This window comes from Plecotus auritus (assembly GCF_963455305.1).
Source record: "Plecotus auritus genome assembly, chromosome: 1".
Lineage (NCBI taxonomy): Eukaryota > Metazoa > Chordata > Mammalia > Chiroptera > Vespertilionidae > Plecotus > Plecotus auritus.
The window spans coordinates 31757023-32000815 of record NC_137770.1 but is presented as its reverse complement, the minus strand read 5'-3'; the positions used below and the strand labels follow the sequence as shown (position 1 = coordinate 32000815).

At 46.7% G+C, this 243793-nt stretch overlaps 7 protein-coding genes and 1 pseudogene across 14 annotated transcripts; 4 read left to right on the top strand and 4 right to left on the bottom strand.

The window, feature by feature from the left end:
* Positions 1 to 746: 746 nt before the first annotated feature.
* Positions 747 to 42843, bottom strand: TMEM229B (transmembrane protein 229B). Of its 3 annotated transcripts, none has more exons than XM_080673811.1 (3): positions 42803 to 42843; positions 16428 to 16609; positions 747 to 2873 (listed from the first exon to the last, which is right to left on the bottom strand). In XM_080673811.1, the coding sequence occupies exon 3, from the start codon at positions 2853 to 2855 to the stop codon at positions 2352 to 2354; it is 504 nt and encodes a 167-aa protein (XP_080529937.1). In that variant the 5' UTR covers positions 2856 to 2873; positions 16428 to 16609; positions 42803 to 42843; the 3' UTR covers positions 747 to 2351. The 3 variants fall into 3 exon arrangements, with proteins under 3 accessions (XP_080529937.1, XP_080529938.1, XP_080529939.1); XM_080673812.1 differs by lacking the exon at positions 42803 to 42843 and adding an exon at positions 42466 to 42776 and having other exon boundaries at positions 747 to 2876; XM_080673813.1 differs by lacking the exon at positions 42803 to 42843 and adding an exon at positions 42466 to 42776.
* An 18447-nt stretch (positions 42844 to 61290) lies between these two features.
* Positions 61291 to 115800, top strand: PLEKHH1 (pleckstrin homology, MyTH4 and FERM domain containing H1). The gene is made up of 29 exons (XM_080665168.1): positions 61291 to 61589; positions 69117 to 69274; positions 86005 to 86067; positions 86975 to 87124; positions 90265 to 90348; positions 92352 to 92433; positions 92599 to 93356; positions 96311 to 96389; positions 97008 to 97099; positions 98555 to 98705; positions 98897 to 99039; positions 99863 to 99973; positions 101516 to 101602; positions 101930 to 102091; positions 102981 to 103061; positions 103369 to 103551; positions 103923 to 104031; positions 104740 to 104852; positions 105434 to 105610; positions 105948 to 106045; positions 106471 to 106648; positions 107170 to 107325; positions 108371 to 108471; positions 109158 to 109299; positions 111608 to 111750; positions 111877 to 112006; positions 112943 to 113029; positions 113333 to 113479; positions 114467 to 115800. Exons 1-29 carry the CDS (start codon positions 61355 to 61357, stop codon positions 114626 to 114628), a joined length of 4362 nt encoding a protein of 1453 aa, XP_080521294.1. The 5' UTR covers positions 61291 to 61354; the 3' UTR covers positions 114629 to 115800.
* On the bottom strand, positions 115714 to 124442 carry PIGH (phosphatidylinositol glycan anchor biosynthesis class H). The gene is made up of 4 exons (XM_080665174.1): positions 124166 to 124442; positions 120358 to 120567; positions 119643 to 119726; positions 115714 to 117978 (listed from the first exon to the last, which is right to left on the bottom strand). The coding sequence occupies exons 1-4, from the start codon at positions 124343 to 124345 to the stop codon at positions 117886 to 117888; spliced, it is 567 nt and encodes a 188-aa protein (XP_080521300.1). The 5' UTR covers positions 124346 to 124442; the 3' UTR covers positions 115714 to 117885.
* A 15351-nt stretch (positions 124443 to 139793) lies between these two features.
* ARG2 (arginase 2) lies at positions 139794 to 177180 on the top strand. 2 transcript variants are annotated; one of them, XM_080680082.1, is made up of 8 exons: positions 139794 to 140084; positions 141349 to 141421; positions 165257 to 165434; positions 169224 to 169383; positions 170252 to 170346; positions 170521 to 170625; positions 173378 to 173514; positions 176693 to 177180. In XM_080680082.1, exons 1-8 carry the CDS (start codon positions 139977 to 139979, stop codon positions 176896 to 176898), a joined length of 1062 nt encoding a protein of 353 aa, XP_080536208.1. In that variant the 5' UTR covers positions 139794 to 139976; the 3' UTR covers positions 176899 to 177180. The 2 variants fall into 2 exon arrangements, with proteins under 2 accessions (XP_080536208.1, XP_080536209.1); XM_080680083.1 differs by lacking the exon at positions 139794 to 140084 and adding an exon at positions 140116 to 140353.
* Positions 177135 to 190878, bottom strand: VTI1B (vesicle transport through interaction with t-SNAREs 1B). Of its 3 annotated transcripts, XR_013961209.1 has the most exons (7): positions 190358 to 190873; positions 187344 to 187402; positions 184997 to 185188; positions 181739 to 181912; positions 181244 to 181399; positions 180138 to 180199; positions 177141 to 177463 (listed from the first exon to the last, which is right to left on the bottom strand). XR_013961209.1 is itself a non-coding variant. In XM_080680234.1 (6 exons), the coding sequence occupies exons 1-6, from the start codon at positions 190470 to 190472 to the stop codon at positions 177367 to 177369; spliced, it is 699 nt and encodes a 232-aa protein (XP_080536360.1). In that variant the 5' UTR covers positions 190473 to 190878; the 3' UTR covers positions 177135 to 177366. The 3 variants fall into 3 exon arrangements, 2 of the variants coding, with proteins under 2 accessions (XP_080536360.1, XP_080536361.1); XM_080680234.1 differs by lacking the exon at positions 181244 to 181399 and having other exon boundaries at positions 177135 to 177463; positions 190358 to 190878; XM_080680235.1 differs by lacking the exons at positions 181244 to 181399; positions 190358 to 190873 and adding an exon at positions 190183 to 190193 and having other exon boundaries at positions 177135 to 177463.
* A 1080-nt stretch (positions 190879 to 191958) lies between these two features.
* On the bottom strand, positions 191959 to 205866 carry RDH11 (retinol dehydrogenase 11). The gene is made up of 7 exons (XM_080677395.1): positions 205732 to 205866; positions 203112 to 203230; positions 202044 to 202199; positions 200813 to 200917; positions 198747 to 198956; positions 197014 to 197203; positions 191959 to 194217 (listed from the first exon to the last, which is right to left on the bottom strand). Exons 1-7 carry the CDS (start codon positions 205797 to 205799, stop codon positions 194115 to 194117), a joined length of 951 nt encoding a protein of 316 aa, XP_080533521.1. The 5' UTR covers positions 205800 to 205866; the 3' UTR covers positions 191959 to 194114.
* An 18396-nt stretch (positions 205867 to 224262) lies between these two features.
* RDH12 (retinol dehydrogenase 12) lies at positions 224263 to 232390 on the top strand (the record flags this gene model as incomplete). Of its 2 annotated transcripts, XM_080667868.1 has the most annotated exons (8): positions 224263 to 224330; positions 225743 to 225861; positions 226368 to 226523; positions 227209 to 227313; positions 228767 to 228976; positions 231094 to 231284; positions 231441 to 231495; positions 232288 to 232373. In XM_080667868.1, the coding sequence occupies 8 exons, from the start codon at positions 224263 to 224265 to the stop codon at positions 232371 to 232373; spliced, it is 990 nt and encodes a 329-aa protein (XP_080523994.1). The 2 variants fall into 2 exon arrangements, with proteins under 2 accessions (XP_080523994.1, XP_080523995.1); XM_080667869.1 differs by lacking the exon at positions 231441 to 231495 and having other exon boundaries at positions 231094 to 231283; positions 232288 to 232390.
* A 7680-nt stretch (positions 232391 to 240070) lies between these two features.
* Positions 240071 to 240539, top strand: LOC308250832 (large ribosomal subunit protein eL29-like; annotated as a pseudogene). Its single transcript has one exon. The product of its transcript is annotated as a large ribosomal subunit protein eL29-like (transcript).
* Positions 240540 to 243793: the final 3254 nt, after the last annotated feature.

Sequence of the window (243793 nt, the reverse complement as noted above, 5' to 3'; positions counted from 1 at the left end):
CTGTGGCCAAGCCCTGGCTCATTGCCTCCCTTTGCAGGGGGCTCCATGAAGCAGACACACAATGCTCTGCACATTGCCAGGGAGGCAGGCTTACTTCAGGATCTCCTGCACAGAGAAAAGAGGGTGCCAAGGCATGTCCATAGGGCAACATCTGGAAAGGCCAGATCCAGTGGGCCATCCAAGGGCTTGGCCAGGCTGAGAACTGTGGAGGCCTTATGCTGGGAGACATCAACAAGCTGACCATCAGATGCCATCGTGGAAGGGGAAAGCGAAGGTGGGTGGTAGGATCTAGGGGCCCACATGGGGGCCTGCAAGAGTGTGAGGGTCCAAGAACTGAGCATGGAGTTGAAGGAGAGGACCAAGGAAATAATTACCTAGAGGGAACAGGGAAGTCAGGCAATATTCTTCCTCTGGAATCCCCCGCAGCTGTACATGGAGCACCGTCTACCCCCACTGGCAGCCTGAAGCCCCTAGGAGCCCCAAAGCCCTAGAATTGGGGCCACAGGTAAATCAAAACCAGGGCTGGCCCCAGCAGAATGTAGTTCATGCCTGGATGTAGCCTACCCAGGTCACGGAGGCCTTTCATCCCGTCCTGGACAAGGTCAACTGCAGAGAGCAACCCTGCCAGAGAGTCTCCCCGCCCTTCTCCCAACCCTGGACACCACTCCTGCCCACACCCACCCGCCTGCCCTGGCCCAGTGCTATCTGCACGATCTGAGTGGAGCAACACAGCAAGGAAGAGGAGATTCTATCCACAGGTGGCATGATCACTTTTTAATGTTCTATAAAAAGGGAAAGGCTAATTTCTACCTAAGAGTTCTAGTGTGGTCAAGCAGAGACCACGTACCATGAGAAAGGCTGTGTTCTGATGGACCCTCCCCTTGGCAAGTGGGGGCAGAGCCGGAAGTGGGCTGGAGGGAGGTTTTCACCTGTCCACTGCCAGCAATGGACCTGTCATGGGCATCCAAGATGACAACGCCCATGAGCGTGGCAGGGTTAATACTGTTTGAGGAGCAAACTCAAAGTGTCAGTCTTGCTGGGGAGGGTGAGGAGGGGTGGCCCTGAGGAGGTTTTGCTGCAGGGCTGGGGCTATGGCAGATCCAGAACTGATCCCTTCCCACCAAGGATGGGAGGGTCTCCCTCACTCATTCTCCATGGTCTGCAACACTGGATCCTGCTCCCCCATCCCCTAGAATGCTGGACTGGCCCTGACTGGCCTGAAAATAAACCACCAGGCGTGCCTTTACCGCCCTCCCCACAGCACCCCCCACACACATTGATTTGTCTCTGGGTCCCCACTGTGGATCTGTGGGGCCCATCTTGGCCTGACTGTGTTGTGGGTGTCATTCACGGTTAGCTGGGCCACTGCAAGGAGGGGACATGGGTGGAGAAGAGCACCAGGGCACTGCCACAGCCCACTGGATTGGGGTAACAGTGGAGGGAGGGCTGCGGAGGGCCGGTGGGGTGTCTCAGGGTTCTATCTCTGGCAGCTGCTGTGTTGGCCAGCGAGTGGGAGTTGGGGGTTGGTGGGTAATTGACATGGATAAAGGGCTGATAGTGGAAAAGGTCTTAAAAAATAAGCGAGAAAGGGGGGAAACGCCACCAAAAGCACAGGGACTGAAACCTCCAAAAGCCCAAGGTTGGTGGGAATCCAGCACCAGGGGGCCCCCAGGAGGCCAAGAGAGCAGCGGGGGCCCTGGGGGAAGGGAGAGGAGCCAAGGGAAGGCCTCCCAGCCCTGCAGCCGAGCACGGCTCCAAGCAGCTTCCTGGCTGCCCTGTCTCTCCTTAGGATGCCGTTCAGCAGGCCCCCGGGGAGGTATTGGTTGCAAGCAAGCACCTGAATATTGCCTAACGGAACCAGCCAAAGCCCAACTAAACCAGGTGAGAAGGAACCAGGTGGCCGAGGGAGCAGCCCTAAGCCTCCTCAGACCTGCCTCTCGCCTTTTGCCCATTTCTCAGAGTTCCCTTAGCCAGGGCAGGGCCTGCTGCTTCCACAATCACCCATGTAGTCTAGTCCCTGTGAAGCCTCAGGCCTCCTGCCCCCAGCCTCTGAGCTGGGGTGAGATCCACGGACCAACCCCCAAGTCCCTCTGCTGCCTCCACAGCCCGCCCCCAACACCAGCCCACAGTGGAGGGATGGGGGCTGCATGTGCCCTGCAGGGCTGAGGCTGGGCTGGGGCTGTGTGCGCCCCACAGGGCTGAGGCTGGGCTGGGGCTGTGTGGGCCCCGCAGGGCTGAGGCCAGGGTGAGGCAGGGTTTGTGCTGTACAGAGGGGGGCAACGCCATCAGCTTCGTACTTTTCTCCACAGGGTCCATGAGAGACCCCAGCCCTTCCCCCACGAGTCCCCCACTCAGTCAGTTTTGATGTGGCCGTTGGCCAGGGCCAGGGGGCCTCCCGGCTCCCCGGGCTCAGCGTCCTTGTCGAAGCGGAGGCGGAGAGTGTTCCGGATGATGAACTGCTCCATGATGAGGGCCCCGCAGAACCAGGGCACGGCGTACTCCAGGGTGATGAGGCCCATGAAGTCAAAGTCGAACTGGGAGTAGTCCCAGGGGCAGGCGTTGAACTGGCGCAGGATGAAGCCGGTGGTGAACTCCCACAGGTAGGTCCAGAGCGTGTAGATGAGGCAGCGCACCAGCAGCGGGCAGCGGGCCCGCAGGCGCAGGTACATGCGCTCCACGATCAGGATGGAGGTGCCGTAGATGAAGAGCGCCCACACGCTCGTGACCCCCGGGAACTTCCAGTTAAAGTTCACCACAAACTCCCAGGCGGCCGTGAACATCACCTCACAGAAGTAGCCGTGGATGGCATACAGGTACCAGCGGGACAGCGCCGTCAGGGGCTCCACGGAAGCCATGGCGCCCACGGGAGCCAGCTGCTGGGGACACGGAGGAGACAGGTGAGATGGGGAAGGAGGGAGGGCGGAAGGGAGGGCTGAGCCTCTCCTGCTGCCTTCCCACCATCCAGTCCAAGTCTCTGATGTAACCAAGGCCGAGTGGATTTCAAACCTGCCTCTGCCTTTCTCTTTGGTTACCAACCATAATCTCAACCTTATTCCATGGTCATTACTTTGTCCCATATTCCTTACCTGAGCTGTGGGCATGAGAAATGAAGAAAGCAAACAATCCCACTGGCTTCCTCTGAGTAACTCTACTCAAATGCTTCTTGGAGGGAGGTGTCTGCTAGCCTTCCTAGACCAGCTTTTTTGAATGTGGTCAGTGAGAGTCAGCTGGCCTGGCCCGTCAATCATCCCCATTTCCAGGCTACTAGCTGGTTTCTCACCAGGCTCCCTGGGGTCCCCATCTCTTCCCTCACTTTTTCTCATGTTTCTGAGATATTTCTAAGCAAGCCATCACATTTGTCTTTCATGCATGTGTGCTAACGTGTACATAACAACATTTACCATTTTAATAATTTTTAAGTGTAGAATTAAGTGGTTTTAAGTACATTCACACTGTTGTGCAACCACCACTGCCATTTATCTCCAGAACCTTTTCATCATCCCAAACTGAAACTCCATATTCATTAAACATGAATTATCATCCCCTCCCCAGCCCATGGCAACCACCAGTCTACTCTCTGTCTTTATAAATTAGACTACTCTAGGCACCTCATTTAAATGGAATCATGTAATATCTGTCCTTTTGTATCTGGCTTATTTCACTTAGCAGAGTGTCTTCAAGGTTTATGCATATGATAGCATGTGTCAGAATTTCTTTCCCTTTTAAAGGCTGCATTGTGATCCATCTATCTAGATATATCACATTTTGTTTATTCATTATCCATGAATGGGTTGCTTCTACCTTTTGGCTATTGTCAATAATGCTGCTCAAGTACCTGCTTTCAACTCTTTTGGGGATATACTCAGAAGTGGAATGGTTGGATCACCTGGTAATTCTATTTTTTTATTTTTTTGAAGAATGGCCTTGCTGTTTTCCATAGCGGCTGTACCGTTTTTACATTCTCACCAGCCACACACAAAGGTTCCAATTTCTCCATATCCTTGCCAGAACTTGTTATTTTCTGGTTTTCTGAGGATGGTCATCCTAATGGGTATGAAATGGTAGATCCTTGTGGTCACATTTGTCCTTAATTGCTCCCTTAAGCAGGGTTTTGGTGTTTAGTTTCGATGGTGAAAGGAAACCAGTGAGCTGATAGAGGAGAGAATCTTCCCTCCACTTCTCTTCCCCTCCCCCTCCTTTTTCTTAAGGCCCAGCCCTGAGGCCTCTGTGCTTTCTCCTCACCCTTCCCCAGCAGCTGTCTAGACCACTCATTGGCCCTTTATCAAATGCCACCCTATTTACTATTTTAGGCACATGCCCTTTTGCTCCAAGTAGGCTGTGTGCTCCTTGAGGGCAGCAAATGTTTCCGGTCTTCTCTTCTGCAGCCATGGCACAGGCCTCTCCCAAACAGGCATTCTCTAAATGACACGTGTTGTTTATGGGGATGGTGGGATGGGAGAGTCCAGGGCTTCATGGAGAACAGGAAGACAGAGCATGAGAACATGAATCCCAGCAGGGCCAGCTGCCAGTGGACACCAGGCTTGGCATCGCTGTCAATCCCCTCTCCAAGGTGGGAGAGGGGTCAGAGGTTAACAAGATGACATCTGCAGTCTGTCCACCTGTCTAGGAACTCCAGTCTCATCTTTCAGCAGCCTAGTCACAAAATACACAACCTTGTGCATTGCTTTATGGTCTTCCAAGCACTTTCATTCACATTTTGTCACTGGTTTTTACACAATTAAGATTAATGTGGCCCTACCTGGTTTGGCTCAGTGGATAGAGCCATGGACTAATGGGTCTCAGGTTGCATCTGGTCAAAGGTACATACCTTGGTTGCAGGCTTGATCCCTGGCCCTGGTTGGGGCACATGCAGGAGGCAACCAATAGATGTTTCTCTGTCTCTCCCTGTCCCTTCCACTCTCTCTAAAAATCAATGGGGAAAAAATATCCTCGGGTGAGGATTAACAACAACAAAAGAAGATTCATGTGAAGAGCAGGTAGTTTTACTCCCACTTTTTTTTTTTTAATCCTCACTGCAGGAAGATATGCTTTTCATTGATTTTAGAGATAGGAAGGGAGAGAGAGAGAGAGGGATGGAGAGAAACATTGATGTGAGAGAGAAACATTAATCAGGTGCCTCCTGTATGCACCTGGACCAGGGCTAGAACCCACAACCTGGGTATGTGCCCTGACCAGGAATGGAACCCACCACCTTTTGGTGTACAGGATGACGCTCCAACCAACTGAGCCACACCAGCCAGGTTTTTACTCCTGTTTTTTAAGAGAGATAGTTGGGGCTCAGAGAGAAGTCATTTGCCCATATCCCAGGGCCAGTGAACACAAGAGCTGAGACTGGAATCTGTATCTCTTGACTTCTACTTCAAAACTCATCCCAAAGGAGAAACCAAGATGGCGGCATAGGTAAGCACCTAAACTGCTGCCTCGCACAACAATTTCAAAACTACAACTAAAAGACAGAACGGACATCATCCAGAACCACAGGAAGGCTGGCTGAGTGGAAACTCTATAACTAGAAGGAAAGAGAAAAGCTCACGGAGAATCAGAGGAGCGGCAAAGAGCTGAGGTACAGAGATGCGCACAGAGAGGAAGGGCGGCTGAGTGCCTGGCTGACTTTCTCTGGCAGGAGGGGGAAGGAAGCCCCCGACTGCACTGAAACCCTAGTTCCGACTGCACTGAACCCCAGTTCTAGGCGAGCCCCTGGTGACCCATGCTCTTACCGGGGGGAATCTGGACTGTCAGGCAGAAACTCAGGGGAGCCGCGGAAGGCAGAGGTCTGGAGGCGCGCGTGCAAGGGCAGGGCTGACGGGAAGCCAAGACTGTCTGCTCCACCCTGAGACTCCGCCCCATCCAAGCTGAGCACAGAGGCTTTTGTAAGTCTTGTTTCATAAGGGTGTCTCCAGCACCGAACTTCTCCCAGCATAGACACAGCTGATCCTCACAGCCAACTGGCCTGGAGGTCAATTCCTCCCAGTGATACCAACAATAAAGACTTAACAACAACAAGGCTGTACACACAGTCCACAAAGGGGTGCACCAAGAGTGTCCACCTCAGGTTAACTGGGGAAGCCAACCCACTGGGCCATATAGGAAACCTAGCACACAAAGCTACCCTACCAACTCAGGGAAGCAACGAAAATGCGGAGACAAAGAAACAGATCACAAACGAAAGAAATGGAGGAAAACAAACAACTGGATATAGAATTCAAAACCACGGTTATAAGGCTTTTCAAGAATATCCTAGAAAAGGCCGATAAATTTAGCAAGACCCTCGAAGATATGAAAAAGGACCAACTAGAAATTAAACATACACTGACTGAAATAAAAAATATTATACAGAGACTCAACAGCAGACTAGAGGAACACAAGAATCAAGTCACAGATTTGAAAAACAAAGAAGCAAAAAACACTCAACCAGAAAAGCAAAAAAAAGAAAAAAGAATACAAAAAGTTGAAGATAGTGTAAGAAGCCTCTGGGACAACTTTAAGCGTACCAACATCTGAATTATTGGGGTGACAGAAGAAGAGAGAGAACAAAATATTGAAAACCTATTAGAAGAAATAATGACAGAAAACTTTCCCTACCTGGTGAAAGAAATAGACTTACAAGTCCAGGAAGCACACAGAACCCCAAACAAGTGGAATCCAAAGAGGACCACACCAAGACACGTCATAATTAAAACGCCAAGGGCAAAAGACAAAGAGAGAATCTTGAAAGCAGCAAGAGAAAAACAGTTAGTTACCTACAAGGGAGTACCCATACGACTGTCAGCTTATTTCTCGGCAGAAACTATGCAGGCCAGAAGGGAGTGGCAAGAAATATTCAAAGTGATGAACAGCAAGAACCTACAACCAAGATTACTCTACCCAGCAAAGCTATCATTCAGAATTGAAGGTCAGATAAAGAGCTTCACAGATAAGAAAAAGCTAAAGGAGTTTATCACCACCAAACCAGTATTATATGAAAAGCTGAAAAGTATTCTTTAAGAAGAGGAAGAAGAAAAAAATAAAGATAAAAATTATGAACAACAAATACATATCTATCAACAAGTGAACCTAAAAATCAAGTGAATTAAAAACCTGAGGAACAAAATAAACTGGTGAATATAATAGAATCAGGGGCATAGAAAGGGAGTGGACTGATAATTCTCAGGGGGAAAGGGGTATGAGGGGTGCAGGAAGAGACTGGACAAAAATCGTACACCTATGGATGAGGACAGTGCGGGGGAGGTAAGGGTAGAGTGTGGGGTGGGAACCGGGTGGAGAGGAGCTATGGGGGGAAAAAGGAGAAACAATTGTAATAATCTGAACAATAAAGATTTATTAAATTAAAAAAAAAAAACTCATCCCACTACAAACTACTCTCCATCTCCTAGACATAAGTGCCTAGTGTCACTCTCCTGCTCAAAAACATCCAATGGCTCCCTATTTCCTAATGAAACCCTACACCACGCATGTCAAACTTGCGGCCCACGGGCCACATGCGGCCCACAACGAATATTTTTTGTGGCCCAGCCAATACAACGTTATGTAAGAAACATTTTAATAACAATTTCGTAACTTAATTTTTACAATACCCGGTTATACATAATTATTAATAATGAACTACGTTCGCTAATGACTGATTACTATAATCGTGTTTCATTCATTTCCCTTACTTGCATTACACGCAGGCGCACCATTTCTCTCCACTAATACTAGCAGCGAATATTTTAGCAGCTGATTGCTGTGTCATTAGTCTTTAAATGACTTGTTTGGTTTGCGTGACAGGAAATATTTTGCTTTCGGAGAACAAGAAAAATAGGTTTATTTGCATTACGCTTATTAATTTGTGTAGTTATTCAGTGTCTGGTAAGTTAATGTTCAAGAAAAAATATTAATTTTTATTAAAATGTTCTATTATTTTCTGTTAATGATCACTCATTTATTTCAGCCCTTAGTATTCAGCATGTCTCTATCGAAATAAACCTACGTTTCGATGAAAATTGAAGCTATTTTTTTTTTTTGCGGCCCACATAAACTTAAACCTTATTTATTTGGCTCGTGTTAGCCTTTGAGTTTGACATGCTTGCCCTACACCATCCTTGGCCTGGCATTCAAGGCTCTCCATGATCTCCTCTAATCTACTTCTTCAGCCTCATTCTTACAGTCCAGCTCTCTCTGTTTTACCTCCATGCCTCTGCAAATCCTGTCCATTGTGTTTGGTGTGCCTTTCTCCTCTCACCTGCACAAGCACAGACCCAGCTTACAGGTTACCTTTAGAACAAAATCTTTTTCATCCTCCCAGACACAAGTCCTCTCTTTTTCCTCTGAATATCCACAACACTTAATCCTGTCTCTCTTTGGTACATCTAATTTTCAGTTTGTTTTTAATATGTTTTTATTTATTTTAGAGAGAGAGGAAGGGAGACGGGTAGAGAGATAGAAACATCACCGATTGGCTGCCTCCTGCACGCCCCCTACTGGGGATTGAACCCATAACCCAGGTATGTGCCCTGAGCAGCAATCGAATGGGGGCTCTTTTGGATCATGGGTCAGTGCTCAACCACTGACCCACACTGGCCGAGCTGATATTTTGTTTTATCATGTTGATAATTTGCAGTCCCCAGCCAGACATCTTTCCTGTTTTCTGCACCTATATATCCCACTCGTTCCTGGACACGTCCACTTAAATGTCCCATAGGCACCTTCAATTCCTTTTCTACATCAAACTCATTATCTTTTCCTCAAAACCTGTTATCCTCCTACGACCCATCCTGATGACTGGTACCACCATGCACCCAGTTAGCAGCCAGAAGTCCTGGCCTCATTCTAGCTTCCTTTGCCACATCCCCACTCTCACATGAGCTCCCTGCGAATAAGGACCTGTCGGTCTGGTTCAGCACTGTATCTCCCGTGGCACACAGTAAGTGCCTGGCACACAGTAAGCATTCCACACAAGAACCAAGACATTTCTTGTCAGTTAGCAACCATCACACTACAAATCATCCCAAAACTCAGTGGCTTACATCTACTCTCATTTAAATCTACAGCTCACGTGTCCATGGGTTGGCAGATTTTGGGACTCAAGACTTCCATCCTAAGACTGCGAGTCCTCTGGAGGCTCTGTCCTGTTTGGCTGGGGTGACTCTCTTCCACTTGTCTCTCATCCTCCTCCTGGGCCCAGGGGAGTCCCCCAGCATGTTCTTCTCAGGACAAGGGCAAAGGCACAAGAGCAACAAGCCCAATGGCACCAGCGCTTTTCAAGACTTTGGGTAAGCCCAGCCCATGCGGCTCAGTGGTTGAGCGTCAACCCATGAACCAGGAATATAAAGATCCAAGATAGAATCGATTGAGCCCACAACCCGGTAGATTCGTGGTCAGGGCACATGGCCAGGTTGCAGGCTCAATCCCCAGTAGGGGGTGTGCAGGAGGCAGCCGATCAGTGATTCTCTCTTATCATTGATGACTCTATCTCTCTCTCTCCTCTCCCTTCCTCTCTGATCATTTAAAAAAAAATAGTCTATTGAAAAAAAGATACTAATTAAAAAAAAAAAAAAAAAAAGACTGGTTAAGTCACGCCCACTAACGTCTTGTTGGCCGACACAAGTCACATGGCAAAGCACCAAGTCAGCTATAAACACCTGTCCTTTCTACCTCTTAAATGTCTCTGAAACCCATCTTCCTCTCTTCATTCCTCTTTCTCATTGCTGCTGCTCTGGTTCAAGCCTTTGTCATCTCTCACCTGGATGACTCCAATCATCTCCTCGCCTCCTTTCCAATTCACTCATCACACGATGAAAGAGTGTGTACAAACAGCAATCTTTCCAAAATGCAAATCCAATGTTTATCCCCATTTAACCATTACTGGGTCTTTCACATAAGGCCCAAACCCCTGGGATGGCTGGCAAAGTCGTGAGTGACCCCCCTTTGCCTCAGATTCTGTCTTAGGTCTTTACATTGCTGTGTTTTGCTACCTGGCATGTCCTTCCCAACTGCTACCTCTACCCCCATCCCCACCACAGCCTGTGAATTCATAACCCTTCAAGATCCAGCTCCTCCGTGAAGACTTCCCTAAGCGCCTCCACCACCAGAGCTGCCCACTGCCCTGCTGTCACCTCTGCAACAGCTGGCGTCCGTGACGACACTTCACACTCAGCTTTGCAGAACTCGCCCGGAGCCGGCACTAGTAGCCGCTTGATGAATGTTTACTACAATGTTAAGAGAAAAAGCTGGATTCAAAAGTGAATAGTTAATATAATTTTGATTTGGCAAAGGCACACACACACGTGTAAATATACAAAGAATTTCGCCACAATCACCTCTGGATGGTGAGTGATATAAGTGACCCTTGCTTCCTTCTTTGTAGTTTTCTGTATAGACTAAAAAATATTTCCAACAAAAATGCATACTTTCTATAAAAATACATTTTATCTAAAAAATCGTTCCATGAATATGTATTACTCATCTTTGTGCTTTGTATGGAGAAAATGCTCAATAAATTTGCCAGGCAAGTGAACCTAGGAAACCTGAACGCATGTGAAATTAACACAGGTTCTTCCCTCCTGAGCCATCCCCTACAACAAACCGTGACTCCCAGGTTTGAATCAGGTGTGGTGGTTAAGCACAGGACTTCTATATCCTACCAGCCTGGCCGACACCCTCCACCTGCAGGATCAGTGCCTCAGTTTCCCTACAGGTAAAGTGAAGATAATAAGAGGAGCCATCCCTGAGGGTTACTGTGTGGATGAATGAGCAAACACACTACTAAGAATACAGCCAACACTCAAGGAAGGGTGCCTACCGTTTCTGGCACAGAGCCAGGCTGGCTGGTCAGCTTCTCCTACTGCGCGTGCCCCCTTCTCCCTGAGGCAGGGTCATCCGGCCAAGCAGGTCAGGCCTTTATCTCCACCCAGAGCACCAACCTGGCAGTCAAATAACCCCGTGAAAACAATAACCGCACAAACAGCCGCAGGAAGAGCACCAGCTCAGGTGAGGAGGGTCACGAGCCTCCGCGTGGCTGAGGGGGGGAGGGGTGTCCAGGACCAGCCCTCGGAAGGCCAGGCTGGAGGAAAGGGGCACAGCTTCTCACACCCTCATTTTATCCTGAGCTCCCAACAGACCACTGTCTCCCACCCCACTCGCGCCTCTGAACTCGGGTCTGTCCACCGACCTGCACTTGAACCCCAGGCTCCTCCATCCCACAGGATCCGGGAAGGGGCTTCCTACTCAGCCAAGCACACAAGTACGTTCATTGCTCAAGTCGGCTCCCACCTTGATGTTGATTTTTAAATCCTGCTTGCTTTGCCTCTTGGTCTCATCTTTTGGGACGGCCAAGAAGGGGCTCCCGGTCGGTAACAAATCAGAGGCTCCAGTGGCCCCCGGAGCAGGCCACTTGGAAGAGCTGGACTCCCAAGCCTTATGAGCAGAAGCAAGAATAAAGAGAGAGCTGTCACAGAGAGAGAGAGGGCAAGCTGCTGAACAGGAGAGGACGAGGGAGAGAACGAGGTGCCCGAGGCCTGGGTTCTGTTTCTGGAATCTTCTGTGCCTGAAAGAACGGGGGTAGGTGGAGGGGAAGCATAGCTAAGCAAGGCCAGACCGCATCTGAGGTGTCGTGCCAGAGAACTCGCCTGGTTCACGCAAGATAAATGGGAGAACCCGGAAGTCCTGGCTGGAGCTAGGACTCCTCATCAGGAGATGAGGGTGAAGACAGGGAACCGCGAGGTAAGACAGTGTAGTCAGCTGGGATGGGACAGACACTGTGGTGGGACAGACACTAAGGTTAGAGGCAGGCAGTGGCTCGGGTGGATTTTCAGAACTCCACTCCCCAAACCCATGTCTGATCACCACAGGTGCCGTGCTTACACTGAGCTCACCCACCCTCTGCTAGGTCCACCAGATACCTATCCCTGCCTGGCCTCCACCCACCTGAGCCCTTTGCCCTGGCCCCTTCCCGTACCTCCGTGCTCGGCCCTGGGATCGGAGCCCTGGGAAGAAATGGATCTGGAAGAGCCCGCAGCGCACTGAGCACACTGGATGTTGGCCGCTGTCTCCTGGTGACAAACACACCATCCTGAGAACCAGACACAAAAATGGAACAGCCCGAGCAAGAACATGTAGGGTGGAATAAAGGGGAGAGTGTGGGCAAGACTGAAGGCAGGAAAAAAGTTTGGGCAGTCTCACAAGAGGGATTTGGGGGAACAGCACTCAAGTAAGTACAAGTGTTGATGAAACTCCTCAAACCTGTTGGTCCATGGGCCTGGGAACACTGAGTTCCAGCAAAGAGCCAGGACTCAAGGACTTTCCCGGCAGCACGCTGCTCCTCCAAGGACGGGTGACGGGAGGGGAGAGGGCTGCCTCGATCCCTGCTCCCGAGGAGTGTCTCCCCTGCTGCGCTCAGGGCCTGCCGAGCTATTCCTCAGGGCGCCAGAGAGCAGAGCTGGCAGTTGAGAGGAGCGAAGAGAATGCATAAAAGCCCAAGGCAGCCTAGAAGCAAAACCAGATGAGATGACTGTCCTTGGTTTTGCCAAAAACTCCCATCCTGTTCCAGGAAGCTGAGGTGCCACACACAGTAACTCTGGGAGTTTTTGTCCAGAGGAGCACCTTGCTAGAAAATCGGGCTTCCCCTCCATGTAGCCAGGCCAAGTAAGCCTTCCTCTTTCACCCCATTTACTTCCCAAATTTCACTCCCCATCCCCAGGTACACAAACCACTAGTTTTATGCTCTGGGGAGATGCGGGGGGGCACAATCCTGAGAGCAAGGCAGTGGGGATGGGGCTTGAGTGACCATGAGCCCAGGCCCCTGACAGACCCTGTACTGCAGGTGAGTGGAATCCATGAGCTGCCCTTGCGTCTGGGCGTCTGGGTGCAAGATGCAAGGTCTGAAACCACCTTGAGCTTCCCCTGTGGTTATCAAGTTGGCGGGGAGGGGACAGCATGAGCTTGCTTCCGGACCAGAAGGGAAGCAAGTGGGGGAAAACACCTGTAGTCACTGGCTGGCCCAGATGCCAGAGTTCCACCCTCTCTTGCTGTGGGCATCCCCTAGGAAAGTCCCCTGGGATGGTCCTCCCTCCACCTCTCAGTCACAATCTTCTATATAAAAGGCTAATATATATGCAAAGTGTCCCCGTGGGAGTTCGACTGGGAGTTCTATCGCTTGCTATGACGTGCACTGAGCACCAGGGGCTGGCGCGGAATAAAGGAAGGCCCCAGCTGGCAGCCAGCAGTGGCAGCCGGGGAAGGGAGGCCCTGGCCGGCAGCTGGAAGGAAGGCCCCAGCCAGCACCTGGAAGGCCCCAATCAGCCCTGATCGCCAGCCAGGCCTAGGGACCCTACCCGTGCACGAATTTCATGCATCAGGCCTCTAGTAATATTAATAACCAGGCATTCTTCTCAGCACTTTCCATGTATTAACTCAGATACTCTTCAAGCCCATTTTACAGATGGGGAAATTGAGGCAGAGAAAGACTAAATAATTAGCCTAAGTTCTTACAGCTATACAAGGCAAAGGTGGGATTCAAGCCCAGCTCCAGAGCCTTCAGTCCCCCCAGGATACTGCACTGCTCGAAGCTGACTACAGGCTCCTCTGAGGGCACTACCATTTTCCAAGTTTCTGCTTCCGGAAGGCTGGACGGTATACGGAGAGACACCAGGAAACAAGAAGGATATGAGATTTAAGGTAGATCATCAGTGAAGCTCAGAACGGTATCAGAGCTATCAAAGGCTTTCAGACTGTGTGGGAGACCATGTCCTGTTCTGAGGCCAAGGTCTGGCAGGATCTGCACAAGGGTCCCCCAGGGTCCCAAGCTGACCCTCTCAGGACCAGTGCAGCCACCTCTCAGGGCCTCAAGGCATGTGCCATTCAAAGATGCCCTACCAGGACACACATTACCTGCAGCCTCCCTAACTGCCAGCTGCCCCAATACGGCTGGGAATCTCAGATGGCCCAGCCCTGCCCGCCAGGAGCACTGGCCAACACGCAGGCTGGCCAGAGAAGCCCTGTGCCTGGACCAACAGCAGCCAGAGTGTCAGGGGCAGCGCTCCACACAGGCCAGCAAGCAGGGGAGAGTCTCAGATGCTAAGCAAACCCCAGCGGGCAGGCGCAGGGGGGAAGTGGGCTTGAGGGACAGTCAGCCCCGACACAGAGGTTCTACAGGGCTCAAGCAACAAAGGGTGCTCGCGGTGGGCCTGCAGGCTGGGCATCCTGTGCAGTGCCGGCAAGGCTCTCCCAGACCTCACGTGGCTGCCTCCCTGCTGTCATTTAGGTCTCAGTTCCACAGTCATCCCTCAGACCTCTGATCTCCGATCCCAAATAGCCTCCCTATCACTCACATCACCCCATTTTGTTTTCTTCACAGCACTCTCACATTCTGATATTTTGCTACTTGTTCATTGTCATACCCCCCGCCCCATTAGAGAAAAAGCTCCATCAGGATAGGGGCTCTGTCCGGTGCCTAGGACAGTGCCTGGCAACAAGACCCACTACTGCCTATGGGATGAATGAGTGAGTGAATGACTGGGCCCAAGCAGGCACAGCTCCTTAAACACTGATGAGAGCAGATATAAAGAGCTAGCCAGCTTCACCTTTCGATGCTCCTCTTCCTCCTGTTTTTTAAAATTTCAATTCTATCACTTCCAAATATCTTTATTATTTTTTCTGATTACAAATGTACCATGCTCACAGCTAAAATTTAAACATTACAGAAAGGAATGACTTAGAAAGCAAAGTCCCCCATCACCCCACATCGTAAAGAAAGTCACCACTAATGGTGTGTTGTGTATTCATCCAGATTAAATTTTGTTTTGAGAGAAAATCCAGGCATCTTAGAAAGAAAAGGCATTCATAATTCCACCAAACTAGCAGCCATTATCATTTCCTCTTTGCAATCTTTTCTCACAAGTTATTTTACAAGTTACCCTGATGTGCTTGTTCTGTAACCTGATATTAGCACTTATTATATCATAATTGTTTTTCCACATTGGTGATTGCCTATGTGCTCATTATTATAATGGCTGTGTAATATTCCACAAGTAGAAAACTGTAATTTGCTTAACACAGATGTTCAACAAAGGGAGAACAACTGTTTCCCATTTGCACTGTGACACCGACACCACAAGAAACATCCTGTTTTATGCCTGTAGCCCTTTTCTTCTCTGGGACTATTTGATAGTGGATAATTCCAGAAGTGGGCTCACGGGACAGAGGGTACCATGGTTTGAAGGCTGGTGATGTAGATTGCTCTGGGGACGTCTGTGTTATGTGGGTAAGAGGTCTCCTGACTGAGTCACCGCATTCCCACAGTGGCCTCCATGGGCTTCTCTCCACCCCCACGCCACTCCCACGGTCCAGGCACACTCACAACACGCCGGCCACAAAGCAACCCAAGAGCACGCTTCCTGAAAGACCCTCCTAGCACAAACGGATTTTGCAAGCCCAGACTCAGTCAACACAGATTCTAGCCCTGAGCTTTATACTCTCAGCTGCCAGTAGAGTCAAGCTCCACCTAAAGCTGAGAAATACCTGGCTACTCTTTTCCCTCCCTGCAAGCTCCTCCGTGGAACCTAAGGCTCCAGCTCCCATGGACCAGCCCAGCTGCTCCTGAACGCTTGTCCAGTCAGGAGTGCAAAAGCACCCCCTCCCCCTGCCCTGCCTTCCAGGGGGGCTCTCTGCCTGCTGGTCCCTGGTCCCACAGACAGAACAGCCTTCAGGCCTCTGGGGCTTGGAAATGCTGACAATTGTCATGTTTAAAAGCATCATCCAGGAAAAGCCAAAGGCCTCGGCTGGAAAGAAAGGCCATGTGAGCACGGGCGATGCTCCGCAGTTGGGGGCCTCTTGCCCTACATGAAGCTTATCTGGACTGAAGAGGAGACGCAAGTAATGAAACAAAAGCAGCAGGCGCCCCGAGGGTCAGTTTTATGGCAGCTCAGGTGCCACAAATCCCTCACCCCCCAGTGCCCTGGAGGCTCTACCTGAGTCACAGAAACTGACCATTGCATCTGGGCAGAGTCCCAGTCCCAGCGGAGGCATAGTTCCTATTGACAGAAGGGGAGCCCAAGGCTCAAAGCAGCCGTGAGCCTACAGACAAGGAGGGTTTGGGAAGATACGTCTCCTGGGTGCTGGGTGTCTCATGCCACTCACGTCGCCTCTGAGTCTGGCCTTGTTTTTAGAGGCCATGACTCCAGCAAGGGACATGGCCTGACACTGCTGGACCCTGCCTGCCCATTCTCGCCCTATTCTCCTCTGGGACTACTTCTTAATGCACAATTCCAGAAGGTGGCCCTGGACAGGGGTTACGGGGGCCCCAGACAGGGGTTACGGGGGCCCTGGCAGGCCCTGGGACAGAAAGTAGGCTCAGGCCAGGACTTCCAGACCTGGTTCCACGTTGCCAAGGCCACGAGGGCTGGCTTCCCCGGGGAGCCTGTAACACTCACTTATCACACCCTTCAGTGCGCAGCTCAGAACAGACATCAGGATCGCTGTCCAGGAGTGTCCTGGGTTCACCTTTGTCCTGGTGCCTGGTTGGGCGACCGTGCCACTCTCAGCAGCGTGGTCAAGCATTAGTCCCAGGGCTTAGCCGACCCTCGGCTCGTGGGCAGGTGGCTTCCATGTGTCCCTGGGAATAAAAGAGAAGGTGTTTGTTAGCTTAAACTGTCCCCAGCTCCGAGCCACCGGGGCCAGCCTCAAGGCAAACACGACAAGGCCCAGCTCCAGGCTCAGCACTAGACACTCGTCCTGCCCACACTGCCGGACCCCTCTCCTGGAACCGGCCACCTCCTCCAGGCCGTCCTGTCTGCTCAGGTCTGGTTAATCCAGCAACGAGAGCCTTGGATCCATCTCAAGTCACATCCCCAGGGGGGCCAGAACTTAGGACTCCTTTTACCACGAGGGAATGTGTGCTCACTCATAAATCAGAGAGCGGATATAATTTTACAATCCAGCTCCATTCTTACTTAGCGTCAGCTGGCACTCTCACCTTCACCCTGTAGTGGGTACATCTGTTCCCAAGGGTGGTCAAGAGCCCCATGGTGGGTAGGCAATGTCAGATGCTAGTTTTAGCATTTAGGGAGTTAGGACAATAAGCACACCATCAAAAAAGGTGCTAACCCCTCTACCCACAATCCCACCACCCTGACACTTATTTCATTCCATTATTTTGTCATTATTGTTGTGGAGGCCTTCCTACGAACATCTGTAACTGACTACAGCTGCTATAAATCTAACTTGACAACGTCCCTGGCCACGTACGTATTTCCAATACATCCCTAGGACTTGACCATTTGATAGAGATTCCCAGGTTTGTTTTTTTTAATATGAAGGTGCTGAAGCTTCCCTGAAAACCCCTTAAACACAGCACCATCTGCACAAGTCCAAGGACAGGTGCAGCACGGCCAATGGAAGGATGCACTGGACACTCGGAAGCGGAGAAGAGCACATGACTGGGGAGGGGGAGCGTGGAGGGCAGCTAGCACCATCCCGCCTGGATGGCCAAACAGGGTGGGCCACAGAGGGGCTACCCCCTGCTGACACCTACAGTCACCTTCCTCCCTGCCCCACCCCGGGCCCTATGAGCAAAGGGGTCTCTGACAACTTGCAAGGCAGTGGGGGAGCCAAGAAGCGACAGAGCAGGGGTTGGGGACCTGAAGTTCATTGTGTGCACATGTGCTGGTGGGTGGAGACGGTGTGCACCCCCGGGTCTCTCCCCTGTACTGAGAAATGAAGGGCAGAGGCTGTGCTGGGGGCTGGGCTCCTGTGCCCTGCCTCTGGCCCTCCCAGCTCCTCCACACACAGGAGCCTCCAACCCTGCCCCACCCATTAGCCTCCCCCACCCCGCACCCCGCCTCCATCTCCCTGCCTGCCTGATGGGGGGCAAGAGGTCACCAAGGCACATACCTATCCCCTCGAGGAAGGGCTTGAATGGGGCATGCTGGCCACCCCAGCACCACCATGACCCTGTGCCTGGGGAGTTCAATGCCACCCCTGGGTACGGGCACTTCCCCTTCCCTGGCCCCTAAGCAGCCCACATCCACCGCACAAGTCAAAACCAAGACAGAAACAGAAACCAAAGCCCACATCCTGGCAGCAGAGCCTGCTGGTCGCGCAGTCAGCCCTGGGAGCCCAGCCCACTGCTGGCCGAGGTACCACCCTGGCAGACGGCAGTCAGAGCAGGCTCCCTCCTGCTGGACACTTCCTGCTTCCTAGTCTTCCCCAGGGAGCTGGTGGGGCTGGATGAGGAGGTGATGGTACAGTGGGGGCGGGGGGGGGGGGAGATCCCAGCCCCCTCCAACACTTCCTGCCCCCTTAGAGTAGGTCCCAGGGTGCACAGAGCATTAGGCTCCTCTATGGACTGCACGGCCTGAACCAGTTTTGAGAGTACATGCATGTGTGAGGAACCCTGAAAACGACTAACATGTGCGTAGAACTTGGGCTTTTTGGAGTATATCATCTCTCATGATTTTGCCGAGACTCCTGCAGGGAGGGCAGGAATGATCACCCCTCACTCCCATTTTGGAGATGAAAACACTGAGTCTCGGGGTATTAAGAAATTGGGCCACATCCACACATTTGCTTCAAACCCTGGTCCTCAGGCTCTAGAGACACCCCTCTCCCCACATAGCATGCCATCAAAATGCTTTCGATCCAGTCTCACTCTTAAGGCACATGTCTGCACTTCATTAAGTGTCACCTACTTAGTCCATTCTGTAAGCTTCGTATTTGTAAACAGACAGCCGAGTTTGTCCACACAGTTTTTCCCTCGACAGGCCAGGCGCTGCTAGGAGCCTGAAGAGCAGAGACCCCCACACGGTTTCAAGCCTCTCTACCTGCCCTCCTCCGCAGCCCACCGCACCCACTCCTCCTCCAAGACCCTGCTTCCACCTCAACCCTTTGATGATGATGCCATCTTCCCACAGTCCCCCATCACCAATGTCCCCACGGGCCCTTGAACATCCTTCTATTGAAACGTAATTTTCCAGACTGTTGAATCTCAGAGGGAAGGCAGGGGTGAGTGGGAAGAGATCAACCCAAGGATTTGTATGCATATATGCATAACCCATGGACACAGACAATAGGGTGGTGAAGGCCTGGGGCAGGAGACGGGGGCAGACCAGAAGGGGTCAATGGGGGGAAAGGGGGAGCATATGCAATATTTCAACAATAAATATTTAAATTAAAAAATAAATTTTTAAAAAGAAACATTGTTCCATCTTTAAAATTACTGTGTGTCTGTTCCCCCCCCCCCCCACACACACACATAATGAATTCCAAGACCATGAAATTTCTGTTTGATCGCTAGACAAACAAGGAAGAGAAGGGCCCAGCTAAATTCTTGGGGGATTGCACCGTCCAGTGTTATTAACCAAACATATGGTGGCTGGGGATCGTCTCTCATTTTCAGGCTCTCATCATGGAAGGACTTTGGAGATGAGGGATGAAAGAAGGATGCTCATGCTCCCCTCTCCCACCTCCAAGAGCCATCACCTGGACTGAGCGGTGTGGATAGACGAGGTGGGTGCCTTGGGTCTAGACTATCCAGAAGACATGTCACATGAGAAAGTCTGGGGCAGGATTGAGGCGTCCCAGGCATCCCCCGGGACACTGCAGGCTCCAAGCTCAGGGTCAGGCCAGAGAATGACAATGCCTATTCTGTTATTTCTACAATGTGCTGGCCCTTTCAAAAGGCACAAATAGTTTTCACGCAAGTGGAATTCATTTCCCAAAGAGGTTTACCCAGCGGCTGCTGGCAGGAAATTCCTTCTGCATCATTCTCGCTCCTCCCCTATAACTATGAAGGGTAAGCTGGGTTTGCAGGATTGAATCTCTGCCTCTCTGACCGGAACCTAAAAACCAAATCTAGCCCTGGCCGGTTTGGCTCCGTGGTTAGAGTGTCGGCCCTCTGACCGAAGGGTCGAGGGTTTGATTTCTGGTCAAGGGCATGTACCTCGGTTGCAGGCTTGATCCCCAGGGCCCGGTTGGGGCAAATGCAGGAGGCAACCAATCGATGTGTCTCTCTCACACCCTCTCATCCACTGTCTCTAAAAAATCAATGAAAAATATCCTCAGGTGAGGATTAAACAAGCAAAAGCAAGCAAACAAACAAAAAACCAACAACAAATCTACCCCAACTCACCGCCCACACCTAAATGGCCCAGAACCTGAGACTGGAGCCAGGAAGCACTCTCTCCCGCTCTCCTCTTCCTTAACTCTCCCCAAATCTACTTCACCCCAGGTTCCCACAAAGGAAGAGAAGCTGTCCCAAAGGCCCACTGTGGAGCCCTCGGGTTACTCCGAGCCCTCCCAGTTCTTCCCATGTGACACAGAACGAGTGCTTGTACTTGTCCTGTAGTAAGACCAGCCCTGAACACAAGCGGATTTGGCAACGTCCCCAACCAAGGAGTGACCACACACAGCTACAAATATAACTGGAGCTCCAAATGCCCTGGAGCGAGGAGACCCAGGCCCCGGGCACCTGACTGGCACAGGCAAGGTGGGTGAAGACAGGGGGTGGACTCCACCTGACCTTGCTTCTACTCTGGGCCCGCTCCCTCAGGGCTCGGAATCTGGGTTTCCCTGTTGGCCGGACATCTTGCCACCCCATCTTCTGTCTCACCTGGAGGCCACCTGTCCTCTCTTCCTCCCGCCTCCCCTCCAGTTCACTCTAACTGCATGCCCCTCCCATGTTCCCTCTGCATGAACCCTGACAGCCCAGTCCCTATACCTCAGAGGGTGGTCTGGCCCCATACCCCTCTCCTGTCCGCCCCCCCCCCCCCCCCGCCCGCCCACTTCCTGACTCCTGGCACTGGTAACTGCTGCTTGCTGCCTGAAAGGCTGGACAGCTGCTGGGCTCTCTAATTAGCTGCCTGGCCGCCGTCCCAGGGCGAGGCATGTGTTACTGTAAAGAGCTGCCTCCCTCCCCTTCATCAATAATCCCCTATGCAGCTCCCATCAGGTGGCAGCTGAAGGGCCCTGGAAATCCTTGTCACATGAGACCAGCAAGCCTCCTCCTGCAGGCCATGCTCTCACAGACTCGCTGACAAAGTGACCACACATTTATTTATCTGGACACTCCCTGTTATTGCCATGTCCTTAAGATGTCCACAGGTTACCCCACCACACCATGCCTTCGGGGCAATGGGGACCCACTCCCTCAATCGCCTCACCAGTGGAGGCAGAAAGCAGCCCAGTGGGTCTTTCAGAGGACATGCCAGGACCGCCTCAACAGCATGACACCAGTGCTCTACTTTCCACAGCTTTCTACAGCCAGGTCACCCCAGAGACCTCCTAACCCCCAGGAGACCTGGTCCCAGAAGTCCTGTGGAGGCTGGTTATTTACTCGAGGTATTGTATTCCAGTAGTCAACAAATATTTATTGAGACCCCATGAAGGCCAGGCCCTGCACCTGGTGTGAACAGGACAATGTTCCTGCCCGCTGGGGTGCAGGCTGGCGGGGAGACAGACAGTAGGTACACAGCCCATGCTTATTGTAATTTCTTTTTTTTTTTTTTTTTAACCCTCACTTGAGGGTATCTTTCCATTGATTTTTAGAGAGAGTGGAAGAGAGAGGGAAAGAGAGAGAAATATTGATGTGATAGAAACACATCCATTGGTTGCCTCCTGCACGTGCCCTGACCAGGGCCCAGGCTGGGGGAGGAGCCTGCAACCAAGGTACATGCCCTTGACCGGAATCAAACCTGGGACCCTTTGGTCCACAGGACAGCACTCTGTCCACTGAACCGGCTAGAGCCATACTGTAATTTCTGATGTCGGGGCACAAAGGGGAGAGGCCTGATAGGCAACAGAAAGAAACTGGATGTTAGAAAGTGAGTCTTAGACTTCGGTAAGGAGGTAGCATTTGGGCATAGGTCAGAAAGATGAAAAGAGCTTTGGGAAAAGCATTCCAGGCAGAGGGAACAGTCAGCGAAAAGACCAAGACAGGAGCAAGCTAAAAAAGTAGAGAAACAGCAAGGCCAGAGTAGCTAGAGTAGGAGTAATTAAGCAGACAGACATGTCCTACCCCTTATCGCAAAAGTCTTCTCGTGGTCCCTGCAATGCCAGCAGGGCCAGGGCAAGACCCCCAGCTGCCAAGTGAACATGGCCAGTCCACGAAGATTCCCCCGGCAGGCAGGGGCTGGAAACGGTGGGCCCTAGACAGCGATGCACCGTGGTTATGAACAAACGAAAGGAACGTGAGATCATATGACTGATGGCCTGTAATTTCCATCTGCTTCTGAACAAAAGAATTTAAGTAACTTTACCAGGCCCTCGCTGGCCTGGGTGTTTCACTTTAATAAGAAAGCGAATGTTCCTTTTTACTCCAGCTAGTTTGTTGGGCTTTCTGTCACTTGGAATCAAGAAAATCTGGACCAACACAAGTGATTTGCCCCCTTCTGAAACACACCTAGTTGGCATGAGGATCACGTATCTAGCACCACCTGCCTACCTCTGCTGCTGCAGAAACCAGACGGTAAGGTGCAGGACGAGAAGACAGGCCAGACGCCTGGCCAGGCGGATCCACCTCAGCAAGGTCGCCATAGCTTTGGTGGCCATAGCTTTGGCTACTACCCCGACTTTGTCATGTCCTCTTGACTGGTAGAGAGGATAACTCACCTGACTCTTGCTAGCAACCCAGCACACCCTGACTATCTTCTGTAAACAGGACAGATGAAAACTAGCAGCCTGGAGCTAAGGCACAAGCCAAGAACAGGTAGTGCACAAATATATTATTTCTCTACAAACTCCAGAACTGCACTGTTCCATGTGATAGTCACTGCCTACAACTGGATATTTAAATTTTAATTAACTGAAAGTGGGTAATATAAAGAATTCCGTTCCTCAGCTGCACTAGCCTCATTCAAGTGCTCAGCCGCCACGTGCGGCTGGTGTCTACCAGACTGGACGGTGTAGAGGTAGAGCGTGCCCATCACCACAGAAAGTTCTACTGGACTGCACCGCTCTAGGGCTAACCACGGCTGAGCAGAAGGCTGCCCAGCACACAGACCGAAAGCTGCGCTCCATTTCCTTGCTCTTGGAAATCCTCCCCTTTTGAACAGACACCCCTGCCCTGGCTCTTCCTCAAGCTCAGGCCACGTGAACCAAGGCTGTCACTGTGCAATGGAGGGAGGGTCAGCCCTTGTTCCATGAAATCACTGTCCACTGTCTGAGGAGTGACTTATATCCAAGAGCCCAGGAGGGGGTCCTGCCTACCCGTGAGTGAGGCCAACCACTAGGTTTCTGGCTAAAACTCAGTCTAGGGATGCTGCTTGGAGTGTTAAAAACTCCACACCATTTATTGGGCATCTTCTATGTGCCAGGTCATCTCATTAGTCCCTTCCACACACAGGTCACCTCATCACTCCCCTCCACCCCTCCACAAGGCTATGGGGCAGACATTCACTCTGACTTTATTCAGGAGGCAAGAGAAGCTCAAAGAAGTCAATGGGAGGGCCAGCACTTTCACCCCCACTCATGAGATGGGGACGTGTGAATGGAAACTAAGAGACTTAATTTACCTGTGGCAACAGGCACCTACAGGTGGCAATAGGTTCTCATGGCAGACAGTTAGTCTCATGTGAGCTGCCCCTTCCAGCCTCCTCGAGTCCACCCAGGGGCTTGGGAGAGCCGCCTTCCAAGGGTCTGCTCATGGAGGCCCAGGTACTGAAGACATCCCATCAGAACCACAGGAAGGGCCTAGCACAGATCAGCCTGGGACAGCGGTAGGGGGTCAGAACACGGACATGTGGCATTTATCCTGGGCAAAGAGGGGAGGGGCATGATCACACATTTGTCTCAGGAGGCAATCTGTTCAACTTCGCACCCAAGCTCTGGATAACACGTGACATACAGTAGAGACTCAGTATCCATGGGTGAGGGGGCCTGGCCAAGAGGAGCCAAAGGGCAAGTGTGCTGGATGAAGGACTGAGGAACGAGAGTTTTTCTGGGGGAGCCGTGACGGACGCTGTTTGCTCTACACTTGACCCCAATCCAACTGTCTCTTTCGCTAATGCCCTGCCAAGGCATTTGGGGTGAGCTAATGAACTGGCCAAATACAGCAGGCTAATTTTTAAGTTGATAATTTTGTATGGCCTGCGAACGATGTTATAAATATCCAAGTGGCCCTTGGCAGAAAAACGGTTCCCCACCCCTGCGTTCCTTTAAGGAATGGCACAGAGGAAACGGCAGCACCCACTGGGCTGGGCACTGGCTGCAGCCAGGCCCTTGCACCATGGGCCTTAGCCAGAAAGCCTGGCTCCTCACTCCGCCTCTCACCGGACAGTTCCATCTACCTCTAAAGAAGTGAGCCTCGCAACATGCTCAAAATATGGCTCCAAACAGCACTTAGGCAAGAGTAATTAAAGGGAATGTTATCTCACTCAGTCTCTCATTAGCCACGTAATTAGACTGCTGAAAATAATTAACATTCCTTTTGACAAAGGAAACAGGACCCATTACATTCATTAGGACAGCTTCAAGGCAGCCTCAGCAAGGCCCCTGCAGTTCAGAGTCAGCATCCGGTAACAGCCCAGAGGCGAGACCCGGCCTGGCGGCCTGGGCTGGGCTCTAGGGCGAGCTGGTGCACACGTGCCCTGATGTATGCACTACAGAAAACAATAACACTTGTACACAATCAGAGGAAAAGAACTTGGAGGAAACGCATGGCTGTTTCTAGACGGGAGGCCAGGGGCATATGCCTGCCTCCCCTAAGGCCCTAGAAAATGACAGAAAAGGCCTTTTCTAGGAAGAATAATTCCATTACTGTCCTAGAAAACAGGAAGGAATTATATGGATCCCCTGAAGATGGAAGGTAGATGGGAATAAACATGGAGACACCACAACCCCCCAAAACAAAATCATGATAGAATAATCAGAATAATAGATACTCCTATAGCACATATATATGCCAGACATTGCTCTAAGGACTTTGGCACACATTATCTCATTTAAACCTCACAAAAAATCCTTTGAGATAGAGGATATTATTATCCCTACTTTATAAATAAGACCCTGCGTCACACGGCTTTCCCAAGGCACAGAGCTAGTAAGTGTCAGGGCTGGGATGTGAACCCAGGCATGTCGCTGGGGACTCTATGCTCAGCCAGATGAGCAGCTTCGAGGGCTCCAGCTTCGGAACCTGCAGATCAGAGGCCCAGGAGGAGTCCTGAGTGGATGGCCTCTCACTAGCCACATAAACGGGCTTTTGTCCTCAAGCCCATACTAATGAGGCCCATACTAGTGGTGGGCCGCTGACCACCTCACCACCCAGGCTTGTGCCCTGGACACTGGGCTAGGGACAAAAACCAAACCTCGAAAGAAGCACCAAATTTAAGAACAGAAGTTCTAGCTAGAAAACAAAATGAACAAAGCCAACAGAATAAATTATTTTATTTTTAATAGCCTCTGAGGGGCAAGAAGGGCTACGGAATCCATGAAACAAAACAAAGCTATTTGCAGGGGAAAAAATTAAAGATCTTAGAAATGAAGGGACTACGCAGGTTAACTGGTTATCGCTGGATCAAAAATAGAGGGACTTCGTTAAAATTTTTCTTTACATATTTCTATCTTTCTAAACTCCCGGTACTGAACATATATTTCTTTAGAATCGGGAAAGTTTTTTTAAAAGCCCAAGGTAGGTGCTCAGTAAGATTTGGTTGCAAAGTAGTTGTTCTGCAAAGCAAAAGGGGATGGATTCTAACCCCTCCAACAGCCTTGGCCCTATCCAAGCTGGTCCCTAACTCGCACCATCCATGCTCCATCTCCAGGTCTCTGTGCACATGGTTCCCCTCCTGGAATGCCCTTGTCTCTCCTCCCCGTTTGCCCATACTTGCCGGTTCTTCAATGCCCACTCAAAGATTAGCCTCATTAAGGAAAGGTCTCTGCATCCTGCCAAACCCACACGACCCCTCCTCCCCCAAACTCCGAAAGGCACCTAATTCTCCAGGGACCTCTGGTTGAGCTGTCCTGTGAGGTCACAGTACTGATGACTTTTACACCCTTTACCTTCCAGGGAGTCCAAGCCTTGTCTCCCCAACTCAGTGGTTGGCTCCTTAAAGACACCGAGAGGACACTAGCCTTCTCTTTATACCCCACTGTGCCCAAATAAACCTGAGGCGCTTTCGCAAGGACATCCTCATGTGTCAGTTGAGTGAATGACGAATGAGCTTCTGTTCCTGGTGGGAGTAGGAAGAGGAAAACTACTGTCGAAATGCCAGTATTCAACAGGGCTGTGCCCACCATCGCACACGGGCGAGGCCCTCGTCAACGATCCACCTGGTCCCAGACAGCTTGACACTCCCACACCCGTGTGGGCTCCAGAAATACCTGCAAACCCGGAGTGGGAGGAAAGCCTAGCGGTGACATGTTGATGAAGAGCAGGGTATTTACATGGTCGTACGGTATCTCCCCACAGATTATTAGTAACGAGGGGAAGCAGTAAATACGCAGTGCAGAAGCTGGACAACACCTTGACCGAGTGATCAAACTTCACACATAAAGGGCAGATGGGCATCCAGTGCCTCTGGATGTAACACTCTGGAAAGGACGCACATCACCGTGTGTATCCCAGCCGGGAATGCATAACCCACGGTCTACAGATGAGGCAACATCAGACAACTCCAAAGAGAAGGACATTCTTTTTTTAAAAGAAAGCGGGGGAGGGGAGGCTACATTCTTCAAAAACGTCCATGTCATGAAAGACAAAGGAAGGCTGAGGACCTTTCTAGATGAAAGGAGACGAGACATGACAACAGGATGCAGTTTGGGCGCCTAGACGGGATCCTGTGCTGGGAGGAAGCATGCTGGAAAGGACATGACTGGGTCCACTGACAAAACCGAAATACAAGCAGCAGACGAAAGTCTCATACAATGTTCCATGTACTGCAGGTCAGATAAAACAGTATCCTCTCCTTAGGAAAGCCGCACTAAACTATTTAGAGTTAAAGGGCTATGATGTAGGCAACTGACTCTTAAATGGTTCAAAAGAGAGAAAGAGAGAGAGAAAGAAAATATAAATGATAAAGCAAATGAGGCAAAATATTAAAAAGGGTGAATCTGGATAAAGCATATATAAGTGTACTATTCTGGCAACTTTTCTGTACGTTTGAAATCAATTCCCAAATAAAAAGTTTGGGGGAATAACAACAAATGAGCCCCTTCCATTCGACAGGGGTGGGATGAGGGGGAGCAGACATGAGGGTGAATCCAGAGAGGACACTGGTCATCACATATCTGCACTGGACACAGAAGATCCAGCGCTGCCCAAGTGTCCCTCACGGACACATTTCCTCTTCCAATTTGGCCTCCTCCTCGTACTTCTTCATCAGTCCGCTCCTTCCTCTCCCAAGACCAGCAATCTTCTAGGAGGCCTCCCTATGAATACTGGGACTGGGATTGGGTGACCTTTTGGGTCTATTCTTATATATAGTTAATATTTTCTGGAAATGTTTCAACACCTCTTTTGTCTACAAGCCCATCCTAATGAGGCAAGTTCTACTTATTAAGCTTTCTAGGTTTTATAAGGTGTCTCTCTCTCTCTCTCTCTCTCTCTCTCTCTCTCTCTCTCTCTCTCTCTCTCTCACACACACACACACACCATTTTGTGGCTAATACTATGCACACTGCCTGAGTCTAGGTGTTTAGGCCACGTTCCTCCCTTCTGAGATCTCAAGCAGGCTTTTTAGGTTGGATGCCCTGGTTCCCACACCACCATCACCATCACCAGTGTAACCCCAAAGTAATCCCCCCCAAAATCCACACACAGGCACGCCTCCCTCCCCCAGTTCACTGTCTGTCACAGCTGGGTGTGGTCACTTTAGCTCACAAACAGCCAGAGTCTCTTTAAGCAGCCTCACAGCGGGCTAAAGGGAATAATTTACTTATTAATTCAGAAATGCTTATATGCATCTTTCATGTGCAGACTATGCAACGTTAGGCAGTCTAGAGTATGAAAGCTGAAGTACCACAATGGGGCTGGCTGTTTTTAACACAGTGGAAACACAAAATCTTGGAAATTCTACTGTTCTATCAAACACCAGAAAGCTAATAATAGTAACAACTTACATTCTGACAGTGCCTTTTACTTGAGTCCTTTCAAGTTCATCTCATTATTCATGCATGTTCATTCACATGTTCATTAAGTACCTAGTGTCTATGTCATGTTACCAGGTACATGCAAAGACCCAAGCCCTGGCCATAGGAGGCTGACATTCTAAGTGGCCCTGGATGGCCCAACTGGCCCACTGGACACATGCTTAGGGTACCACCCATGATGGGGCACCAAAGAAAACTATTTCATAGAAGAGAAGATGAGAGAGCATCAAAAAGAGGCTCTGTGGCTTCACTGTGCAAGTACATTCTGTGGTTTCTAAAACCAAGATTTTCTGTTATAACTTAGAACTCTACTAATATATTTTTAATTACTTGTGGGACCCTGACCTGGTCAGCGTGGAGGGCCTCTAAAGGTGTTCATCCAGCCCACAGAGCAGAGGCTGCAATCCCAAAATGCCAACACAGGTCAAGCAGGCAACTCGAACGAGTGAGGTCCTGAGAGCTCCTAAGAAAGCAGGACTGACAGGACTGGGTGAGGGATTCGTCGGAGGGGGCGAGAGGGAGGGGTGGTGGATGACACCTGACTTCTAACTTGGGCAACGGCGGTGTCATCCCCTGAGAGCAGGATACAGGAAGAGGGCGCGTTGGAGGTGACTCACGGTGAGCCGCTGCGTTTCAGATGCTCTAAGTCTGAGGTGCCCACGGGATTCCAGGCTGGGCAGGTCTGGGGCCCCAGCAGCATGGAGCAGCACAGAGGAGGAGCGTGCTGGGGAGAAGGTGGGAGAGGCACCATCCAGGGCTGGCAGAGGATGCGGTGCTGTGAAGGGACCTGAGGAAGGGCAGGGAGGCAGGAGGACACCCTGGAAAGGACCCTGTCTGGGAAGAGGGGGCGGGAGAGTTTGGGGTGGTGGTCAATGCAGAAGCAAGGCAGACGGGGCATGAAGAGATTTAGTAGCCGAGGCCATTGGGGACCATTTTGGGAAGAGCAGTGACTGCAAAGGAAGGTGACTGAGACAGTGTGTATGGGAGACTCTTGAGAAATTTGCTTGTGAAGGAAAAAAGGCAGAAAGCTGCTGGAGAAGGAGAGATGACAGGGCTGTCCTTCCCCTCCCTCGCTCCCTTCCTTCTTTCCCAGGTTAGAGAGACCTCAGGATGTTCAAATGCTAAGAAAAACCACAGTGAGGGAGAGCTCGTGGGTGGGCCATAGACTGTGGGGTGCACATGGATGCTCTGGCCGTCCTGAGGCACTGGATGAGAGCACGATGATCCGCAATCCCGAAGGCCAGCAGGACTCCTGTGTCATTAACTCCCCTTTACAGATAGGGGACACATAAATATCAGGGCACTAGAGCCCAGACCTAGGACATAGGTTTCCCAGTTCCTTGTCCTGGTCCTTCTTCCAGATCAGCAGTTCTCAGTGGGGGACCCTCTCTCAGCCCCATGGTAGGGAGGCAGTGCTCCGGGTACTGCCGGACATCCTCCAGTTCACAAGAGCCCACGAAAGGACTCTCTCACGTGACTTTATTTTTCTCTCACGTGACTTTAGAATGGTCCACCGGACAGTCAGAGGCGAAAAGCCCTTTGTAATGATCTGCATCTAGAGCCAAACACCCTTTCTAAAATAAGCACAGAGGATTTTTTTGCTGGGTGTTAACATATACTGAGTTGTCCAGGAGTGCCACTGGAGTACAAATTGAGGGGGTTCCATACTTTATGTTCTGTAGAACTTTACCAAGAGTGGCTCCCCAGTTTGGAAAATCACACTGACGTCAGCAGCACCTCCCTTGGAATTGAGTCACCCACACAACACACCTGTATCTTGTGGGTATTGTGGCTGCTACCTTCTCAGTGCACAGGTTCAAGCATCTGACTCCTTCCTTCTGGCTTCGTGTAGTCACGCTCGAGCAAGTATATATTAAGAAAGGAGATATTGTATAACTAACTTGTCCTGTATTTCTCTCTTACTCTATTACAACTGAGGCATTTATTGATATTTTTATATTTATATAAGTAGGTAGGTCATATTATCTCGGAGTTCTATTCAGGGCAATCAGAAGGCATTGCAAATATTTGCTAAATAAAAAGGGGACACCATTCCACACCATGTACCCCTAGAAGCAAGAGAAACTGTGGTGTGAGGCAAAGGCAGGGCTGAGCAGAATCGGAGTGGCTTCCTGGGATCAATCCCACAGAACAAATTCAGTGGTCTCGTACAGATACCTACATGAGGCTCCTGGATGATGGGTCTACTGGCGATAGGGCAAATGTATGGGGCTTAAGAAAACTATTCCGTTGGGCACCTTTGGGAAACTTCACTTCTGTGATTAATTTAAATCACACCCTGTCTCAGCCTTTTCCAGCCTAATGCCACTGGGTTAAAGACCACACGGCAATTCGCAGGGGCCAGGGCAATGGTAAATGATTCACCGTCCAGAGGCGAAGATGTGCTTACCAGAAGTCAAAGCAGTGGGTGCCAGGCGCGGGCCGGGGGATAGCTTCCTAATGGATGAGAAGATGAGCACACGGTTTGTAAGAGGATGCTTAAGGAAGTGTATTTATGGAAAATGCTATATCGTGAGGAACTGTGGACAGGCGTAGGGATAGAGACATGATCTCAGAGGACATCCAATAGGTTAAAAAGGCAGGCCAGATATACTCAGGGCTCAGATCCTGAGAGGGGCTGGTTATTTAATGGTGAGGATCAGGAGGCATAAATTTCCATGGGCGTGTCCATCACTGCCAAAGGGGGACAAAGGGGAAATAAATGTGCCCTTCAATCAGCTAACTGACTCATGTGTCAACTCCATACGGAGGGCAGGGGGCCTGGGGAGAGAGGAAGGGGCGGCCTGCTGGCTTGGAGTGCACATGGGCGGGCTTTTCCACTAACACTCGCCACTCGTCTCCTCTCCTCTCGCTTTCCTCATCAAAAAATAAATAAAACACTTTAGATTCCATCGTTTTTCTATTGTTTTCGTATTTTTCCAGGAGCACTTGTAAATTTAAAAAAAAAAAAAATTTTTAACATCAGGTCAAAGCAGCTGTAGGAATGAACAAGCAGACAGACTCTCAAATGAGTAGCTGCATCACGTCCCAGGAGATAGAGGAACCAGGCTCAGTGGGGCTCCAAAGGCACACCACGAGGAGGAAGTGCATCCAGGAATCAGTTTACAAGTCCTTCTGGGGAGCTGACTCGGCCAAGGTGCCAAGAGGGCCCACACCCATGAAACAGGGACACCAGCAGGTGCCTCCCTCGCTGAGGGCACACCAGTTCATCTCCGAGATGAGGCAATGGGAAGAGAAAAAGCCTTCCAGGGTTCAGAGTCATGCAGGGCCAGGACTGACTAGGGTGAAGCTAGAGAGCCATTTGCTTCAGGCACAAAATTTAAATTTAAGATGTGCCAAAAAAAAAAAGCTTAGTAATCAAGATATTTGATATTATAATGCAATATTTTACAAAATCAAATTGGCCAGCTAAGGTGCAGGCTGTAGGTGTACTGGAGCCAGGGCCAGGATTAGGGCCAGGCCAGTGAGGCAGGGTCAGGCGAGGTCCTGTGATGTTGAAAGCATCGCACATCACGAAGCCCTGTCCCACCCCTGGTGCCAGTCACACCTCTGTGGAGAAACAAGGCACAGCACCCTATCCGAAACGCTTACAATTCAGGATTTGTTGTTGTTGTTAATCCTCACCCGAGGATATTTTTCCATTGATTTTTAGAGAGAGTGGAAGGGAGGAGGAGAGACAGAGAGAGAGAAGCATCGATGTGAGAGAGACACTTCGACTGGTTCACTGGTTGCCTTTCACATGAGTCCCGACCAGGGCCAGGGATCAGGGATCGAGCCTGCAACCAAGGTACTTGCCCTTGACCCAAATCAAACCCGAGACTCTTCAGTCTATGGGCCAACGTTTTATCCACTGAGCCAAACCAGCTAGGGCTATAATTCAGGGTTTTTAAAAAAGGTAATGTAGAGTACATCTCATAGATTATTACGTAGTCCCATAGCAGGGTGTGGGAAGGAAACCCCTCCTACCCACCCCCCCGCCCCCATCAAACAAGTGAACATTTCTTCGGCCTCATCTATGAATATTCACACTCCACAGAATAGACAACCAGGGGCCTCACATTAGTCCAGGTCAGGTTTTGCCGTCACACGAGCTAAAGAAAAGCTTTCCGTTTTAGACCATCGTGGATTTTGAATAATATAAAGGAGTGTGAGTCTTAATAGCATTACGTTAGTTTTCTTATAGAAAAAAAAAAAGACAGCAGATTGGACCCAAATCTTTTGTTATAAACTCATGCAGACAAGACAACTGCAAAGTCCTCACCAGTGATCCTCCAGAAGACGGCAATTTCTAAAAGCTGGTCAAGCCCAGAGCAGACTTACAGCAGCCTTTCCCACCAGCCAACCAGCTGCTATTATTAAACACCGTCTGTGTGCAAAACCTTGTGCAGAGTCCTGGGCGGTACTAAGACGCCCAAGACACAGTTCCAGCCCTCAAGAGCTTAAAGGAAGTAGGGACAAGAAGGGAAACCCAAACCATAGAATTCTGACAACTGCAAGGAACTGATCCACACTCACACTTTAGAAATGATGAAGCCAGGCAGTTAATGGCAGAAGGAGAACAGAATCTGGGTTAGCTAAACGCCATATATATATATACACACATTGATTGGAGAGAGAGGTAGAGAGAGAAACACCACTTGTTCTTCCACTTATTTGTGCATTTATTGGTTGCTTCTTGCATGTGCCTTGACCAAAGATCAAACCTGTAACCTTGGCATATCGAGACAACGCTCTAACCAACTGAGGGACCGGGCCAGGGCCTTCACTACTCCTTCCATGTGTCCTGTATGATCATTGCCCATGTAGGGATGAAATTATGAGAGGAGTAAAAGATCCCAGCTCAAGAAGCTTGGGTCAACTGTACCTTTGAAGCGAAAATGGCCTCTGACTTGAAAAAGAACTTGTGTTTAGGGAGCCAGCCAAGCAGATGAGAGCCGTCCGGGCAGGAAAATGATCTGAGATACAGGGTGGGCATGTGTGTGGCAGCTTAGCCAGGCATGTGGATTAGTCTCTGGCAAAGGGCACAGAAGGAGTTGGGAAAGCAGGTAAAACCGATGCAGGGAGAGCTTAAATGCCAGAATGGAGGACTGATGATTACGTCCAAAGCAGCACTTCCCAGTCATTTGCCACCCCCTCCATGACTGATCATGGCTGCCCACCATTCCTGTGGGAAGAGCTGGAGTGTGGTGGTTTCAAACCGTACACTCTGAGGTCAGAGTCTTTCCATCTGAACCCAGGCTCTGTTGCCAACTGTGACTTTGGACAAGCTGCTTAACCTCTCTTTGCCTCGGTTTACTGGTTTGTAAAATCAAGACCATGCAGGTGCCTCTCTCATGGGGGTTAAATGAAAGAGCATGTTGATTGTACTGAAAATAGTACCTAGTATTCTAAGTACTCAATAAAGGTTAGATGTCGTTAGACTTTTTATTTAAGTTAAAATTTCAGTTAAGTATATACTGTAGCCTTATCCTAAGCAATAATATTCAAGAAATCATGGGCTTCTCATGACAGTTACGGCTTTGATGATATACATATAACAAGAGGTTAAATCAAAAGTGTTCACTAAGGGACCAAGTACAATAGGTCCGATGCTCCCAAGCTGGCAAGAGAGGCTTCCATAGGACCAAGAAACTTGATGCCTGACCCTGCAACTGGGAGGATGGGGTGGACTGGCATCTGACCACCACCTGAAACACCCAAGGTATGAGACACAGCCTCGCCACCCGCTATTGGAGGAGCCGAGGGAGATGGCTGAGCTGGGGGTCAGCCTGCATGCCCAGGTTCACTGTGCCAACAAATGTGTGATTGTTTCCTTGGACTTATATGGGCCACTTGCAAGAGAGGCCCCCTGTCTAAAAGGGCCCCTCCAACAGACTGAAGGACCTTAGCCGAAATAGGCCCAAGGTGAATCTCTAAATTTTAGAGGCTAAGGAAAGAAGAATGATTTAGAATAAAGGATAACTTGCTCTTTTCAAGACAAATGGAAGTGAATGATCCCAGCAACTCGTGGTGGGGAGAGATGTCTGAGAAACTATGAACTTGGCCAGAAGAGAAAGAATCGGGGGAAGCATGGAACAGACTGACATACCTTGAGATGGGGTTGGGAGGACAAGAAGAGATTAAACCAAAGAATTTATATACTTACTAGAGGCCCGGGTCCCTCGGCCTGGCCTGCAGGAATACAGCCAAAACTGGCTCTCCAACATTCCCCGAGGGGTCCCAGATTGTGAGAGGGCGGTTCTTGGGTGGGAATCTGGCTCCCTCTTCTCTGGTTCCAGGTGCATCACCCAAGAACCTCAGCTGCCAAGTCACCGCAGCTCAGCAGCTCCTGCGTTGAGTGCCCCCTGGTGGTCAGTGCACATCATAGCTACCGGTCAGACGGTCAGCTAGTTGCTTAGGTTTTTATATATATAGATACGCATTGCCCATGGACACAGGCAATAGGGTGGTGAAGACCTGGGGGGGTGGGGAGTAGAGGCTGGGAGGAGGGGAGAAAGCTGGGGGAGGGAGATATCTGCAATACTATCAACAATAAAAATGTATTTTAAAAAAACACACCTGTTATATTTTTTTATATGGGCAACAAATAAACACACAACCAAAGAAAAAATAAATAAATACCTCCAGGCCCAGGAAGCTAGAAGCTGGCAGACAGCAGTGCTAAGCCAAATGAACCTTTTCTGTCCCTCCCAGCCCACTGACAAAGGACTGGACACATGAAATACTGAATTGTGACTTAAAGTGACCACAAGACCTTCTACTGCCTGAGAATGCCCATAACGGTATGGGGACCGATCTAGTTTTCATCCCAGGATAGGGAAAGAACTAATCCTGCTGAAAAAACATAAAGGGACAGTAGAAGACAAAATTAAGTCACTTTATGAACACATCCCAATGAGTCATGTTTCTTTACACTAATTAGAAACACAGTTATTAAAATGGAATGTGCGTCCCTGTACCAACTAAAATCATCTCTCATATTCCCACTGGTATAGTAACCACCATTAGAAATAACTGGTATAGGGCAATAAGGAACTAAGGAAAAAAGCAAGGCAGGCAGGGGCAGAAAAGATTAGTTTGGTGGGTTCAGTGGGAACTCATTTGCTCAACTCTGAACATGATGGAATAAAAATAGAAGTGTATCAATGGATAGCAGAACCCAAGAGTCCTTGGACAAATGGCTTTGTTCACAGGGAAATCCAGGTGGCCCAATTGCATGTACAGAGAAGCTGTGACTCCCTGGGTTCCTAAAATGAGTTTATGTTAGGATCTTGCTCTTTTAGGCCAGAGCAAAGGCAGCAGAGAAGAGGCACGCTCTCAGGACACTGAGTCACCTGGGAAGCATCAGCCAATGTCCCCGAATCCTGGAGCCCTGGAGGGGTCTGGAGCCAAACCAGTCCCTGGAGTCTGCCAAGTCCAAGTGCAGAATGTAAAACACACCATCGCACAACTTCCCTGCTGCCTTCCCTGGGGCAGCTGGAACGTGTGGGGGGACAGGGGGTGAAGTTTAAGTTTAAGACAAGATACAAGGGGTGCTTGCTCCCCATGGTTTAGGAGATGGAGAGTGCACACCTCACAGCTGCCCTGTTTACTAGTACACGATCAGGAGAAATTACCTGACCCAATCCCCTTTTGCAAGAAGGTACTTACTCCAGCTCTAACTTTGCCCCTTAACTTCCAATTTGGCTTCTTTCTTCTGGGGTTTCTCCTTCAACCCATCCTCTGTTTCCCTAGCTCTGTCTTCTGAGTTATTCCCTGAGTTGGGGCCAAATTAATCCGATTCTACTGGATCATCCAGCATTATTGTGCCAATATTCTTATTTTACTAATAAGGAAACTAAAGGACTCAGATCATGTGCCCAGAGTCACTGAGCTGAGACAGGAGTAACCCTAACCCCTAGCACAATACTCCATAATACACCATCATGCTAACTCTCCAATGGGGCCAGCTCACCTCCGCCAGGCCACCACCTCAACTTTCATTCTTCTTCCACAAACACCTCAAAATGGTAGAAGAGCCTCAGCGTTAACTTGCCTGAAACAAACAGGGATGAAAGAGATGAGAATCATCTCAACGAACTAGCTGGTCACCCTTGAACAGACTAACCAGTGGCCACAAATCCTTTCTCAGAAGAACAGGATAGTCTGCTGTACTCTGCAGAGTGTACCTGGGATGGAGTCATGATAGGTCTCCACAGCTGAACTGTAATAATGGGTAGGGGGAGGCCCAGAAATGAGGTTGGAGGATGAGGACTGGAGTCAAGAATCTGCAAAGATAAGCTGCTATGACTAGTGACAGCAGATAGAAAGAAAAACGCTGCCCAGAGAGCCTGTTAAGCAAGAGAAAAAAATTGGCATCAAAATGAAATGGGGTTTATGAGATACATTCTATTCTCCTTACAGTAACTCCCAGGCCATCTGGTCTACTTCCTCCATGCAGGGTACTGACCTCTCTCTTCTTCCCGGACATTCACTGGGATGTTTTTCAAATAAGAATCTGGAATGCCAACTCTTTTTAACTAGCTGTGTTTAATCCACAAAAGCCCTCCTTCTTATTGTTTAACTAACACTACCTCCACTTTTGCCTTCTTCCCAACATGCAATTCATAGAACACAATGGAATCAGGCAGATCCCAGTTCAAATCCCAGTTTAGACACTTGCTAGCTGTGTGACATGTGCAATCATTTTAACTTTCAGAGAGCCTCAGTTTTTCTAGCTGTAAAATGGGGACAAATAAGTAGCTATCTCATTGCCATGAAAGAAAAAGAACATATATCAAGTGCTTAGCCCAGTGCCTGGTATATAGTAAGTATCTAATAAATGATGGCTGTTATTGCTATTATTGCTAAGAGCACTGAAACCTGCTGAAGCTCCATTTGTGGAATTAAGTCTTCGAGGACTGAAAGGGGTTGTCCAAGGTCACACAAGTGAGACAGGAAGGAATCCAGATGTCCTCATTCCAGAAGCCTTTGCCACCTATTAGCTCCTACACAAACAACATCATTGCCCAACGACCTAGAAATCTGGGTATCTGATCACATCCTAGTACCACAGCTGATTAATAAGCCCTCACCATGTTCTAGAAACTATGCAGGCTATATGAAAGCTTTAAGGCTTCTACAAATCAAGGTAGGAAAGTCATCTCCTGTTATGGCAGGCAAAAACACAATTAACATACAAAAATCTGGCCCGGCCAGTGTGGCTCTGTGGTTGAACATTGACCTATGAACCAGGAGGTCACGGTTCAATTCCTGGTCAGGGCACATGCCTGGGTTGCAGTCTCGATCCCCAGTAGGGGGCGTGTAGGAGGCAGCCAACCAATGATTCTTTCTTGTCATTGAGCTCTCTCTCTCTCTCTCTCTCCCCCTTCCTTTCTGAAATCAATAAATATATATTTTTTAAAAAGAGAGAAGTGTGTATATATATATATATATATGTATATATATATATATATTTTTTTTTTTTTTTTTAATCTGGAGCTGTTGCCCTGGCCGGTGTGGGTCAGTTGGTTAAGTGATGTTCCATGCACTGAAAGGTTGATGGCTCGATTCCTGGTCAGGGCACGTGCCCAGGTTATGAGTTCGATCCCTGGTCAGGATTCATATGGGAGGCCACTTCGATGTTTCTCTCCCACATCAATGTTGCTCTCTCTCTCCCTTCCTCTCTCTCTAAAATCAACAAAACATTTTTTTTAAGTCTAGAGCTGCTGCTTGCTTGTGATGCCCGGTGGTAACAATACTTGCTGTCCATATTTAAGAAGGTAGATGAAAGTAAGACCAATACCCTGGCTGCCTTTTTCCCAGCTCTGGGAAGGCACTTTTGATTGGGAATAAGAGGGGGAGAGAGCCGAGGGACCAAGGACTAAAATGGGGTTTGGCTAAGGACAGCAGTAAGAAAGAAGATGGGGATAGCAGTGGGCTAAATACAGGCCCCTGCCATTGCTCCAAAGAATGGCAGTTATTGTCTACAAGGTGGGCTTCTTGCTGCATCAAGGGCCTGTCCCTCCGTGGATGGTACAAGCCACGAAACCACGAAGCCCCAGGAAGCACATTTATCTTGAAGCATGAATCACCCTCAGAAGCCCAGAAAAGAATCCTCTCTTTGTGGCCCTTCCATCTCTTTTTGGCTGGCATCCCTCTCTCCTTGGGGCTGGTGTCAAGGCCTTATGAAAACGCAGGCTGAGTGACCTTTCTGATAGAAATGAAACATTCCAGAAACTCATGTGACGGGGTGTCTCTTAAAAACGGAAAGGAAACAATGAATGAATGAACCAGCTAGGAGGCATTTGTCATTCACGTCCAACCACGGAAGCAGTCAGAAATGGCTAGTGCGTTCTAACTGCAGGGCTTCTGGAGTAGAGAGAATAGCAGAAAGTGCACTTTCTGATTACGCCCTCAATCTATTACATCTCCCTACATTAAGTTCATATTTGGCCATGCAAGTCTTTTTTTTTTTTTTTTAATCCACCATGCTTCTAGAGCAGGGGTGGGCAAACTTTTTGACTCGAGGGCCACAATGGGTTCTTAAACTGGACCGGAGGGCCGGAACAAAAGCATGGATGGAGTGTTTGTGTGAACTAATATAAATTCAAAGTAAAGGAGCGGAGGGGAGAGCAAGAGAACCGGATAGAACAGCCGGATCCAGCCTGCGGGCCGTAGTTTGCCCACAGCTGTCTAGAGGATGGAGCCGCAGGAAAGCGCAATCTGAGGACATGTCCATGTAGACTGTGTGCTCTAACATCAAGGATGCTGTCCCTTCTACAATACCAGGCACATTGGGAGCCAAGAGCCCTACAAAGATATCAAACTCCCTGTTGGGGAGCCAGCAGAGTAAAGGATAGTGGGGAGTTCCATGCTCAGAAATAGGACTTGGCAATGCCCTTGGTTACTCCTCAAACTGTCACACTGGATTGTGACCGACTCCAAGGTAGAAGTACCAACATCAGCGGAGGGTGGGAAGTTACCTTTCTGAGCTACCCTTCAAAGGAGCAGAGGGCCAAGACCACTCCGTGACCTCGACCCCACTGAATTATACACAGGGGGACTGATGTTAAAATGAACCTCGAGGACAGCCTTAGGGTGGAAGAGAGCGGGAGTCCAACCTGCAGGATGGACGAGAGCAGAGGGAAGGGAGCAGGGCCTCCTTCCGCCTGGGAATGTGATAGATCACTTATTCAGCCTCAGTACTATCTATGGATGTGAGTTGCAGGGGTGAAAAACCACACCGTTTCCTTAAATCACAGCAGCATGGAGCTCCCCACAGCTCAAAGTCCCAGGCCAACATCTATCTGAAACCAAGCACCTGGGTGCCTGAATTCTATCAGCCCATAGAATGAATGAAAAAGTATAACCCCTGGGTCTCTTCCAGGGCTTGAGTCCAAACATTCTGAAATCCCAGGAAAGGAAAACTTCCCCAACACAGACATTCAGTCAAACCACAGCCAGTGAGCTAATTCTCAATGTGACTCAGTTTCCCTCCAAGGAAATCGTAAACAAACGTGCCAGCTCCTAGCCCTTCCCCAGAAATCAGCTACACTTGCCTTTTCAAACATCGAGCCTCTGATTCCTGAGAGGCGGTGGTGGAGAAAGCAGAAGACCTGACCAGAAAGGCTGACGCTTCCTGCTCGGAATCCCTTCCAACATTCCCTCCTCAGCCAGGTGTCACCACAAAAAGCGCTGAGGGTTTGCCAAGTAAGACATTATCCACACCTTAAAAGGAATGTTCCTGCGATGAAAAAATAAAACCCCAACAGCCTTGTCTGTAAATTGGGGGTTGAGGGGAGGTGGGAGGAGAAAAGCAAAGAGATACAAATTTGAAAACAGCCTGGCTCTTGTTGGAGGGTTAGATTTCCCTTCCCTCAAGGACAGCCAGATCTCACATGGTTGCTGATAAGACCAAGCAGCTTCACTTTACTGCCCTCACCCAGGTCTCAGCTTCTAACACCAGGGTCCCCAACATCCTCAGAGACCCTTCTCACAGCTTGGAGGGTGGACTGTCCCTGCTGTCCAGACTGGACACTGTCTGGGGAACCCTACTAGGAAGGAGCTCTCAGACATCTGAGAGCATAGGCAGACACAGAAACACTTGCTGCCCATGTGCTACCACAAGAGCCTTTCTGATGAAAAACTATCCTTTTAAACACCAACACTGAGCTTTCCCTATCACAAAAGCTGTAACTTAGCCCTTTCCCCCAAAATGACACCTTTCCCTTTAGAGACAAGATGCAAATCCGATACAAGTGAAATAAAGACAGTATAAGGCTCCCTAACTCATTTGACATCTTTCATTCAATGACCTGAGGCTCTTAAATCACTTTATAAATGTAAAAATTCACACCTCATCACTTTAAAGGAGGGAGTCAGAGGAAGTATCGTTTTCCCATGTTACAGTCAGTACATTTGAGGAACAATCCACGGAAAATCCCCTTCTCTTATCATTGAGGGTAGAGGGGTCAGGACTCCATATCATTATCCTCATGTTACAGTCAGTACATTTGAGGAGCAACCCTCAGCTATAAATAAGTAGCTTGGGACAAAGCCAATGGGTGGGGGGAGGCTGAGCAATATGCACCCTGCCCATTTAGAGGGGAAAGGGCCCTAGAAGTGGGACTGGTGGTGCCCTCTGATCTAGAACCTGCATCTGACTTTCGCCACAGTTCCAGGACCACAGATCTATAGCTCAGGGGGCTTCTTTTTCTCCTGCTGCTCCTTAGTGGTCCTGAAACATCCCTCACTCCTGTACCTTTAAGTGACCAGAGTTATTTCGCTCCAAGGATCAGATGAAATACATTGGTCCAGCCCCCGCTGTCTCCCACTTACCCATCTCTGTCCCCAAATACAAAACCTTGTAAAGGGGGGCCAAGCCTCATCTCAGCCCACCCCTCCATGCCTCTCTAGACCAAGATGTCCTGCAGGACCCCCCTCTTCTTGGCCCAATCACTTGTATCATTAGCTCACTCACAGGAGCAGACAGGAGAGAATCCCAGCAGACCAGCTACCCCTCCTACCCCTGCCCCAATACCTTCTGTCTCCACAGGCAAGCAGATGTAGCTCAGCCTTGCAACCAGGGGGAAAACCCAACTCTCAAAGGGCTATCCTTTCTGAGGGAAAGAAAGGCAATGGGCAGTCCTGCCAAGGATAGAAGCTGATGGTCACATGCAAGCAGCTTGGAGCTGGAGGTACCTCATTCCTGAAGACACAAGATCAGGGACCTGGGACCTGGAACTGGCCCATTGTTTTTCTAGCGAGAAAGACACTGTACCACCCCCAGGGCAGGCCATTCAGCCCTCCCCTTGATCCTTCTTCCTGGTTACACAAAGACAGAACCCAGGCCTCCTGATGACCCAAGTTTGAAGGCCAGAGCAACAGCTCATTTGTTACTAAGTGCTGTGAACACAATAGAATTGATGAGCAGAGCCCCCAAGGTTATACTGGCCCGGATCTCCCAGGATCCCGCTCTTTTCCTCCTGGGAGGGCATGAAGCAGCATTCGAACCACCTGCCACCCTAGGCTCTGTACCTGAGGCAACTAGACCTCCCCACAAGGAAACTGGAGAAAGAGGGAGACATAGTCCTGAGAAGGAAGGGAAGGGGTCAGTTCTGCCTGGGCATACACAGAAAGAGGGAAAGAAAGACACCTGGGAAAGAGGCCAGCATCTCTCTGCCCTTGCCAGAAGCAGGGATGAACGGTCTTCATCTCAGCCCTGCACCTCCCACCGATGAGTGGAGATCAGAGAGGGAGAGAGAGAGCTGGCAGCCAGGGGGCTGGGCTGGGCCCCAGGGTGTGCAGTACACCATCACCGAGCTTTTCCAAGCACCCCGGAGAGAAGGCAGCAGGGTCCTTTAGGACGGTTTCCCTCTGGGAAGTCCTCAGCCTCAAACTAAGGAGGGTCTGTGATTTCCACTCCCAAGCACTGGCTCCCTAACTTCCAACAGACTGGCGCCCCCCTTTGCCCTCCCGAGGTGGCCTCGTGGGGTGCTCTCCGCCCGGGGGAAGGGGGTGTCAACCTTCTGCAGCCAGAGCTCCCCGTCTGGCCCCTTCTCCTAGCATCTCCTCCATGCCCCTTTGTTTTCAGGCGGGGAAAGTTGCCAGCATGCACCCCTTCCCCAACACGCCCCCCTGTGTGCCCATCCCCCTCAGGGAATCCAAGCCCCGGCGCACCAGCTAATCTGCCGCTAGCTCTCCGGCCGGGGCAGCCGCTTCGAAACCGAAAGCAAAGAGGAAGCGGGACGGGGCAGCGTCCCCAGCCCGGTCGCCCGGTCTTCCCATCCCCGCACCCCGCCCGCACCTCCACACGCGCGCCCGCCGCCCCGCGCGGCCACCTCTCTGGGCGGCGGAAAGGCCTCTCTGCGGGCATCGGGGGGCACCTACCAGTGCGGGGCCGGGGCCGGAGCCGCGGGCAGGGCAAGGCTGGGCCGGCCGCGTGCGGGCAGGTGCGGCCAGGAGCGCCGTTTCGCCGGCTCGCTCCCGCTCCTCCTCCCGCGCCCGGACTGGGGCGCTCTCCTGCGCCGCCCGCTCCCCGCCCCCACGCCGGGCGTGGGGCTCCCCCCGCGCCGAGTGGCCGGCCGTGCCTCCCCCTCGCCGCCGGCCTCCGGCGCCGCGCCTAGTCCCGCATTGAGTGCCGGCGCCCGCCGCGGGGGCCGGGAGGCTGCAGCCGCCGCAGCCCGGGCCGAACGGAGCCCCCGGCGGCGGCGGCGGCGGCACTCACCCATAGTACGGATGCGAGGCAGACTGCACATGCTCGCGTCTGACAGGCGCCCGGCCTCCGGCCCCGCTTAACTCCTTGCTCGCCTGTCGGCCGCCGGGTGCGCCGCCTCGCTGGCCCCGCCGCCTTTGGCAGCCAGGAGTCGGCCGCGCCCCGAGCGCCAGGAAGCGCGCCCCCCGCCGGGCCGCGGCGCAGGTGGCTGCAGCGCAGAGCTCCTTGGCCCTCAAGGCCCCCTGCCACGTGTATTTGAGGTGTTGCAGGAACCCGGAGCAGAGGACTACCTCCCAGCTCATAGGAGTTGTGGGGACTGCACGTACAAAATCCACGGTAGGTATCCTGCAGGCCATGACCCACTGTGTGCCATCATTGTGTTCTGTGCAGTTCATCCATTCAAACAGCCCTGCAAGGTTGTTTTCATTAGCCCCATTTTCAAGGTGGAAAAACTGAGGTCTATGGAAGTTAAGGAATTCACCTAAGGCACATTCTGAACCTCCAACGTCCACAGTGTGATTTACAGCAAAGATTAAACAAGATATTTCTGAGGTCAATCTAGATTCTTCTGTTGGAAGGTAGAAAATACTGGATGTCATCTGGAAAGCCTGGAGATTCTGGAATGTGGACGGACGGTGGGGAATCCTGACAGAGGGCCCTGACTTGAGACAGGCCCCTCTGATGGGTCCTAGGTCAGGTCCTAGTTCAGGTCCTGCAAAAACGCTGAGCAGGGAGTGGGAATGCACCCCAACCCATGTCCCCACGCCAAGCCCGAGTCCTGGTACTGGGTGCTGCAGCCAAGAGAAAGGGACATTTTAAAAAATGTATAAGGCTTTGTGGGGTGTCCTTTTGTAAATAAGCCATGCAGAGGGTGTACCCTTTTCCAATTCTCACACAAACCCTATGTGTGCCAAGGGCCTGACCGGAGAGGTCTGATTGCCACTTCTCTCCTAGCTGTCTCCCCCTTTTTATTGCATGCCACAGTGACAGAGAGTTCTCAGAGGTCTGAGGCAGCATGGAGTCTTCTAAGAAAGGAACCTGAGGTTCATCCAGCTGGTCTTACCCCACTCTGGGTGAGAAGCTGGGCTGCTTTCCTACTAATCCGATCCTATGTCTTCCTCTAATTGCCTGATGGGGCCATGGGTCTTCCATCAACCTCCTGTTCCTGGTCGGGATATTCAAAAGGGAATCCCAAACTAGAGATGAGTGATGTGGACAAGGAGTTCTAAGCCCATCCCATACACTCCCTGTTCTAGAGCTGGCTTAGTCATTCTTTCAATGGGGGCAGAAGGAGTTATGTCGCGTTTCTCAAACCAATGTAGGAAGTACATAGCAGCCATGTGGTGTCAGTGTCAAGAGCTCTTGGCTTCCCTGAGTTAGTTCCTCCTCTGTAAAATGAAGACGGTATTGCCCGTTTCATAAGTAGATTTTCATGACTCAATAACGAAATGCATACAAGGTTCTCAGCACTGGCCTTTGATAATAGAAATGTGTTTTCTGCTAGGATTACTCTGCAGGGAGAGAAGGGAAAGGGTCAGGCTACTGTGAGGCAGGTGAGCTGTCCCTAGAACACTGTCAAAGAGGCAGGAGACAGCCCTCTCTCGGGAAAACCTTGGCAAGAAGTGGCTTTAGTTAATCTGGCCGCAAAACCCACCTGCTGAGGAGGGACCTCCCTGTGGTCCCTTGCCTTGGAGGCCCAGTTCTCCGGCTCTGGTTCTCTCTCAGTCTGTGACTGGCAGCTGGCGTGACTCCCTCCCAGACTCTGGGAGGCAGCATTGCATAGAGGAAAGCATAATGGGCTGGAAAGGCAAAAGATCTGAATTCAGGGTGACTTATCCAGGAGGCACAGGAGGTGCAATCCCTAGTAACTGTCATATTTTAGGACCCATAAAATATTTGACTTACTTTTAAAATCAGAGATAAAAATTAAACTTTGAAGTCTTGGAAAATATTTTCATATATAATATTCATATTTTCATCCTTAGTATAGAAGCCATAGCATACATTAGCCAAGGTGCCAGTTACAGAACCAAAAAGAAGGAAGAGATAGGAGCTAAGGCAGAAGACTTCGTATCAGCCAGTCTCTACCTTGTCCAGCTCTCCCATGGGTGTAACTCCATGATCTGAGTTTTCTTCATTCCTAAATTAGGAATCATTTCTTCCTAACAAAAATGTATGTAATGCCTTACAATTGACATATCTTCTCTCTTTGGGTAAGGTAGCTGTTTTACCCCCATTTTATAGATGAGGAAATCAAGATAGATTATATGTTTTGGTCAAGGTTATACTAGTAAAGGCAACATGCAGTTTAAACTCAAGTCTTCTGGCACCCATCCACAGTCCTCTCTATCTTCACTGAGAAGATTTCAAGTAATATCAAGGCAAAGCAGTCTGCCACAGAATCAGACCTAAAAATGCACTGAGTGGTCCCCTGGCTTTTCACCCAACGAAGGCTGAGACATGCATTCAGTGTTGTGTGAATGGGTGCGGAGGGTGACTCTGGGTGCAGGTAGGCACAGTAATGGTGGAGAGTGGTTCAAATGCAGACTCAAGTTGAAGGGCCCTGAGACAAACTAAGCCCCAACAGATGCCAGCCCTACCTTTGCCTTCTTGTCTTGTCAAAGCAACCTGGGTTTGATTCAGACTCCACATCCTAGGCAGATAGCTTACGGCAGTCTGTGTAACCTTTTTGAGCCTACTTCCTAATCTGAAAAATGGAAATAGCAATAATAACCAAGCCCATGACCGTTGCAAGCATAAGTAAGATGATTCACGTTAGGTAGTTAGCATGGTGCCAGGCACATGGACATGCTTAAAAGTCCCTGCCACAGTAGGCAGTTGATGCTAGTTCCCTTCACCAAGCAGGGAATAGAGCAGGGGTGGGCAAACTTTTTGACTCGAGGGCCACAATGGGTTCTTAAACTGGACCGGAGGGCCGGAACAAAAGCATGGATGGAGTGTTTGTGTGAACTAATATAAATTCAAAGTAAAAGAGCGGAGGGGAGAGCAAGAGAACCCACCGCTCTTTCGGCTCCAAGGGCCAGATAGAACAGCCCAACGGGCCGGATCCGGCCTGCGGGCCGTAGTTTGCCCACGGCTGGAATAGAGTCTATCAAATGTCTTCGCAGTCTCCACAGTGCCCTCAGTGTGTTAGAATCTTAGCCATATTTTCTGAAAGACAAGCACGTTCCTACCCTTCTATAAAGTAAACCACTCGCGAAGGGGTTGCTCTTCTATAGGTAATTTTCTTGATGACTTTCTGTATACTTGTTAGTGAGGATTGGTTCCCTGCGGGGTTGCCCTCTGACTGTAAGTCAGGAGCGATGTGGATCATGAGGGTGATTTCAGGGGAGGGACTGGCCCGCAGCCAAATTGGGAAGAACCTCGTAGGGAGCATGGAAATAGGGGGCCAAGAGAGACGAAGTATAGTCTGTCCCAGATGCTAGAAAAGAGAGCAGGGAGGTAGGAGCAGGGAGGCATTGGAGTCAAAATCAGTCTTGAGTTTGAAATCATTTGGACCAGCTTTACAGGAGAAAGAGCTGGTGAGAGAGAACAGCGGCGGGGGGGTGGGGGGGGGATCCCCAAGGGAACCCATGCTCTCTAATAAGCATACAGAAATCTTTCTGTTTCCCCTGAAAGTCATCAAGAAATTTACTAATGGCGGACAAGAACAACTCCTTTATGGATGGTTTGCCTTTTAAAAGGACAGAAAAGTTCCTCTCCTTCAAAAACTAGGGACATGGTCTTGGCAGTAAGAGTGGACGTCAAGGTAATTTGCGGAAGTTGGAAAATGGAGGAGTATCTTTGTAAGAGTCCCCTTTTTTCATTTTTATTGAATTTATTGGGGTGACACTGGTTCACAAAGCAGGTTTCAGGTGCACAGTTCCACAGCACATCATTGTGTGTTCACCACTCCAGGTCAAGTCTCCTTCCATCACCATTCATCCCCTCTGTACTTTCCTCCACCTCCCCCTAACCCCCCTCCCCCAGCAATCACCACTGTTGTCCGTGTCCATGACGTTTTTTCTCTTTTTTTTTTCTTTCTTGCTCAGTCCCTCCACCACCACTTCATCCAGCCCCGTACCCCACCCTGACAGCTGTCAGCCTGCTCTCTTCCTAGGAATCTGTCTCTGTTTTGCTTGTTAGTTCATTTTGTTCATTAGATTTCACATATGAGTGAAATCATATGGTACTTGTCTTTCTCTGACGGGCTTGTTTCATTTAGCATAATGCTCTCCAGGTCCACCAGTGCTATAACAAAGGGTAATATTTCCTTCTTATTTATGTCTGAGTAGTATTTCATTGTATAAATGTACCATAGTTGTTTTTTTTATCCACTTATCTACTGATGGACACTTGGTAATAGCCCCTTCTTGAAATAGGAAGGAAAGAGGCTAAGGTGTGTGAACTAGTATCATTTAGAATTCTTTGATTGCAAGCAACAGAAGCCAGCTTTAGCTATCTTAAGTCTGAAAGGAATTTATTGGAAGGATATGATCAAGTGGCTCACGGATTTCAAGAGAATGTTAGCAAAATACACTTGAAAAGGCTAGGACCTGGACAGCTTTGGGAGCCCAGATAACAGGAAGTATTTGAAAGTCTCCTCACGGCTCTTCTGCCAGAACCACTTCAATCTTTTTATCACTTCTGCTCAAGTGTGAAAGAGTCAAATTTGCCTTAGTTGAACCATGCAGCCAACAGGAAGCTCTGAAAAGTACCAGGACAGGAAAGCATGGATGGATGGCTGAATAAAATCACTGCTTGTTCTGGGGTTGGTCGGCACTGGACACAGGCAGGCCAGGAATGAGTGAACCTTGTGAAGTGCAAAAGGTCATTAAGGATGTCCTTGAATGTTCATAAATTACCCCATAGGGCTTGAAAGGGGCACCAGTGGAGGGAGGAAAGAGGAATTAGACCTGGGAGAAATGGTCAAGTTGACTAAAGCTTCATCAGGAAAGTTTGCTGTCCATCTGTCCGTGTGGGAAAGGGGTATGTACTTGCACAGAGATCTCAGAGAATGTGTGTTCCTGCATTGGGGATATTTAAAAGTCATGTCCTCCCTCTTTTTGTAGTCATCAAAAGAAAATACAGTGGATAGGACTATGCAGTATTCATGAACACCCTTGAGCCTGAAAATGAAGACCTCACCATTCTGTGATCATGTGAATTCATCCATAAAGCATTAAGACACTAATGTGTGTGCACTAAGACAGCCCTGAAAATTAATGCAGTTTCATAAGGCTAGCGGCAAATTGAGGTGAGGGTAGCGGGGGTGGGGGCCAATGCTAAAAGAAATTAAAGTGAAAATATGAACATACATGGCAACTACACTACTCCTTCCTTCTAAGTGTGGGTTTGACTGTGAAGGTTGTAAATTTTGGGGGTGATAGAGTTGATTATGAAACTTGGGAATCATGGGGAGAGCCACCCCCACTCCCCAGCTGCTCTCATTTCCAGCTCAGCAGTCAGCCCAAGTGCTGGGCAAATTTGAAAGAATTTCTGCCCTAGAGATTAGAAACCAAACTCCAGGCTGGTCACCTCCCCTTCATGCCTCCCTTTGCCAGGATACAAGGAGCTTAGTCGTCTGAGGAGGGACAAAGGGGTATTGTTGAGGGGAGCCTGGTTATGAGAGGCTTTGCAACTAATAGCTTTCATGCTGCTATCTAAGCCATTCTGCCCAGGGGACACGGCGTGCTGGTCCCAACTCCACTGTATCAGTTCAAAGAGAAATTTCAGCCAGACGCAGTGATTGCAGAAGGATATCTGGGGATTTGGCAACATTAATAGGTTAAGATTTCCTATCACGACATCTCATCCAAGTCTCAATGCCTGGCCCCACTAGGTCCTGGGATGGGTTCGAGTAGAATAATCTTTCTTTTTGTAAATCTGAGTCAAAAGATTTCTCCCACAGGAACTGGCTGAGAGGCAGCCCAACCTGGGGGGGCGGGGGCGCGGGTAGGGGTGTAGGTTGCATCCCCGAGAGTAGGATAAAACCCGTTTCAATACTTTCACCCTCCTCATCTAGGCCCTTCTAGTAAAATTCTGCCACCTTCAGGAAAGGCTGCAGAAGCCTGATGGGTTAATGCTCCCAGAGACTCTATCTTGTCTGGGGAATTAGTTCGCTCGAGTTGCCCTGTTAGTCTCAGACGCTAATTGATTAACAAGTATGTATTTAGTGTCTTCTCTTCCCTAGTGCTGCGCCGTTGCAAAGAATTTGCTATCCAATTCAGCAACCATTAATGTGTCATGCACTGTACTAAGGATGAGGGTCAGGCAGGTAAAAAGATTGAGAACTGTCATATGGAGATGGGAACAATACACAATGGTCTTACCCCACACTCCCAGTGACTGCTTTCAATGCTGCACCTCCCATGCCGAGAAAGGTGTGTGACTGCTTGTGTTCTATGATGGGGCTATTTCTATGTCTGGCTTTATATCTCCCACACTCTATTTGTCAAGTAAACTCCCAGGCTTTGGCTCCAAATTGACCAGTATTTGCAAATTTACACACCTCTTTCTGTTAAAAGAATCTTTGTCCCTCTTTCTTACCCACAGCTTAGGTCAAGGTTTGCTTCCTGCCCTGACCAGTTTGGCTCAGTGGATAGAGCGTCGGCCTGTGGACTGAAGGGTCCCAGGTTCGATTCCAGTCAAGGGCATGTACCTTGGTTGCGGACACATCCCCAATAGGAGGTGTGCAGGAGGCAGCTGATCCATGTTTCTCTCTCATCGATGTTTCTAACTCTCTATCCCTCTCTCTTCATCTCTGTAAAAAATCAATAAAATATATATATATATATTTTTTAAAAGTTTGCTTCCTCTTATGTCCTTCAGCAAAACACAGACCTAGGAAGGGGGCAATGCCATCTTTGGTGGATTTTTCCAAATCTGTGGGCAGTCACGTCAGGCACAGAGCACTGTAACCTCCCAGGGAATGCAGTAGATGGGTCTAGGGACAGGAAGGGCAGAACGGTGAGGTTTCTACTAACACAGGAGAAGGACACGGAAGTGCTCAGTGCCCTGCTCTGGAGCTGCGTGTCTGTGCTCAGATGCATAGCCTATGAAGGAAACCGGTTGCTCAGGGCCTCATCTCCATCCAGTAAGTGTCCTTCTGGGCGTGTCTGTGATGGAGATAAATACTATAGCATATCCTGGAGCTTTTACTATCTAAATCGCAGTTGGTGTTCTAGGAAGACACAGGGCCCAGTGGGTCCCACTCCCTCTCCTAATGGCTGCTTGCCCACTTGGAATAGAGCTGAATGATGTTCCAGACACTAAGAATGCCAAAGGAAGGGTCCGGAGGTCTCCGGTGCTGCAGTGATGGGGGTGGAGGAACGTGGGAGGGCGTGGGAGAATGAGGAGGGGTATAGGGAAGGAAGACGGGCTCCAGACCTTCTCCTTGAACTCATTTACTGCACTGCTCCCTCTCAGAACCTCATGAAGTCAGGCCTCTGGACTACACCCAACTAGCTTCACGTTCCTTCTTTCCTCAAAAGGAGAACATGGCTGAATACAGCATTTCCCTTGAAGGATGTAAAATGGGTTTGAATTAGAACTAGGCCCAACTTAACTCTGTTTCCAGACTTGTGTCTGCTCCTTCAAGACCTGGACAACTGCCAGACCACAAGAACATGGTGTATAATAGGAATCCAGTAACGCTGTTGTGGTCATAGCTTAATTGCTCTGAAGAGGTAATGGAGATCCAGCAATGTGAGTCCCTCTGATCAGAACACTGATCCCCCACTCCCCCAGGTCTCCACTGGCTATATCCCTCCCCAAGATTTTAACCAGTTAGAGGCAGTTACTCCAAGGGAATGGCATTAAACGTAAGGGATAGAAAGTTCTAAGGGCAAATTCTGACTCTTTGACGGGCAGATTGTGGCTTTATTGAGTTATTTCTCAACTTCCCTGAATCTCAGTTTTCTACTTTACTGGTGAGATCAATACTTTTAAAACATTTTAATAGCTTTCTTAGAAAAAATGATTCATACTCCTTATAAAACATTTCTATAATATAGAAAAGAACAAAGCAGAAACTAAAAGCATTCAACCAAATTTCTATACCCAAAGATAATTGCTGTTAATGTTTGGGGGAAAAAAAATACTCTACCTGTATTTATATACATAGATATACATCTAGTTATGTATATACATATATATACCATTTTACATAAAATAAGGCATGTTATACATGCTTTTCTAGAAATTATTTCACTTGAAATTAAGTAATATATATCTTTCCATGTCACTAAATATAATTCTTCAACATAAGTTTTAATGGCTGCAAAATATTTTATTTTCTAGATGAATCATAATAATTTACTTAGTCTGTTGAAATAAATGGATATTTAAGTTGTATCTTTTTCTTTATTTTGTTATTATTGCTGCTAATAAATATTGGGGACAATATATTCCTGTCAACCATTCTTCTGCTAACACAAACTGTGAGGAATATTGAATGATGTAGCTCAAGAAAGGACACAAGAATCCTAAAACCATGTCAGTGAAAGCAGAGATTTAAAGTGGAGAGCCCTAGCTGGTTTGGAGCATCAGCCTATGGACTGAAGAGTCCTGGGTTTGATTATGGTCAGGGACACATACCTGTGTTGGTTGTGGGTTTGATCCCCAGTAGGGGGTGTGCAGGAGACAGCTTATTGATGAATCTCTCTCATCATTGATGCTTCTATCTCTCTCTCCCTCTCCCTTCCTCTCTGAAATCAATAAAAGTATATTAAATAAGAGTAATAAAATTAAGTAGAGGGCAAGGTCCTAGAAAAAATTTAGTGATCCTCACCTCTATAAATGATTTCCCATCTCAGGACCATTACTGCATCTGCACAGTACTATCTCACTAGCTTTGAGTGGCAAGTGTATTTAGAGAAATTTCTTACTCTGAATATTCTAGTGGATTTATTTCAATACTAATATTTTGTTTAGAAACAAACAACCTCTTCCCAAGAGTATGTTTTGTTCCAGAGACTCTGGGTCTACATAGGAATGATCCTAATGCCCCACAGGGAAATTCCTGCTTTCAGGATCAGACCATTCTAGAAGACAACCGAGAGTGTCCCCAATGGCCATTGGGACAATGTGTAGTGTTTGGAAAGAGCAGCAGCCATGTGTCACCCCCAGAGCAATGCCTGTCAGTTTCCTACCCTCGGAAGCTATGTTCTGCTCCATCGGGCCTCCCTTCTTATGTACAAGGCCTATCTACAAGCACCACCTGGTTCCTGTAGGTGGGCTCCATTCCGTAAAGGGAAAAGGACTGGTAGTCCCTCCCTTGGATGTGGCTCACAAAATTCGGAAGTTGGATATGCGGAAATTCCTTTATGGAAAGGTACACTGTGCACACCACTTCTCTGTAAACTCCAAGCTCACTCCCACATGAACAAAGCTCCCAGTATGTGGATTCCCTCACTATCCCATGCTGAGCAGTTTGGTTCCAGCGCTATGTCCTATCACTTAATCTGTGGCAAAGCAAAGGTGATCCTTAATCCACGGCTTGGACTTTGCCCGGAAGAGACTCTTCCAGTCCCTTGCCCTTATGGCATGACTGGGTGACATGGAATAAGTGCCCAGCTGGTGGTCTATGCATTGCTGAAGCCAGGCATCCAGAGCTGGGAAGGGGGAGGATGTTCTTTCCATCTTCCCTACTTCACCGCAGTCTTAATACTGTGAGATTTTCCAATCCCCTTTCCTGAAACTATGCAAAATTGAACAGGAACAAAGTATGCAGAGTTTAAAGTCTCCACTTTAGGCAGAGATTAAAGGCCCACTAACCACTTACTGAGGTGACTAAAGCACGCTGTGGTCAGATCAGAAGGGAATAGATCTGGCCCTAGGTGTGGATGGGAGTAGAAATGCTGGGGCTCAGGGCCCTATGAGAAAACAAGCCATCCTAGGTGTCAGACAGGGGGGTACTAGACTCATCAGGGTGATCACTTAATATAAATATCTAATCACTGTGTTGCACACCTGAAATTCATATAATACTAGAGGCCCGGTGCATGAAAATTCATGCACTGGGGGGGGGGGGGTCCCCTCAGTCCAGCCTGCCCCCTCTCACAGTCTGGGAGCTCTCAGGGGCGGGAGGCGACCCGGCGATCAGGGAAGGCAACACCCCCATCACACCTTTGCTGCAAGCCTTGGCCGGCCCTGGTTACCCGAGCCTCGGCCGGCCCTGGGCGGCTGGGCAGCTGCCATCCAAGGCTTGCCTGTGCCTCGGGCCAGCCCTGGGCACCACCATCTTGTGGCTGTGGGCATCACAATCTTTGAGGGTGTGGCAGTCAATTAGCATATTCCCTCCTTATTGGCTGTGGGTGCTGCCATCTATGTGAGGGTGTGATGGTCAATTAGCATATTCCCTCCTTATTAGATAGGAAGGATTGTGTGTCAACTGTAACTAAAAAAAAATTTCAAAGAAAAGCCATCCTGACCACTAGATGGCGCTGAGAGATAGCCTGCAATGTCCCAGCAGGTCAATGGTCATGACCAGGACTTTGATAGGGAAGACAGGTTATGTCATCTGCACTAACCCCCCTTCACAAAAAGGATCTAGCAAAGAGAGCTCCCAATAGGATATGAGTCCTGACACTTCCAGTAAAAACCCTGAACCTGAGCATGATAATCAGAAGCACAAGATGAAGGCCTGATTGGTCAAAGGAGATAACAGACCTATTGGTTTCACACCAAGACACTGAGGGAAGGGGGAAGAGCTGCAATAGCTATGTCCTCTGAATCTATTCATGCATTTCCTGTCTTCCCTTCTCTGTGAATCCTGGAGCGCTTGTTGGCTCACTCTTGTAGCAACCACTCAGCCTGGAAGGCACCCTGTGGAGGGATGCGTGCATCCCTGAAGCAGAGGAAACATTCTCACAGCCCTACGTGCAGGTCCCCACCCCAGACAGCAGGCCCCTTCCTGTCAGGTGAAGCAGCTGCTTCCAGGAGGAGAGGCAGAGAGGCCCTCCAAGGTCCGGTTCGCCCTGGAGTGAGCCACCTACTCCTCCACACTCTCCCTCCCCTACATCCTGGCCCACAGTGGACACTTCCCAAACATGTATTAAATGTATGAAAGCAGAACCCTGGCTCACCAGCCCTCTCACATTGCTCGACTCTGGGACGAGCTGGTGGGAAACTCAGGCAGAATTGAGTGTGGGGGTAACGTAGGGGTGGAAGGAAGACTTTTCTTTCTCTCAGCTTGGGTTTGTCATCAGCAGAAGAGATAATAATGGCCAGCCTCTACTGAGTACTAACTAAATGCCAGTACTGAGCTACGTGCCAGAGCTGGGATTCGAACTCTAGAAGTAGGACCCCAGGGGCCAAACACGGTCACCTTGAGAATTCAAGTGTCTGGAACTGCTACACACATGACACAGAAAAAGGAGCCGCGGTGCCAAACCAGCTCCCTGGTTGGCCTGAGTTCCCCTGGCTTCCCAGAAGCTGGAGTCCCTGCCCACACGGGCTCTCCCAGCTGCTTTAGAACCAGCCTGCTACTTGGATCTGGGCCCTGCCCAGCCCTCCTGGGAGCAGCCATTGTTCATGATGGAGATAAGACAGCTGGTTGAAAACCATGATGCTGCTAGTATAATTTGTAAAACGATCTAGAATCCCAGTCAGAAGGCTGGATTTACCCAGTCCTCATTCCCTGAGTTCCATCAGCTCCCAACTTAGCTCCCATTTCTCCCTCCCTGCCATCCCCTCTGCCCCTTTTTCACCTCCCCTTACTGAGCCCCCCCACCCCCGCCCTTCCTGGCTCTCTCCTGCTTGGGGAGCCCACAGCTGCACTGGACAAATCATTTTACACTGATGTATGTTGTAATTACATCAGCTCTACCCTGTGTTCCTCCACTGTTGTTGCTCTCTGAGAAGATCACGGAGTATTAGAGATGATGTATGACAAACCAGTCACTGCCAGGCACCCTACTGGTCCTAAGGACCATGAAAATACAGACCCCTGGGCCTGCTGATCCCGACGCCCGGGATCTGAATCCATATTCTAATCAGTGCCCCCAGGATTTTATGACATGAGGTTAGATGGAGAATCACTGCCTACCTTCTCATTGGAGTCCTTCTCCACCAGACCCTCCTTCCACCCATTCCTCTTTTGTTAGTTCCCAAGCCCCTAGTCTTTGGGCATCTTGCTAGTCCTTTACCCCTTTAATACTTTCATTTAATAACACTTACCAGGTGCCTATAATATGCCAGACACTAGGGCAGACCCTTTATCTCCACCTTCACGACCACCCTGAAAGGAAAGAACTCTGTTTCCTGCTTTACACATGAACAACATCCCCCCGCACCCCTCCTCCCACATCATCCACCTGGCCCTCTGGCTCCAGAGCCCACAGCTGCCCTGAACAGATCATTTGCAGTGATATGTGTGGTCATTACATCTGTTCTTCCCCACGATCCCTGCTGGGAACAGCCAGGATTCAACGGCAGGCATGCCTGGTTCGGAGGCCTGTGCCCTGAGTTTATTGGTCACACTGTTTCTTCACACAGTGTCTGGGAAATGGTAAAATTTTGTTAATGAGCAACTGAAGGAATAAGTGAAAGAAGAGTCCATGCTCTAAGTTAGGACATCTCTCCCTCCCCCAACATACACACACATACACACTCACACACAGAATTCTGCCTCTGGGCCACCTCGTTTCCTTCCTGCCCTGTACCCTACACTTTGCTTGTCTGACCACTGCCCTCCCAGTCCCACTTGGAGGGTGACTCTGAGCCTCTCTGAGTGGCTGCCCTGGCTGCTTCCAGAGAATCAGCAGAACTAGCCTCCTGACTTCTCTGTAACCCAAGAGCTCCTAAGCTTTGCCCCTAGCTCTGGGCAGAGGGCTGGACCAGGACTGACCAGGGCTCCTGGGAATCCGAGGCCCCCTCCCCCTTATCCTCTTTCCTCTCCCTGTTTCCCTTTTCTCTCTTTCCAACAGAACCAGGCCCTGAAGACAGAAGAATGGGTGCTTAATTTAGGAGGGCCTCGGTGAGTCAGGAGGGGTCTCTTTGGCGCCCAGAGCCCAGTTCAGAGAAAACAAATGGGGTTGGGAAGTGGGGTCTCTAGAAAGGCCAGGACATGGGGGAAATGAACTGGCAAACAAACGTTTCACCAGTTCTCCTAGTTCTTTTTGTCTCTCAGGCCATCTTGCTTATCTATGGCAATCTTATAACAAAAAGAACGCCTTGGGAACAGATACCACCTCTGACGCAGTAGAGCAGCTATCTGGAAACCTAGTAGAGTAGCTGGTAAACATTAATCCTCCAGCAAATATTTGTTCAAGGAGGAACAAAAGCTACCCTTTATACAGAACTTGCTACTGTACCAGACATTATATTATCTCATTGAATCCTTTCAACAACCCTAACAGTTAAGAATTACTGTCACCATTTTACAAATAAGAAATGAACGCAGAAAACACTTATGCAAACCCCCCTCCCGCCCCCCACCCCCCGCCACCGGGAACCAGGCACAGATTCTGTAGGAATGTATTCAGTCTAAACCATTGGTGTGTGTATATACCCTAACTCCCCGCTCAGCCCTAGAGTGGTTAGTTAGTTAGCGTCTGAAGCACTCTAATCAGGAATCCATACTCTAGAGGGTGGTTACATAAACACTTCAACCGTCATCCAACTCTACACAGCGGGCTGAATGTGCTTGAGGGATGCTAGAAACAATCCTCTGTTGGTGAAATAAGTGGTTTTCAAAATATGGAGATAGCCAGAAAGATGATTTGAGCCCTCCCATGACTGATGTGCACAAACCAGACAGGCCAACTCCTCAGCTCCCTTGAGGATTGTGGGGCTTTTTTGTGCCTGCCTGCTAATAAGTGTTTGTATATTTGCCAGACTTTGGCCTCGGCCATCTTAATATCCTACCTGTAGGAAGGGACAAATGGCCTCCACTCACCTCTCATCTCCAGTGGCTGCAAATATATGAGCCTGAATTTCGGGTTCAATCAATCCCAGGTCGGGGCACGTGCGGGAAGCAACTAATCGATGTTTCTCTCTCACATTCATGTTTCTCTCTCTAAAATCTGTAACATCAGCCCTAGCTGGCTTGGCTCAGGGGATAGAGCGTCGGCCTGTGGACTGAAGGGTCCCAGGTTCAATTCCGGTCAAAGGCATATGCCCAGGTTGCAGGCTCCATCCCCAGTAGGGGGGCATACAGGAGGCAGCTGATCAATGAGTCTCACTCATCATTGATGTTTTATCTCTCTCTCCCTCTCCCTTCCTTTCTGAAATCAATTAAAAAAAAATTTTTTTTTTAAAAGAAGAACGTTTCACTCTCTGGCCAATAAAAGGATTTTTTAAAAAATCATATTCTTGGGTGAGGACTAAAAAAAGAAAAGAACTTGACAACTGCCAAAGAGCCACATTGGCCCAGACCTGTTCACAATGAGTACCCATCCAGGCCTCATCCTCCCCTAGAAGAGAGAAGGAGGCCCTCAGTTTCAATGACCCAAGTGACCCTTGGACTCCGGGCACATGGTGGCTTTCTTCCTCTCTCTCTGCTGTAAGGCCACTTATAAGAAGCTAACACCAAGCGGAACGAGCTGTAGGTGTGGTGAGTACCATTACTCCAAGGATCCTTGTAGGGGTCTGGGGGTCAGAGCCTTCCCAGAGGCTTCCCAGGCCCCTGGCCTCCCCAGCCCTTCTTGCTCTCCTCCCTCTCCCACTACAGCACCAGCCCAAGATGGGGCCCAAGATGGCCTTTTCTTTACTTCAGTTTCTTTACTTCAGTCCCCCTCTGCTGTGGTAACTCCCTCATAATCCTGCCCTTTTTCTCCTGCTCCCAAATCCTCTGACCTGAAGGTAGCTGGGCTGACGAAATCATTTCTCCCTTTACAACAAGACACGAGGAGCTAGGAAGCAAGGAGATGGTTCATCCAAGCTTAGAGTTGGGCATTGAGGGGCGCACCTGGGACAACTTAAAAGTCAGCTACCATAAATGAGGAGGGGGGAGAAAAGGGGGACATAGGTGTCAGTCAGCTGATGTTATTATCTGGATTTGGCCAGAGGCCACAATTTGACTCTCAGCCTCAGTTCCAGGAAGGGCCATATAGAAAGTGCCATAAGACAGAAAGATCACAGGAAAAAGACAGTGACTCAGTCATCCCAACCTTTAATCTCAGGTTTCAGTTGGGGTACGCCAGCCTAGAGGTCATAGGGATTCATTCCTGAGGTGGGGTGGGTTGGGGTGGTGTGGTTCAGGGTGATATAGGGGCTAGGTCTCATAGGAGTCAGAAGAGTTGCCTCTGCTGATTGGGACCAGTGGGGTTGTTAGAGAGGACACCAGAAACCCAACGAGAGTTGCAAGAGGTGAGGGAGTTGCTGGTGGCCAGCATGGGGTGGCTGGGGTCAGGCAGAGGAGGCAACATCAGCAGCGGTGGCTGGTGGGACAATCCTGGTATCAGATGGGCAACTGCTTCCTCTGAGCAGCCCTCATGCCTGGTTATTGCCTACCTGCAACCCCCAAAGAATGCCAGCGTCTAGGGCTGTGGGAGTCACTCTCTCGCTGGAGCAGAGGCGGGGACGAGCCCATTTTCTTCTAACCATCCATTCACTCTGGTGAGTAGTAGGTAGGAACTAATAAAAATAAATAGAAGAGCTATAAAGAACATTATTGGGCAACTGGGAACATTAGAATATGTCTTGCATCCAACATGATAGTATTGCATCAGTGTTAAATATTCTAAGTGTGATATTAGGGTGTTCACCCTTGTTCTTAGGAAGGTACATGCTAAATATTCAGGAGTAAAAGGTCGAAAAATTGTGCAAAAAAGGGGGGATAAAAAAGTTGTATGAAAAAAGGAAATAAAGTTGTGTACAACTAAATATCAAATGGGTGAGAGACAGAGAGGGAGAGAGAGAGAGAAAGTGGTAATATGTTATCAGTTGGTAAATCTAGGTGAAGAGTATATGGGTAATTTTTTTGTAACTTCTGTAGGTTTGAAATTTTCAAAATAAAAAGTTGGGAGGAAAGTTTGAGGAAAAAAGAATAGCTATCACTTGTTGAACAATAATTGGATCCCAAAATTTATGTAACTCTTTTATCTGATTTAATTCAGAGAGAGACATTTCCATTCTCATATTAAAGTTAAGGAAACTGGGGCCCAAAGAGGCTAGGGAACTTGCCCAAGTTTACAGAGCTGGGATTGAACCAGACCTCAAAGCAGAGGGCAATCACACAGAGGAGTGTGGTTAGGGGAACTAACCTCTAACACTTTCTTGAGCCTTTCTGTGCGTTAGCAACGTTCTAAAACTGTCTGTGCACATCAACTCATTTAATGCTCCCTTCCTAAAAGCTATGTTCTTTGTGAAAAATCACTTCATGGGGGCGGTGGGGGGGGGGGGTGGTGGTGGCAGGGAATGAAGGGCCAATCACACACATTGATAGAGTGTAGGTTGGTGCAGTCTCCTTTGAGAGTAAGTTGGCAGCATCTGTTGGAATTTAAAATTCCCATTGTGTTTAGAGCCAGTAATTCCACTTCTAGGTATTAAACCTTAAAGATAGTCATACATGTGGAACAAGAAGTATGTACAAAGACAGTCATTGCAGCAAGATATATAATAGCCAGAGATTGAAAACATCCTAAATATCCATCATTAAGAATATTAGGGGACGGCCGAAACCGGTTTGGCTCAGTGGATAGAGCGTGGGCCTGCGGACTGAAGGGTCCCAGGTTCGATTCCGGTCAAGGGCATGTACCTTGGTTGCAGGCACATCCCCAGTGGGGGGTGTGCAGGAGGCAGCTGATCGATGTTTCTCTCTCATCGATGGTTCTAACTCTCTATCCCTCTCCCTTCCTCTCTGTAAAAAATCAATTAAAAAAAAAGAACATTAGGGGACCATTAAAAATAAGGCATCTCTATTTGTGCTGATATGTCACACTCAGAGTCAACAAATGGTAATGTCAGGGGAAAAAAGCAAGGGATATTTCCTAGTCTTGAAAGAAGGATATGAATACATATACACTTATGCATGCATAAATACCTTGAAAGTATACACACAAAAACTAATGACGGCCCTGGCCAGTGTAGTTCAGTGATTAGAATGTTGACCCACTTACCAAAGGGTCTGGGGTTCGATTCTGGTCAAGGAAGGGCACATACCTGGGTTGCAGGTTCCATCCTTAGCCCATACTCAACCAATCAATGTGTCTCTCTCACATCAGTGTTTCTCTCTCTCTCCCCTTCTACTCTTTCTAAAGATCAATGGAAAAAATATCCTCCAGTGAAGATTAATAAAAAAAGATACCAAACTTACAACAGTAGTTGTATTTGGGGAGGAGTGATGTGATGTGGGGGGCAAGGGAGGGGGTAGGAGGAAGACTTTTCATTGTTAGCCCTTCTGTATTATTTGAAATTTATACTATGTCATGATTACCAGTTCAAAGTGAATGAATCTATGAATGAATGACTCTCCCTTACAAACCGCAGACGACTTGCTTTTGGGCTTCCTTAGGCAATTTCCAGAGTGTTGAAGGGAACAGGAGAGGCCAGCGCCCCAGACTGGAGCCGACCTATCCCAATCTCCGGGAGCTATGAATCTATTTGCAAGTTCAGCCCCAGGGGTCCAATTGGCCCAGCTGAACTTTCACCCTTGCCACCGGTACTACGGGGACCATCTTTTCATAATGTCTGGGCTCTCAAAACCGTGCATGAGAATCACCTGGGGAACTTGTTAGCTGGGCAATTTGCCAGCTTACCTCCAGAGATTCAGATTCAAACCTGGGGTGGAGCCAGGGGATCCTTCACCACCACCTGGACTGAGTCTTTTTAAAGCCCCTTTGGAGAATCCGGTCCTGGTGGTGTTTGCCTCTGTTCATTCCTTTGGGGAGGAAAGTTTTTACCCCATTCCCACCTACCCTAAAATTGAGTGATTTCCGCCCCCTCCCCCCGCCACCCCGCCCGCATTGTAGGATTATACTGGTGAGCTGAGGGACTGTAAGCCCTTGAAGAACAAGGGTGCACTGAAGAAACTGCCATAGGCAGTGTCCGGTTTGCCTTTCTGCCTTCTGGGCCGGCTCCTTTAAATAAGTAAATACATACATACATACACTAGTACATCCATAAGCAGGCAAGTTACCCTGGGCTGCGGTGACTTTTTTTTTTTTTTCTTTTCTTTCCAACTTACAAGTCAGAACATTGGTCCCCCAGTGGGACATATTGTTTGCAATTAGAACTTCTGCTTAAACATCCGGGCGTTAAAGTTTTCACAGGTCGCCAGACACAGACTGGAACCTCCTTTGGTGGTGGTGGTGCTCGGGGTCTGGTCTTGCGCCCTTCCTGCGAGGGTCCCACGCTTGCTGGGAGCAGGACATATCCAGGGGCGGCCTCGCCACCCCCTGTGGCAGCTGGTGGCTGCCTCCGCAGAGAGCTCGGGAACGGAGATCGGGAGAGCCCCCCGCCCACGGGCCCCACCGCCCGGGACGAGCCGAGCGGAGCGGAGAGGTGGGAGCTGGAGCCTGCTGAGGTCATTTCCTGTGCCTGTCCGCGGGCCGCCCGAGCCCAGCCGGCGCTCTGCCTTTAAGCAGCGGGCGGGGCGGAGGGAGCGCGGCGGAGCGTTGAATGGGGCGCGGGGAGGTGCGGCTCGCCTCGCCTCGCCTCGCCTTTGTGCGGCCAGCCTGCGGGCACCCCTCCAGGCCCCAGCCTCTCCCCGCCCCGCCCACCCCGACCCCTGCTGCCGAGGAACGGAGACCCGGCGGCCGCTGTGGACGAAAACGACGCAAGGTCAGCGGCGGACGCGCTCGGAGGGCGCGCGGGTGCCGGGTGCGCGGCGGGGATACCCGCGAGCTCGCCGGAGGTGAGTGGCACCGTGCGCCCCTCGGGCAGGGATGGGCTGAGGGTGTGCGCTGGCCCGGAGGCTGTTTGGCTGGGCGGAGAGGACCGGCTCCCTCGGCCGGAGGGCGATTCTGGAGCAGGTGCCTCTCCACCTGGAACCGAGCTCCCAGCCGCTGGGAGCGCCGGGAGCCGCGCGGGTCAGGCTTGGGAACGCACCGAGAGGCGAGGAGTAGACTTTCTGGGGGAGACCGGGATTTGGGACCGGCTGGATCCAGTTGCTCCCGGGAGGGGCCCTCGGAGCGTACTTTTGCAGGCTTTCCGCTGCGTTGCCTGTGCTCTCTCTCGATTTCACCCCTCCCTCTACCCTCCTTACCTCATCTCAGATTTTTCTCTTCTGTGATTTCTCCGTGGTTCTCTTAGGGCTCCCAGAGGCAGGTCAGCCGAGCAGAAAAGAAAACAAGTTGGGCGTCAAGTGACACCAAGAGCTTTGTGTCCTACGAGCCTCAGAGAGGAATCGGTCACTAGGGACCAGGGGGCCACATTGGGGGGTGGCAGAGGCATGAAGACCCTAATCTGAGAGTAGAATCCGCTCTGTGTTGGATCTCTCCCCACCAGGACATCTCCATAAGCTTTTACTATGAATCCACCTCATAAAAAACTCTTCCAGACGGAGCCGTAGTTCCAGCTAAAACTTCTGCTTGAAAGATCATTTTAATAACAATTTCAATGGAAAAGTCATTGGTTTCTTCTTCAGACTTTTTGGGGCTATCTGATATGGGCCAGACACTGTATATGGTAGCATCACTTAACACTGTATGAAACATAGATCCCAAAGTTCCTACATATTATTATCTCCATTTTACAAAAGAGGAAACACCCACAAAAATTATTTGCCTAAGTTCATATAACTAAAAAGTGGAAGAGGCCAGACCCAAACCCAAGCCTCCTAAATTCCAAGGAGGTTGGTCCACTGTCCAGTCACCTTCCCTCCAGTAGGCTGCTGGGGAGGGGGTGGTCTGCTCAGAGCTGGGTTACGGTGGGGTACACCCTGTGCTCCCCAACTCATTAAAACTAACAGCTGAGAAAATGTGATGCCCCTGCCCTCTTCAGGAATCACCAGCCAAGAGGGAGAAGTTTGTACCTTCCACTCTACTCCCCTCCTCCCCCTGCGCTCCTCCTCCTAGTCCTTTCTTGTCTCCATGAGGCTGCGAATCTGTGTGCAGAACCTGTGCTCCTTGTGGGTTGCACAGTGCCTTCTCCATGCTGATGGCAGGGTGCCTTGTACTCCTGATCCAGGTGACTTCACAGCAGGCTGGCTGCTGAGCCACCAGCCTGCATTCTCAGGCCAGCCCAGCAGAGCTCTCTCTCCCTCCTATCAAAAACTAATTCAAAACTGCCCCCCTCCCCTCCTCTGTGGAGAAATGGGCACTTTTTGTTGGCTGGAGTGTGAATTAGAATAGCCTCAAAGGAGGGCAATTCGAACTATTTGGCCATTTAAGAATGTAAATTACTTAACCCTGCAATTCCATTTCTAGGACTTAACCCTTCAGATATATTCTGATGTGTATACTCATTGAATACTCATTGCAGCATTGTTTATTTTAACAAAAGGTTTCAAACAACCAAATACCAGTCCATAAGAGACTTGTAAATACAGTCATGCACCACTTAACGATGGGGGTATGTTTTGATAAATGCAGTGGTTGGCGAGTTTGGCCATTTTCCGATTTCATCGTGTGTGAACATCACGGAGTGCACTTAAACAAAAATAGGTGGTAAGCTTACTACACACTAGACTATTGCTCCTAGGTTATAAGCCTGGACAGCATGTGACTATACAAAACATGAGATTAAATCAATCACAAGACAAAGTGAGGCCATTAAGAGACTTTAATAAGCAGAAAGAGTACAGTCTAAATTAACAATAAAATGTATTGTGTAGTAAATACATAAACCAGTAACATAGCTGTTATCATCCAGTATTATGGACTGTACATGATTGTATGTTTACATCAACATCACCACAAACACGAGTCATGTGCACTATGACGACAATGACATACCTAAGCGAAAGGAATTTTTCAGCTCCATTATCTTTTGGGAACTGTTGTACATGCACTTCATCACTGACTGAAGCGTTATTATGTGGCACATGACTGTAAAATCATGTAGTAGCCACACAATAGAATACGATAAAGCTGTTAAAAAGCATGGAGGGGAAATGTGTATTGATACAGGAAGAGATGTGTATTAATACAGGAAGATCTCTAGGTTATATTAAATTCAGTATGCCACCATTTTGTGTGTGTGTATGTGTGTATGTATGCATGCAACATATACATGAATGCTTGTTTATACGCTGAATATCTCTGAAAGACACAGGAACCCATAACAGTGGTTGCCTCGGAGTAGAACTATGGATGAAGTACAGGGGTAGGAAGAAATCTTACTTTTCATCATTTACCTTTTAGTTCAACATTCAGAAATAAAGAGATAAAGTCATTTAAAAAAAAAAATCCCTGACTCCTTCAAGATGGATCTGATGGTGCCTCTGTGGGCCCATCTCATATGCCCAAGGCACGGTGGGCTTGCCTTTGTTTGTTGATAGTAGCCATCATTTATTGAGTGCTTCCTGTGTGCCAGGCTTTAGTAATATTTCCTCTAATTCTCAGAAACACCCAGCAGAATGTGGTCTATGAAATTGCCAACTTTGTATGGTTCAACCTAATGTTATTACCCTCAATGTCAAGATGGAACTGAGACTCAAGAGAAGTTGAGCACATGATTTAAGGTCACAGGATTAATTAGTGCTGAGCCAGTATTCAAACCGAGGCCTGTTTGGCACCAGAACTCCGGATCTTAATTATGATACTTTGCTGTTTCTCCTTATTGGTTTTGTTCTCAAAAGATGCTACTCCTGGTTGTCCTCGCCCCTTCTTTGGCGCTCCATCCTCAGAAACGGGGCACAGAGCTCTTCCTCTCTCACAGTTGGGCAGGTGATCCGTCTAATTTAGTGGAGCATTTTCAGAAGGTGGTAGTAGCCCATCACTAGCAAGTGGAAATCACAAAAGGTGCTCACACTCAGGGAGTGAACCACAGTGAGGTGCCATGAGAGAGCCCAGTGGAAATTCAGAACCGGGTCCCTGTTACCCTCTGATGCATCGACCTCTGACCTCTTTCTTTTAGGCTCTTGTATTGATTGGCCCCCTTTGCAGAGAAGTTCCCGGATATTCAGCCTGTAGACCTGAGCCTCACAAGCCACCAATCTTTATTCGTGATTATGGGCCCCACATTGCACGTAGGAATCACTTTTAAAAAGTGGGTTGAGTCCTGGCTGCGTTTTCTCAGTGGTTAGAGCATCAGCCCACGGACTAAAGGGTCTTGAGTTCAATTCCCAGCCAAGGGCTCGTACCTCGGTTGCAGGCTCAATCCCCCAGTCCTGGTTGGGGCGTGTGAGGGAGTCAACCAGTCGATGTGGATGTGTTGATGTTTATCTCTCTCCCCCGTCCTCTCTCCTTTCCACTCTTCCTCTAAATCTCTGAAGATCAATGGAAAACAATATCCTCAGGTGAGGATTTTTTAAAAAGTTGGTTGAATTAAATTTAATCTCAGCATTTTGTCAATTTCTGATCAAACTCCTAAACTTGCCAGAGCCATCCCAGGTCAAATTTGTGTTCTCTGATGCAGGCCCCAGTCTAAAGTCACCTGAGAACTAACTTCGTGTCCTCTTTCACCATCCATTCTACCCAAAGCCCCTTCCTCTGAGGCATATCTCTGCCGACTCTGTGGCTCTGTCAGCCCCGGGTGCTGGAGGACTTAGGGAGTTCCAGAGCAGGTGCCAAGCCATGGCAGTCATTTGCCTCTCACCTGCAAAGCACTTTAGCACGCTGGGCACTAGTGGGGATCGAGAGAACTGGTTTCACAAGAGTGGCCATGAGTTGGTAACTGTAGCTGGGTGGAGGGTACCTGTGGATTTATTGTACTGCTCTCCCTACTTGTGTGTTTGAAGCTTTCCAGAATAAAAAATGAAAAAAGCGTTGAGCTTGGTTTTGTCCCGATCATGTCCCTTCTCTCACTCCCGCATCTATTTTTGCCATCGATGTTGTATGTGTGTTAGGCTAACCCGGTAGCATGAGACTCCAGCATCACTGCTGAAGCATCTTCACGGGAAGAGGATGCTCTGTCTGTTGGGAGCTGAGGATTCTTGGCCCAACTCTGTTACGGTGTAGCTCTGTGTCTCCGAGCAAGTCACAGAAGTGATGAGTTTTCTCGTCTGCTCATTGTCCTGCTTCTCGGGGATATTGAGAGGGTAAGGAAAGAAAGATCGCCTGTGGCAATGCTTTGAGAAGTTAAGGACCACTCTCTAACTGTATTTCTGCTCATCCTTGTGCATCTTCATGGGAAGTACAAGAGCAAGGTGACTTAGCAGGTGAGATTCAACTTCCTGGTATCTTCCCTTAGCATCCCAGGTTTTATAGCTGCTGCTCTGACCACCTGCTTCTGTCGAAAGAGCCTCCGGGCCTTGAGCTTGTCAGCAGGCACCTTGTTCCAGATGTGTTTCGAAATTTCTTAGCTCTCCTCCCATGTGGAGACAAGCCTGGCACGATGCCAGCCCTCTGGCCTGTACCCCCAAGGCAGGGAGAGGATTGGCAGGCACCTGACTGGTTCAAAACCATGATGTCATGAAGATGCTTGATTGGGAAAAGCACTCCCTTCGGTCTAGGTGTGACCTCGGATGTCAGGTCTAGGCAGAGGCCAATGATGTGTTTATTTTCTTTCCAGAGGCTCTGGAGATTGTGATAATATGGGTTTCTACTCTCCCCCATGGAATCGGAGCCACAGCTTTGACAATAAGAGGCAATTAAAATCCACCAACCTCTTTCAACACCACAAAACAATTAAGTTTCCCTGCCCCTTGGTTTTACTTGGGTGCTGATTTCTTTAGCCCTGGGCTAGGTGTAAGACTTTCAGATCCTAGTTTCAGATCTATCACCTTTTTTTTTTTTTTTTAATCCAAGGAAAAGCAAAAACTCCCTTAAAGGACAAAGCAAAGCAAGTGCAAAGCCTCGGGGCCTTCTCTGGAGGCCCCACAAGTTCTGTTTTGTCTTTTCAGCAGTGATCTTAGCTCAGAAGGTCATGTTTTGTTTCTGTCTTTTGTCTTCCTGCCCGTTCCTGTTGGTCCAGTCCTTTGAGGTGGGGATTGCTGGGAGGTCACAATGTCGGGATTGTGTGGGATGACAGTTCCGGCAGAGCAGGGCTGAGATCATACGTCCAGTGTTCTGAGCAACCCAGAACCAAAAGCCTTAAGACACCAGACCTGTCAGTGGTTTCATTGTTGGGCCTTTCTCTACAGATCTATTGACCTTGTTTTTTAAATGAGTCGTCGGGACACGTGGTAAATGCCTGTGCTTATGGAGTTTATGGTGTCAGAATAGTTGAGACCATAAACTGGAAAATCTGGAATATAGGCTCATCTTGGCGCCAGCGATCCTGAAAGATCTTATAAAATATTTCTTTCATCCTTAATAATCCACTCTTTGTGAAATCAGAATCTTTCCAGTTTCCAGGTGGGTAAAGAGCACGGTGGGTAAGAACAGGGGCTTTGGAATGAGGGTCCAGCTGTGGAACCCTGTGTAAGCCAGCCAGTCTCTCAGTTCCTCAGTGTCCTCAGGTGAGACCGTGGACTAGTGCCCACCCCTTAACTCATGGGCTGTGAGCACGGAAGAGTACACATGCCTGGCATACAGCAAGAACTCAATAAATGATAGCCATTTGTGGTATGTAATGGGAGAAAAATATAGAAGTCAAATGTGAGGTGAGAATCAGTGTTGGTGGTTAACCCATTGAGGACAGGCTCTCTGGGCACCAGGGTAATACTAGTATTTGGTGACAGTACAGGAGGTGGCTGGGTTTTCTGAGGCCATATGGCTCCTGTAGAAGGGGAAAGGGGGGTTTAGCAAAATAGTAAATTTGCATTACGGAAAATTCCAGGCATATATTCAAGTAGAGAGACCAGTATAAAGAACCCTCATATACCCATCACTCAGCTTCAAAAATTAACATTTTGATGCCCCTGTCTAGTGTGGCTCAGTTGGTTGAGCATAGTCCTGTGCACTGAGCCAGGGCTGCAGGCATTTCAATCCCCAATGGAGGGCATGCAAGAAGCAGCTAATTGATGTCTCTTCTCTCTCTCTTTCTCTCTCGCTCCCCTTCCCCTCTCTCCCCCCTCTTTCTAAAATAAAAAACATTTTTTTAAAAATTAACATTTTGATAAGTCTTATTTCATGTATCTCCCTCCCCACCACTCTTCACCCCCTCCATGAAGTGTTTTAAAGCAGATCACAGACATTATCATTGTACCTATAAATTATTTGTGTTTCTAACAGATGACATTTTAAAAATACCAACCTGAAAAAATGAACAATCATTCTTTAAAAGCACCTAATACTTGAGTTATCATATGTCATGGTTTGGGACAGACCAAATGTACGCTTGTTGCCAAACATAACTATTAGTAGCACTTTAGAAGGTTTTTTCGTTTTTTTAAGTCCTGTGGTGGCTGTGTCTCCCAGCCTTTCTCTCTCTGTGCTCACCTGTGCCTGTCTCTCCTCTCTCGTGTGCACACTTACATCCTTCATTTTCTCTTTCCAGCTCAGTTTATCTTCTCTAAAAGATGTTCAGGGGACCTCTGGGTAAATTCCCCTGACTGGAGAAATTATAGGTGTCTACTTGATTTGTTCTGAATTCGTATAAAGTGTTTTCCAAAGATTTGTGGCTTTCTTCAGCAGTTGCAGCAAAAATATCTACCATTTTTTGGTCTTTATTTCATAACTTAAAGGAAAGAATGAGAATCTGTTCCAGAGCAGGACATTCAATGACAACAACTGACAAGATCCCAACTAAATAGAACACTGTCAAAGAAATTCAAAGCATTACCTTTTCTTTCCATGTGTCCCCATCTGAAATCTACATAGCTGTGGTAGAACCAGGACTAACCTGGAAACCAGAGTTTTGCCTTCAGTTAGCTGATTGAGCTCAACACCCACCCCCCATACACCCCACAGTCGGCCCCATTTCCATGCTCCTGTTTATCTGTATACTGATTAGCTATTGTGACTGCATTGTAATTTTGCAGTTAGACTTTCTTGAAAACTGCAAATACGAGAGACCTCTGTTATTTATCTTTGCATCTCCAGTGCTTAGAACAGTGTCTGGCACATAAATGTTTGTTGAATGGCTAAAATCTTGTTACATGGAATTATTGAATGAAAGACGAATGAGCCCCATGTTTCACTTTTGTAAAAATGATACTAGGTTCTCGTTATGGTTTCTCGGGTTTTGTGATCCCCTGAAGTTGCTCAACTGACTTATGATAAGACGTGACACCCTGAGCTAATGACGGGGGCCATGGGACAGAGGGACAGGGGCTAACTTACCTCCCCAGCTCTGTTTTTCTCTGTCCTCCTCTGGTCTCCTCTCCTTCTTTCCCCACCTAACCCTTCCTCCCACACTTATTTGTCGTTTCCTCTCTCTGTGTGCCGGTTCTCAGGGGTCCCTGAATATCCAGAAGTTGATTCCATCATGGCTGAGCCCAAGGTAGAGACCCAGACCAGCATGGACTGGCAGAAACGCTACCTCGCCCTGGAAACCCAGCTTGTGCGGTTCCGCCTGCAAGCCAGCAAGATAAGGGAGCTGCTTTCTGACAAGGTGAGTTCTGGAGGTCAGGGAGCTGCCTATCCTCACTGCAGAGGTCCGAGTCAGAGAGGGCCAGCATTAGAGAGCGAGAGTTAGGGAGGGTGATCTTCCTTTTTTGGGGGGTTTATTTTATTTATTTATTTTTAATTGAAATATATTTGACATAACATTGTGTCATTTAAGGTGTTCAACATGTTAATTTGACACATTTATATATTGTAATATGACTGCCATCATAGTGCTGATTAGAAGCTCTATCACATTATACAACTATCATTTCTTTTCAGTGGTTGGAATAATTAAATTCTAGTCTTGTAGCAAGTTTGATGATTATAATACAACTAGAGGCCCAGTGCACAAATTCATGCACTGGTAGGGTCCCTAGCGGCTGCTGGCTGCCAGCCAGGTACTCCCTCCCTCCCCGCCCCCTCCCCCCGTTCACCTGCCACCACTGCCCGCCAAGGCCTCCCTCCTTTCCCCTGGCCAGCCCCACCCCCTGGTTGAACTCCCAGACAACTCCCAGTTGAGGGGCCAATTTGCATACTAGGCTTTTATTATATAGGATACTGTGGTCTGTATTCACTATTCTGTGCATTTGATCCTTAGGGCTTACTTACTACTCATTGCAGGAAGGTGAGCTTTGAATAAGATGTTTTTCACACATGCAAAATGAAACCCACCCAAGGTAGTTGTTGTTGGGGTGTTTTTTTTGAGACCCAAATCAAAGCAGTGTAGTAAGCTGTCACCTGGCATTCTTCCCTGCTCTGCATCTTCGCAGGGCACACCAATGAAGTGACACAAATCTTGGTTCTCCGTCACCCTGAGTCCCATGTGGCTGCAGTGAAGGTTCTAATATTCCCTTAACATCTCTTCAGTGGTGGGGAGGAGGATGTTTTAGGAGAGAAGACTGGAAACCTCCATCCTGCTGCTCACCCTCTACTAAGCATAGGAGCTGAGGAAGGCAGCTTGCTTTCCTGGTGACAAAGACACGGGCTTTAGAGCCAGACTTCCCTGGCTCGGCCACTTACTAGTCCTGTGACCCTGAGCAAGTCCCTTCACCTCTAAGGCAGGGGCACAAATGTCTGCCTGTCGGAGTTATTTTGAGAATTTTACCAGATCACATACACAAAGGTTCTGGCATAGAATAGGTTTAAATGGGTACAATTATTATCTTTACAGACTTGGGTGGGCTGGTCTGGGAAAGTGACCACCATTTATAATGTTTCTATGGGAAGATACATTCTAAATGGCTGAGGTTTTTTTTTTAATGTTTTTATTGACTTTAGAGAGAGAGGGAGGGGAAGGGAGAGAGAGATAGAAACATCTATGAGAGAGAATCATGTATTGACTGCCTCTGGCATGCCCCTTACTGGGGATCAAGCTAGCAACCCATGTCTGTATGGGAATCGAACCGGGGACCTCTTGGTACATGGGCCAACACTCAGCCAACTGAGTCACACTGGTCGGGCTAAATGGCTGATTCTTTGGAGCATAACCCATCTAGAGAATAGATACCTGCACTTAAATATATATATAAAATCTTAATTGAATCAACCGTTCTCTCTATGGTTTTGTTTATAGTATCCATCTGCTTAGCAAACCCTTCGTTCATAGTATAAAAGTAAAATTCACTCCGCCCCTCTCCAAGTAATGTCAAAGTCTCGATGAGTAAAGCCTGAGTAAGTGGCCTGTGTTCGGAATAGGCCCGCAACCTGGAGTCCAGGAAGATAAGTTTCTGGCGTCACCTCGACCTTTTCACTGCTGAGGGGAGTGGCCCTGGACTAGCCAGGACTAGAACTCGTGAACCTTGGGCCTGTTGGCATTGCCATCTCATTCCGGCTTTGCAGAACAGGTTGGCAGGGTTCCTACGGGTATGGTTCAGGCGCTGCAAACATAAAGAGTAGAATCCGACACCTCAGGGAACAGGAAGCAGGCCTTGGACAGGTGGTTCTCTGGACCACCTGTGCCAGAAACCTGGCATGCTTGTTAAGCAGATGCATTCCTGGGCCCCACCCCAACCCTCCTGACCCAAGTCTCCTTGTTAATTTGCATCTTTAACAAGCTTCCAGAAATTGGTTTCAACACTGCAAAGCTTGAAAACCTTGCCTTAGGTTACGGTTATTGGGAAAGATGTGTGAGGGAAGGCAAGGACTGGTGGGGATTCAGCCAGCGGGTCTAAGTACATCTCAGAGGGAAGAGACTTCCTTTTGGTTATATGGACAACAAATAACCTAAAAAGTGGCCGTTATGAAACACCTAGGCACACTGCATTAAACGTTTAAACTACCCTTCTCAGTTTAAAGTCGCACACTGAAAGAAGAGGAATCCTCAGCAGGCAAAATAAAGAGGAAAAACCCACGTGGGACTCCAACTCTGGCAGCTGAGTGGGATGGGGTGTGTGACTGGCCTCCCTTGAGTCATGAAAGGCTTGAGGATTGAGTCTTAACATCTGTGGAGATAGAAATGAGGTCTGGCCATTTGGAAGCTGGGCCTGACACCGAACCTTTCCTGTAAAGTCAGGACTATTAAAGGGCTTTACCCTAAATGAAAAGGTGACAGAGAAAACATCCACCAGCCCAGGGAGATGGCGGGACAGCTTCTCACACTTAGCCAAGTCTCTGGGCAAAAAAAAAGTTCCCTGAGAACCTGATGATACTGGTTTAACATTAGGATTTTTTATATATATATATTTTTTTTTTATTGATATTTTACAGAGAGGAAAGGAGAGGGATAGAGAGCTTGAAACATTGATGAGAGAGAAACATCGATCAGCTGCCTCCTGCACACCTCCCACCGGGGATGTGCCCGCAACCAAGGTACATGCCCTTGACTGGAATCAAACCCGGGACCCTTCAGTCCGCAGGCCGACGCTCTATCCACTGAACCAAACCGGTTTCGGCAAACATTAGGATTTATACTATCTGTGAATTAGGAACCCTAAGTCCTGGGCCAGAGATACCCCTGGGAGACCTTGTAGGAACAGACACAGCATCCCCATGACGGTGGGGAGGGGGCGGGGGGGGGAATCCTCAGAGAAGATGAATATATGATCTAAAATGACTGAATAAGGAGAGACTAATGTACTTAAAAGGAGGGGGCTGGTGGACATCAGGATAAGCCACCCTCAAACATGCAGCAGGTACCACCCTAGAATAGGAATTAGATACTACATGAGAAGGAAATAAGCATCTGTCTGGCTTAAGCCATTGCTATTTTGGGTTCGTTCTTACAGCAAACCACAATCTAGCTCTAATGTAGTAAGAGTCCAAATATACAATAAACAACTGGACTAGACCCCCCCCCCCAAGAACTAATAATAATAGAACTGTTGGCAAGATACTGTAAATAAATGAGTTCAAAATATTGAAGCCATAATGAAGTAATTGAAAACATGAGACAAGAATAAGACACTATCCAAAAAGATCAGGTAGACTTTAAAAAGAATCCAGTAGAACTGCTAGAAGTAAAAACATTTTTCATTGAAATTAAATGTTCAGTAAGTAGCCCTCACTGGGTATCTCATTGGTTCGAGGGTTGTCCTGATACACCAAATTTGTGGGTTCGATCCCTGGTCGGGTACATACAGGAATCAACCAATGAGAGTGGGTGGATAAGTGGAGCAGCAGATCGATGTTTCTCTCTAAAATTGAAGAAAAGAATTTTAAATAAACAAATAAATGTTCAGTGGATAGATTAAACACCAGATTAGACACCACCTAAGACAGACTTAATGAATGGAAATATGGACCTGAGGAAATCGTGCGGAATGTAGCACAGAAAGGTAAAGAAGGAGAGGCTGAGACATGGATGCTGGAATGACAGGATCCTATATAAGATTTCAGAAGTGGAGAAGAGAGTGAAGGAGAGCCAATAATGGCTTAAAAGCATATCTCAGAGGGAAGAGACTTCCTTTTGGTCATATGGACAACAAATAACCTAAAAAGTGGCCGTTATGAAACACCTAGGCATACTGCATTAAACGTTTAAACTACCCAATAATGGTTCAAAGAAATAATGGCTTAAAATTTTCCAAACTTAATTCAGGAAGCAGAATGAGTGTAAGTGAGATAATTTTTTTTTAGATCCACGCCTACTGTATTAGCTAGATTGTGGTTTGCTGTAAGAACGAACCCAGAATAGCAATGGCTTAAGCCAGACAGATGCTTATTTCCTTCTCATGTAGTAACTAATTCTAATTCTAGGGTGGTACCTGCTGCATGTTTGAAGGTGGCTTATCCTGATATCCACCAGCCCCCTCCTTTTAAGCGCATGACCTGGAGGTTGCATTCCTTCCTTCCTTCCTTCATATCCCATTGGCAAAAACTTGGTTACCCAGCCGCAGGGAGCTTGGACAATATAGAGTTTTTCTGGATAACCATGCGCTCTGCTAAGTTGGAAGTTCTATTTATGTGAGAGAAAAAAGAACAGATGGAGAGCAGAAGTGGGGAGCAGTTAGCAGTCTGTAAGTCTAGAATTTGAGTCTAGAATAATAGTAATAACAAATAGATTATATAACGTTCAAATCAGTTGAGCAGGGAAATGGAATAAAGGAAGTCTATTAAATCTAGGCAGGGAGAAGAAAAAAGGAGTTCAGAAAAAAGAGGAGTAAATAGCACAAAATGGAAAAGTAGAAATAAATCCAAATATATTGGTCACAAGGAGACATATACAAGAATGAGTATTGCATCACCGATGTATGAAAAATTGGAAATACTATAAATGTCTACCAAAAGGGGATGGTTAAACATATAGTGTATTTGTACAATGGAATATAATACTGCAGTTCAAAATAAATCAAGTGAGCTACATGTGTAAGGTCAATAAATCTCAAAGACCAGCATTGAACAAAATAGTCCTAAGGAGCCCTTGCCAGTTTGGCTCAGTGGATAGAGCATTAGCCTGCAGACTGAAAGGTCCTGGGTTTGATTCCTGTCAAGGGCACATGCCCAGGTTGTGGGCTCAATCCTCAGTAGGGGGTGTGCAGGAGGCAGCCGATCAATGATTCTCCCTCATCATTGATGTTTCTATCTCTCCCTCTACTTTCCTCTCTGAAGTCAATAAAAATACATATTTTTAAAAGTCCAAAGGATACACACACACACACACACACACACACACATATATATATATATACACACACACACACACACACATATAAATACACACACATATACACTGAGTGACCAGATTATTATGATCTCTGAACACATAATAATCTGGTCACTCAGTGTATATCCTATATAATAAAAGGCTAATATGCAAATTGTCCCCTCGACCAGCAGGCAGGCAGGCCAACCGCCCATGTCCTCTCCCCCTGGCCAGGCTGGCTGGACCCCACCCATGCACGAATTTATGCACTGGGCCTCACACACACACACACACACACACACACACACACACACACACTGAGTGGCCAGATTATTATGTGTTCAGAGATCATAATAATCTGGCCACTCAGTGTATATACATATATATACATACTAGAGGCCCAGTGCACAAAAATCGTGCACAGGTAGGGTTCCTAGGCCTGGCTGGTGATCAGGGCCAATTGGGGCCTTCTGGCTGCCAGCCGGGGCCTTCCTTCGTTCCACGACACCCCCTGGTGGTCAGTGCACGTCATAGCAAGTGGTCGAACTCCCAGTTGGTTGAACTCCCGAGGGGCCAATTTGCATATTAGCCTTTTATTATATAGGAGATACATATATATAACAGCACAGTTTATGTAAAGTTTTAAAATATGCAGAATGGCGGTGTCTGTTGTTTAGCGGTATATACAAATGGTAAACGCCAGAGGAGAGGAGCAGCACTGGGGAGAAGCACACAGGAGGCCTCAGCTATCTGTAGTGGTCCATTTCTGAAAAACATTTCTGACAAAAATGAAAATTTGACAAAGCTGAATGGTGGATACATGTTCATGTTTAAAAAACTGATTCACTACATGTTTCTGTTGGCCTGAAATGTTTCATAATAAGACATCTTTTTATTTTTTTTGAGAAAGTATAGACAACTCATCCCTAAGTGCATAAAATTATTGTGCATCTGTGTTTACTAAATAATTAGCCTCCATTCTGAAAATCAAAGAAAGCACAGCTATCAGATCATTATATCAGAAGAACAGGAACCCTTGTTAAATGTTCGTCATGTGTATTTTGACAAATGGTCACACAGTGGGTTTGTCATGTTTTATTTAGACTACGTGTGAGCTTAATATTTTCATTAATAAAGCTGAATTGAATTTGAAAAAGGAGAGATGCTTGAAGTGCCTCCCCCGCTATTCCCCAGGGGCCTTACACACATTTTTCATAATCTTTTTCACCATCTTTCTCCACAGCTTCTTGGGTCTGGGTAGGTTGAACTTTCATATCAGCCTCTTCTCTTCCTGGCTGTTTTTGATCATCATGTAACTAGAATGCCTTCCCATAAAAATGCTGGGGGCTCAGAGTGTGACTTGGGTAAAGAAAGGGGAAGCATGCAGACACAGGGCAGAAGAGACTGGGCTGTGGGATGGGAGAGGAGAGAAAGATACCTTGAGTAGGGATCATGGGCTTGGGAGACATAAGGAAGGAAGAGGGCTGAGACTTAAGGAAGAAGTGTTGAACCTCTTGGCAGGAACTCTTTCCTTCCTTCCTTCCTTCCTTCCTTCCTTCCTTCCTTCCTTCCTTCCTTCCTTCCTTCCTTCCTTAAATTGATTTCAGAGGGAGAGGGAGAGAGATAGAAACATCAATGATGAGAGAGAATAATTGATTGGCTGCCTCCTGCACGTCCCCTACTGGGGATTGAGCCCGCAACCCAGGCATGAGCCCTTGGCTGGAATCAAACCCAGGACCCTTCAGTCCACAGGCCGATGCTCTATCCACTGAGCCAAACTGGTTAGGGCTTGGCAGTAATTCTTAAGGCCATAAACACCATGTTGCTCAGTGTTGGGTCTGTGCCTGTCACCTACAGCCATCCCCAAACCAATAGGACAGGTTCAGCAGTTCCCTAGAGATTTTCCACACTGCATCAAGGTAAGTTTCAAATCCCAGGAAGAGATGATTAGGTTTACCTGGGGAGTTCCTGCTGAGGCTGAACCCAGGTCCTGTCTGTCACTCCTCCCAGAAATTTGTCAGTCATCATCAATACCTACCTGCACCTGCTGAGCCAGGTCAACGGGTTCCTCTGTTCAGCCCTCTCACTAGTCTGCCCCTCCACCTCTCCACACAGCTTACTCACCTGTGTGGACAAGAAGCAGAGCCTGGATGCCTGGTGGCCGCTCACTGACTGCTGGCGTCCTGCAGGGCGAGCCAAGCCTGGGTGTTTCCCAGGGGACACGCCCTGCCTGGGATCGGATGCTGCCCATTGGCTGCTCAGGCTTGGAAACATGCCCTTCCTCCTTCCCCACGCAGCCTTCTCGTACCTGACTTCCTCTTGCAGAACTGCCATTCCACACACGGGATAATCTGTGCCAAAAATAAATGTTTTTAAAGAAAAAATGTCAAGGCTACCAGATAATCCCTCACCCAAGGGTGAGAGGAGAGGAAGGGTGAGAGAGGAGACAGTAGTAAACTTTGTTTCTGCTGTTATACCTCTCAGGGTCTGGTGCGCTGCCATCATGAACACCCAGGCTGCCAGGGCCACCCCTCCTGGAGCCAGATGAATTGGGGGTTCTCTTTCCATCCAGGACAGGATTCAAGGGAATGGCTAATGTCTAAGGTTTGCATTTGTACTGCTCCCGGGGAGGCATTTCCTCAGCCCTCTTCCCCATGTGCTGAAGAAGTCACAGAGGCGGTCAGATCCATTTAAAACTGGGGGACTGTTCTAAGAGAGGGGTATTGAAAGTCCCTTGGACTTCTTTTATTTATACTAAACTTGTGCCTCAGTCATCCCACCAGAAAACTGGGAGTATATCATCCACAAAGGAGTTTTGTAGGAAGTATGATGGGCATGGCCGTCAGTATTAGAACTGCTATAGGTTTTACATTTTTTACTTATTTACTCCCTCTCTGCTTCCAAAGGGGATTTGAGTGGGTTTATTAAAAAGAAGAAATAGCCCTAACCGGTTTGGCTCAGTGGATAGAGCGTCAGCCTGTGGACTCAAGGTTCCCAGGTTCGATTCCAGTCAAGGGCATGTACCTTGGTTGTGGGCACATACCCAGTAGGGAGGGTGCAGGAGGCAGCTGATCGATGTTTCTCTCCAATCGATGTTTCTAACTCTCTATCCCTCTCCCTTTCTCTCTGTAAAAAATCAGTAAAATACATATATTTTAAAAAAAGAATAAGAAGTAATAAGATAATTTTCATTTTTTAGCATATTTTTAACTAGAGCAGCTTTTTCCCAAGTCCTGTTCCAGTGGGACAGTGTGCACTTCCTGTTTTCTAGTATCCCTTACTAATTTCGTCAACCAAGATTTGGAAATATAGCCACTCAGCTTTATATTTATACATCAACAATTTGTAACTCGGGGCTTTTTTAAAAACGTATAAATGGTTCAGTTTCCTTAAACAAAAGAACAATGGGAAGAGGATCCAAGATGGCGGCGTAGGTAAACACCTAAACTGCTGCCTCGCACAACAATTTCAAAACTACAACTAAAAGACAAAACGTCTATCACCCAGAACCATGGGAAAGCTGGCTGAGTGGAAGTTCTACAACTAGAAGGAAAGAGAAAAGAGCAGTGAGGCGTGCACAAGTGCTGAAAAGCTGAGGTACGGAGGCGTGCAAATAAGGCTGGCGGCGGGCAACTGGGAGCGCTGCTTTTTTCAACCCGAAGGGAGACAAGCTCCCGATTACTCCAAACTCCAGTTTCTGGGGAGACACGGGGGACCCAAACTCCTATGGGGAGAAGCTGGACTGTCTGCCATCAGGTCGGAAAGTGAGAGTGGCTTGCTTGCAGGGCTACGCGCAGGAATAATTGTTTACTGCAGTGGGGCGCGGGACGCAGGGATGTGGTCGGAGACACAGAGCCAGCTAACTGGCAGCCATCGCTGTTTGCCACACCCTAGCCTAGTGACGCCCTGAGACCCCGCCCTGCACAACCTACAAACCCACCCAAGCTCCAAGCAGCGGCTTTAGTATATGAATGGCCTGCCCTATCGCAGCTTAACCTAGCAAACTTGCAGCCCGGGTCAGACAGCTCTAAAACCTCCAAACCCTAAGCAAAGAGGAGAAAACTGTAGTACTCACTGTAGCGCCCGCTGGGTGGCCTCAGACAGTAGCTGACCTGCACCCCATTGGCGATCCAGAAGCCAGTGTACCTAGTGGTCAGTGTGAGACACCAGATTTCAACTCCTCACATCCATAAGTGACACATTCAAGAGGCAGACTCAGTGAGCACCAAAGCCCCACTGAAACAAGTCCTGCACCATAAGGGTGTCTCCAGCGCAGCAGTTCTTCCATCATAGACACAGCGGGTCCTCACAGCCAGTTGGCCTGGAGGTCAATTCCTCCCAGTGTACCAACAGCAATCAAGGCTTAACTACACCAAGACTTTGCACTCAGCCCACACGGTGGTGTACCAAAAGCGTCCTCCTCAGGTGATTGGGGAGGCTGAGCTACTGGCCCCTGTAGGTCACCTACCACACAAAGCCACTCCATCAACACAGGGAAGCAGCCAAAATGCGGAGACAAAGAAACATGTCACGAATGAAAGAAATGGAGGAAAGCAAACTACTGGATGACATAGAGTTCAGAACCACATTTATAAGGTTATTCAAGAATCTTCTAAAAACTGCTGAGGAACTTAGTGAGGCTTTTAAGGATCTTAATGAGAATGCCAAAAAAAATGGAAAAGGACCAGTCAGAAATTAAGCATACACTGTCTGAAATAAAGAATATACAGAAATTCAACTGTAGATCAAAGGACCCCAAGAAACAAACCAAAGATCTGAAATATGAGGAAACAAAAAACACCCAATCAGAAAAACAAAAAGAAAAAAGAATCCAAAAATATGAAGATAGTGTAAGGAGCCTCTGGGACAACTTTAAGCATACCAACATCCGAATTTTGGGGGTGCCAGAAGAAGAGAGAGAGCAAAATATTGAAAACCTATTAGAAGAAATAATGACCGAAAACTTTCCCTACCTGGTGAAAGAAATAGACTTACAAGTCCAGGAAGCGCACAGAACCCCATACAAGAGGAATCCAAAGAGGACCACACCAAGACACATCATAATTAAAATGCCAAGGGCAAAAGACAAAGAGAGAATCTTGAAAGCAGCAAGAGAAAAACGGTTAGTTACCTACAAGGGAGTACCCATACGACTGTCAGCTGATTTCTCAACAGAAACTATGCAGGCCAGAAGGGAGTGGCAAGAAATATTCAAAGTGATGAACAGCAAGAACCTACAACCAAGATTACTCTACCCAGCAAAGCTATCATTCAGAGTTGAAGGTCAGATAAAGAGCTTCACAGATAAGAAAAAGCTAAAGGAGTTCATCACCACCAAACCAGGATTATATGAAATGCTGAAGGGTATTCTTTAAGAAGAGGAAGAAGAAGAAAAAGGTAAAGATAAAAATTATGAACAACAAAATGACATCAAATACATACCTACCAACAAGTGAATCTAAAAATCAAGTGAATAAAAAATCTGAATAACAGAATGGACTGGTGAATATAATAGAATCAGGGACATAGAAAGGGAGTGGACTGACAATTCTCAGGGGGTAGGGGGTGTGAGGGGTGCGGGAAGAGATTGGACAAAAATCTTACACCTATGGATGAAGACAGTGGCGGGGGGTAAGGGCATGGGGTGGGGTGGGGAATCAGGTGGAGGGGAGCTATGGGGGGGAAAAAAAGAGGAACATTTGTAATAATCTGAACAATAAAGATTTATTAAAAAAAAAAAAAAGAACAATGAACATTGCTCCTGCCCCCTCAGACTGTGGATTATACAGAATCAGCGATTCAGTTCAGCCACCCACTTTGCAATGTATGACTAGAACACGGGGCCAGTAAAGCATCCTTCACTACCTCAGAATTTGTGGAAGGGCCAGGTACTAGGAAAGGGGAGTGCCAGGGCTGTGAGGACCAGTGGAAATGTGTTGAAGTCTGCAGAAAGCCGTCACAGCCAGCCTTAGCAGCTCTGTGCTGACAGATCTGATTGGCTTGGGGAGCAGGTGCCTTGTAGGATGTTGATTCACTGTGTGTGAGCATGCGTGTGTGTGTGTGTCTGTGTGTGTCTGTGCACGTGTGTGTGTGTGTGTGTGTGTGTTGGTGTGGAGAGAGTGAGTTTTTATTGTTTTCCTTGCCCTCCCATTATTTGTAAAGTCCACAATAGATAGTATTTCTCAGGAACCACAGCATCGTTAGAGTTCTATACTCCTGTGAAGACATTCCAGAAGCCGGGTGCTGAAGGGGCTCGGCCCGGGGATGAATCAGTTAGCTTGCTTTGCATCCTGTGGCTAGTCACGTGTTTTTCAGGATGTGGTCTGTGGACCACCTGCATCAGGATCACCTGGGATTTTCTTTTCACACACATTCCTGGGCCTGTCCTCAGACTTCCTAAATAATTGCCTCTGTGGGCACAGCCCAGGAGTCTGCCTGTAACAGCCCACATGGATCTTTCCACCCCTGAAAATCTGAGATCTGCCACCACGAACTCCTGCCAGGGCCTTGCCCCGGGGCCCCATTCCGCTGTCCTTCTAGTGGATGCCTCGAGCACCATGTGCCCAGAGGAGTTTCCTGGGGGCAGCAGTGGGACCTACAGACAAGACTTAGAGCCCTTTCTCTCCTTCCTCATCTATAGTAAGATACCAGGGCAGCCCCACCATCGTGTATCTCTATATATAAAAGCCTAAGCGACAGGTCGACTGGTCGCTATGATGCGCACTGATCACCAGGGGGCAGACGCTCAACGCAGGAGCTGCCCCCTGGTGGTCAGTGCGCTCACACAGCAGGAGCGCCGCTCAGCTGACCAATGGGCGCAGCTGTCGGGGGCGCAAGCCTCTCCCGCAGACACTCCTCCTACATGCCCCTCCCCCATCCAGACTGGGACTGGCATCGGGACTGACTGGGCATGAGCCCACGGCTGCTTCTCGGTCATGGGCGCACCGGTATCGCATGTGGAGACTGCACACGGAGCCCGCCGCAGAGCGGTGGTGGCAGGTGCAGCAGGGCTGGGATGAGCGGGAATGGTGTGGTGCCTGGCCAGGCTCAGGCTCCTCCCCGGCCACCTGCCACTTCTTGCACTACTACATCCCTCGGGGGATGTTGGACTGCCGGTTTGGCCCAATCCCCACAGGCCACGCTGAGGGACTGCACCAGTGCACGAATCCATGCACCAGACCTCTAGTTTTATATATTTGGGAATAAGCATATGACTTTAATTGAATAAAAGAAAAGATCTACTTAAAAAAATAAAGTTGAAAACCATTATCTTTGATTAAAGCAGATTTAACAGCTAAAACTGGGGTTTGCAAACTCAAATGCTTGCAGGTATCTAAGATAAGTGACACGGTGGGTTCCAGGGAGAATTCAAGGGAATGTGCTATAGCTAGAGGAGGGAGTGGTTATTGCTGCAAGAAAATATAACCCTAGTGTGTCCAGACCTTCTGAGTTTTCAGGAGAAGCTGAAGTCGTGCCTTGTTTGTGGAATGCGGCTCTTCCCGGGACACGTGAGAGGCACAGTGGCTGCCAGTACAGTAGACTCTGGAGCCAGTCCTCCTGAGTTTGAACCCTGGCTCTGTCTCTTAGCTGTGTGACCGTAGGCAAGTTACCTAATTGCTGTAGTCAGTTTCCTTCTCTGTACAACAGGGATAATAGTACCCGTCTCCTAGGATCGGGATGAAAGCTAAACACGTTAATACACGGAAAGCACGTAAGCCAGTGCCACACACATAGAAGTGGCCTGTCTTTTCTATGTCTGTGTCGGCTAAATGCCCACAGCATTGTTGGTCTTACAAGACACTCTGTAAGCTAATGATTGGCAACCTCTGGCTTAAAGCCATTCTTTCTGTACATGGATCCTAAGTTACCATCTAAACCAGGACACTTTTGAGAGAGGAAGGAGGCCCTATTACTAGTTATTCCAGATGACAGATGAACAGCCTGTCCCAGCCAAACTGTGCTTGGTCCTAAGTGCCGTCTTTGTGTATGAAAAACCAACAAGTAGCTGCTATCCATATCCTGCTGGGTAAGTGCCAGGTTGTACACATGAGTTTACAGGAGGCATCCTGTGCGATCTTCAACAGCAACAACCCTTTGGGAGGATGGCGGGGGCGGGGGGTGCGGAGACTCGTTAACTCTCTTTTTTACTGGTGGGGAAACTGAGGCACAGAGAGGCTAAGGGACTTATCTAAAGCTGCACCATGGCAGAGCCAATGGGGTTCCAGAGCCTTCGTGCTTACCTGTACCGTTTTCTCCAGTGGGTGCAAGGCGGTGGTAAGGACATCGAACCTCCTCTTCAAAGGGAAGCCAAGACCCAAGATGGCATGGTTCTTGGCTCGGGCCACTGCTCAGCACACTGGGCTGCGCTGGGAGCGCAGGGGAGCACCGGCACTCCCGCCACCGCAGGGCTGGTATTTCACAGCATCACCGAGTGTTACGAGGAGCCGTGGGCATGGGGGTTGAGTACCAGGTCGGTACCAAGCGCATTTCGTCAGGTCACTGCAGCCAGTTCCCAGGCAGCTCATGAGTCTCATGTGCGCGTCGCAGCTGGTGAAAGTGGATCCTGCCTAAGAGTCAGCCGCCTAAACCTGACACCTCCGTGGCTGGCAGGGCACCCCAGGTCCACAGGCTAAAGGACAGGTGAGGACACGGTCCTAAGGCACCCTCTGAGAGGAGAAACAGGACTCAGGCGGGGTGGCCCACCCACTCCAGCGTCGCAGAGCTCCAGGTGTGGCCCTGTAGCCGGTGCAAAGAAGAGCGATCTGCCCTCGTGTAAGGGGTTGATGCTGGCACTGAGGGAAGATATCCCGGCATGGACACACCGAGGGCTGTTTCAACGGCAATGGGGAAAATGTGTTTTCATAAAAAATGGAGGGAAGCCATTCTCGTCAGATGGGGACAGCAGGGTTTTGATAATAGTTGGAGTGCCGTGATGGATATGTAGATGGTTCTTACACTCTTTTTAAAACGTTTCAGATGTTCAAAATGTTTTCCACATTCAGAAACTAGTTTCAGAGGAAAAAGAATACGCCAGCGTGAAGGTGGATACAAAATGCTTTGAGTCTCAAGTGTCCTTGCCGAGAAGATAAGGGCAGCCGGGAGGATCCACAGCCTTGAGGGTCCGTGGCAGCTGGCCCAGGGCTGGGCGGAGACCTTCCTTTCTATCTGCTTGGGTGATAGCACACTTTAAAGGGATATTAAAATCTGAAGGGGGAAAATGCTCACTATGTTGTCAATAATGGAGTGATTGCTGGCTCTGACCCATGTCCTGGGCCACTCTTGACCCAAATGGAAAGGTCTATCTAGCTGGGAAGCAGGACTCAGAACATTCTGTTCTTCACGCTCCTTGGTTCTCCATTTGTAAAACAGGAAGACGAGTTTTCCCATACGACGAAGTGAGAAAATATCAAACAGGCATTGCAGAAGGTCACACATAGGAATTCCCACTCCCTATGGAAAACCTGTGTCTTCTGAGCTACAGAGCAGATGTTAGGTCTAAATGGTCCAGCTAACGGTCAATCTAGGAGACTTGTCAAGAATCCAAAGCCTTCCCATTCAATATTTCATTGTGTTCTGAAATGCTCCCGGTCGTTGCATTATTTAGACTTGTTTCTGATGAGGGCAAACTCCAACTCTGGCTGGCTTAAGCCAGCAGGGACTGTATTAGGAGGATCTTGCACAGCTCACAGAACTGAAGGAACTACCTAGTGATCATGATGTGGTGGAGTTGGTGTATGTTCTCAGATGCAGTCCCCTGGCTCTGGTCTCTGGTCTCTCGATCCCAGGTTTCAGATTCCTGGGAGAGAGAACCTGATTGGCCCAGCCAGATCCGGCGTCAGAGTGGGGAGGGTTATTTGGTGCTAACCTGGTCACTATGGGCGACCACTGTGTGTCAACCACCCCCCACCAAGTAGAATTCTTTTTGTGTCGGGCAGCCACCCTGAAACCATAATGTTGTTTTGTGCTGTGCTGTTATCTTCCTTGTAGCTGCAAGCATATGTTTGAAGGTCAAGGGACTCCTGTAAGACAGCCCCAAGGACTGTTTGGTTTTAGAAAGATCATCTGGCTCTGATGCCTGTGTCTGGCCAGAACTAACCCGCCAAATCAGGTTTGAATTGAGAGGTTTGATCATGATTATTAAACCCAGGAGAGGAAGGAAGAGATGTAGGTAGGCATCCTTGGCCTGAGCACATGAATACCTGTCACAGGTGATCCTGTCCATTGGGAGCCCAAGGAGCATTTTGTTTTAAATCTTGAGTTTTACTGGGAACATCAGATCCTTTCAAAGGGAATGTGCACTGAAAACATCTGTGTCTCCCCCATCCCAAAAAAGAGGGGGAAAATGGATGAGGCAGGGCCGCCCTGAGGAAAGAGGTGCCCCAGGTTCTCAAGTGTGAGCTACTTGGAGGTGACTTTCCGCACCGCCTCTTTCATCTTTTAATCAGGGAGAGAAAGAATTTGAGCCGAGAAGGTGAGAGATTGGGAAAGAAAAGGAATCGCTCAGTTCACAAGTGAATATCAAGTCGGGCTCCAGGCCGGAAGGAGAAGGTTGAGTAGCTGGAGCCAAGGCCACATCTGCAGAGATGGGTGGGCAAGCACTGGGCTAGAGCTTGGAAAGCAGTGCCTTCCCGGCCTCAGGGAGGACGAAGCTGGGATATGGTGCCTCTGATGTATGTTTAAGGCATATATGTTGCTCCGGGGCAGGGCAGGGCCGTTGACTGACTAGGCCTTGGCATGTGGCGTGGCGTTTGACTGGAGAATTGGATGTATGACTCAGCTCTGCTTCTGCAGGGCCTTTGTGTGATGGTGTGTGGTTTGGGCAGCACACAGCCGAGCCCTGACCAGGGGCAAGGTGGGAGCTGAAATCCAGCCACACCTCACTCGCCAACCCATGAACTGGCAAAGCTGCAGAGATGCCGTGTGGGTCGGACTGCTGAGCAGCCCCTGAGACTTCAACTTAGGTCTGGTCCCTGACAGGCATCTGTGTATAAGGACATTGGTCTCTGTGCTTGGGCCAGTTGGCTTAAATTCCAGAATTACCAGCTTCCTCAGGCCTGAATGACATGCCTCTACTGATAGCAAGATAGAATTTTTAAACTGTGTCATGAGCCCCTCTACTTCTTTAAAGAAATCAAACAGGATGATATCTATGAATGCCATTGCAGTCAGGGTGGGGAAGTCTTTGTCCCAGCCAGTGAGCTCTTCCGAGGTGGGAAGGAACGTTCTCACTGATGACATGATGGCAGTTCCATGCTAGGCACACGGGTGAGCAGCGGCAGGGCACTGTCTGCCACCCAGGGTTGAGGGAGGGAGGCCTCAGGGAGAGGAGGCCGGAGGGGGACTGAGACTGGGGTGGGGGTGCCTCCAGAAGGGTGATGGCCTTGCTGCTGACCCTCCCTGGGAACCTTGCACATGGAAGGGGAAGAAGGCTTTTACTCCCCCAGCAGGAGGACGGTTCCATGGGCTCTTCCCTCCCATGAATTCAGGGTATGAGAGCCAAGTGTTACCCAGACACCCTTGAGCCCACTTGAGATGGGCGGTGCCAGCCTGGCCTTGGGGAGGGTCTGCACAATTCACTTGCATTGCCCTGACGTCATGTGCACAGTAGGGACACCTCACCCACATGTATGTCCTCTTTGTCTCTGGTTGAGCAGATGCAGGAGCTGGAGCAGAGGCTGCAGGAGGCCGAGCAGAGAGCAGAGAACGCGGAGACCCAGGTAATGGGGGGAGGGGATTGAGAAGAGTGTGCAGGGGAGGTGACCATTGGTCGTTCCTGCCCCTTCCCATGAACTCATGTGGACCTACTCATCACACGGATGAGCTTACAGGGACAAGGAAAACCCGGAGTCATGTGTCAGAACTGCTGAACAAACTAAGGTGCATGGAGCTTTCTATGGGTGCGAATGAGTCTTTAGTTAATGGTCAGTGCAGGGAGTGGGTGAGTGGACTAGTCCAAATAGACGAGGTTTTATGCTGAGATAACAAGTTAAGTCTGACATCTCAGTGATTTATCATGTTTAGTTCTCAATCATGGTACCTCTCCAGGGAGGGTGCGCCGGGGATTTTGCTCCACATGGGGATTCAGGGATCCAGGCTAACGGAGCTCCCCATCCTCTAGCTGGGCCATCTGGAACAAGCAGCCTCCTTGGTTGCCATGGCAATGAAAGGGAGCTGGGTGCTTGTGCACCAACTCTTAAACGCTTGAGCCCAGAAATACGGGCCCTTCCTCTCATGCCCACTGACTGGACAGAATTCCATGCCCCTCTCACTGCAGGGGCTGGAAATATTGGGAAGCCATGGACATGCAGTGAGTAGCAAATGTCTGCCACAGCGAGGCAGGAGCAGTTCCTCTCGAGGGCTGTCTGTTCTGCCCAGCTCATCCCCACCAGGGCTCCAGATTTAGGGGACCCAACAACCCACCTGTTTCTCCCTGTCATTTCCTTTTTTTTTTTTTTGGTTCAGATGAGGCTTAATAAATGGTCATTGAATTAATTGGCCCCACTGCTCTGGGTAAGGGCTCTGCCTGGGAGTCACGGGCTGGGGTATCAGGAAGTGTCCCTTCCCATGTTAGTGACCGTTTCATACAGCACATCCCAACCCTATGAGATGCTTGGTCCTTTTCAGGTGAGTGTGATGGAAGAGAAGGTGAAACTCTCCAACCTGAAGAATGTGGGCTCCGCAGGCAGCCTGCACCGGAAGTACCAAGAATTACTGAAAGCTGTGCAGGGCAAAGACGAGCGCATCGGCCAGCTGGAGGCACAGCTGGAGAAGCAGGTAAGGGCACCAAGCAGCGGAGCGCCAGTGCCCTCGGCAGCATCTGCGCCCGTCGGCCCAGCTTCTTGAGCAGAGCCCCTCTGCTTGACCCTCCCGTGGTGGGGCGCTCACTCCCTCTCGAGCCTGTTCTCTCGTGGCGATTTCATTCTTGGGAGGTACACTAGGAGCCAGGCAGGGGATGCAGTGGGAAAAGGACCTTGGAGGCAGACTGATCTGGGTTTCAGTCCCACCTCTAGCTCCTGCTGCTCTCCAGCTGTGGGCAGGTTACCTAAGTCGCTGCTTCTCATTTTGCACATCAATAATATAGGGGCCATACTACGTCAGAGAGCCGTCAGGAGAATCAACTAGTGATACGTGTGTTGTGTCAGGCCGGAGGTTGGTGTTTGGTAAGGAGAGCTGTTCCTTCCCCTCCCTGGCATGTGCCCTGCGCACATGAGGGACATAACCTTTGGCTGGAGGATCGGAGCAGCAGAGCTGTCCCAGCAGCCTTGGTGGGCCAGAGTTTCTCAGTAGCCCTGAGTCCATACATTGCTGCTGCTTCTGAAAAGCGGCCTCCTGTCCTGAGCACACAGGAGCCCAGAAGGGCCACTGACCTGCATCCCAGCTACAATTGCTCCTTTGCTCCGGAGAAGATGTCTGGAACACCCCCCACCGGCTCCCCCTGCCCAGCTTCCTCCCCTTCACAGTCTCATTAACCTCATCCTAATTCTGTCCCTTCCCTCTGCCTTTGGCTGTACCTACCAACTTTTCCTGGTGCCCGAGCTCCTTCCTTTCCAACACATGACCCTGCCGCGTGGCCAGATGACATAATTTTCCACATGTGCCCGCTCCATAAAGGTCCTAGCTAATCCTGGCCGGACCTTCCCACCGTCATGGGCACACACACCATCATTCGCCAGCATTCACTGACGTTTCCTTTGTGGATGTGGCTTTGTAATCTGCAGGAGGTGTCCCTGAAAAATCATGGGAAAATAGAATTCTGACACATGGAATCTAATCCATTCCCATGAATTTCAGAGATTCCTTCCCTTGAGTGGTTCATACAAGTGGCAGATCTGGCGATTGTTGGGCAACAGAGTCCTGCTGGAGCTTAGGTCAGAAAAAAAATCGTTTTACAGTAATAATAGGTCAAGATCAGGCTAGAAAGAATGCTGCTCTGTAAGTCAGTAGACCTGGTTTTAGTCCCCGCTGTGCCAGGAGTGGACCGGGGCAAGGCATTTTACCCCTGCGGGCCTCAGTGTCCAAGTACGTCAGGTCGGTCAGACTTGTTCCATAAAGGGCCAGATAGGAAAGATGTTCGGCTTGTGGGCCGCATGATCTCTGTTGCAACTACTCAACTCTGCTGTGGCGGCGTGAAAGCTGCCCTTGACCATGTATAAATGAATGGGCATAGCTGGGTTTCCATACACTTTATTTCCAAAAATAGGCAGGCCAAGCGGGTACGGGGAGGGTGGAGGGGGCAGGGATAAGTGGAAGGCTGGGTTTGGCCTGTGGGCCAGTTTGCAAGCCCCTAACCTAGATGACCTTAACTTAAGGTCCTTCCAGCTTTGAAATTTTGAGTCGAGTCGGACATTTCTATATTCCCATCTCACTTGCACAGACGCACTTGTTTGGAGCGTATGTCCATCATACGTTTATGAGGTAGTTTTGCCCTAGAAGTGTAGCCAAAGTTGGTGTTGCTGGTCTCTAAGCTGCTCCAGAATATCCCACATCCCCATGCATTTAGGTCAGGGCCCTGTGCCCGCTGTAGACTGGTTGATTACCTGGCCTCCGGCACCATGCTGGGCACTTGTGACTTCATCGTCAAAGTGCTCCAGGAGGGAGCGGTGCCGTCCCCCAGCCTGGAGATGACATGCAGGCCTGAGGGTCAGGTGCCCACGGCAGATAAGCCTCAGAGGCAGAATCAAAGCCCCAAAGTCTGCCTTTCCTTCTCGCCTGGGCTGCTGTGCTTTCAATACAAACCTCGCTTTTCTATCCCCTTATGTCCTCTCTTGATTATTTTGAGGGGATGGTGGTTCTCATGTGCTAATTCAGCTTTATTTTCTGTTTTTAACTGCCAAGGTAATACAAGAGTCTAGAAAGAAGAGCATAAAATGACATTTTCCTCTGTCCCCAGTCCTTCCTTCCTTCTCCTCCCTGTTAGCCACTGTTCATTGTGAACGTGTCTTGTGTAGCAAAGCACAGCATCCTGTTTTCATGTTTATTTCTCCCTTATTTGTGGAAATTTGGTGATTTTCAGTGTTGAGTTTTTTGTCTTTGTTGCTCTATCAAATTGCAACTGACGATTCCTGAGCAGGGGGTTTATTAGTTCAATAATATGTACATTTAAAACGTTGACAGGTGTTCTCAAATTGCTCCCAAAAAGACTTAGCCAGTTCATGTCAGAAGGGTTATTTTCCAACATTCTTGATAATTTGGGACAATATTAAACTTTTAAATTGTGTTAGTCTGATAGAGGAAAATGATGTCTCATTTTTATCAGATTTCTTTTTTTTAATATATTTTATTGATTTTTTACAGAGAGGAAGGAAGAGGGACAGAGAGTCAGAAACATCGATGAGAGAGAAACATCGATCAGCTGCCTCCTGCAAACTCCCCACTGGGGATGTGCCTGCAACCAAGGCACACGCCCTTGACCAGAATCGAACCGGGGACCCTTCAGTCCGCAGGCCGACGCTCTATCCACTGAGCCAAACCGGCAGGGCTTTATCAGATTTCTTAAAATTATGATGGAGGATGAACAGCTTTTCATGGGTTTTGTTGCCTCCTTTTTCTGTTGATTTCCTGTTCATATCCTTTGGGTTGTTTATTTCAAATTAGACCTTTGTGTGTGTTGCAAATCATCCTCCAGTTGGTCTTTTGATTTTGTTTAAGGGATTCTTTTCTTTTCTGGCCAGATAGTAATTTATAGTGATGGTTTAGATTTATTAGTCTTTTCCTTCATGACTTTTTGGGATTTCTCTGTGCTTAGGAAGGCCTTTCCCACTTTAAGAATATTAAACATATTCGTAAGTGAATTTATTTTTTTCTATTAGGGCACCCTATCCAGTCGCCTGATATTTCTTCTCAGGGCTTCCCGCCTCCAGTTATTCACTAAAACAGTGACTTGTCATTAACTGAAGGTCCTCTCTTTCTTGTAGAAGCAGATGAGAGCTGAGGAAGCAAAAATTGTTCAAGAAAAAGCTGCAAAGATCAAGGAATGGGTGACCCTAAAGTTAGCAGAGGTGAGTCACACACTCTTCCCCAGAGCCTGGGATGGACATGATTGTTGACGCCCTCAGCCTTTTTCTGCCTCCTGTGTGAGGGCCTTGACCGATCTTCATTTTGTTAACCATTTGCCCTTCTTTCAGCCTAAATGCTGAGACCCTCCACTTCACTTTTCCCTTCCTCTCTCGTGGCTGGGTTCCCAGAGCTCCCGAGTAGCTTTGTGCTGGGTATAAGTTTGGGGAAAAGCAATGAGCCTCACTTCGGTAGAGTCGCATCAGTTCCCACTGAGGCCCACATGCGGTCCTTACCATCCGCTCTCTCCACTTTCTCCTCTGTCCTCTCCATTCCTTTTAATGTTTAAAAATATACATAAGTTGTACCATTGTAGCTGGTTTTTAAGTGTAAATTGTAGTGGCATTAAATACTCTCACAACCATCACCACAGTCTGTTTCCAAAATGTTTCAGCACCCCAAATAGAAACTCAGTACCCATTCAACACTAACTCCATTCTCTCTTCCCTCTGCCTCCCAGCCCCTGACAGCCCCAGTTGTACTTTCCACAAATGCCATCATCTTCGTAGTTCATCACTTGCTATAGCTTTGTTTAGGAAACTGGGGACTAGGCGCTACAGTGCTACTAACACAACAAACAAACAAAAAACAGAAACAATAAAAAACCTCTTTCTAAACACAAGGGGAAAAAATTAAAGTTTGGAAAAGGATGAAAGCTCATTTGTTCCCCTCTGTCCTGACACATGTGGCTCACACCTGTAGGGGCTCATCTGTCCCCTTCTGTGGACACACATCTCAGGTCACCTGCTAGGCTACAAGTTCTTGGGGACAGAGCTGATGATTGCACAGCCCTGACCTCTTGCTAAAAGGTATGTTGGATTTCATTTAAAAGAAATACATCCTTAGCTGTTTGGCTCAGTGGATAGAGCGTTGGCCTGCAGACCGAAGGGTCCCAGGTTCGATTACAATCAAGGGCACATACCTCGATTGCAGGCTCCTCCCCAGCCCGGGCCCAGGTCAGGGCTCATGCAGGAGGCAACCAATGGATGTGTTTCTCTCATATCGATATTTCCCTCTCACTTCCACTCTCTCTAAAATCAATGGGAAAATATCCTTGGGTGAGAATTTAAAAAAAAAAAAAATTTTAAGAAATGCAGCTACCATAAGGATGGATCTTATAGACATTGTGTTGTTTGAAAGAAGCCAGACACATAAGTACATGCTGTATAATTCCATTTATATAAAGTTCAAAAATGGGTACAACAAAATTTATATGGCCTTAGCTGCTTGGCTCAGTGGGATAGAGCTTCGGCCTGCAGACTAAAGGGCCCCAGGTTCAATTCCGGTCAAGGGCGAGTACCTCGGTTGCAGGCTCAATCAATCCCTGGCCCTGGTTGGGGCACGTGCGGGAGGTAACCAATCTATGTGTCTCTCTCACATTGATGTTTCTCTCTCTGTCTCTCTCCCTCCCTTCTGCTCTCTCTAAAAATCAATGGAAAAATACCCTCGGGTGCGGATTAACAACATTTTAAGTATCAATATGTGTAAGGATTCATACTTAGATGGTAAAACCCGGAAAGCAAGGCAGTGAGTCTCTTAAACTTAGAAGAACGGTTGTCTCTGGGGAGGGAGGGTCATGTGATTGGAAAAGGGCAAGCCCAGGGTGGTGGAAGGCTGGAAAATTCCCGCACCTGGATGGTGGTCACATGCGTGTTCGTTTCAGCATCACTTGTTACGCCGTTCATTGACGTGCTACGCAGTTTTCTGTGTATGTGTATTTCACAATTTTAAAAAGCTTAAAAATGAAACTAGAAAGAAAAGGGCAGGGATTGCCAAATGGAATTCTATCCCAAACGAGACTGGTTAGCCCAGAGGAAGGGAGGAGCTCAGGGCAGCACTGTTCCTTTTCGAAGGTTTGATCTTTAAAGAGGATTTTAAGCGTATTTTGAACGATATGTCTAAAGCTGTAAGCTGAGTGTTCTAACCCTTCCGCTTTCCGTGTGCCCAGCTTGAGATGGAGAACCAGCACCTGAAAAGCTGTAATCAGCGCCTGGTGGAGCAGGTGGCAGCTCTTCAAGAAGCCCTAGAAGGTAAGTGGGCCAGTGTGTGTGTGTGTGTGCACCAGGGTCTGTGTGTATGCCAGTGTGTGTGTGTGTGTGTGTGTATGCCCGTGTGTGTGTGCGGTGTGTGTGTGCACAGGGTGTGGGGCTGAATTAAGATAGCTCTCGACATGCCTGCTTTTGCCTCAACCATAGCTCTTCAGATGGCGCTTTCCGAGAATCTGCTGGTGGCCCCCAAGGAAATTCCAGAGCAGGATTCTGTCCCTGCAGGGCCAGGAGCCCAGCTGAAGGGGCAGGACAGTGGTGCTCAGGCCCAGGATGCTCTGAAGGCCACCCTGCCTGCACCCGCCCCAGGTTCTCTGCAGAGCGAGGACTCTGTCCCTGAAGTGAGGAGGGCCCTGGAGGAGTTCAGTTCCATCGTGGTCCATCCCAGGGGACTATCAGAGGCCAAGACCCTTCCATCTCGTCTGGGAAGAGAGGGCTCTCCTGTCCAGTTGTGCCTGAAGACTTGCACCCCCAGACATGCTTTGTCTTCCTGGGATGAGGGCCTGGTCACTGCTCAGGGAGGGTCACTCCCTGGGACGAAGACCTCTACCAGGGAAGGTGGCCCTGGCTGCAGCCTGACCCTCCCAAAAGTACGGGCTCCAAGCATCCCCTATGACAGTGTCCAGCTGGCCAAGCGGCACCACAGCCAGCCCCCCGTGGGCCCTGAGCGCTCCAACCACCTGGTGAGTGTGGGGATTGGGACCCTTGTAGCCCTCCCCCACTCCGGCCTTCCCGAGGTGGCGGCCCCCGTTGAGCTCGAGGAGGAACCAGAGAAGATGGAGATGGAGGAGCCACCAGCTGGGAGGAAGGAGGAACGAGAGAGCCAGAAGGTCTCCACAGCAGAGCTGGTGGAAGTGGATTTGGGAAGCAAACCACCCACACCCCCCTTGCACCGGTTTCCATCCTGGGTAAGCGGCCACCTGGGGGCTGGGCGGGGCTGACGAGGTGACCAGTGTCCTCAGCACAGCCACACACTGAGCAGGGGCCGGGCGGTCGTCCTCATGGTGCCTCCAGGAGCAGGTTCCACGGGGCCTGCCCAGAGCTCCCAGCCAGCCAGGGGCAGAGCCGGGATTTGGAGTGATTGGGCGGAGGCCAGCTCTCGTGTCCTAAGCGAGCGCCCGCCGTGTGCCACTCACCAAGTTGGTGTTGTGTGGGGCGGTGTGCACGTCTTCTCGTTTGGCCTCTGACTCTTAGAGGTGGTGCATCGTGGGCGCTAAGGGCAGGGCTTCCAACATCACATCACTAGGGTTGAATCACTACCTCTGTGACCGGGGCAAGTGACTAAACCTCTGTTCCTCGGTTTCCCTGTATGTACAATGGGGATAATAGTGCCTGCTTTATAGGGTTAATAGTAACAAGTACTTGCAGTAGTGGGTCATGGGAAGTGGCACAGAAGTGTTGGCTGTTGTTATTTCTGAGCCTTGGCTTCCTTCCTTGTACCACAGGGTAAAACGCTGTGCTGTGGGGGGAACCGCTTCAGAATCAGTGATCTGGGTAGGGATACCGATGAGACGAGACCGCCACACACTAATCTTTGTGGAGCTGGGTGATGGGTCCTTGAAGTTGTACTCAATTCTGTGCTCTCCACTTTCGTGTCTCACGTTTTCCATTAAATGGGAAGGGGTTGGGGATGGGCATTGCTAAGGCTGTACAGGTCCGTGGTGAGGGTGAGATGAGATCACGGATGTCGAAAGCTGAGCACGGAGCCCGCCACAGGCCAGGACTCCTTGCCTGTCTGTGCAAGGAGTTAGAGGCTGTTTTTCTTTACAGATTGGGGAACTGCTCTCCCTACAGACGTAGTTACGTGCCCAAGGTCATGTAGTAGTTAGTGAGGGACCAGGCTTTAAGTAAGACACCCTCACGGGCAGTGAGGGTGTTCCAGGAAGGGCCTGGAGTGGGCAGATAAATTGGCACCAAGTAGTAAAATTAAACACAAAAAGATTGTTACTCCAGTGGTGGGGACCGGCCCCCAGAGCCCGGCTCTGACTCTTCAGCCTCCTGCCTCTTGGAGGACATCGGAGAGTGGCTGTCAGCCTCTCCCTCAGGGGCTGACCCCTGCGTGCTGCTGTGGTGTGAGGCAGCACCGCAGGTGACTGTCTGTCAGGCTCCTGGCAGCACAGGGAATTGTGTGCTGGGGCGTGTCTCCCCCCCCTCCCCCATCACTGCCTGGGAGGCCCACCTTTCAGCAGCACCTTTCAAGGTCTCCTTTTGAAATGCTGTTAGTTGGGGCCTCATCACCCCAGGCTTATGGGCTGCATGCTTAGCAGTGATTTCCACAGGGGCACCTGGATGACTCAGGACACACCTGCTGGGGGGAGGGCTGGGAGGGCCACAGGCCAAGGATTGCTGAGCTGTCCCTGAAGCCCCAGGGTCCTGGCAGGGCCACAGGAAGGGTAAGGCAGGGAAGCAGCAGCTGGACCAGGAGCCAAAGGGGCAGGTGTGACAAGGTGGAGAGGCTTTGAAACTGGGGGAAGGGCCAGGCCAGGCTGGAATGCCATCAGAACCATCCCTCCTCTTGCTCACTGCGGTCTTGTAATTACAAATGCTCTTGGAGCCTTAAAGCCGAGGTGGGCAACGAGGGAGCACTCAGCAAGGGACCAGCAGGGGGCTTAGCTCCACCCAGACCCTGAGACAGGCTCTCCCATCGGCTTAGGAAGCCACAGTGGCCAGGGCGCCCAGCCTTTCTTCTCAGGTGAGACCAGCTGGGCAGTGACCATGGGTGGTGGGGAGGAGACCAAGACTGAGAATTACAAGGCCATCCCATCCGAGGGAGTTGGATAATCTTATTTGCCAATTTAGGGTTTGCAGAGCCCTTTTCCTATGAACCTCCAAAATAACCTTTGTTAGACCTTAGATGACCTTTTGTGAAACACTCCTGTTTGTTCAATGATAGTTGCCTAAATCCCTAAATCATGGTGAACCTGAATTCCTCAAGCTTCGCTTTTTCATGGTCCGCCACTACTGAGAGTAATCTTCTTGATGCCTAATTTTACTACTTGGTCCCAATTTATCTGCCCTACCCCAGTGCCCCTCCTGGGGCACCCTCACTGCCTCACACGCCTTACCTTACATTCCCAGCCCTTATCTGGGGATCTCATCCCAGCTCGTCCCTCCCCCCCCAGGTGCCTCAACCCTACTGCCCTGCCCCCTGAGCTGACCTTCTCTGGTCCTTGTGACTCACCAGTCACCTGAGGGGGCCTTTGTTGTCCATTTATCGTGAGTGGAGAAAAGAGATATGCAAAAGCGAAGGTGAGGCCATCCTGGGGAGAGGCTAGAGTTGAGGGTGGGCGTTCCCCGCCTTGTAGGTGGGGTTCTCAGCTGAGTGAGGTACACAGGCTTTGTGGGTGGGACCAAAGCCTAGCCATGATGTGACATGATTACTGTAGAGAAAATATGTGTCCCAGCTTCCAAACTGACTTACAACAGGTCATGCCCTCACCTCGGGGCTCTGACTTCCTCGTGGTCAGCACCCCACTTCTAGGGGTGAGAGCCTGAGACCCAAGAGCTGGGAAATGGGTCAGGCTCCGAGACACGCCACCGAACCCTCCCCTCGGAGTCTCCTTCCCCCCGGAAGGGAGGGGTCAGAGAGGTGAGTAGCTGTTGGGCACAGGTTATAGTCCAGGTGTTAAATGTTCACGCTAATAATTTAATTGGATTCTCACAACACCTGAGTCTATTACCCCCATTTCAGAGCTAAGGCCCCGAAATGATGTAACTCACCCGATTCTCCCGCCTGTAAGCAGCCGAGCCTGGATGTGGACGCAGGTCTGGCTGCCTGCAAAACCATGCTCTTCCCACACCCAGGAGGGGCCGGGGTGGGCGTAGCCATGGACTCTGACCCTCCTGGGACCTCTCATTCCAGGAGAGCCGCATCTATGCCGTGGCCACGTCAGGCATGTGTCTCTCGGACGTACCTCCCCGAAGTAGTGCCACCTGCTTGGGTGAGTCCCAAGTGGGGTGCCCATGGTGGTCAGGGTGGACGTGCGGGGGAGGAGAGGCTTCTGGGCAACACCCAGGGCTCTGGTCACCTGGCACCCCATTTCCACTTCCCCCCACCCCCAACAGGTGAGTTTCAGGGGAAATCACACAGCCAGGGCTGCCTTGAAGAGAAAAGGAAACTGCAGATTCAGCCCATTACCTGCTGGGTGGGCGTGGCCTTGAACAGTGTTGTAGCCAATCGGAGAGCTGGAGGGGACTTTAGAGGAGGGGGCCCCCAGCCCAGCCTCCTACCTGCACTGCAGTAAAGGCTGTGGGTGGAAGGGGCCCCAGGACCTTGATTTATGTGAGCCCCTGAGAGAGGGCCATCCCCACCACAGTCTCCCAAGTCCCGGGCCAGCCACAGAATCCCCACAGGCTGTGAGCGCCATGTAGCGCATGACTGGTAACTCCCTTGGCAAGGGTGGGACTGAAGGCCGTGGTCCTTATCCTAAGATCTGTCCCCGGAGTGCTGTTTCAGGGAACTCCGCCTGCAGCTTTCCTCCTCCTCCCTCTGATGTCCCCACACCCTGTCCTGGGCCACAGCATGGAGCTCATCTCGTCCCTCTTCCCTGCCCCTCCAGGTTCAAGGCCTCCCTCTCTTTCATCCCCTGGGCCTTTCTCAGGCCTTGTCTACAAGAACTGCACCGTGCCTGTCTACACAGTCCTGAAGGGGGTAAGAAGCTGCTCTCCGAGGACGGCTGCCCCCCCTCCTGCCCCCTGCCCCCAGGCTCCTTGTCCAGTCAGTGGCTGGAGTGGGGCCCCAGGGTCAGGTTTCTGTAAACACACACACACACAACTCTGGGCAAGAATCGCAGCCCACACGTAAGTCATTTTAGTTTTATTATCTTTATCAGACTTTCAGTAGAAAAGTTCTACATGTACAAAAATTTGAATAAATATGATTGTGGGCAAAGGAAAAAGTAAAAGGTTAAGCCTATGGCTGCTCCGCCTGTCCCCCCCCCCCCCATCTTGTCACACGCGTGTCCCGGAGGGTGGGGCTCCTTTCAGAACTTTTTACGTGTTCAAACATACACTCCCATATAAACTCCATACATCCCCACCCTTTTTAAAACAAAATCAGATAAAAGGGCAACATGTTTTATATGCATTTTCGTCTCCTTTTATGATTAGTTTTGAAATCTTAACAGTTATACTTTGTAAAACTTTTTATAGAAGAATAAGAAGCCAAAAGTGGTTCCTCCCACATTGCTTTTCCCTGACTCCCAGCCCAGGGGCCACTGTCATTCATGGTCTAGTGTTTGTTCTATCAGGCCTTCTGCTGTGTTTACAAATGCGTTCACAAAGAGTCGCTCTCTCTCCCTTGCACATACACGTGCATGCACACCGAGGGGTCACACTACATGGCATTCTACCCCTTGCTAGTTCTCCTAGCCGTGTGCCAGGCCTTCCTGCCGTACCTCCCCTTGCAGGCTGTCCAGTACCCTCACACAGATGCTCACAGCTACCTTAACCTGTCCTCCACTGATAGACAGCTTAGGACACATCTCTGTTTTTCTCTGAAATAAATGGTGTGAGGAACCTCATTGTGCATCTGTATCTCTGTGCACTTTCGTATACATGTCTCCGGAGGACAGAGTTCTAGAGGTGGACTTTAAATTTTGACAGGCAATGCCAAGTTGTCTTCTAAAAAACTTCATCACCCTACAGAGAGCCCCTTTGGCCACAGTTTCACCAGCATTGAGATAAGCAATCTTAGCAAATGTCTGTCAGTGGAGATGGTCTCGTTTCCTAGTCCCCACACATTTGTGAAGCTCCTGTCCTCACATTTGGGCTGTGGTGTGGCTTTCTGGCCCCCTAGTGGCAGGGAGTAGGGGTCACAGTGGTTAGGTGTTCAGCTGGGATGGGGCAGCTCTTTTAGGGACCACAGAGGATGGTGTGCCACGCCTCCCGCCCCTCCACCGCCCCCCCACCCCCGCCGCCCCCGTCAGCCCAAGGGGAAAGGTCCGGAAGGGGCAGCTGTCTGGTGGGTGGCCTGGCTGGGTGGCAGTGTCCTTGTGCCCAGACAGGCTGTGCTGGCCACACCCTGAGTACCTGAAGCCAGAGTACAAGTCAGGGGGTGGGGGGTGTCTTGCAGCCTGAGCTGCATGGGAAGGGGCCTGTCTTGCAGAGAGTCACGCAGATCAGCACCGTGCCCTTTGTGGACGAGTCCTCTGGCTCCGATGACGACTGCAGCTCTCAGGCGAGTTTCCAGAGTTCAGTCCCCTGCTCTGAGCCCAGGAAGACCAGTGGACTAGGCAGCCCCCGGGCTATCAAGAGAGGTACGGAGCAGGGGAGCTGAGGGATGTGGGCAACAAGGGGCCCCTCACCTCCTCCCATGGGCAGTCATGCATGGCATCCCTGCTTGATCTCTGCCTGTTACCCTCAGCCCCAGACTCAGGGGTCCCGGGTGGGTGAGAAGCTGGGGTTGGGTGGCATGGGACATAGGCCTCGAATCCTCCCCCTTGGCCAGGTGTCTCCATGTCCTCGCTGAGCTCAGAGGGCGACTACGCCATCCCCCCAGATGCCTGCTCCCTGGACAGCGACTACTCGGAGCCTGAGCACAAACTACAGCGCACCTCATCCTACTCCACTGAGGGGCCGAGCCCGGGCAGGGTGAGCTGGGGTGGCCCCACCGGATGGGGCTGAGGCGGGGCAGGGTGGGAGCTGCCTGCCCGGGACCCTCAGCACACTGGCCCGCCGAGCCCCAGGGGTTACACAGAGTACCTCGTTTTAGCTCCCTGCTGGACGCTGGGACGCTGGGAGCTAACATTTCCTGAGTCCTGACAGTGTGCCAGGCACCGTGCTCCGTGCTTTTCACGTACTGTCTCAGTTGTCCTCACATCCTCTCAGGATTATTACCCCGTTCTGTGGGTGAGAAGCCTGAGGCTCAGAGACATGCTACTCCGGAGCAGAAAAGCCAGATCCCATCCCCAGCCCTTGCTCCACACCACCGAGCTGCCCTGTCTGAATCTCCCCGGCCCGAACCCTCCACCCAGCCTGATGGGTGTGCCCACTGTTCCCCAAACCTCTCCCTTCCCTGCTGCCTCAGTGGCCGTCCTCCTCCTCCTGGCTCATCTTTGAGGGAAAGGCTGACCTCGAAGACCAGGTCAGCCCCTTCCTGAAGGCCGCTCTCCGCAGCCAGCCTCTCCCTTGTGCAGCCCTGACCTGCCGCCTGCTCGTGGTCAGGTGTGCTCCCCAGCCAGCAGGCCTCTCCCACAGCAGGGCCACCCATGTTTGATATAGTCCTCCCTGAACCCTTAGCCAGACACAGTGCCCTAAGAATACACACAGTAGGTACTCCATTATTTTTCCTAACTGGTGACAAAGCAGTGACTCAGCTGGGCTACGTGGGCCTGTGTGATGGCCACACCTCAGCGAGTCCCCTCTTCGCCCTTCCCCTCTTCGCCCTTCCCCTCTTCGCCCTTCCCCTCTGCAGGAGTCGCTGGAGAAGTCGGGCTACCTGCTGAAAATGGGCAGCCGGGTGAAGACGTGGAAGAGGCGCTGGTTTGTCCTGAGACAGGGACAGATCCTGTACTACAAGTCCCCGGTGAGACCCTCCTCCCCAGGACTGTCGTCTAAGGGACCCCACCCAGCCCCAGGACTGTGTGAGGAGAGCTGGAAGAGGGGCAGTGTGGCCCATGCCAGAGGGCAGAGGTCTGGCAGGTGGGAGAGGCTTTGAGCCACACACAGACCATGAGGCTGGTCATTGGTTCTCACAGTGAAATCAAGCACTAAGAAGACAAAGGCAATTCTAGATGAGTTGGCTTGGACAGGCCTTCCTTCAGAAGCCGAGTTCTTTTACCTGGTTCTGTAAAAGAACTGTTCTAAGTGGCGAGCCCAGCCTGGCCAGTGTGGCTCAGTGGTTGAGCATTGATCCATGAATCAGGAGGTCACGGTTCCATTCCCGGTGAGGGTACATGCCCGGTTATGGGCTTGATCCCCAGTAGGGGGAGTATAGGAGGCAGCGATCAATGATTCTCTCTCATCATTGATGTTTCTATCTCTCTCTCCCTCTCCCTTCCTCTCTCTAAAATCAATAAAAAACATTTTAAAAAAGGAGATCCTATTGCCTCCTTCCCATGCTTCCTAACACTGTTCGGAATTAGGGAGCCTTGGACACGGGGACTTATTTTGACAGGCCCTTCCTGATCAATAACCAATGTTTATGTTTTAAGGAGGGCAAAAAGGCCTTGTCTCTTACGCAAATCTCATTGATTGGTCGTGGCTGTCTTGAACACCTTGTTAAGGATTCTGGGCCTGGATTGCTCAATAGGCAGGCATGCTCTGATTGATTAGTAATGTCTGCAGTGGCACTGGAAATGGAAATGGTGATATATAAGCCACTTATTTGCCACACTTGATATAAAGGATGTAGTAGGAAAAAATGTAAGGGCTTCATAGCTTAGTAATAACTTGGTGGCTTTGGACCCAATTTTAAAGGCTCGGTCTAAAAAGAACAGAATCTTACATTTGCGACAACATGGATAGACCTAGAGGGTATTTTGCTAAGTCTGTCAGAAAAAGGAAAATACCATATGTTTTCACTTAAATGTGGAATCTAAAGTACAATATAAATGAACAAACAAAACAGAAACAGACTTAAAGATACAGAGCACAGACTGATGGTTGCCAGGGTGGAGGGAGTTAGAGGGCTGGGCAAGAAAGGTGAAGGGATTGAGAAGCACAGATTAGTCGTTACAAACAGTCACAGGGATGTGAAGTGCCTCCCAGGGAGAATAGTAATGCTGTAATAGTGGTGTGTGGTGCAGGTGGGTACTGGAAATGTCAGCAGAACACCTCGTGAGGCCTGTGATTGTCTAGTCACTGTGCTGTACACCTGACACTAATACAAAAGAATATTGATTGTATACTGTAATTTAAAGTATTTTTAGAATTTTTAAAAAAGGAAAGAAATACAGGCTCAATCTACGCTTTTTGAGCTGGGTCAGAGGGACCCAGGTCTAACCATTGCTCCATTTGGCTAGAACCAGGACGCAGAACACGTTACCCACCATGCATAGCCCAGGAAAGCGTGGAATCACTTCCTCCTTTGCCATGACCTAGAGTGAAATCATTCCTTGCTTTACAGAGTGATATCATCCGGAAACCTCAAGGGCAGGTGGAACTGAACTCCCGTTGCCAGATTGTTCGAGAGGAGGGTGCACAGACCTTCCAGGTGAGCAGGGTCCTAACAGCTAGAATCTTAGGCAGGGAGGTGCTGGTTTGGATGTGGCTGTGATGGTGACAGAGGTGGGGCAACACGGGCATGAGTGAAAGACACCTGGGTGTGATCCTAATTTGTGAGTCTGAGGAAGGAAGAGGACACAGAATGGGAGCGAGAGTGAAGGTCGGAGAGACGGGGAGCAAGGAGGAAAAGAAGGGGCGAGTACCAGGGTGGAGAGCAGGACGGCCCAGTGGGTGCTGGGGTTTGTGCCACCCAGAGCCAGTTTCTGTTGTTCTGCCCTCCTGTCTCCCGGCCCCGCCCCATCCCCCTCCTGCACAGCTCGTCTCTGAGAAGAAAACCTATTACCTGACGGCGGACTCGCCCTGCCTGCTGGAGGAGTGGATCCGAGTGCTGCAGAGGCTGCTGAAGGTCCAGGCCCTTGGGCCGCCGGCCCTACCCCAGGGGGGCACCAAGCCCACCGTGAAGGGCTGGCTGACCAAGGTATGGCTGTGGCTGGTGGGGGAGGAACGTGGGCCTTCTGAGAGTCGGATTCAGGCACGGGAGTGCTAAGGGGCACGGGGTCCCCTCTTGATCCACGGCTCCTCCAGGGGTTTCCTCATAGGGATTTGCTGGTTGGCTTCAAACACCGTCTGACCCCACAGGGGATGGATGGTTCCCTGGAAACAGGGTGGGGTTGTTAGAACAACAGCTATTCTCAAGACTGAGGAATGTGCCCATTTTGAGGTCATTAGGGGTCCTCCACCCCAACCTGAAACCGTCAGTGTGAATGGTGGGAAGCTGGGACTGAAGCGAGGTAGGTGGCCACTTAGAAACATGTAACATCCCAGGCCGCCCTGAAGACGGTTTAGTTAGGGCTCTTCTGGTTGCAAAGAGCGGAGGAGCACATGTTAACCCCAAGTAAGGGGGGACATGAACAAGGAAGCGCGTGAACTGGGCCCACACGCCACCAGGAGGCAGAGCGGCTTGTCGGAGCGCGCTCAGTGGGTGCTGCGGCTCTCTCTGCCTCTGCGTCCCATTCAGTCCCCTCTGTGTGCGTCTGCTGTTCCCACACCATTTATACTGGCCTCCCTGCCCTTCCCTTCCTCTCAGCTTTCTTACCACTCCAGCCTCTGCTAAGGCAGGTTCTTCCTCGGTCACATTCCTGGGACAGGACACCCGATTGGCCTGGTCTCGCTGGGATGGACGGGGCACACCGCAGCCCCTCGCTGTGAAAGGGCCGGTTCCCTCGGGGAGTCTGGGCATCTCCACTGAGGACCTGAGCTTGACCAGGGTCTTTTACGTCTGCCTCCCTGTGACTTCCCTTTGCCAGGCCCGGATTTACTTCGGGGCCCCCTGGTTCTGGTGATGCCGGCTCGTTTCTGCCTCGCAGGTAAAGCATGGCCACTCCAAGCTGGTCTGGTGTGCTCTCGTTGGGAGAACCTTCTACTACTATCGGAGCCATGAGGACAAGGTACTCCCGGCCTCTGACAGCACCGTTCCCTCTCCCACTAGACCCCATTCCTGGGACTCCACTTTCCCTTCTACCCCGTAACCCCACAGCCAGTGCAACGCCAGCTGGCGGGCTCCCTCCACAGAGCATGGCCCCGACATGGTGGGGTCGGGCCGCAGTTCCCCGAGCAGGCAGCCAGCGAGCTCTCATGTTCCTTCCTCCTGTATCTGTCCTCACCCACGATTCCCAGCCCTGCAGGGCCAAGGGTTCCGAGAGAGGAGTCCCCTGTCCCCGGGCTCTCCCATTCACGGAAGCCTCATGTCCGCAGCGACCCCTGGGCCACCTGCCTGTGCAGGACGCACGCATAGAGGAAGTCGACCGATCCTGCGACTCAGATGAGGACTACGAGGCCGGAGGAACCGGGCGGCTGCTCTCCTCCCACTGCACCCTGGGGATCCACCCCCCGGAGCACAGCCCCACCTACCTCCTCATTGGCACCAAGCATGAGAAGGCAAGGGAGGGCCGGGCCCCCTCAGCCACGCTTGGACCTATGCTTCTTGTCTCCCCTTCTCTCTTTCCCCCCATCTCCCCCACATTCATGTTTATTTCCCTCCTGGACAGCTTGGCAACCAGCAGTCCCCGGTTGGGAATATTCCTTACATTGGCTTGTCCCCAGTGACCATCTCTCCCCTGAGGTAGAACCACAAGCTTAGAAACCTGGGTTCGATCCCAGGTCTTTCCTCTCCAACACTGGTGGCCCGGACTTCTGCTCACCAAGCCAGCTGAGCCCCACCTGGGCTTGGCCCCTTCAAGGAAGCCCCTGGGAGCTCTTGCCCCATCTCCCCACCCAGCCCCAGCAGATGGCTTTCCGTCCTCTTCCAGGACACGTGGCTCTATCATCTCACCGTGGCCGCAGGGGGCAGCAGCGCCAAGGTGGGGACCGCCTACGAGCAGCTCATTGGCAAGCTGATGGATGATGAGGGAGACCCAGGTAAGGCAAGCACGGCCATCTCGGCCTGGGTTGTAGGGCGGTGGCTGGGTAATTGTCGGGCAGGAACCCAAAGAAAGCACTGCTGGACCCTGACGCTTTTAAAACCGTCGGTGCCGTAGAAGGGCATCCCCATCCCAAGCTCCAGGGCCCCTGTCTCCGATGAAGGGACTGAGGTGACCCCTCAGACGCCCAGTGGCCTGGGCCAGTGTTTTACTTTGTCACCTGCAGCTTTGCTGGCGGGGAGAGGACTGAGGAAGGAGGTAGCTGGTGAATCTACAGTGAGAGTTGTAATAAGCGAAGCCTAAGCCTGGGTCCCTGGGGTCTTTATTTTGCTGCTGATTTTGAGGAGCCGGAGGCACTGACAGCACACTCCACCCCCTCCACTGCAGCCACAGCTCGTTTATTCCAGGCTGATACACACCCCTCCATCCAGGCTGACCCTGCAGGCCGGGCCTCCCCTGCACACACATGCTTGCACTCAGATGCCCACGCCTCGCACACTCGCCCTGTGGCAGCCCCAGGAGCAGAGCAGTAGCCGCCTTCCTGTGAGCCGTGCTTGTGAGCCCCACACTCTAGATGTAAACCCAGCACCACCGTGGGCCCCAGACAGTAAACCCTTGTCTTCCCCGCAGATTAAAGGGGTGGGCTGGGAGGAGAGTTCCCGCCCAGGGCTAACTGCTGCTGCTCTTCGCGGCTGTGCGTTGGCAGACTCCCCCCTCTGGAGGCACCCCATGCTGTGCTACAGCAAAGACGGGCTGTACACGTCCCTCACCTCCCTGCCCTCCGAGGCCCTGCAGACCGAGGCCCTCAAGCTCTTCAAGGTAAAGTGGGAGGGGAGCCCGGCCCACCCACGGGCGGGGGCGCCCTCGCCATGTGCCCAGGCTCTGCCCCACGCAGTTCTGCCCCCCATGGTGATCCTCCGTGAGGAGAACATGCAGTTAGGGGGTGGCCCACAGAAGGATCTCGGAGGAGGCGGGGGGAGTCCCTCAGGGTCCCCACCACGTCCTGTAGGACAGGGAGGCGGGAGCTCTGGGCCTTCATTCCCAGCCTGGGGGAGCGCCTGTGAAACTGCCCTGGAGCTCCCGCCTCCTGTGATGGACAGGGAAAGGCAGGCCTATGTTGTTTCTGAACCTGAGGGATTCTGGCCTCTTTTAGAATTTTCTTTGTGCCTGTCTTGAATATTCTATCTTTTCAGAAAATGAGTATGTCTTGCTTATGCAATAGAAACATTTAAAGAAGGAAAGAGACTAGCCCAAGGTAGCCTTTCCCGCAAGCACAGTGCTCCCAGGCAGTGCTCCCTCTTAGAAACATTCTCCCTGTGAACAAGCCCCCGAGCCCTGGGGCGGCCCCGTCTGTCCATTGCCTCAGCACCTGCCAGTGCCCGCTGTCATGTCCCTGCCAGTGCTGCCAGCTCTTCATCAACGTGCCCGTGGAAGCCGCCTCGGTGGACTACCACGTGTCCCTGGTCCAGAGGGCCCTGCAGGTCTGCCTGGTTCACCCTGAGCTGCAGAGCGAGATCTACTGCCAACTCATGAAGCAGACCAGCTGCCGCCCGCCTCAGAAGTACTCCCTCATGCAGGTAGGGGCTCTGAGGAGCGGACAGGAGCCATTGGCCAGGGCTGCCCAGGAGGCGGGAAGCGGGAGGAGGTGACTACGCAGGTATCCTGAGCCTGGTGGCCAGTGGGCAGTGCTCAGAGCCGCCTCGGCACAGCTGCCCTCCCTGGGCCTCTTTGGATGAGGTCTGTGTGCAGTCAGCTTGTGCGATTGCTGTTCTGGTCAAAGCCTGACCCAGGTGGCTTTGGTACCCGGAGAAGGTGGGGGCTCCGGTTTGGAGAGAGTGCCGAAGGCTCTGTAGCTCAGGGCCGAGTTGGGGCACGCAGGCTCAGCACTCACCCCACACTGCCTGTGCCCTGCAGTGCTGGCAGCTCCTGGCTCTGTGCGCCCCACTCTTCCTGCCTCAGCACCACTTCCTCTGGTACATCAAACAGCAGCTCCAGCGCCACGCAGACCCCAGGTGAGTGAGCGCCGTTTCCCCCGCTGCTTCTTCACTCGCGCCGTGGCATGATTCAGTGTCACGGGGGAAACTGGTCGGATCCCCCCACCCTCTGAGACTTGCTCGGTGGCCATGGGGACTTCACCGATGGCTGTAAACACAAACACACACGTGGAGGTCTGGGCAGGCCTGGGCTTCTGCACACCAGTTCACGTGCGCATGGATGTTTTGTGGGGCTGCTGCCTCCGGTTTATTCCCAGAGTGCCATTCTCTGTTGCCATGTTCATATGGGCCCTGAATGGCAAATGAATACCCCAGGCCCGTCTTCAGGGCTTGGCTCACAGCCTGCCCCAGCGGCTGACGTGGTCCTGGCCAGGTCTGGGCACCAAGGTGGCAGGGAGGTGTGGGTTCCGTGGTATTCCCTTCTTCCTCACCTGTCTTTTTAGAAGTGAAACTGGCCAGTATGCCACCTACTGCCAGCGGGCAGTGGAGCGGACCCTGCAGACTGGGGAGCGGGAAGCCAGACCATCGCGCATGGAAGTGGTGTCCATCCTGCTGCGGAACCCCTTCCACCACTCCTTGCCCTTCAGCATCCCCGTGCACTTCGCCAACGGGACCTACCAGGTGGGGGCGGGCGTGTGCCCTGTCCTGCGTCTCTTCCAGAGGGGAGTACCTTAGGGCCAGGCGGGTGCTAAGCCTCCTTAGGATTGGCAGATTCTTGATAAGCAAACCAGCAAAAGAATGGGCCTGGGACTTCAGGGTGGGAGTGGGGGTTAGTGCCAGTGTGGCAGGAGAGAGGAGCTTAAATCGCAAAAGCGCTCCACTATTCGATGTCCTGGAAGTACATCTTTGAGCCCATTGTGTGAACAGGAAACTGAGACACTGACCAAGACGATGGCACAAAAGGGCCTCCCAAAAAGTGTAACGGGCACACAGAGCTTATGTCGGGTTCGTCTCCAGTGGGCGGGCTCATCCCTTGGGCATGCACCCTCTGCGTGTGAATCCAGAACGGACGTCTCCTTGGCCCTTGCATCTGCCCTTGCTCCTTTTAGGCAAGCCTTCCCACCTCTGGACGCAGACCCCTACGCGAGCCCTGGAGGGCGTCCCTCAGCAAGCCCCGCTGGGGCTGATACTCTCCCCTGCAGGTGGTGGGCTTCGATGGCTCTTCCACAGTTGATGAGTTCCTCCAGCGGCTGAACCAGGAGACAGGCATGAGAAAATCGTCCCACTCCGGCTTTGCCCTCTTCACTGACGATCCGTCCGGCCGGGCCCTGGAACACTGCCTGCAGGGGAGTGTCAAGGTGATGGCCTCTCCGCTGAGCCCTGAGCCCCGCTGACCCACCGCCTGGCTTCGGGGTGTTTGGTGGGGAAAAGCCTGTCCTGCTGGGTGTCTAGCTGTGTTTGGTGCTGAGCCCAAGGTGCCCACCCTTCTGTGCCATCCTAAAACGTACCCATGTGGGCAGAGAAAAGATGTTTGTGCTGTTGTCTCTGGAGGGAAGAGCTCTGTATCCCTCTCTCCCTGGGGTGGCTGTGCGGCATCCCGGGGAAGCTGCTGCTCAGCTGGTGTGGACGGGACAGGAGGCACTTCTCAGCAGCAGCCCGACCGAGCCTGCCGGTTACACGCACGCGGGTCCACACGCGCACGCACACACACAGGGACACAGGTGGGCACCTGCATGCCCAGTGTCCCTGGATGTTGTGTCTGCCAGGGCCTATGCTGTGCCTACAGGTTCAGCCACATTTTTAGGAAGTAGGTCCTTATGGTACTTGGGTATTAAAGGCTCTTGAATGGGACCGAGGACTATCTTGTATTGTGGTCTGAGATTAGAGCCGTGGCGCGTGTTAAGTGTTTGAGGGAATGTGCTGTAGCACTTGATGAGCGTGAGGGTTTGGGTCCGTCTGCTTTCTTTATGGCAGCAGGACAAAGGCCTGTAGTCTGTACCATTGCCGGAAACACTGTGCTACATGCCTTCTCTGTAAATGTCGGGGCACCTGCAAGGCTTTGCTACACAGCAGGCCTCTGGGCATATTTGCTGAAGCGGAGAGTGGGGTGGGATGGAATGGGAGCTGGCGATGTGAGGCCATGGTTTTTGACTGGGGCCTGTCTTGCCTCAGGGTGGGTGGGTGGGGCTCAGATGTGAAAGCCAATAGGGGAAGCTTTGCTTTGCTGCTCACGCCAAGTCGGTGAGGAAGCGCAGGCACCTGGGGTCCTGGCCCCGTAGGTCATCCTCTCCATGGAGGACAGTCACTCCACTCTGCCCTGCTGCTCTGCCCGAGTCCAGCCCTGCCTGGACCTCATGCCCCTCATCAGGTGCTTTTCTGACTTTGGTCTTTTGCCTCTTCAAGATCTGCGATGCCATTTCCAAGTGGGAACAAGCCCTGAAGGAGCTGCACTCCAGGAAGTCTGAGGGTGGCACGCGTGTCGTGAGGCTGATGTACAAGAGCAGGTCCTGAGCACGCCCAAGGGTGGGGCCAGGTGTGAGGGCTGCGCCTGGGGTGCACAGGCAGGAGGCCCACAGATACAGTACCGCATGGTGCTCATTAGCTGGGGAGCCAGGCCGACTGGGCAGCTCAGCTCTCGGTCCCTATACTGCATGTACACACACATGAATGCGTACACACACACATGCCAGGAAAACAGACCAACCTCATGAGATAGCTGCATGTGTTACCTTAGGAGAGTGAGATTTTGTATGAGCACTAAATTTAAGGCTAGAAATAAATCGCTCCTATGCCAATTCCAGGGAATACAGAAGTAGGCATCCTGACTTTTTACCAATTTGAGTAAGAAAATTCCATTCCAGCTATGTCTCCAGGCAAATATTTCCATTAGTCTCTTGGCTTCTTAACTCATCCAGTTCCCTAATAAGTTGTGATTCCTGGTACCAGATCCCTTTACCAAATCCCATAAGTCTAATGGTGTATCCAGAATTAACCACATGCTACAGTTGCCATGAGAACTATGGGCTCTGTGTCATGCTTGCTTAAATATTTTGGAGGCAATAGAAAATAGGCTTACAAATGGCATAAAAGGAGTCATTTCTTTCTTTGGGAGTCAAGATAAACAGATGCCAAGATGACCTCGTCCTTTTGGGATCCCAGCTGACCTGGCTTCTCGCCCTCTTCCCTGTAGACTGTACTTTCGGGGTCAAGTCAAAGGGGAGACGGAGCGCGAGCGGCTGCTGCTTGCCTTCCAGACCAGTGGCGAGATCGTGGCAGGGAGGTTTCCTGTCAACAAGGAGCTGGCTCTGGAGATGGCTGCCCTCATGGCCCAGGTACGGGTCTGTTTGGGAATCAGGAGGGTCAGGCACCACCTTTGGACTCACAGGCGGAATGCGCCACACAGCCTGGAGCAGGAGATTCTGCAGATGGGCGGTGCCAGAGGAGAGGGTGGCCTTGACCCTGGCTCCTTACCCAGCGGAGCTCCTCATTGCGCACACAGGCTGCATGCAGAACTCTGGGCGGGAATCCAAAGGCCTGGGTTTGAATCCTGGCCACGTTACTTCACTTGTCTGTGCTTTAGTTTCCATTTCTGTGGACTGAAAACTAAGATACCTCCATACCTACCCCCACAGGGTTGTTGTACTAAGTATGTTCTTAAATAATGCATATCACATAATGTATGCGATAACATTTGTACTTAAAGCTATCAAACATTTTAACTAGAATTAGGAAAGGAACACACATTCAGACTTTGACTCTTCTCCCTGTTACCTTTCGGAGACCATCTTGCCAAAGGTATCTGGGATACCTGTATGGTTCCCATAGATCTACTTGCTGAAAAAGAAGGGAAAATCCTGTCTAATAAAGAGGGAATATGCTAATTGACCCTCATGCTGTCGCAAAGATGGTGGCGCCCACAGCCAATAAGGAGGGAATATGCTAATTGACTGCCACGCCCTCAAAGATGGCAGCACCCACAGCTACAAGATGGCAGTGCCCAGTCCCCTCAGCCCCGCTGGGGCGGCAGGCGCACAGCAAGGCCAGGCCCGCCCTGCGCGCCTGCCTCTGGAGTCCCCCAGTCCCCTCAGCCCCCCAGCTGCCCAGGGCCAGCCCAAGGCACAAGCAAGCCTCGGATGGCGGCTACCCAGCCGCCCACGGCCACCCAAGGCTCAGGTAACCAGGGCTGACCGAGGCTTGTGCTGCCGGCAATGGCAGCAGCAGAGGTGTGATGGGGCGTCACCTTCCCCTGATCGCTAGGTCACCTCCCACCCCTGAGGGCTCCCGGACTGTGAGAGGGGGCAGGCCGGGCTGAGGGACCCCCCTCCAGTGCATGAATTTCCATGCACCGGGCCTCTAGTACTAGTAATAATAGCTGATCTTTAGCTCTGCCCTGGCTCAGTTGGTTGGGTGTCATCCCATGTACCAAAAGGTTGTTGGTTCAATCCCCTCACAGGCCACATACTTGGACTGCAGGCTCCATCCCTGGGAGGTGTGTGCAGGAGGCAGCCAATTGATGTTCCTCTCTCACATCAATGTCTATCTTTATCTTTCCCTCTTTCCCTCCCTCTCCTCCTCTCCCTCTCTCTCTAATAACTGATCTTTAATATAATAAACATGTATTAAATACTCTAAAGAGGACGCTGTGCTAAATATTTTACACTAGAGGTCCAGTGCACGAGAATCATGCACTTGGTGGCGGGGGGGCCTTAGCATGCCCGCGCCCTCTCACAGTCCAGGAGACCCCAGGGGATGTCTGACTGATGATAGTTGAATATACTTAGCGCTTCCACGGAGGCTGAAGAGGCTCCCGCCACCGCCACTGCGCTCGCCAGCCATGAGCCTGGCTTCTGGCTGAGCGGCGCTCCCCCTATGGGAACGCATTGACCACCAGGGGGCAGCTCCTGTGTTGAGCATCTGCCCCCTGGTGGTCAGTTCGCATGACCATTCTACCGTTCGGTTGATTTGCATATTACGCTTTTATTAAATAGGATGTATTATACCATTTAGTTCTCATCCCCACATAAATAGGTGAGGATATTGAAGCTCAGAGAGTTTAAGTAACCTGACCAGCATTACAAAGCTGGTAAGTGGAGAGTTGGGATTTGAGCCAGATGTCTGACTCCAAGCCACATTTGGAACTCTCTGCTATACAGTCAGTCAGTCCTCACTTAGCATCATCACCAGGTTCTACAGCTTTAAGCGAAACATCTCATCAACATTATAATGAAGTGACATTGAACAAAACTGTTCTTCAAGGACCTGCTGTACTCTAGGATCTGTAGCATCTTCAATCCTATGTCCCATACTTTTGGATTGGAAGCCAGAATTTCTACACTGTTCTCCCTGTCTGCCCCTAATTAACTGTGTCTTTGGATAAGGCACTTAACCTCAGGTGGAAAATTAAAGTCGGACTAGATAATCTCTAATATTCCAGGACACTAAGGTTGTTTGTTTATCTCTAGTGTCTGCGAAACGAGATAAAGGGCCAGTTCACAAGAAGTGTTTTTTCACATCCATTCACACCTCCCCAGGAAAGTTATGAAAAAAAGGGTGTACTACACCTTTCTCAACAGCCTACTCCCATCCCACCCCCACCATGTCCAGATTCTTGACTTGTGCTTCCATGTGTTTCTATCACAGGTAGAATTTGGGGACTTGGAGAGGCACCTCTCGCCAAGCCCTGGGGGCACACCCCCTTCCAAGGCTCAGCACCACCTACAGCAGGTGCTGGACAGGTTCTACCCAAGGCGCTACAGATATGGGACACCCACTGAACAGCTGAGGTAGGCTGCAAGGGTTTATGGGGGTCTTATGGGAGATGAGGGCTGCGGGCTTGGGGAGGTCTCAGAGCTGCCATGAAAACATGTTGGCACTTCACCAGCACCATTTCTCTCCATCTGTCCATCCAGACATCTAGTAGATCAGCTGACCACAAAGTGGGCAGCACTGCAAGGCTGCTCCCCTCCCGAGTGCATCCGCATCTACCTGACCGTGGCCCGGAAATGGTCCTTCTTTGGTGCTAAGCTCTTTGCTGCTCAGGTAAGTGCCAGTGGTTTCCAGTGGAAGGAGTGGTGACCACACCCTCAGGAATGCACAAGTATCTTCTGGAGCATCTGTCCCTATCTGGTCATGTTTGAGTCTGGTCCGCAGTGCCTGCCTGCAAACTAGCAACCACCAGGGGTCACTATCTCTCCATCCATTTCTGACCTACTCTCAATTCCATGGTCCAGAGCAGTTGTGATTCATTGCTTTGGGGCCAGGATTCTTTCTGGGTGTCCCCCATCTTTCCTTTATTGACTTCTTTCTCAATGCTACCCCTGGGGGGAGAAGATAGGATCAACTAGTTATAAGGTCATATAACATAGGGTCCCACTTGGTCTGGGAAGTTGGGGAAAGCTTCTGAAAAAGGTGGCATGCCTACCTCCCCAGCCTTTTGGGGATTACCCTACTGCAGTGCTGGCAGCGAAAATAGTCAAAACTGTCCACTAAATAGCCACTTTGCTTACTGGTAGGGTCTATCGCCCGTAAGATTGCATTCTTGCTTTCCTATTTCTTTTACGGTCCCTGTGAAATTGATTGAAGTCAGATGCACTCCAGCTGGGAAAGACTGAGGGTGGAGTGCTGTCAGTGTCTGAGATCTGGGAGAAAGCAGTCTGTTCCCCACGCCCGTGACAGAGCAGCCAGGGATGCTCTCTTCTACGCACAGAGCGTCCCAATTGGTGGGCTGTGGCGGGATAGGCTGTGATCTCCTCCACTCGGGATTGTTAGTAGGTAGCCAGGGCCCCAAGGCCAGATGCCTCCTTTTCACTCCAGCATGCTGTACAAATGCCATCTTTAAGTTTTGCAAGATAAGGAAAAGGTTGGAAATCACTGCACTGCCTAGCAGGTCCCTGTGTGCCTTCTTCCTCACAAAGCTCTCATGGTTCAGAATCCATTGCTGTGGATGTGTCTGATGGGGATTTCCTCTTTCCCCAGCCTGTACCGCTGTCTTCCAAGGAGAACCCTCTGGTGTGGATTGCTGTGAATGAGGATGGTGTCAGCATCCTGGACCACAACACGATGGTAAGGAAGGAGGAGGGCTGGCTCCCCGATTCCCTCCTTCTCCTAAATAGTCTTTTCTTTTCTCTCGACTCAAAAGCCTGAGTGAAGTGACCATGCCCCCCTCTCCCTACCCCCTGCCCAAGCACTGCTGTTCTCTAGTCCAGACACAGCGTGTAGACATTGGAGAGGTGTCTCTCCAGATTATGACCACTGCGGAGATCTTTCCTGGTTAAGCTCCCTGTGCTCAGAAGAGACAGGATGCTGGTTCCTAGCTCGGGAGGCAGGTGGAAAGTTTCCCCGGGACTAACTAGCTCTTTCCCACAGCAAGTGCGTGTCACCTACCCCTACTCTTCAGTGACGACCTTTGGTGGCTGCCGGGACGACTTCATGCTTGTGATTAGATCCATTCCAGACCAGAGCTCTGGAAAAGGCCACATTGAAAAGTTGACCTTCCGGATGGCCGCTCCTAAGGTGCGTCTGAGAGCGACAAACATTTTGCTCTGAGCTGTAATGTAGGAAGAGATGGACTTGGAGCTGAGAAAGGAAGCTGGGGTTATGATCGTATCCTAGAAGAGCCCTGCCCCCAAGGAAACTCAGCTTTGTCTATAATCATGGCTCCAAAAGGTTCAGGTGGAGTTGCTCGGAAGTCACCACTGGGCAGGCAGGGAGGGCTGGCTAGGGAGGGCACTCACGCTGGCCCAGCTACTCCTGTGCCCTTCACACGATCTTTCCTGCTCTCAAGCCTCCGCACCGTGCAGGCTAGAGTTGGGTGCTCACTCACTGTTCTCCTTGCAGCAGGACCAGGGCAGCTGCCCGCTCAAGATGTTCTCACCTAGTCCTGGGTTCTGCTGTCCCAACACTAGTCGCAAAGTGGGACAGTCTGCACATGCTCCCCTGTCCTCCAGGTCTTGAATTCCGCCCAGAGACCTCCTTTGCCTTAAGGGCTTTATTCCCACAGGAAATGTTGACTAGCAAAAGTAAGAATTACAAAGACTCAGACTAAGAATTACAAAGACTCATTTATAGGTTCCTGTCTCCCTCTGAGAGTTCACTGGAAACCCTGTTGCTTTGATCCTAAAGTTGGAGGTTGCCAGATCTCCTGCTTTTAACACACCCCTGCCAAAGGAGAAGATATGCGGCCCTTTGCTCCAGGGAGGCCCCTGCCCCAGCTGGGAGCTGCTAGCCAGAGAGGAAGTGCCGCCTGTTCTGGGCGGGGTGGGGGGAGGGGGTGGGGTACGCTGCATCTCACAGAACCTCCAGACCAATAGGTGCCCATTTCTTTGGGCCTCTGAACCGCAGTAATGACCCCCTTTGGACGATTTCTCCCAGGTGGGTATTTTAAGATGAAGGAACTGAAGCCCAGGAAGGCTGTGTGTCCTGTGTAACAGCTAGTGAGAGAGAAAGCCAGTGTTGGAGCCAAGGCTAGTTCATGTCCTTTGTTTCTCTGTTTCTCCTTAGATTGCAGAGGCTACTCTCCTCATGGCCAGCTACATGAGCCATTGCTCCATAACTGTGAACACTCCCACCAAGCCGCCTGCTGCCCACCAGCCATGGGAGCTGGCGGGACAACAGCTCTTCGCTTCTCTTCCACGGGCTGCCAAGGGGCCAACGTTGCTGTGAATATTTCTCCTGCCCCGTTCCCCACCGCCACCTGGTGCCTGTCGGGTTGGAGATACGAATCCTGGGGCATGACACTACTGTGATGGGTCCAACACTCTCCCCAGCCCGCCCTGGTTTTTTCTGTGAAGTGTGTATTTCAGTGTCCATGAAGCCTCTATTCTCTAGGTGCCTTATGTTTCAGGGCCCAACTTTTAAGAAGCCAGGCCCAGTATAAAAACCACTGTTTTCCCCACAAGAGTACTGAGCTCTGGATTCTGCCTGCTCCTAGACAGACAGGGAGGTCTGTTCCTGAGGGTGTCAGTGCCGTTCCTGAGCTTTCCCCAGCTCTCCCAGTTGGGGAGGCGAATCTGTTTTAGACTCTATACGGTCCTCATGTGGGGATTTATACTTGAAGTTTTCCCAACATCCTCAAATTCTGAGGACCAAAATTTCCCATTCACCCCAACTCTGACAAAAGCCTAGAACTCACTAAAACTAGACTTCCTTTCGCAGATGGGAAAGGGGTTGGCAGGGCTGGAGGAAAAGGAGCGGAGGCCTGTCCCTCCTCGACTGCCCGTGAGTAGGCGCTCTGCAGTGCCCCTTCCCTCCGGGAAGCAGCTCCTATCTTTGTAGGACAGGAGCTCTCCCTGCTGAGATCGAAGCTGCTCTCCCTCACACTGGGTACAAGCTAAGGCAGGGGCAGGTCTAACTTGGCCTCCCGTGTCTCCTTTTAACTACTGGATGGGGCTCCATGAAGGCTGTGCTCACTACTGTAGGACGAGGTGGCCATCACTGTTTCCCTGCTCTTTGAAAGACCAAGCAAATGCACTCTGCTTTTTGCTACTCTGGGAGCCACCAAAATGAGTCAGAAACAGGAGACCCCTTCGGGCTTGTGGGCCTGGATCTGCTCCTCAAGACTTCTGGCGAACTTCTGCTGGGCATTAGTTTGAGGACAGAGGACATGTGATGTCTGTCCCAGAAACTGTTGCTTTCACCTTTGCCTTCCTAACGATGCCAGTATCCCCCTATCCCACAGAGACCTTGTGTTGAGTGCAGAGATGATCACTGTTTCCCCCCTCCCCTAACAAAGACGAAAGAGTCATTGGTACTCTGATTTTCCAACATCAGAAACGGAGTTTTATTTCATAGCTCTAAGACAGTCCTACCATTTGTCAATAAAGTGCTGAAAACTGTATGGTCTTAGCAGGAGCACCCAAGAACCAAGAACTTTACCCTGACAAAGTGTGTGTATGTGTGAGAGAGAAAGAGAGAGAGAGAGAGTGTGTGTGTATGTGTGTGTGTTTATGTGTGTGTGTGTGTGTGTGTGAGAGAGAGAGAGTGAGAGTGTGTGTGTGTGTGTGTGTGTGAGAGAGAGAGAGAGAGAGAGAGAGAGAGAGAGAGAGAGAGAGAGAGAGAGAGTGTGTGTGTGTGTGTGTGTGTGTGTGTGTGTGTGTGTGTGTGTGGCATACTGCAGAACCACTCGGCTGGAACTAGTTGATGTGAGCACTTCAGCTGCTGCACGCTTCCCCTCTCATCCTTTACACCAGGGGTGGAGAACCTTTTCTCCGCCAACAGCCACTTGGATATTTATTGTATCATCTCGGCCCATATAAAGTTATCAACTTAAAAATTAGCCTGTTGTATTTGGTCAAACATTTCTGTTCCTGCCTTTCACCCAGCATTTGGGTTTAGTTGGGACATTCCTACCTGGAACACATTAACACATCACACGTACCACAGGCTTCTGAAGAACCCCTCCAGAGCTGGTGTAAAAGGCAGAAATGTCAACTCTGGTTTTGTGATACTTGAGTGTCTCTAAGGCCCGTGAGGATAGTATTATCTACCTGGGAGTTTTAAAAAAATTAGGATCTGCTCTGGCTTGTGTTGCTAAATGGTTAAGAGTGGCAGCCCACACACCAAAGGGTTCAATTCCCAGTCAAGGGCGCATAGGTGGGTTGCAGGTTTGATCCTTGGCCCCAGTCGGGGCATGTGCAAGAGGCAACCAATCAGTGTGTCTCTTTCACATCGACGTTTTTCTCTCATTCTCTTTCTCCCCTCCCTCTCTCTCCCTTCCACTCTCTCTAAAAATCAATGGAAAAAATATCCTTAGGTGACGATTAACAAACCAAAAAAAATTAGGATCCCAAAGAAAAAGGGAGAATGGAGCTGTGTTCATACTGAATTTGGGGTCAGGTTATTTCCCCCCACCCTGTCTTCTTCCCAATCCTTCAGGAATCCTCCCTTAGTTTATGAATTTTATACAGAAGAAACTGTCTTACCAACAAAGGTTTCTATACTTTGCATGTTTATCCTTTTTTAAAAAAAATATATTTTACTGATTTTTTACAGAGAGGAAGGGAGAGAGAGAGAGAGAGAGAGAGTTAGAAACATCGATGAGAGAGAAACATCAATCAGCTGCCTCCTGCACACCTCCTGCTGGGGATGTGCCCGCAACCAAGGTACATGCCCTGGACCGGAATCGAGCCTGGGACCTTTCTGTCCACAGGCCGATGCTCTATCCACTGAGCCAAACCGGTTAGGGCTTTTTATCCTTCTTTAACATGTTCCTGGAAACCAGAGTCGAATTTCTGTCTGGACTTTTGTCTCATTCCTCTTAGCAAAAGAAGTGTTGAGCAACCGAAGAGTATTAATGTGCTTCACACCCTGACTGAAATGCCACATTCATGTTTGTCAGTCAAAAGCAGGTGTCTGTGAACCAGGCAATTACTGTGCATGTTTAGGAAGGAGACCTGTTTATTAAGCGAGTCATCATATTTAACTCTATACAGACAAAGGAGATAGGGGAACAGAGTCTAGTCTTTTGTAAGACATTTCTTCCCACTAACCCAGTGCCTGAAGGGCTGGACTATTTTCTTAACTTTTATATATCTGGAAATTGTCTTTCTCAAAGATCTGACATCAGTTTCCCAATGTCTTGCTCCACAAATTTCAACAAAAAGTAAACTTGAATGTGCTTAGAAAATTCGCAAAGTGCTCTGTCAACATGACCTTTGACATACCATTTCTTAAGGTCTCCTCTCAGTTGGTAACGTACACATACCTTACGAGGGGAGCACTGAAATACCAGGAACACTTTGCTCAACATCACACAATGAGCTGAGTTCCAGTCACCTGCTCTGTGGCTCTCAGATCCTCTGCATCCATCCTGTTCCTAGGACCGTGTCCACATGATGGTTTGAATACAGTAAAAAACACCAGCCCAAGGGCTTAGGAGTCATTTCCCACAGAGACAGTACTGGCCTTCTGAATGCTGGGGCTCATGGGCTTGTGGATGTGGCTTTCCCGTGTGCCAGGATCTCCTGGCAGCTCCTGTACACTTCAATCAAGCAGTCCAGCCGGGGCTTGGCACTCTAAAGGCCAAAGGGAAGAAAGGCACAGTCAAGGTGAACAAGGGAGAGCTTAGGAGTGCTGCATCCATGTGCAACTTCAATCTCTCACCCACACCAAGGGGTCTATAGGCACAGATGGGAGCTCAGAAGGGCAGAGTTCAGGCCTCACAGCACCTTGCTGAAGAGTCCCTTACTAGGCCCTCAGCCCAGCCTGTGAATTCTGCAAAGCCAGTTCTGAAAAGACAGTTTGTAATCTATAAATTTCATGATCTCCATCTAAGAGCAAGAAAGAGGATTAACAAGGAGACCCTCCTGGGGAGTGTCACAAGCTGTGGAATAGTCCTCAGAGAAAAGAAGGGCAGCTTAACAAGTAAATATTGACAAATACTGTATATAATGAAATGTAATACAACTGAATTAAAAGAAAGTCACAGAATGGGAAAAAGATGAGATGGCATATTTAATAAAAGTTTGCTACCCAAATATATAAATTGTTACAAATACATAATCAGTATCTAGATTCTACTTGACTAAGAGAGAAGGTACAGATAGTTTAAAACAAGAAATAGTAATAGGTAGATACAAAGAAATATGAAAAGTCCCTGTCTTTAAAGAGGTACAAATTTAAAAATTTTAATTCCTTTACCGGCATACTAAACTAAAAAAGCTATACCCATTGTTAGCCAAGACTAGAAAAGCACAAATCCCCCCAAAGTATATAGTTGTCCAATCTCTGGAGCCAAATCTCAAATACTGTAAACATCCATGAAGTGCCCTAATCAGTTTGGCTCAATGGATAGAGTGTCGGCCTGCGGACTCAAGGGTCCCAGGTTTGATTCCGGCCAAGGGCATGTACCTTGGTTGTGGGCACATACCCAGTAGGGAGTGTGCAGGAGGCAGCTGATCGATGTTTCTCTCTCATCGATGTTTCTATCCCTCTCCCTTCCTCTCTGTAAAAAATCAATAAAATATATATATTTTTTTAAATCCATGAAGCTATTTATAAATTTTAATAAAATAATTTTGAACTATAATGCAAAAGAATTTTAGCTTAGCTGCCTTAAATCCTTTGAGAAACAGGGCAGTGAGGCAGTTAACTGCATATGTGAATTATACACCTATAAAGGGATTTATTACAATTATGTTTATATAAGTGGTTTTTTATAAGAAAAGAGCAAAAAATACCCTGGATGTGATTTCAAAAGTTAGCAATAGAGTGGCTAAGTAAACTGATACTTGACATGATAGTATAATTACTTAATAAGTACAGTGGCCTTTTGTAGATGCATGAAAATATGCATGTCAAATTTAAAAAGCAAGATGCAAAACAGTGTATAACAGTATGTGTAGATCAGTAACATCTACGTAAAATCATATTGGTAGACTGACAGAGCCCAAGGAGATGAATAGTGATTTACAGGCAGAAGTTGCTATCTATTTTTTCCCTAAAATATGTGTAAATTCATAATATTTCTGAAAGCCTATATTTGCCTCAAAAAGGAGCTCTTGAAAGAACTAAAATCCTAATTCTCACTAAAAATAGCCGTCAGCTATCCTCAAATGTTCCTGACAACAAAAGTTTACATTGCTACTGTACAGAAGTAGCCGTGGATACGCAGAGGGGTAGGGAGGAAGGTAGAGGATTTCTTTGGAGAAGAAAGTTAAGCCAAGTATTCTGTGCTCACCTGGAAGACAGGTACTACTTGGGATATCCCATTTGGTTCCATCGGATCATTCAATAAAATGCAGAGGTAGTAAATCACCTTCTGCTGTAAGAAAATACACCAAATAGAGATCTAAGTGAAACTCATTTTGTTTTCTTTTTCTTCAAGGGATGGCTAAAACTTTTTCATAAATGGTTATCTCTAAGTAGAACACTTGATAGTTTTTGAAGTGAGGGATAAGTACATTCTCATGCAACAATTACCACCAGAGATGATTCTGAAGCTGAGCCAAAAATAAAATTGAAATGCTGACTCCCTATCCATGAGAACCTGCTGTGTCTCTTTAAAAAGGGACACCCTGGTCAGGTAGCTCCATTGGTTAGGGCATCATCCCCATATGCCAAGGTTGTGATTCAATCCCTGGTCAGGGCACATACAAGAATCTACGAATGAAGACATAAATAAGTGGAAAAACAAATATCTCTTTCTCTCCCTCCCCCCTTTCTTCTCTAAAAATAAATAAATAATATAAAAGGACATATCTTTTTTTCAATATAAGTTACTTTTATGGTTTTAGACATGCCAGCCCAAAAGGAAACACTGCAAGACTGGAGCAGAGAGTCCTCAATTTTAATTCTTTGACATCTAATATTTTAGGTACTAAAACAGTTCAAATGCAGGCACGCTCCACGGGCTACCCCTCCAAAGAGGCCTGTGATACCACTTACATACTTACCATATAAATAGCCTCATTAATGATGACATCCTTCACCTTGCCCATCTCAATGAAGGTGGTGCTTTCTTTGCCAGAGGCATAGGATGAAGTCATCTGGATGCCCAGGGAATCAATGATTAACAGAGTCTCCTGATCAATCTTCACAAAATGGAGGTAACCAAGCAGGCCTATGAGGGTGATGAAGATGGCAGCAGAGAGGATCATGCTGTTCTGAAGAGAGAGCCAGACACCGGCAGTAAGATTACCAGATGGTCGTCTGCATATGCCACTGTTTAATGAGTCAACTCTAGGCAATGCAGGAAAAGCCTTTGTTCTGCTGTGAGTTGAACAGGTAAGAGGAACATGCATGGAGGAAGAGGAAATCACTTTCATTTGTGCTCTGTAGAGCTATGAAAGCATATGATGAAATACATCCATACAACAAACGGATAGATCTGTGGAAAAGAACCTCTATTAGCAAAATATCCACCATCAGAGATTTTTCTTCCAAAATTGCAACTTAAGGACTCAAACCTTTCCTCGCACTCTCCCTCAGAATAATATGTAGTGCAAAATCACAGACTGAACAATAATAAAATGCTTAGCACAGTGTAATAGATACAACCCAACCACTCCTCCTTCCTAATAGAACTTCGAGTGAATCATGATTGGTTCCCACTTCTGACTGGTTTAGAAATGGACACGTGACACAACTCTGACCAATGAGATGTGAGGGAAGATCTCCTGGAGGGGTTTCTGGAAAACCAAGTCCATCTTAAAAAGAGATCTCAGGAAGATAAGGTCCCTACATCCTGAGGGTTTTTTTGTTGGTTTGTTTTTAATATGTTTTTATTTCAGAAAGAGAAAGGAAGAGGGAGAGATTGAAACATCAATGATGAGAGAGAATCATTGATTGGCTGCCTCATGCACAACCTCTACTGGGGATCAAGCCTAAGAGCAAGCATGTGCCCTGACTGGGAATCCAACTGTGACCTCCTATTCATAGGTCAAAGCTCAACCACTGAGCCACACTGGCCAGGTAATCCTGACGTTTTGATATCTGCAACTACTATGGACTCTCTCAGACTATGTGGAAAGCTAGGCTGAGAACAAGTAGAGTACACCAAGATGAGAAAAAAAAACCAATCTACTGAGCCTTTTATGCCCTCTAGAGCCCTCCTACCTCCTGACATCTTGTTTTGTTAAATAACAGAAAATAACAGAGATTCTCATTTAGATTTTAGTTGTTTTGGATTGTGACTAAATGATGTATTAAGGCTGACTGATGAGCTGATATGACTACCTGATGTGTTAAGGGCTCAAGATGGCATTTATTCCTTTTATTCTAAGACACATTTACAACCTTTTATCATTTCTGATGTTGAAATGTCTTTTTCTATTGATGTTTCTTTCATGAGGCACTGTTTTCTTTTTTCCATAAAGCTATTATATAGAAGGATGGTGCCAGAAAAAAATCACTGACCTAGAGTCAAAAGAAATTCAGTAATTTGTGACGGTCAGTCCTTGAGGGCAGGAAGTGTCTTATTATTCTTTGTGACTGACAAGGTGCACTCCTTGACCTAACTCTAGTCAAGCTCTTCTAAGCCCCTGACCCTGGTGTCCATCATTGTTGGGCCTGTATTGCCCAGTTGTAGCAAGAATCTTGCAAAGTCAGTTTAGAGAGAACTCCCACCTGGCTGGTCTTCAGCAAGAATCCTGTCAAGTCCGTTTAGCCCCTGACGTTTCCTTTTAGTAATTTCCCATCCACTGACCCCCACCCTGCTCCTTGACTATAAATTCCCACTTGTCTATGCTGTATTCAGAACTGAGCCCAATTCTATACTGACGTCTTTTTTCTCCTATCACAATGGTTTCTGAATAAGATATGTTTTTACCACTTTAACTATTAACCAGTTCTGATTTTCTTTGAAAGTACCTTCTTTTAAATCTTTTACATTTATTTTTAGAGAGATACAGAGGGAGGGAGGGAGGAAAAGAGAGAAAGAGAAACTTCAATTTGTTGTTCCACTGGTCATTTAATAAGTATCTGTTCCCTCCTCATATGACCATATATTATAAACTAGAGGCCTGGTGCACGAAATTCGTGCACAGGGTGGGAGGTCCCCTCAGCCCAGCCTGCACCCTCTCCAATCCGGGACCCCTTGGGGGATGTCCGATTGCCGGTTTAGGCCCGATAATCCTGGACCACTGGCTCCTAATCGCTCACCTGCCTGCCTGCCTGGTTACCCCTAACTGCCCCCTGCTGCCAGCCTGGTTGCCCCTAACTGACCCCTCTCCCCTGCTGGCAGGGTCACCCCCAACTGCCCCCCCTGCTGGCCTAGTTGCCCCTCACTGCCCCCCCTGCCAGCCTAATTGCCCCCAACTGCCCCTCCTGCTGGCCTGGTCTCCCCTCACGGCCCCCACACCAGCCTGGCCGCCCCACGCCACCTGGTGTTTAGTCATTTGGTCGTCCCACACTAACCCCCCTGCCAGCCTGGTCGCCCCACGCAGCCTGCTGTTCGGTTGTTTGGTCGTCCCTCACTAACCCCCCTGCCAGCCTGGGCCAGTCGTTTGGTTGTCCCTCACTAACCCCCCTGTTGGCCTGGTCACCCCATGCAGCCTGCTTGTTCAGTCATTTGGTCATCTCTCACTAACCCCCCTGCTGGCCTGGTCACCCCATGCTGCCTGCTGTTCAGTCATTTGGTCGTCCCTCACTAACCCCCCTGCCGGCCTAGTCGTAGGCAGCCATCTTTTAAGGGCATGACAGTCAATTTGCATATTACCTCTTTATTATATGGGATTAAATCTTTTTTTGGCGGGGAGGAACAGGACTGTCCTGGCAACTTAACTGACTTATGAAGGAACTTTTAGATATAACTTGACACAAATTAGGCAGTCCTAATTATGCACATACCTATGCTTGAATGGCAAAAAAGCTAATGGATGCAATAAAGGATGCAGTAATGGAAGCAATATCCAAATTAAAGAATAGTCCTGTTGTGCTTACTCTGACCAGATCACTCCTGAAATAATATATTCAATTCAGGGCACTACATATGAAACTGAAAAAGGCAATGAGGGTGATTCCTTCTATTTGAGGGCTGTCACAAAACCACTGTACGTGACCCTCACAATACTGTGGAGCTGGCATGGCAGACATTAATTCCATTTTAGAGATGTGAAAACATCTGGGACAATAGGAATGGTCTGGAAATTGAGCTTAAAAAACCTACCCATCTCTGAAATGTCATAATTCTTTAGAAAGTATTTGAAGTTGGGGAAGCAGTTGGGAGAAGGGGGATATAGACTGCCTTGAAAAACAGAGATTAGGAAGAACTGTCAATGTGAAGCTCTTAAATAACTTGTGTGTGTGTGTGTGTGTGTGTGTGTGTGTGTACACACGCACGCTACACAAACACACACACCGTGGAGCCAGCGACAGTCTCTGCGCAACTATAGATAAGGTATGGGGAGCAGTGATTCCCGAGGATGGGAAGTGATGGGTGAGGACGATTAACCGAACAGTTCTTGGGTCCACAGCACATGGAAGTTGAAGTTTTAGGCTGTCGTGCAAGCCCCCGGTGTATACTGGGTGGAACCAGAGCACAGCTGCGATCCAAGGGAGGGAGAATGTACAGGGCACAAACTCCACTAAACGGAATTTGAAGAGCTGTCCAGCAACGGGATGGCGTCCGCAGAGCCAGCGAGTTCCCGCCCGCCGGCCCTACGACTATAGGAGGGTCCGCCGAGAGGTCCGGGCTCGACCCCAAAGACCCTTCCAACATCGATTCCGGACACCGACCGCAGGGAGGGCCGGCCCGGCCATTACCTCGCAGAGGGTGAAGAGTCCGTAGGCCGCCAGCCACACGGAGCAGGTGACAGCGGTGAGCGAGCGCAGCGAGAGCCGCGGGCAGCTGAGGCAGAACTCGCGGCAGGACGGGGAGTAGTAGCGGCGCTGCAGGGCCAGGCGGCCGCCGTAGATATCCGAGAAGCTCAGCTCGTCCTCCATGGCCGGAGGGCATGCACCCCGCGGGCCCACCGCTGAGGCCGCCCTCCCCAGCCTCCCGCCCGCGTCCTCTCGCGGCCTCTGATCCACTTCCGGGGAGCGGGGTGGCCACGCCCCCTCACGCTCCACGCAGCCTCAGTTCCGCACGGCGAGCGGGAGCGGCCGTCTTGTTGGTTCAGTTTTTGGCGCTCCCACGGGCCTGCGATCCTAGGATTGTCTACTCCAAAGCCTCCTAGGGGGCCAGCAACTCGGCGGAGAGCTTAAAGCCGCTTTTAACGTGCTTTGTCTCGATGAACTGGTTTCTGTTTCTAAGCCAAAGCACACCACAAGGAGACAGTCCACAGGCATTCATCCATTCCTATTCATTCATTCAGGAGCGGAGGGTGCTGCGGTGAACAATGTTGTCAAGGTCCCTGCCTTCAAGAAGCTTCCTTCCTGGTAAGAGAAACAAAATGGAAATAACTTCAGAGTGCTCTTAGCAGTAATAGGACTCGCAGGGATGACTTTCAACAGTGCGGTCAGGAAAGCCTCTCTGCGGACAGGCGCTGGAGCGAGGAGCAGACGGTTGGGTGGGATCTCTGGAGGAGGAACTTGCCCGGAAAGAACAGGAAATGCAAAGAAACCCCTGAGGCTGAAACAGGGTGGGCTTATTGGAGGAATAAAGGTCCGAGAGGCTGACGCCCGGGGAATGCAGTTGGGAATTGGGGAGGTATAGGCAAGGGTCAGATCCAGGAGGGTCTTGTAGGGCCTGGTAAGGATTTAGGATCGCACTGCCCAGGAGTTCTCTCTCCCAAACCACTGCGTGCAGCGTGGAGTAGGCAGACCTAGCTAGGGGGTAAGCAAAAGGGGAAGATGCAATGTATGGATAATAAAATTAATAAACTCATGAGTAATTGGGGCCTGTGGGTTCCCTCTTTCTCCTTAGGATATGGCCCAAGAATGGCAGTGTGGCCTGTTAAAGAGTTATGAAGCTTCAGACCTGAGGCAGCATCATGTATTAAAGAATTGATCCCTTTGTGTATAAAGATAGGTCGTGTAACGGCCTCACAACTTTAAGTCTTTCTGATAAAAGTTAGGTTAAGTTTCTCCATCGTCATCCAAGATTTTGTTTCCTTTTTTTTTTCCTCCTAAAGGATTTTCTTCAAGTATTGCTTTGTTTTTCCAATCTGTCTATCGTGAATCTTACCAAGCAATACACCCCTCTCAGTTTGGAAAATATCGTGTGATAAATTTTATGATTATAAAAGTTTGAATATGGTGGAGATTTTGAAAAATACAGAAAAGAAGAAAAATATTTTCACCACACAGAAATAAACACTGTTGATGTTTTCGGGGAACCTCTAGTCCTGGGAGTTCTTAACCTGGGCTCCATGGATAAAGAATAGAGTTTCATCTTTGGTTTCATTAACTTCTAAATAAAATTTAACATTTATTTTTATTATGAATGTAGGCAATGAACCAATTAATATTAGCAATACTTGTGATTTTTGTCACTGATAGAAACCCCAGATATTTTCATTTCATAATAATTGTTATCTCAATGTCATTTCCACTCATCACTACTTCAAAATTGCAGTAATTTTTAGACCCACTGCTAGATCTTGTTATTTAATGTGTCCATAGAAACACATATTACTATAATATTTAAAATATTTTTATAACTGTATTTTAGTTTTTTTAATCCTATGTATTTTATTCATTTTTAAAACATTATTGTAATAAGGGGTCCGTTAGATTTATCAGAATTACAAAGGGTCTGTGACACACAAAAAAAGAGGCTAAGAACCTGTGCAGGCTCAGAAGGTTCATAATATAGAGTCACAAAAAAAGAAAAAGACAGCAAAATGTACTTAATTTTTTTGAATATTATATTATTAGGGATAAATACTGTGGTAATATAATTCCATAATCTTTACAACCACTTTGCTCTGTCAGATCACAGCATCATCTTAACTCTGTTATGCAGTTTGGTATCTCAATAGAAATTGAAACCTATGTGTTTGGTCCCTATGTGGGACCCCTTGATCACCCCTAGAAGCCAACTGGGATATAAGTGACAAGTTTTCTTGCACATGACCCTGTGGAAACAGCAAGGGATGATTCTTTAAGCTCTCAGTGTTGGACTTCAAAGTATTAACAAGCCTCAAAAGTTCAGTGGACTGTACAGCAAGGAAGGGCAGCTAATGAAAAGAACGTCAACTTAGTTAGCAAGTTTCTCCTGGGAGTTTTAATATCTTTTTGCAGGGTCACTGAAAGAATCTTTCAACTAATTCCCTAGTAAATTCAATTGTGGAGAAGCAGAAAGTGGAAGCATGAGAAACATGTGTACTTGATATTTGTCGAGGTAGACTAACTGCTATTTTTTTAAAAAAAACAACACATTTTAGTGGTTTAACACAATAAATGTATATGTATTGTCTGTCTGCAATGCCTTGGGTGCTCCTGGTCACATGGCTGGTAATTTTTGCCAAGTGGTGTTTCAAAAACCCAGGCTCCTTCAGTCTAGTGGCTTCACCATGCTTGGGCCCCCTCATGGTCCTCTCCATTGGATCCTCTCATCTGGCCAACAGATGAGGGGCAAGAATGGAGGATCATACCTGGGAGAATTTTATGACCAAGCCTTCCACTTACATTCCATTGGCCAGAACTCATTAACATGTTCTAATTTCAAAGGAAGCTGGGAAATATGGCCTATTACCTTGCCTGGTGAAGAAAGATAAAAGATTTTAAGAACAACTTGGCAGTCTTTGCTATAGTTTCCAAGAGTTCTGGCTACAAGAACCAGAAATATGTTTAAGTGAATTGGGCATCATGGTGGTAGTACACAGGATTAATCTGACATAAGATAGGTAATTAGTTCTACTGGTGAAGTTATTCTTGGAACATGAGTGTCTATGAGTATGAACAATAATTCTATATAATAAAAGCCTAATATGCAAATTGACCGAACGGCAGAATGACTGGTCCTATGATGTGCACTGACCACCAGGGGGCAGACGCTCAACACAGGAGCTTCCCCCAGCCTGCAGGCCCCAGGCCAGCCAAGGTGGGTGCCAGTGGGGGCCCCCGATCACCCCACCAGTCACCCCGCAGAGGGAGGCAACCAGTGGCAGTGGCGGGGGATGGGGCCAGCAAGCAGGTGGTGCCAGGCCAGCCGAGGGGGGTGTCAGTGGGGACCCCTTGATCACCCCATCGGTTGCCCCACAGAGGGAGGCTGTGCCGTGCCAGCACAGCCAAGGGTGAACCTGAAGAGAGGCGGTGAAGGATTAAAGAAGACAGACAAGAGAATACAGCTGGGGTCTGGTAGATCTCCTGTGCCTGGGTGAGGACACAGAAAGACCCAGCCTGGAAACCGAAGCTTTATTTTATAGTCAGATCAAAACAAGGGTAGTGGTCAACATGTTTACAATGTTCTTGTGTGTTTCACCCTGTTTTGGCAGCACTTGCTGCACCTCCCACAGCCCATTAGCTACCTAGGAAGGGACTAGGGATGGCTATAAGGTTAAGCTTAATCATGCTAAGAGGGCTCTGCCTTCCAAGCTTGGACTTGTTTGTGGCCCTGCCACAGGTCAATCTGAGGCTTGACCCTATAGCTGCTCCCTACAGGAGGCGACCAGGGGCAGAGGTTGGACACGGGGCCAGCAAGCAGGTGGCACCGGGCCAGCCAAAGCGGGTGCCAGTGGGGGCCCCCCCCGATCACCCTGTCAATCGCCCCACAGATCAGCCCTGATCACCGGCCAGGCCGAGGGACCCTACCCATGCATGAATTTCATGCATCAGGACTCTCATCTATAATAATAAAAGCGTAATATGCTAATTAGACTGGACAGCTGAACGACCTTCCAGATGAAGCCGGGCCTGCGAGGGCTAAGGCAAGCCGCCGTGGCTGCAAGGGCCGAGCCCTTTGCACAAATTTCATGCATCGGGCCTCTAGTCTATATAATAAAAGTCTAAGCGACCATTATGGCGGAACGACCGGTTGCTATGATGTGCACTGACCACCAGGGGGCAGATACTCAATGTAGCAGCTGCCCCCTGGTGGTCAGTGCGCTCCCACAGGGGGAGCACCGCTCAGCCAGAAGCTGGGCTCACGGCTGGCAAGCGCAGCTGCCACGACGGGAGCCTCTCCAGACTTTACTGCAGCAGCACTACTGAGCAGTGGCAGCAGACACAGCGGGCTGAGATGAGCAAAAGTGGTGCGGCGCCCGGCCCCCGTTCGGGCTCCTCCCTGGCTGCCTGCCACTTGGCGCACTGCTACATCCCCTGAGGGGTCCCAGACTGCAAGAGGGATGCCCGACTGCTGGCTTAGGCCCAATCTCGGTGCCATTCTCTGTAGAAGGCAGTCAGTCTGAACAACTCAGTGACTCAGGGAAGTGCAGGGAACTCAGGGTGAGCCTGCCTCCACGCTTCACTCACCCACTCGATGGTGTTCACAGGACAGACCGTGGTGGCCCAGCTTGTGCACATGCAGCAGCTGCTGAAGCTCAAGCAGCAGAAGGCCATCCAGCCACAAGCGGGCAGTCGGACATCCCCCGAGGGGCTGGACTGTGAGAGGGCACAGGCCAGGCTGAGGGACACCCCCATCCCCCAGTACACAAATTACATGCAGGGCCTCTAGTAAAAATATAATCAAAGCATTCAGTTAACTTAATTTTTATGGCTCATGCTGGATTCTTCTTTTTTTTTTATGTATTTTTATTGATTTCAGAGAGGGAGAGAGAGAAACATCAATGATGAGAGAGAATCATTGATCCGCTGCCTCCTGCACATCCCACATTGGGGATCAAGCCGGTAACCCAGGCATGTGCCCTGACCCTGACTGTGAATTGAACTGTGATGATGCTCAGCCACTGAGCCACGCTGGCCAGGCCATGCTGGATTCTTAAAACCCTTTTAGTATTTACTTACATTTATGGATTGAAAGGTTGTTCTAAGACTACCATCTTATACTGTAGTTTTTAATTCTGTTTACTTTTTTATAATTAACTGAGAGTAGGTCTCCTTCTATTTAGGGCCACTTATTTGTAGCGGAGGAAAAATAAAGACCCTTATAAATATAAAGAAATCCAAAATAGGCTTTAAAAAAGGTAAGTATTGCAATTATACCTCAATTTTACAAAAGCAAATGAAATTATAAAACTTGTTGCAATTTAGTGAAATTGATCAGTAAATTAATTTACTTGGCATAAAAAGATGAGTATAACATATTTTATCTTTCCTTGTTTAGAATTCCATTTTGACTTACCTATATAGTGTTTGGGAGTATCTCTTTATGTAGCTTTTTGAGTGGTTGCTCTAGGTATTACATTATACTAGTATACACAAATATTTCAGAAAAAACTCAGCCTTCCTCTTGTGTTTCTCCTTTACTCTCACACTGCTACCACACTCACAACACTTCTGACACCAAATGTGTGGGGTTCTTTTCCCATATCAAGAGCAATTCTCTGTGACCAGATGGGTGGGTATCCTACAGTTTAGTTCAGTTCTGACACTATTTACCCGGAGATAGCATCAGATCCCACAATTGCTTACGTTTTAGATTTTAAGGCTTGAAATTCCATTATATGTATTAAAACTACTAGGAATAAAGGAAACAGCTTTGCAATGAAGTAACATGTTCTCAGTAAAAGAAGGTGTAAGGTATGGAAATACATTTTTGAAGGAATTAAAAGAAAGTGGTATGTCCTAAAATCTTTTATTGTCACCTTGGTTAAATGGATAATTATTATTTCATAATGGCTTATGATCCTATTTAGTCAAATGTCCAACCTTCTGCTATATTTTGATGAACTTCCCCAAATTCAAATTATAAAGTCTTGACCTGGGAATAACTTTGAGGTATTTCAGAATGGTCCCTGGAACAACTCAAAAGATTTATTTTCTCTTCTTACAAAAAAAGAAATTTAAGCCCTAGCCAGTTTCACTTAGTGGATACAGCATTGGCCTGCGGACTGAAGGGTCCCTGGTTTGATTCCAGTCAAGGGCACATGCCCCAGTTGTGGGCTCGATCCCCAGTGGGGGGCATGCAGGAGCAGCTGATCAATGTTTTTCATCATTGACGTTTCTTTCCATCTTTCTCTCCCTCTCTGAATCAATAAAAATCAAAAAATTAAAAATAAATTTAAAACTAATTAGGCTTATTTGGTATTACATGGAAAGCATCTATACTAATAAAAGGGTAATATGCTGATTAGGGCAGACGTCTATCCGGACATAGCCACAGCGGCTGCAAGGCCTGGGGCTCAGACAGCCGTGAGCCCTGGTAGCTGCGAGGCCCGGGGCTCAGGCAGCCGTGAGGCCTGGCAGCTGCAAGGCCCGGGGCAGGCCTCACAGCTGCCGCGGCCGGCAGTGGCAGCAGCAGTGGGGTGATGTGGGCAGCGCCTTCCCTTGATTGGCCAGTCACATCCTGTGAGGAGTGGGCCTAAGCCATCAGTAGAACATCCCCTGAGGGCTCCCGGACTGTGAGAGGGGGCAGGCTGGGCTGAGGGTCACCGCCCCCCCAGTGCATGAATTTTCGTGCACTGGGCCTCTAGTTGTAAAATAAGTGATGATAAACTTTTAGAGTATATTATATAGGTAAGCAATGGCTGGAAATTAAATGAATAGTCAGGACTATAGGAAACCTTTTTTTTTTTGGCTTGTGCTTCTTTCAACCACCATAGTGCATTTAGTTGAACTTTATTCAACTGCCACTTAGTATGGGTTATCAATATGTTCTTGTTGTATGTTTTCCAGGTGGGTTGAAGCCTTCCCCTGCCTCGAGGCTGATGCCCTCACAATGGCAAAGAAACTTGTTTCCTACTTGAGCTATACCTTCCACAATCTCTGGTGATTGAGGCACCCACTTCACCAAGCATGTCATACAAGCCCTGACGGACAAGACAGCCTTGCACACTTCTGGGAATGATCACTGACCCTGTCACCATCCATTATCAGGCAAGATCAAGAGAACTAATGGAAGAACTGGGTTCAAACAGAATAGGTTTTAATCACATGGGACTGAATAAACTGATGAGAATAATTGCAATTTTTATGACTCTTTGAAACATTGCTGGTTCTTTCATTTTTGTTTTCCAGATAAAAAGAAAAATTTTTTTCTCTAAAGCTTGCTGTGACTCAGAGCAATTTGGTGTATTATACTTGTGTAAGCAGAATTGAAATATTTGTCTTTTTCTTCCTACTTGATCCCTCCAGAATTAGGAAACTCGAAATGTGTGTTCTCATATTCATGGTGATATTGTGAAGTTCAATAAGAATCTGTTCTCCTTAGCCCTGGCCGGTTTGGCTCAGTGGAAAGAGCGTCGGCCTGCAGACCGAAGGGTCCTGGGTTTGATTCCGGTCAAGGGCACATGCCTGGGTTGCAGGCTCAATCCCCACTGGGGGGTGTGCAGGAGGTGGCCAATCCATGATTCTCTCTCATCAATAATGTTTCTATCCCTCTCCCTTCCTCTCTAAAATCAATAAATAAATATATATATATATATATATATATATATATATATATATATATTTTTTTTTTTTAATATATTTTATTGATATTTCACAGAGAGGAAGGGAGAGGGATAGAGAGCTAGAAACATCGATGAGAGAGAAACATTGATCAGCTGCCTCCTGCACACCTCCCACTGGGGATGTGCCCGCAACCAAGGTACATGCCCTTGACCGGAATCGAACTCGGGACCTTTCAGTCCGCAGGCCGACGCTCTATCCACTGAGCCAAACCAGTTTCAGCTAAATTTATATATTTTTTAAAAAAGAATCTGTTCTCCTTATAATGGGATACAACTGGAAACTAGAGCCAATAATCATGTTTGAGAGAAACATACATAGACTCAGAAATGACCAGACATTTTTAAGGAATTAAGATTGACTTATAAAAGCTAATTAAAAAATAATAATAAACTTGGAAATAGTGGCCTGGTACCCTTGCTTACAAGGTTCCCAGCAGCCTCACCAGGTGAGAAAGGAATCTCACTTGTTGGCAGGTGTAGGAATCTCGGGATATTTGGGGGACCTCAGGAAGAGAGGGCTCTGGCCAGTATGGCTTAGTTGGTTGAGTGTCATTCCATGCATTGATAGGTTGCTGGTTCAAATCCCGGTCAGGACACATGCCTGGGTTGCAGGCTCGATCCCCAGTAGAGGGTATGCAGCAGGCAGCTGATTGATGTTTCTTTCCCCCGCCCCCTTCCTCTCTCTCTAAAATCAATTTAAAAAAAGAAGAGCCCTAGCCGATTTGGCTCAGTGGATAGATGGTTGGCCTGTGGACCCAAGGGTCCTGGGTCGGATTCCAGTCCAGGGCACATGCCCTGGTTGCAGGCTTGATCCCCGGTAGAGGGCATGCAGGAGGCAGCCAATCAATGATTCTCATCATTGGTGTTTCTATTTCTCCCTCTTCCTTCCTCTCTGAAATCAATAAAAAAAATATTTTTTTAAAAGATAATGTTTAAATAAATAACCTTGGATGAACTTAACCATTCTTTCCTAGGCATTTGCTAAAAAATTTATCTGTTTTGTTCTTAAACATTTCCATATTATAATTATAGAAGAATATGTTACCTGTTGAGATGTTAATTAAAAAAAAACTTACTGGGGTGGCATTGGTTAATAACATACAAGTTTCAAAGGTATAGTTCAATAATGCATCATCTGTATATTGCATTGTGTGCCCACCACCCAAAGTCTATTCCCATCTATACTAATAAAAGGGTAATATGCTAATTAGACCGGATGTCTTCCGAACATCCTTCTGGACAAAGCCACAGTAGCTGGGGCTGAGACAGGCAGTTAGGGGCGATCAGGCCGGCAGGCAGGTGAGCGGTTAGGAGCCAGCAGTCCCAGATTGGAGAGGGTGCAGGCCGGGCTGAGGGACCCCCCCGTCCCGCCCCGAGCACGAATTTCATGCACCGGGCCTCTAGTTACCATATATTTGTATTGTCTTTTGAGGTTTTATTCCTACTTGTAAAATGGACTAGATTCTGAATTCCTCTCGTCTTCTGCAATATCTGGCTATGAATTTCCAAACTAACGTTTCCAATTTTGAGTTGGAATCTTTGAGAACTAAAACTGCCCTTTTCCCAAAGCTATGCAAACTAAAGTGGGATGACTTGATATTAGCTTGAGAGAAGTCACCACAATAGCTACTATATGGACAATCTTTGTGCCTGTTGCAGAAAAATCACCAGACATCCAAACTGCAGACTAAAATAATCATCTGAAAATAATTCAAGACAGACAACCAGAAATCTTGACTGCCTGCCTTCAGAACTCAGAAACCAAGGTTATAGTCTGCTCCAATCATTAACCTTTGTTTGTCTTTTGTTTCCATAGAGATACCTCTTATAAAATACCTGATTGCTTGTTGCATAGGTTTAACTTTGGGAGCCGGCATTCCAGCCTCCTGAAATGAGAAACAACTGTTTAACTGAACTGAACTTCTCTTAAGACCAAGACTGGCTTAATGAGCTATAGAACAATTAATTGATCGACCCAGCGTTATGGAATGTGAAACTCTGGAGAGGGCTGTAAGGGTTCAGAATGAGGCAGCCCAAGGTCTGCCTCTGTGGTACGCAGATGATTTTGAGCTAAAGGCAACTGTTTCCCTGTGGGCTCAAGAGAAACTTCTCTCCCCTACATATAAACTTACAAGTAAGTTATATTAAAAATTAAGATAATATGCATACATTTAAAGCCTATCATTGCCTAATTATATTACTAGATCTTATTATTTATTTACTAGAGGCCCAGTGCTCGGATTCATACACATTGAAAGGGAATTAATTAGAAGGTGGCTGGCAGGGCAGGACTGGGCAAGATGGGCTGGACATGCCCTGGAGCCAACCTCCCATGGTCCCTCCCTGGCCGCACCTGGGGAGGTGCCTGGGCTCAAAGGGCATCTGGGGAGTGAGCAGGGGTTCCTCCAGCAGGTGGGGTCCCTTGGCCTGGCCTGCGGGGATCGGGCCAAAACTGGCAGTCTGACATGCCCCGAGGGGTCCCAGAGTACAAGAGGGCACTCTGCAAAGTTGCTGTCACTCGGCAGCTCCTGTGTTTGAGTGCCTGCCCCCTGGTGGTCAGTGCAGGTCATACCTACCAGCCAGTTGGCTGGTCACTTAGCCTTTTATATAAATAGATAGATGCTCCTGGGGGTTATTTGTGCTGTTTACACCTATATGGTTAAAATACAATACCATGTTCAGTGATAACGCAGCTGGGGCAGGGCATTTACACCATGGAAACTGGCAAATACCATAGTCAGATCTTACCTACTCACAACCCCCCACCCCTGCCACACACACACACACACACACAAACACTCCCAACAACCTCTCAAGGGATAGAGTGTGGCAGCCACTGAATTAAAGAGACAGAATCTCTAGGCTATCCTATAAATGAAGAGGAAAAGCAGAACAAACTGGTTTAGACCCAAGGAAGGGTCCTAGAGTTATGTGATAACCCAGTACAAGTTGAAAATAAATTTCTAAAACTTAGCTCATTCTTTTATGACTTTTATAACCTTAGAATGTTATCTTTAATAACTTATCCTATCTAATAAAAGAGTAAAATGCAAATTAACCATCACTCTGCTACACCCACAAGCCACGCCCACCAGCCAATCAGGAGCAAGTATGCAAATTAACCCAACCAAGATGGCTGCAGCCATGGAGCGAGCAGGAGGCTTGGGTTTCCCTGGCGATGGAGGAAGCCAAGCTTTCCGCACACCCTGGCCGGCCCAGGCCTCCATTCAAGGCTATAAAGTTTCAATTATAGAAGATAAATAAATCCCAACAAAAATGGCAGCCACGGAGCTGGAGAGAGCAAGAGGCTTGAGTTGCCCCTGGCAATGGAGGAAGCCAAGCTTCTGCAGCCCTGGCCTGCCTTGGCCTCTGCTCAAGGCTACAAAGTTTCAATTATAGAAGATAAATAAATCCCAGATACCAGGGCCTCTGCTTAGGTCACCGGGGGGCATGACCGGCCTGCAAACCACCACAGGCCCCTCGCCCAGGCTGCCCCACGCCCCAAGGGAACCCCCACCCTGATCCGGGACACCCTTCAGGGCAAACAAGCTGGCCCCCACCCATGCACCAGGCCTCTATCCTATCTAATAAAAGAGTAATATGCAGATTGACCATCACTCCAACACACAAGATGGCTGCCCCCATGTGGACACAAGATGGCTGCCATAAGGGGAGGGCAGTTGGGAGGGACCAGATCTGTAAGGGAGGGCAGTTGTGGGCGATCAGGCCAGCAGGGGAGGACAGTTGGGAGGGACCAGGCCTGCAAGGGAGGGCAGTTGGGGGTGACCAGGCCTGCTAGGGTGGGCAGTTAGGGGCAAACAGGCTGGCAGGGGAGCAGTTAGGCATCAATCAGGCTGGCAGGGAAGTGGTTAGGGGGTGATCAGACTGGCAGGCAGTAGCGGTTAGGGGCAATCAGGAAGGCAGGCAGGCGAGCAGTTGGGAGCCAGCAGTCCTGGATTGTGAGAGGGATGTCCGACTGCCCGTTTAGGCCTGATCCTAGAAGGATCAGTTGGACATCCCTCGAGGGGTCCCAGATTGGAGAGGGTGCAGGCTGGGCTGAGGGACACACACCCCCGTGCACGAATTTCGTGCACCGGGCCTCTAGTTTTGAAATAAATGCCCATTTTGAAAATCAAAGCAGACCAGGGCCCTGGACAGGTAGCTCAGCTGGTTAGATCGTCATCTCAATATGCCCAGGTTGCAGGTTCAATCTCTGGTCAGGGCACATAAAAGAAGCAACCAATAAATGCATAGATAAGTGTAACAATAAATCATCATCTCTTTCTCCCTTTCTCTATCTGAAGTAAAATTAAAAGAAAAGCAGACCTGTTATTTGAACTTTGGTTTTTTTTAATGAGTTATATTTTAGACATAGAATAAATTTAATTTTGATGTATAATAGTAACATAACAATTTACTATTCACTCCCCTGATGCATAATAATGAGGAATTAGTAATTTACCTCTTACTAAACCATGGATAGTGGAAAGCCACTGAAAGTGACATGCAGGATTAATTTAGAATGGTCACTCTGGTGACTCCCAGTAAGTGCTCAAAAAGGTTTTTGCAATAGTCCAGGAGATACTGAGGTAGTCTGTGCCAGTACTAACTTCAGAAAACATAGGAAAGGTGAGAAATTGGACATGGTGATGGGCAAGAGAAAGGTACCAAAATAATTCCAAGGATCTGAGCAAGTGTGGCAGTAACAGTGACTGAATCCCTGACCACATCTCTACTGTTCCCTACAGCTCCCCACCCTGGAGAACTTCTTAAAATTTAGGTTGCTGGTTCCCCATCCCCAGAGTAACTAAGTAAGCTTGGGGTAGGGCCCAATAATGTTCATTTCTGACAAGTGTGCAAATGTTGACGCTACTGGTCTGGGACCATACTTTCAACAACATTGCCTAACAGTAAGACCTGCTTCATTTTGCTAAGGCTTCAAAGACATTTTTTTGTTAAACCAGCAGAGGGAGACAGGAATAAAATTTATCCTCAAAATAAATATACTGCCTTACACTACTACAGCTGCTTGGCGTTACGATGTTGCCATGGAGACTTCTGAAATAATTTGGAAAGCAGCATGTAACTTGGCATCAGGAAATATTTTTCAGGTGTTTACATTAACACCTCTTTCTCTAAAAATCAATTTAAAAATGTTGGTAGGACGAACATCCAGAATCATACAAGCTGTGGTGACATAGTTAAGAATTTAGAATCTGGAGTCACAGAGCTCTGCCACTTCCAAGCTATGTGACTTTGGGAAAGTTACTTATCTGATCCTGATTCCTTGAATTTAAAATAGTCCCTATAGTAGTCCCCTTTATCCCCGGGGACATGTTTCAAGACCCCCTATACATACTTAACTGTCACTTAAAGGAAGCACTCCACAGCTTCTCTTTGGCATATTTGAATTGCCAGCATCACTACTCTTGCATTTGAGGCCATTATTGAGTAAAATAAGGGTAACTCCAACTCAAGCACTGTGATGATGCAATAAGGACCCGTTGATCTGATAGTCAAGATGGCTACTAAGTGACTAATGAGTGAGTATCATACATCTGTGGATATGCTGAGACGAAGGGGTGATTCACAGCCCAGCCAGGATGGAGCAGGACGGTGGAGATTTCATCAATAACTCAGAATGACATGCAATTTAAAACTCATTAAATTTTCCATTCAATCTTTTTGTACTGTGGTTAACTGAAACCTGGGAAAGCAAAACCAAGGATAAGGGGGAGGGGGGACTACCATACTTTATGAAATTCTTAGAGGGCTAAAAATTCTAAGAAACTTTGTTGATTACTGCCCTAACCGGTTTGGTTTGGCTCAGTGGATGCAGCCTCAGCCCGAGGACTAAAGGGTCCCGGGTTCGATTCCAGTCAAGGACATGGACCTTAGTTACAGGCTTGATTGATGTTTCTCTTTCATTTATGTTTCTAACTATCCCTCTCCCTTCCTCTGTAAAAAATCAATAAAACTATATTTAAAGAAAAAAAAAAGAAACTGTTGGTTACTATTATTAAAATACTAGAGGTCTGGTGCATGAAATTCATGCATAGCAGGAGGGAGTCCCCACAGCCCAGACTGCACCCTCTCCAATCCGGGACCCCTTGAGGGATGTCCGACTGCCGGTTTAGGCCCGATCCTGGGGATCGGGCCTAAACCGGCAGTCAGACATCCCTCTCACAATCCTGGACTGCTGGCTCCTAATCGCTCACCTGCCTGCCTGCCTGGTTGCCCCTAACTGCCCCCCCACTGGCCTGATCGCCCCTCACTGCCTCTGCGTGCTGGCCTGATCGCTCCTAACTGCCCCCCCCTGCCAGCCTGGTCACCCCTAACTGCCCCCCACTGCCAGCCAGGTCGCCCCCAACTCCCCCCCCTGTCGGCCTAGTCGCCCCTCACTGCCCCCTCTGCTGGCATAATCACCCCCAACTGCCCCCCATGCTGGCCTGCTGTTCAGTCGTTTGGTCATCCCTCACTAACCCCCCCTGCTGGCCTGGTCGTAGTCAGCCATCTTGTGAGGACATGAGGGTCAATTTGCATATTACCTCTTTATTATATAGGACTAGAGGCCCAATGCATGAAATTCATGCAAGAGTAGGCCTTCCTGCCCTAACTGGTTCGGCTCAGTGGATACAGTGTCGGCCTGCAGACTGAAAGTTCCCAGGTTCAATTCCAGTAAAGGGCATGTACCTTGGTTGTGGGCACATCCCCAGTAGGAGGTGTGCAGGAAGCAGCTGATCGATGTCTCTCTCTCATCGATGTTTCTAACTCTCTATCCCTCTCTCTTCCTTTCTCAAAAAAAAATCAATAAAATATATTTAAAAAGAAAAAAAGAGTAGGCCTTCCTTCCCCTGGCTGCCGGCACTGGCTTCCCTCTGGCACCCGGACCTGGGCTTCCCTTGCAGCCCTGGCTTCATCTGGAAGGACCTCCAGTCTAATTAGCATATCATGCTTTTATTATTATAGACTAGAAGCTCGGTGCACAAATTCGTGCACCAGTGGGGTGCTCTCCGACATCCCCTGAGGGGTCCCGGATTGCGAGAGGGCGCAGGCCAGACCGAGGGACCCCTCCGGTGCAGGATTGAGGAGAGGAGGGATGCGGGAGGTTGGCCAGCCAGGGAGGGACTGCGGGAGGGCTCCAGGGCATGTCTGGCCCATTTCACTCAGTCCTGATCAGCTGGACCCCAGCAGCAAGCTCACCTACCGGTTGGAGCGTCTTCCCCCTGGTGGTCAGTGCATGTCATAGCGAGTGGTCGATCGGTTGACTGTCTGCCCCTTGGTGGTCAGTGCACATCATAGTGAGCAGTTGAATGGCCTTAGCATATCATTAGCATATTACACTCTGATTGGTTGAACAGCCTACTGGACAACCATACACTTAGCATATTAGGCTTTTATTATATAGGATTACTAATACTCTAGTTAATTGTTACTTTCAGCTAGTCCAGATATGTTGCTATGTTTGGTTTTTAATAACCAGTGTTTCCATTATTCAGGTAAAGAATTGAAAACATCTGGAAGGTAATTGTAAATCCTAAGCTCCCCATCCAAAACACCTAAACTAGGTGGGATTTTATTAATATGCCTGGCCCAGAGAGCTCTGATCTAGATTTGATCTCCTAGCCTTCAATTCCCAAAAGTAAGCGCGTTTTTTGGACCTTGAGCTTTGAGATGGACCGGAGCAGGAGGATGCAGGCTTGGTCTTGGCAGGGCACTCACTTAGGGTCGGGTGAGACCAATCTCAGCCTAGCCATCCCTTTTCCTTGATCAGCGAGGCCTGGCCGCTACCCACAAAGGGACACACCTATTTTAACCATCTCTTAATGGCCAGACCCTGATATTGGTTTCATGGTGTCAGCTGCTGGGGCTCCCTGGATGGAGAGCCGGCTCCGTCGTGGGGTGACATCAGTGAGCAGTGGGCGGGGCCTGCCGGAAGGTGTGCGGGAGGCTGGTTGGGGGCCCGACCGGCGAGGTCGGGGCGGGGCCGTGACGTCTCGGGGCTGCGTGGTGCGGCTCGGGCACCAGTAGGTAAGCGCAGCTGCCGGCGGCGGCACTCACTTCAGGCGGCGAACCGCACGGAGCAGCCGGTCGCTTGGCAACGTTCCGCGCTGCCCATCATGTCCTTAAGCCGCAGCCTCTCGCGTCTCCGGACGCAAGTGCATTTCGTTCTGAAAAAGTCTGTCCACTCCGTGGCTGTGATTGGAGCCCCGTTCTCACGGGGACAGGTGAGAACTAGGACCTGGCACCGTGGAACGGGATCTCCGCCCGCTAGAACCAGAGAAAGCGGAGGGGGTGGGGGTGGGGGTCGAAGAATCGAGGAGAGGATGGGGGAAAACCTAGTGGTTCCGGCGATTGGGCACCGGGAGAGCACGTGGGATTTTTTCTACTAGAAAATAGGGAAGGAGGGAGCGGATGGAGGGAATCCTGTGTGCGATTCGGCTGGCGGTTCCGAGCTGGCGGCTTTCTGCGGCCTCCCTGGGAGAGCGAGGAAGTGGTGGGTCCCGCTGAGGGTGATGGAGGAGAGAGGAGGGAGAGGAGCCCTTGGAGGGGCTGAAGGAGGAGAAACCGGCGTGAATGCCCTGTGTAAAAGAGAGAGAGTGGAGGTTAAAGTGAGCGATTTCTAAGAATTCAGGATTCATTCTCGGAGCATTAACTGTGAAGGAAATTGGCGCTGGCAGCTCTAGCGTCGGCAGGACGGGAGGGGCTGTTTGTTCCCTCTTCAGGAAAGAAACCCCAGTAGAGAAGCCAGGGACCTGGCCCCTGCCAGCCACGGACACCCAACCACCAGATCCTCACCTGGCTCGGCCTGTCTTGGCTCCCGCTTGCCCTTCACACATGGGGCTTGGAAGGTTCATTTGGCTCCAGTGATTGTTGTTTTCCCCTCCTTCCCTGCAAGTGTGTGAAATAATCAGGCCTCGGGTGAACATATTGATAATGTCAGGTTTTGAGAGGGTTCCATTGGGAACTAAGATCAGTCGTCCTCTCTTGGTCTCCCTTTCCAATAAATATTTCAGTGACCCACTATCACCTGTGGTCCGAAAATATTAAATTGAAATTCTAGAAATAAACATTTCACAAGTTTTAAATTGCAGCTATTGGGAGCAGCTGTGATGAATCTCAAGCAGTCCTGCTCTGTCCTGTCCAGGATCCTTTGTCCCGTGTGTTCATGCTGTAGGCACCTCCCACTGGTTAGTCACTTAGTCATCATACTGAGATACGGCACTGCTTGCTCAGCTAAGCCTTATTTTATTGTTATAATTATTTTATTATTATTGTTAATCTAGTATTGTGCCTAATTTATAAATTAAACTTTATCATAGGGTCCAGTACTATCTGCGATTTCAGGCATCCACAGGGGTCTCTTGGAATACATTTCTGGTGGATACATCCCGTATAGTATAGTATAATACATCCTGTATTTTTGTGAACTATAGTTGTCTTCTTTTCAATCATCTCCCCTCGCATCTTATTGTGTAATTTGTGTGACAGAAAAGGAAAGGAGTGGAATATGGTCCTGCTGCTATCAGAGAAGCTGGCTTGATGAAAAGGCTCTCCAATTTGGGTAAGTGGGGGATCTGAGATGTCTGTGCAGGGAGGTAACAGACCGTTCAGTCTTCTCTCTCATGCAGGGACCACACAGTGTCAGCTGTGCATGCACTTGGGAAGTGTCTCTCGTCTTCTATTGGATTCCACCTGCAGTTTAAGATCTATCAGAGTCTTCGGGCAAAGTCTTGTGCAATAAAAAGTGTGTGTGGAAGGCAAGGAGGTAGAGAGGCAGGGCCTGGAACAAGCTGCTAATGACTGCAAAGTGGTGCTAAGCATGCTAGCTCCAACTCTAACTGTACAGTCGATCTTTCCCCCTAAAATTCCGACTTTCCTAACTCACTCATGAGGTGCTTATGACTCACCAGTCTAGCTAGTTTCCCTCTTTGAATCATTCATTTCTTCCCAAGGATTAATAGCTTTATATTACTATCAGCAGAGCCTTAGATCGGTGTTTTCCAAACTTTCCTGATTATGAAAATCACTTGGGCTATTTTTAAAAATACTGATTCCTACGCCACTCCGTGGCAGAGTCCGGTTTATTGGCACTGAGGTAGGACCCAAACAAGTACTTTTCACGAACACCCAGGTACTCAAAAGTAACGTTGCGTTTTTGTAATTGTATGGTACTCAGAATTTACAGGAGCAGAAGTCAGTGGGACCTAGCAATAAATGCCATTTATGTAGTAATGGAGAACCCTTTTTTTAGTAACAGGACATCAAATTCCATTACCTTTATAGTATGAAGGTTCTTCCTTATAGCCAACCCAAGTGTTTCTAGTGGATGTTAGGAGCCATTTTCTCCATTCATATTAGAACCATTCATATATCTTTTCTGGAGCTGTAAGTGCAAAAGGCATGGCAGCAGGAAGCTATAGATCCTGGAGCTAGTAATACAGAATCTAGGTGAGCATGTGTCTGACCAGGAATCAAATCGTGACCTCCTGGTTCATAGGTCAACTCTCAACCACTGAGCCATGCTGGCTGGGCAATAGGGTCTTTTTTCTTTTCTTTTAAATATATTTTATTGATTTCAGAGAGAAAGGGAGGGGGAGAGAGAGACAGAAACATCAATGATGAGAGAAAATCATCGATCGGCTGCCTCCTGCACACCCCACACTGGGGATGGAGCCCGCAACCCAGCACTTGTCAGTCTGCAGGCCAACACTCTATCCACTGAGCCAAACCGGCTAGGCTAGGGCAACAGGGTCTCTTTCTTAATCATTTTATTTACTCTCCAAGTTCACCACCAAAGATGAAAGATAAATTGGTAAGATTTAGTGTTAATGTGTCACACATTACTTAATGAAGGAGGTTTTTATTCCCGCTTATAAATGAGGATACTGTCCCTTTATATCAGCTATACACATTCTGCCTTTTAAAAAAGCAATCTCTGGCAATCACTGTTTTTTAATACTGGATAAACCTGTGCAGCCCATCTGATAAACTGGGCCTGGCATTGCTCAAATTGCCTGCTTATTGCTGGATTCTGCCTTGAAACTCTTGACAAGAATCCTTTTCAGCCTCACACAGGAGACAGTATTCAGCGGAGGCTGCTGAACCAGGGGGAGGGGCACATTTGCAGCAGCCTCTCCTCCTCAGCCTTGCAGACCTCCTTTCCTGTCCCAGCTCATGGTATTTTTCCACTCCACCCTGGGGCAGCTGTTCTCCCTTAAATACCGTAATGCTTCCTCTGTAAACTCTCAACCTAAAGTGATGGTGAAGCTTCAATTTATTTGGTTTACCCTTTCATTAAAAAAAAAAAATATTTTTAGTTTTATTTATATTCTTACCTTGTAGCTGATTGGTAGCCCAATTGGTAGCCAGACTGCTGGTGAGCGGTCAGAAATAGAATCTCACTGCATATTAATAAGATTGTGGCACTCAGCAGATTTCCAGCCTGGGGTTGGGCTAATCTCCAGGAACATGTTAGAGTAAAGTACAGAGAAGTTCCAAAGCTCTATTCAGAAATAGTACCAAAAAAATTTAAGTTCTTTGAGCACTTGCAAATAAGCAATATGGATAAGTTTCAAGGGAGAGAAGACCCACGGAAAGGTTAACTCTCACAAATCTCTTTGTTGTTTGCCTTCTGCTCTGATGTCGTGGGCTATCAATGTTGCCATGGCAATTGTTAAACTTCCTGTTTTCTGGAATGAACGTATTTGACCTGGTGTGGGGCTCAGTAGGCACACTCAGTGGGTCCTCTCTCAAGTAACCACTGACTTTGAATATATAAAGAGAACCTGAGAGGAGAAATGAAAGAGGCCATGGCTCTGGCAAGGCTCAGGTGGAGTGCCTCTGCTCCTGATTCTGGTTAGCGCTGCCAGCCATGGTCATTTGTCCCTTTTTCTTCAGAAGTAGAATGAGTATGGGGGGAAATAAGGTTAATAGTTTAAGGTCTCCCTCATTATAGTTATGGTAATTTGACCTCCCTGTGGTACTTAAAAGAGGTGACAGCCTCTGGCACAATTATCTAATGTGCCACTGTGACCAGGCCAAGAGTCCTGGAGTTCAGGAAGTCGTTTGGGAGCTATCCTGACCTATTTGGGACAGCTATTCCCATTTACTTGTCCCAATTTGGGACATTTGTTCTTTCTGTTCCATTTTAACTATGTTAATTCTCCCAATTCATGAACAGGAGATATATGTCCATTTCTTTGTGTCTTCTTCAATTGCTTTCAACAGTGTCTTACAGTTTTCAGTGACTAGATCCTTCACTTCCTTTGTTCCTAGTTTACCCTTTTTTGTTGCAGTTGCAAATAGGATTTTTTTTCCATTTCTTTTTCTGATATTTCATTGTTAGTATATAGGAACCCCGAAGATTTTTGTATATTGATTTTGTATCTTGCAATTTTTATTGTCTTTTGGGTGGAGTCTTTAGGGTTTTCTCTAATAGAATCAGGTCATGTGAAAATAGTGACAGTTTTACTTCTTCATTCCCAATGTGGATGCCTTTTATTTCTTTCTCTTGCCTCATTGCGCTGGCTAGGACTTCCCAGTTCTCTGTTGAATAACAGTGGCACAAGTGGGCATTCTTATCTTATTCCTGGTCTTTGAGGAAAAGCTTTCAGTTTTTCACTATTGAGTATGTTAGCTGAGGGTTTGTCATATACGGCCTTTATTATGCTCAGGTACTTTCCTTCTATACCCATTGTATTGAGTGTTTTAATTATAAGTGGGTGTTGTATCTTGGCAAATGCTTTTCCTATATCTATTGATGAGACCATATGACTTTTTATCTTTTATTTTGTTAACGTGTGTATTACATTAATTGATTTGCTTATCTTGAGTCATCCTTGCATCCCTGGAATGAACCCCACTTAATCGTGAACCCCACTTATCTTTTCAATGTATTGTTGTATTCGATTTGCTAGTATTTTGTTGAAGATTTCTGCATCTATGTTCATCAGATATTGGCCTGTAATTTTCTTTTTTTGTGTGTTATCCTTGCCTGGTTTTGGTGTCAGCATAATGTTGGCCTCACAAAATTGGGAAGTATCCCTCTTCTTCAAATTTTTTGAAGGAGTGTATGACAAAAAGAACCTAGAAGGCAGAGGAAGTTTCTTCTGCCCCCACAGTTGGCATCATGAATAGGATACCTCACCAGCTGGGCACTGCTTATGCTGAAGTGCCTGCAGTAGAAAGATCCTGGGACCTCTAAAATGAGCAGGCAAAGGTAAGAATTCTTGCCTAGGCACACTTCCAGATCTCTGTCTGCAGAGTCCGGTCATGCACTCCTCCAAAATATTTATATTGGAGAAAATTTAGAGTCATATACCATCTAATTTGTCATATTTACTTTGGTTTTTATTTTTTTAATTGGGTCTAAAGCTTCCTACTTTAAAATATAACTTGCCCTTCCAATAAACAATGAAATCTCAGGCTGTGCTAAATACATCTTTCTAATATATTTTCCTTTTAATGGTTTTACATTTTGGTATTTGTCCTTTGATCACTAATGGTATGTGTTCCACACTTAACAACCAATAGGATAGGTCCTCCATAATTTGACCTTCACCTACATCTTAGACTTATTTCCACCCTCTTTCCACCTTGTTTTCACTGCACCTAGGGTTGTGGGCACTTGACTGAGGCTCCACCACCAGAAGCACCTATCCTAAACTTTGATTCGAATTTCAAGGAGAAGGGGCAGCAAATAATTCATTTTGTGATGGGCAATGATGGCAGCAATTGGTCCGTAGCTTCTGTCCATGCAAGCTGCCTTTCCCTGGTAGTGGAGGCACCAGCAGCATCTTCACTGTACCATCCTGCAATGTGACGGATGGGGCCATTATTTCTGGGCAATGTGGCCTTTAAACCAGATTAGGGCCCTCTAGGGCCCTAAGTAAAAATTCTAGGAATTATAATAATTAAACAGATTGATTTTCTGCTGGAATTAGCCAGCTGTTGCCTGAAGCTTAAAGATCCTGATTGATGATAAAACAGTTTACAAATTCCAATGAGAAACAAAATTTTGAGACTTGCCTGGTTGATCAGTTGGTTAGAGCATTGTCCTGATTCACCAAGGTTTCAGGTTCTATCCCCACTTAGGGCACATACAAGAATCAACCAATGAACGCATAAATAAGTGGAGCAACAAATCGTTATCTCTCTCTTTCTCTAAACAAACAAAAACATCAATTAAAAAAAAATTTGGACTGGAATCTTCCAAGGTCTCTGTTAATAAATTCTTGTTCTTTTGCTTGCTTTTTCCCTAGTACTTTACACACTGTTCTTGAAAGTTAATATAACTCATTAGGTTACAGTTTCTTTGTCCTTTAATTTAGGACTATATTTTAGTCCCTTTGGATTTTAACAACTCTCTGTTCTCTTGGTGCTTTGATTTTTGAACCATCATGTTCCTTAATATGACTTTTGAAAACAGTAGCCTACAGTTTTAATTAAAGATATCTCCAAGTTCCAGGCCTACCTGTAGTAAACAGACCTACCATAATGTGTGACTGTGAATTATTTTAAACTAGAGGCCCGGTGCACGAAAATTCGTGCACTGGCGGGGTCCCTCAGCTGGGCCTGCCCCCTCTCACAGTCCAGGAGCCCTCAGGGGATGTCCCGCGGGCCTAAGCCGCATTCTGGCCTCCTTCTGGGGGAGGCAACCGGCCAATCAGGGGAAGGTGATTGGCCTGAGCCTCAGCCCTCGCAGGCACTGCAGCTTGCCTGAGCCTTGGCCCAGCCCTCATTGCCTGAGTCTCAGGCCCTCACAGCGGCAGCCACCAACTATGGCTTGCCTGAACCTCGGGCCAGCCCTGGGCAGCGGCAGCCGCCATCCACTCCCGATGCACCTCCTGGTCAAGTCCCAGCGGGACGCAGCGTCAAGTCCCCGTCCACCCATGTGTGCCTCACAGCTCACGCAGCCCCGCCCACCCACACACGCCCACTGTGCACACAGCCTCCTGGTGATCACTCATTGCGGTGTGAGGGCATCATGGCGGGAGGCATGATGACCACGTAGGCTTTTATTAGTAGAGAAGATGTTTTATATCTTAAGTGTGGTGGTGATTACAGGACAGCATATATGCCAAAACTCATTGAACTAAAAATGTGAGTTAATATAAAGTATGCATCAAAACTGTGTAAACATCCTTTTCAGGTTTATTTTTCTTAGGAGCAGCTTTTAGTCACTAAAAACTATAACATGTTCATTCATTCACTAATCTATATATTCAACAACTTGAGCACTACTAAGTTCTAGGTGCTGAGAATACAACAGTGAACAAAACAGAAATTCCTGTTCTAGAACTCTGGGGGATGGTTTGAAACAGACAAAAGTAAAACAAATAGTATCTCAGATAATAACGAGAGCTAATGAGTAAATATGGGGACAGGGGAAGCATTGTATATGTAGATCGGGAGGCCATACTGAGAAGGTGTCATGTGAACAGATCCCTGAGGCGAGGAAAGGAGCCATGTGCATATTTGGGAGAAAAGCATTTCAGGCAGAGGAAACAGTAAGTGCAAAGACCCTGGGGTAGAAAGGTGCCTAGAGTGTCCAAGGAAGAAGCTATCGCTGGGCTCTAGCCAGTGGATCCCATGTGGGCAGGGGCGGGGCTTCTATTGTTTTATTTTTGGTTTTCCAAGAAAGCCAGAAATCTGGATTTTTTTGTGGGAGATTTGTTTTAAAAAAATTGTGATACAGCCATACAATGTGTGAACCTTAAAAAAGCATTATACTAAGTGAAAGAAGGCAGACACAGAGGCTACACAGTGCCTGGCTGGTGTGGCTCAATGGTTGTGTGTTGACCAATGAACCAGGAGGTCATAGTTCAATTCTCTGTCAGGGCACAGGCCTGGGTTGTGGGCTCAATCCCCAGTAGGGGGCGTGCAAGAGGCAACCGATTGATTTTTCTCTCCTCCCTTCCTCTCTCTCTAAAATCAATAAAAAACATTTTTTAAAGAAAAATATTGTGTATTTAAAGATACCTTATATTATATGATTCCATTATATGAAATGTCCAAAAATAGGCAAATCCATAGAAACAGAAAATAGATTAGTGGTCCCCAAGTGCTGGGGGGAGAAGAGGATGGGGCGTGACTGTTCATGGGTACTGGTTTCTGTTTGGAGTGTGATGAAGCTCTTCTGGAATTGGTAATTTGCTCATGCCTTAGCAAAGGCCTCCATCACCAAAGATGTGCCTGAATATAGGCAAATCTGTTATTAAATTTCAATATAACTATATATTTCCTGCTTATATGAGCAGCAAATGGTTTAACTTACATCATTTATTTCAAAGTTGTTCCATATCTAACATTTACCATGTTCTAGACAATGTACTAGGCTCGTGCTATTATGTCATTCTTAATCTGTTAAAAGCAAGTTAATGATGTCCATTAGGATAGCTAGTGTAAAAAAAACACATGTGTTGGTAAGAATCTCGAGATATTGGAACCCCTGTGTCCTATGTAAAATGATATAGGCACTATGGAAAACAGTATGGTGGTTCTCAAAGTATGATCCAGCAGTTTCACTCTGAGCATATATCCAAACGTTGAAAGTAACGTCTCGAAGTGATATTTGTACACCCATGTTCATACTAGCTTATCCGTAATAGCCAAAGGGTGGATGCAACCCACGTGTCTATTGATGATGAATGGATGAGCGAAATGTGGTTAATACATACAATGGAATATTATTCAGTCTTAAAAGGGAAGGAAATTCTGATATGTGCTATAGAATAGGTGAACTTTGAAAACATTGTGCTAAATATACCACTCTCAAAAAGACAAATACATGTTGGATGAGTCTATTTATGAGGTACCTAGAATAGTCAAATTCATAGAGACAGAAAGTAGAATGGTTGTTGCCAGGACTAGCGAGAGAGGGAATGGAGAGATACTGTTTAATGGGTACAAAATTTCAGTTTTGCAAGATGAAAAGAGTTCTGGAGATAGATGGTGTTGATACTCACAGGACAATGATGAATGTGCTTAATACCACTTAAAAATAGTTTAAGATAGTTATTTTATGTGTATTTTACCATAATTTAAAATTTAAAAAGGAACATTTAAAAGTAAATTAGAATATAAATGTATGAAGAACAAGGAAGTTCACTTGAGGTGGTAGGTGCAATTGCACATGATAATAGAAGTCCAAAATAGAGGTTTAAGAAAAATAGTTCATTTCACTCTCCAGTGAAGAGGGTTTAGAGAGAAGTCCGGAGCTGGTTTAGCAGCTCTGTTCCTGGAAGTTCAGACCTAGATTCTTAGCAGCAGGCCTGGGTCTAATGGTCCAAGATGGCTATGGCCTCAGTCCTGGCAGCAGGATGGAAGAATGAACGATGAAGCAAGCAAAGGGGGAACCTGTGCTTTCCCTTAAGGAATGTTCCCAAGAAGTTGCTGCAGGACACTTCTTATCCTGTTGACCCTAATGGGTCACATGGCCACACCCAGTTACAGAAGGTGGTGGTGAATTTAATCTCTCTTCAAAAAGTCATGCTCCCAAATAAAACTCCTGTCTCTGCAGAAGAAGGGAAGAATAGATACTGCACAAGCATTGCTTAGCAATCATCTCCCTGTGCTCTAGATCCCTTACCCTCCTGTGTTCTGAGGGTCCTTGTTCCTGCTGTTATCCCTTCTCTCCCCTCGTTTCTCAACTTCTCTCCATTCACCTGTCCCTGCGATAATTAATCTTATCTACCTGCCCTCCCCCCCCCCCACCCCGCCCCGCCGCCCTTGGCCATATGTAGCCTTCTAGCTGTTATACGGTTTTGTTCGCTTCAGAGCTGCCATCCTGGCTTCCCCACTGCCCTTTCACACTTCAACTTGCTATAATCTGGTGTCCCAGACTATCATTGCAATGGAACTGGTTTTGCTGAGGTTGGAGACCAGCTACATTCCATTCACCTTATTTCCTTATTGAAACTGACACCACTCTCTTCTGGTTTTAACTCTTCAGGTTCCTTTGCCAGATCTGCTTCCTAACCCTTACATGTTGGTGTTCCTCAGGGTTCTGTCCTTGATCCTCTTGTTTTATGCTGTGCTGGCTAACACTGTCCATTTCCATGGCTTTCCTATCACCTGTATGCTGATGTCCAAAGCTTTGTCTCCAACACGTGTTTCCCCATCCAGCTCCATACCTGTACACCAGCTGGCTTCCATGTATCTTCTCTTTTTATTATGGAAGTGTTCAAACATAACAATAGTAGAGATGGTAGCATCATGAATTTAATACATATATCTCCCAACATCAATCATCAGTACATAGGACTGTTTTTCACTCTACCACCTTACCTTTTGAAGCAAATCACAAACATCATATTGTTTCATCTGCAAATATTTCATTATCTTCAAAATACAAGAATTCTTTAAAACTTATCCACAATACCTTTACCTCGCCTAAAATAAGTTAATATCAAATACCCAGTGTTGGGGAAATATAATTTTTTAAAATATATTTTTATTGATTTCAGAGTGGAAGGGAGAGGGAGAGATAGATAGAAACATCATAGAGAGAGAATCATTGATCGGCTGCTTCCTGCACACCCCCCTAATGGGGATCGAGCCTGCAACCCCAGGCATGTGCCCTTGGCCAGAATTGAACCTGGGACCCTTCAGTCTGCAGGCCAGTGCTCTATCCACTGAGCCAAAACAGCTAGGGCGGAAAATATAATTTTTAAAAAATCTCCCAATTGAGAAAACCCCTTCAAGAAGTAGAGAAAGAAAACAGTTTATATTGAATAAGCATTAAATCAGGCAATCTGCTAAAAGATTACCAAGATAAAGAAATCCACTCATTTATATAGCCAAGAAGGTGCAAGACATTAGATGTTTTCAAGATAAATGATAACTGGTCCTCCAGTAAGAGAACTTGATAGTACCTTTTGTCACATATAGGGCATCCTAACTTAAGGAAATTGGAGTGGCCACCTGTGTTAGTTGATTCCATTTATCTGAAGGGTAAACAGACTTTTCATCTTAACAGGGGAGGCAGTTTTGCAAATTGGAGCAAGGCACCCACCACCTTTTAGGTGTGGTAAAGGTATTGTGGATAAGTTTTAAGGAATTCTTACATTTTGTGCCCACAGAAGTTAGCCTATTATTCTCCCCCGAGAGGCCTGATGCACGAAATTTGTGCAAGGGTAGTCCTTCACAGCCCTGGCTGCCTCGGCCCCTCGCAGCCCTAGCTGCCTCGTGGCTCCACCCTCTGCCCACTGGTCTTTCCGGAAGGTCATTCCACCATCCAGTCTAATTAGCATATTAGTTCTTTATTATATAGGATAGGAACTGGGAAAAGAGGGCTAGATGTTTGCATTTCAAAAAGATGGTTCCCAGATCTTTAAGGAAACCTTCTTGGGTTGTGAGACTGGCATGGGCTCATTTAGTCATTATAAAGATTTACATACATTTGAAAAGGACAGAAAGAGAAATTTTGAAACAAAGTGGGGGGGAGGGCGCGGGGAGAAGGTCTAATTTCAATAGGGACAAGTAAAGTCTGTTCAATTTGTATCTGCCCTTACACCTTTTAATGTTCACACTACCCCATTAACTTACATTTTTAATGTTTATTTTTACAATATGAGTTGGGATCCAAATAAGTTCCATATTGATTGCTATCTCTTAAGTCCTTTATAGGTCCCTCCTCTGTTATTTCCTTCTTCCTTGCAGTTTATTTCTAGAAGAAACTAGGTCATGTGTCTGCAGACTCTCTCAGTTTGGATTTTGCAGATCGCATCCTCATGTCAACTTATGACTTGTTCATTTGTCCTCTGTATTTCCTGTAAATTGTATTTGGATCTAGATCCTTGGTCAGATTTAGGTTCAATTCCCCCCACCCCCGGCAATTCTGCTTCATAGATAGCAGTATACACTTCCACCAGAAATGATGTTATCAGCCATTAAATATTGCCTAGAATAGAAAGATTGAAACATTAAGTACTGCCTAGGATAGAGACATAGAAACATTTTGATGAGAGAGGAACATCAATTGGCTGCCTGCTGCACACACCCCTACTGGTGATCAAGCCCACAACCCAGGCATGTGCGCCACCCGACAGGACCTGGCTTATGGGTCCATGCTCAGCCAGCCATACCAGCCAGGCTGCAGTTTCTTATTACAGGGCTAGAGGCCTGGTGCACAATCAGGGCTGGGGAGGGACTGCAGGAGGTTGGCGGGCCAGGGAGGCCTCCAGGGCGTGTCTGGGCCATCTCACCCAGTCTCCATCAGCCGGACCCCAGCAGCAAGCTAACCTACCGGTTGGAGAATCTGCCCCCTGGTGGTCAGTGCGCATCATAGCGACTGGTCAAACAGTGGAACAAATGGTCGGACACTTAGCATATTAGGCTTTTATTATTACAGGATAGTTACGATTATGTGCTTTCTTGAGGGTGGTCATGCCTGCAAGGGGGTCTAAAAAAAAAAGGATTACTCTGGCATTTTGAAGGTGTGTTATCCTAGAAGCACAGAAACAATGGACAGAGTTTGCTTAAGGAATAGATATACTAAAGAAGTTATATGTTTGGGGCGTGGCTATCCACCATGACCTGCCCAGATAGTAATATATGCTCAGATCACCCCGTGAGGCTACTTTCAGTCACTAGACCTGTCAGATTTAGAGCCGCGCTTTCGTTCACATTTCATTCACATGTGACCCATGGGATTTTCCCAGGTCACTGTTTCCTTAAAATGATTTGCTCCTAGAAGCCATTTGGTTTTCTAGATTTTTAAGAATGTATGACTCAAAGAATAACTCTCAAATATCAAGTTGTTTAACTCTTACCAGTTGATTAAATTCTTCAAGCTAAATGTTAGTAGATGATAATGGACAGTTTTTGCTTCCTTTTTGAAACATACTTGTTTTTGAACCAGGACCTGAGTAGCTAATTACGACTGCTTCAGGTAAGGCTGACCTCTAGTTATTTAGACAGCTGTTGCATTATTCCTTCAATATCCAAAATAACACAATTCAGAGGCCCGGAACCTAAGGACTTACTGTGGTTGGTTTAAGAAATTTGCTTCCTATTAATGACCAAACTCTTGGTAGTGTGTGTTAATAGAATAGGTATGGCAATGCTCAGATTTGAAGAGAGACAGAATCTCCCTGGCTCCCTCCCTCACCCCAAGAGGCCAGAACCACTGAATAGGAAGGGAAGTAGAAAACATTTTTCTGTGTGACTTAAGAACTGAGTCACAGCAGGGTGTGGCATTGTTGTTAGGGCTTAGGGTCTCCCGAGATTTAATTGGCTGTCTCCATACCTGTAGATTTTTGTTTGTTTTATTTGAGCCAAACTGATGACAGTTGCTGAGAAGCAAGATTTCAAATGCTCTTGAGAATGACAATTTTGCAGTTGCTTTTATACATTTGGAACTAAGGGGGGAATGTAAGAAAGATGACATGAAGGTGGGAGAAAGCTAGGTGGGGTGTGTGAGTGAGGGTGTCTCTATGATTGGATTGCAGAATAGTTAACAAGATATTCTCCCTTGAGGGTGGGAAGGAAGCTTGGAAAAGACTTCTGTCATTTTAAGATGCTCAAGAACAATGGACAGGATTTGCTTAAAGCAAAGATAAAAATTGTATAGGCTTGGGGTGTGACTACCCACCATGATCTTGCCAGCTAAGAATTTATGATCAGATCACCCTAGCAACTGATCATACTTACTACAGAATCCCTTTTTCATCTACAATTCCCCCTTTTGGTCATAAATCAATCCAAAGGATGCATCGATGACCAACCTTTTAGATAGTGTGGTCTTACAGTGATAGGAAGGCTCATTCCTAGGAAATCTCACTATTGAAATCATCTTGTCAGATTTTCCCCAAAGAGAAGGACATGTGTATGGAAGGCAGTCATGTCTCATGGCTTTCATTGCACAAACACTCTAGATCATTTCTATCCTGAGAACTATTATGATCTGGGTTTTGTCACCTTTCTCATTTTTCTGTATTTTGCATCTAGTATAACATTTACATAAGCCATAAAAGGAGAATTAAACGTTATTAATCATTAACAATTGGAATATATAGAAAAGCTCAAAGAACAAGTCGTGTATAACTATTATTATAACTGCTATTATTAGCAGACCGGTAAGATAATCAAACAATTGGTTTCTGAGTTCAACATCCATCTGTAGGTTTACAGGCCTTGTTGATGTTTGGGATAGCTGTCCACCTCTGGTGTCGGTGGCTTCTTGTCCTTGAAGAGTCTTTAGTGCCTGTTGTAGGTGGAGGTGAGTGTCAGAGTCAGGGGTAGATATTCATTCACAGTTAGGCACCTGATATGGTCCCTTACAATGAGGTTGGAGAATGTATTTTATTTGATCTCCTTTCCAATAAACAGAATCTCCAAGTGGCAGTCAGTGATCTCTCAAGTTTTTGTCTCCTGGGAGCTGTCTGTGAAAGGAAGCAGCTACCTATTTGGCACTCTCTTAAAGTGACTTTATCAAATCTGGCAATAATGTAAGATGTCTCTTTTCAATAATGTCAGCTCATAAGTACCTTCAGCTAACTTACGTCCAGCTGAAATGCACTGTGATGTAAGAAGGAATGTGAAAACCAAAAAATGGGGTTTGCCAGGGAGCCCAGAAGAACTAAGTAGCTGTTTTGGGTTTCCCAAACCCCAACTATTTGTTTAATTTACAACCATTGTTTACCCATACTATATATCCTAGAAGTTTTTTTTGTATCACTTATTACAATGCTTCCCATGCAATTTAACATTAAAAAACACACACACAAATTGCCCTAGCTGGTTTGGCTTAGTGGATAGAGTGTCAGCCTGCTGTCTGAAGGGTCCTGGGTTCGATTCTAGTCAAGGGCACATGCCCGGGTTGCAGGCCCGATCCCCTGTGTGAAGCGTGCAGGAGGCAGCCGATCCATGATTCTCTCTAATCATTAATGTTTCTCTCTCTCTCTCTCCCCCTTCCTCTCTGAAATCAATAAAAATATATTTTAAAAAGCACACACAAAAAACACACACACAAATCTTTTGTGGTGTTCCAAGGGCCCTTCTAGACACCACAAAGTTATTCCTACATATATTGATATTTTAACCCTTAAAAATCTCAATTTCTAATGAAAACTAAGAAGCAATTAGCATTCTTTAACTTGGCCACTTTATAACCCCCTGGAACATATTTCATAGATGTCAACATTAATTATTAACATGGACTTATTTTTGTAAAACCTGGTTAAAAATAATTTAATATCAATAACTCAAAAGATATGTCTGTTCTACTTAAACCAACAAATTTAAACTAACTTTTAAAGCATTAACTTTAGATCACATGAACTTGAAAAGCATTTGAGTTAGTTTTTATATTTCTGAGAATTTTAGAATACCTAATCCTTACAACCACTTGCCTTCAAACCAGTTAATTTTAATTTATTAAATTAATTTTAACTATACCACCCAGAGGTAGAAAAATTATCTCACATTTACAACATACATACATAGACACACATAGACATAAACAGAGACCTGAGCCTTAAGGAAAAACATACTAGTTTATAAAAATTTGGATCCAAATTTTGTTTTGGCAGTTGGGATAAGAAAACTTACAAAAAAACAAACAAAACAAAAAGAAAACAACAAAAAAGACACAGTTTGTATCTGTCCTTGACAAGTCAGGCAAGTTTCAAATGTTCTTTCCCTTTTAAAGTAAGGACAGCTGTTTTTAATACCTTAAAAGAATTGGTTTGCCACCTAAACAATATCATAGGTTGATCCATTTATTTAAATTCTCTTTTTGAATCTTTGAGAGACTAATTAAATATGCTTTCCATTCATTCTGCCAGTTTTTATAGCTGGCTTTTTCTAATTGTGCGTGCAAAGATTAGAAGTAGCAAAGGATCCTCATTTCCGCAATCTTCCTGCAGGAGTATTAATGGGAGGCTGACTGGGTTAGGCTTGCCAATTTCCCACATTAATTTTCATTTCCTTTGAGATCTGTAGAGTCTGAACAAAGTTCGAGGGAAAACCAGCCTTTACATGCAGGTCTCTGGATGATATGGTAGATATCCCATAAGACTATTTCACACTCCAGAGCAGTGGTAGTCAACCGGTGGTCCATAAGGTCTGAAAGGTTGGCGACCACTGCTCTAGAGGACATTTTTCCTCAGGCAACCTCACAAAGATCCTTAGTCATCTAAGAATACCCAAGATTTGGGTTGGGGGAGCAAGTGTCTTTTCTCCTTCAGAGCTAAAGAGAGTTCAGTCTCTCATTTAACCAGCAATGATTTCATTCAGACTTGCAGTAAGCAAAGCCAAAATTAAAAGCAGTCACCCATTTTTTTTTTTTCCTTTCCCTGGGTTATCTCAACCCATATCTACCTCGAGGATTTTATAAGAACTGCTCAAATAAAGTTAGGGCCTGCCACTTAAAGTTGGAATTCCAAGAGAAAACTCACCCAAGTTCACCCCATGCAAAGCAGGGAGCTGGTGGGGCACAAGGGGCCCATGTTGTACCAAGCACCAGGTCTGGGTCCACAGGGTGATCCTGCGAAGGCTTCTTTAGAATCCTGCTCTCTGCTCCAAGTAAATTTCAATGTCAGAGATGTCCAAACCTGTAGAAATTGTTTGTAAGGGTTTATTTGAGTCAAACTGGTGACATGCTAGATCTCAGATGTTCTGGAGAATGACAGTTTGGCAATTTCTTTTATACATTTGAGATTAATGAGGGATGTAAGGAAGATTACATAAAGTGGAAGAAATAGAGGTACATGATAGTTAAGATTATATATGCTCCCTCAGGGGTGGTTACAGAAAGGTCTGGAAAAGACGATTATTGTCATTTCAAAAGTGTGTAAACCGAGTTGCACAAGAACAATGGACAGGGCTTACTTAAGGCAAAGATAAACCTTTTATAGTCCTGTGCCTGACTACTCACCATGACCTGCCCAGTTAGAATTTATGGTCATGTCTGTAATGTTACTTTTAAAAATACATATATTTTTATTGATTTCAGAGAGGAAGGGAGAGGGAGAGATAGAAATGTCAATGATGAGAGAGAATCATTGATCACCTGCCTCCTGCATGCTCCACACTAGGGATCTAGCCCTCAACCCAGGCATGTGCCCTGACTGGGAATCGAACCATGACCTCCTGGTTCATAGGTCGATGCTCAACCACTGAGCCCGTTGGGCTGTAATGTTACTTTCGGTCAGACTAATTACTAAGCCCCTATTTCGGCCTTGCCTTTATATTCTTTTAAAGGGAATGTAGAAAAAATCAAGTTGTGTGTGAGAGCTGGACTCTTTAGGAACCATTTCAATAAGAAATCAGTGGACCTGTATTGGGTAAGAATTAGAAAACAAAAAGTCTATCTTTAAAAATGACAGCCATATTACAAACATGTTTTGGGAAGTCTTAGGTTACACCATCCGTTTCAAGGGAAAGAAAAAGGGTCGGGTGAGAGTGAAGGGGTTCAGAATAAGCCTCCCCAAAATTGCCTCTTTGGCATGTGGATTACTTTCAGCTGAAGTCAATCAAGGCCCAGAAGACTCAGCAAGAGCTTTTCACTTTCCCTTTAACAACCCAAATGAATTTAGATAGAAGGCCTGGTCCAGGAAGAGAGTTATCGCCAGAGATAACTGCAAAGAGTATGGGCTAGGTGTGGCAAGCTGGAGGGAGGTCCTGTTTGTTCAAAGTCCAAGGTCCTCTATTTCTGCTTAGTATGGCAAACATTTGTTTACCAAAAGTTGGGTCTTCCTATCTTCCTGTGAATTGTCTTCTTTCCCTTTGAAGCCCCAATTACCTACCCCCTTCTCCAGTTGTCTGGGGGAGTTGATTTAACCAGCCAAAGAACCTAGAAGGGAAGAAAAACCTGCAGGAGAAAAACCACAAAGATGCCTCACCCAGTTAAACTGATATGTAATTCTTGGCATTTATGGGCTTTTTCTTATTTAATCCTTGTAACAACTATAACAAGGTTTATTTTTGCGTTAAGCAAGCCTTGTCCGTGAGGTAGGACAAGCTTAGAAACTGTACTTGGTTGGACATCTTGACTCTTCTAAGAGGTTACGGGTCAGGAATTTTTCCTTTGCATCTTGTGTGGCACTGGACCCACTGTGTTTATTAACACCATGTTTGTATCAGCTGATCTTAACTGTGGTATATGTTAAATGGACATGTCCGAAATCACTGGCCAGGATGCCCGGGGTCACCTTCTTATCAAGGCCAAAAGTGACATCTGGGTCTAAAAGGTCTTAATAGTATTCTGTGTATTTTTATTACCAGCACTAGGAGAGAAGCAATGAGGCTGTCAGTCTATGCAGAGCTTTGCTTTTTTTGCAAGGCAAACATGAGAGCCCTTTCAAGTTGGTTCCAAATCTGTTTGTCATTGGAGCTCTCAGTACCACTCTCCCTGCCACGGTGGTGTTCTCTGTGTCTGACAACACCTAGCTGTTGCAGAGACAACAGGAGAGCAGAGTGGGGAGGAAGGGGATGTTGAGAGTGCTGGTTAGAGTCTTTTCAGGAACTATGAAGGAGTGAACTAGAACAAATATATGTGCTTGCATGATATGACCTCTTTCCTAAACTTACCAAACATTTTAGAGACTGGGTCTGAGGAAGCAAAGAGCTGATATATATATATTAAAAAATACATATATAAAATATATTTTTATTGATTTTAGAGAGGAAGAGAGAGAGAGAGAGAGAGAGATCGTTGATGAGAATCATTGGCTGCCTCCTGCACATCCCCCAGTGGGGATTGAGCCCACAACCCAGGCATGTGCCCTGACTGGGGAATTAAACTGTAGCCACCTCATTCATAGGTAAGTGCTCAACCACTGAGCCACACGGGCTGGGCAACGAACTGATTTTTAGATACCCCAGCACATTACTTCATGAGACTGTACAGCCTTAGGGAGTTACATGAACTAAGTAAAATTCAGACTTCTTCATTTTATTGGTGGAAACCAAATGAGTTTACCTTAAATAACAGTTTTTTCAAAAGTTCTTATCCAAATCAGATTTTAGGGATAAGAGCGATTTTGCTTACTTCAAATGGACTGAATGGCCTGTGGCACTCCTTTCCTAGACCACCTCCAGTAACACTGCAGCTTTGTTTTCAATAAACTGGTTTTCCAGGCACAGCTTTGGGGTTCTAAGAATTAGCAGGAGCAGTCCTTTAAAATACTAGAATTCCCTTTGCATGGAGCTAGATCTGTCTTACAGAGTGTTTAAGTTTGTAATTTTAAAAGCCATTAGGATTAGTAGTCTCTCAGCACCAAGTGAGATCTCAGCATTTTTGTTTTTCTCCAGGTTTTACTGATTTGTTATTCCTGACAAGTCATAAACACTCTATTCTATTTCAGGCACAGTCTGAAAAAACAAAACAAACAAACAAAAAAAACTGCACACTGATGGGCCCTGAGCTTTCCTTCAAATCCGCTATTCTGCCATGGACTACCTGGGGCTCGGTGGATTATCCTGTGTCAGCCCATCCCTCTCGACTTGCTGGGAGCCTTGGGAGCAGCTGGAGCTCCCCATGAGTGAAGGCAGCAGTAGGGAAAATGGAGTTACCTCTATGCTATTGACAAGTGCCTGCTCACTTGTAGCATTGTCTTCTATGAGTCTCCAACCAAAGGGTGCTTCAGGCTCGCTCTAAACAGTTGGAGCTATTTAACTGCTGAATTTCTCCGTCTGAAGTATGTGAAACCCATGAGGGTGTGAAGATTAGCAGCTATCTGTAAAGCAGCTAGCATAGTGTGGTGTGTGGAGGCAGATACTTATCCTCCTTTTTCTTCTTTCCTGTCCCTGGCTTCTTGCAGGGATTCACTAGTGATCAGGACCCTAAATAGAAGTGCTGTCTGCAGACACTGCTAAGGTCAGGTAGGGCTGTTTTGATTTCTTCCCTACCAGATGGTTGCATCATTCTGTTGATGCACTTGTGTTCTCGTTTCACTCCAGTGGAGCCTGGAGATGTTTATCAGGGCCAAAGGTGACACCTGGGCCTAAAAGATCTTAATAGTATTCGGTGTATTTTTTATTACCAGCACTGGGAGAGAAGCACTGAGGCTGTCAGACTATGCAGAGCTTTGCTTGTCCCCACTGCATGTCAAACAGCAGAGCCCTTTCAAGTTGGTTCCAAATCTGTTTGTCATATGAGCTTCCTTGCAGTTTCAGGTTCATTCTGTCCTACAGTGACTTCTCATAAGACAGGAAAGAGCAGTAATAAAACATTATGTCTTTAAAAAACAACAACAAAACATTGTCTTGCCATGGTAGGTTTTGTCCAGTGATTAGAGCGTCAGCCCACACATCAAAGGTTCATGGGTTCGATCCCCAGCCCTAGTTGAGGCACATGCGGGAAGCAACCAGTTGATGTCTCTCTCTCATCGATGTCTGTCTGTCTGTCTATACTCGGGTGAGGATTAACAACAAAACATTATGTCTCATCTGCTCTAGATTTGCAGATGAGTTGACCTGAAGTGCAAAAAAAAAGTTTAAGAAAGAGACAGCTCCCTCAAGCATGACAGGCAGACTTTCCTTCCATATTTATAATATTTTCTCTTTTCATTATCACTCTAAGATTCTTTAAAAATTAATGAGTAGAGCCCTGGCTTCAGTGGATAAGGCATCAGCCTGTGACTGAAGGGTCCCGAATTCAATTCAGTTGCAGGCTCCCGGCTCTGGTCCGGGGCATGCGAGAGGCAACCAATCGATGTGTCTCTCTCATATCAGTGTTTCTCTCTATCTCTCCCTCTCCCTTCCACTCTTGCTAAAAATCAATGGGAAAAATATCATTGGGTGAGGATTAAAAAAGAAAATTAGAACATTTCTTGTGTCTTTTGAACTAGATTTGCCACAGCACTCTGACAAAGTCATAGCTTCATTATTACTCAGTTCATCGAGCTCTTACAAAAAATAACCTCCCATCAGCCTCCCCACTTCTCAGAAACTCTGGCCTGTGGGTTGCAAATCATGTTCTCTACAACCTCATATTGCATTGCTCCAATATGCAAACTTCTCATTTCTATTAAATTGCTTAACTGTTTTCCAAACCTGGAATGTACAGTTCTTTCAGGCCCTGTTCATCTTTAGAAACCAATGCTTTGCTCTACTCCACTAGTCCTTTGGGTGCTACAATGCTATGTAATAGTAGGTGTTAGAGGATAAAGCTCCTAGGAGGCTATAGCAGGATGGCATAGTATATTCACTGATTCAGCTCTTTAATGATTAGAAGTTAGGATTACCATAGTTAGGATCCATAACATAAGCTTTAGTATTTGAGTTCTTAGTTATTAAAGATTATGGCAGCTGCCCAGGCAGGTGTGGCTCAGTTGGTTGGGCATCATCCCATGCACTGAAAGGTTGCTGGTTCAATTCCCTGTCAAGGCACATGCCTGGGTTGCGGGCTTTAACCCCAGGAGGAGGTGTGGTAGGGGGTGTGCTGGAGGCAGCTGATTGATGTTTCTCTCTTACATTGATGTCTCTCTGTCTCCCTCTCCCTTCCTATCTCTCCAAAAAAATAAATAAAAATATTTTAAAAACAAAAAGGTATGGCAATAGAATTTAAAAGAACTCATTTTGCTATCTGCCAAAATCCATTCTCATAATCTTTTGGACATAGCTTAGACCTGCACTTGCTGTATAATGTCATGTGAGCAGGAGTGATGTGTCACTTCTAGAGCAGGGCCTTTAAACGTAGAGGTGTGCCTTCTCAATGTTTTCTTCCTCTCCCACTGCCTTGAACCTGGGACCCTAGGCATGGCAGAACCATAAGTGAAAGAAGCCTGGTCTCTGAATCACTGCGTGAAGGAAAGGTTCCTGCTGACCTATAATATCTACCTGGATGTTAAATGAACAAGAAACCAATTTACTGTGTTTGAGCCATTATTTTGGGGAGGGTTCATTACAGCAGTTTGGCCTACTCTAACAAACTTATTTAAAAGAATAGTACACAAAATAAAATAATAGTACAGATTATGTTTGTGCAAAAAGGTCTGCCAGGATAGAGTAGTCAAGCCTAGGGAGTAGGATAGGGGACTGTCACCCTTAGGCACTTATCAATTTTACAAAAAATTTCTATTTTTTGTAAGAAAGAAAACAACGAAAGTTAGCAAAATAGTGCTGGTACTAACTTTACTTGTTGTAGGAGTCATTCCTTGACCACCCCGGTTGTCACTGAATTTCCTTTCACTCCTTTAGCACTCATTTTCCCTAGTTCTTTCCTGAAACTTATTGTGGAAATGAAAGAGCAGAGTTGGGAGTCATATAGGGTAGGCCACTCAGATAGGGCCTCTCAAGACATTAATCCCTTCAGGGGGTCTGACCATCCATGAACAGAACTCTTTTTTAAAAAAATATATTTTTATTGATTTTTTTACAGAGAGGAAGGGAGGATAGAGAGTTAGAAACATTGATGAGAAAGAAACATCAATCAGCTGCCTCCTGCACGCCCCCTACTGGGGATGTGCCCAAAACCAAGGTACATGCCCTTGACCGGAATCGAACCCGGGACCCTTGAGACCGCAGGCCGATGCTCTATCCACTGAGCCAAACCGGCCAGGGCGGAACTCTTGATATGTGCAGAGCTTAGCAGGCTCTCAGACCCAGAGATTCATGCTAACCATGATGTATAACCCCAAATGCGTAAGCGTAATTATGGTGAGCAACAGCCTTCCAGGATCCACTGTCAGGAAGCCCTCTTGCTTATATGAGGGCAACTGGGAAACTAAGTAAATAACCAGAGGCCTGTTCCCTGAACAAGCAATCAGAGAAAATGGAGTTGCATAATCATGAAGAACTGACCATCCAGCCTGTGAGTTAATCTAGTGATCCACTCCACAGTTACATATTTAATGACCAAAATCCTTTTAGGAAATTCAGTCTCTCTTTCTTGAAGTGTTGTTAGAAGACCACCAAATTCTCTTTAGGTTCCTTTTAAAGTTTTCCACAGCTTCTGATAAGTAAATAATAGTCAAGTACTGTTTGCTGTCACACTTCTCTAAGTCTACATCCTAGATTCCATGATTGGACTTGAATGCTCCTCAAGTTCTGTCACTTATCCACCAGGTTGATCGCTTTAATTTTCATGTGCTACTTCTTGGTCATGTAAGGATTAAATGAGTTAAAAGTAGTTTTCAAAAATTATTTAATATGAACATTATTAATTAGATTATACAACCCATATAAAACACCAGACATGCCCTGATACCTTAAACCTAGTACGAACCTAAATGCTTGATGTGGTTTAAGGAGGTGCTGAGATAAACATGGATGTGGAAGTAGAAGCATCCAAGTGTAGGTACTGCCATTCAAAATCTGCCCGTCTCAAGACTGTGTTGTCAACAATGGCAAGATCTGATATTGATTTGAAAGTTAAAGCTTCATTTCTCTTAAATCTAAAGTGTCCTGCATATTTTGAGATTTAGTAAAGTGCATAATGACTTTATGCATGGCTTTTTCCCCTTGATTTTTAAAGATGTTTTATTTGGTCTTTTTTCTCTATGTTCCCAATGTCTTTGGTCTGTTATCGTATTTTTCTTCTCCTATTTCAACAGCTTCCCCCTTTCTTCTATTTAGTTGCCCAGATCATCTCTAGTTCTAGGCCTTTTAAAAAATTATTTTTTAAAATTCAGTGACCAAAAGACACATATAGAATTCTAGCTGAAGGTGCATTATACCTGTAATTGAAAATAGGATAAGGTTTTCTGTTTTGCTTCCAGTATCCCTTTTAGTAGTGATCCCTTGGTCTTAATCCAAATCTTTAACACAAATTTCTGCAAATATTAAGATGTCTATCCTGCCAAGCCAGTGTGGCTAAGTGGTTGAGCATCAACCTAGGAACCAGGAGATCATGGTTTGATTCCTGGTCAGGGCACATTCCCGGGTTGTGGGCTCGATCCCCAGTAGGGGATGTGCAGGAAGCAGCTGATCAATGATGCTCTCTCATCTGATGTTTCTATCTCTCTCTGCCTCTCCCTTCCTCTCTGAAATCAATAAAAATATATTTTAAAAAAGACAAAAGATGTCTATCCTGTGACCACTTCTCCTCCTCCCCCAACATACGTGTACTTCAGTTTAAGCAGGACCTTAAGGATACAATGTATGGTAATGTTCTGTTCTCTGGTAATTCAGATTTCTTCCTGATAGAGTTAGATTATTTAGTCCTCATCCTAAACATGGCTAAGATGGAAAGACTAGTATTTACACCAAAGATAAAAATTAATGTGTAGTGACTGGTATCCCAGTTCTTTGAAATATGTGAAACCTTAGTGAGGAAAAGTTACAGCTTATTGTCAGAATATATCACTAGTTCTTTTTTTGTTTATTTTTTTAAAGAGTAGTCAGTGTCTTCATTGGCTGAACAAGCTACTTGAGGGAAATGAAGCAGGAGTGGGGGGCCAGCCTTGCTTCATGGGCTTTGTAGGCAATGGAGAACTGGCCCATGTAGTGCCAATTATCTTGGGCTTGATTCCCACCTGGGTGAAGGTCTTGCCAATGGAGACACCCACCACGCTGTCCACTGTCTCCTGCAGGATGATCCTGTCCCACAGGTGTGTTCACCTTGGCTTCTCTCTCCTGGTTGGCTTTGTACAGGGGCTTCAAATGCTGCTTCAGCCTCTGCTGCCTCTATGCAGTGGTGTCACGGTGATAGCTGCTAGGAGGCCATGTCCAGCAGCTGGTCAAGGTGCACACCACGGAAGGTTTGCTTCTGCTCCAGCTCCATGTCCACTGCCTTGTTGGTTCTTCAGAGAGGACTGTCTAGTTCTTAAAGTGGTGCAATCAAGAGGGATTCTTTGGGCCCTAGCTGGTTTGGCTCAGTGGATAGAGCATCAGCCTGCCAACTGAAAGGTCCCAGGTTTGATCCACAGTAGGGGGTGTGCAGGAGACAGCTGATCCATGGTTCACATCATTGATATTTGTCTCTCTCTCTCTCCCTCTCCCTTCCTCTCTGAAATCAATATATATATATTTTTTAAGTGGGACTCCGGGAGACAACTACATAGTCAAGAATACAAACTTTGGGGGCAGATGGCCTGGATTTGTTCCTGATTCTGGCATTTAGCAGCTGTGTGACCTTGAGACCTAGTTTATAACATGAAAATTTCTGTATGTGTAGTTTTGTCCTAAATTAACTTTAAATCCTGTTGGTATTTTACTTCCATGCTATAACTCTGGAATAGAGGTTTAATTGCTCCAAATTTCGTGATGGTTAATGTCAGTTAACATTTCTGGGCTTCACTTTCCAAAACCTCTTCTTTATTTGCAAAATGGTGTTCCTGATAGAATCTACCCCACAGGATTGCTAGGAGGTCATCCTGACAGTCATGTTACGTTTTGAATTTTACTGAGACAAAATGAGGTTGTCTTGGTCACAAGTTATTTGTGGCCCAGGCCAGTAAGAGTTGGAATACCATTTCCAATTAATCTTATCATCTCCACTTGTTTCTAGGCTGCCACCTAAAGGACTTTGGAGATTTGAGTTTCACTCCAGTCCCCAAAGATGATCTGTACAACAACCTGATAGCAAATCCTCGCTCGGTGGGCCTCGCCAACCAGGAACTGGCTGAGGTAGTTAGCAGAGCAGTATCAGGTGGCTACAGCTGTGTCACAGTGGGAGGAGACCACAGGTAAGTTGGGAGCCAGTGGTGGTGGTGGGGCTACATTGCATGGTGCTTTGGGCTAATCAATGAGCTTGTCTCAGTTTCCTGAGTAAACTATCCTTCAGAATTTTCAGGGTATGATGGGAAAAAAATTAATAATCAGAAACTCATATGAAATAGAGAGGCCAGAAATAAAAGCTGTCATGCCCTGTCAGTTGATCTTGAAGTACAGCAGCAGGAACTCTTTGTAACAGCCCTTTCAACTTCTTTCCCCCTCTATAAAATAATTCCCTCTCCTTTGTTTTAGTAAATTTGCATGTGGCCCGCCATGGATACATGTTCGGGGTTACAATTCTGTTGTTCCTGAAGAAACCCATTTTCCTGGGGGAAAATCTGGCTGACTTTTAAAGTCAACAATGCATAACAGCATTTTTTAAAATAAGCATTTATTTATTTTTATTTATTTGTTAATCCTCACCCAAGGATATTTTTTTCCATTTATTTTTAGAGAGAGTGAAGAGAGGAGGAGAGACAGAGAGAAACATCAGTGTTAGAGAGACACATTGACTGGTTGCTTCCCGCACATGCCCTGACCAGGCCACATGCCCTGACCAGAGCTAGGGATCAAGTGCACAACCAAGGTACATGCCCTTGACCGGGAATCAAACCCGAGACCCTTCAGTCCTCAGGCTGACGCTCTATTCACTAAGCAAAACCAGCTAGGGCCATAATAGCATTTTGATGGCGAAGATTATGAGCTGCTGGAGGCACATGTAGTTTTTTTTGTATAGTAGGAGGACAAGTTCAAAGTAAACTAAGCAAAGCTTTTAGACACAGTCCAGTGTTTCATGCTTACCTCTTAGAAAGCTTTCTTAAGAAACTGTCTTATGACTTTCATTTGGCTATTGGGAGGATTGGAAGGATAGGCTGAACTTTTTGGGTCTTCTTTTTTTTTTTTTTTTTTTTTTTAAGCATTTCTGCTCATAGGTTTGTTCCAAATTCCCCACTTGTCATATGAATGCATTCTCTGTCTCCACAGTAACTGACCCTAGGTGACTGACACAATAGATTCTTCCTCTCTTAGTGAATCAGCATGAACTGTATTGAACACTGTTCTGATGTGTTCTCAAGGGATTGTGGGAAACTTGTGACCTATTGGGCCTAGATAAAATAAATACGTATGGCATGAAAGAAATTAAATTCTACAGAATTTCAGAGATCAGTCTGGACTAGAGTAGTCAGATTTCACAGGGGAGCTAAGAAATGACAGTTTTTGTTAAAAAGAAAAAAATGGCATTAAAGTACTAGGAGTATTAAGCACTTCATATATATTCTCAGTTAATCATCATAGTAATGACATGAGTGGAGCAAATATAGTTTTATCTGACTTACTGCTGGGAACACTGAGGGTCAGAGGTTAGATAACTTACCCAAGGTCTAGAGCCAGGAAGTAGAGCTGGGATTCAAATCCAATAGGCAATTCACTTTTCTTTTGAGTTCCAATTTAGCAACTTTCCTTAAGATGCTTAGAGAGCTTTTCAGATCACTTAAAAGAAGTTAAATCTTTGTTACAACTGGAAAGCAGGTAGATTCTTCAGTATGAGTAAAATTTTAGGTAGAATAAGAAAGTAGTCCCAGGTTCTCTAATGAGATGTAATTAAATCAACCAGAGTGTAAGTCTCCTGCCTCTTAGCTTAGTGCTCTCAAAGTTCATTTATATTGTCGGTCTTCTCATTTTCTCAATGTAGACTGCTTATCAGTATGATTATCATAGTCCTTGGCTTTTCTTTTGTCTATAGCTACCTATATTGCAGCTCTGTCACTGCTCCCAATTTCCTATTCAGTGCTAAAACCTAGGCTATCTGGAAGATTCTAGACAGGAAGGGATGAGTGTAAAACCCGAATAGCTATTGAACATTTTAAAGGAAGATAAATTTTTTGTTGTTCCCGGGGATATTTTTCCACTGACTTTTAGGGAGGGAGGGAGGGAGGGAGGAGGAGGGGACATCAATGTGAGAGAGACACATCGATTGGTTGCCTCCTGCATGCATCCTGATGGGGGGTGGGGGAGGGATGGGGGGACGGGATCGAACCTGCAACCCAGGTATGTACCCTTGACTGGGAATGGAACCTGAGACCCTTTGGTGCACAAGGCCGATGCTCTGACCCTCTAACAACTGAGCAACACCGGCCAGGGCGAGGAATAGGAATTTTTAGGGTCACTGCTCCTTTTATATACAACATACAGTATGGACTTAATCATCAAACCAACTCTGACTTAAACAGACTGAGATTAGTATCCCTGCCTTTTAGAAAAGGAAACTGAAGTCTAGAGAAATTAGATGACTTATCCTAGATCATACACCTCTTCCTGGCGGGGGGGTGGGGGGGACAACACAGCATTCTGACTTAATCCACTGCTTTTAGCACTGGACCATGCTATTCCTCAAAAAGGCCCTATGTGGGGCATGCAGGTGAAAATGCTGTCACATGCTATCCTGACCAAGAAGGATGACTACAGTTAGTTCCTAAGATGCTTAAGCTGCATTTCCCATCTATGTCAAATTCTTTAGTTACAGAAGATGGGAAGCTTTCCAACCACTATTTCATCTGCTATATTTCTACAGCTGAGACAGGACAGTTGGCTAATATAAAAGGTACCAAGGATAAGGAAAGGCAAAAACAGAAACAATGATATTTGAATGTTATACTAATGTATATAACATGCAAATAAACTTGTATTTTATTCAGTGCTCTAAAAGAGGTTTTTAATTGGGTTGCTCTGTTAAAGACTTAACTTTGATTTTTCATTTTAGAAAGTATCACTTATTTTTAAAAGCTATAAGGCTGACTTTTACCCTTAAAAAGTTAATGTAACTAATTCTTTGAAAGTGATAATTAGATCTCCCTGGTTTCACTTAGAGGCATTTATGAGTTGTTACATATAGACCACATCCTTTAACTGGATTTCCTTCTTGAGCAAGTATTTAAGGTCCCTTTTTGGATCAAATTTTAGGGATTTGGGGGCAGTCTGTCACACTGCAGGGGATAACCAGTGGTCAGCTTTGAACGTTTAGAGCCTTCCATTTCTCCCTAACTCACTCACTCAACCTCAGCACCGTAGATTCTGTCTCATCCAAATCCTGCCTTAGTCTGGGGCCCTGACTTTGCCCCGAGGACAAAGTATGAGCTGCATTGGCTGAGGATATTTGTTATTGGTGATGTTTGCCAAGCAGAGGGCCTTGAAGATTATTGGAGACTGGTGACCCTTGAACAACTCAGGGGTTAAGGGCACTAACCCCCTGCACAGTTGAAAATCCAAATACAACATTTCACTCACCAAAAACTTAAGTTGTCCCTTGGTATCTGCAAAGGATTGGCTCCAAGGCCCTCCCGCCAATACCAAAATCAGTGGATACGCAAGTCCTTTATCTAAAATGGTATAGATCAATGCATATAGTTGACCCTCTGCATCCAGACTTCCAATCGTGGATTGAAAATAGTTACGGTTTGTTTCAGTGGTTAGAGCGTCGGCCCGTGAACTGAAGGGTCTTGGGTTTGATTCTGGTCAAGGGCACATACCTCGGTTGCAGACTTGATCCCTGGCCCCTGTTGGGGCACATGCGGGAGGCAACCAATCTCTCTCTTTCTCCCTCCTTCCCTTCTACTCTCTTTGGAAAATCAATGGAAAAAAGACCCTGAGGTGAGGATGTTTAACAAAACAAACAACAACAAAAAAGTTACAGGTATTTATTGAAAGAAATCCATGTAGTTCAAACCTGTTGTTCAAGGGTTATCTATATTTGTTCTTTACAGCTTGGCAATTGGTACCATTAGTGGCCACGCCCGGCACTGCCCAGACCTTTGTGTGATCTGGGTTGATGCCCATGCTGACATCAATACACCCCTCACCACTTCATCTGGATGTCTCCATGGACAGCCCGTTTCCTTTCTCCTCCGAGAACTACAGGACAAGGTCAGTAGGCCAAGATGAAAAGAAAGTCGAATGGCTTGCAGGGGCTTGAGGGTCCAGTTCAGTAAGATTTCTGTGAAGGATGGGTTGCCAGTGGTAGAAATGCTTACAACGTCTTCATTTGTTCATCAAACATTATTATGGGCCAGGCAGTCTGTTAGATGCTAGAAATATAAACATGACTAGGGATATAAAGATGGTCCCTGCTCTTGGGGGTTCATAATCATCTAAGAAAGGAAGGTGGTACTGGGTAACTCTAGTGATCAGAAAACCCACAGCTTGAGCACTTCTTGGTTACAGGCTCCCAGGCCTCACTTTCAGACGCATTTGTCTAGAATCCAAGTAAAACCATGATTACCTCTAGGTAATATTTTTCTAGGCTGTTCAAAAGACACTGGAGTCTAGGCATAGACTAGAATCTGTTTATCCCTCCCCTCAGTGAGGGGCCAAGTTAAACCAGGAATAACAAAGGTTATTCATTAGGCAGAATTCATGTTTTGGCTGCCAGCAACTTGAGATGACAACTGGGTTATGTTCCAAGAACCAATCTGTAAATAATTCTAAAAATAATATGAAAAGGGCTAATCAGCAGTACTCCTGCTATTTAGGTAAGTTAATGAGAAACCAAGACCACCTTAGGAGAAGAAATTTTTATTCTGCTTGAGAATGCTATACTGTGTTCTTCAGTTGCCTTTCTGAATCATTTCTACTTGTATCAATTTTCTTCCCAGATCAAGTGTGTCTTGTGTTGCTTAAGCATACCTTGTAGATGGATGACAAAGCAAACTGCATATAATGGGAAGCATGTGGTGATTATCTTGGCGAGACCAAAAATCCTTGATGAATCCTGTTAATTCCTCTGTCTATATAGGTGCCACAGCTCCCAGGATTTTCCTGGATCAAACCTTGTATCTCTTCCCAAAGTATTGTGTATATTGGTCTAAGAGATGTGGACCCTCCTGAACAGTAAGTTGAGATATAGGGTTAAACTTTGGGCCCATCCTGGCCATTTCCGTTCCATTTGATAAGTTGTTCCTTGCCTTAACTTGTTGTAGACCACTGTAAAGACAAAACCCCATCTAAATGTGCATTTAACTTGCTATTTAAACTAATGATTCCTTCCTTTCTATCTCATTACAGTTTTATTTTAAAGAATTATGATATCCAGTATTTTTCCATGAGAGACATAGATAGACTTGGTATCCAGAAGGTCATGGAACAGACATCTGATCTGCTGATTGGCAAGTAAGTAACTACAACAGATGTCTACACTAGGTTCCCAGGGTAATACAGCAGCTCCCAGGGGGCAGCATACTTTAGCTTTTCTCTTGATAGTAGCTTTTCTTTCAAATAAAAGCAAAACATGTATGTATAAAAATTTCAAATAATTTAGAAAGGGAGAATATGAAACATCCTATCTAATAAAAGAGTAATATGCAAATTAACCATCACTCCGCTATACCCACAAGCCACGCCCACCAGCCACTCCCACCAGCCAATCAGGAGCAAATATGCAAATAAACCCAACCAAGATGGCTACGGCCACAGAGAGCAGGAGGGAGGCATGGGTTTCCCCGGCAATGGAGGAAGCCACGCTTTCTGCCTGCCCTTGCCGGCCTAGGCCTCCACTCAAGGCTACAAAGTTTCAATGATAGAAGTTACATAAACCCAAACAGAAATGGCGGCAGCCAAGGATCTGGAAAGAGCAGGAGTCTAGGGTTGCCCCCGGCTATGGAGGAAGCCAAGCTTCTGCAGCCCTGGTGGGCCCAAACAGAAATGGCTGCCACCTCGGAGCAAGCAGAAGGCTTGGCTCTGCTCCAGGCTACAAAGTTTCACTGTAGAAGATAAACAAACCCCAGATCCCAGGGCCTCTGCTTGGGTCGCCAGGGGGTGTGGCCAGCCTGCAAACCACCACAGGCCCCTCACCCAGGCTGCCCCACGCCCCAAGGGAACCCCCACCCTGATCCGGGACACCCTTCAGGGCAAACCAGCTGGCCCCCACCCATGCACCAGGCCTCTAGCCTATCTAATAAAAGAGTAATATGCAGATTGACCATCACTCCAACACACAAGATGGCTGCCCCCATGTGATCAAAGATCCTGCCCCCATGTGGACACAAGATGGCCACCACAAGATGGCCAGCAAGGGAGGGCAGTTGGGAGGGACCAGGCCAGCAGGGGAGGGCAGTTGGGAGGGACCAGGTCTCCAAGGGAGGGCAGTTAGGGGTGACCAAGCCGGCAGAGGAGGGAAGTTGGGGCGACCAGGCCTGCAGGGAAGGGCAGTTAGGGGTGACCCGGCTGTCAGAGGAGGGAAGTTGGGGGCGACCAGGCCTGCAGGGGAAAGGCAGTTGGGAGGGACACAGGCCTGCAGGGGAGAGCAGTTAGGGGTGACCAGGCCTGCAGGGGAGGGCAGTTAGGGGTGACCAGGCCTGCAGAGGAGGGCAGTTAGGGGCAAACAGGCTGGCAGGGGAGTGGTTAGGGGGTGATCAGGCTGGCAGGCAGAAGCAGTTAGGGGCAATCAGGAAGGCAGGCAGGCGAGCAGTTGGGAGCCAGCAGTCCTGGATTGTGAGAGGGATGTCCGACTGCCCGTTTAGGCCCGATTCTACTGGGATCGGGCCTAAACGGGCAGTTGGACATCCCTCGAGGGGTCCCAGATTGGAGAGGGTGCAGGCTAGGCTGAGGGACACCCCCCCCCCACCCCGTGCACGAATTTCGTGCACCGGGCCTCTAGTAGGTAATATTCTTCCTCTGGGGTTGCAAGGGGGTTTCCTTGAAATCATTGCCCAGATTCTCTCTCTCTCATGAATTTCTCTTTAGCTCCATTTTTAATGCTTATCTTTTGAGATGAGAAGCATTCATTGTTCTAATTGTACCATTCTTCCTAGCCTCACTATTTCTTCATCTGAAAGGAGTTTTTTTTTGTTTTTGTTTTTAATCCTCATCTGAGGATATGCCCTTTCAAATTTATTTTAGAGAGAGGAAGGGGGGAGGGCGAGGAAGAGAGAGAGATGTAAGAGACATCGATCAGTTGCCTCCTGTACATACCCCAACCAGCGATCAAACCCAAAACCTGGGTATGTACTCTGACCAGGAATCAAACCTGTGACCTTTCAATGTACAGGATGATGCTCCAACTGAGCCACACTAGCCATGGCCAACTGAAGGAAGTTTTATATTAAGCAAAACTTGGTAGTGGATAAAGATGGCAGGTGAATGCTAATCAAATGCTAGTAAGAGCATTTTCTCAGTGCTGAGTCTTTTTAACTGCCATCTGCTAAGAAATTTAGTTGTTTAGCATATAGGTGTCATATATTAGTTTCAGTCATTGGACACCTGGGATAAATTAAAGTTAGAATCGGGCGATGATAAGATTGCAGATCTAACCCTGGCCGTTGTGGCTCAGTTGGTTGAGCATTGTCCCATGTGCCAAGAGGTCACCAATTTGACTCCCAGTCAGGACACATGCCCAAGTTGTGGGCTTGATCCCCAGTAGGAGGAGTGCAGGAGGCAGCTGATTGATGTTTCTCTCTCTCCCCGATCCCCTCTCCTTCCTCTCTCTAAAATTAATAACGTATTTTAAAAAAAGATTTCAAATCTAAAGTCAGACTTAAGTTCAGCTAATGTTACACTCTGAGAGAATAAAAGCAAATGTAATACAAATGAAATTAGAATCTATCAGAGCCCAAGGTCATATGAAAGTGAAGAATTCCCTCTACTGACAATTGTTAATGTAAGAGGCTTTAATTTAATTCTCAGGGTAAGTCAAAAATATAAATTGGAATTAGTCTAAGGCACACAGAACATGGCAAAATTATGAAATGGAGTATAAAAATTAATAGGCAAATACTCAGTAACTTCTAAAATAGAAAACCTGGAAATTTGATGCATTAACAAAGTACCAGGACTAACAGCAACAAAATCAAGAAGTTGCTTCTGCAGGGAGCATGAATGTTCAGGCACAACCAAATGACTATTCTCTTATCCTTCTCCTTTCAAGAAGACAAAGGCCAATCCATCTGAGTTTTGATATTGATGCATTTGACCCTACACTGGCTCCAGCCACAGGAACTCCTGTTGTAGGGGGACTGACCTATCGAGAAGGCATGTATATTACTGAGGAAATACACAACACAGGTAAGTAGTGATTAACCTGTTCACTACATAGGTAAATATGGTGAAGCCTCTTGTCTGCCAGAGGCATCTTTTCTACTTTTCATGTCATTGTAGACATTGTTTTTGCCTAACCTGGTTATTGCTAAAAGTCATGCGGTCAGGCTACTAAGGGATAGTCATTTAGAGGCATGTTTGCATCTGGCTCATACCAAAATATGGTAAGGTAATACTGCATAAAAAGTTGTCTTCTTAAACACTTAGTATACACAAGAATAACCTGCCAAACTAAAGCAGTTCTTTGCATCTGCACTGTCCAAAGGCCAATTAAGATTAAAAGCCAACACGAACTAGCTCTAATTTTTACCTTCAATTAAGAAGTTGGTTCGCTCGGAGTTAGGAATGCGAAGTTAAAGCTTCCCTTGGAGATATTTCAAAGCTACATGTAGAGCAAGTCTTATATTGGAGCTTGTTTAATAGGAGCTTTAATACAGGAACAGTGGAAAATAAATGGCTGACAGAAAGATTAATAAAATGAATGCTAGGTTTATCAAGAGTGGCTACCAAGGAGTTACTGTCCCAAAACTCATATTTGTTTACAAACAATTTCTTTCTTTAAAAAATAAAATTTTTTTATTTTGTTAATCCTCACCTGAGAATATTTTTTCCACTGCTTTTCAGAGAGAGTAGAAGGGAGGGAGGGAAAGAGAAAGAGAAAGATTGATGTGAGAGAGACACATCGATTAGTTGCCTCCTATGCGCATCCCAAAGGGGGGTTGAGGGAATCAAACCTGCAACCCAGGTACGTGCCCTTGACCAGGAATTGAAACCGAGACCCTTTGGTGAGCAGGCTGAGGCCCTAACCACTGCGCAACACCAGTCAGGGTAGCTGTTTCCATTTGTCTGAAAGCTTCTTAGTTTTAAGGCTACTTTAAATGACCTTTAATTGCAAAATTTAAACAACTCCTGCATGATACTTCAATATCATCTCATGAAATTAGGGTCTAAATAGCATAAAGACCCCAGACTGAAAGGTCTAGCCAGGGCGATAGGAAACCCTTGACCAGTTGGGATGGATGTGGGAATTGAGAAATGGTCTCCCTGGCTCTGGAGCCAACTAGACTCTTAGGCACTACAGAAAGGAAAATAATGCTTACCTATCAGATCTGACAGAGGCAAGGTAGTCTCATTCTCAGGCTCACAATCTTAGATGTTAATCGTCCTTGTGTTGGTGGCAAGTGAACCTGGGAGTTCGATCCTCCATTTTGGTTCCCAGTGACACCACTAGAGGCAGGGCTTAGTAACAGCTAGTACTTAGAAGGGGCGGTGGTCATACCTTGACCCTCTCTCTCCTGTTGCAATGTTACTGTATTCTAAACGACTGTCTATCATGACACTGTCAATTAGACACATAAAATAGTTTGCTTAAATAATTTACAGGGTGGCAATAATATAGAAAAACATGGGTAATATGTATTTTTTAAGAGCTCAAACCCTCTTGATTACTTCTGGGCTCTGCTGAAGGCCCAGCTTTAGTCGGTGGAATTCGGACACACAAGTTATCAGAGATGCAGATGCATGTGCAGGAACTGGTGGAAGTGGTACAGTAATGTGCTGCTCACCAAAGTTTTGCACAGTGCACTGAACTATACATTGCTAACACTGAACAGATGTAATGGCAATGAGCATATCATCTATAATAATAAAAGCGTAATATGCTAATTAGACTGGACAGCTGAACAAGCTTCTGGACGTCCTTCCCGACGAAACCAGGGCTGCGAGGGCTGAGCCCCTTGCATGAATTTCATGCACTGGGCCTCTAGTGTACTATAATGTAATACCAATAAACCATTAGCAATAGTCACTCATGTTTCCAGGCTTTATGGTCACTCTAAATATTCTCAGATACTTGTATTCTCAAATACTAGTTTGTTCAGATAACTCTTGAAAAGGTAGATTAGCCAAAACCGGTTTGGCTCAGTGGATAGAGCGTCGGCCTGCGGACTGAAAGGTCCCTGGTTCGATTCCGGTCAAGGGCATGTAACTTGGTTGCGGGCACATCCCCAGTAGGAGGTGTGCAAGAGGCAGCTGATCGATGTTCCTCTCTCATCGATGTTTCTGACTATCTATCCTTCTTCCTTCATCTCTGTAAAAAATCAATAAAATATATTTAAAAAAAAAAGAAAAGGTAGATTAACTTCACTCAGAATACCCAACTAAAAAGTTAACTACCCCAGAGAAGTGGGGATGAGGGAGTGGTGGTGGGGGGCGGAATAAATGTAGAATCTGCCCTCAGAGCTCAGACCTGCAGGAGTGAGAATAAGATCTGCAGTAGTAACTATACTTCAAGGCACGTGGTGCCTTAAGTACGTGGATACAGCATCAGAGTCAAAAGTGGGAAGAGAGTTCTGGCTAACAGGCAGGCAGGCAGGCAGGCATCTGGAAAGTTCCTTAATATTGGAATGGCACATATTTTCCCAACAAGTAGGTTGGGAACTCCTTGACCCACAACCCCCAGCTATGCCTTGTATGTCAGTTGAAGAGGGATGATTGATTTTATTACCTTCAAGGTTTCAATTCTACTCTAATATAGCAGTAGTTTGGTGCTTGGGGTTTTTTGTTTTTGTTTTTTTTGTTAATCCTTACTGGAGGATATATTTTCCCCATTGATTTTAGAGAGAATGGGAAGGCAGAAGGGAGAGAGAGAAACCTCGATGTGAGTCACATCAATTGGTTGCCTCCCCCACCAGTGAGGGTAGGGAACCTGCAACCCAGGTACATGCCCTTGATCAGAATTGAACCTGTAACACTTTGGTTCACAGACTGATGCTCTAACCACCAAGCACGCTGGTTAGGGCTGGTGTTGTGTGTGTGTTTTTAATTTTTTTTGATTTGAGAAAGGGAGAGAACGATCAGCTGCCTCCTGCACGCCCCCTACTGGGGATTAAGCCTGCAACTTGGGCATGTGCCCTGATGGGGAATTGAACTGGTGAACTCTTGGTGCATAGGACAATGCCCAACCACACTGGCCAGAGCGATATAGCAGTATTTTAATAAGGTATAAGGGGTTTCCTGACAGTGACTGTTATAGTAGAAAATGGTTGTTTTTTTACCTTGGTTTATTCTGTCCAGGTGGTACGACCCTTACTGAAAGCAGCAGCTAGGGGATTTTTTGAGGTTTTGTCACACTTTGTTCTTTCAGGGTTGCTGTCAGCACTGGATCTTGTTGAAGTTAATCCTCAGTTGGCTGCTTCAGATGAAGAGGCCAAGGCTACAGCTGGCCTGGCAGTGGATGTGATTGCTTCAAGTTTTGGTCAGACAAGGGAAGGAGGGCACAATGTCTATGACCAACTTCCTACTCCCAGTTCACCACATGAATCAGAAAATGAAGAACGTGTGAGAATTTAGGAAATACTGTATGCTGACACATTCGTCACAATGGGCATTCCAGAGTTGTGAGGTGTTTGAGGGGGCAGATACTACATGGTCATCTGGGTCAATACTGCCTTAATGAGAACATTTGCGTATTCTCACAATTGTAAATTTTCCTTTCCCTCTCCATTTTGGTGACCAATGATACTAATGTAAATGTATTCGTGGGTTTTTTTGCAATTCATGGGGTATTAATATGTTGGAGTACATGTAAATTTAAAGAAGTCATAAACAGCATTTATTACCTTGGTATATCACACTGGTCTTGTTGCTGTTTCTTCACATTAACTTGTTTTCCATCTTCCCTCCCTCTTCCCACAATCTGGCTACACAGTACATCCTTGAACCGTTAGCTCACAGCAGCAGTACACTTATTCCACATCTGTAACAATATTCATTCTCAGGGTCAAAGTTCTGGTTCACAAACCCTTCCGTGCAGGGAGTTTAGTGCTTGCGAAAGAATTTGTAATAAACCAGGCCTCCCAGGATGGCTATCTCCAGTAAGATGACAATGGAAAGTAGCAGCTTGTTGGTTGTCACTCTACAAACAGAAACAAGTGAGCAGTCAGAAGTCTGAATAACTTTATTACTTTCCATTCTTTTTAAAAAATCTTTTTATTTCAGAGAGGAAGGGATAGGGAAAGAGAAATAGAAACATCGATGAGAGAGAATCATTTATCAGCTGCCTCCTGCACGCCCTACACTGGGGATCTGAGCCCACAACCCAGGCATGTGCTCTGACTGGGAATCGAACCATGACCTCCTGGTTCATAGTTCAATGCTCAACCACCGAGCCATGCCAACTGGACTCTTTCCATTCTTAATACATTAAGGTTTGACGTGGGACCAAGGCCAGACACTGTAAAGTAGACTGAATTTTTGTTTGATCTCATAGCCACTTAGCAATAAGTATATACAGGCATACCACAAAAATATTGCGGGCTTGGTTCCAGACCAATAAAGCGAATACAGTAACAAAGTGAGTCACATGAATTTTTTTGTTTCGCAATGCATATGTTATGTTTACACTAGACAAGTGGTCGGCAAACTGTGGCTCGCGAGCTACATGCGGCTCTTTGGCCCCTTGAGTGTGGCTCTTCCACAAAACACCACGTGCGGGCACGCATGTACAGTGCAATTGAAACTTCGTGGCCCATGCGCAGAAGTCGGTTTTCGGCTCTCAAAAGAAATTTCAATTGTTGTACTGTTGATATTTGGCTCTGTTGACTGAGTTTGCTGACCACTGCACTAGACTAAAGTCTATTAAGTGTGCAATAACATTATGTCTAAAAAAAAACACATGCATACCTTAATTTAAAAATGAGCTTATTGGAAAAATGGCACTTATAAATTGCTTGACACAAACTTTCAATTTGTAAAAAAAAAATGCGGTCTCTGCGAAGCACAATAATTCAAGGTATGCCAGTATAAGGTTCTTTAGCTGGTTAAGAGACAACTCGAAAGCTTCTTTAGCTATCACAGAGAAAAAACACTATCTACCTCACAGTAATGTTGAAAACTGGGACTATATCAAAGGTAAAAATGTTTTTTTTTATTCTAAAATGTCTTCAAATAGTAGTTACTTCCTCACTTTATTTTTTTAAAACCTCACCTGAGGACATGTTTTTATTGACTTGAGAGAGAGGAAGGGGGAGAGAGAAACATCAATGTGAGAAGTTGCCTCCCATAACGCAACCCAACCAGGGATCAAACCATGCAACCTTTTGGTGTACAGGATGATGCTCCAACCAACCGATCCACCCAACCAGGGCTACTTCTTAACTTGAGAACTAGCTTTTCTAGGAGGGTCTAGTTAGGAAAATAGTATTAAATATAATATGAAAAAATACACCTATTCTGAAATCAGGCTGAATCATATTTCAAAGTTAGCAACATAGTATCATCTAATCATATAGAGCCATATCAGTTACATACTACAGTTGTGAGCATATGTTAGAGGAGTATTTGTGGCAGACTAGCCAGGGCTGACGTGCAGCACAGGGACAGGTGCCAAGTAACCAGAAGCTGGGTAGTACCTTTCTTTTTCTCTTTTTCCCATGGGTATCTCTACAAAGGCAATAGAGGAGCGTCAAAGAAAAATCCACTGTCTTTTGTTAATACAAAGAATCCAATCTCTAGTTCTCATGTTCACTCTAAACTGAAGGTTTCCCCCTATTCCATAAGGAATTTACAACTGTTTAGGAAAATCTCACTCTTCTGATAATTCCATGACTCAGTTGTGATTTTGATCCATGCACACTACCACTTACCCCAAATTCATTTTGTTGTCAGCACTTACATCAAGGGTTTTTTTAAAACAACTTCTTGCTAACAAGACAGAATTCCCAGGTAAGGGATTGACTCCGATGAAGAGCAAGCAGAGCCAAAAGTAAGTATTAAGCAGTAGTAGTGAAAATAGTTTTCTAATCAAGTTTTTTTTGTTTTTTTTTAAATATATTTTATTGATATTTCACAGAGAGGAAGGGAGAGGGATAGAGAGCTAGAAACATCGATGAGAGAGAAACATCGATCAGCTGCCTCCTGCACACCTCCCACTGAGGATGTGCCCGCAACCAAGGCACATGCCCTTGACCGGAATCGAACCCGGGACCTTCAGTCCGCAGGCTGACGCTCTATCCACTGAGCCAAACCGGTTTCGGCTCTAATCAAGTTTTTACAAATATGAAGCTGTATTACTCCCATGTGCTGTTTTCTCTAAGGAATGTAAGTTGGGAATAAAAGTACTTTCAGTGGTCCAGCCAGCGTGGGTGTAACAGCTTGATTCCTGGTCAGGGCACATGCCTAAGTTGCCAGCTAGAGGGCGTGCAGGAGGCAGCAAATCAATGACTCTCATCATTTATGTTTCTCTCTCTCTCTCTCCCTTCCTCTCTAAAATTTTATATACAAATATATATTATACACACACACACACACATATATATGTGTGTATATATATGTATGTGTGTATATATATATATATATATATATATATATATATGCTTTCAGAGGACAAATTTTACACTGTTCCAAATCAGAGCAGCATACACTTTTAACAAAAGATTTTGTCTTGGGATATTTAACTACACAAGACAATATTCTTTATTTCTTCAGCTTTATTAGAACCTTTGCAAGTCACAGTTTAAAGCTTTTACACTCTTGATTGACAGGCATGAGAGTTAAGAGAAATTAATTTTGTGACTATTTTTAAAACTTACTTTCTGGACATTGACCGGAGAATCTTTCGACTTTTGCTCAAGTTTTCATTTGTGTTTACCAGCTGAGAAGAGAAAATAGCGATTATTTTCCCCTTCTTTCAAAAGTATACATTCCAGAATTTGAATATTCTTAAACTGACAGTGGGCATTGAGGATATGTTGAAATCAAACCAATTTAAAAGATGGCCTCTGAGTAAAATTAGAAGAAACTGGAGAGGACAAGATACTTTAGTACTTGTCAAGTAGGTTTAGGAATTATAGCCCAAGGCTGTGTAAGGGACTTCTGGGACAGAGCTCATGCTTGGCTACTCAAAACAGAAAGGCTTCAAGTGTACACCTTGCCAGTAACTGAAGCAATTTAAGATTTGAATTTCACCAGTCTAACTCCAGGAGAGCCTCTTGAGTTACAGTCTGTTTTCATAGGCTGGTGGATTACCACTCCTGGGATATGGTTATTCTTTATCCCTTTAAGAGATACTTACATTGAATTGTGAAAGGAATTAATCCTTTTAAGCCTTTTTTTTTTTTTTTTTTTTTTTAAACCTTTCCCTTTTGCTTGCCTGGTACTAATCTATATAGCTGGAGGATATTTCAACAGATGCCACTTGCCATCTGTCTCCAATCCCCAGTGGCCTTGGTAAGTTGATCTGAGACCATTCCTTGGCTTTTGAATTCAGCCAATTCACCTGGTATGTATAAGAGTAAAAAATCAGAACAGTCTGTAAGTAAGCTACCTTTTCTAGAGTTTACCTTAAATTTTCTACTTTATTGTGAATTTTCACAGAGGGAAGGGCATCATTCTGACTCATTTTAAGAATGGAAAATTAGAGCTATTAAGATATATGAGGAAATTATCTCAAACCCCCACACTGAACCATATTTTCTCATTTAAATCTTGCCCACAGTATCTGTTTTTTAGTTTAGATTTGCCTCGTGCTATAAAGAGCACAGCATTCCATTGGCAAATTGTACTATTTCCAAAATTTCCATGCAGATGTATGGAAAGGAATGTTAGTTTTCAGAGCCTTTTAGAGTGATAGATTAGAGGCCCCAATACAGCCAACACTGGCCTATTTCCATTTGCTTCCCACAATGATCCAGCTTACCTTAGGTAACAGAACAGAGTTACAGTCCAGGATTGAACCTCTACAAATTGTCAGTGGTACTATTTTATGACATGTGGAAAATAGCCTTGGTTCTAAATGACAGGAAAACTAGGATCTTGTCAGATGATCCTTTCATAAGAATAGCAGAATATCCCACTAGATGTAAGAGAAATCAAAACCTCAGAGTGGTAATACAGGAATAAAAGGATGGAGTGGCTGCAATCTTATGTTTATTTGAACAGAAATGCAGAAATCAAGTTTCTTCAGTCTTTCTTTTTCCCCCCTCCAATGATCTCTAAATCTTAGAGTTAAAATTACTTCCAAGGGAGATCTCTCAGACATGCAAACTAAAAACTAAGAAAAGCATAGGGCCCTAAAGGCCATTTACTCTGAATTCAGAATTGCTGAAGCTTTGGGCAGGAGCAAGCCATCAGGGTTTAATGGGCCCACCTACTTTACCCACTCTTGCCCCTTTCCTCATTCGCCCTTACTTACTCTATTTTTGGTACGTTCCAACTGGTCACGTTGCTCCCCTAGCTCTTCTATAATTTCCGAGCCAATCTGGTCAGTTTCTGTGGCGATCCGATGAGAACGCTCAATACTCTGGGTGGCCCGGTTCAGGCTGTCAGTGCCTTGCAAAAGCAATACCCTCTGAGACTGTAGCTGATTCTGACAGGATTATGAAAGAGAAATGTCAGACTTCTTCCACTATAAAGTAATTGCCAGCACAATCCTTATGACCACTCATGTAAGAAGGGATATAGTGTGCAATAAGTTTCATTATTTTTTGAAATAAGTTTTTATTGATTTTAGAGAGAGAGGAAGGGAGAGTTAGAAACACTGATGAGAGAAAAACAGCAATTGGCTGCCTCCTGCATGCCCCCTACTTGAGATAGAGCTGAAACCTGGGCATGTGCCCTGACTAGGAATCGAACCAGTGACCTCTTGGTGTACAGGAGAACACTCAACCAACTGAGCCACATTGGCCAGGACTAATTTTCATTACTATTATTTTTTAAATATATTTTTATTGTTTGGCTGCTTCCATGCCACCTACTGGGGATTGAGCCCAAAACCTGGGGAGGTGCCCTGACTAGGAATCAAAGAGTGACTTCCTGGTTTCTAGGTCGACACTCAATCCTTGAGCCACGCTGGCTAGGCTAATTTTCTTTATTTTAAAACATACAAGGATGGTAATGAACTCCAAGATCCTATTCAAGGTCAGACTAAAGCAGGACTTGGAATCCAATCAGGATCACAATACCTCTCACTGCACTGCCTGTTATACTTCAGTGAGGCAAGGTAAGGAGGATTAAAAACATCAGAGCATTTTCCCATTTTTGTAATGAATTTGAACTGGTTCATGTGCTTCCTGAAGTAGCAACTTCTGAGAAGCAGTGGCCCAGATTTGGGGTGTAGGAGCTACTTGAAAATGCAGGTAGCTTATAACTGATGGGCAGCAACCAAGCCAACTAAACTCTACAGCCCTAGAACATATTAATTCACTGAAGATTCCTACCTGATTGGTACTGAGGATTAAGGGACCATGCATAAGCTAATCATTTTCAGTACATATAGAAATCAATGAGAAGTCTGGGTGGGACACTGCCACTTTCTGGAAGAAAAACTTAAGTGGCCACAATCTTGGTAAGCCCCCAAAGAATTTCACATCAAGCCAAACAGAAAACAAAAACTGAAAAAACTTAAGTGGCCACACTGGTGATTCTCAGGGAAGAAGTTATTTAGGGCCAAGTAAGGTGGCCTAGCTGCCCTAATTTCCCAAGTGCCCTAATTTTCTAAATCCCCATCGAAGTTTTACTCCACCTATAATCCTGAGCACAGAAGACATGAGGAAACAAGTAGCCTTTGTCAGGCCAGAATTAACCACTGACAGAAATGGGTGTAGCTCTAGTTCTTAGCTATGGCCAGGTAGCTCAGTTGGTTAAAGCGCCGTCCCAATACTCCAAGGTTTTGGGTTTAATCCTGGTCAGGGCACATACAGGGTCAACCAATGAATGCATAAATAAGTGGAACAATGGATAGATCTCTCTCTCTTTCAAAATTATAAATACAAATATTAAATTATTAAAAATATTAAAATTAAAAATACTTTTAAATAATTAAGAATATCTTTTAAAGCATACATGTATACACCATACACACACACATTAAAAAAGGGGCCAGTTCACAGGGCCTATTACTGAACACTAGATCCCACCATCAAGAAGCCAAAAATGGACCCTGTTTGGTGTGGCTCAGTTGGTTGGAGCATCGTCCCATAAACCAAAAGGTCATGTGTTCAATTCCCAGTCAGGACACATACCTAGCTTGCAGACTCAATCCACAGGAGGCAATCAGTTCATGTTTCTCTCTCACATTGATGTCTTTCCTCCCATCCTCCCTCTCTCTAATCTATAAACATTAAAAAAAAAAAAGTAAAAAACAGGTTCCCAGATCAGAAGTAACAAGAATTCCTCATACATGGTATATGGACCAGTGGATGAGGAAACTAGTGAATGAGATTAAACTAAACCCCAGGTACTTTAGCTTAAAAGCAGCAGGAATAAGGCTTTTTAAAAATAAAAGATGGGGGTTTTCAACTGATTAGGTTGAGAAAGAACAGGAAAAGATGGTAAGATCACATAAATCAATATCAGATTTGGAACAATAATTCTACTGAAAGTGGTATATATCTAAACTGTGTTTATAATTTCTGAAACTGATCATTTTAAAGCAAAATTATTCCCTTTTTTGTTTTGGGTTTTGTGTGTGTGTGTGTGTGTGTGTGTGTGTGTGTGTGTGTGTAATAAATGACCAAAGTCACTTTCACCTCTCATCTCTCTTTAACAAGCTCCACCTGCCTTGCCTGCCTTTTTCCAGTCCCTCCCTTCACAAGTGAACTTGGAAAATTTTACACCATTCTCAAATACTCTAGTTTTGACATCAGCAATGTCAGGCCAGCAGCATCTGAATGTCTCTTCAACTATAATAAGGATGCATCATGAAATGGGATTTGTTTAAAATGGTATCAGCTTTTCTACATATGTGCAACCTGCACTTCCATTTCTCTCCTATGCTACTTGCCAGGCCATTTCAACTTTGCCCTATGGAATACAACCCCAAAAGCAACACATTGTTTAAGCTTTCTGAAGTTTTATTCCTTTAACTCTCTAGCTTCTCTAGATAGTTTCAGAATATAGATTTTTCTATCCAGTCAGTCTAACTTAATAAATCAGAATACTGAGGCAAGAGGCAATCTGGCTCACTTTCTATTGCAACAGAGCAAGGCATTAGCCCCTTCTTAAGAAGCATCCTGCCTTCTCTACTGTATCTGGGCTACAGGGTCATCATATAAATGTAAAAGAAAGCTTGTGTTAATTTTGTAACAATACTCTGATAAGTCAAAAATCTAACTGAATTTTTTGGGCATATGTGAGAGTGAGAAAGAAACTAGATCAATGGGTCAGAATACAGAGTTCAGATATAATAAGATTAGGTAACACTTGCGTACCATCGCTACATACCAAGCACTGTTTTACATATGAAGGATACAAAGAAAAGTAAATAAGCATATGGTTTGGAAAGATCTGCATTAAATACAGTAAATACCCAAGAAAAGGAGAACTGGATGCAGGAAAGAGGACGGTGGGGGAACTAGTGTAGTGCAGTATACACTGTAACATGAACTGTACTCCACGATATGGTTAATTCTTGTACATAGGCCCAAAGGGGAAAAAAACAACTGAAGCTTACCATATGCTCATTCTCTACAGTGTATGTGCCATATTTCATGTCTCCTCGGCCCCCAGGTGTGGCTGTCAAAGGCGTGCTTCTCACTTCCCGGTGAAGTTTGGCAAGGTCCTTCCGGTAGTTTCGAAGCTTAGACATCATAGGGTTACGAAAAGACAGGGGTGCATAACGTAGTTCCTCTTCCATCTCTGCCAGCTAGGAAGGCAGAAAATAGTGAGTGGACGGCCTGGTTCTTTTCTGTTTCATCTTGACACATGCCTAGTTTGGACTAATCCAACTCCAGACAACCCAAAATAAGTACTCAATGATATGCTCCACGGGGGCAGGGACCATGTGTGACACACTCACTCCACTCCTCTGATGTCTGCCCAGTGCCTATCAAGCAAAGACTAGGGTATTCAGAAAGTATGTGATGAATGAGTGAAAAAATGAACAAGTACCTTATAGCTTATTAAACATTTTTATATGCATTAACTTAATCCTCATAGCAAATCAACAAGGCAGGAAATATTATTTCTATTTCATATCTAAGACTTGAAAAAACTGCCCTGGCCAATTTGCTCAGTGGCTACAGCGTCAGCCTGCAGACTGAAGGGTCAAGAGTTCAATTCCCAGTCAAGGGCACGTACCTTGGTTGCAGATTCAATCCCCTGCCCTGGTTGGAGCACATGCAGGAGGCAACCAATCAATGTGTCTCTCTCAGGTTGATGTTTTTCTCTCTTTCTCCCCCTCCACCCTCCCTTCCATGCTCTCTAAAAAATCAATGGAAAAAATATGCTGGGGTGAGGATTAAAAAAAACAAAAACCTGGAAAAACCTCAATATTACATAAAAAGAGAAGTCAGGATTCAAAATCGTCAAATTCTCTTTTTAGTATACCGAGTTCTTAGCCTGTTTTGGTTCAGGTGCTATCATGAAGCACTTTGAGGTGTACTGTACAAAAATGATAAGGATCTGGCATAAAGGTTCTTTTCTTCTTCCACCTCTGTCTGAAAATCAATGGTCTCCATGTCAGAGATTTCCATCTGTTTGGGATAAGTAAAATATAAAGCCTGAATATGTACACAAGAGGACATAAATTATTTTCATCTGCCTAGGATGGGGTTACTTTTGCTAAGTTCAAAGAAAGAAAGCACCAAATAAATCAGTGTAAGCTAAAACATTTTTTAAATGCTACCAAGATGTTAACCAAAAAAGAAGACTGGCTTTGAACAGGTACCATGGATATGCCCATCTATACTCAGGTATCAAGAAAAGTTTCTAGCTCAGCCGGCATGGCTCAGTGGTTGAACGTTGACCTATGAACAGGGAGGTCATGGTTCGATTCCCAGTCAGGGCATATGCCCGGGTTGTGGGCTCAATCACCAGTGTGGGGTGTGCAGGAGGCAGAGGTCAATGATTCTCATCATTGATGTTTCTGTCTCTCTTTCCCTCTCCCTACCTCTCTGAAATCAGTAAAAATAAGTTTGGAAAAAGAAAAGTTTCTAGTATTCCCATTATGAAGGAGATAGGCTCCACAGTCTGATCCTGCTTAAAATAGATGTGCAACAGAGAAAAGGATGGAGATAAACTTAACTTCTCAGAACTTCACTGAAATAGGGAAGTTGTTCTTCAAGCAATAAGGAAGTTCTCTGGTTTAAAAAGAATTTTTCTTCTCAGTCTATGCTGGGGTAGCAAAAACTAGGGGCAACTATTTCTGCCTAGTACTACTAGGGACCTGGATTTTAGCCCCAATCTCCTGAAGGGTCTGCTAAAGCTACAGCATAATGGAGACAGGATTCTTCTAATAGGTAAGAGCAAAGCTTTATTATTATTATTTTTAAAGCCTCAGATTAAGAGAGAAGCAGTTGTTACACTGCTCAGCAACCCGGTCCAACTTCTGACAGCTTTGGTCCAACTTCTGACAGTTACACTGCTCAGCAACCCGGTCCAACTTCTGACAGCTTTGGGTTCTGATTGGGAACTCATCCTGTCCTTGAATGTCTTACCCAAGATGCCAAATCCAGTCACAATGCTCTTTTAAAACGGAAGGGAAAGTGACTTAGAACCACCTGTGAGCTACATTTTGTGACAATATGTTTAACAAAGAAAATGAATGATCTTGGTGGACATCTTTTTTTTTAATGTATTATCAAAGCCTCACTTTGGGACAGTCTTCTAGCTTTACCCATTTGTGTTTGTTAACCCCTACCCCCAACACCCATCCCCATCAACTGGTCTCATTTAGTCAAAAATAATCAAAATCAGGATCAGTACGCAGGAACAATTAATCTGTGATCAGGTCATAAGCATTAGTTTTGGAAAAGATGAACACCAGATAAAAGAAACAAGGACCTGTTCTCTGTTCTCACCGTTTCATTTGCTTCCTGTTGCTTTTCATCAAAATTTCTGATCAATTTCTTCTTCTCTTCTGGAAAAGATAACACCTGTCTCAAATGCTCAGTCCTGCTTCCATACATTTGTAGATCCCATTCCCTCTGAGTAGAATAAACTCCCCATTCCTTCCTTGTTGGGGGTAATAGCTCTTAATCACTTCTAAAAGGCATTTAGAAAAGTATGGGAACTTGTTATGACAATGACTAGGGGAAGGGGAAAGGGAGAGTATTAGTACTGGCATTTAGTTAGTGCCTAGGGAACAAGAATATCCATGCTTGGGACAGTCCTGCATAGCAATGACCTGGCCCCAAAAGCCAATAGTGTCCCTGTTAAGAAGCACTATACTAGTAGTCTAAGTTAATCACTGTTACCCAATCCTAACAGAAAGACCAGACACACTATCATCAATGAGAATGCTTAACAATACTGCTTCTGAAATCCGGGTCCCCTCCTTCACGCACACCATAAAGCACTTTTCTATTTAACCCTCATCCACTGCTTTTCTGCAAAACAAATGAAAAGCCCACCTATTCTGCTCACTGGGGAAGCTGCACATTGTAGCACTTGTTTCTCTGCCATACCCACTGGTGGTGGTATGGAACTGACTCAGTAAGAAAGTCACCCCTTTTGATTCTCTTTCAATCCTTCGTATCATGTCTTTTTGGTGCCAGTATGTCTTTAGAGGCTTCAGCTTCAAAGCAACTGACATCGAACTAAGACAGCATTGTTTTGCCTTCCTTGTATTTTTCTGACCATTTAGATAGGTTTTACAGATTTCCCATTTAAAGTAGTGATATAAAATTTTATTTTAAATAACTTCATGTATTAAAAAATGTATTTTACATGAAATAAGTTGATATAAAGAAAGCAATTAAGTAATAGTAAAAATGGTACTTGGACATGACAGAAAGGATGAAGGGAGTCCTAGCATGCTGTCACCTGGTAAACAAAACAGGAGAACAGCAATAAAATGAGGTATGCCTGTGTTGCCCTTAACAGGGTCTCTTCATCCTATCCTAGCTATATATATAAAAGCCTAAGCGACCATCGCCACTGAACAGACGACCAAACAGGCTGCGTGGGGCTACCAGGCTGGCAGGGGGGTTAGCGAGGGGCGACCAAACAACCCAAGCAGCAGGCTGCATGGGGCGACCAGGCTGGCAGGGGAGTTAGTGAGGGGCGGCCAAACAACCTGAGCAGCAGGCTGCATGGGGCGACCAGGCCGGCAGGGGGGGGCAGTTGGGGGTGATCAGGCCAGCGGGGGTGGGGGGGCAGTTAGGGGTGATCAGGCAGGCAGGCAGGTGAGCAGTTAGGCGCCAGTGGTCCCAGATTGTGAGAGGGATGTCCGACTGCCAGTTTAGGCCCGATCCCCAGGATCAGTCAGATATCCCCTGAGGGCCCCCGATTGGAGAGGGTGCAGGCTGGGCTGAGGGGGGGACCCTCCCCCCCCCCCCCGTGCATGAATTTCATGCACCAGGCCTCCAGTCCTATCTAATAAAAGGCTAATATGCAAATTGACATAAGGGCAGCAGAACAACTGAGCTATGGCGCTATGACACACACTGACCACCAGGGGGCAGATGCTCAACACAGAAGTTGCCCCCTGGTGGTCAGTTTGCTCCCACAAGGGGAGCAGCTCAGCCAGAAGCTGGGCTCACAGCTGGCCAGTGCAGCAGCAGTGGTGGGAGCCTCGCTTTGTAAGGATGTCCGACTGCCCACTGGGAGTCCCAGACTGCGAGAGGGCGCAGGCGGGGCTAAGAAGGGGTCCCCCCCCCCTCCCCCGACTGCAGGAATCTCATGCACCGGGCCTCTAGTATTTATATATTATCATCAACCCACTAAAATGGGGATTATAAATCTTTTCACTGCAATTTGCAATATTAACAGCATCTGGAGCAGAATCGAGCACCCAATAACCTCTCCCAATAAATACAAGTTAAACAAATGTATGAATTTCACTCTCACCATTCAATTCATATGACTTTGGGTAACTCACATAGCTAACACAAACTGACCCCTGAACTTTTCCACCAGACAAAGAACTGTGCTTCCTACAGATTTTACAGAACTCTAGCTCCTCCAGGCAAAGCTTGCAGCAATCTGAATTTTGAAATAATGGGGCAGGAAACAGTCTAGCAGAAAGTTCCCAAGAGGACCACACACCTAAATGCCACAATCCTGATTTTAAAGACCAAACCCCCAAAACTGATATTTACCAACCCCCCAAACTATGATTCCTTTGGGTGTTCTCAACCCTTTTGGTGCTACGGCCCCTTTGCCAGTCTGTTGAAAACTATGGACCTCTTTTGAAAATAATCATTTAAATATATAAAACAAAATACAGAGGGCAATCAATTTTACTGAAACACAAAACCGAATCTTTGAAGTCTCCTATACTTGCCGCAGTGAAAGTGAGATGAGAAAAATTTGGAGGCTGAAGAATCCCAAGGAAACGACACTCTGTGGTCCACCACTGAGCACCCTACTTGGCAGCGGGGAGGTCCTGGGCCCCGCCAGCTCTAGAGGGGGCAGTTGGAGCACCAGGAGAGCAGCGAGGAGGGCTCGGGTCTGGGAAGAGAGTGGGGGCTTCTCCTCCCAGAGCACGCGGGGCCCAGTTCCCAGGGCTCGGCCCGCCGCGCCTCACCTGTCCCTTCAGTCCCCGGCCCGCCCCGCCTCACCTGTCCCCTCAGTCCCCGGCCCGCCCCGCCTCACCTGTCCCCGGAGCCCCCGGCCCGCCCCGCCTCACCTGTCCCCTCAGTCCCCGGCCCGCCCCGCCTCATCTGTCCCTTCAGTCCCCGGCCCGCCCCGCCTCACCTGTCCCCCCAGTCCCCGGCCCGCCCCGCCTCACCTGTCCCCTCAGTCCCCGGCCCGGCCCGCCCCGCCTCATCTGTCCCTTCAGTCCCCGGCCCGCCCCGCCTCACCTGTCCCCCCAGTCCCCGGCCCGCCCCGCCTCACCTGTCCCCCCAGTCCCCGGCCCGCCCCGCCTCACCTGTCCCCCCAGTCCCCAGGAGCCGCTCCGGCACCCCCCGTAGGTCTTCATGGAGGCCGCGGAAGATCTCGTGCAGCTTCTCGAAATGCTCCGAGGAGGCGGCGGAGGTGGCCATGGCGCAGGACGCGCTCGAGCAGCGGCCGCCGAGATTCGGGACCCGGGCCCGCTCCACCCACGGTGGTCAGCCACCCAGCCCCGCAGGCATCACGGCGACCACCACCGCGGCCGCCAGGAAAAGACGTTTCCGGGGCCGCAGCAGGGGCCTCCGGACCGAAACGCCCACCCTCTTCACGCCATCACCGAGGGGGCGCCGGGCGCAAAAGCCTGTCGGAAAGGCGGGCGGGCTGCGCTGCCCGGGAGGCTCCACTAAAGCCGGCGGCGCACCCTGGCTGGCGGGAGTCTCAAACCTCCGGAAACACCCAGTGCGGGCTCGGGGAAAGCGTCACAGCGGAGGGGCTGAGGGGACCGCGGGTCGGGCAGCGCGGCCGCCCCGCTCAGGGCCCCGCCTCCGGGCGTAGGGCGGACGCTGCAGTGCATGCCGGGGGCTGTAGTTCGGCGGGGAGGGCGGGCCTACCCCGAGGTCACGAGTTGAGGGGCGCGGTGGTTCCCCGGGCGCCGCTGCTGCCCAGGGGTGATGCTGAGCATGTTGGTTTGGTGTCGGCGTGCGACTGGACCTTATCTTGTCATCGCACTTTTTGGCCCCCTTGACTTAGTTCACGTGCTGACCGAAGGTTAGTTTTCAGCCCTGGAAAGGTGGCCAGGTTCCTGCCTGCCCTCGAGGGGAGGTCAAGCAACCAGGGGACACCTGCTTTCAGAAGTGGTCACCGGGCATTGTGACCCCCAAAATATGAACTCAGCAGATGTTTAATGTTAATAGTCACTGTGCAGGGTCAAGGCCATGTGTTGGTGATTAAAAGATTCACTCTGCGCCTGGGTAATTTATAACGTGGTGAGCAAGGGGGACCCGGATTCAAGTCTCATTCCTACTAAGTGTAACGTGTTCAAGTTCTTTCCTGCACTCCATGGGTTTTCGTGGTTCCATGGAAGAGAATTCCTATTTTCACCGATGTCATGGTTTGCCTATGGAGCCCGTTATGAAATGTTTATTTGGCAGTCCAGTATTTAAAACTGCCCACACATTAAAAGATACATGTCTGTTCAGGAGGACGATTTGGTGATTTTAATCTCCTGGACCCTTATTTTGATTAGATTGAGTTCATTAACTATTGATTCAAGAAACTTGTTGATCTCCTAAAATTAAGCATATAGAGAGAACAAAGCCTGAGATTGTCCGCGGCAGTGTACTGTAAAATCCCATAGTTACCGAAGGGGCAAGTACAAAAGGAGAGCTAACCTGGAGTGGAAAAAGTAATCTTTGAACAGCATCACCAAAGAAAAGTAGAAAATGGGTGAATGAATGATCAAATTATCACACACCTGAAGTTAATGGCATTTCAGTTGAGACTGTATGGTAGAAAGACTCTGGGACAAATTATTCTTAGAATGAAGTGTTTCTTCTTTCAACTATAATTAAACTTTGTTTTCTTCTGTTGACTCTAATTAAACTTTCTTTTAATTCTTACAGTTTTTATTCTGGTAAATTAAAACACAATAATAAAAAATTTTTATTTGTCATTGACACATCAATATAAATTAAGTAAAATATTAATTCAGTTATTCCACTGCACTATTACAAAAAGTTTTCCAATTTTTCCATAAAGTGGCCACTTCTAAATATAAATAGTCAAAACAAGTTCAACAAAAGATTAATTTAAAAAGATTATTAATTTACAAATATGAGAAGACTTGGTCCTATAACGCTTTTCCCCACCAAAGTATATATATATAATTGTTGGTCCAAGAAAATCTCAAACTCTTACTAGAATAACATACTGTAAACAAGTGATGAAAACAGTAGCAATTCTTCAGATTTCCTTTGGCAACATTACTTTTTTAAAAAATATATTTTTATTGATTTCAGAGAGGGAAAGAGAGGGAGAGATATAAACACCAGTGATAAGAATCATTGATCAGCTGCCTCCTGCACACACATCCCCTTCCCCCCACCCTACCCCGGAATCGATCTGGCAACCCAGGCATGTGTCCTTTACCAGAATTGAACCCAGGACCCTTCAGTCCGCAGGCTGCCGTTCTATCTACTGAGCCAAACCACTGAGCCAAACCGGCTAGGGCTGGCAACATTACTTTTGATAAAAAGTTCTCCAAATAAGCCCTGGCCAGTATGGCTCAGTTGCTTGAGCGTCACCCCATGCACCGAAAGGGAGGCAACCGATCAATGTTTCTCTTTCACATTGATGTCTCTCTCCCTTCCTCTCTCTCTAAAAAATTCAAAAACACATTTTAAAAAGTTCTCCAAATACAATGTAGATTTTTTTTTTTTAGCAAATAGTCATTTTAAGCTTGTTAAGGTATGTAAGGAGATACCCTACAAGAGTATTAAATTGACTGTAACTACCAATATCAGTCCTTAAGATAATTTTGCTAAATAAGGAATTAAGGGTATTTTTTTCTGCCACATTGGTTGACTGGTGCTCTAAGATAGTGCCCTATCAGCTTTGCTAACTCGGGTGCTCACCCTTAATTCTAGAGCTGGATATTACCATCTACAGCTTAAAAAAAAAAAAAAAAAGTCCTTTAGTCCCTTCATTACCTTCCAGGCCTATTATCTTTGAATTTCTTTCCTGCTACCCATGTGCATCTTGGTGGATAGTTACCAACATAAACGGAATCTGCTCCCCCTTGCAGCTATCCCCATTTGTATCAAAGACTGGTTGGCACTGGCTTCCCATCTCTGATCATTTACCTGCATCAGGGTCCAGTTTAATACTGTTCCTTTGTGGCTATTTCAAATTTTGTGAAAATACTCCCAACTGCAAAAGTACATAGGAACACATATATTCAATAACTATCACCAAAGAGAAACTACAGCACAAAAAGGAGGCCTCCAGGGGTCTGGGGCAGTAACTGATGTCAGGAGGCCTACCTTCTCAAACTGAGCCTTTCATTACCTCCTTGCTGGTCAGAGAAATAGCAGGAAAATGAGAGTTTAAACTTCATTTTTTATTTCTGCCTTCCCCCATATTTCTGCCATCCTCCCAAACCCCCAAACTTCTTAGAAAAGGAAGCTCCTCCATGGTCTAGGCATGGGAATGTGTCTGAGCAGTGGCTTTAGGTTGTCAGAGATACAGCCATGCCACAATCCAGATTCAGTTACATTTTCTGAAAGAATCCAGATGTTGGCACTATGATGGTCTTCTTAAGAGGTGAGGGACAAGTCCTGCTCTTGAGCCAATTAAGCCACTGTGACTCCTGGAGTTCAGCTTAGGCTGTAGCGTGGCCCTCTCAAAGTGAAGGTTGTTTGATTGGGAGACAATACACTGTGAACAGAGAGGGTAGAAATGAGTCCAAACGGCCACAAATCAACCCTGCCATAGCTTAGGTTCTCCTAGGTAGTACGTCTCAGAAGGAAAATATGAGCTTGCAAGTCCTGAAGGGGTATACTTGTCCTATGATGTCTCTAGTAACTGGCAAGAACGGGAGCAAAGTCAATCTGAACAAACGCAAGGCGTTTCAATGACTTTGGCAGTGCGCACTGGGCTTTTCTCAGAAAGCTGCCAAGGCTGGAAGCTTTGCTCCCTTTGTGCTCCAGGCTTTGGCCACCCTGAAGGAGAATCATTTTGGCAGGGAGCACTGAGTAGTCTGCTGCACACTTCTCGGGTCCAACTGCCACCACCTGTCAATCCATAGGGATGCCCAGCAGGTCACAGCTGACGTCCCATAGCCGCCTTGCTATTGTCATATTCCGAGCCTGGGCAGAGACCCACGTCACACGGCAGTCACTAGAAGGGAAAGGGAGAGGTTAAGAATGGAGTCTGTTCTCTGCCTGGGATAAGGAATACGACAGAAAAACAACCCAGGGGTGACATGTCCTCTAGGCACTTCACAGATCCAGTGTTTGTCCTAGCTCTTCATCCTCCAATCTTTACCCCAGAGAAAATGTAATTACCATTTTATTATTATTTTTTTAACTGCCATTCTCTGGAGTATTATCTCAATCCATTGAGATTTTTTAATTGATTTCAGAGAGGAAGGGAGAGGGAGAGAGAGAGAAACATCAATGATGAGAGAGAATCATTGATCAGCTGCCCACTGCACACCTCGAGCCCACAACCCGGGCAAGAGCCCTGACCAGGAATCAAACCGAATAGAACTGTGACCTCCTGGTTCATAGGTCTACACTCAACCACTGAGCCACGTCAGCCCGACTGTAATTACCATTTTAGATCTCACTAGACCACCTCTGATCAGAATGCTTTGTTTGATATGAATGCCTGTCATTTAGTCTTAACATTCTCCTTTGTATGTATATATTTAATTGTAATATCAGTGTCTGCTTGACACCTATGTATGTCCATTTTGTTCAAATAAATCTCTGAGGTCCATTCTATAGGACCTTGTACAGTGTCATGGACCTGAGATCCTGCTGTTTACATTGGTCACAGGTGCTTAGAATGGTAAATAAAACAACACAAAAACAACACAAAACACTTACTTCTGGTCCACCTGTTTTTAAACTAAAAAACACACAAAACAAGTAAAGTCAGCTTCATAAACAATGAAACAAGAAAAAGAGGACAGCAGAAAAGAAATGGCAGCAAGGCACCCAGTGTTTCATACACCTCTTCATTGCTGTAATTCTAATTATTTTAAGTCAAAATTAAATGCAGGGCGGATATCCCAACTTTGCACCACCCAGAAATTTTTTTCAAGGATAATACTTTTATTCAGTTTTGTATTTTCTGCATCTAGAACACAGTAGGTATTCAATGAAGGTTGTTTTTTTTTTTTTTTTAAATGATTGAGTAAACAGATCACAATCTTTGAAATAATATAAAAAGCAAATTTCAAAACTAACAATCTCAAGAAAACTGCTTCCTGGACATACTAAGCAAATTCCAAAGGTAAAAAGCTGAGTTGGTAAGTCTGAAATCATGACGTGAAGCAAGCCCTTGACACTGTGTCCACTAAGACAGCCGCAGGAGCGTCATCTGGAAACCTGTGAGGAATGCCAGTTCTCAGGCCCCACGCCAGACCTACTGAATCGGAATCTCTGGGGAGAGGCCCGGGAATCTGTTCTTCACCAGTTCTCCAGATGGTTCTTAAATGCACGGAAGTTTGAGAAAAATGACTTAAATAAATCTCTGCATTTGAAAACAAGCCTTACCAATAAAGTACTTCTGTTTAAGGGAACTCACGAGCATGGCCTGCCATTTCTGAGTGAAAAGCTCATCACTGAGAAGCAAAGGCTCTGTGTGCCTCTGGGAATGACTTGGCTTCTGCAGCCTCCACTGCACTGTGCCTCCCACTCTTCATCGTTTATGGTGAAGGGCAAATGACACACTAGGCATGGAAGTGCCTTGGAAGCTACGATGTGCTGTAAAAATTATTAAAATACTACAGCCTGGCTCTTCCGTCTTCTCTTTAGACCGAGGAGTATCCTCAGATTTTAGTAAATTCCCTTCTTGCTTATGCTAGCTAGAATCCAATTCCACTGCTTTGGAATCAAAGAACCCTAGGTTATACACATTATTTTTCATGTATGCTGTCTCAGTTAATGTCACCATCGATCTCCTAATAACTCAGGCTTGAATCCAAGTCACCAAATCTTCCCCTACTCCTTCACTCAGTTAAGTCAACAAGTGGCAAAAATGCTGCCTTTCTCACCTAACTGCTCTTTTCATTCCAATTGTCATTACTCTAAATCAGGAACTCATTATCTCTCACTTGGGATACTTATTAATTCATTAAACAAAGTCACCAGGGATTTTTTTTTAAAGCACAGGCCAGATTATGTCTTTCTCTACTGAAAACCGTGGCTCTTCTCAATCTGGCATTATAGGCCTTTCATGATCTGACTTCCTACCTCCCAATCCAATCTTAATTTATTTATAGTCTACCCTCTAAAATTTCAGGTCATTTCCATAAAATCTTGAAGGTAGAGGTAAAAACACCCTAAGAATTTGATCTTATGTAGTATCTGTGATTTTCTTCAAAATAATATGGGATGGGATGAGAAAAATATGGGAAGGGTAGTGGTTTCATGAGGGGTTGTAGATTGGGATGGGGCACGATTGGCCATGGGTAATGGTTTTTGAGGCTGGATTATGGGTATATGGGGATTCAACATGCTATTTTGTCTACTACTGTGTATATTCAAAATTCTCTAATAAAAAGTTTTAAAAAGTCTTCACTTATTCAAGAAATGAGTCCATTGATAATATTTCAGTCCTGAGGACAATAAAGAAATACAGGTTCAAATTCTTTTTAAAATAAAAAAAATAAAACTAGGATTCTAACAAGGAACAAAGAAAATTGGATTGACAAAATATAGGAATAAAAGAAACAACCAGAAAGCATAAAATAAAAGATGACATGAATAAAATCAAACCTAGCAATTACCATAAAAAAGTGTGAATGGGTCAAATTCCCCTATTAAAAGGTAAAAACCCTAGAATTAAAGGACAAAAACTATGTTAGACAATGTGCTTTTTAAAAAGGGTATACAACACCAAACAAATCCAAATTATTTCCTTTAGGCAATAAAATTTCATCTTCAAAAACAGATACATTCATACCTGAAATGATTCCCACTTAGGATCTCAAGACCTTCTGCCAAGGCACAGTGCAGGCTGGTCTGGGCTCCCTGCTGAGGGGTCTTGATGAAGAAGGAGAAAAGCCACCACATACATCTCATGAAGGATGAGTGCCGAACCAATTCCGAGTGGACTGTGCCAGGGTGTACAGAATACACTGAAACGCCAGAGCCTGATGGGGGGTGCCATAAAGAGAGGGCAAGACAGGACTTAATGTTGCTGAAGGGCCAAAGAGAGCAGAGGACATGAATACACACTGCCCTGTTTCAAATCCCAGCTTTACCACTCATTAGCTGTGTGACCTTGGGCAAGCTCTGGATGTTGTGACTCAGTTTCCTCATCTGTGAAATGGGGATAATCATAAGATCTGCACCTCACAGGATTGTTCTGAGGACTCAATGAGTTCATATGTACAAGAGCTTAGAATAGTGTCTGGTGTTGTCCTGGAGGATGGGAGTGGCCAGGGAGGGGTCAATCAGGGGGAAAAGGAGACATATGTAATACTTTAAACAATAATAATAATAAAAAAAGAATAAACTGTTTTGAATACTCAAAAAAAAAAGAATAGTGTCTAGTACATTTATACATTTACCAGTATAAATGGCATTTATACATACGCTATTTTAGGTCCCCAATTCTTCACTGGAATCCTTGGGCCAGAAATATTTCCAATTTTTTTCTGTATTATAAAGGTAATATGATACATATACATATTCTGTTTATTACCTACTCTCCCTAGTACAGATGAAGTTTTGTTGCCCAATATGTTCTGGTGTCAACTTATACAAAAACTGAATTTTTAGTCCTTTGTAGATTTCACAAGTGGCAGATAAAAGACTGTGGTTTTTATTTATTTTCAACTCAAGATGTACTCTTAATGACCCATATTTTATATTCTATGTTTGAACCATACCGGCCCTCTCTCTGATTCTCAAACTGAGCCCAGAACTTCATGCATTCTCCCCCCTCTACCTGGAATGTTCCCCAGCCCCCTCAACCCACCCACATTGTAACCCATTTAATTTCTAATCAGAATGTCATGTCCTGGGCATAGACTGGACATGTGAACTGAGCTGACCAATGTGTCTGATTCCTTCGGCCTGAACCCTGCCCAACTCAACTCCTAAGCAACTCCAACCGTCCACCCTGGATTTCCTTTGTCTTTACTGGAAATCCAGGGTGGATGATGCTAAGGAACTGTGTTTATTTGTGACTGGAGAGTCCCCTCCTCAAGCATACATTTCCCTCTTATTTGACCCTTTGCTGTCAGGGAGACACCCCCCACTCCCCATCCACCCTTGCACTTGCTTTAACCTAATGACTTGTATCTAGTGCCAGTTCAGGTCCCTCGCTTCTACTTAGTTTCACTCTGAGTAAAAAACCTTGACTTGCTCATGAAGCCTGAATTAATTGACAACAATCTGTGAAGTAGTTCCATTTTACATATGAGGAAGTAAGCCTCGAAAAGTTAACTTGCTGCAGGTCACACAGCTAGTAAGTGGTGAAGCCAAGCCTTCAGCTCACAGTCAGAATGTCTCCATCCCCTGACGGCCATCTCCAATATTCACTAATGGGCGGTTTACTAAACTTAGACCCAGTTACAGTCATGGAAGCAGGCCTGGCCAGAAGATAAGCTCCAGAAAACAGTTTCTATTCCTGTGGCTTTGAGCTACTTCCCCGACTCATGTCTCCACACTCATTTCTTCTAAGCCTACCTTCTAGCCTCCGGGCCAGTTCCTTGGTGAAGAGAATGTTGGCTAACTTGCTATGACAGTAGGCCAGACCTGCACTGTAGAATTTCTCGCCCTGAAGATTATGGAAATGGATCCTTCCCAGGAGATGTGCGAAGGAAGACACATTCACTATCCTGGATGGGGCTGATTCCTTCAGCTTCCCTAGCAACAGATGGGTCAAGAGGAAGTGACCTGTAAGAAAAACTAGAATTAACAGAGTTCAGGGCCAATGCAGGGGTGAAGGGAGTAGCAGCGAGTAGGGCTCAGCTATGGGAAGCAGAGGACTCAGGAATAAAGCTTTTTGCATCATTAATTCATTGTCAACTACAGAATAAGTTCAGTGAGGGTTTGGGGAAACAGAAACAGTCAAAGATTTTCAGCTGGTGTGCCGCAAGAATTTTTAAAACATGCAATGCCTAACTATTTAGTCAGGTGCAGACCTTTTTCCACTTAGACTGTCAAATTAAAAAATGACAACAGTAGCTCTGGCTGGTGTTGCGCAGTGGTTAGAACGTTGGCTTGTGCATCAACGGGTCGCAGTGTGTGCAGAAGGCAACTAGTAGATGTTTCTCTCTATCTCTCTCTTTCCCACCCCCCTCTTCCACTCTCTCCTAAAAGCAATGAAAAAAATATCCTCAGGTGAGGATTAACAAGAATGAATGAATGAAATGACAACAGCCTACACAGCCCTCTGGTGTGTAAGCCCTGTCTTGAACCAAAAATATATAGGTCATATAATAGTTTCATCTTCTTGTTCACATTGCATAATAAGGTTGCATCTGCTTGGTTAATTGTTGGTATCAGAAATCCTTATATAGAAGTATAGGCCCCTGATTTTTTATTTTAATCTTTATTGTTGAAAGTATTACATATGTCCCCATTTTCCCCCCATAGATCCCCTCCAGCCCTCCTTGGCCCCCTGCCCCAGGCCTGCACCACCCTATTGTCTGTGTCCATGTGTTATGTATATATGCATACAAGTTCTTTGGTTGATCACCTCCCACCCACCCGCCCTCCCCAAGATTCTGCACTCTGTTCCATGCTTCCATGTCTCTGGATCCATTCCATTCATCAGTTTATTTTGTTAACTAGATTCCACAAGAGTGAGATCATGTGATACTTGTCTTTCTTTAACTGCCTTATTTTGTTCAGCATAACACTCTCTAGGGGCACCTGATTTTTTAAAGTTACTTTGGACCAAAAAGTTAATTACTATTATTTGTAAATCAATCAAAATTATACCTTTTTTTTTTTTTGGTCAGATTAGCAAAAAATTTATTTTTTTGGGTGCCACAGAATCTTAGTAATTAGTTTATGTGTGCCATGAGATGAAAAAAGTTGAAAATCGCTGTTGTATGAGATAGGTCTGGGTTATGTGGATATGAAGTTCCATCTCATTCCAACCCTGAGTAACATCACTCTTTAAGAGCAGGCAGCCTCTATCTGATGCTGGCCAAAGAATGCAGCACAACCCTCAATACAATTATGCTGTTCAAAAAGGCCCCACGGTAAACAGAATCTGAATCACAGATTAAAAAGTGGTGAAACTGAGTGAGCCTTAAGTTTATCCCTGAGCTTTCAGGCAGGACCATGATATTTATTATTTACTTACTAGAGACCCAGTGCATGAAATTTGTGCACTCAGGGGTTTGTGGGGAGGGGTCCCTCAGCCCGGCCTGAGCCCTCTCGCAGTCTGGGAGCCCTTGAGGGATGTCTGACTGACAGCTTAGGCCCAGGCAGTCAGACATCCTTAGCGCTACCATGGAGGCGGGAGAGGCTCCCCCTGTGGGAGCGTACTGACCACCAGGGGGCAGCTCCTGTGTTGAGCGTCTGCCCCCTGGTAGTCAGTGCAAGTCATAGCGACCAGTCGTTCTGCCATTAGGTCAATTTGCATATTAGCCTTTTATTATATAGGATTATTATATAGGATGGTCTATTATGGCCGAGAGGTCTAAACACACTACAGAGAAGGCTCAATCTCACCCCTAAGTTTTCCAAGGGGAACTTCAGGCTCCTTCTAGCTTCTGTAGTGAGACCAGATTTCTTACCCAAGTGGTTGACTCCTATATGCATCTCAAAGCCATCTGCTGTCTTGGAGTAGGGACACATCATCACTCCTGCGTTGTTGATCAAAATGTGGAGATGCTTTTCCTCTGTAGGGAAGAGGGGATGGAGCCATAGCTATTACATCTTAGAAATCTGCCTCACACCTAGGCTCTGAAAATGGAGATGCAGGACTTCAATCTTTCCTCCATGTTCCCTTCATACTTATTTTGTATTGTTTTTATTCTAAGACTGTAGTTGAATCTTGCATACTTTTACTATGCAGGACAAAATTCCATCTTATACAATCAAATGGCCTTTCCAATATTTCCAATTCAGAAGCTACTTACTCTCTGCTTCTGTAAAGTGTCCCATCCACCTCTCCCAACAGAAAGACTTCCCAGTTGGATGGGAAGATTCCAAAGCAAGAGAAGAAAGGACATTCTGTATGCACCCCCACCACTGAGATTCAGGCACCAAAAGAAATACTGGCTTCACCTCTTTGTTGCATCTGCCAACTTTCTCTCAGGTTTCCCTTTCTCATGTGGTTAGTAATTTCTGACTAAAAGCTCATTATGCTGGAAGTTCTTTTTCTTGGGAGGCCTAGCTCCCTGGGTTATGAGGGGATATGCCTACAGAATGCTCTTGGATTTGCTTTTCATGTGATACTACAGGGTTTTATGTTAATTTCTCAGCTTAAGATTCTTAACACTATTTGGAGGTGTAGATTCCCCCGCCCCATAGATGCCAGCTGGGGGTTCTAATTTCCTGCAGATGATTCTTTATCCATCTGTGTCCTGAAGAGATGATAAGCTTCTTTGTCATGTTCCTCAGCTGGTAGCCTGGGCTTTTTTAAGCTCCTGTACCATGGACCAGATGGCCTTTTGCGAATCCCAACCTTCCTTACGTGGAGCCTCAGATACAGCTCCCAGCTCTCAAGGGCCTAAGACCTCATCTCCAGACCCTAAAACCCATGTTGAGTTCTGACACTCCTGTGAGATTTTTGGTTTTAGTTTTTACTCACTGCCATGACTTTTCAGAATTCACTTTATATTTCTGCCTCTTGAGGATTTCCCTTTGTTATCAATGAGTTCTGCTATGAATCAAAAGGTGTTTTTGTTTTGTTTTGTCTTGTTATATTTTATCTAGCATTTCTATATATCAGACAGAAAGAGGAATCTTTTTCTTTTATCTAGGTCACAAGACCCACAACATAGTCTCAGGTTATGCACTCACCTGCTAAGAAGCCCTCAGCGAAGGCTCGAATAGATTTAGTATCAGCCAAGTCCAGTTTCCGCACGAATACCTGTTGGTTCCCTGTCATGGTCTGAATCTCTCTTGCCACCAATTCCCCCTTTTGCACATCCCGGCAAGCTATATAGACACGTGCTCCTGTCCAATGCATAAGAGACAAACTGTCAGCTCTGTTGTTGAATGGGTATTATAGACTTAACTAGAGGCCCAGTGCACAGATTCGTGCACTGGTTGGGTCCCTTGGCCTGGCCTGCACCCTCTTGCAATCCAGGACCCCTTGGGAGATGTTGGAGAACCGGTTTCGGCCCGATCCCCACAGGCCAGGCAGAGGGACCCCACTGGTGCACGAATCCGTCTGATATTCACGTCTGTTCCATGTTTCCATGCCGGCGTGTTAAACATCTGCCCCCTAGTGGTCAGTGCATGTCATAGCTACTGGTCAAACGGTCGGCCAGTTGCTTAGGCTTTTATATACACTGAGTGGCCAGATTATTATGATCTCTGAACGCATAATAATCTGGCCACTCAGTGTATATCCTATATAATAAAAGGCTAATATGCAAATTGTCCCCTCAACCAGGAGTTCGACCAGCAGGCAGGTGGGCCAACTGCCCATGTCCCCTCCCCCTGGCCAGGCTGGCCGGACCCCACCTATGCACAAATTCATGCACCGGGCCTCTAATACATACATACACACACACACACACACACACACCCTGAGTGGCCAGATTATTATGCATTCAGATCATAATAATCTGGCCACTCAGTGTATATAGATACTGATGCTGGATGGTATTTCTACTGTTTTATTTATTTTATACCTACTTCACAACAGAGATATCTGATGAGTAAATCAGGAAAGAAGATTAATCAACAATACTCATATAGTGCCCATTATACAGAGAGCATTGTACTAGGCTCACACCAGCAAATCAGTGGGGCACTTGGAATGTTCTTGAATTCCAGGATTGGGAGGGAATAAATGAGAATGATCATCCTTGCGAGGTAAAATGGCAGTAGCAGCAGAGAATTAGAAGTAGATAAACTTGCCTCTTTGAGCCAGCTCTTTGGCTGTCTCCTTCCCGATGCCTGTGTTGGCACCAGTAACCACTGCCACCTTCCCTGGAAGCTGGGCAGTCGATGTACACACCCCGTTGGATAGCATTTTCCTGTAGACACAGAAGGAGAGCTCATCAGTTCTTCATTTTCCTTGTTTCAACCAGAGGATCCTGCAAACCCCCGTGTCTTCAGATCTCAAGGATAAGGTTTGCTTTGGTTCCTTCTACGGCTGTCCTTTTTTTTTTTTTTTTTTTTTAATATATCTTTATTGATTTCAGAGAGGAAGGGAGAGGGAAAGAGAGAGAAACATCAATGATGAGAATCATTGATTGGCTGCCTCCTGCACGTCCCCCTACTGGAGATCAAGCCTGCAACCTAGGTATGTGCCCTTTCCAGAATCGAACCTGGGACCCTTCAGTTTGCAGGCTGATGCTCTATCCACTGAGCCAAACTAGCTAGGGCCTACGGCTGTCCTTTTAGAGGTTTAAGGAAGGTTGGAGGAAAGAAAACGAAAGTTTTCTGTCCTCACTCAAGAATAAAAGTGAGGCTATTACAGGGCAATAATAATTAGAGCAACTGCCTACAGTATGAGAACTGAATGAGTATTTGATTAGCCAGGCAACTGGCTCTGGTTTGAGCTCTTCCATGATTTAGGGAATCACAAGACTCAGCCTGGAAGAAGAAAGAACTAGTCCACTACATCAGTCTGTTTTAATCAGCACTTAATGGCCTTGAAAAACAGCTAATCCAACACGAAAGTTAAAATTACGAAAGCTTGTCAATGTGGGACAAAACAAAGAGAAAAAAACACATACACAAATAAGACAAAAAGGAACCTAAGTACAAAAGGCAGAGATTCAAGTTTTGGTTTAATTCACTGGAGTCCTTGTCCTTTAAGCAATGCACTATTCTTCATTTCTACAGAAATGAATATACAAATAGTAATTAGAAGGCCTCAGATTGTTCGTTTCTCTTCTCTGCAAATCTTGAAGCTCAAGTTGGAAGAATCTGTTCACTAGGAGATGCATATTTAAAGGGCATTTCAGCCTTTTACACTGAACTTGGAATTGCAAGGTACACACTCCTAGCCACTAAAGTTACCCGCTTAGTGCAAAGAGGGCAGATAAGATGTAAACCTCCCCCATTCAGTTTCCCATATCTCTTCAGCTTTAGCTCCAGGAGGGACAATGTATTAGGATCTCTACTCAGTCCTTTCTTCTCCCTAACCAGCAGGAATGAAAGACGAGCTTTGGCCTAGCTCCCATGACCTAACTTGGTGGCTGGGAACATGACTCTTGGAGTATAATCTTCCTCAGAAATATCTCGCTGAGGTCTGAGCACTATTTTCATTTCAGGTTCAACTTTGCATTGAGAATCTATGTAGATAAGAGGTTCTGGTGTTGGAGAGATAAAAAGCAGTCCAGCCGAGTGGCTCAGTGGTTGAGCGTGGACCTATGAACCAGGAGGTCACAGTTCAATTCCCAGTCAGGGCTCCATCCCCAGTGTGGGGCATGCAGGAGGCAGCCGATCAGCGATTCTCTCTCCTCTCTTTTAAAAAAAGCAGCCGTTTTCTGCTGAGTATGGGCACCCAAGTGTGCCTAGAGGTAGGAGCACTGCGTGTTCAGAGGGGAGGAAAAATACAACTGGATGAGGGGCAAGAAGGAGGTCAGGAGGGGGTAAAGAAGAGGTGAATTCAATAAGAAAGAAGAGAGTGTCATCTTGCGCGCCTTCAAGTTCCATGCGGCAGCGACTGCATCCCAGCTTCCGCCCCTGCACCACCCGCCCCTCAGGAGGCTGTGTCCTTCCAGTCACTGGTTCATCGTCACTACTGGTGATTTACTCAGGCCAATCAGCAGGCGGCCTGTTTTGCAGCTCGCTGCTGATTCTCTGGGGACACTTAGCCAGCTATTGCCAGATGTATCACCAGGTTAATAGAGCGCTACCCTCATCCTCTCCGCCCTACCCTGAAACCCCAGGGATTGACTCCGATCCCGATAATCCTGCTCTGAGGACAGGGTTGGGTGCAGGATATCACGTGTTCTCCTTTACAACATCGCCCAGAGAAAGAGCGCATCTAATAGTAACAAGAGAGCAAGAATGGGCTGCAGATGTCACGATTCCCATCAAAGGCCAGTTTCGAAAAGCAGAAAGTTGAATGGCTCCATTGTACTTTACAGGCTGGAAGCAAGAGGCTAGTTAAGGCTGGTTCAAGGCGTGGGGGCTACGGGGAAAACAGTCTTGAGGTGCACACCTTATTTTGGGGTCTGAAACACCCAACGCTGTAAACTTAAGTGTCTGAGGTAGCCCTGCACTCGGGGTTTGCAGGAGCCGGAAGCAAAGGCTGCTTAGAGGCAAAAGCGGGGGCAGGAGAAGCAAAGCAGGGTGCTCCGGTATGCAATCTCTTCCCTCAGCCTGGGGTCTGATGGTGTCGCCCTCCCCGCATCCAGGGCAGCCGGACCTCCTCAGACCAACCAAACCCGGCCTAGGCCTACATGGAGCCCACCAGGGAGTTTTCCTTTTCCTTCTTTTGAAGAACAGAGCTTCCGTGAGGATTGATGCCTGCCCCCCGCCCCCGAAGATTCACAAGAGAAGACATTACATTTGCACAGACCTGATTTGGGGTGCAGCGATGAACAGGAGAAGGGGGAGAAGGAGGAGCAGGAGCAGGACCCCAATCATCTTGCAGCAAGCAGCACAGCGAGATGCCCCAGCCGCGCTCACCAACTGTGGTTTCCCTCCCCTGACACGCCCTAGTACTTTGCAGCAAAGCCCGGGAGCAAAGCCGTCTGGGAAATGTAGTCCAAACCCTGGCGTGGGCTAGCGGGCAGTGAGCTTGCTGTTCCCAGTCACGGAGAAAAGTTGAACCGTGCGCCAGATACACTGCAGATCCCCAAACATCCAGGGTCCAAGGCCTTTGGGATCATCCAGCCAGCTCTCCCACAACCCTTCTGGCCACCTGCAGTTTTGGGGAAATCTCCCCAAACCTCTATCTCCCAGTGCCCAAGTCTAGACTCCGGTTCACTTTTCCCCAGTCATTGTTAGGCAGTTACCACATCGTTTGTCCTGGAGATCAAATATTGGCATCTGGGGTATGTTTTAAGGCCGATTACACAGAAGAGGAGCGGTTGGAGTCTGACAGTTGGTAAGGCAGGGAGAGGTGAGAATTCTTCCTCCTTAGGGATTCCAATGGAGCTGAAGCAATTGGTTCCTGAACAGATTCCCAGGAGAATCACTTGATTGTGTCTATTTTGAATTATAATGGTAACTATGATAATTTTCCTGGTGTTTGACGAATAATCGATAGTAGAATGTAATTTTCTTGATGACTTAAGTTAGTTATGTTAACTCCCAAGGTAGCAATGAATTTCTCAGGTTAGCAGCACAGTTGGTTTTGCCAATTCATGAAACTGTTTAATCCTGTCTTCAGGTCATGATTATGACCTGAGAATAAGCAGGTTCCCTGTTCAGTCATTTATTTAAGCTTTGCCATCTGGGGCTTATACCTGGTTTCCAGGGGGTGAAGGTGGGGAGTGTTTAAGTAGTCATTAGCTGGCTGTGATTCCTGATGGCACCACCCTAATGTGTTCTGGATCTTTCTTCCAGATAATTCATTTCCATTTTTTTGAAAGTCATATGCTCCAAGGTCAATCTGAATGATGAGAATGTGAAGCAACTGGCATTCTCATACAACTTGGCAATTCCTCAAACTGTTAAATATGTTGAGCATACACCTATTATTGTAACTCCTAGGTAATTTTCCAGGAGAAATAAAAGTTATTCATAAAGATGTGTATATGAATGATCATAGAAGCTTTATTTGTTATAATCAAAAACAAGAAACAAGCCAAAAGTTCATCAATAGGTGAATGGATAAACAAATTGTGATATATCCACACAGTGAAATATTACTCACCAATAAGAAGGAATAGAGTTTTGATGCACTTAACAGCTTGAATGAGTCTCCAAGTAGTTATGTTGAGTGAAAGAAGCCAGACCTCCCCTCTCAAAAAAAGAAGTGCATACTTATGATTCCATTTATATATAATTCTAGAAAATGCACACTGTAGATTGTAGATTTTGGTGACAAAAAGTACACCACTGGTTTCCCAGGGATAGAAGGAAGTGAAGAGGGATGGGAGGGTTTTACCAAAGGCAATGAAGAAACTTTTGGGGGTGATGGATATGTTCATTGACTTGACTGTGGTGATAGTTTCAAGACTGTATACAAATGACAAGACTCATCAAATTGTGTACTTTTAACATATGCACAATATTACGTGTCAGTTATACCTCAATAAAGCTGTTAAAATTGGAGAAGTAGGAACTGAGAAATTAATCTTAGGAGGAAAGGCAGATACGATGAGCACAAATTCCAAAGACTTACAAACTTGTTACCAGGATAATGAAGAATTTTCATTTTGATGGTCCGTGTGTGTGTGTGTGTGTGTGCACGCGCACGCGTATATGCACCAGGAAACTTGCTGAAATTGAGGCGGGTAGGCAAGAAGTTTAAGAAGGGTAGCAAATGTTTGAAATAATCACTGTGGAGATTAAGGAAATAAAAACAGATTGACAGTTTTATTGGAGGCCCTGGGTGATTTTGGTGGCTATGTACAGGGTGGGACAAAAGTAGGTTTACAGTTGTTCATATGGAAAATAATACAATAATTAATAAATATCAATATAAGAATAAACTCTGTGTTTCACATCTAACAGCTATAAACCTACTTTTGCCCCACCCTGTATTTATAATGGCCTCAACATGCAAGGTGATGTAATTTTTCTGTAGCAGTTCTCATCAGCCAGCTGCACAGAAAAGGCAGGTGGGGTTTATCAGCCTCTGGGGCGGAAAGACAAATGGGCCAAGAGGCTGAGAATATTGGTAAGAGAATGACTGAAATGATGAAATCTCAGTTGGATAATTCAAGTAATTGATGACAGTAGGGACTTATAGTTGTCTGTAGGTCCTCCTGGGGTTAAATAACTGCTATGTTGGGATTCATGCCCCAAGAGAGCCAGGTGAGCAGGACGGTAGCAGGTCTGAATGTAGGACTTCAGAGGTGGATGGTTCCAGGTACTGGCAGCTGTGGGGCAGGGATGAGGCACAGGAGAAAGTTCCTGGAGTTGAGGAGGTCAAGGGCCTGAGGGTCTAGGGAGTTGCTGGCACATCTGTAAAGGTAATGACATCACTATAAACATGTGTGTACAAGTCTCTGTGTAGACATGATTTCATTTATTTTGAAGATTTATCTAGGAATGGAATTGTTAGGTCTTATGTTAACACTGTGTTTAATTGTTTGAGGAACTATCAGACTGTTTTCCAAAGATGCTATACTATTTTACATTCCTACCAGCACTGTGTAGGGTTTCAATTTCTCTACCTCCTAGTCAACACTTGTTTCTGTCTGCCTATTGATTTCAGTCATCCTAGTGGGTGTGATTTACATTTCCTTGATGACTAATGATGCTTGAGAGTCTTTTTTTGTATACTTATAAGCCAATTTATTATTGGAAGCATTTCCCTGGATATATGTCTATTCTGATCCTTTGCCCATTTTTAATTGGGTTATTTATAATTTTATTGTTGAGTAAAGTCAAGTCAAGATTTTGAACCCAGGAAGCCTGTCCCCACATCTGTAGGCTTAACTCTCATGCTCTCCTGCTTCTTGCTATGCATCATGGTTACAAAGTGGTACAAATTTTGTTACTATTTATTCTATGTAAGAAGTTGTGTGAAAAGCCATTTAAAAGCTGGAAAACAGTTTATTTTAGAGGTGAAAACTTGTAGAGAGCGGCTATAGGGTCAAGCCTTGGACTGACCTGTGGCAGAGCCACATACAAGTCCCAGCTTGGAGGGCAGAGCCCTCCTAGCACAGTTAAGCTTGACCTTATAGTCCTCCCTTGTTCCTAGGTAGCTAATGGGCTGTGGGAGCTGCAGCAAGTGCTGCCAAAACAAGGCTTGAGTAACGAGATAGATTTGAAACTCGCAAGAACATTGTAAACATCTTGACCACTCCCCTTGTTTTGCTTTGTGTGATCTGATTATAAAATAAAGCTTCTGTTTAGAGGCTGTCACTGTTTCCTCATCCAGGCAGTGATCCACCTGGTCCCAACTGTATTCTCTTGTCTGTCTTCTTTAATCCTTCACCGCCCTGCCTCAGGTTCATCCTGGCCGTGCTGGACATGGTTCATGTGGTGCCCAAACAGGGACCTGAGTACTGAGGTAGGGTTGGGGAGTGGGGAGGGAGAATTATAATTGTAAGGTGAAAGGACGCTCCAGTGAAGCACATGCAGAAAGCCAAAGTAAGGTAGGGAGCAAGGTTTGGTAGCAGCTGGGTGTAAAACATGGGTAATTCAGGATCGCAGGAAAAGAACTTATATGTATCTATGCTTAAAGTTATGCTTTGAGTGTGGGGCTGTTCTGTGAGGGATCAACAGCTTCTTGATTTGCTAGATTTTGTAAATAAAACTTGCCCATGGTTTCCTGAGGAAGGGACTGTAATTGTGGAGACACGGAAGAAGGTAGGAAATCAATTTAGAGATCGTTATATAGCTGAAGGTCCAGAGAAAATTCCTATCCCTACCTTCAGTCTGTGGTCCCTAATTTGGGACTGCCTAGAGCCCACTCCCGAAAGGGAGTGGATGAATGTGGCAGGGGAACTAAGACAGATAGTGGGAGGTTACCAGAGGCTTACGACTCCACCTGTACCGTCAGTGCCTCCGCTGCCTCTTCCAGTCCCTGGGGCTATAGCTCCTGTGGGGGAGAGCCCTCCAGACGATGTACTTCCTCCCAAATATGAATGAGAATTGGAGGAGGAGGCAGCAAGGGAACAGCGCTGGCGGGATTGGAATGATGGGGGTCTGATGCAAGCATTCGGGAGTTTAGTGTTGCTCATAAGCCTCTCCGATTATCCCCTAAACAAGCAGAGACAAGAATGGTGCCTTTGTCTCTACTCCAGCAGACCCTGTATGAGGCCAGGCAGGCTGGGGAAGATACTTCAGGATTCAGTCTATACCAGCATTGGGCAAACTACGGCCCGCGGGCCGGATCCGGCTGTTCTATCCAGTTCTCTTGCTCTCCCCTCCGCTCCTTTACTTTGAATTTATATTAGTTCACACAAACACTCCATCCATGCTTTTGTTCCGGCCCTCCGGTCCAGTTTAAGAACCCATTGTGGCCCTCGAGTCAAAAAGTTTGCCCACCCCTGGTCTATACCCTATATTTGAGCAGCCTGATCCTCAGAATCCAGGTCGGATGTTTGTGGTCATCAGCCAGGTGTCCTCAAACTACGGCCCAGCGGGCCACATGCGGCCCGCGGACATTTAGCGGACATTTATCCGGCCCACCGGGTGCCGCTACCTGTCCTGCTTAGCAGCCAACTCGTCCCAGGCCCGCAGTGCGCATAGGAATTTGTTCTTAGTTGTTTTTTTTTAAAACTATAGTCTGGCCCTCCAACGGTCTGAGGGACAGTGAACTGGCCCCCTGTTTAAAAAGTTTGAGGACCCCTGTACCTTTTAAGACTTTGAAGGAGTTGAAAACTTCTTGTTCTATGTATCGACCATCTTCCCCTTTTGTGCTGGGGTTACTAGATACAATATCAGAGGAAGCTATAGCTCCTAGTGACTGGAATACTGTCGCAAAGGCTTGTCTCTCACCTGGAGATTACTTATTATGAAGTCTCATTGGGCAGAGCTTAATGCAGAACAGGCTAACAGAAACCAAGGTCATGGGGTACCCATTACATTTGATATGCTCATGGGCACTGGACCTCATGGGGCTTTGCAGGCTCAGTTAGTATACCCCATGCAAGCTTATCAGCAAATAAATATCCGTGCCACCAAAGCCTGGAGGCAGCTGCCAAAAAAAGGAGAAAAGTCTTCAGACATAAGTAAAATTAGGCAAGGCCCTGAGGCTCCATATCAGGATTTTGTGGCTCTTTTGTTCCAAGCTGTAGACAGGGCTGTGGCTGACCCTGAGGCTGGAATGATACTCGTGAAACAATTAGCTGTTGAAAATGCAAATAGAGTATGTCAAGAGGCTTTACATCCCTACAGGAAGAACAGTACTGTACATGATTTTATCTGTGTTTGTGCTGACATTGGACCAGGCTACATTCAAGAAATGGTATTAGCTGCCGCATTAAAGGAGATGTTGCTCGCTGGTCAGCAGAAAAAGAAAGTGGGATGTTTTAACTGTGGTAAACCAGGATGTTTTGCTAAAGACTGTAATGCTAGAAATAAAAGTCAAAAGGCTACGGGGAGTGGAAACCAGCAGTCCGGACTATGTCCAAGATGCAGGAGAGGAAAGCACTGGGCAAATGAATACCACTGCAAGACTGATGTTGATGTTAATCCAATGCCCTCTAGGCAGGGAAATTTCAAACGGAGCCAGCCCCAGCCCCAGCCCCACCAAACAGTAGGGGCCTTATCCTTGACCCCGCTGCAGCCTTTCCTGCCATCTCAGTCCCAAAGCCAACCATCTGAAACCTTTACCCTGCCACTCCGGGAAGCGCAGGATTGGACCTCTGTCCCACCTCCTGATATGTACTAACCCCGGAGATGGGGCCTCAGGCCATTGCCACGGGAATGTATGGTCCCCTTACCGAGGGTATGATGGGACTAATTTTAGGGGGGAGCACTTTAACACTGAAAGGGTTTCAAGTTCTCTCCGGGGTGGTAGATCAGGACTATACTGGAGAAATTAAAGTAATGGCACAAACAATTAATACTATAATTCAGGTCTTACCAGAAACAAAAATAGCACAAATTCTCCTTCTGCCCTACTGTCCAGAATGGCGGCCTTTAACTGGTCAGCCCCGCGGTGCAGCGAGCTTTGGGTCCAGCGACGCGGTATGCAGTATACTGGGCACGAATAGTCAAGCAGGGCCGGCCCGAGCTAGAACTAAGGATTAACGGGAAGCCTTTTAAAAGGGTTATAGATACTGGAGCTGATGTGTCAGTCATTGCTTTCAGACATTGGCCGCAGGCCTGGCCTTTAAACCACGCAGCTTCTGAATTGCAAGGAGTAGGGCATATTACTCAACCCTTGCAGAGTGCTCAACTCCTTCGATGTGAAGATACAGATGGAAATACAGGCTATTTTCAACCTTATGTATTGCAACATTTACCTGTTAACCTATGGGGTCGGGATATGCTAGAGCAGATGGGGGTTTTAAAAACAAGTCCCAGTTCCATTGTTACTTTTCAAATGCTTAATCAAGGATTTCACCCCCTAAAGGGACAAGGGAAGAATCAGCAAGGGAGGCGTTTGTCTATTCCGATGTCCACTCAAAAGGGGAGGCATGGATTAGGTTACCAGAATTTTCAACAGGGGCCTTGATCGTCTCTCCGGCCCAGTGTAACAGCAGCTAAAATTACCTGGCTTGCAGATACCCCTGTCTGGGTTGATCAATGGCCCCTATTAGGAGAGCAGTTAAAAGCTGCACAAGAGTTGGTTCGAGTACAACTTGAGGCAAGGCATATTGAACCCACTCACAGTCCATGGAACACGCCCATATTTGTAATAAAGAAGAAATCTGGTAAATGGAGACTATTGCAAGACCTGAGGGCAATTAATAAAACCATGGAGATTATGGGGCCCCTTTAGTTGGGGTTACCATCCCCTACAGGTATCCCATTGAAATATCATTTATTGGTATTAGATCTTTTTTTTTTTTTAAATATATTTTATTGATTTTTTACAGAGAGGAAGGGAGAGGGATAGAGAGTTAGAAACATCGATGAGAGAGAAACATCAATTGGCTGTCTCCTGCACACCTCCCACTGGGGATGTGCCCGCAACCAAGGTCCATGCCCTTGACCGGAATCGAACCTGGGACCTTTCAGTCCGCAGGCCGACGCTCCATCCACTGAGCCAACCTGGCTAGGGCGGTATTAGATCTTAAGGACTGCTTTTTTACTATTCCTCTCCATACTGAGGATTGCAAAAGATTTGCATTTAGTGTCCCTGCAATAAATTTTAATGAGCCCATGAAGAGGTATCAATGGAAAGTATTGTCTCAGGACATGGCCAATAGTCTTACATTATTTCATGATTTTGTGGCCTCAACCATACATTCTATAAGGGAAAAATATCCTGAGGCTTATATTATTCATTATATAGATGACATTCTCTTAGCTCATAAAAATGTAACGCTTCTAAATACTATATATATAGATTTGCAGGATTCCCTGCATTGTGCTGGATTTTGCAGAGCACCTGAAAAGGTTCAAAGGACGTTTCCTTTTTCTTATCCTGGCAGCATTATTGAGGGAAAAATAATAAAACCTCAGAAAATTCAAATTCAAGGTCAGTCAATAGTGGAAAGAGCCAGTCGTACTCTTAAAATGCAATTACAAAAACAAAAAGGAGGAGAAGGATGTTATGTGTTATGCACTTTATATTTTTCTGGTGGAAGGATGCACAAACCAGACAAGAGTTTTACCAGATCCAGTAATGATATGGGGAAGAGGTTGCGTTTGTATCTTTCCAGAAGGAGCAGCGCAGCCAATTTGGGTGCCAGAGCATTACATGCATCATCACAATGGACCCAGAGAAGCTCCTTGTCCCTCTGTTCAAAAGTCTGAGAGTTGCACCAATAATAGCGATGCAGAAGAAGAAAACGAAGGCTACGCAAAGGACCAAGGTGCCAACATGGGGTCAGTTGAAGAAGTTAATGACTGAGGCCCAGCAAATGGTAGAAAAGCAAGAAGTGGAAGCTACTCCCTCAACCATGTTTCTGGCTATGCTAGCATTGGTTAGCTGCCAGTCTTCTGTAAATTCTTGCACAGCCAAGTCTGAGAACTCTGAGTACATAAACACCAGCAGCAAAAGAAACTTTCATTTTGTAGAAATAGTCCTGAAAATGTTAACATGTCTGTAGTTGAGTTTCTCTCTTGTTGTTGTGTTGCATTGGCATTGTTTTGTTATTGTTTTATTAATAGCCAGAGTTTTGTTCTTGATGCTCAAGTTTTACTTTTATGTTTATTATAGTAGCTTAAAATTTTTAGAATTCCTAACTTTGGAACAATCCTTATAATTCCAAGTGATTATAGTGAATAAAGTAAATGGAAGTAAATAAAAAAAAAGGGGGAGATGTAGGAAGCGGCTATAGGGTCAAGCCATGGACTGACCTGTGGCAGAGCCACATACTGAAAAATGGACCTTGAAAGAACTGACTCCATTCTGTCCCCTGCCCTCTATCTGAAGCATAGGCACTCCATTTTATTCCCATAAGTTTTGTAAAAACTGCCTTTTAGGGTTTTCCTATGAGCACAGATGGTCCTTTGTTCTGTTAATTCCAGGATGTAACTAAACCAGATAAGTAACTATGTTATTTCTAGCTTCTGTAAGCAGCTTGCTTGAATAATGGGAAAATAAGACATTTTTGGAAAAAAAAGGGGGGGGGGGCTGGCAATCTGAGTCTGTGATGGTAATCTAGTGTACATTCTTATCAGCCTATGGTCTGGTCACTGCTCCCTCTTTTTAGATTATTTTTTTTAATATATGTTATTGATTTTTTACAGAGAGGAAGGGAGAGGAATAGAGAGTTAGAAACATCGATGAGAGAGAAACATCGATGAGCTGCCTCCTGCACACCCCCTAATGGGGATGTGCCCGCAACCAAGGTACATGTCCTTGACCGGAATCAAACCTGGAACCGTTCAGTCCACAGGCTGATGCTCTATCCACTGAGCCAAACCGGTTAGGGCCATTGGTCCCTCTTAATCGTCTGTTTTGTAGGACCTGTTTACTTAGGCACTGTTTCCATTTTGGAAAGGCCATAAACCATACAACCCCCAGAAGGAGTTGTCAGGGCTGGCACCAGGCCAGGCCTTGAGATATGTTCTCACTGCACCAATCCCAGAGTTGGTTTTTTTTTTTTTCTCTCTCTTTTTGCCTTTATCAGCTTACCCTTAACTTCATTTTGGGGCCGCAAGGTTGGGAGAGGCATTAGCCCTTCACGGCTGCTGGCTTTTGAAATAAAGACTTCAAATTTGACCCTCTGACTGTGGCGTCTCCTGTTTGACTCACTGAATTCTAATATAACAATACAAGTCCCAGCTTGGAGGGCAGAGCCCTCCTAGCACAATTAAGCTTGACCTTACAGTCCTCCCTTGTTCCTAGGTAGCTAATGGGCTGTGGGAGGTGCAGCAAATGCTGCCAAAACAAGGCTTGAGTAACGAAATAGATCTGAAACTTGCAAGAACATTGTAAACGTGTTGACCACTCCCCTTGTTTTGCTTTGTGTGATCTGATTATAAAATAAAACTTCTGCTTAGAGGCTGTCACTGTTTCCTCATCCAGGCAGTGACCCACCTGGTCCCAACTGTATTCTCTTGTCTGTCTTCTTTAATCCTTCACCACCCCTCCTCAGGTTCACCCCTGGCAATGGTGGACGCAGTTCAAAAACTGTCTTGGTTTGAGAAAATATGCTTATAGCACCTTCAGGAAGGAAGGGTAAGGAGAGACAGTTGAATAATTAGACATAGCTAAATTATACATAGTTAAATGGCCTCATATGAGAAAACAAAGGAACTTGGGGGGGTAAACAATCAAAAAGTATAGAAGACTTAAGAAAAGAGTTAACATGGAACAGACTGTTGAATCTCAGAGGAAAGGTAGGGATGGGTGCATGGGTGGGAAGAGATCAACCAAAGAACTTGTATTCATATATGCATAATCCTCGGACACAGACAATGGTGTGGTGAATACTGGGGTGGGGGTAAGATGCGGGGGGGGGGGCTAAAAGGGATCAATGGGGGGTAAAGGGGACATATGTAATACTTTCAACAATAAAGATTTTTAAAAAAGAGTTAATAAATTATCATGTTGTAAGCTTTAAATATCTTATAATTTTATTTGTTAATTAGACCTCATTAAAGCTAAGTCGAGAGAGAGAGAGAGAGAGAGAGAGAGAGAGAGAGAGTTAAGAAAAATATCAAGAACTAGAGCTCATAGACAAAAGTGATTGGTGAAAAATGTTCAGTGACAGGTCACTAAAGGACTTTAACAACAAGGTTGTTTAAAGTTTAGTATTGTTATTTATGTTGCTAAACTCTTCACATCCCAAACCTTTTTGGAAAGTCTACTATACATACAATGTAAGCCCCAGGGATTCACAGAAATCTGTTATTTTAAGAGGAGGGAAGGGGAGGGAGAAAAGGAAAGGCTTATAGCTCTTCCTCCTGCTCTAGTTTGTAAGAGATTACTTTCTAGAGCAGCGGTTCTCAACCTGTGGGTCACGACCCCTTTGGGGGTTGAACGACCCTTTCACAGGGGTCGCCTAAGACCATCGGAAAACACAGATATTTACATTACGATTCATAACAGTAGCAAAATTACAGTTAGGAAGTAGCCACGAAAATAATTTTATGGTTGGGGGTCACCACAACATGAGGAACTGTATTAAAGGGTCGCGGCATTAGGAAGGTTGAGAACCACTGTTCTAGAGTAACCTGGACAGGGATGATCAGGTGGCCAGTGCATTATGACGCCACTTTAATTCAAACCAAAGGTCAAGTCATGGAACAGCTTTCCAGCTTCACAGCATGCCCTCCCCTCCAAGGATGGCGTTACCTTCTGACCTGTGATTCATGTAGCAGGAAGAGTGAGTGCTTCTCTATTCTTTACAAGCCCTAAGTAAGTTCTTCATCGGCGAATTTCAGGTCCATTCCTGCACTGGTTCCTCTGGTGTTTTCATCGTCCTCTCTACTACATATTTCTATTCTATCTCAGATTGAAAGTCCCTAAAAAAGCAGGTAATGGATTGGTCCATGATCCTTTTGGTGTCAGTGACAGTGATAAAGTAGATCATGATGATGGCTTTGCTTATGTGTCAACACACGTTTAAGAGTGTCTCAACACCAGTGTGAGAAATAGCTTTGTTTTGTGATATCACAATGATTAATTTAACCAAAGTGAACACGTTGTTTCAGAGTTAGCTGGTTATTTTTGCTATAAATTTTAATATTTAATATGCCATAGGTTATGAATTACAAGGCACGAAAAGGTACTTTCAGTGAAAAGCCACCTAATCCTGTTCCACTGTTCTCCTAGAAGCAACCATTGCTATCCCTTTCTTTTATCTTGTTTCTTGTCATCTTGTTACACAAATATGTCCATCTATCCCCTCCATTTTTTTTAAATTTTAATAAATCTTTATTCAGATTATTACAATTGTTTCTCCTTTTTCCCCCCATAGCTCCCCTCCACCCAGTTCCCACCCCACCTTCTGCTCTTACCTCCGCCCCACTGTCCTCATCCATAGGTGTATGATTTCTGTCCAGTCTCTTCATGAACCCCCCATACCCCTTTCCCCCTGAGAATTATCAGTCCACTCCCTTTCTATGCCCCTGATTCTATTATATTCACCAGATTATTCTGTTCCTCAGGTTTTTAATTCACTTGATTTTTAGGTTCACTTGTTGAGAGATATGTATTTGTTGTTCATAATTTTTCTCTTTACTTTTTTCTTCTTCCTCTTCTTTAAGAATACCTTTCAGCATTTCATATAATACTGGTTTGGTAGTGATGAACTCCTTTAGCTTTTTCTTATCTGTGAAGCTCTTTATCTGCCCTTCAATTCTGAATGATAGCTTTGCTGGGTAGAGTAATCTTGGTTGTAGGTTCTTGCTATTCATCACATTGAAAATTTCTTGCCACTCCCGTCTGGCCTGCATAGTTTCTGTTGAGAAATCAGCTGACAGTCATATGGGTGCTCCCTTGTAGGTAACTAACTGTTTTTCTCTTGCTGCTTTTAATATTCTCTCTTTGTCTTTTGCCCTTGGCATTTTAATTATGATGTGTCTTGGTGTGGTCCTCTTTGGATCCCTTTTGTTTGGGGTTCTGTGCACTTCCTGGAGTTGTAAGTCTATTTCTTTCACCAGGTGGGGGAAGTTTTCGGTCATTATTTCTTCAAATAGATTTTCAGTATCATGCTCTCTCTCTTCTTCTGGCACCCCCATAATTCTTTTCTTTTTTTTTAAATAAATCTTTATTCAGATTATTACAATTATTTCTCCTTTTTCCCCCATAGCTCCCCTCCACCCATTTCCCACCCCACCTTCTGCCCTTACCTCCCCCCCACTGTCCTCATCCATAGGTGTATGATTTTTGTCCATTCTCTTCATGAACCCCCCCATTCCCCTTTCCCCCTGAGAATTATCAGTCCACTCCCTTTCTATGCCCCTGATTCTATTATATTCACCAGATTATTCTGTTCCTCAGGTTTTTAATTCACTTGATTTTTAGGTTCACTTGTTGAGAGATATGTATTTGTTGTTCATAATTTTTCTCTTTACTTTTTTCTTCTTCCTCTTCTTTAAGAATACCTTTCAGTATTTCATATAATACTGGTTTGGTGGTGATGAACTCCTTCAGCTTTTTCTTATCTGTGAAGCTCTTTATCTGCCCTTCAATTCTGAATGATAGCTTTGCTGGGTAGAGTAATCTTGGTTGTAGGTTCTTGCTATTCATCACATTGAAAATTTCTTGCCACTCCCGTCTGGCCTGCATAGTTTCTGTTGAGAAGTCAGCTGACAGTCGTATGGGTGCTCCCTTGTAGGTAATTAACTGTTTTTCTCTTGCTGCTTTTAATATTCTCTCTTTGTCTTTTGCTCTTGGCATTTTAATTATGATGTTTCTTGGTGTGGTCCTCTTTGGATCCCTTTTGTTTGGGGTTCTGTGCACTTCCTGGAGTTGTAAGTCTATTTCTTTCACCAGGTGGGGGAAGTTTTCGGTCATTATTTCTTCAAATAGGTTTTCAGTATCTTGCTCTCTCTCTTCTTCTGGCACCCCCATAATTCTGATGTTGGTACGCTTGAAGTTGTCCCAGAGTCTTCTTACATTATCTTCAACTTTTTGGATTTTTTTTTTGCTTTTTGCTTTTTCGGTTGAGTGTTTTTTGCTTCTTTGTATTTCAATTCTTTGACTTGATTCTTGTGTTCCTCTATTCTGTTTCTGGGTCTCTGTATAATATTTTTTATTTCAGTCAGTGTATGTTTAATTTCTAGTTGGTCCTTTTTCATATCTTCGAGGGTCTCGTTATATTTATCGGCCTTTTCTAGGATATTCTTAAAAAGTCTTATCACCGTGGTTTTGAATTCTATATCCAGTCGTTTGTTTTCCTCCATTTCTTTCATTTGTGATCTGATTCTTTGACCCCGCATTTTCATTGATTCCCTGAGTTGGTAAGGTAGATATTTGTGCTAGGTTTCCAATATGGCCCAGTGGGTCTGCTTTCCCAGTTAACCTGAGGTGGACACTCTTGGTGCACCCCTTTGTGGACTGTGTGTACAGCCTTGTTGTAATTAAGTCTTTATTGTTGTTGGTATCACTGGGAAGAATTGACCTCCGGGCCAGTTGGCTGTAAGGATCAGCTGTGTCTATGCTGGGAGAAGTTCGGTGCTGGAGACAGCCTTATAGGATTAGACTTGCCAAATTGCAGTAGCCTCTGTGCTCAGCTTGGATGGGGTGGAGTCTCAGTTTTGGCTTCCTGTCAGCCTTGCCCTTGCGCGCATGTGCGCTTTCAGTCCTCCGCCTTCCCCAGCTCGAGTCTCCGCCTGAGAGTCCAGACTCCCCCCACAAGAGCGTGGGTCCCCAGGGACTCGCCTGGAACTGGGGTTCACTGCAGTCAGAACTGGGGCTGAGTGCCGTCAGGAGCCTCTGACTCCCTTTCACTAGGGAAAGCCTGTGGCAACCTCCGCAGCCTTTGTGCGCACTGGCCCGCGCGTGCGCGCTTTCAGTCCTCCGCCTTCCCCAGCTCCCGAGTCTCCGCCCGAGAGTCCAGACTCCCCCCACAAGAGCGTGGGTCCCCAGGGGCTCGCCCGGAACTGGGGTTCAGTAAAGTCAGAACTGGGTTCAGTGCAGTCAGAACTGGGGTTCAGTGCGGTCGGGGGCTTCCTTCCCCCTTCCGCCAGAGAAAGTCAGCCAGGCTCTCAGCCGCCCTTCCTCTCTGCGTGCACAAAGACCCTTTGCCGTACCTCCAATTCTCTGTGAGCTTTTCTCTTTCCTTCTAGTTGTAGAATTTTCACTCAGCCAGCTTTCCTGTGGTTCTCGATGGTGTCCGTTCTGTCTTTTAGTTGTAGTTTTGAAATTGTTGTACGAGGCAGCAGTTTAGGTGCTTACCTATGCCGCCATCTTGGTTTTCTCCTCCCCTCCATTTTTTTATCCTCACCCGAGGATATGTTTATTGATGAGAGAGAGAGGCGAGAGAGGAACATTAATTGGTTGCCTCCCGTACGCACCCCAACTGGGACCAAACCCACAACCTAGGTATGTGCCCTGACCAGGAATCAAACCCAAGACCTTTCAGTGTATGGGATGATGGTCCAACCCGCTGAGCCACACTGGCCAGAGCTATTCCCTCCTTTTTTAAACAAATGGTAGCATATTATAAACCCGGTTCTGCTCCTTGTTTTTTCACCAAATATGTCTCAAAAGATTCTTCCATATCAATATGTTTAAAAAAGTATTTCATAGCTATATAGTAGTCATTGTGTGGCTGTACTATGGACAGGCATTTAGAAGGTTTCCACACTTTTGCTATTACACACCGTGGTGCAATGACATACGTGGAAGTGGAAAGTTCAGGTCAATGAGTACGTGCATAGCCTTCTCTCTGGAGCTGTGACAATCAACTCTCGTACAAGCAGTGCATCATTATTTCTTCACACTCCTGTGAATGGACTGCGTGAAAGTCTTTTTTTAATCCTCATGAGGACATGCTTGGAGAGAGGAAGGACATGCTGCTCTCCCCACATGACCTGACTGGGAATCGAATCAGGAACCTTTTGGTGCACAGGATGATGCTCAACCAACTGAGCCACTCCAGCAGGGCTATGTGATAGGCTTTTTGATCTTTGTTAATTTTAATTTGCATCTCTTTTATTCTGAGTTAGGTTGAAGAGCCACTTATATTTCCTTTTCTGTAAACTGTTATTTCCATCGGGCTGCTTATTCTTTTCCTTAGTGATTTGTAAGAGTTCTTTATGTAATAAACAAATTAAACTCTTGTCTACAATATGTGTTGTGAATATTCCCCACCCCATTTCCCCAGTTTCTCTTTTGTTTTGCCTTGTGTATTATGACCCCACTTGAATTCAAACCAAAGGTCAAGTCATGGAGCAGCTTTCCAGCTTCACAACATGCCCTCCGCTCCGAAGATGGTGTTTTTTTGTCATGAAATTTTTATTTTCTTATTTCATTTTCTGGGTTTCCTATCTTATTAGAAAGATCTTACTACTCAAAAATTATTTAAAAATTGGCCCAGCTGGCATGGCTCAGTGGTTGAGCGTCAACCTGTGAACCTGGTGGTCACGGTTTGATTCCCAGTCAGGGCACATGCCTGGGTTGTGGACTCATTCCCAGTTGAGCCCACAGTGTGGGGCGTGCAGGAGGCAGCCGAACAATGATTCTCTCTTATCATTGACATTTCTATCTCTTTCTCCCTCTCCCTTCCTCTCTGAAATCAATAAAAATATCTTTTAAAATTATTTAAAAATTTGTCCAATGGGTCTTCTTAATACTTAAATGGTTTCATTTTCCATGTTTATATTGTTGGTATACTTAAAATTTTGGTGTAAATAGTAAGGTAAGGATCAAGTTTCTCTTTTCCCAAATGGATAGCAAGGTATTATAATACTTGATTAAATAATTCATCTTCTCCCAACAATGATTTGAAATAGTGTTTTTAAAATTATATCTAAATTTCCATATTTATTTGGGTCTATTTCTTGGTTTTACCTTCTGTTCTAGTGATTTATCTGACTATTCACCTGCATGTACCACACAACTTAAATTATAATAGCTTTGTAATATAGTTTAACATTTGGTAAAACTAATCAATCACCTAATGGTAAGCTTTGGGTAATAATATTTAACATGTTTTTAATAAAACCATTTGTATATTTCCATAATTCTAGATGTCTTACATGCCTTCTATATCTTCTCTATGTTGCTCTAGAACACTAAATGCTGTTTCTTAGGATTCTTTGCTTTGCAGACAAACTCAAGATAAATTGAGCATCATCTCCACAAATGCAGGGAATCTTGGATTTGATTCAGTAGAAATGCAGAGCTCAGAAGACATTATTACAAAGGTACCCTTATTTGAGCTATCAGATGTATGTCCCTTGCATGACATAGCATTGTGTCTGTCCCATTAGTTGAATATTGCCCTGATTACATGGGAAAGGGAGAACTCTAAGCAGAAAGCACCATCAGATCTTGTTTTTACCTATAATCTACGAGGTGTGGCAGACCCAATGTGTTGGGAGGAAAGGACTCTGTCCAATCAGCAGGACCATGTTGGCCCAGTGGACATCAACTTCTAGGAGGCTCCAGCAACACAATCACAGGAGCTTCTGGAACATTGAGGTCTCTGCAGTTGACACTCTAGATTTCTGCAGGGAACTGGAGCCAGAGTGAGAGAAGTGGGAAGAGATGGGAGAGGCCCCTGGGAATCAAGAGAGATTCCACCTGTAAATGATCTGATTACTCCTTGTTCTATTTATCAGGTCCTTGGGATTTCCAAGAGGCAGGAGTACTTGGAGTACTTGGCATAATACCTGGCACCAAGAAGTATGCAGTAAGTATATTTTAAATGGATGGATGAATTGATGAGTGAGGGAGTGGGTACCTGCATGCCACAGGAGCCTTCTTTCATCACATGTGTCTTCCTGGGGCCTCTAGTAACTTCACAGGGAGGAGCAGAATGGAGACATGACTACTAAGGTCTTGTCCTGATTCCTTTGTCCTGGCCTATTGTCCTGTCCAGGAGACAAATGCTGAGTGAGCAAGTGCTGTGAGCCCTGCTCATCCACCTCCAGAGGGCTCGGAGAGTTTCTGCTAACTTTTTTTTCTTGTGTTTCCTCTCTTCTTCAGTAGCATTCAATATTGAAATGTCACCCTCATTCATTACCTCCCCCCTTTCTACACCAAGTCCTTGGGTAATGCGAGGGAGATAGCTAATTTTAACAGCCAACTCTTATACAATGTTTACTATGTGCTAGTCTCTGTCTCAAATTATCTGCCTATATAATTATCTCTTTAATACTTAAAACAGGTAGGTATACAGTATACTTTTATTAAGCCCTTTGTACAAGTGAGGAAACTGAGTTAACACAGAAGTTTAGTAACTTGCCCGGGACCATGGAGTTTGTAAGATCAATTGAGATTCAAACCAGGAAGTCCATGCACTGAAACACCTTCTTTCCTTGGTATGTACATGGATGTGTTCATTGAAGTATCACATAAAGCACAGAAAAGTGCACAAATCAAGCAGATGACTCAATAAATTTTCACAAAGTGAGCACACCTGTGTAACCAGCACCCACCTCAAAGAATAGAACACTACCAGAATTCCCAGCATATATTTTCCCAATCTCTACCCCTTCCCCACCAAGAGATACCACTGTCCTGACTTCTCTCACCATTCTTCTGGGGGTTTCTTCCTTGTCTTCCTATTTTATTTTATTTATTTATTTAAAATATGTTTTTATTGATTTCAGAGAGGAAGAGAGAGATGGAAGCATCAATGATGAGAGAGAATCATTGACTGGCTGCCTCCTGCATGCCCCCTACCGGGGATCGAGCCTGCAACTCAGACATGTGCCCTTGACAGGAGTCGAACCCGGGACCTTTCAGTCCACAGGCCGATGCTCTATCCACTGAGCCAAACCGGTCAGGGCTTGTCTTCTTATTTTAATCACATTTGTATTTCAAGTATCATGGGGTCTGTTGCTTAAGCTAAAAATATTCTATCTTTCAGGAGTGGAGGTGCCGGTGGTTCGAGAGAAAACATTCCCTAGATAAGAGAAATAATTGAGGGTAGGAAAGTTAGGGGGCAGTTGCTGCATTTCCCCTCATTCTCTTTGCTGGTTAGTGTGAGGTTCCACTCCTTCCTCCGTCCTCCTCTCTCAGGACTACATCTCCCAGCAGGCTGTGCTCTGACAGCTCTCGGATTTAAATAGGATTCTGGGCTACGCTTAGAGCCAGGCTGTTGCTGAGAGCTCTGAGAGGAGCTAGAAGAGGGAGAAGCAGCCAGAAGCAGACAAGAGTTGGAGGCAGACCAGGAGCCCGAACCCGAGTTAGAGTCGAAGGTGTTTTTGCTAAGGAGCAGAAACTAAAGAAGTTGAAAAGATGATGGTTATCTTGGGACTGCTCACCTCCTTCCTTTCCTTCCTGTATGTGATAGCTCCATCCATCAGGTTTGTCTTAATTCAGTGACTCATACAATATTTTACAAATCCCTAAATTGGAAGCCATGGAACTTGTAAGTAGACGAATTCTCTCTCGGCTGCTGAAAGAAGAGGAAGGGACAGAGATCAGGGGAGAGAAAGTCAGGGCAGAAGAAACAGAAAGGAAGGAGGTAATTATGGAAACCTTGGAGGAAAATAAGAAGGAAGCACCTGGGCTGGGAGGAGAGGGGCTGATTTGAATTCCGATGCTAGTGGAAGGCTGAGTGGATGAGTATTAAGTTGCTTGACAGACAACTTAGGGGAAAGTCCTTGCTCTTTCACTCTGTTCCCCTGGGTTCCTTGGAAGGTCTTCCTTTCTTCGTTGTTTCTACTGAGGGTGGCCCTGCTGGGTTACTATGGGTGGTCATTGCTGAGGGACTCATGAAGTACCAGGCATTTGGGGAAGGAAACAAACTCTCTTTCCTCAACTAATGATGTTTTGGGATGGCTCTTTTGCTGTGGGATTTCTGGAGGTGTCAAAGAAATGTGTGTCTGAGTAGAGAATTTTCAAACTGCTGATGATTAAGAAGGTTACATGGACATATGAGGGACAGAGTGTTGCTCTGGGTCCTGGCATAGAAACCTGGGTTCACATTACAGGTTTGCCACCATTAACAAGGGACTTGAACTTCTTTGAGCCTCATTTTCCTCCCACTGTAATATGGGGATAATAAGAGAGCGGTTGAGAGGATAAAATAAATTCCCTTTGGAAAGTGCCTGAGAGTTAAATGGTGCTCAGAAAATCATCTGTCCCCACCTCTCATCCTCTTTTTGGAACTTGTCAAGTAAACTTTATGTAAAAAGATGCTCTCTGCACAGAGGTCTGGAAAGAGAGGGTTTCTCAGTGTGCTGATAGGTAGAATGGAATCTCTGAAGATGGCAAAAAACATGTGAAGATGCTGGCTCTCTAAAACTGGAGAGGGAGCCCAAGAGCCACATTTGTATGTGGGACCCCTTGAGGTGCTATCATCAGTTATTCACTGTTGATGCTTATTGAAGACCGAGGTCTCAGGACCAGCGAATCCTTTAATGCTCTTTGCATGTTTTTAGTGCAGGTTAGAGGAGGCAGCTGACCTCCAGGAACCTCTAGAGATAAGAGCTTTAACTAATAAGGAAGGTCCCCCTTGGCCCCCAGCTCAAGAGCACTTCCTCTGTTTGCCTAGATGGCCATTTGTAGCTTCTGGACACATGCCTTTCCCACCTGAGCTGATGATCAGAAGACCCCCTTTCCCACTGGGAAAACGTCCCCTGAAGATTAGCTTGTTTAGGTCTCCTGATGACAACTGTAAGAAATTCTTCTTTGAGGCTGGATGGATGTTATGTATCTCAGTCTGGGATTGGGAAGGATGGCGCGTGAATGCTTTTGCTTCCCTTGCCTATAGGAAGTTCTTTGCTGGTGGGGTTTGTAGAACAGACGTGCAGCTTCCTGGGAAGGTAGTGGTGATCACTGGCGCCAACACCGGCATCGGCAAGGAGACGGCCAGAGAGCTCGCTCGCAGAGGCAAGTCCCTCCACTTCCATGTCCACAGGGCAGCACCTCCTGCCTCTCTCCCCCGGGCTCTGCCCACATTTCCTTGTCTTTTCTCCTGGGCTTGGAGGCTCTGGTCAGGAATTCAAGGAACCTGGGATTCAAGTTCAGCTGTGACACCAACTCACTCTGTGGCCTTAAATAAACTTCCCTTCCTTCCTACTCCATTATTGTTTGTCTTATATAAAGTAAGACACACAAGGATGTCCATGTATAGTACTGGTCAAGTCCGTTATTCTAAAAAGAGATACTAAGCAACATTAAATATCAGAGTGTAAAAACCAGGGTTCCCAGCCGGAGTTAAGCTAGTAGCAAGGAGAATGAGCAGTGCTGCAGTGAGAATCCTAAAGAGTGGCAATACAGCACTCACTGCTTTAGGGATGGCTGGAGAACGCTCTGTATACCAGTCCCAAGCTTACTTATTATACTCTTTCTCAGCCTACGGTCTGAACACATTGCCCTCTTTTTTTTTGCCCCAGGAGCCCGAGTATACATTGCCTGCCGAGATGTACTCAAGGGGGAGTCTGCTGCCAGTGAAATCCGAGCTGATACAAAGAACTCCCAGGTGCTGGTGCGGAAACTGGACCTATCGGATACCAAATCCATCAGAGCCTTTGCTGAGGGCTTTCTGGCAGGTAAGGCCCTGGTGGGTAGCCAGAAAAGCAAGAAGCTGGGTGTGGGAGGGGCTGTTCCACCCAGACCTGTCTCTGACCCTTACATCAGAACTGTCATGGATTCCACTGGACGGGTTCTGCCACATGAACCAGCAGGGCAGGGAATTGGCTAGGGGATGGCGGGTGGACCAGCTGGGCAGGATCCTTATCACGGGAATGCCTCTGCAATGGGAATTGGAGGTATCAGCTCCCTGTCTGGGCTTGTACCTTGGCATCAAGGTGTGGCCCTGATGCCACTCTCTTCTTTCATTCTGAGAAGCAACCTTCTGTGGCCACAGGCACCAAATGAGGTTATGTTGCTGCCAAAATTCTTGTGTATCATTGGAAAATAACCAGCTTTTACTAATGACTATGAAATCCATGAGGTTTAGGGACCATGCCTGCCCTGTTTTACCACTGTATGCCCAGCAGAGTGGGCCTGGCCCAGAGTCAGTACTCAGTACATATTTGCTGAATGAATGGATGAATGAGTGAATGAATGAATGGTGTCCAGGAAGATATCAATAACTAAAGTTAGAAACCCAAATAATAGTGGTTACTGAATATCACTAAGATAGGTCCAAAGGCAAGAAGTAAATACTCAGGACTGTGCTGGGCAGCTAGCAGGATTCTTGCTAACTTCAGGGTCTCCTTGGTTGTGTTACAGAGGAAAAGCAGCTCCATATTCTGATCAACAATGCAGGAGTGATGATGTGTCCATATTCCAAGACAGCTGATGGCTTTGAAACCCACCTGGGAGTCAACCACCTGGGTAAGTATTTCTGAGTGAATGAAAAGCAAGGCTGACCCCATCTTGTTCTCTGTAGGTATAGATGACCGTACACTAGTGCTGAGAATCTCCAGTGGTCCTATTGGAGGCCAGGGTTCCAATAGACTGGACATATTGGATTTTGTCCACTATCCCTCTCCTGACTAGTCCAAAAAAGTGAGGTCCTCCTACACATAGCATTAAAAAACCCCAATTATCAGAGGGAAAGGAGGGTGGGGGGAGGTAGGAAAAGGCATGAGGGGATAAATGATGATGGAAGGAGACTTGACTTGGTGTGTTGAACACATAATACAATATACAGATGATGTATTATAGAATTGTATACCTGAAACCTATATAATTTTATTAACCAATGTCACCCAAATCTATAATAATAAAAGCATAATATGCTAATTAGGCAGGACGTCCTTCCTTCTGGACAAAGCGGGTGGCCACAGCAGAGGCCTTGTGGTGGTGGCGACAGCAGGTGGGGGCCTGGACCAAGGCCCTTGCATGAATTTTGTGCATCGGGCCTCTAGTAAATTCGATAATAAAGTAAAAAGAAAAAAAAGAAACCCCATAACTTTGAAGATACCAGGAAGAAAAATGCCGTTCTTGGATGAGGCTGTGGTAGCACGAGGCTTGCCAAGCAGGGCCAGGCATGGGGGCTGCAGGAGCCTATGTTTGGCTGGAGGGAGTCACACCTATAACTGAGGGCTCAGAAAGCCAAGGGTTGGTCGATGGAGGAGGCAAACCTTGAAGACTTGAGGTATGAAAGAGGCTGGGGTTCAGAGTTCAAGGTGATGGCTCTGGAGAGGAGATCATGGAATATGTTCTCTGATCCTAGACAAATGTAATTTTCCCTAACTCTTTCATTCTTCCCTCTGTACTCGGGTGTACCTGGACACACAGTTGTGTGATCATGGCCATAGTGGGGTCAGAAGCCAGCAGGTAGCCTTTCTTCTGATTGGGGCAAGGGCAGAGGTTCAAACAAGTACAGATTAAGTCTATATTGCCTCACCTATAGGCTAGCTCTGGCCTTTGTCTTAAAGAATTCACTAACCCAGACTGCCTGACCATTAGCACTGAGTTACATAAAAATTTGTTCACACCCAGAAGATAGGGAGCTAATGCTGAAGTCCTGTCCTTAGCTCCTACATCCTGAGCCTGGGCAGCCACTCCACTCTTTTTTTAAAAAAAAATATATTTTTTTAATTGATTTCAGAGAGGAAGGGAGAGGGAGAGAGAGCTAGAAACATCAATGATGAGAGAAAATCATTGATTGGCTGCCTCCTGGGAGCCCCCTACTGGGGATCGAGCCTGCAATCTGGGCATGTGCCCTTGTCCAGAATCAAACGGAACCCTTCAGTCCGCAGGCCGACACTCTATTCACTGAGCCAAATCAGCCAGGGCAGCCACTCCACTCTTCAATCTTCCCTGCTGGCTCTCCTTGCAGGCCACTTCCTTCTCACCCACTTGCTCCTGGAGCGGCTGAAGGAGTCTGCGCCTGCACGGGTGGTGAACCTGTCATCAGTGGTCCACATTGCTGGCAAGATTCGCTTCCATGACCTCCAGGGTGAGAAGAGCTACAGCCGCGGTTTTGCTTATTGTCACAGCAAGTTGGCCAATGTGCTTTTCACTCGTGAGCTGGCCAAAAAGCTCCAAGGTAAGTCGGGAGAAAGGGTCAGGGTTCAGGTAGCGAAAGCAGGGTTTTCAGTCCAGATTAGAGGTCCACAGAAATTTCTGAACACCTCAAACATGAACACTACAGTGGTAGGTAGCTCTATGCACTGAGGAGAATGCCCTTGGGAAACTTAAAATTGAGTAACAGTTAGGAACCTAGGAAGTTACCTTACATTTATGTCAAATCTTATATCTATTATCTGATATTATTTTTCACAACAACTTCTTGCAACAGGCAGAGCAGGTATTATTATTATCATATGGTTCCAAACTGAGGTCCAAAGAAGCAGCCAGCCCAGGTTTACACGGCTTTAACTCCAGGGTGCTTCCTTCTGAGTGCTGTTTGCTGAGATTCACATGGTCAGCTGAGCAAGAGAGGTGCCTCTGCCCAGAGCCAGGGAGCTAGGGCTGGACGTCAACCCCCTGGGTCTGAGTTCTTGCTCTACCACATAGTAGCCACGTGTGTATAAGGACATGTTTCTTTATCTTCTCCTGACTTCATCCCCTCAACTTTAAAATGAGGTGGGGCCTCTCTTAATCCTATGATTATTATTTTTTTAAATTGACTTCAGAGAGGAAGAGAGAGGGAGAGAGAGAGAGAGAAACATCAATGCTGAGAGAGAATCATTGATCGGCTGCCTCCTGCACGCCCCACACTGGGGATCGAGCCCACAACCCAGGCATGTGCCCTGACCTGGAATTGAACCCGGGACCCTTCAGTCCGCAGGCTGACGCTCTATCCACTGAGCCAAACTGGCGAGGGCTAATCCTGTGATTCTTTCCCTTCCTGGAGTTTGCCTTGAGTTGCTGGCTTTGGGATCTGGAAATCATGGGGACTTTTTGCTACGCTGAATAAGCCAGAGTTTGGGACAGTGGTATTTGCTATCAGAACACAGAAGGTAGAAGAATAGGGCCATCATTAAAAGAAATAACAATGATGACAATAATAATTGAGAGTTTTGTGTGTGCCATGTACTATACATGTCTTAACTCATTTAATACAACATCCCTATGAGGTAGGTGCTACTGTATTTCCCTGCTCCACAAGCAAGCAAACAAGCAAACAAACAAGATAGGCACAGATATATATGCAACTTGACCAAGCAAGTTTCCTAGCTGAGCCAGGACAGTCCAGCTCTGGAGTCCATGCTCTTTACATCAGAGTTCAGACCTTGGCCCTGCGACCTGCTAGGGTATGACCTTGGCCAGTCACTATACTTAACCTCACTGTGATGAGACCTCAGTTTTTTCCATGGTAAATGGGCATCTTAATATCACTTACCTCATAAGCCTCTTTGAGAAGCAAATGAGATAATGCAGGTAAAAGCATGTAGTAGGCCCTTGCACATGATAAGTACTAAAAATAGTGGAGGCAGGCACCAGCGTGTCTGGGGGCATGTTAACTCCCATCGTCTCCATCAACACCCCTCAATCTACACCTCATAAAATGTGCTTGCCTGGCAAATGCGGCTCAAGCCACTAACTTCCTTTCTTTCAACCACATTGCTTCCCTTAAGTCAGGAGTGGGAAACCTTTTTTCTGCCAAGGGCCATTTGGGTATTTATAACATCATTCACGGGCCATGTAAAAATATCAATTTAAAAATTAGCCTGCTATGTTTGGTCAAACATTTAATTAACTCACCCCTAATGCCTTGGCAGGGCCAGACCAAATGATTTCGAGGGCCTTATACAGCCCGCGGGTCAGATGTTCTCTGCCTCTGGAAGCCCTTCCTATAGAAAGTCCAAAGATGCCACTGTCAGTAATTGATACTACTACTGCTATAGTAGTATTAGTAGTGCAACTAGTACATGTTGTTGTTCCTATTATTAATACTTAAGTCACAGAGAAAGGTGACATTGACATAGAAGGGCCTTCAACCAAGCATTCATTTTGGAGCACAGAAGGCTGAGAAGGCTATAGATCTTTCTGGAAGAGATCAATTAATTACTAGCCAGATTTTACCTGGCTAGGAGTGGCACCTTCTGAATCCTGGGGTTCTGAGTCCCTTCTTCTCACTTGCGCATTTTGAAGCAGGAGGTGAGCTGTTTTGGGGGCTCAGAGTGTGTCCCTGCTCTAACTGTGCTCTCTTTGCCCTAGGCACAGGGGTCACAACCTACTCGGTGCACCCGGGCATCGTCCGCTCGGAGCTGGTCCGCCACTCCTTTCTGATGTGCCTGCTCTGGCGGCTCTTCTCCCCTTTCCTCAAGTCAGCGCGAGAGGGGGCGCAGACCAGCCTGCACTGTGCCCTGGCTGAGGGCCTGGAGCCCCTGAGCGGCAAGTACTTCAGGTGCGTGGAGGCAGCTCAGGTTCTCTCCCCACCTGTGCATGGTGAGACTCACTGTTCCCTGGGCTTTGCACCCCAGGTGGCCGAGTTTGCGCCTCATAGCAGAATCCAGGTTTGCGTTCGGTTGGGCCAGCGAACCAAATGCTGTTACTTTTCCAAGGGAATTTACATTAGAAACTTGGCCAGAGAAGCTTTCCTGGCTCTGTTTTATATCTGTGTGCCGTGTTTCCAGGAAAGAAGGCTTTGCAGCTTTCTGAGAGCTGTAAGAGAAGGCTGTCCCCGTTGATTGTGCCTTGGGAAGGATATTAGCAGGCTCCCTCGTTGAACCTTTTGGCTGACTTTTCCATGCATTCCTTAATACCATTTAGCACAAGCACCAGGGCAAGGCCACGCTTCCCAGGGTGAACTGTGTCTCCCCAGGCTGCCAAGATCAGCACTATCTGTTGCAATATAGAAACAGACATTTCAGTGTTGAGTCTTATCACAAATTCAGTTTGGGAATAAAGGGGAGCCTGGGATTAAAAGAGGGAAACACTATATATCTATGTCTATACAAACAAAGCAAAGAAGAGTGTAAGGAAAAGTAATTAATGCATAGGCGTTTCTTCTTTATCAGGACTGCATTTTTCCATGAATGTAGGGAATGAACTGCAGGCTTAGTGGTAATACCTATGACTTTGTCACCCATAAAACTGTAGTATTTTCATGCCATATTGCAGTTGCAGATTTCTCAAAATGTCACTTCTGCTCGCCACTACTTGGAAATCCAGTGGTTATTAGACCCAGTGCTAGCTCTTGTTATAGAATATATTAGCAAAGAAGCTTATGTATTACTATGCCATAGATTTTTTTACAATATTTAAAAACTGCACCCCAATACAGTTTAGTTTCTTTTCATGCAACATATTTTATACATTTAGAAACGTATTCTGGGAACGAGGCCATAAACTTTTCCAGACTGTCAATTTGCACTCCTGGATGTTTACATTCTTTTTTTTGCCCTCCAGTGACTGCAAGAGGGCCTGGGTGTCTCCCAGGGCCCGAAATAACAAAACTGCTGAGCGTCTGTGGGCCGTCAGCTGTGAGCTTCTAGGAATTCAATGGAAGTAGAGCTGGTAGAAGAGCCACGGCTTTATCAGGTCTGGGCCGTGCCATCATGAAGGGGGACCAAGAAGGCCAACCCTGAGGACTGTCCTCCCGGCTGGCTGCTGCTGTGAATCCTGTCCTCCTCCGATTCTCCCGACCCTTCTGGAAACCTCTGTATACCCAACCCTCTTGTGAGGCTGGCTCATGGTATCAGATGTTCACATCTACAGAGCATTCTTCTCCAAGACTTGTAGTCGGCCTCCCTCTCAGGGCAGGAGGAGTAGGCAGATGCCAGGCTGAGCACAGGGATGGCAAAAGAGCCTGGAAAACTGGGTCAGTTTCCTCACTGGTACCAGAAACGCCAGCCAGCAGGCTCAGCGGAGGTGGCAGGAGCACCAGCGTTATGTATTTCTAGGGACTATAGACTCAAACTCTTGACTAATCTCTTTCCTCTTTAAATTCTGCATCCCAATTCTGGTCACAACTCTGGAGTTTGGACCAACTCAGGAAAATCTTAGCTTAACCTTGGCCAACTTTTTGGTTCCTTCCTCTGAGCACCCTGAGTCCCTGCATGAAGCTGTGCCTTCCCATATTCTTTTTCCACTTCTTCTTTAAAAATTGAAAAAAAAAATTTCTAGCTTTATTGAGATATAATTTTTAATCATGCAGTTGGTTTCATTTTCTAAAGCATTCCCTTTACCTCATTTTTAAAATAGTTTGCTGATTTTTTTTTAAAAAAAAATAGAGACAGGAAGGGAGAGGAAGAGAGAGATAGAAACATCAGTGATGAGAGAGAATCATTGATCGGCTGCCTCCTGCACGCCCTCTACTGGGGATCAAGCCCACAACCCAGGCACGTGTCTTTGCCGGGGAATTGAACCGGCTACCTCCTGGTGCACGGGACAACACCCAACCAACTGAGCCACACCAGCCAGGGCTTTACCTCAATTTTTAGAGAAAATAGACTACACACCCCATTGCCTTACTTATTTTCTCAGGGTAGCAAGAGAGAAATGGAACAAAATGGGAAGCCAGCCTTCTATTTCAGTGAGTACTATCTCACCCTACTCACAACCCATAGCCTTGTTATAATATCACATCTTATAATGCATTATTAAGATGGTGTAAAATAAGATGTTTCGATTGGATATTTCCTCATGTTTCTTCCAGCTCTCACATATTATTATCTAAGAAGTAATGGAAGTGACTTCAGTTACACAGTTGCTATGTTTCACTATGGATTGAGGCCGGAGGGAATGTGGGACTTGATTGAATTTGATACATAGATGCAGAAAAACCACGCTCTGATAAACCCTCTACCTGAACTCAGAGGTCTTCTCTCTTCTGGCCTCCCTGCTCCCCTGTGCTTCACCCCCTGCTGCTTGCCTCAAGTGCTAAAGTCACCAAGAAGAGGTAGAGAGATTACCTAATCTGTAGCCAATTGACCCACGAAGTCAGGTTATTGGTTTCTGTTCTAAAGCATCCAAAGAGCATCTGGTGACAAAAATGCCCTTTTCATCCATAGCAAGTAGACTTTTTTTTTTTTTTTAAAGAACCTGTTTAATAAGGACATGTTTAAATAGAAAAAAGTAGAGCAAATGGTAGTATGAATCCCCATGGACCTGCCTGTCATCCAGCTTCAACATTAATGTTCTGTCAGTCTTGTTTCATCTATATTTCCTCCAGGACATTTTTTGGAGGGTGGGTTGGGATAATTGAAAGCACATTCTGGACATCACACATCCATTCATAAATACTTTAATGTGTGTACCTAAATAAGAATATTTGTTTGTTCGTTTGTTTGTTACTAAATCACAATGTTCTATGTGAATGAAAAAGGGGCTATGCAATAAACCTGACAGACTCAGTGATCAAAAGTAACCACACAGGTCGCTCTGATCACAAAGTCCTAAATGAACAGGTTATAGCAGGCAGTCACATCCCAGGTCTATAGCTTCCTTAGCAAAGGTCAATCTTTTCTATTTTTTAAATCCTCACCTGAGGATATGTTTATTGATTTTAGAGAGAGAGAGAGAAAGAGGCACTGATGTGAGAGAGAAACATCGATCAGTTGCCTCCTGTATACTCCCCAATCGGGGACCAAACCTGCAACCTGGGCATGTGCCCGGACCAGGAATCAAACCCGTGACCTTTGATGTATTATAGTAACTGAGCAACACCAGCCAGGGTAGCAAAGGTCAACCTTTACCTTAAGTGAGCTCTGTCCAGTGCTCTCATGCGTCTAGGATGATACATCTTTGAAATGTCAGAGTAATTTTATTTTCTAGACTCCTCTTAGGCACAACTACCAGCCCCAGAGCACCAAACCACAGAATCCCTCGTTGTTACCTTGTTCCCCGTATACCATTTCTATGTGCTGTGAATGTTTATTTTTAACAATTCTCTACCCATCAGTGTAAGAGTGTTTCTCCATTTTGCCTTTTATCCAATCCCATGTTTCTCTCCCCACCCTAGCCATGCTTTCTCCCATCTCCTTAATCTACCACCAATGGATTTCATGTAACCCTTCTTATGACTCCTCCTTTGATTCTAATACTATCTATAAAAGGGTAATATGCAAATTAACCATCCCTCCATCACAAAGATGGTGGCACCCATAGCCACAAGATGGCGGTGCCCAGTCCTCTCAGCCCCGCTGGAGTCCCCCAGTCCCAGGCCGGCGGGGGTGGCCGCTGAGAGCGGGCAGCATGAGTGGCCTGATGGAATGCTTGCTTCGTCGCTGCGGCGACGAGGCAAGTGTTCCACCCCGGCTGAGGAGGGCCTCTGGCCAGGCCAGGGTGCGGAATGCTTGCATCATCGCCCCGGCAACAAGGCATTCTGCACCCAGCCGCAGATGGGCCTCTGGCCAGGCCGGGGCGTGGATGGGCCTCTGCACCGTGGGCCTCTGGGCAGTGGGCATGGAGCGGCCAGGCCCTGCAGAGAGCTACTGGCATACGGATTCGTGCGCAGGGCTACTAGTGTATAAAATAAGCTGCAAAACTGCCATTCTCCAGAGCATTTTCTCTATCTATTTAAAGATTTTGCTTCCTGTCATGTCATCATTTTGGCTCAAATAAACTCATAAAAACTCTATAGTTTTGAACTTTTCTTATGCTGACATGTAACTGCTAACAACATGAATAATTCCTGAGTATCATTTACTACTTGAAGTTCAAAGTCTAGGGTAGCTACTATTGTTATCCCCATTTTACTGTCAGGCACCGAGAAGTTCAGTAGCTTGCCCAAGTTCACAAGGTTGATACATGGTAGAGTAGACCCTGGTAGTCTGACTCTAGAACCAACGTTTTTAACAGCCATGCTCTATGGCTTCCCAAGGTGGAGGAAGCAACAAATTCCCTCAAGAAAAACTCGGGGAACATGAATGAGCAGTGGGGTGAGGGGAATAGTGGGGAAGCAATCAATATGTGCTCCCTCCTGAGACCCAGTGCCTCATAGGCTGTTGGGTCCACTAGAGAACCTGATGAAGAAGGAAGGGGAAAAAGAGGAGGGGGGTGGAAACAGGAAAAGGCCATGCAAGGGTGGGAGACAGGGCTGGTGAAGAGCATGCATGGCATTGATGATCCTGGATTTCTCCTCTGGGTTGGAAGAATAAGCAAACATCGAGCATGCAGGGCTGCTGTCCGTGCAGGAAGAGAGCAAGCAGCCCATGAGTGTGAGAGCAAAGATTCACACCTGTGTAAGAGTTTAAGCGATAAGCAAAGCAAACACTGAGGCAAGAGGCATGGGCTTGGGGTGAGGCCTTTGATGCATGTCAGAGATGGCTGGTTGTAGGTAGAAGAAACAAAGCCATGCACATTGTCCCAATTAGGCCTCAATTAATTGATTATCTGTCTAGACTTAGTGGGACAAACGCAGGTGACCAGGAGTCAGCAATAACGGCCTGTCCCCTGGTACTTCAATGTCTAGACAGCTGAGCCGAACCAGAACACTTGACACACAAGACAGAATTAGTATGCAATCACACAGGGTTTATTAACCTATTCCTAGTGGGTCCTAGGCTCCGGCAAAGGCCACCCAGCGATTCACACTGAAGGACGGACGATGAAAACAGAGACAGACAGGCGGCCACAGTTGGTTCAGGCTCACACAGCAGAGCAGTCAGGGGCTCGTCTCACGGAGCGATGTGGAGTCCTCCTCTATCAGGCAGGAGACATCGACTGAAGAAAGGTCCCAGGCTTATATAGCCAGTAGTAACAACTTGTGTCCTTACGGTGTGGGCCAGACGGTGTGCCTTATGCTGGGAGCAGGGCATTTACACTTTAAGGGCTCAGGGCTTTTACATCAAGATAGTGGGGTGTTCATCAATTTTGGAAGTTACAGAGTATTGGGGTTTCCACACAGCAAACATTTCACACAATAATTATTTTATACATTAGAGGGGTTTCCTTATGACCATAACATTATTATAACACATGGGCTGCAAGGAGTTGGCTCCAGCGGCCACTTCTAGGCAGTACGCTGGCATTGCTGTCCGTAGCAGTGGCTTTTTGAGTAAACCTGCTCCCAAGGATGGGTTCTTCCACTTCCACACATTCAACTACAGTCGTTTTTATTAAATTGGACTCTTCTCCCTATAGAACTTTTTTTCTTCACAGAGAACAGAATGCTAACACATTCAAAAGATTGTTCCTTAAAATATATGGGATCCTTATAGTATGTGTGCTTGGAACCCTTCGGACTATTACATTTTATAACTTTTTCATGTTTGTCAGACTACTTGTTAGTATGATTCGCTTAAAAAAGGTCATCCTATTCTTGATTTGTAGCAAATATCTGAAATCTGAAAAACCTTTTTGTTTTTCCTCTAAGATACACAGAGACCTGGGGGCCGAGTGCTGGGGACAGGGGCCTCATAGCCTCAACCTAGAGGGGCTGGGCAATAGTAAGATAGCAGGGCCTGCAATTCAGGGCCAAGCCAGGAATCTACACATAGGATCCGCATGGTCTATAAATGATAGGAGGAAAGCAATTTGAGTGAGATTCTGGCACCCAAGAATCTCAGCTTAATGGCCTTGGGAACTTTGGGGGGCTGAGGGCTGATCTTAAGGTCACAGTGTTTGGTGAAGAAATCCTTCCCATTGAATTTTAGGGCAGGGTAGCATTCCCTGCATTATCATCTAACCATGATCTCTGGAAAACACAGAAATTGCCCCAATTCTACTTTACTCTCACAACGTCCATACTGTACATGCTCTTCCTTCCTAAAGAACAGCTCTACTTGACGTATGCGTCATTTCCTGCCCTCCTTGGCAGGTGGCACAGCTCAGCCAGATCAAAGTACAGGGCTGGGGTGCTTACTTTTTTTTTATTAAATATATTTTACAGAGAGGAAGGGAGAGGGATAGAGATTTAGAAATATCGATGAGAGAGAAACATCGATCAGCTGCCTCCTGCACACCCCCTAATGGGGATGTGCCTGCAACCAAGGTACGTGCTCTCAGAATCGAACCTGGGACCTTTCAGTCCACAGGCTGACGCTCTATCCACTGAGCCAAACTGGTTTTGGCTGGGGTGCTTACTTCTAATCATAAGGCCTAACCTCATTCAAAGAAGTCTGTGGCCCTAGCTGGTTTGGCTCAATGGATAGAGTGTTGGCCTGCGGACTGAAGGGACCTGGGTTTGATTCCAGTCAAGGGCACATGCCCAGGTTGCGGAGTCGGTCCCCAGTAGGGGGCGTGTAAGAGGCAGCAGATCAGTGATTCTCTTTCATCATTGACTAGGGGCCCAGTGCACGAAATTTGTGCACTGGGAAGGGGTCCCTCAGCCCGTTGGGAGCGGGCCTAAGCGGCAGTCTGGCCTTCCTTTGCAGGAGGCGACCAGGCTGATCAGGGGAAGGCGCCAGCCCCATCACCCCACTGCTGCAGCCACTGCTAGTCACCGCAGCCGCCAAGGTATTTTCATCAACATGGACTCCAGTCCCATCACCATGAAAAAATGACAACTTTCTTTAGGCATTTTCAGGATGTGTCTTTCATAGATTATAACATATTTTTCTTTTTTTTTTTTTTTTATCCTCACCTGAGGATATGTTTCCATTGATTTTTTTCCCTTTCCCTCTGATCGCAGGCTCAGCCAGAGGCTGTTGGCTTGAGCAGGGGGCCCCCGCCCCTCTGATTGCTGGCTCAGCCCCTGCCCCTCCAATCGCAGGCTCAGCCAGAGGCTTTAGTCTTGAGCAGGGGGCCCCGCCCCTCTGATCACTGGCTTGCTCGCCTGCCCCTTTGATCACTGGCTTGGCCCTTGCCCAAGCCTAAAGCCCTCCGCCCCTCTGATGGCCGGCTCGGAGTGACCTGGGTGCTGAGGATGTTCCTGGGATGCAGGAACATATGCAAATTAACCGCCATCTTTGTTGGGTTAATTTGCATACTCACTCTGATTGGCTGTGGGCGTAGCGGAGGTGTGGTCAATTTACATGTTTCTCTATTATTAGGTAAGATATTTCTATTTCCCTTTCCCTTCCTCTCTGAAATCAATAAAAATGTATTTAAAAAAATAATAAAAAACAAAGAAATCTGTGCAATATTACCTGGCCAGGGAAAGTATTTTAAATTTGAAGTTTTCTATTTTATCTCAAATTGTTGGGTGCACTTATACTTAACAGTAGTGACACCAAATATGCAAGAGCTAAGCAGCAAAGAATGCCAAAAAGAAAAAAATGTGAGTATTGGTTTTACATGTTGTTGGCATTTTCAGAATGTTGAACAATAGTTGTTCCCCTTGCTTAGATTCTAGGCTCTGTCACTTCTCATGGTGGTCAGGTGCTCCCACAAGTTGCAGCCTCCCTCAGCACTGCTCTCTGGGAACCATCTCACGCCCCAGCTTCATCTTGTCTCTGTGTAGCTGACTGTCCAACACTGAAAGTGTTGTCTAGTCTGCTCAGCCTGGACAAGGATCAAGTGCCAGCCTTGGCCTCCTGTCATGTTTCCAGAAGAGACTTGCCTCACGTTAACTATCCAGCAAGGGAAAGAAAGGCCTTAGCTCAGCATAAATGACTTTGGGAATCCGGTGGCTGAGTCACCATTCAACCTTCCCATCTCTGCTCCTTAGATTTTCCCATGACCACAGAGGCCATTTCTCTTGAAATCTGTTTGTGCTATGGATGTGGCTTCCTGCCTGGCAGAGTGCCCTTAGGTTATAGGAGGCAAGATCTGGATGAGAAGGGCTCAGGGATTACAGTCCTAGACTTCTCTTCAACAAGGTGCTTCCTTAGCTGCCCCAGGCCCACTGCCTTCGCTATTCCTGGCTTCTGTTAAGCTCTGAAACCATTGGCTAGCCTAGTCCAGGTGAGGAAAACCTTTCCCTCTGGCTTGACAGAGACTGGCCTAAATTTCTTCAACATAAAACTTGTCTGGGACACTAAAGGAAAAGGAAACAAAAGAGACATTTGAAAATCAAGAGGCAAAGAGTTCCAGAGCATAGATTACCTGTGTGATGTCTAACTACACAGATGACCTTGGCTAGCACCTGGCCCTTGTCAGATTCAACTCTGTATTCAGCATGGAGAATCTAGCTTACATCTTTGCCTCTTTTAGTTACAAGACAGGCACCCACTTTGAACAAGCTTAGGCCAAAGACCATAAAACATTTTGCTCATAAATTCAAGGAAGGGTTGAAAGTAAAAAGTGGGAAAGGGCACTTTCTCTTCTGATCCCAGATGCTTTGAAAACTGGGTGCTTCGGAGTAAACATGGTCAAGTCCAAGAACCACACCACGCACAACCAGTCCTGAAAATGTCACAGAAATGGCATCGAGAAATCCTGATCACAAAGATATGAATCTCTTAGGGGGGTGGACCCCAAATTCCTGAGGAACATGTGCTTTGCCAAGAAGCACAACAAGAAAGGCCTGAAGGAGATGCAGGTCAGCCATGCCAAGGCCACGAGCACACATTCCAAGTCTATCAAGGCCCTCATAAAGCCCAAGGAGGCCAAGCCCAGGATCCCAAAGGGTGGCAGCTGCAAGCTCAATCAGCTTGCCTTTCATTGCTCACCCCAAACTTGAGGAATGTACTGTGCCTCCATCGCCAAGGATCTCAGGCTCTGTCGGCCAAAAGTCCACGACCAAGGCTCAAACCAAGCCCCAGGCTGTGGCTGCAGCTCCAGCTCCAGCTTAGGCTCCTAAAGGTTCCCAGGCTCCCATGAAGGCTCCACAGTAAAGGCCTCTGTCTGCTGATGTGAGGGCAAGAAGGACTAGTGTGACCCCCTGGGTTGCTGTCGCATGGAGCTGATGTCCTCCTGTGCTATTTGTACAAATAAACCTGAGGCAGGATCTGTCAAAAAAAAAAAAAAAAAAAAAAAAAAAAGGAGTCCATGTAGCTCAAAAATAACTGGAATTCAAGCATCAAGCACCACCATGCTCCCCTCCCTATAATAGTCACTTTTCTCTGATTGTAGACTTCACTTTAGAGTAAGTAGCAAGAAACTTGGCTGTTGAAAACTCAAGCTTCACACCTTATGGTTTCTACTATTTGTGTGTGTGTGTGTGGTTTCTACTATTGAAGAGACACTGCAGGTATTTTTTATTTGTAGTATTTAAAGAACCTCAGGTTTAGCTTGGGTTAGATGCTCACTGTGAAGCAGTCAGTTATGGTATGGGAGGGAGAGTCATATAAGAATGTGACAGCTGTAGGAGTGGCATTGCAAATCAGTGAGAATAATATAAACTATTCAATAAATGGTATGGGGCAAATAGCTATCCAAATGAAAACATAGGTTAGATTCCCTATCTTGCACTATTCATAAAAACAAGTACTAGATGGATTAAAAAACAAAAAATTATAGAGGTTGCCTCTGGAAAAGATTGATAGGAGATAATATTTCAATTTTTAAAAAAGCAGAATATTTTCAGTTGGAAATAAAATTTAATAATTTTAACAGACATTGTTGGTTGCCACTGTCACTGTCTATGACTGATTAAACTATTGTGGTGCTCTCAATCCCAGCTGTATTTTAAAACATATAAAGTGCCAATGCATAGGTCTTACCTCAGAGATTCATATTTCATTGTTCTATTCTTGGGAGCTGAGCTGGACCAGAGGCCAAGCTCACATGCTGAGGACGGTAGAGGGAAAGATGAAAGGAACCTGGGTTGCTGATGATAAAGCAGTGAGTCACTGGGTTAACCAAGACTGGAGCTGCCCTCCCTTGAGACATCTTGTTACATGACACAATAAATTGTTGAAGTCGATGTCCTGATGCAATAGTATTATGTTGAGCCATATAAAATTACTGATATTCTACCATTTTTGTGTTTTCCTTTAAAAATTTTTATTAAATTTATTGAGGTGACATTGATTCATAAATTTTATAGGTTTTAAGTATACAATTCTATGACACATCATCTGTATATTATTGCATTGTGTGTTTAGCATCCAAAGTCAAATCTTCTGTCACCAAATATTTGATCTCCTTTACCCCTTACTAACTCCCCTCATCCCCCTTTCCCTCTGGTAACCATTATACTGTTATCTGTGTCCATCAGCTTTTGTTTGTTTGTCTTATTTGTTTATTTGCTGCTTTCACTTTTATATCCCATATAAGAGTGAAATCATATGGTTCTTGACTTTTTCTGTCTGACTTATTTCACTTAGCATGATATTCTTAAGATCCATTCATGTTGTTACAAATGGAGTATTTCATCTATTCTACCATTTTAAAACCCACTTTGCCCCACCAGTACTGCTGATCCAAGGCAGATGTCTTTCTGACCTACTTTCATCACCTTCAATTTCCTCATCTGTAAAGTGAAATTTTGACACCTGTTTCATTGTATTTTTCCCACTGCAAAGATTTGTCATCTTCTGTTAATTTCAGCATTCAAAGGGATAACTGAACTAACATCTCAATACATAGTCTAAATAGTTTTGGCATACTTTCACAGGTGTTCATCCAAATTTTAATCTATGTGTACAATCTATTTTTTTCTACAGGTAAATTATGCTATCTCTTAACCAAAACAATCAGCTAAGAAGATTATAGAACATGAGGTACAATTTGTTCTGATAGGAGTGGATTAACTGCTAAAACAAACAATGCTAAATTTTAGTGGCTTAATACAATAAAAATTGATTTATTGTTCACATCACAGTCCAATACAGGGATGGGAGTAGGTGGGAGCTCTGCTCCACATGGCTTTCAACTCAATAAAATCATTAACATTGCTATCATCATCCAATATTTTGTGTGCTAATGGTACTAGTTAGTTAACTAAAGGATTAAAAAAATACAAAATGTAATTATATTCAAAGTATATGTAATTTAAACATACTTTCATAAAAATGTAAATTATCCTTGGCTGGTGTAGGTCAGTGAGTGGGGAGGGCCTACACACCTAAGGGTCTCAGGTTTGATTCCTGGTCAAAGGCACATACCTTGATTGCAGGTTTGCTCCCTGCCCTGGTCGGGAAGGGTGCAGGAGGCAACCAATTGATGTGTCTCTCTCACATCGATGTTTCTCTCTCTCTCTCTCTCCATTCCCTCCCTTCTTCCCTTCTACTCTCTCTGAAAAAGCAATGGAAAAAATGTTCTCAGGTGAGGATTAACAACAACAAAAAAGTAAATTAACGAAAGGCAAAAATAAAAATTATTTTTAAATGTCTTAGGTTATTTTTCTTCTAAAATATTTAAATTATCTATCAAAAATTAAAAGCAAAATACACTATTGCTATGAATATCAACATTTTAAATAAAAGCTATTTCAATAAAGCTGAATTTTTTAGTTTTCTAAATTTAATGAATTCTATGAACTTTTATAAAAATAGAACTATTCATGATCCTAATACTCAATGTCCATTTAGTTGCCAATGTAAACGTGGATATCATGCCTCATGCATGTTTCCTCTACACCTACATGACATGTCTATCAATTTCAAAGCAATATGAATTGTTTATTATTTAACCTCCATTAAAAGTGTTGCAGCCCTAGCCAGTTTGGCTCAGTGGATAGAGCTCAGTGGATTGAAGGGTACCAGGTTTGATTCTGGTCAAGGGCATATGCCCGGCTTGCTCCCCAGTTGGAGGCATGCAGGAGGCAGCTGATCAACGATTCTCTCTCCTTATTGATGTTTCTATTTCTCTCTCCCTCTCCCTTCCTCTCTGAAATCAATAAAAAATATATTTTTTAAAAAGTGTTGCAAACACACATTAGTATATGAAGAGACAAGAAAATAGATTTAGCACTACTGAAAACAAACCTGTTTCAATACAAGCATCTACTAAACTCACACTGAGAAAGAATTTGACATGTCTTTTCTCCTCCCCAATTGCTCCCTCTGTTCAAATCCTTCCTGCACTCAGAAGTAGCAGCATGATCTACACAGCTTCAAAGCATTTGGATGCAGTTGAGACATGTTTCCCTGGAGTTTAGTGTTAGTCATGAGAGCAGATGTTCAGGCTATTTGATTGTGATATG

Bases quoted from the DNA above. Each gene is read 5' to 3' on its own strand.
- TMEM229B (XM_080673811.1), bottom strand. From the start codon at position 2,855: ATGGCTTCCGTGGAGCCCCTGACGGCGCTGTCCCGCTGGTACCTGTAT.
- PLEKHH1 (XM_080665168.1), top strand. From the start codon at position 61,355: ATGGGGCGCGGGGAGGTGCGGCTCGCCTCGCCTCGCCTCGCCTTTGTG. The intron at 69,275-86,004 runs GTGAGTTCTGGA...CTGGTTGAGCAG, and splicing joins GGGAGCTGCTTTCTGACAAG to ATGCAGGAGCTGGAGCAGAG. The intron at 90,349-92,351 runs GTGAGTCACACA...CCGTGTGCCCAG, and splicing joins TGACCCTAAAGTTAGCAGAG to CTTGAGATGGAGAACCAGCA.
- PIGH (XM_080665174.1), bottom strand. From the start codon at position 124,345: ATGGAGGACGAGCTGAGCTTCTCGGATATCTACGGCGGCCGCCTGGCC. The intron at 120,568-124,165 runs GTAATGGCCGGG...CTCTCTCTTCAG, and splicing joins GACTCTTCACCCTCTGCGAG to AACAGCATGATCCTCTCTGC. The intron at 119,727-120,357 runs GTAAGTATGTAA...ATTTTCTTACAG, and splicing joins TTAATGAGGCTATTTATATG to CAGAAGGTGATTTACTACCT.
- ARG2 (XM_080680082.1), top strand. From the start codon at position 139,977: ATGTCCTTAAGCCGCAGCCTCTCGCGTCTCCGGACGCAAGTGCATTTC. The intron at 140,085-141,348 runs GTGAGAACTAGG...TTTGTGTGACAG, and splicing joins CCCCGTTCTCACGGGGACAG to AAAAGGAAAGGAGTGGAATA. The intron at 170,626-173,377 runs GTAAGTAACTAC...TCTCCTTTCAAG, and splicing joins TCTGATCTGCTGATTGGCAA to AAGACAAAGGCCAATCCATC.
- VTI1B (XM_080680234.1), bottom strand. From the start codon at position 190,472: ATGGCCACCTCCGCCGCCTCCTCGGAGCATTTCGAGAAGCTGCACGAG. The intron at 187,403-190,357 runs GTGAGGCGGGGC...TATCTTTTCCAG, and splicing joins CCTGGGGACTGGGGGGACAG to AAGAGAAGAAGAAATTGATC. The intron at 177,464-180,137 runs GTAAGTTTTAAA...TTCTGTTTGTAG, and splicing joins CTCCGGTCAATGTCCAGAAA to AGTGACAACCAACAAGCTGC.
- RDH11 (XM_080677395.1), bottom strand. From the start codon at position 205,799: ATGATTGGGGTCCTGCTCCTGCTCCTCCTTCTCCCCCTTCTCCTGTTC. The intron at 202,200-203,111 runs GCAAGTTTATCT...TGCATTGGACAG, and splicing joins CAAAGAGCTGGCTCAAAGAG to GAGCACGTGTCTATATAGCT. The intron at 198,957-200,812 runs GTAAGAAATCTG...TTTTTCTTACAG, and splicing joins TATAGGAGTCAACCACTTGG to GTCACTTCCTCTTGACCCAT.